This window comes from Aulonocara sp. 'chitande type north' Nkhata Bay, linkage group LG7 (genome assembly GCF_057382095.1).
Source record: "Aulonocara sp. 'chitande type north' Nkhata Bay isolate Kocher_YH1m ecotype deep benthic linkage group LG7, A_spYH_male_GT1.1, whole genome shotgun sequence".
Lineage (NCBI taxonomy): Eukaryota > Metazoa > Chordata > Actinopteri > Cichliformes > Cichlidae > Aulonocara > Aulonocara sp. 'chitande type north' Nkhata Bay.
In genome coordinates this window covers 16,449,366-16,691,875 of record NC_141350.1, presented here as the reverse complement: position 1 = coordinate 16,691,875, position 242,510 = coordinate 16,449,366, and the positions used below count along the sequence as shown (strand labels likewise).

Here is a 242,510-nt window from a genome sequence, read left to right as displayed (position 1 = left end):
GGAGTAATTACGGGGTCTTTAGGAACAAAAATTCAAAGCACGTTACATCACAAAGAGTTTATTTTAATTTATCATTTTCTTACATTATTTTTTTGTCAAAAATTTTATTTTATTTTTTCAGGAGAACCAAGCAAACTTCAGAGCTTCAAATTGCCTCGAGATGAATTCATTTTAAATTGAGGCTATGCGCAGATGCTGATGAGAGAAACGGGGCGCTCTGCATGCGAACTGTAGTTCGGCGAAATTCCCGGAACAGTGCTGTGGTTGTCCTCCAGCTCGACCCCCCTTCCATTGAAATATTTATCCCATCATCCCACTGTAAGTGTCAGTGATGATATACAGTATTACGTCACAGTGAAAGGTCTGCATCAATGTTTCAGCACAAGAGAGCCTGTGGGTGTATAAATGCACGGTGTTCACAGTTCATGAGGTGCATATGTGTGTTTCCTCACATGGCCTGCTATAATCTCGTGGGATTACATCCTTATCACGTGAATTGGATGCACCATATGCAAACAGAGATCCACCAAAGCAAGCACAGGTAATCTCATATTTGATGCTGTGCAAAGAAGTTGCCTCACGTTGGACTAGTATTTTTTTTTCTTTCTCAACCCTGACCCACCCCCCCTCCTCTCCCTCTCTCTCTCTTACACATTCACACACACACTTAAGCACACACTTTTAACCCTGAAGCTGTTTAACATTTAACATCTGGTCTTCTCATGAAGACAGAGCATTGTCTCTGTTAAGCCGAGGTCGCGCTTTTATAGCCCAACGTCCTTCTCCTGCTCCTTCTCCCCTGATTAAGACAGGTCAGCACAACTCCTTCCACCCAATGGCGTATTACAGAGCCCTGTGTATGCCTTGTCAGCTGTGATTAGTTAGAAGCAGGGGAGGAGAAGACGCGCTAACAGGGAGTGATAGGAGCAGGGAGGAGGCCGGGTCTTGTCCATCACCTCTCAGCACACGCTCGCAGAGAGCCAGACAGTCCTTTCAGTGCAGCGTGTCACCAGGCAGCTGCTGGCTCCACATTTTTTGGGACTTTTTTTTTCAGCTTATCAGAACCCATAGGTAAGTTTTCTCAGGGAGAGCTGAAACAATGTTGCCTTATCAGAATGGTTTATTTCATAGGTGATAGGAACAGAAACATTCCCTCTTCAAACACGGAAGATAAGAGGAAGACAAAAGAGGGCAGAGCTGAAGTCAGCCAGAATACAGGATATACACGCATTCGTTAAATCGCTGTGTGTGGTAATGAAATGCAACATGATTTTATTATGTGATAGGTTGCAAAAATAGATTGTGTAAAGGGAAGCACACCAGGTTGGGATGCTTTGGACACCACCTGTGTTATCAAAATTTAAAGCTAACAGCTGCCCTTGTTTTGCACAAACCCGTCAACGGTCAGATAGATTCTTCAATGAAAAGCATCACATCCTGTTTCAGACTGTTTGTGGCAGATGAAAGGAAATAACTCCAAACCTGGAGCATATCCCGCACTACATCTAGAATCTTACAGCAAGCTCATTGTGAAACGTTCCTGCGACTGTCTCTCCAAAACGCTACTATTCTGAATTACCCAAAGGAATTTTAACAACTGGGGAATGCTCACCTAACTGTCTTACCGTATTTGGCAATGCCACGCTCCATTGTAAAAGAGGAATCTTTTATGAGGAGCAATTCATCAGACATCTGGTTTTGATGTTGCATGGGGGTGCAGTCTTCACAAGTGACCTTTCTCAGACCAACGCCGGCCTGTGAGACTGCTACAGGAAGATGTGTACTCTGGAAGTGTGAATATCCAAAGGCCAGCTTATTTACCAGTAAACCACTTGACCCAGAAGCCTCTTTGCGCTTCATGAATCCAATATGAACATGATCTGATGCCATATACTACGCTTGGGTTTCACTTCAGGCAATTTGTGTTGTAAATAGCTTTCAAGTATACACAAATTGCAGATGTCTGTTTGATTTTGTCAAAAAATGTTAAAAAGAGATGCAAAAAGCTGTTTCTTGACGTTACACATCGAATGCAGCCTAATGTAGTGTTGAACTACTAAAGAACAGAAGGAGAAGAGTGGCTGAGTGGCGTGATGGAAGCAAGTTTACATTGTGTTTGGCACTTGAGTGCAGAGAACGAGATCCATCACGGTGTGTTTACCAGCCCTCATGGGCAAAAGCTGGCTCGTGGCCAAGTTTCCACTGTGGCGCTGTGGGCACCCATCGCTACACACAAACACACACAGACACAAATGCCACCGCCATCATATACACAGTCATGCACGTGCACGCATCCCCTGACACAGTCTTTTATTTGTGTCAGGCACTCGTACACACAGTTGCACGAGTGCCTGTAGAGCACGGGCCTTCTAGCACGAGCAACCGAGGAATCAGCGAGCATCCTTTCTCTGCAAAGAGGAGCCTGTTCGTAACATAACTGGAATTAGTCTGTGCCGGATTCTTCTGCACAATCAGGGCAAAAACTTTATTATCAGTTTAGGTCAGTGACACCGACAGCGGCCAGAATTTTCAAGTCAATATTCCGAATTTCCATCAGATTGCACAAGATACAATTTTATAACAATGTTCTATCGCTAAATAATCTGCAATAAGTAAGAGATTAGTCACAGGTCTGCCGACAGATTATTTATCAGGAAATGTCTGAAAATCTGAGAAGTGATTTGAAGAATGTGGACGTACAAAAACAAGACAACTCACGTGGGCTTTGGGAAACTTTAATTATCAATGTGTTTTAGAATCTGAATTCTACAATAAATGATTCCATTCAACAAAGTCACCTTTTTATTGTTTGTAAATAATACTGCTGACTCTCCACAGACTGCAACATATTGTGTCTAGAAGGTTATGAAATGTCACACCAAAACAGATGTCTATTACCAATATATTTACACACACACATGATGTAGATTTGGTAGATTGACTTTCAAGTACACTGAATTTATAGCAAGACAAGTTGTTTTTTTATAGTTTTAGTATTTCTCCGGCCCTGCGACAGACTATAGCGCCAAATCACAACAAAAGTCGCCTCAAGACGCTTCATAGATACAGAGAAAAACCCAACAATCATATGACCCCCTATGAGCAAGCACTTTGGCGACAGTGGGAAGGAAAAACTCCCTTTTAACAGGAAGAAACCTCCGGCAGAACCAGGCTCAGGGAGGGGCGGCCATCTGCTGCGACCGGTTGGGGTGAGAGAAGGAAGACAGGATAAAGACATGCTGTGGAAGAGAGACAGAGGTTAATAACAGACATGATCCGATGCAGAGAGGTCTATTAACACATAGTGAGTGAGAAAGATGACTGGAAAGGAAAAACTCAATGCATCATGGGAATCCCCCGGCAGCCTACGTCTATTGCAGCATAACTAAGGGAGGATTCAGCATCACCTGGTCCAGCCCTAACTATATGCTTTAGCAAAAAGGAAAGTTTTAAGCCTAATCTTGAAAGTAGAGATAGTGTCTGTCCCCCAAATCCAAACTGGAAGCTGGTTCCACAGAAGAGGGGCCTGAAAACTGAAGGCTCTCCCTCCCATTCTACTTTTAAATACTCTAGGAACAACAAGTAGGCCTGCAGAGCGAAGTGCTCTAATAGGGTGATATGGTACTACAAGGTCATTAAGATAAGATGGGGCCTGATTATTTAAGACCTTGTATGTGAGGAGCAGGATTTTGAATTCAATTCTGGATTTAACAGGAAGCCAATGAAGGGAAGCCAAAACAGGAGAAATATGCTCTCTCTTTCTAGTCCCTGTCAGGACTCTTGCTGCAGCATTTTGGATTAGCTGAAGGCTTTTCAGGGAGTTTTTTGGACATCCTGATAATAATGAATTACAGTAGTCCAGCCTGGAAGTAATAAATGCATGAACTAGTTTTTCAGCGTCACTCTGAGACAGGATATTTCTAATTTTAGAGATGTTGCGCAAATGGAAGAAAGCAGTCTTACATATTTGTTTAATATGTGCATTGAAGGACATGTCCTGGTCAAAAATGATTCCAAGGTTCCTCGCAGCGTTACTGGAGGCCAAGGTAATGTCATCCAGAGTAAGAATCTGGTTAGATACCATATGTCTAAGATTTTCAGGACCGAGTACAATAACTTCAGTTTTATCTGAATTAAGAAGCAGAAAGTTAGCGGCCATCCAGGTCTTTATGTCTTTCCAAAAAAATGGACCTTGACTTTGAAACCAAATGTGGCAAATGAAGGGGGGATCTGAGTAACAAAGCAAAGGTGTCTTGAGTGACCCCTCATTTTTCCATGTTTTGCACGGAAAATGGGAAATAGGTGCACTTATTTAATGAAACATATGCAAACAATATCTGGAAAAACAGTATGTGAGACAAAAAGTTTGTATCACTCTAACCAGCTTGACAGTCAATATTTGGTAACTGAGCTCTTTAAGCCAGCTTTCTTGTCATTTTTTTAAGCAGTCTTCAGGAATAGTTCTAGAGGCTTCTTGAAGGACATTCAAAGTTCTTCTGTTGGCTGTCTTTGTGTTCTCTGTAAAGATGATCCCACACTGCAACAATAATGTTGAGATCCAGGCTCTGGGGACGCCAATCCATAACTAATAGTGTTGCATTGTGTGTTTCTTTCTATCCAGGCATGCTTTTATTGTATTCACAGTGTGTTTGGGATCACTGCCAAGCTGAAAAAGGAAGTTGTTGCTAATCAGATGCTTTCCAGATGGTACTGCACAGTGGATCCAGATCTGATGGTATTTTTCTGCCTTCATAATTACATCAATTTTGACCCACCAACATGACTGGCTTATATGCAACCCCAAACCATAACAGAGCCTCGGCCATGTTTTACACTGTTGTAGCCCTGTACTGACCTCTTCTATACATAATAATGATGTCAAATTTGGATTCATCACCACATAGGATTTCCTGCCAATGATTTAAAGTCCAGTTTACTTAAGCGTACTTCAGCCTTCTCTCCCTGTTTACCTTCCTTGAGAATATTTCTTTACACTCAACCTTCCACTGAGACCATTTCAGGTGAGTATCCAGTGAACAGTATCCGGTCGTTAAGTCTGACGTCACTAGCCGTGTCTGGGCCTAAACTCCGCTGCAGGTCCATATATCAAATGATCACTATGGCATTACTGAGAGTTGAAAAACTGTCTAAAGTCTTTCATCTTTAATAAAATGATCAGCGTTCTGCTCTACCAGGTGTAACAATTGAGTTTAACATCCAGGCATCCATGAAAACGGAATTTACGACATTTAACAGAGTTAGAAGTTAGCAGGGAGTTAGCTTGCTAGCTTCTATCTAAATACAATATAGCATGTCCTGACTGCGGGGTTTTGGAAACAAATTAAAACGTACAGCTCTGCTATCACTTCCAACATAAATGAAGACAGAAAAACTAAACAGCAGTGACGTTTGCAGGGTTACTGAAGTTTGGCTAGCTGGTATATAATGATGTGCTACGTGACCGCTAGCGACACAGCTATGTTAGCATAATATAAACAAGCTAACTTTTTTTCCACTCGATAAAAGTTACCGTGAGTGTTCTCGGTGGTCAGGAACAAATGTAATCGCATGGCAGGATGCTGTGAAAGGACCAAACTTCAGCCAGGAGAACAACTGAGATAATCCATCCACAATACGAGGTTAGTCATTAATATACTGCTGCATGGGCTGGGCTGTAGTTACATCCTAAGGTTTTAAAAACTGAGCTTAAATAAATGATTAGCGGTAATAAAAGCCGAGGGAGGTCAACAGTGATCACTGACTGTTTTAGGAGCTTTTTGAGATTAAATAGAAGAAAATACATAACATTAAACATGTTAACAACACAAAAGCCATATTAAACGCAGACTACTTTAGGCCCGGAAGTAGGATTCGTCACGTCATCACTTAACGACCGGATATGGATCAGCTGAAGGGTCAGACGCATCTCTCAGGTCAGGTCTTGGGTGAAGTACTTGCTGGATTCTTTTTTTTTCTTGAGAACATGTTTTTCAGACTTTGCCAATCTGCTCTAGGTGGACTTTTAGGACTGCCACTTGTTCATTTGTCCTCCACTTGTCCCATTTACTCAAATTTCTTTAAGCAAATGCTGAACAATGTGCCAAGATAAGCCAAGTTAGCACTTTTGGAATCATCTCTATCACATAAAAAACTATTTTATGTGTGTCAAAATGTGCTCTTTTGACATATTTCATGGATTCATGTAAAGAAATGGGAACAAATTGTGGGTTTTTATAATAACAAAGAGTCTAAAACTAAAATTTAAATCCGTTCGTTCCTCGGTTGTCTGTTTTGTGTGGACACAACACTAGTTCATCAAGGTAGAATTAGATGCTTTTTGAAGTATTATGTGGCTTAACAAACAAACAACAATTCTTCTGAAAATGGCCGAGTAAAGTGATTATGAGTACACACTGAAAATACCTGTAAAACAAGCCAATGTCCAAAAAGAACTTTGCTCAAGAGCAAAATACAAAGAAACGAGGGATAAAACCAGAAGTCTCATCACCAGTGAGACAGCAGGCCAGAAAAAATTCAATTCAACATGTTTTTTGCCACCCATCCACCTTCCCACATGGTAAATCTGCACGAGCCTTAAAAGTTTGCCCACTATTACTCACAAATGACTCCTACACAATCAAATCAGTTTAATTGGATGTCTGTAATTATTGTCATCAGTTTAGTAGTGGATCAAACCAAATATGACAAGAACCGCCCCTTCGGTTCCTCAATTATACCACTGAGTTTGTCCCTTCCTGCCAAATTTGAAGTAATTCATTTTTAACTAATACTTTCATGACTCTTCAAAAGTAAAATTGAAGCAGTACATATTCTTATAGTGTGCTATTGCTAGTTCATTCTTTGACATGATCAGGTGTAATAGTCATATGTGTCTCTATCATGCACAAAAAGTCAGAACATGCACGCGCTGACAAGACTCACTGTTTGGAGTGTGACTGCAAAGAATATCCAAAGTGAATTAGAAGACAGGTACTCGGTTGTGTGGGTGGGAGCACTGCGGCCTCGGAGAGAACGCTGAAACACTGCCTCAGATGAATAATGCAATTCTACAGTTTGAGTGGGATAGGAGCCACGCATTTTAATGCATATATACTAAGGAGCCTCAGAAAAGTTGCATGTATGAGTTTTGAATATTTCAGATCAAAGTTTTCAAAGTTCTTTTTGCAACTGTAGCTCGCTTAAACCATGTGGCACTTTGCTGGCACAGGATGTAGCCTGTCTTCGAAACTAGATATCAGTTTGTGCCTGGGATTTATGCTAACCCAGGGAAACTGTATGAACTTGTATTATATATCTCTGTCTCTCTTGTTCTGCAAAGAGCAAACCTACTTCCTAAGCCTGTTCAAATAATGCAAAATACAACTGTAGATCATAGGCTGACACACCAGGCAGCCCAATGTAATTGGTCTGTGTTTGTTCAAGACATGCCAGGAAAAACACAGGCCATCCACCTTGTGTGAGAGTTGTCCAGCATACAAAAGTCAGCTTTCATATGGGCATCTGGGCCGTGCAAGAAAGGCCAAAAGAGCTGACTGCTCACTTTTATTTTTTTAACGTCAGTTTACATGTTTTCCTAAACACGAGGAATGCTACTTGGAGCTGAGGCCCAGAAACAGATCCATAGCCTCGATTCACTTGTCAGGGAAACATGGGGTCATGGATAAAGTGCTTCACGGCAACTTTCCTGTCAGGAAAAAAAGCATGGTGGCAACAGGCAGCCTTTTCCAAAAGCATAATCACAAATAACAATCAAATAAATTCTTATTAACTGCAGCACACGCCTGTCATGGGAACACCACGGTCAGGAGAAACTGTGCAGTTCCAGTTTTGTTGACTTTCAGCTGAAGGATCACAAGGACTTTTATAGGATTATAAAATCCCAGGATACTTCTGCAGATGAAACTCGTTCCAAGGCAACTGGATGGAGTCAAAAAGCATGACTATCAAGCTCAAAAAATATATTTTGGACAATTTGAAAACTCAGGTTTTTCTTTTTTCAAACTAACAGTGTTTGCATATCGGGACCCAAATGCAACCTTTTTTTCGGGAGCGCATTTCTTAGATTCATTAGTTATAAATGGTAGCTCAACTTAAAGAATCAAAGCTGCTTCTGATTAGTGAAAGTAAGGCCAAATATAGCTCTGTTACAAATTGGTATGAAGCTACTTGTCTGATTAGTAATTTCGAGACTATACTGACCCCTTGTTCCCTTATTATGATGCTTATTATGTTAATGTTAGCAAAATTATATGTAGTTTTTTTTAAACTGGAAAATTGTATCAACACAGAAAGCTAGCACAGGACAACACAAGGACTGAAATTGTCATATATACAGTGAAAGTGTGAAAGTTTTCACACAATTCTCTGCAGTCTATGAAAGCACTCAATGTCCACAGCATTTCAGTCAGGTTGACATTTGAACTTTGACTGGGCCATTGCAACACCTTGATTCTTTTCTTTTACAGTCTTGCTGCTGTGCTTGGGATAATTTAAGCACATAAATAAATACATAAATGACCAAATTTCACGCCAACTTGACTCTAGAATAGTTTGGAAAGCAGAGGATGACTCGATGCCTGCAAGGTGCCCAGGTCCTGTGGCTGTAAAATAAGCCTAAATCATCATCCTTTCACCACCGTGCTTGACAGTTGGTATGAGGTGTTTGTGCTGAAATGCTGTGCTTGGTTTTTGCAAACTGCGGTGCTGTGCATTAGTAAGGCATCTCAACTTCTACTTCATCTGTCCAAAAGACATTGTGCCAGAAACCTTGTGGTTTGTTCAGATGCAACTTTGTAAACCTTAGCTTAACTGCCATGTTTTAGAGAGAAAACGTTTTCTCCTTTCCAGCCAAATCATCCGATTTGCTAGGATGTCCACTTGTGGCATTGTGTTAACAGACACGTGGAAATTTCCAGGCCAGCAAACAATGAACACTTCTGCTTTTTTAATCAGTTAGAATCAGTTAAGTCATTCGTTAGCAGCACCTGGCTGCTACCGCTGCCTCTTGATTACAAACAGTAAGGGTGCACTTAGTTTTTCACAGCACGTTCACAGAGTCCAGTGAAAATTTTCTTTTTCACATGACTGTAACTTATGTTTAAATCTGGGAACAAGTGAGCAGTGGTATTTGGTATGCTGCAGCACCAGATGTATAACCTAAGTGTAGGTCAAAATTCATATCAGGAGAGAAGGTCAGATTCCTTGCTGTAATATTTTAGTAACATTGTCTAGGCTGGCTGGACACTTTATTCTCCTAGGGCATAAATATGCTATTGGAGAATGTGTCTAGCTGCGTAAGGAGGACTTCATACACAGTGGAATCTGAAGTGGTCTTTCAAATGCCAGACACAAACAATCATCAAGGACGAAAACCTACGGAACAATTTAGGGCACCACTAAGAATCATCAAACAGCTGTGGGCTTTCAGTGAAGCATGCAAGTCAACTTTCCTCTCCTCAGGCCAAATCCTCTGAATTTAAGCAGACCTTCATAAAAAGGTTTTTTTTGTTTTGTTTTCTTTCTGAATCACTTGTCTAGCAGTTTACTGTAAAACACGATTTTGTCCTGCGATAAAGAGGATAGAATGAGATTTTAGGTTGCTGTTAGCCGACTTACAAACAGTCCTCAAAAAAGCAGCCAAAAACAGCAGACAGGCAAACTGGCTTCTAAACAGAAGGAGAGGCTGTGAGAAGTCAGGGAGCCAGAACTTCCCGTCCCCAAGAAAGGGAAGAAGCAGCAGAAGAAACGGCAGACTGATCCCATCTCTGTCCAATCAGCTTTGCCTCTCACATAGCCACTCTTCATCTCAGGATTGTCACAACCCCTCTCCCTTTCTGGTTCTTTGTAACTTTTATTTGGGACAGAAGCTTTTAAGCTGCCTCGTATCCCCCGCTGTTTGTACAATTCATCCCGGTTGCCATCACAGAGCATGGCGCCGGCACACATTATGCTGTTCTTGGACCAGAGAAGAGGAGGAAGTAATCCGTAAAGTGTGTGGTCTCCCTAGAGGAAGGAGGCAGATTTAGGCCTCCATTTACAAACTCTCGCGCTGCACTTTTGTTCTGTCATTTATCTAACATTTTATAGGAAACACCTACATCGTTGATACCCTAAACAGAGACTTTTAAAGCAACAGGGGTTTTTTTTAGCTCTTAAAATTAGAATACAAAGTATTCACCACTGTTCTCATAAGCGGAGAAAGATGGACTTAAAATCCCCCCCATTAAGAACAGCGTGAGGACTTTCGTGTAGACGGACAAGAGACTTTAAAAAGCCCTACTTAGTCTAGCCCGTGGCCGTTTGACGTCATTTAATGGAGGAAAGACTGTCTAAAGTAAACTGACAAAGAGGAGAAATCGCGCTAACAGCTTACAGTTGTCATTTGGTTGAGCCTGAACACTGTAAACAGGGAAAAATCTTACATGATCCTTGCCACTCACAAGCATCTGTTGAGTACAATGTGTGCCTTAATCAGTGTTGGGCAAGTTACTTTGAAAGGGTAATTAATTATAGTTACTAGTTACTTCTTCAAAATAGTAACCGAGTTACAAGATTCTAAAAGTAATTAATTACTTGAAAAGTTACATTACTTTTAAAAAAAAAGTTTAACCCCCTGGGCTCCAGGGTATAATTGGCTATTTTTAACCACTTTTGATTTTACCTCTACATTTAACCTTTAAAAACGATTTACTTTGCCTTGTTTGGTATCATTTTTTTCAGCACAACCTCACGTTTCTGAATTTACAGTTATGTTTTCATTTTGACATACTGTATTAACACAATTGATGTATAATCAGATAAAAAACATAAAATCCGAGTGGAAAAACTGTGTTTTTTTTAATAATCACAAACATGTTTATTGAGTCATATTTCATAACTTTAAATGCAAATATAAGTTGTCAATTTTAAAATCATATGCACAAGTTTTGCAAACAACAAAGTTATTTGCAGCTGTTTACCTTTTACCCTCTTTTTTATAACCATTTCAAACTATTTATATAACACTCAGCTGTTCTGTATTCAATATGTACGTACTTGCTCTCTCTATTTTTCTGCTCTCTCTCTCTCTCTCTCTCTGTCGCCATCACTCCTAAAACTTCCCCCTCTTCCTAAACAACCAAATGTCATGTTGTCATATCATTTTTTTGATTGGTCACATAGTACATTTTTCCACCAACACGAAAGGGCGTCTTTTGTTTTGTTTTTTAATTTTTTGCTCATAAGCAGAAAGTGCTTGCTAGCGCTGTCCTTAGATGTTAGATGATACGAAACTATTGAGGAAAAAACGCTGCATATATATTGTTTATCATCTACATCATGGTTGTATGTGGCCTATCAACACAATTTAAAAACTGGTATATATCACCTTGTTGCTTTGTCATCTTGAAGTGGACATGTGATTGGCTTACCACGACTACTTTAATCTTCCTCAGTCAAACAGCAGAACTCATGCGATTGTTTTGCCCCCTTTGCTCCAGGTGTTGTGCCAAAAAGTGATCGTGATTACCGTCCGCGGGAGCGCGCGCAGCTGCTTAAAGCTGTAGTGCCCAGATTACTTACGTAGACAGCTACTTCCGTGCAACTGATATAAATTGCGGTAAGCTGAACACAGCTTCAACTGTCTGTTTCTTGAAAAAAAGTAACGCGACCGCACCGCATTTTCTTGTTAGTAACGGTAACGGCGTTGTAGCGATAGGAATAGTAATTAGTTAGATTACTCGTTACTGAAAAAAGTAACGCTGTTGGTTGTTAGTTATTCCCATCACTGGCCGTAAGTTAGGCTTTACCAAAGTGGAAAGGACAATATTTTCTTAACCTCATGAAACAAGAGTTATATTCATCTTACAATATATTATCTTCGAAAGAGATCAAAAGCAGAAACATCTATCGGTGGCATAAAACATTATGTTTGACAGAAGGAGTTTAAATGAATAAGCAGTGTTGGAATTCCAGATGTGCTGAAAAAAAACCCATTGTGAATACCTCTACCCCTTTGTACAAGTGTTTTATGTTCCTTTAAAGAGAAAAAAAAATAATGCACTTGTGCAATATTCATATCTAAGCGTTGTCAAACCCAGAACAGGACAAAGGGATACTTTCAAGAAGCCAAAATACCAAAACCGGTGCTGGTGACAATGCAAAAACTACACTTGTTTTCTTTATATTAACATAAAGGCACTACTCCAGATGTTCGCTGACTCAATATGTTTACTCGATTGCCATGGAAATGGACACAAATAATGTCATAATTTAGTAGCAGCTCAGCTAAAGCTTTTGCTTGGACTAATCTAGAAATGTAGTGCTTTGTTGGTAATAGGAACTGTTTTGACTGACATTATTTAACAAATGACTTAGAGTTGCCACGGATTAAGGACATAAATTTCAATTCAGCGTGAAAGATTAGACTTAAGCGGCATGTTTTAAAGCATAAATTTAAATGTTATCATTCCCAGTGCTAATATATGGCTTCACTTGTTTCTGTTTTTTTCAGTCTCCACTTTTCTTTACAGAAAGCGTGTGTGCCCCTAGATACAATGAACATTACCCCGTGTCAGGAGTGTTTATAACACTGTGATGCACAGACTGCACCAACAGATCTGTGTTACCCTTTAAAGGAAAAGCGAGCGGTCAGGGTATTGTTAGGCTGGTAATAGTGCCAAATGTGATAATACAGATTTTCTACGCAGGGTCGAGGTAAATATAAAGTTAAAGGTTTGTGAATAGTAATAATTATAAAAAAGGAATAACAAAAATTGAAAGCCAAATTTTTCCATAGATAAGCAAGTACACTCTTTAGTGTGCTTTGGATAGCCAGTGCAATATAAATGAGTTTTATACAGTACCAGCATCTAAAGCAGGGGCATCAAGGCCAGAAAAGTAAACACCAAAATGTAGTTGAAAGGCATAAATCCTGTCGCAGTTTCACTAGATTCTCCATCCTAAAGCATTGTCTTACAAGTCATTAGAAATGGATCATGTGTCATCACGACACGATCTGAGCCAGATGTGTCAGTCGTCACTTCTGCAGCCTTCTTATTGACAAAGATATTACCCACAGCCTGCCATACCACACCAAAGGGAGGTGGTTAAGCCAAGGAGCCGTACTGATGTGTTTCTTTGAGTGATGACACAAGCGTTTCTTCCTAATGACAGCAAACCGACTGACTGTGGAAAACCTGAGAGATACCATCGAAATTGCACTTTTCTGTTTTGTAATGAATGGTTTGTTTAATGTGAACGGATTCAGAATGTACTTTTTTACACTAAAAGAAACGGGAAAAATGGAGTGTGCTTAGTTTTATGGGCTGTTATGCAACGGTGTAAGTTGTCCAGCTGTATGTGGCCTGGGAATTAAAATCAGTTTGACGCTCCAGATGGGAACGCACAATGAAATGCAAATAAGGAAACCAATTTTTTAAACACTTTGTTTATTTCAATTCGTGCCACTAGAAATTCAATTTTATTACTTTAATGTTGTTTCTATTCTTTTTATTTTCTATTCTTTTGTTTAATTTGGGCATTTGCATAGTTATGTATTTCCTGAGCTCGATAATGATTAATAGTCTCGACTAGAGATGGCACGATACCACTTTTTTATGTCCGATACCGATACCGATATCATAAATTTGGATATCTGCCGATACCGATATGAATCCGATATAGTGTTTTTTAATCAACAAAACTGTTTTTTAAAATATCTTGCTGCATTTTGCAAGTCTGCAAGTTCATACTCAAGTTTAAAACAACAACTACACTAAAGCTATTCTGTTATACCTGTATACAAAAAAAATATTTCATAGTTCAGCAATACTGATCAATCTAATAAACTTAGACCTACACCATCCTCCCTATTCTGGTATTTTAAAGAGTACTTAGCGTAAATATTAAGCAACCTAACTAATAGGGTTCCAACTCCCAGCAACAACAAAAATAAATAAATAAAAAATAGGGAACCACCCCTCACGCTCCACCTCATGATGCTTAATCGACGTAATCAACCTTAATTTGATGCAGTGTGAAAAAAAAATGCACAGAAATCAATTCTTTTTCAAGAAATATTAAATAGATTCAACATCTTTCTTCAACAAAATTGCAGACTGCACAGATGGTACCTTCCCAAAGTAAAAAGTACTATAGCTTACTAGGGTATATATATTAGACTTAATAGTCACTATATACAGTAATTGACTTCTATTCATTTTACATCAAATTAAAACTTTGGGTGTCAGATAATTATTTATTAAAAGCTAGACATTTTAAATGAGAATAAGAAAGAAAAGTATGTCTTTGTGCCCCCTTTTCCCAGTTAATGCCCTATCGGCCCCCCTGGCTAAACTTTGCTAGATCCGCCCCTGCACAGTTACCAGCCGTCAGCTACGTAGAAAAAGATCCTGGAGTAGAAAGTAAGATTAAATAAATTGTAACAACAGCTTATCAAGCTTAAACGTGCTGCTGTTGTTCAGCCGCTGGTTTCCTCTTTCTGGTGCAAAGTGGACCAAAAACAAACTAGAGACACGGACTCGCGACAGAAAAGCCGATCAGCTGATCATTTAAGCAGTTTCACGATTGAAGTAGCAGCCGGAGAGCGAGAGGCAGTCGCTCGTTAAGCTTAACGTGGGAATGCTTTACAAACATTCAGAGATGGACTTACACACCTGCTTTACTTCTCTCGGGGATAACTTTGTCGGAGATGAAATGCCAGGTTGCTAGCGAAGCTCCAAATGCTATCCAGATCACCGACAGGTCCCGCATGCCACAGCCGCTCTATCACGTGACGCATACTGCTCCGACTGCTAACGTTCTGAGGTGAGTTACGGTGTGTTGCAAGTTTTGTGAGGTGCTTTCGTGATATTTAATGGATCGGATTACATTTTTTATTTTTCTCCGATATCCGATCCAGTAATTTAGGTCAGTATCGGACCGATACCGATACGTAATATCGGATCGGTCCATCTCTAGTCTCGACACTCGATTAAATATTATGTTTTCTTTTCAAAATATGAAGCAACCCTGTCATTAAGTATTTTGCTTTAATCATTGAGTGCTTTGTCTCAGGAAATTGACATCTGGGTTTTCTGTTGTGTCTTCTGTAATTTTGGTTGCTTTTTATTTATTTATTTTTTTCAGTACATTTACAGTCAAATTCACTTAAATAGAGGAATTCCGATCAAGAAATTTATGTTGGCAAAACATGTGTCATAACTGACTTACGAGTCCCATCACACAACAATCTTCTCGCTGCTCATTTTTGTCCGCTCTTTCAGACACTTGTAATGAGAACTGCTGAATACAGACGTGAGCCAAATCTTTCTGACTATACGGTGCTGACACATTTCTCTGGGTGTACATTATGCACAACTTATTCATGGCTCACTGTGAGCATTCAATAATTAAAAGACTAAAATGGCATATGTTTAAAATTTAAACACCCCCCTTTTTGCTGGACTTGAGCACTGCACTGTTCTCGTCGTCCCACCAGTTTGATGTTCACAGGGCATAAGCCATGTAGAGACTTAAAAAGGATTGGTTTTAAATTTCTGGTGCACAGAGCAACCAAACTCTGGTGAAAACGGAGTAAAGAAAAGAAAAATGTATAATCTAGGACTTTCTAATCTAGGACTTTCTAATCTAGGACGTGTTTCTGTTTAGTCAATATTTGACTGTAATGATTTTAACACTTGTCTCTGTTGGAAGTATATTAGTGGTGCGATTATTTTTATCTGACTTTGTATGATATGTTAGATTTTAAAATATTTAATACTTTCGCGAATTTAATAATTTATCTGAGCCATCGTCTGTAATCAAATCAAACAAAAACAGTCTGGTTGTGCAGCAAAAAAAATGAAATAACGAGCTGAAAACTTCCCTAGAAAAACTGAATAATAAATCGACAGGAGAGGGAATGGCAGCTGCTGAAGTGTGTCCATTCCCCGTGGTATCAGATTAAGGGTTTAATGACTTCCAAAGACCCAGGTCGCTTCCTGTCTGCACTTCCTGGTGCTTGGACCAGTGTGTGCTGGCTTTGACTTTCCCTGCGTCACTCTACTCTGCTTCCCAAAGGAGAAAACCTCCACATAGTCCAAATGGTAAGAGCAAAAAGAGTCTCAGATAGACCAAACCATCAGGCACTGGCTCTGATATAATCTGCACTGGGCATGAAAAGCCAGCAGAGCTTGTTATTAGTCTAGTGCACGGGGAAAGTGCTCCTTCCTCTACATGTGCACTCTGACGTTGGCCTCAGAGGCCAGATAAGCCTGCCGACTAACTAACCACTCAGGAATCCAAAGATAACGTCTGTTAAGGGAACTTATGCCTGTAGATGGATGCATGAGCATATAACCATAGCTGAGTGTGCGTGACAAGCCCAGCCTGCAGCTACATTTGCATGCGTATGAGAGCTTTTTATATTTGTTTGTATGTACAGCTGAGGGCACACACACACACATCATGTTTGGATTTAACAGCAGGCACACCATCTGGGAAGAACGGAGTGTTTTCAAGTTTCCTTAGCTTGATATTTGGCTGATCCAAGATGACTGGAAGAGAAGCTGGATGGCGTTTCCGTTGAAGAAAAAGGTTGAAACACCTACTGTGTAGCGTGCTATGCAGGAGGCTATGACATCATGTGGTTTTATCTACCCAGGGTAGCATGCTCCTTTAAAATTATACTGTCAGTGGTGCAGTATTCAGTAAAACGTATGACCACTAGCTGTTTCCATCAAATAGAAACAAATTATACTGCATTCAAGAAAATCACATCATTTTTTTTTTTTATTGTTCCATTCATAAAAACCACATTAGCAACCCATTTTATGAATTACAGCTTCTAACTGACAGAACAATATGAAAAATGTAGTGCACGCTAGGAGTGGCTAATAAATAATTGAATGGCCACCGGAGGTTAGCTTCAGAGCAAGACAGACCCCAACTTCAGCAATGAAGGAGGTGGGGGTTGCAGTCTGAGCCCTCCACCCAACATGATGACAACCAAGGCGCTAATACTGAGTCCAGTGGGTGAAGTCATAGTGTCTGGACCTACGTTCATTTTTTCTATACTTTTAATACTTAAAATGAAATACTTTAAATCAGAAATAAACATGTTAACAAAAAGTGTTTACCATTTATGATAGCAACTTGTAGAAACATACTGTTTAAATTATATTAAGCGTATGGGAATTTTAAGTGACAAGTGGATGTTGTTTTGTCTTGTTCAGTAATCCTAAAAGACACTCTAGGTTGGTGGCTGTTCAAGTTTTTAAGTACATTTGAGTCTGACCATGGTAGCACAGAGCATTGAGTTGATTGGGTGATTAAATACAGGAGTCAAAGTGGGTCTGAATCATTCAGAATAGCATTCTTGCATTTTCACTTAATGTGTAATTTACTCTAGGGAATTAAATACAAAATGCCCCTGCTATGGTGGCCCTGAGAGGCCAAACAGACTGCAACTTAAGAAAACACCAGCAATAATAAAAATGCTGCAAAAGCACACAAAACACAACGGAAATAGGAAAAACAAAAAAACAGATTTCCAAACGCACAAGGGAAGTGTTTCTGGGGAGACAATAATCCGACGGACCAATTGCACAGGGAGACACTTAAAAGATGTGGAGGATCTATTAGTTTTGTGAGGAAAGAAAAGACGAGAGGTAAGTGTGTTAGCCTAACCATTAGCCTAAAAATCCGTCATCAGTATTATATAAATCATGAGATTAAAATACACTTACCTAGCATGTTTTGGTTCCTGCAACTGGTCCGTCGGATTATTGTCTCCCCAGAAACACTTCCCTTGTGCTTTAGGAACTCTGTTTTTCCTATTTCTGTTTTCGTTTTTTCTATTTCTGTTTTCGTTTTTCCTATTTCCGTTGTGTTTTGTGTGCTTTTGCTGGTGTTTTCTTAAGTTGCGATCCGTTTGGCCTCTCGGGGCCACCGTAAAATGCTTTTAAATAAGTTTATTTTTCATGTGCTGCAGAATGGCAATGATGCCAAGGACGCAATTGAGTCACGATATGGCACGCATCCCTTTTTTCCTTCTCAACCCGATTATGTTAATCTATGTACATGTCAATAAAGTTGCGGTTGTAGTACGTCTGCCTCTAGCTGGCTGCACTGAAAATAAGCAAACCTAAATGGAATATTTTTTTTTTCATTCACTTTTCAGTCCTCGGTATTTATGTACTTGGTGACAATTATCACCAAATACAAAAACTGTTTATGTGCAGCTCGACACAAACACAGTTTGTTTGCCAGCTAATGGTGCAAGGGCTGTATTTTCCAGGGAAAATATGTTACTGTGAATTTCACACTCAGTGATTGTGAAAAATATAAGAAAGAGTGGACAGTAAAGGTAAGTACAGGTCAATAAGGGGCATTTGACAATGTGGTATGAAAACTGATTTGAAATAATCATAAATATACATAAACAAACAAATTATGTTTTTACATGTTACTCAGTAAAACATGATGTATTTATTAACCAGGTAATAAACATATGGTCCACGCACATGTAAACTCACTTACCATGATGCCATGTGTATTGCATTAATGCAGCTGTATCTCAAGACCTGGCAACATATGAGGCAGGATGTACCCATGCTTTCATGTTTTTTTTGTGACAAATTTCTGACCCTACCATCTGAATCTATGTTGCTATAATCTGTGTGCTTCGAGGCTGGATGCGTTGGTGTTTAGAGATGCTCTTCTGCATACCATGGTTTTAACAAGTGGTTTTTTGAGTTACCTTCCCTATCAGCTTGAAGCAGTCTGGCCATTCTCCTCTGGGAGTAACAAGACATTTTCACCCAGAGAACTGCTGCTCACTGGATATTTTCTCTGTTTCAGACCATTCTGTATAAACCCTAGAGATGATTGTGCAGGAAAATCCCAGTAGATCAGCAGTTTCTGAAATACTTAGATCAGCCCATCTAGCACCAACAACCTTGCCACGTTCAAAGTCACTTAAATCACCTCTCTTCCTATTCTCAGTTTGTACTTCAGCAAGCCATTTGACTACATGTCGATATGCATTGAGTTACTTATTATGTATTAGTACACTCTGGCTCTCTTCCACAACATTTCTTTTGTCCTGTCTTCCTCTCCTCACCCAAACCGGCCGCGGAGGATAGCCACCCCCTCCCTGAGCCTGGTTCTGCTGCAGGTTTCTTCCTTGTGCTTGCTGGTTTTCTCTGTTTTCTTTGTATTCTTGTAGGGTCTACCTTATCATATAAAGCACCTTGAGGTTACTGCTATTGTGATTTGGCGCTGATTGAGTTCCTGCCATATGACTCGCTAATTTGCGTTAAAAAGCAGTTGAACAGATGTACCTAACAAAGTGGCTATATGGATTCCTGAGTGGTAAGACAACCTTGTTTGTAAACCACACAGCTGCACCTCAACTCTAATTTATTGTAGGGTTATTATTAAAGTGACCGTGTGAAAACATAGGCATTTTCAATTTAAAGGTCACACAAGTCACAGCTAAGAGAGCTCTGTCAGGATTACTAAGGCTTAATTAAGATTAATTGAAGCATTTATTCCTCCACACTTAGTGTATAAATCAAGTGTGATAGCACAGTATTGGTTCTAGCTCCAGGGCTAGTGAGTAGTATAGCAAGTTGACATCGACGCACAAGGCCTCTCAAGGCAGGTGGTTTTAGGCTAGAGGGATTTTGACAGGCTCCATTAGCTAACACTTGACTCTGACACTGAGGAGCGAATGCAGACTAGAGCTCAGAGACCCCCCTGGGTCCTGTTTACCTTCTAGACCACACTAGACGATAGTCTGTCTGACAAAAAGGAATGTGAGAGATACAGCCATACTAACAGTGCAGGACACCCACAGCGTAATCTGCTTGTAAAACAATGGAAAGGAAAATCGGGGTATTTATTAGATAAACGAGAATTAAGACTTGACTGTGTTTGCCTAACCATCTGAGGGCCTTTAATTTATCTGCTTATATTACTTAGGTCTTCGCTGATATCTTTATGTAGTTTTAAATTGTGTGCTGTTGCCAGTGATGTATTTACAGGAGCACAAACCGAATCCTTGACCCTCGAGTGTGGGGTGGGTAGCTTTGACCGCTGCCCTGCACCGTGCCGCCCGACTAATGTTTCTTCTGGCTGCTCTGTTGTGTTCAGGGCAGAATCTACGAGGGAAACTTTCCAGCTGGCCCCTCTATCTGAGCAGTAATCAAGAAAGGAATCTGTTTGGTTAGCAATGTACAATTACATGGTTTTTAGAGCATTTTGTAAGAGACTGGATTTATGGCTGGGAAAAGGCCTGACATCGAAAGGGAGAAGATAAATTCAAGGGATGAAAGGAATGGGTCACTTTCCAAAGAGCATCTTACAACTGATATCCCTGTTGCAAGTGGATTAGGATTTCAAAAAGATAACAGTCAAAAACTCGGCTAAATCCCATCAGAGGTTTGCCTAGCTGCGTATGTAGCACTGTAATAATGTTGATGCTGACCTTTGACCCACTGAGATATACTATTATGTTCATTTTGAAATTCAAAGTTACGGTTCTCACAAGACTTGAAGGTTTAGTCCAAGATGCAAAAGAGTGGTTCCATATTTTAAAACAAATATATACTATAAAATTATAAAATAAGATACGCCTAATGCGTAGTTACTGAGTTGCACCCTGCACCAACAGCAGTAAATGAAAGCAAGGAGGCCAGCACAGAGAAGCACGACCGTAGGATTGAAACAAACATTCACTATCTATTAATCTGCCAGCATGATTCACCACTAACAGATGAGGAAAAGTCTAATGCACAAAACATGTGAAGAACTGTCAATCACAGAAGCCACGATGAGGGATGAGGTCACTAAATTCCTTGTTTTTTTTCTGACCAATACACCAAACCTCCAAAGATATTCAGTTTGGAATGATACAAAGATGCAACAAACGCAATCAGTCTTGTGAACGCAGGAATTTGAGTTCGGTTTTTACAACATGCTTTGAAAGAGAGGGAGAGAGAGAGAAACTATGGGTTTAATTTGGCAAAGCTGTCATTAAAACTGACTTTGTGTGGAAAACTTCCAACCCTCAGTGGCTGGGAATGGAAAACTGACAGTACAATATAACTGTTCTGTGAAAGTTGGCAGAGGATGTCAACTTTATCAGGCCAGTTATCTCAAGAGGGAGTTTGTCTGCCGAGAGAAATCCCCATTCCCTGTCCCGATGCTAAAGGGTGAGCTAACGTAACTACCGGGAAAAAGTTCAAAAGTTCACGTTTCTCTGGAGCAGAGGGTTAATTATAGTTATTGGTTGGTGAGCTTTGGGATACGCTCAGCTTGTAGGACAGATTGAGCTCCCAACCTTCTGACCTAATGTTAAACCCCGGAGAGAACTGTGTTAACCAACGATCTCCTCAGTATTCCAAGGAAAACACAGCACAAGCTGTCATTTCCACCAGGAGAAATTAATTGGCCCTAAAGTCAAGCTTGATGCACTAAGCTGTTACAATATTAGCAGGAGAAGATTATTGTAATAACACACATTATTATTTAGTGTTACAATTAAAACAGAAACTGTGAGTTGAAGGGGTATGAGTCAGCCTGCAGTTTGCTATATTACAGTGTATGAGAACTCGATAGGCATCAAACTATTAATAAGGCTCAGGTTGCAAGAAATCCAGCGGGTTTAATTGATTAAGGAAACGAGGAGGCTCGGGGCTATATTTTAAATGGATCTATTATGCTCATTTCCAGGTTCATATTTTCATGCTTGGACTCCAGTAGCAGCTTTTTTTCTTCCACAGTTAAAAAAAAAAATCTTTTTATCTTTATACTGGGCTTTGGTGCTGACGGTGCAGACCATTAGTTAATCCACTGCTTTAATCATCAGTTTGAACTCCCTTTTAAGGCAACTTTCTCTCGATTGGCTGTATCTGATAAACAGGAAAATTTGAATCACAAGTGGGTGGGGCTCCTGCTTTCATGGCCAGAGCTGTATGCCTGAAATGACCACATTAGGCATATCCATAGCACTGACTTCATACATAGCCAAGATTAGAAAAACAGTCTAAAACAGTGTTTTGAAGCAGACTTGAGCTTAGCTTTTGGCTCAGAATTCACCAGAAATGTCTTGTGTATAGGTAGGTAGGTGTGTGTGTAAGCAGGTGTGTAGGTAGGTAGATGTGTAGGAAGGTGTGTAGGTAGGTAGGTTGGTAGATAGGTGTGTGGGAAGGTAGGTAGAGATTTGTAAATGACATCACAATCAAAACTCTAACTGTGAAATTTTGGTGCCTCAAACTCTGAGATGATTAAACCCAAAACTACTGCTTTCAAAAAGGTAGGTGTGTGTGTGTATGGGGGGGGGGGGGGGGGGGTAGGTAGGTAGGTACATAAGTAGGTGTGTAGGTAAATAGAGATTTGTAAATGACATTACAATTAAAAACTCCAACTGTGACATTTTGGTGCCTCAAACTCTAAGTGAGACGATTAACCCTAAAACAACTGCTTTCAAAAACTTAAATAACTGTAGTTTACAAGAAAGTCATTTACAATGTTTACAAGAAAATGAGAGCACACATCGTCTGAACAACAGAACAAAGGAAAGATTGAAACCTAAGTGAATAAACATAGCCTACATGTAAGAACGAGAGAAAACGCAGTGTAAATGATTATGTTTTGCATTTACGCCCAGTAAAAGAAAAAACAGGTACATGAAAAAAGAGAAATTTCTGTATATGAGGCACAATAAGTGGCCAAAGCTGTGTTCTATTCATAAGTAATTTATGATATAATGTACTTGTAGATACAGACACGTGAAAATCAAATTAATTTAGTAATCCATGTATGTAAAGGTTTTCTCCTTTTAATGTTATTTCTTAATGCCCCAAACCAGTGGCATTTACTGACCAGCCGCAGTAAGGATCGCTAAGGCCTGCGTGTTAACTCCAAACATGTTCACTTTATTTTCACAAGGTGAGAGACAAATGTGCTTTTGTAAAGCTACACCATTCTTTAACAGTCTACTTTATCACAGTGTTTTTTCCTGCTCCTGATAACAAGGCTGAGACATATGAAACAAACTGGGTTTTTTTTCCAGTGAGAACCTTGGATTGAATTGGCAGTCTTGGCAGTGACTTGGCCTTGAGAAGATAGCCCAGTGCATTTGCTACAACAATGACAAGTAAACATGAAAGCTTCAGATGAATGACGGTTAGTAGCAATCTCCTTGATCATTATGAAATGTTATTTTTTATATAGAGCTGTTAATTTATTTCACTTTTTTAGATGAGTCAAAGGAAAATGCTTCAGACACACACACACAGATACCCAAAGATAGTCAGCGATGCCAGGAAATGTGAATCTGGGTTTATTTGAAAGTTCATCACAAAGTCAAGTGGAAACATTTGCTGAGTGAAAAATAAGCTTTTTCTAGCTGGCAAAATAATATTTACACAGATGCTGCACAAAAGACACACTGGACATAACCTGAACAATACAGGATACTGGCAAATACAAGTTTTAAGTATTATTTTTGAGTAATCAGAATATTTTTCACAAATATTTTTAACCCTTTCTGCATGTGAAGTTTTGTCATTCCTATAAAGAAAAAAAAACATAAAATCATTAAGTTTTGAATCATTTCATCTCTACATAAAACATGTTAGTTATCATACTGTATAAATGTTATAAGCTACAGATTTGCTTATTAAATTTAAGTAAACCTGTTACATTTTAATGAGCATTTCATTTGTTTTGGAAACTTTATTGTGATCATTAGGTTGAGTCTCTGTAGATAATGAATACAGGCACATGCCTAAAGTGTTCTCTTAAGTATCATGGTGTAGGAATAATGCAGTATCAATCAGACAGTTACAACAAACCATCAACAACACCACACCACACAAAAAACAGCCTCTGCCACATCATATAAATGAAGTTATTTTTATTTTAGATAGATAGAAATAAACTTTATTATAAGAGTACTGTAGTATTTGTACTATGTGCAAAAGGTGGTACATACAGTAAAAGACAAGTCAGAGATTTTTAGTATTAGTTTGTTTGTTGATGACATGACCTTACTCAACAAAGTTTCACTGAGCTGGCAGACATGATAGATCCTGTTGGTCTCTTTGTTTTTCCACCAACCCTATTTGGCTGTTCTGACCTGTCATTTATAATGGCCCTGGTCCATATTTAATTCACACAGGGCCTAACAGAGTCAGACTCCATACAGGAAGCTGACTATACAGGCAACAGCTATTCTAGTTTCCTGCCTAAGACATTTTATCAACACGGAACTCCGAGCCAAGATTGATCGTTTCCCAGAAAGCTGTACATCAAACGTGAGCGACACGCCAAGCCCTGTTGTTGCACCCCCGCTAACCTCAAACCTTCAGATCAGTGTACTAGCAACCTAGTAACTTCTACCAGGCATTCTCCAAAGTGCTCAGCAATTATAACCTGAGTGTAAATCCATGCTACAGATCCAATTGACACACTGTAAACTCTAATCAGTTCTTTCAAAGGCGCTATCTTTGCAGTGTTACTGTGGTGGCACTAGCTGGGCTCCTTCCAAGTTGCATCACAGAAGCCCTCACGGAGATGCCGTCTCTGCAGCCTAATTAGCTGCTCCAGTAGCTGCTGTCAACACCACCATCGTGGGCTTCAAAGCACCGGTTCAAGCTTGTGATCTGTCTAAATATTTCTTTCATGAAACTCTCTTTATATCAGGGCTTCTATCACAAAAAAAGGCCAGAGAAAGAAAAAAATGGAGGAAGAGCGAGACAGAGTCAGGTGGTGAGACTGACTGAATGGAAGTATGCATGTCCCGCTCAAAATATTTGAAGTTCTCCATGTCATTAGCAGATCCAGAGGGACTTCTGCCATGCATGAAAATGTCTTTTCATCTATCCTCACTTACACTCGCTGATGTTGCACAGAATTGCTCGAACGGTCACTGCGGCTAGCACATCGCACATAACTGCTGATATTTACACCCCAAATCCAGACAAATATTTGATAAAAAAGGAATTCTGTCAAATATGTTTCAATCTCGACGCTTGTGCAGAATCTTGCCAAGACTATATATCACTGAACTGCATGCACCACAAAGAAAAAAGGCTTACCTAAAGAGGGAGTACTGTGGTCTAACAAACATACTGAATGAGCAATCCCTCATAACAATCCGCATTCTGCAGGGGGAGAATTAGCCTACATTGCTCAAGCTGAGGGTGGAAAGATGGTTGAGAATGAGTGCTACAGACATTCTTGGAGTGCAAATGTCATCATGATGGCCTGACCATGGGTCCGCAAACTGACAGACCATCATCTGCATATGGCCTCCAGGCACGCTTGTGGTCCCATGTCTCTCAAGAAAGAGGCAGAGAGAGAGAAATCTGCAGTTGTTTAAAGGTTGCATAACATGATATTTGGAGGTGATCTATTCCTTCGAAGGTCTGTGGCAGTGGTGGTGACGGCAGTGGTGGTTGCGGTTGGGCTAAAAGATTCTAATCATGTACCGACGCCGCGTCTACTGCTGCTGAAAAGGTGTTAAATTTCCCTGAACAAAAAAAAGCAACAGGACAGAAATTAAAATGTGAATCGCTGAAATATAAAAGGTATGAATAATAGAATCAATAGTAAGTAATAGAATAGAAGTAATAGAATCACTTACTGTGAACATGAAGGTGATGTAATGTACAAATGCCATCGAGCTGCAGAAGAACTCTTGAGACTGAGACATGTTTGCAGACATCGATTTATGAAATATATGGTCATATAAAAAAATATGAATACCTTCTTTCAATTTTAAGGTTTTAATAATAAGGGCATCATAAAAATCATTTGATCTTAACTTAAGTTAATGAAGCTTCAGATAAACAACAGCCAGTGTGAGGGGAAAAAAGAACACAAGTACACCACTCCTGCTTCCAAAGGAATTCAGAAGGTAAGTAACAGCCATGACCTGCGAATGTAATACACTTGAATAACTGATCATAAGCGTGTGGTCACCTCTTTAAAAGCTATAAAACTCAATTATCTCGTTAAATGTTTAAAGTTCATGAAGGGACAATTAGAAAAGACTGAACACATGTGGCATATTTGTAAAGAGAAGGCGACTTCTTTCTAAGAAAAACATGGACTGGACCGATTCTTATATAGCGCTTTGCTCTCTCTCCCAGAGTACTGAGAGCGCTCTATACAACATCCCACATTCACCCAATCTCACAACTGAGTGCTTTTTAACTACATGCGTTGGAGACCAACTTCCCCAAAAAATTAATCCCATTACTTTACTAATTACTTATTTTCAAAAATAATTAATTACTTAGTTACTTAGTTACTTTTTAAAAACACGATTTACAACCTGAATAGGTGATAAAGCGATAGATCTTTCAGCCCAATTCTACTTTTTCTGCATAATCTATCATACAAAATGTAATCAAATGGAAAAGCCTCTTTTTAAAACTTGTTTTATTAGTTTTAATCTTCTAATTTTATGCATCAAGTAAAAATTTAATTATATGCAATATTCTCTGACTGGAAGAAATTTGTTTAATATTTAAACCTATTTTCTGCACATTCCAGCACATAAAATAAAATATTTTTTTGTGTTTACACTCACTCTTTCAAATAGATGCAAGTAAAACACAGCAGAAAATAAATAAAGTCAAAGACTCAGCGGTCCTGTTGCTCTATTTTCACCTGTAAAGCAGGAGTGGGGTAGGCGGAGGTTTACCCTGGTGCAGGTGAGCCGCAGCGGTCAGTTGAAGAATCCGCGAGTTTCTCTGTGAGTTTCCCATTACGTCATAGCGCACTCAGCGCTTGCTCGGAAGTTTAGGGGTTTATTTCACTGTGAAAAGAAGTTTTCTTCCCACGCACAGTGGAGACTAATGTTTTTGTCACTTTTTATCGAATCAAACTCAAAGTAAGGTCAGTACTTCCACGCTTTAAACGCTGCACGCTCATACTCTCTCCCACACTCATATGATCCATTGTTGATCTGCACACAGCTGTTGTCACGAACGTCGCACTCGCTTACGTCACTGTCATGAAACATTCTGGCAAAAAAAATCGTTTTTGCAATAGTAATCCCTTACGTTACTCGTTACTGGAAAAAAGTAATCGGATTACAGTAACGCGTTACTGCCCATCTCTGGTCCTGATATGTAAAAGCTTCACGACTGTGTATGCATATATACTTCCACTCTTTCAGTGCCCTTCATTGTTTTTTTTTATAAGTTACAAATGTGTGGCCAACAGTTCAATAACAAGAAGCAATCTTGGTTGAATGATGTTACTTTTTTTAAATTCACAAAATGCATACAAATACAGACAAATGTGACAACATTAATGCTGGGGTTACGCCACGATCACACAGTCACAACATCCAAGTCTCGTGTAGTGCCAAGGCTTGAGCACACAGTGAAATATTGAAAACTGATGTCTAAGCCCTTGCCACTCAAGTTGATGACAGAATATTAAATGTCTTTTAAATGTGGTTTCATTCAGCATTTATTCTGTAACACAATCTCTTACTGTGGCCACTCATTAACTAGGGGTTTGGCATTAGAAAATATTTCTCCAGATGAGGACAGCATGTACGTCAGTATTTATAAGAGATCAAACATGATCCCAGTAGATAATTAACACAAAACTTAATAATGCAGATGATGTGGAATTATCAAAGATCTGGCAGTGGATTGTCGTAGAACAATATGGAGTCATAAAACTCTCAGCAAACTTCTTCTCAGAGTCCTTATCAACTGCCACACAAAGCTATCTTTAGTAGACATCCACGTAGCGTGAGACTTCCATAAACCAACCATTGTTCATTAATTTTCTTTCACTTCAATTTATAAAGGAATATTGTTTTTTTTCCTAAAGCAAACTATTAGGTGCTTCTAATTTTAAAAAAAGTTTTATATTCATAGTGTATTGTAGTTTTACGTAATTGGGTGTTATAATTTTGATTGTGTACTGTAGATGTAAAAACCCAACATGGGTCAAAGGTTGGAAATCAGCAACAGCCACAAACTTTATGTGCAGCACATCAGCAACATGCCCCATATTGGAACTGGGTTAACTGCATTGGCCCATGTTAAATAAATAACTTGAAATGAATATGAGGGGTGTGAAATTCCCCAGAATCATGGCTCACTAATTGGTTTCGCTTCATTCCTTGGTTTTTCTTTACATCAGATAAAGAACATAAAAGAGGATATTTTTGTGTTATCTGCCTGCCTGATGATAATTTAATGACAGCCAAAGAAGTAGCTTTAATTAGGCTGTAAATTCTTATTATATTTATAGTTAACTCATTAATGATCCTGAAACATTACAGCACATTTAAAGACTAGCATGCTTTAAATGTGCATGCCAGGTTTCTTGTGGGTATCATGGGACAGGAAGCTGGAACTGCAGTATGATATTTCAGATGTAAATTTTGGCCTGTGCATTGATTTTCTTTGTTTTGGCTTCTTCCTAGTAACACTTTATAAAATAGTATTTTACATGTTTAACTGGCTTTAAAAGCATTACACCAAAGCTTTCATTTGAAATTTTCAAAATCGTCCTCTTTGCTTTAACAAGAAGTCTCTTATTCACATGTCTTCATCAGACAGAGGAATGTGATGCTGATGCTGAACCCGGGTGAGCAAAGGCTGCTGTCATCATAATCGACCTAGTCAGAGATAGGAGCATGTGTCATCGGAGGAGGACTTGAGGTTATCTCAGTTTGCCCTCCCATTTTCTCTCTATCACATTGTCTATCTTTTCAAGTCTCTTTTTCTTGGCTGCCCACCCTGCTCCTGCTTTACTGTGAGCAAACAGGTACTTTCCCTCAGCTGCTGTTATCTCTAAATGTCAATCAAATGGAGAAAAGAACCACAGGCAACACATTTTAAACAACCACAGGACGCAGGAGAGGTGTTCCCCATGCCTTATTCAATTAGGAACCCCCTTTAAATTTTAGAATTAAAGGAAACGGAAACAATCTATGGCACGACAAACTGTGAGTGGAATACATACAACATCAGGCGGCCACCTAAAGAACATGTTCAAGTAGCTCCATGTTCGACCAACATGTGAAAAATGCATCAAAGTAGAAAAGCCATTAATAAGCTGACAATTATTGCCAGGGGGCACAGTGGATAGAGCTGTCAGTGGATACAGCACAACACTAGATACATGGCATGTTGCAGGGCAGCCATCATTGTCCTATGGCCTTGAGAACCACAAGGCCACAGTGGAGGTGGTGGAGGACGGCTTAATAAATCAACTGAGAGGCTGTTTTTATGTGGGCCCAGCACTACATGCTTTTATCTTTAGTATTTAACTACTGTGAGCCTGGTAGATGCAGGCAGTAAAAAAGAAAGAGGTCTGATAAACAGTGCAGAGGGCACTACAGTAATCTATCACAGCCACATCTGGGTTTGGCCTTTTACTGTCATGCCAGCAAAAGCGGGAGATTAAATACACCATCAGCCTGTGTGATCCCAGCCCATGAAATTGTACAATATCAAGGAAGTGAGCATTAAAGTGAGAAAGTAAATAATTAAATAAATAGTTAAGACAAAAGAATTTAAAATGCTTGAAAAACTTGTGCATGAAGTTTTATCCAATGACTGAATCAAATCTTAAGTCATTAAACCTACTCGTGCAACAAAACCTTAATTCAAGGTGTTGTAGTTGACCGTATGAATGCTTTGGGCCACCAATTCAAATGACAAGGCAACATTGTCAATTAAAGTTTAATTTAATGACCAGTTCTTTAATTTTCTTTTAATTTCTTATAAACATCAATTTTTTTAAATACGTGACAAAGAAATAATAAAACTCTGCTGTTCTTTTGCATGAATAATTCAGCTGCATATGAACACTACACAATAGCCCTCACAGATACGTACTCCTTCATCACATCTCCAAAAAAGTCCCGATGGCAGTCTTACTAAGTCCGATATGTTCATATTTAGTTGACATTTATATTATGCTTCACTATTGCCAAGTCTGAACTCCGTGAGAGATGACTTTGCACGTCTCTTTTGTGCCCTGATGAGTCGCGTAGGTCGAGGACAACACACCAAACGGTAATAACACACACATAATGACATTTTGTCCCACAAAATCCATTTCCAGTGTCCAGTAAGATGAACACATTTGTCTTTAATGCAGTTTCCTTAATTTTAATCCAGAAGAGAAAGCTAATTTGCAGCCTTTTTGTGAGTAATAGGGTAGAGGCATGAAGCACGCATAAGCACAGCGAAAGCATCCGTCTCTTATAGCAGCATAGTGGCGGAAAGAACTAGACAGTGCTCATCTGTCCTGTGAGGGCAACGTAATGGAGCTGGTTAAACTTATTACAGTCAATCAACCAAGTGATTTCTCACAGATGCTAATCTGAAAGTGCTGCTGACCCTTTACCTAGATAACTTGCCTGTTTGATTTGACTGGACATGGTCTGAGGTGCTGTCCCCTCTCCGTCATCATCACAGCTTTTCTTGCTAATCTACTAGAGGAGTTATTAATTATTTTTTTCACACTCCATTTTCTCTACATTTCACTTACTGGCCATGGGGTGATCGTGGCTCAAGAGTTTGGAGTTCGCCTTGTAATCGGAAGGTTGCCGGTTCGAGGCCCGGCTTGAACAGTCTCGGTCGTTGTGTCCTTGGGCACGATACTTCACCCGTTGCCTACTGGTGGTGGCCAGAGGGCCCGGTGGCACCAGTGTCCGGCAGCCTCGCCTCTGTCAGTGCAGTGTAGCTACAATGTAGCTTTCCATCACCAGTGTGTGAATGGGTGGATGACTGGATGTGTAAAGCGCTTTGGGGTCCTTAGGGACTAGTAAAGCGCTATACAAATACAGGCCATTTACCATGGTGGTTAGCATAAAGAAACCAATCTGTAACGAGGATAAAACACTGAAGCTCACCTACTTGCTAATGCTACCTGTGATTCCACACGAAGCGCTAGTGATGGGATTTCCGGCTCTTTTTAGAGATCCGGCTCTTTCGGTTCGGCTCACTAAAAAGAGCCGGCTCTTTCGGCTCCGAACCGGCTCTTCAGGTTGTTTTGTTGCTTTAATTAATTTATTATTAACAATAATATAAAATTATGCACAAAAGGAATTACTAACGTAAAAACAAGTGGTTTTATTTATATATGTTTATATATAAATATATGCGGTGGCCCCTAGAGACAAAACACGTACAAACTCCAAAACACATTTCTAGCATGAACTGAACTTCCAAAGCAGAGCTACTAGATCACTTAAATTACACAATTGAAAGCATGTGTGTATTGTTTGTGTATTTATACACAGGCACTCATATATATATTCAAATAATTTAAAAAAAAAGTTCATTTACCTGTTATTACCACACACCAAATCCGGTCGTTGGTACTTGCTGGCTTGTGTAGCCACAAGATAACAAAGGCTCAACACTGCGCCCAGCATCCTGGAGCACTTCTGTTCTCTTTTGTACGTGTTTTGAGTTTTTATGTGCTTCTGAGTTTTTATATGCTTCTGAGTTTTTACGTGCTTCGGAGTTTGTACGTGTTTTTACATGTTTTGGAGTTTTTACGTGTTTTGGAGTTTGTACGTGTTTTTACATGTTTTGGAGTTTGTACGTGTTTTGGAGTTTGTACATGCTTCAGAGTTCGTACGTGATTTGAAGTTTGTATGTGCTTTGTCTCTAGGGGCCACCGTAAATATACTTTTATTTATTCACTCCACATAAAATGTAATAAATAAATCATATAATACAAAAATCAACTATTCACATTTCAAGTTTTAACTATTTAAATTTTCAGCTTTTTCCTTTCACAAATTTAAAGTGAAAAGAACACAAAACACTGCAAACCACAACACAATTAAATATAAATTATAATATGAAAACTAAAAGAACATGCATATTCTCTGTCATATGGACCTGCATGAATAAACTTTCTCAATCCTTTATCATCTGCAACCGAAAATAGTTGTGGATGATTACTATACCTTTCTAATGTTGTTGTCCCTGCCTCTCTTTCTCTCTCTCTGGCTCTGTTCCTGTGCTACTGAGTGTAACTACCGCCCCTCCCCCCTCTGCCCAGCGTAAAGCACAAGGCCCGCGTGCAGAGTGAAGCGGGAAAAAAGTGCGAGAGAGAGGCTGAGAGAAAGGAAAAAAAAAAAAAAACCCCACGTGACGGCTCGCGATAAGGAGCCGGCTCGCGTCGTTCACGTCAAAGAGCCGGCTCTAAGAGCCATTTCGTTCGCGAACGACCCATCACTACGAAGCGCAGATCGTAACTGACCTAAGATGACTGAAAGCAGAGCCAGCTTGCTTTGCACACAGGTTTCCCATCAGTTTACCACCAAAGTCCACAAATGCCCAGAGGAAAGCTGCCGGCATCTCAGCTTGCCCAGCTCAATTGTTGTTGATAGGAGAAGGAAATGCCTGTAAAATGGAGACAGATATAGTTTCCTTTGAGTGTGAAACAAAACATGATTTCAGCGACAACAGCCAACTGCAGCTACAACGTGGTACTAATGTAAAGGATGTGCGCAGACAGGCAAGGAACTTTATGACCGTACTGTGGGAGATCGCCTTACGTGGGTACTTTTTTAATGTATGCCCATTATTACATTTGGCAAAACAAGCACTGCTTGAATGCTTGTCTTGTCCTGATGAAACGCCACTGCTTCATACATGTATACAATGGCACTCTCCATCTCTGTCATCTCTGTCGTGGGTTGACTGAATAAAGGCAGTTAAACATAACTGAAAAAGTTAGTGACTACCAACCCACACAACTATTGTGACTTCATAATGTCATGTTGACTTCCCAAAGTCAAAATCGCAAAAGCATTGTCACTTAGTAAATCATTAGGCAAAAAGAGCACAAATAAGGACTTGCACAGGACTTGAACATCTTTCTAGTGGTGGAAAATATATTGATTTGACAGGGAGCTCTCTGCATGGCCTGAGACAGTGTTTCAGAGTTATCTATTCCAGGTAAGCAGTTGCAGGCAACAGGTATTACACGGTCCCATCGGCCCATCACCATTTTTTGCTTTCTGTAAGTATTTCTGGTCATTTTGAATCACATGCATTTAGGGCTGCTCAATTAATCGAATTTTAATCACGATTACGATCTGGGCTTTCAACGATCATTAAAAATGACTGAGCCGATTATTAGCCCCTCCCTCATTTATCCGCGACACCTTAAAGGCCGTCCGTGAAAATATTGTCGGGCATAAACCGGTCCGTGGCGCAAAAAAGGTTGGAGACCGCTGATTAAGAGGACCCGAGGGAAGCTCAGAAAGCTAAGCAGAAGTTATTTGGAGAGTGACTGCCGTTGGTTGAAAAGAGAGTTTAAAAAAAAACTTCAGTGGTGTTGCACACTATTTTATATTATTTTTTTAAAGTCATTGTTAACCCTTTAAAGCCGGTCAGAGCAGCATGCTCCGTTTTGCGTAACTATTTTTAAATCCCTGTAGAATCTGAACCGTGTAAGCTAGCGCAATAATTTGTTTTGCATATGAAACCGGAGGAGTTGTACTTACATCTTATGCCATCAGCTTGTCCTCGGTCACGGTTTCGTTCCACATATAGCTTTGCAAAAATTGCATAAAAAGCGCTTGCAGGAACAAAAACATAATATTCCAGAAACACGCTTCGCCGTTCCTATCAGCTGTTCGTAACACTTCCCACAGTGAAATGATGCACATGCTGTTTTCTTTGCAAATTTGCATCATAGGATTGTTTTTTGTTTTTCCTGCAATATATAAAAATTGCTGTATCTCCAAAATAAAACTATGAAGACACTCAAAATAAATTTCCTGTTGTTGTAAACTATTTTTTGCAACTTTTTTGTATTTAAAGTTTTGAGGGATAAACCTCTTAAATTTCTCCAAGTAGAAATATATGTAAACAAAACAAAAGCGATTTTCAATTTTTTTTGTAGTTTATTGCACTTTTTTGCAATTAATGTAATTACTATGGACTTAATGCATACATATTAGTAAAATATGGGCTATAACAGTTGTATAGCAACTTGAAATGCTCCCACAAATGGCACTACAGCATGTAAAAAAAAAAAAAGCTCTGGTGGACTTGGTTCTATAGTAGGTCTTAAAGGGTTAAATAAATATCGTCAAATAATCGTGATCTCAATTTCAGTGAAAATAATCGTGATTATCATTTTTGCCATAATTGAGCAGCCCTACATGCATTAATAACCCAGTAGCTTGGATCCATGACACAAGTGGTTTTATTAGAAAAATAACTACGTCCATACATGAGGGAGAACAAGCAGAACTACTCAGACATTTCCACCGTACATAGCAACTCCCAGAAACACTCCAGTCATCTTTCGTCAGTCAGCCCAGTAAATCCTTCCCAGCTAAGCATGGAATATTGGCTTGTTGTCAAAACCAGAGGTTCTGATACACTTTGGATTATCTATCTGTCATCATGAAGTGAACTGGGAAACAACTTTTACTGAATGGATATATTTTAGCAATCAGCGAGAGGTAAAATTGCAGCGTGAATTATGCGAATGTTCATAAGTTTAATACACTGAGTCAGGAAGGAGATCAGCTTTCACTGAAGGGAGACTGATGAAACCTGCTGGGCTTTTGGGGCTATTTTTTTCTATAGTTCATTGACCTGTTTGATTGCTCTGGTGCTGGCTCCAAAGGATCTTTCCAAAGCAAACCGAGGACATCATTATCTGCCTTGCATTTTAAGCTCCTCACTAATCTCTTTCCTGTCCCCTTTAGAGTTGTTAATGTTGCACACAGTGCATTCTTTTGATGTGGAGCAAATGAAGAGATTGTTTCCCGGTTTTGGCACTTGCCTATGCCTGCCTTTGCCAGGTTGACAGATTTCAGATTTCAAATTTATGATGACCATAAAGGAAAACAACAGAAAAAAAACCCACCCAAAACAAACAAACAACAATAATAAAAAGAAAGCTGGCACATTTGAGCACAGGGACTGTGCTTCTGACCTTGCGCTCTCCTTAGTTTGACTTACAGTCAGATGAACTGTGAATCACACTATCATGCCTGCAGGAGTGAAATCCCCAAAAGAGAGGAATGCCATCTTCGCACACTGCCAACTGTTTATGTGTATGCCAAGAACTGATTGTGCTGACTGATGATGTGAGGATTCGGGAAAAGTAAGCCTAGAAAAGTAAAAAGAACACTTGTGTGTCCTGGAAGCTAGTTCTAGCACTACACACAGTGGTGTAAAAAAGCCCTTCCTGGTTTTCTAGTTTTTGGATATTAGGCACACTCAAACCAACTTAAACAATTTTATTATTAGACAAACATAACCCAAGAAATACAAAATTCTGTTTTTAAATGAAATTGATCAAGGGAAAAATGTTCAAATCTACCTGGTCTTTTGTAAAAAAGCAATTGCCCCTCTTGTTAAATCATGAATTAACTGTGATTTTTTTTTTAAAAAGTTCAGTTTCACTAAACACACTCAGATTTGATTACTGACAGACATGAATCAAGAAATCAATTAAGTAGAAGCTGTCTGACAGGCCACAACCTAAAGAAACAGCTGAGAAACAAAGTCATGGCATCTATAAGTCTGGAAAGGTTTACAAAGGCATTTCTCAACCACAGTGAGAGCCGTTATACACAAATGGGAAAATCTTGGAACACTGGTGAAGCTTCCCAGGAGTGGAACAGGACCGGCTGACCAAAATTTCTCAAAGAGCACATCGACAACTCATCCAGGAGGTCACAAAAGAACCCAGAACAACATTAAAGAACTGCAAGCTTCATGTGTTTCAGTTAAGGTCAGAGTTCTTGATTCAACAATATAAAGAGACTATGATAGCATCGATTTGCGAGTTCAAAGAGAAAAAAACAGCTGGCCAAAACGAGCACAAAGCCTTATCTCACATTTTCCAAAAATATTTTTTGCAGACTGACGAGACAAAAGCTCAAAAGCTCAAGCTGATGCATTGGGGTTCTGCAGCAGGACAATGATCCAGAACACACAGCAAATCCACGTCAGAATGGCTTAAAAAAACACAATGGAGACTTTGGAGTGGCCTAGTCAAAGACTCGTTGCCAGTTATTGTAAATGCTTGATTGCAGTTATTGCTGCTAAAGGTGGTTCAACCAATTATTAGGTTTGGGGGGGCAATCACCTTTTCACACAGGGTTTGAATTAAAAAAAAATACAGTCAAAAAATAGTACAGCCAGACAATTATGCATACTGCATATTTGATGAGAACTGGACCACAGGTGTAAAGAGCTGTTTTACTCATCCAAGAAATTTGCTTCAGATGAGCTGACCTGACTGCAGCAGTGGACCATTGGTTTGGATGTGTTAGTCAGATACACCACATGGATAGCTGTGCAGATCATTTTAAAATAACAATTAAGCCTTTAAGATAAGTTTTAAATTTTCATTATTATTATTCATATTACATGATACATTTTACACTATTAATAAAATGAGATGACACTTTCAACATCTGTTTGTTGGTCAGAAGACTGAATATATTAAACTAAGGTTAAACAATGCACTAGAGCCTATCAGTCAATAGGGTGGGTGAACTTGAAGTGCTGCCTGATTTTTATTTGGCTGATGTTCCCTTCAAAGTCGCTCCTTGGCTATGATTTTTAGATTACTCATGGAAATCGCAGTCTGACCACTTGCATGTGTACACTGTCATGCCCACTGGATCGCCTCTATTGTGTCAAACCAGAAACTTGGTTTGCATGTCATTTTAGGAGGGAGGAGAAAATTGTAGGAAGCAAGTTCTCTTGCTCATGGTGAGCTACAGTTGTGTTGGTGTGGCCAAAAATACCCCCACATTTCTAATGTGCTGCAAGACAAAAAAAAAGGACATTAGTGCAGAACTATGCAATGAAAACATGGTGGACAAATTCATGGGGTACAATATTTGAGAACATAAAAAAAAAAAAACATCCTCATGCTTATATTCCCTACCTACTGCGCCATTATTGAGCTGGGTCATAGGGCTGGGCCATATCATACCGTTCACGGTAATACCGGTATAATGTTGGGCAACGATAAGAAAATGAAATATCGCGTAGAATATGGGTAAAACGCGCATGCGCAGTGCCTTTGTTTACATACGCACATAGCGGAAAAAGTATGGCGGCGGCGGAGAATGAGAAGGGCGAAAGCGGATCGTTGAATGAAACGGATGAACCAGAATTGGTTTGTAAAAATGCTGCAACTTCAGTGGTGTGGAACTGGTTTGGCTTTCGTCCGTCAGATACACAACAAAGCACTATTTTTGGTAGAGCATGCTAGCGGGCCGTCGTTATTACCGTGTTTTTTGGAAAATACGGCACACTTAAAATCAATCCTTTGAATTTTCTGAAAATCGACAGGGCCCCTTATAATCCCGTGTGCCTTATGTATGAATTCTGGTTGTGTTTACTGACCTCGAAACAATTTTATGTCGTACACGGTGCTCAGCAATCTGTCAAATGTTTTAGTACGACTTTGCTAAGCTACGAACCCGCACCGCTTGATGGATTGTCGGAGCATTACGGTTATCATAGGCAGGAGCCTCACGGAGTGATACGGTACGTACTGTGCTTCAACATAATATTACCGTATTGTATGTGTATAACCTCTTTTTAAGTTTTGTGGATATTATACATGGTTATGCTGAGGATTTGTTTTCCAATTTCCACTGGAAACGACTTTTGGTTAAACTGTCAGCAAGGAATTTGCATTTGCACTGTTACATTTTTATATAACTTTAATGCACATAAAAAAACAGCTGCTTGTTTAAGTGAAAATACATTGATGGGGTTTTTTGCACTAATAAAGTTGTGGAGTTGTAAAGCATTTTGTCTAGTGTCAATTATATCGTCAGTTATATAGTTATTGCAAATTTTCAAATGTATATCGTGATAAATATTTTTGGTCATATCGCCCTGCTCTACTGGGTCATTGCAGATTCTTCAGCTGAACTCTTGATTCAGTATCTGCGTCATAGCCAGAAACCCAGCTCCTGAGATAAATGTAATAAGTTGATACATGTTCTTTGTATCATTTCAAGTTTATTGTGACATGGTGCAGAGCCAGAAGTGGATATGGTCAAATTGCACTGAGAGACGTCCAGGGGTGCACAAAGAGATGATATTGAAGGGGAGATAAATATCACCTCTAAATTTGAATCAGGTGTGTTTTGTTTTTGTTTTGTTTTTTATGTGTCAGGAACGGGAAAGTTGCATCTCTTATATGCTGATAATTTCACCTTTTCCAACTGTTGATGATGTGGGTGTTAGCTCATGCAAACTGCAAATGCACTGCAGTTGTCACATTTGTATTTTAATCTCATATTTATAACTTCACAAACATGACTGTGACGCCTCACAGCTTAAATAAGATGCAAGTGAACAGAAGCAGACTTTGAGACCACTGTGATCACACTTTGCACCCTTACGTTGAAAGAATCAAAACAAATTCTCCTGACATGCTGTAAATGTCAGATCACTATCACATAGAGTTCATGTTCAAAGTGGTATTCTGCAGCAGTCTACTGTGACCCTCTTCTCCTCAGCCACATTGCATCAGGGCTGGCTGATGTAAGCCGGTGAACACAAAGCAAAGCACAGTGGCGGCATCCATCCCAGTCCTCTCCTCTTGTACCCAGCATCATTAGCTAGGAGAAGTGTGTCCTGCTGTTTTTGTTGTCCTCTAACATTTTTCATGGACACAACCAGACACCACTCCAAACATCTGCCTGCATCTGGCTGCCCCATTTCTGGTAAGATCGGGGCTCCATGCAGCCAAGTGGCGGACAGGATGTTGATGACAGCCTAGAGAGACACTCAATGCAATATGAGAAAAGTATTAAAACATTCTTTCATTACTCTAAAAAGAAAACAATAACAAATGTGGTGAAAAAGAAGAATCCATACATGATTGTAAAGAACAAGAAGATCAAAATTTGGGTGGTTGAGTCTCCCAGTTCTACCGGAGGTCGACGCTATTCAACACAGCTGCCTCTGCATAAAGTTACGACTGCCAAATTCTGCGACACATCTAAGAGTTGGCATCACGTCCTCATCTGAGTTCAATGAAGCGGAAAAAAGTGGGCCGTCCAATTTTATTCATATGAATCCCACCCAAACCCACTGAACTTCACCATTGCCTGATTTTCTACTTCAAAGGAATATTGAAAGACTGGCCCTTTTTTGTGCTTGGCCGTAAAGGTTCCAATCAGTTTGGGGCTTGGACAAGGTTTACTCTAAGACTGACTGTGAATGTGAAATCAGGCATTGAAAATTTCTATTAGAAAAAAATGCTCTCTGTTCCAGTGCAGCTCTCTGTGGAAGTGGTGTACTCTTAACAGTACCTAAGGGATAAATGCTGTCATAAAAACCAAAAACCAGAAAAAGCTTAACTTTGTATTAGAAGTAATGCATATTAGGAAAGTTTCAAACTGACCTGTTGACTTATTTGACCTATTTTAAAAGCCTCTACAGCTAGTATAATTATACATAATATTTCAAAAACAAAAAAAGCAACAGAAAACGTTTCAGCTAGCTTTACCGGAGGAATCTATCTATCTATCTATCTATCTATCTATCCATCCATCCATCCATCCATCCATCCATCCATCCATCCAACCAACCAACCAACCAACCAACCAACCAACTAACTAACTAACTAACTAACTAACTAACTAACTAACTAACTAACTAACTAACTAACTAACTAAACCTGCAAAGGTTGGATGCTAGTACACATCTAAGAAGGATTGACATCTAGGAAGGAAATATTGTGGGCACATGCATTGCAAATGTCTTCACAAAAGCTACATTGGTGTATATTGTGTGTAGAGCACTCTTACCTTCATGTAAACAGGATTTGTTTTACCCGTGATAGACTGACGACCTGTCGAAAATGTGTGTTCCCCTATGCTGGCTGGGATAATCACCCCATCCTGCCATCTTGAACTGGATAAGGCCACAGAAAATGGAGAGAGTGATGGGTGGATGTTTTTCGTTAAATACTGGTCACTTAAATTACAATTAGGAGGTGGTGTGACTATAAATGCAGTTCTGATGGACGTGTAACTCCAGGAATACACTGAGCATGATGGATATGAGGGGTGGGGGTTGATTTTAATGCATGCAAAGTTCCAGCCACTTGGAAATATGGTTCATTTGGAAGAAGAATCTCGTGCATTTGATTTTGGTCCTAAAAATGATAAAAGCATTCTGAGCTTGTAGGCTCACTAATATGCAGTATAAATATAACCACCATCACAAGTTAAGAGTCTTGATCAAACAGCTGTCCGGGGGTTGGTACCTCCATATTCATCCATCATCCACACTCTGGGTCTACTACCCACCTGTGAAAACATGCCACAGCCAAGCTCGCCTCTCCCTTCATTACTGGAGGAGGTGGTGCAGCAATGGAGCTCACTGGTTCCAAATTAACCTCACTAATGGTTTGACAGCAGGGATATTTTCCCATTATCAGTACTTTAATTTTCTTTTTTTCAACTAATGGCACAACTGCATCACAGACTGGTGAGTTTCAGTTTCATTTATTGCGCCCATTTGATTTTATTCTTATTCTGCTTGCAAAAGTAGAACTTTCTAATTTTACTTACAAAGTCGTTACATTTATTTTAATTCTAATTAGCACATTTGAAAAAAAGTTGTGAAATTGTTTGCATGACAATGTGAATTGAAATGGCTGCAATAAAAGTAGGAACAATTTAAAACCAGACAAAAATACCAAACATTTGCTGGTACTCGTGAATAAAATGTTGTGTAATTTCCTCCCACTAATTATTAAATATTGTTATTTTGGATTTTTGGAAATTAGTTGCACTGAACAAGACAGGTGACAGTGTCAAACAGGGTTCTGGATAACCGATGGGCATTTGGCACAATTTTCAAAACTACTATGAGTTACTGATTGAAATGACTGTATGAAATATTAAAGGCTGGAAAGAAAGGCAGCAATGTGTCCCAATGTGTATCCCCAGCTCATGTTGCACATCCCTACTCAAATATTCTGCTTTAAGATCTCATTAATTGATATTTTGTAGTATAAAGTAGGACGCACTCATTTGTGCACATGCAGCAAGTCTGATCTGAGCATAGCAGAAGAGAAGAGTAGATGTATTAATGAGTGGTTGCTTGCTACAAGTAAAAAGAAAAGGGAGCACGTAAATAACCGATGTAGTGTAGCGTTTAGTGTGGCACTAAGGCATGTGCCCTGATAACTGATGTGCAGTTTTTGGAGGTGTGAAACATGAGAGCATTGCAGAGGCGCTGTAATCTCGACAGCTGTGCTTCTGCAACTGCTAAACACTACACATGCAAGTTCATGTGTGTGTATTTGAAGCCGGTCTGAGTACCGCATGAGAACAGCTTGGAATAACCTGGTGACGTCACAGGAACAGCCAGGTCTGCTATCTCACCCCAGCAGCAGCACCGTGCGTCATTCTTTACACGTCCAGCCAGCGAGGGAGAGCTGGAAGGAGAGAGGCAGGACGGGGAGGAGTCGAAACCCCCAGGAGGATGCCTTGGATCATTTGGTAGAGAAAAGTGGGACCTGGGCCAGAGCAACACTCAAGTGGAAGAGTTTTTAATAAGAAAAAGGAGGGACAGAGGGAGGAGAGGGGATGGAGGGGGATTATGGAAAGGACTCTGATACAGTAAGTGGTAATCAGCAAGAGTGAGTGAGCGGGAGGACACAGAAAGAGCAGGGTAAACCTCTTTAGCAGAATAGAAATGCATTAAAAGAAGTAAGAGAAATAAAAGAAAATAATGAGAGATGGGTGCAGGAAGAGGTACTTACACAGCTCCTCGTAACGAGTATTGTTGCAACACGTATGATTTGAAGAATCTGGAGTAAGTTGTCATTGTGCTAAAGTGCACCAGCGTGTAGTCTTCTAATTAAAGGAACTGTTGTGCAATAATTAGCTTAGATTCGTGCTTATGTTTATGTTTGTAGAGGAAAATCTCTCCCTATAGGTTGCTTTCATCACAACCTGCTTCTCATTTATGCTTTTGGAGATTATAGGGTTACATAAAATGAGATGATGAAAAAAAGTGGTGTGAAATGGGAATTAGAATGAAAGAGTGCAAGGTTGATATAGAGTTTCAGGCAGTTACTTGGGTGCATTTAATAGTTGCTTGTGTGATCATTTCTGGGCTTTTAACCATTAATGCATATCTACCTCCATTAGATGCAAAACGGCAGACTGTGGGGTTCATTTGGTCAACGTTACAGGAATGTGTGTGCTGGGGAAGCAGCTCCTGCCCTCAGTTCACTCTCCATATCAATGAGCTTGCAGTGGGTTGTGCGTCATCAAAACAGATCACGCTGTTTACAGTCAACTTCACTGTCTGTCAGCGCAAGCTTATGTGAAACCTGCATCTAGCTGTTGCAACAATCCATCCGTGGCTGTTAAGAAAATGATATCAACAGTAAACACTATGGGCTTAAAAATGGTAATTGACTCTAGCTGACTAATTTTTTTTAAGCTAATTATATCCAGAATGTGTGCAAACAGAGCAATATGACAAATAAGCTCCCTAAGTTTCTACCTTACCTCTCTGAAAAGAATACAAAGGTTTTCAAAGAGCACTCCCACATTCAGTAAAATTACTATTTCCCCGTATGAATAAAGATACCTGATGCCAAAACTGAACCTTTGGAGTCATTATCCACCATTATGACATTTTAAACCTCACTATTTAACTAGTAATATCAAAGGAGCATTTAACTAGCAACCTGCTCAGCATTATTAGCCTTAGCCAGTTGTTAGCATTAGGTGTTACTAGCATAACACTCCTCTGCAGCACTTACCTGGTGCAAGTGATGCCTGGGCATGTTACATGCTAGGCCATGTCCTGCCCTCCTAGCTGCTATTTTTAGAATAGGTTACATAGCAATTTGAAATAAACTCTAAAAACTCTGATTTCTCCATTTTATGCTGTCAGGCTGTAACACTGCTTAACTAATACATTACTGCTAAGCTAGGTTTGAATAGTTAACATGTCAGAGCCCTTTGTCATTCACTGTGCAAATAAGACTTCTAGCATTACTGGTTCGGTGCAGACAGAAGTAGTGGGTCATGTGGGTTACTTTTGGTACTTACAACTCAGTTACACCATTGGCTAATGTCATGTGGACCAGATATTGCCCACATCTGACACAGGGCATGTAATATGTTGACCTGTGAGTCAAGGCTATCATTGAAGGCCTTATGTAGCCCCATAAAAACTGCAGATGTGTGCCACATTTGATGCTATCTGATGCCGTTTCTGACATCACTAATAAGGTCAGAGAAAGACTGCTTAGCAGAAATTTACGAAAGAGTCCTGCACCGACCAAAGATGGCGGTAATCTCACGATTACCCCCAAAGGGCTAACCTTGAAACAAGACATTGTGTTGTTCTACAGAGAGGTTCATGACAGGTTCAGCTGCAGCGAAATGTACATTATTGTCATAAATATATAGGTAATATTTATACGTAGAATACTATGGCCAAGTGCACGACATGGTATTTGTTCGAGTGCGCTGGTGAGGTTAGATAAAAGAATGTATAAAAAACAACAGAAGATTAGGTTGCACTCTTTTTGTGGTGAACTAAGTTGAACTGTTGTGTGACAGTATAATAAGCTTTGCGTTTTACAAAAAGCTTATCAAATTTCACTGGTGATTATTTACATGAATTTTTTATACACAATGACAAGTTGCAGCTTTTGCTAATTTTTTACATAAGGTTTTTATAATAACTGCCTAGAGGCAAAACTAAAAAAGGGCAGTGATTGTCAAGAGTTTGTAGAAGTCCAAGTAGTTACTGAAAAAGTGCAATCAGATGTCTAAATGTGCTGATGAAGACCAAACTAGTGGTGGAAACTTTTGATATCAACAATATGGATAAAATGTTTTTCTTACACTGTTTTTTTTAGATTCCTTGTGAAAAACCATGAATCTTTGCTAGGCCTGGAGTGCATTACAATCACAGAGTTTTCACATGTGCAATGCATTTGATGGTGAAGGCAGTTTGATCTGTGGTCAAACACAGCAAAAACATGAGAAGGTCAGGTACACTGTAGGAGAAACAGTACGCCGTTGCCCTCAATCAGACCAGATGATGAGTGATGAAAGATGAGAGGGAGGGGAAGAAGCAAACGAAGGAAAAGCAGGGGTGGGGAAAAGAAGAGACACAGAATAAGAGAACAAGTGTGGAGAAGGAGCGTTTATTTGGCGAAGGGCGATTACGATCAGACAAGGTGAAGCAAGCACTTTTGTCAAGGGTGCGACTCCTGAAGAGAGGAAAACACTGAAAGGAAGAAGCCAGGAGAATACGTGAGAGGAGGGATAGGGAGACAGGGGGTATGAAGAGAACAAATACAGAGAGAGTGTCTGCTAAAAACATCTGGGAACCATCAGCGAGTGGAGAGAAAAACGCTGGACTCAGCTGAAACACTTCGCTCCCCTTGCTACGCTGCTTGCCGGCTCGTCTGCTTCATATCCAACTAACACCTTCCCCCAAAAGACACAAAGTAGAGGGAGGGTGAGTGCAGTCTGTCAGGGAGCCGAGAGAGTTCAGAGCTCTGCAAGCTCTCACTCCCGTCAGATTACAGGGACTGCTGTAAAAGTAGATCATGCATTGTTAACAAATGGGATTCATCTGAACAAAACACGTTGCAAAATGTTAGCGGTAAATGACGTTCAGACACGCAACTTGCCATGTCTGCGAATAAACTAAACCTGTAGCGAGAAGCACTGAAAACCTTCCACATGTGCAGCCATGTGATGTCCCAGCGTACAATGTGCTTGCCTCCGTGTTGACCCCTGCACTTATTGATCATTTGAATAATTCAGCATTTGAGATTTAAGGACTCAGCGTAGTTCCATAGAAGGCTTCAGAAACTTTACTTCCAAAGGCTCTCGTTTGAAAACAGAGCGAGACATAGAGTTTCCTGTGTGGTCAGGGTGGTGTAGGCACAGGGTGGCATCTGTCCATGTCTTCATTGAAATGGCACGGCTCATATGATGACATTACCAGAAATGTCAGTCACCTAGTCTCAGAGGTTGTGGAAAGGGCAGACGTTCTTTCGCCATGCCACTAATGATGCCTTTCACTGAACCATCAGATTCCCTAACCTTTCCTCTATTTCATATTTAAAGGATGAACCGGATATCAATGATTTATGCATCTACATGATTATTGAGCAAAAGTAAATAAATAAATAAAAATATTGCCGAGCCTTCGACTGTCTGTGGCGTCAGTAGATTCAAGAGAAAGAAAATGTAAACACAACAGTTTCTTAAAGAAGTGATACAGCAATCAGGAGGGGTACTCTGTCAAGGCATTTTGGAAAAAAATCTTTAGAGTTCACCCAGGAACAGCCGCGAGTATCTATAATAAAAAAAACTAGACAACCATTTCAGCAGATTGAAAAGTTTGCCCAGCCACCTGTTCTCCAGAGGTTAGAGAGAAAATTTTCAGAAGAATTTTTCTGCTTCTCCCAATCTTGAACTAACTCTATTAGTTTGTCCACTCTGGCCTTCTTATTCACTTGATTGGAGAGATATTTAGGGGATTTTCTTGTGATCAATTATTACATAATTCAAAATTATAGCAGCCACTATATTAAGTCTAAAAACGTCATTGAATTTGAAATTGAATCGGTAATAAAGGCTTTTACATACACTGGTTACCCTGCAGTCCATTATTAAGGAGTGAGAGAATTAGTCTTTTAGTGAGCGTGAGTGTTTTTAATGTTGCTCTTAATGATCTCACTTGTTTGTGTGGAATATTGTATTTGTTTTTTACTTGCTGTGTTTTTATATGTGTGGTATGGCCAGGCCCCTCTCTTGGAAATGTCAATCTCAATGAGACTCATTATTTATCTTTATAAATAAAAGAGAAAAGTCAGATTAATGTGCAGTTCTTGAGTTGTCTTGATAGACTATAATCCATGTCTGCTTACAGACCATCATTATTATTTTAACTTTGAGAACGACTGACTGAAGAGGCGGCTGGCTGTAAAATGTTAACATAATCCGTTTAAAAATGTAAAACTTTTCTCAAAGAAATATGACGACTTTTGTTCCGAAAGAAAAAAAAAAGCAAACCATCCAAATACCGAGGAGTGTAGTTTTAGAGCCGATGCCAGATGGTGTTTTTACCCCACAACTGACACATGCCATGTTACAAGGCTGAATTGCAGAGTATGTTTTAATTTACAAACAAATTGTAGTCATCGTGTAAGCTTTATTATCTGTACATTTAGAGCAATTTTTCCTTCTCTCACAATGCTCCATCTGGCGCTGAAAAGAGGCTTTAATGTGTAGATGTGTATTTCATTTAACGATTAAACAAGTATATACACATAAGCTCACAAGCACACATCCTCATTTTCCAACATTACCTTCATTCATTAACTGCGGCGGGGGATTAACATTCACCTCTCAAAGCTCGGTCAATCCTTGACAGTTTTGTCCTAGAAAGTTTAAACATGGCCAAGTTATCTCCCGGCACTATGATGGTAGCTTAACATCAGCATTCAGGAAGCTTTCCTTTATAAGCCATTTGTAGAACGCTTTTTCCCCCCCATCAAATCTGTAACAAGTCCAATTTCTGCTGGTAATCCCTCTCAGAAGGATCACATTGATATGTAAATTGTTGTCTCAGAATGGCAGAGTAGTTATTAAAAAGAGGAGACAGACTGAAAATGACTCAGGGGCAAACTCAGTAATTCATTCATACACTGCTGTCCTAACGTTCCTGATGTTACACATGCAATCGCAGGCCCTTTCGATCGCAATCATGACAATATTCTGCTTGATACAGTTTCACTAGAGCGGCGTTATAACTGTTTAAATGTGTCAGGGCCCTCGGTTAAACATTCTTCGATCACAGACTCTGCAGCAGCGCCTGAGACTGAAAATAGATACTCTGGAAGCGCAGTAAACTGTGAAAGGTGTTTCCTGCTCAGTTTTCTAATCGCAGTTCCTCCATCTCGTCACCTCACACTGCGTCCTATGTGACCTGGGCATATATTGACTTTTTTTCTCCTCCCGCCTCTAACCTGTGAGCATTCACATCAATCTCAGTCACTAGACGGGATCAGCAGGAGGAGCAGTAAAGGTCGTAACCCCAGTGGTGTACTGGGACAACAATGACAGATACGTGAAGTGAGGATCTTCCCATGTAATAACTATCCAATCAAACTGTGGGCTTCAAAGGCTTATGTTAAACCAAATCCTGGTGACTCTGGCTGACCTTACCATGATGGAAGAATTCCTGAGGGAAGATGTACCTTTAAACATCCCGTATGACCAAGGTGCTTTTATTTCCTGAGAGTGAAATGTGAGAAGAATAAGGATGGCAAGATTATCCACGAGAATCTTTTCTGCCTGCTGAGTTTATAGGCTACGATTGCCAAAGATTTAGTCGACCAGAATGCACATCTTCTTATATGTATGTATATGTATGATTTAAAACTTTCCTTCTGCAATGATCGATTTGTTCTCAAACCAAATCCCGGTCTTATTTGCATTTCATCATTTCTTTTGAACAAATTTCTCCACTTCCAAGCTGTTTCTCTCTTACTTCATCTCCCCCCCGCATGCCATCCAGAAAAGGTAGTAGTGAGCATGACGATAATGGTGATGCACAGTCCAAACACAGACCACGAAGGAGTCATGGAAGAAGCAGGAGCATCATCATCACCATCATTGTCATCATCAGCCAGATGAGGAGAGCCAAACTTGAGCTCTGTCTGTCCCCATCAGGGTGGCTGACAGTCACAAACTCATCCCTTATTCACTCCACTCATCAATTATACACAGGCCAAAGGAGCCCTGTGAGGCAGGAGGCTGTAAAGGCCCCTCTTCACGTGTCTTCGTCCCGAGAACTGCAGTGCAAATACATCGTTCAGCTCTCATCGTCAATGACCTTCTTTGTTCTCTCTGAAAGCAGGAGACAGCTTGTCATCATGCCTTCAACAACTGCTGCTACATGTGGATGTTATGTATCTCATTGTGAGGTTCGTTTTAAATCACGTGACTAAGGCTGGCGTGATGATGGCGCAGTATAGGCCTGATTTTTCTGATTAATATTTCCTTTTGTTTTCAAGCTGAGATTTGCTGATGCACTCAGTCATCATTCAAATTTTTTTTTTCGATATTTATGTCAGCTTAAGTTCCTTTAATTTGGAATCAGAGGCTGCAGGATATGTGTCAGTGATTAGAACCTTTTTAAGAGACAGGTGGAACCTGATTTATTTAAATCTGACATCTGGTGTTCACTTTGCCACTGAAATGTGTGGTCTCATCATTCCAAGATCTAAAGAGCTCCTTCAGATCTTCAGGGGGAAAAAACCCCAAAACATTTATGCCTAAGCAGGGCTCTAGACTAACTTTTTGACATGGGCGCACCGGTACGCCTAACTTTAAAAATTTAGGCGTACCGGCACAAAAGTTAGGCGCACTCAAATTTTTCAACCGCATCGCTTAACACCGCAGTTTTACATGTGCACTTTCTTTGGGGGGGGAAGTCCATACAGACAATATTAATTTCTAAATTATTAACTAACAAACTTGTGCTTAAAGTGCTTTGTCAATATTGTAGAAAATGTTAAAAACTTAATCATCATCTTGGCCTCCTCTGACGACCTGTTTGCTGCTGTCTGCTGCTGAAAGGCCGTGGGGAGAGGGGACACTTGGGCAGTGCATTTACTGCAGCATATAATGTGTTTTCTGGATACACTGTGCTTTTTCAGCATTCAAATATTGATGGCACCGTGTCAGAGCACTGGCTATGAATTTCAGACAGATCAGGCCTTAACTTAACAAAAAAGTTATCAATAGTTCTTTTCATCTTTTCTTATTACCCACAGCTACAGTACATCCACTTCTCTCAGGCCTAGGCTGCTCACTAGGGCTGAGTATCATCACTGATTTCTATAATCCATTCAATTCCGGTTCTCAAAGTCCTGATTTGATTCAATTTAGCCTCAGACAGTCAGAAATATTATAATTCTGATCATTTATCAGTACTGATACACATGAGACTTCATCAGAATTGTGAAAATCACAGCAGATGCCTTTGTGTGAAAGTAACTGAGAATAAAACACAGGAAAACATGAAGGAGATTTTCCTGGTCTGGCTTTTTATAGCAGATAACCTTAAAAATATTCTGCAATTTTGCATAATTTTAAGAAATTTAAATTTCTTCAGTATTGAACAGCAGAAATTAGGCTTTCTTGTCCGAGGTCATTGAAGTGAAAAAAGAAAAAGCGCTGTAAACAACGCTAGACTGGTGGGTAATAAGCGAATGAATAATGCAGAAAACAGATTTGAGACGGGAAACTGTTCCTGAAGTACAGAGAGAGAGAGAGCTGTGCAGGAAGTGTGATTTTTATCGTGGTGGAAGCAAAACAGCAAAAGTCAGAGGGAATTCATGACGACATTGATCAAATGTGAAGCGCAGTTTGCTGCTTCTTTTGCTGCAGGCTCGGTGAATTTTGGTTGGAGAGAGGCAAAACCTGCAGCTCAGAATCAGCGCAAAAAGACGTAAACACAGCGCGGACCCGAAGAATCGCTAAGCTCCGACAGCGTGTCCGTGTTCAGGCCGTCGGGTGAGAAAGCCGAGAAAGACGAAGCTGATTCTGATGTGTTGGGTCCGCTCCGTGTTTAGGTCTTTGTGTGGAATCCGTTAATGAATTGATATCGCTTTATTCAAGCTACTCACCTCTCTCTTCCACCTGCACTTTCAACTGGACCACGGCCAATCAGAGAGGTCCCGCCCCTGACTATCTCTGATTGGTTTAGTCCACGATAGGGGCATAATGTGTGTCTGTTGTTGACCACACGGAGAGTTACAGAGATTTTTTTTTTGTTACCGGAACAGTTGGTCGCACAGGTGCGACCAAATATTTATTTTTAGTCGCACCACTGAAAAATTTGGTCGCATTTGCGACCAAATTGGTCGCACTCTAGAGCCCTGCTAAGAGTCTGGCAAAAGATCTCCAAATGATCTCCAAATGATAGCAAATAAATCACTCCGCTGCAGGGAACATCATCTGGCGTTAATTTCAAATGGCTGCAAGTTTAAGACTGACATCCCCAGCAAATTCACCATTAAGATCAGTTTATGTGATAAAAAAAAAAAAAAAAAAAAAGCTCATCTAAAGAAAACCAAATTTCATTACAGCATGCAGGTAAGTTTGGCCATTTTCAATGTCAAAGTGCATCTACAGCCAGAAAGAGACTGGATAGATCTGTGTTACACTGGAGAAGTGCCAGGAAAAAGTTACTGCTGTCCAACAAAGAACTGTCTTCCTTGTAAAAGTTTACTTTTACTCTAAAGGCCAGCACTTTAGTCAAGATAGTCAGATGACAGATAGGCAGAAACAGGCCAACAGCAGCTTTTGAGGAGAAAAACCTCATAATAACTGCAAACCACAGTGGTGGAAATGTTATTGTTTGGGGTTGCCTCGCTCCCTTGGGGACTTGGAAGTTAGCAGTAATTGAATCAGCCATGAATTCTGCATCGTATCAAGGAGCGCTTGAAGGTATTGTGAAGGTGTCTGTTCAAAGATTTACACTGAACCAGAAACAGATCTTTTAGCAGCAAAATGAACCAAAGCACACATGCAAATCCACCAGGACACAGATCAAAAATAACAAATGAAGTGTTATTTAATGGGCAGGTAAACGAATGCCACTGAAATGCTTTCGACTGAAGATCTGAAGCAGGTAGTACATGTAAAAGCATGCACAGGGGATCAAAACCCCTCAAACACCTTGAAACGACATTAATTTTTCAATGGAAGGGTTCAGTAGGCTAATATGGTAGACTGACGACAGTCATCCATAAGTTATTTCTCCTAAATCGGACATTTTACTGTCCCTATGAGGCCAAAGGTGAACTTACCCTCAAGAGGTTGATGCCTGTTTATATTCTTGTTGATCGAGTTTAAGTGTTTAATGTTTGATTGTTCCAGCATACCAGAAAAGGAAACAATTTCCACACGTGATGTCTCTCAAATATAATCAGCAATCTGCTGTAATGTACAAAAGTCTTAAGCCGCCCCTCATTTCTTTATATTTCACTTGGAAAATGGGAAACGTGTAAACAGACATGGAAATACAGTCGAGAAGGCAAAAACTAAGAAGAAAAAAAGTTTGTACAATTTTAATAAGCTTAAAATGAATGTGAATATTTTGCCATGGCCGCCTTTATTAATCAAAACAACACAAACTCTCTTAAACAAGCTTTCTGATGCCTGCCTTTTGTTCCGTTCTCACACTGCTTCCATAATGTGGAGGTCCGGGCTCTGGGGAGGCCAATCCATGACTCACAGTGTTCAGTTGTTTCGTTTTCTCTCCAAGTTTACATTTACTTTCACACAGGCTTTACTTCTTGTAGATATTTTTCAAGCTTTTAACTTGTTTCTTTTGTCCTCTACTTGTTCAGTTTCCTCAAATTATTTAATTGTGCACCATGCTGTGTCACATTTTCACCTAAAAGGACTTAAGGAATCACGTTGTTGGTGCAAAAATATAATTTTATGCCTGTCACCTTTGGCATTTTTCATACATTTAACCAACCAAATATTAAGACATTCTATGTTTTTGTGACTGGTTGTTAGTAACAGTGCTAAGTGCTCAAAGATACAATTTAAAATTTGTTCCTTGCTAAGTTGCCTGTTATGTGTAGACCCGACACTGGTTCATCTTTTGAGTTTGGGGCCTTTTGTGTGTTTGAATGATTCTTGGGTCGGTGTTAAGTGGTTTAATAAACAAACAAACAGACAGACTTTCCTCTCAAATGGACTGCACTTGAAATGAGTGAAAAAGCAGCCAAAGTCCAAAGAAAACCTTTGAAAGACCTTCAGAAAACCTAGAGAACTTTTGCTTAAGACCACAACAAAGTCTGGCTTCTTGGAAGGAAAATATAAAGAAATGAGGGGTGACTCAGGACTTTTACACAGTACTGTAATTGTTCTTTGGATTTAAATCGACTGACAAAACAAAACAGCTGGAATAGCCAAAATTAACCCTGCTCAGGAATTTGTATGAGGCTTATTTTCTCTGTCCACATGCTAAAATATTATTTCCTCAGCTTTGATTTACCACACTAGTGGGGCCAATAACAACTAGAACACATGAAATATCGTCCTGGAAAATAGGTTTTGAAAAGAAAAGGAACTTTTAATATTTGAGGCAGTCCATCAGAATCTGTATGTTGAGGTTAGATGAGCAACGCCTTGTCTTAAAGGGGGTTCAGATAGTTTTTCTTCATGGTGTTCAAGGGAAGAGCTTAAATATAAGAATAGCTAAGCCGCCTGATGTCATCTGGGCTTTCAGTTGGTCACTCCTAGCAGTAAAGATCAGAGGCTAATGGTCAGGCTAGCAATTACCTGTGCGCAAACACTGCTAATTCAGACACAAACCTACTACTTGGCAACATATCAGCTCTCACATTGTCTAGGGCTTGATGATCTTATTTCTAAAAATAGTTTAACAATAGTTTGTTGGTGTAAAAAAAACGTGTGAGCTCATACGCACAAACGCTTGTGTTACAGTCACAAGTTATTTCCATATCAGGCAATGCAGCTGGCCTCAGGGAGTTTATTCAAAGAAGTGGGCTGGCGCTTAGACGAAAGGGTAGCATCCATGCCAGAGTTTGCGTGACATGCCCATTTCTTCTGTGTGTTTGTCTGTGTGTCTGTGAGAGAGATTGGTCACCACTCTATTAAGTAACGTGTCCTGATCAGATAGCTAAACGTTAACCTTGTACGTCAGTCACATCTAACCAGAAAAGTGGGATTGACAGAACTTTTTTTTTTGACCGCCTTGACTTCTTTTTGCTGTTTTTGACTTGTGATTTAGTGGATTGAGTGTTTTTCACACTATTTTGTTAGAGAGGCTTTTACTATTCTCTAATGGTCAAACAATACTAGAGAATACTTAAACCTGTTTACTTTAGCACATTCATTTTCAGTTATGCAGTTGGTAACCACCTGATTAGTAAATGCATTTGTATTTTACATTTATTTGGCAACTTTATTAGGTACATCTTTCTAGTACCTTCAGAACTGCCTTAGTCTTCATGATATAGACTGAACATGGAGTAATTCATCAGAGGTTTTCACCCATAAATGACGGCACACTGTAGTTCCTGTAGATCTGTCGGCTGTGCATCTATGCTGCTCCACCATGTCCCAAAGGTGAATCGAGATCTGGTGACTGTGGAGGTCATTTGAGTACAATGAACTCATTGTCATGTTCAAAAAGGTGGTTTAAGCTTCGCAATGCAACGTATCGCCCTGCTGGAAGCAGCCATCAAAAAGTGGTCATGGTCATTTTATGCAGTAATGGACATGGTCAGCAACAGTACTCAGGGAGGCTGTGGTGTTCAATCTATGCTCAAGTGCTACTTAGAGACACAAAACGCCTGCAACGTTTTACCAGCCTGAACTGCTGATATAGCAGGATGGATCCATGCTTTGAGACTCATCACATCAGGCCATGTTGTCTGATTTTGGTGAGCCCGTTCAAATTGCAGGACAGGCTCACCTGCAGTTTCCTGCTCTTAGTTGACAGGCACCACACCTGATGTGACGTGTTGTTTCTTTGTTGTTTGCTTTTTTGTTCCTCATACCTTGGCTCTAACCAGTGTTGGGGTCATTACTCAGAAAAAGTAACGTATTACACATTATTTGATAATTTTATTAAAAATAATTCAATACATTACTTGCTGGAGAAAGTGTTGTCGTTACCCCACCAGGCAGGTGGGTGGCGTGGACACCCAAGTTCTTGAATGTGATAACCGAGGAACAAGAAGACGTATGATTTTCAAATTGATACCACTGGTGCATCAACTAAAAATCTCAGAAAAAGTGTCACCTTTGCACAAAAATGTGGACAAGGCCCAATTTTATCACACATAATGTTGTATTATAGATCAGAGTTCACAGATATTCGGACCTGAGCTGTGTTACTTATGCACAATCAGCAATCCATTCACCAACTACCAAATCTTAAATATACACAAGCATATTTTGGGAGGCGCGTCCGCTTATCCTTTTCAGGGTCGCGGGGGGCGCTGGAGCCTATCCCAGCTGTCATAGGGTGAGAGGCGGGGTACACCCTGGACATGTCGCCAGTCTGTCGCAGGGCTAACACACAGGGACAGACAACCATTCACACTCACATTCACACCTACAGTGGGGCAAAAAAGTATTTAGTCAGCCACCGATTGTGCAAGTTCCCCCACTTAAAATGATGACAGAGGTCAGTAATTTGCACCAGAGGTACACTTCAACTGTGAGAGACAGAATGTGAAAAAAAAATCCATGAATTCACATGGTAGGATTTGTAAAGAATTTATTCGTAAATTAGGGTGGAAAATAAGTATTTGGTCACCTCAAACAAGGAAAATCTCTGGCTCTCACAGACCTGTAACGTCTTCTGTAAGAAGCTTTTCTGTCCCCCACTCGTTACCTGTATGAATGGCACCTGTTTGAACTCATCATCTGTATAAAAGACACCTGTCCACAGCCTCAAACAGTCAGACTCCAAACTCCGCCATGGCCAAGACCAAAGAGCTTTCGAAGGACACCAGGAAAAGTATTGTAGACCTGCACCAGACTGGGAAGAGTGAATCTACAATAGGCAAGCAGCTTGGTGTGAAAAAATCAACTGTGGGAGCAATCATCAGAAAATGGAAGACATACAAGACCACTGATAATCTCCCTCGATCTGGGGCTCCACGCAAGATCTCATCCCGTGGGGTCAAAATGATCATGAGAACGGTGAGCAAAGATCCCAGAACCACACGGGGGGACCTGGTGAATGACCTGCAGAGAGCTAGGACCAAAGTAACAAAGGTCACCATCAGTAACACACTACAACGGCAGGGAATCAAATCCCGCAGTGCCAGACGTGTTCCGCTGCTGAAGCCAGTGCATGTCCAGGCCCGTCTGAAGTTTGCCAGAGAGCACATGGATGATACAGCAGAGGATTGGGAGAATGTCATGTGGTCAGATGAAACCAAAGTAGAACTTTTTGGTATAAACTCAACTCGTCGTGTTTGGAGGAAGAAGAATACTGAGTTGCATCCCAAGAACACCATACCTACTGTGAAGCATGGGGGTGGAAACATCATGCTATGGGGCTGTTTTTCTGCCAAGGGGACAGGACGACTGATCCGTGTTAAGGACAGAATGAATGGGGCCATGTATCGTGAGATTTTGAGCCAAAACCTCCTTCCATCAGTGAGAACTTTGAAGATGAAACGAGGCTGGGTCTTCCAACATGACAATGATCCAAAACACACCGCCCGGGCAACAACGGAATGGCTCCGTAAGAAGCATTTGAAAGTCCTGGAGTGGCCTAGCCAGTCTCCAGACCTCAACCCCATAGAAAATCTGTGGCGGGAGTTGAAAGTCCGTGTTGCTCGGCGACAGCCCCAAAACATCACTGCTCTCGAGAAGATCTGCATGGAGGAATGGGCCAAAATACCAGCTACTGTGTGTGCAAACCTGGTAAAGACCTATAGTAAACGTTTGACCTCTGTTATTGCCAACAAAGGTTATGTTACAAAGTATTGAGTTGTATTTTTGTTATTGACCAAATACTTATTTTCCACCCTGATTTACGAATAAATTCTTTACAAATCCTACCATGTGGATTCATGGATTTTTTTTTCACATTCTGTCTCTCACAGTTGAAGTGTACCTCTGGTGCAAATTACTGACCTCTGTCATCATTTTAAGTGGGGGAACTTGCACAATCGGTGGCTGACTAAATACTTTTTTGCCCCACTGTATGGGCAATTTGGATTACCAATTAACCTATCCCCACTAAGTGCATGTCTTTGGACAGTGGGAGGAAGCCGGAGTACCCAGTGAGAACCCCGCAAACACGGGGAGAACATGCAAACTCCACACAGAAAGACCCTGGCCTGATGGTGGAATTGAACTCAGGACTTTCTTACTGTACGACAACAGTGCTAACCACCGTGCCGGTTCAATGCATAAAATGGCAAAAACATGCTGTACAGCAAAAGATTAAGTCACACACTTAAATCATATTCCATTTACTGTTGGCAGATCTGCTAAAGCCATATGGGACTGATGGGCTTTCATCTTATTCTAAGATATTGCTTAATGTTAGGAGGAAATAGAGTTGTAGTTGTCAGAGCGTAATACTTGATATCATGAGGAGATAATGAAGGGAGGAGAGAGGAGAAGGACATGAAAAAAAAGACCACATAGAAAACTGGGCACAGACTCTGACAAATCACTGAAGCCTGGAAAATGGGAGGCCGCAAGAGAAGAGGTAGCAGGCCAATCATAGTTCAATGACAAATGTATTAAATCATCAGAGAAAAAAGGGAGGCGAATGGGGGGGGGGGGGGGGGATCCAGCTGGGAAAAAAGGGAAAATTCAACACAACCATAAAGCCTCATATGCTTAACTGATGGTAATCATGAAGATGGGAAGATGGGAGAGATGTAAATGTCGTGATGATTATTGTATAACTTGATGTCCTGTGAGTAATTTCTTTTGACATTATCTTGCGTTATCATTGTCACAGAGAGGTGTGTTTTTTGTTCTGTCCTGGCTAAGGATGATCTAAAGCAGTCTGACGAGGGGGAACTGGTTGAGAACTGATATGGCAACCTCAGTCATTCACACTCCCGTTCCAGGAGAGACCTACTGCACGTATGGGAAATATGGCACAGCACCCTAAGGACTGTAAAAGACTTATTTCACATGCGGTCTAAGAAAAGCTGATGCTCGGCATGGTTAATGTACCTGTACTAATTGGTTTCCCTCAAGGCCTCAGTTCAGAATACAGAAAACATCCCAAAAGCTCTGCTTCTTCCTCTGTCTCCACTATATCATCCAGTCGGTTGACCTTGACCATCACGGATCAGCTCGTCAACCTGTCTGATGTGCTGATGCCAGTTAGTCACACTGGGTCCCAAATAACTTCACGCTCTAATTTCTTCCTGTGTTTTTGCTGTAAATGTCTCATTTGCTGGCAAAATTCACAAATACATATCAGAAATATAAATCACAAGCCGGGGTCAGAAGCATAATTTAATGCCAGTTTAAAAGCAGCAAATTATTGCTCAGAGTTTATATTGGTGATTATTTGTCACATGATGATGACCAGCTGGAGGTCATTCAGTTTTATGTCTGTGCAATCTAGTCCCAGCAGATCCTGCCAAATTCCCACAAGAAGCAGAAAATAAACATGAAAGGAGAAACTCTATGATAAATGAACACATTCTTACAAACGAATCCAAAGACAGAGCATAACTCTGGGCTGAAAACAGGAACATCCTCAATCATATACGCTGCGACTCTTCCACTCCCCGTTGTTGCTGCTTTTTTCCTCCCAGTGCCTATGACATGCCGTGGAACTGATGAAATGTTATCAACTATAAATAAAAGCCGTTACTATTGTCTCGCTACGCAGTCTGCTGGGAAAGTGGAGCGTGAGGGCGGGTAAATGGCCAAAGGGCTACTGCGGTCGAGTATGAATGTTGAAAGAGCAGTGACTGAGTCTCGGGCAAGCACAAAGGCAGGGCTTGATATTAACTCATGAATGCAGGCCTTCCCAGCGCTTCCAGGTCATCTGTAATGATGACTTATGTAATCTCTACATTCTGACTTTCCCCACTTTGGAGGGCTGTGATTGGACGTTTCCATGTCAGCGGAGTCGACCGGGTTGGTTTAAGGAACAGTCATGTAGCTCTTTGGGAAACTTCACATTGGTCACATTTGCTCTATAATTAAGGCAGAAAGATCAAAACCTCTCAAATACGAGCCACTTTATTAGGTACACCTTGCAAGTACCGCGTTAGACTCCATTTATCTTCTGAATTATCTCTTCATGGCATCGACTCAACAAGGTGCTGCAAACATTCCTCAGATATTTTGGTTTGTGTTGATGTGACAAATCTCCCGTCCCACCACATTGCAAGGGTGCTCTGTTGGATTGCGATCTGATGACTGTGGAGGCCATCTGAGTACAATGAACTCAAACCAGTGTGAGGTGATTTGAGCTTTGTGACTAAAGATGGGTGCACCGTGGTCATGAAGAGATGGACATGGTTAGCAACAATACCCATGTAGGCTGCATATTTTAACAAATTTTCATTGAGAGGTCCAAAGTGTGCCATGAAAATACCCCCCACACCAATACACCAGCAGCAGCCTGAACCAGTGTTAAACGGCAGGATGGATCCAATTCTGATACCAAATTCAGACCCGACCATCCAAATGGCACAGCAGAAATTGAGACGCATCAGACCAGGCAATGTTTTTTGCTGTTGTCAAAATTTTGCGAGCTTCAGTTTCCTGCTCAGTGTGGTCTTTTCATGCGGTAGCCCATCTGCCTCGTGGTTCAACATGTTGTGGATTCAGAGATGCTCTTTTGCATACTTTGGTTGTAATGAGTGGTTACTTGAATTACTCTTGCTTTGCTATCAGCCCAAAGCAGTCTGCCCATTCTCCTCTGACTTGTGGGAGCATTTTGGCCCAGAGAACTGCCACTCACTGGATTTTTTCTCTTTTTCAGACCATTCTCCGTAAACCCCAAGAGATGCCTGTGTTTGGAAAATCCCCAGTGATCAGCAATTTCTGAAATACTCGGCTCATCTGACACAAACAACCATGCAGTGTTCAAAGTCACTTAAATCACCTTTCTTCCCTGCTAGGTTGCTCAGTTTGAACTTCAGTAGCTCATCTCGACCATGTCTACCTGCTTAAATGCACTGGTGTTACTGCCATGTGATTGGTAGATTAGATAAAAGTGGAAAGTGGCTTTTGAGTGTTAGCATTGGGTATTAAACTGCAGCCAGGTTATGATCGGTTCCGGTTAGTACAGGTAGAAATCGATAATCTGCCTACAACACAGGTCAAGCTCACAGATTACCATTGTTCATGCCAGACAAAATGCAATATGAAAAACAGCAACAACAATTTTGGTTTTCATAAGTAGCTAATTTCAGAAAAACAACTACATAGCATGTTGTTTATGGCTATGCGTTTGGGGCGTTAAATGTAAATTTGGAGACCAGACAGACTCCTAACATTATAAGGACACGTAAAAGCCTTAAAGACATACAGGTATTCACCTTCTTTGGAAATGTGATTCTTTTTCTTTGCAATAGTGATAAAAGTTTGTAGAGTTTGCAGGGGGAAAAAAGTTTGTTCTTCTGTTTTTAGAAGAAGCGGAGCTATGAAAACCTGAAGAAAGAGAAATTAGTAAGATGGAAAACTGCAACACAAGAAGCACAATTTATACCCACAATACAATAAATGTGGAGGCTGTATTTGAGTAAAGATGGATGTTACATGATTGGAAACTAGTTCTATATCACTGTTATGAAATATTTCAACATTACATTATTATTATTGTTTCAAATGTTCAGAGTGATGGTAAAAGCTATAAGACGCTCACCCTGCCAGCTAATTGGTAGAGCTTAAAGTGGATATTGATCTCTTTTTATGTTTGACAGAAAAATAGCCAAACAAAATCATGTTAAAGGTGCTTGTTGTAGTTCTTATGCAAAATGTAACTAAACCCTTCAACAGGTTGAAAGTGCTGTTCCCTGAAAACTCTGGGTTTTCTTATCCACATAGAAAGCTAATTTAAACCATGAGTCAGTTACCTCGGTAACAGACTCTTGAGTAAGACAGAGTCCTGTCAGTGGGGGGGGTCAGAATTCAGGGTCATCACATGGATCGTGTAGCCTTAGTGCTTAGCAGGCAGCTGGAATGTGTGTTGATCACAGGCAGACTTTCTTTTTAACTTCTTACCTTTTAAAATGCATCTAAAACTTCTGTGCTGCTATATCTCTATGGCATAGCTAGCGTATGTTGCTAACTTCTGGAACGATTGCAAGGTACCACGATCCAAAAGATGGCCCACTGGAGTGAACCGCGATGGCACGACCCACAGAGCACAGAAATCTTTACAAACATTATGATCCCATTTACATTTTTTAAATTTGACATGAGTGTCAGGCAGTATAAAACTCGAACTTGACACAGTAATTACTTTTTTAAATAGCCTAATCTGTATGGAGCTTTATGCAGATAAAACAATAATCAGTGAATAATCATTTATCATGCTATAAATTCCCCACAGTTTTTTATTCCAGGCTGCTGAGACATTTTTTTCAACCACAGATGACCAAAATCAGTCGTGCTGACCAAAAGTCTACATATCTACAGTCTTATTTGCAGTAGCTACCATCTGTATTGTGTCCCTGTCAAATTACAGCTGATGAGACTTTAAGAAATTTAACGTATTCGGCGTGATTCCAGCTCGACCCATTGAGTAAAAGTAACACAAACACGAGGGTCCAGATTGAAAGACATTCATATTCCTCCATTCATCGGATTAAAAAAGAGATTCTGCTCTTTAGTTACCTGTTGCCATGGTGAATCATCGGCATCAGAGCTCTTCTGATGAGTGCTTTCTTTCACTAGTCAACAACTTGTTTAACTCAGAGTTGACACTGAGGAGCTGGGATCAACTAAAAACTCTGAGTTTCCATGTCTGCATTAATCAACTCGAAGTTTATTTGTAGACTCAGAGTTTGTTCAACCAGCTTCCTGGAACGGGGCCCAGATGTGTGCCGATGTTTACAATGACATCTACAAGAGGTTTTGCTTTTTTTCAATGTCAATAAGACTGTGATCTTACCAACTTGCCTGGTCATTTAGTGCTTCCGCTCACTACACCATCTTGTGGTACAAACCGGTACTGCACAAAAGTACAGCCGGGCCTTAGCTCAACTTAAACTGATATCACAACACGCAGATGCGTTAGACGTGAAGTCACAGCAGCAGTTACTTCACAGATGTTGCATTTAGCTCACTGTAGATATATTATCAGTGTTAATACACAACATCTGAAACTGATGGGAGGGATACCCTGCACTATAACACTGAGTATTCACTTGTTTCCCTAGCTGGAGGATGCTAAGACAGGATCAGGTCGTTGTGTTAACAGGAGGGGTCAACAGTCAGGGCCACTTGAGGACAGCCTATTGAGTGCTTCTCTGGTACGCTTTCTGCGCTAATGGAAGGGTCCAGAGCTGTCAAAATATATTTGTGCACAAAGCCTAAACAAATGCACAATCCCTCAGAATGAATAATACAAGGACAGGAAGCTTTGGACAGACAGCCGTGTCACAACACTGACTTGCAACATCTCCAACAGAGTCAAACAAAAAAAGACAGATGAGGAGCTCGCTCAATAAAAAGACCATTAGGGCTTCTTGACGCGGCGTAAGAATGACAAACATGATTGAAAACCGCTGAAAACGATATCCACAAAACAAAGAGTTATCAAAACATTTTCCCCACCGGTCGCTCACGCTTTAGAGGCGCTATGTGAAAATGTCATGTTTGTGTAAAGGTTTTCTGGATTCTGTCGTTTACAATCGCTGTCTTCAAAGCTGAGATGTTGTTTATGAGGCTCCGGGGCTTGTGAAAAAGAACGCGCTGGCCAACGAGCTTATATGACTAACATATTTTGCCACAAATTGAAATGCTGTTTTATGAAGTGACCAATATCCAAAAGAGCTGTTCACAAGACTGTGATAATTGCTCACAGTTTTACAAAAGCATTTGAGATTCCACATTACTGATTTGGTTGAACATAATGAAACTGTTCATTCATATATTTTGTGCAAAGGCCATTTTTAATTTAATGTTTTTGATCACAGTTCACAGCTCATAAAATCAAGTCTGTTAATCTATTACAGTATTTCTATTATTTTTTTACATACACTTGTGTTTTCTTGTGAAAGGTTTGTTCATGTGTGCACCCAAATCTTACCTGGGGCTCCTTTTCCATGGAGGCGATCATACCTGCAGCATTGCCGGGGTATTACTGTAGCTCAGGCTTTGATAACGACCTTCAGCTCATCTTTATTTTTGGGTCAGGTGTTTCTTACCCTCCACAGATTCTCTGTGGGGTTCAAGTGAGTTTGCTAATCAATCAAGAAGCAATAACATGGGCAGCAATTGATTTGAGAGTCGTCTTTTGGCTCTGTGGACTAGTGCTAAGTCCTGCTGGAAAAAGAAATCAGCATCTCCATAAAGCTTGTCAGCAGGTGGAAGCATGAACTACTTTGTAGTCTCCTGGTAGATGGCTGCACTGACTTTGGATGTGATTAAACACAGCTGAGCAACTGCCACCAACAGACAGCAGAAACTTCACACGGGACTTCAAACACCCTGGATTCTGCGCCTCTCCATTTTTCCTCCAGACTTGAGGATGAAGTGCAAAATTCAAACTCACCAACCACTTGATTACACTGCACAGCAATTACACATGCAGACGTGGTCACAGACCTGCTGAAGTTCAAACGGAAGATCAGAATGAGGAAGAAAGGGAACTGTCATGACTTTTATCTGAAAAGAGGACCACAGAGCAGCACTCCTGTTCTTCTCCTTGGAGATGTTTCTGACATCGTCTCTGGTTCAGGAGTGGCTTGATAATAGAAATACGAGAGCTGCAGCTCCTTCCTGAAGATGGCTGTGCATGGTGGCTCAATACTGTAACACCAGCCTCAGCTCAGTCCACTCCTTTTGAAGCTCTCCCAAGTTCTTGAGTCAACTTTATTTGACAGTCCTCTTAGGCTTTGGTCGTCCCTGTTTCCCTTCCAGTCAACTTTTATATCAATGCAGCCCTCTTATCACAGCCCACCTTTTCGTCAATGCCATTCTGTGGTTTATTCCCCTTGTGGAGGGTGTCGATGATCATCATCTGGTCAGCTGTCAAGTCAGCAGACTTCCCTATGAGCCTGAAAAAGTGTTTACAGTGTTTATACTGTATTAATTTTAATTACAAATTAAATATTCTAATAATTTGAGATTCTTGAATTTCTGATTTTGCTGAGCTGTAAGCCACAACTTAAAAACAACAAATAAATAAAGCCTTGAAATTTTTCACGAATAGAGAATTTAAGAAATTTTATCTTTTTTGGAAAATTTTTCACAACATTCTTTTTTTTCTTTTCCTTTTTTTTTTTAAATATAGAAACTTTCTTAGTGTTACTTGTGAACTAGTCAGACTTTGTTCCTACTATTTCTTTCTTTGAAAAACATTAAATACTGAGGAAAAACAATTCCAGGCTGGGATTTAGAGAAGGGCTTCATTGTTTTTGTTTTTGATGAAATGCCTCCATTCCTCACTGAGACAACAGCGCATGTAGCCAATGCAAAGGGAAGATTTTGTGCACAAAGAGAAACTCAGATGGCTGATTCAGGACCAAAGCAGACACACAGACGATGGAAAGTGTCCAGATTTGAAGAAATACAGACCTAATAGCAGAGATGTAAATGATTACTTTTTTCAAGTAACGAGTAAAGTAAGGGATTACTATTGCAAAAACGGTAATTAGTAGAGATGGACCGATCCGATATTACGTATCGGTATCGGTCCGATACTGACCTAAATTACTGGATCGGATATCGGAGAAAAATAAAAAATGTAATCCGATCCATTAAATATCACGAAAGCACCTCACAAAACTTGCAACACGCCGTAACTCACCTCAGAACGTTGGCACGGCTGTGGCATGCGGGACCTGTCGGTGGTCTGGATAGCATGTGGAGCTTCGCTAGCAACCCGGCATTTCATCTCCGACAAAGTTATCCCGAGAGAAGTAAAGCAAGTTTGTAAGTCCATCTCTGAATGTTTGTAAAGCATTCCTGCGTTAAGCTTAACGAGCGACTGCCTCTCCTGCTGCTACTTCAATCATGAAACTGCTTAATGATCAGCTGATCGGCTTTTCTGTCGGGAGTACGTCTCTCTTGTTTGCTTTTGGCCCACTTTGCACCAGAAAGAGGAAACCAGCGGCTGAACAACAGCAGCACGTTTAAGCTTGATCAGCTGTTGTTAGAATTTATTTATTATTACTTTCTACTCCAGGATCTTTTTCTACATAGCTGACGCTGGTAACTGTGCAGGGGCGGATCTAGCAAAGTTTAGCCAGGGGGCCCGATAGGGCATTAACAGGGAAAAGGGGGCACAAAGACATACTTTTCTTTCTTATTCTCATTTAAAATGTCGAGCTTTTAATAAATAATTATCTGACACCCAAAGTTTTAATTTGATGTAAAATGAATAGAAGTCCATTACTGTATATAGTGACTATTAAGTCTAATATATATACCCTAGTAAGCTATAGTACTTTTTCCTTTGGGAAGGTACCATCTGTGCAGTCTGCAATTTTGTTGAAGAAAGATGTTGAATCTATTTAATATTTCTTGAAAAATAATTGATTTCTGTGCATTTTTTTTCACACTGCATCAAATTAAGGTTGATTACGTCGATTAAGCATCATGAGGTGGAGCGTGAGGGGTGGTTCCCTATTTTTTATTTATTTATTTTTGTTGTTGCTGGGAGTTGGAACCCTATTAGTTAGGTTGCTTAATATTTATGCTAAGTACTCTTTAAAATACCAGAATAGGGAGGATGGTGTAGGTTTAAGTTTATTAGATTGATCAGTATTGCTGAACTATGAAATATTTTTTTTTTGCATACAGGTATAACAGAATAGCTTTAGTGTAGTTGTTGTTTTAAACTTGAGTATGAACTTATACAAAATGCAGCAAGATATTTAAAAAACAGTTTTGTTGATTAAAAAACACTATATCGGATTCATATCGGTATCGGCAGATATCCAAATTTATGATATCGGTATCGGTATCGGACATAAAAAAGTGGTATCGTGCCATCTCTAGTAATTAGATTACCGTTACTTTCCCGTAGGAACGCTGCGTTACTGCGTTACTAAAACCGTGATTTTTTGCGAGAATGTCTCACGACAGTGACGTAAGCGAGTGCGCCGTTAGTGACAACAGCTGTGTGCAGATCAACTATGAATCACATATCGATTGTGGGAGAGAGTATGAGCGTGCAGCGTTTAAAGCGTGGAAGTACTGACCTTACTTTGAGTTTGATTCCATAAAAAGTGACAAAAACATTAGCGTCCATCGTGCATGGGAAGAAAACTTTTTACAGTGAAAAAACCCCCTAAACTTCCAAGCAAGCAGCAACGACGTAATGGGAAACTCACAGAGAAACTCGCGGATTCTTCAACTGACCGCGGCACACCTGCACCAGGGTAAACCTCCGCCTACGCCACTCCTGCTTTACCGGTGAAAATAGAGCAACAGGACCGCTGAGTCTTTGACTTTATTTATTTTCTGCTGTGTTTTACTTGCAGCTATTTGAAAGAGTGAGTGTAATGTGCTGGAACGTGCAGAAAACGTGCAGAAAATAGGTTTAAATATTAAACTAATTTATTCAAGTCAGAGAATGTTGCATATAATAAAATTTTTGCTTGATGCATAAAGTTAAAAGATTGAAACTGATAAAACAAGTAAAAAAAAAAGAGACTTTTCCATTTGATTACATTTTGTATGATGGATTATGTAGAAAAAGTAGAATTGGGCTGAAAGATCTATCGCTTTATCACCTCTTTAGGTTGTAAATCGTGTTTTTAAAAAGTAACTAAGTAACTAAGTAATTAATTACATTTGAAAATAAGTAATCAGTAAAGTAACGGGATTACTTTTTTGGGGAAGTAATCAGTAATTAGTTACTGATTACTTTTTTCAAGTAACTTGACCAACACTGCCTAATAGGCAACACTTACAGATACAGTGTGACACAAGACTAAAACTTGTAGACTGATATTAGAGAATGAAAAACATAAATGTTAACTGCTTATCTGGGCTTTTCCAGTGGAGACGGAGTCAAAGGGATTGGCATCACACTGGGTGTTTAGAGGAAGAGAAGGAAGGAGGGAGAATCGTCTTGTGGGTTGAGTGGGCAGACGTCACATCAGGGTAAAAAGCCAGCGTTTCCTTCACAGGCAGGCTGAGGCGGGATTAGGGCCTGCAGGCGGAGCTCCTGTCCGTTTTCTAAACACGCCTGCTGGTCGTGTCGGTCTGTTTGTCACTTCTGGAGTCGTGATTTGAACGAACCTTAATAATGTTTGGGTGCTTCAGTCAAGACACACTGCAAATAATCAGTGCTGGAAATATAATGCGTCAGAGAAATGGAGACATTAAGAAAACATGGTAGTCACTCCAGGGAAAGAATTATTAGGCCAAGAAGCATTCCCAAAGTTGTATGTTGTTGGTGCTTTGAATGTTATTAAGTAATTTATATTAATATTAAATTTGAGGATTCCAGGTCAGCTATATCGCATGTTTATAAAAGCAATTAATCTACGAAATAGTTCAATAATGATCTGCATTTTCAAGTGGAAAACTCATCACAGGGTGATAAATGGACTCTGCAGTAATGACCAACAGTGAATTGAAAAGAATGTCACTGACTTCCACAATAAACAACTTACTGAGAGTTACTGTAAATGATGCACTGACCGGACTCACATTACATGATTTCTTAATGACAAATTCCTGCTTATTAATGGATTTAAATTTGCTGCAGTTTTGTTCATGATTTTTTTGGACAAAGACAGTTTCTGTGGTTTTGCTTCTGTACACCAACACAATGGATTTTAAACCAAGAAATCAAGATGTGATTGGAGTGCAGATTTTCAGCTTTAATTCGAGGGGTTTTACACAAGTATCACAGTAACTGTTTAGGTTACATCCTTTTTTTATTCACAGTCCCTCGTTTTCACAGACTCAAAATTCATTGGACACCCGGACATGATTTTAACTATAAGGATTCTTTTTTGTACTTGCATGAAAAACCTTTGTAGTCACTGACTGCCTGAAGTCGAGAACACAGGGACATCATCAAATGCTGATATGCTCTTATAGGCCTAGACTGCCTTCACATTCAGTTACTGCTTGTGTAGGTGTTTCTACATTCAGTTTTGTGTTTAGTAACTCAAAAGCATGCTCTGTTGGTTTTAAATCAGGTGACTGATCTGGCCATTGAAGAACATATCATTTCTTTACCTTGAGGTTGCTTCTGTCTGATCAGTTTAACAGCATTGGACTGAATATGATCAGAGAGTATCATCATCAGTTAACACCAATGATCTGGTTCCACCATCAGCCATACACAACCATGCCATAACACTGCCTCCACCACGTTTGACAGATAGTGTGGTGTCTCTCCATACTTTTTCCTTCTCCCATCATCCTGGTACACGTGTACCTTTGTTTCATCTGTCCAAAGATTTTATTTTCAGAACTGTGCACTCTTTTAGGTGGTTTCTGGCAAAGTCTAATCTGGCCTCATTGTTCTTAACATAATTTGTAGTTTTCGCCTGGTTGTAATCCCGTCATTGACATTGTGTTCGTGACTTGGTTAGATGTTGTGAAGCTATTATTCCTAACCATCAAAATAATTCTGTCATTATGGTTTTTAAAGCGTTTTTGTAAGCCGAGTTGGACACTGGATTCATTCAGGAACCAGATTATTGATTTTTCTCTGATAGGTTTTATTTGGAAAAGAGACTTCACCTGGACATGAAGCTGCCCATTAGGTAAACTGTCCAGTTACATTCAAATCTCTGAAAAAGGGGGACCGTGTATAAAAAATAAAAAATAAAAAAAATACAAAATCATACAAATTAAAGGCAAAAGAAATAACTTCAGTGACATATTGTTTGATCTGCACAGAGGCAAAACCACAAAAATACTGACTCTAAGAACACACAGAAGAAACTGTTTTTCTAAACACTCGAATAGCTAAAAATGACCAGAATATTTGAGTGAACAAAATTAAAAATTTGATCCAAGGACCCACAAAGAAACAAAACAAACATTTATTTATTTCCGTATCAAAAGGTTCACATATTAGTACCAAAAATGTAAACTGGTCCAGCAGTGGGACTATGAAGATTTCATGCTGACACAGAGTTGCCTACATTATTAGAACATTACATTATTATCATCATTTGCCATAAACATTTCTATAAGCTTCAACAGACCATTGCAGATATTAGAAACGCTCACAAAAGCAAACCTTCAGCCACACTGTTTCAGGCACTGGAGTCCAAAAGAATTTTGTATGTGTGACCAGTGCATGAAATATTGACGAGCAGGACAGCCACACTGTAGCAGACCTCTCCCTGAACTCTGTTTTCTCTGCAGGCATGTTCACCAACATTTGAGGCTGGCAGTGGCCCTGCTCTGCCAGCCCAGTCATTAGCTTCTCCACAGCATGCTCCCAAAGCTGTTCTGCTAATGGATGCCAAGTAAAGCCAATCCCTCCAGCACACCCTTAAAGAACTTACACTCCACTACAGCCACGCAACAGTGGATTGCGCCATTGCCAATGTAGCCATTTGGATCATTACAGATACAAGTTCAATTCATTAACATCATTTCCCCAATTTTATTACAAACACAATAGTTAATTTCAAACATTACGTAGAAAACACTTACCAATATTTCTTGAGTGCTTAAATAGCGGTAATGTTAATCAATGAACATTTAACAACTATGATACATACAGTTCGTGTTACTTGTGGAAGAGGAGGCCGCGTTAGTTGCTGCAATTTAAACATTTTACATGCCTGCCTTTTATTTTCTGGCACGCTGTCTACAGATTGGGTGAGATTAAGAGCTACACTGTAGTGTCCCTATTGCTCCAGACACCATTTGAACTGTCTGACGACCGGCACAGCCTCACTCTTCACCGTCGCACACATAGTTAACAGTACTGCATTCAGTAACTATAAATAGGATAATTTGTTAAGACTTACGTCACGTACAACGTAATTACAACTAGAAAATCTCCAAGTATCCCTACAGGTGACAGCTTACATATATTATCACAGTAAATACGGTTCTATTCAAAACCTTCACAGAAATCCACAGTACACCAGTATTTTCAAGGTATAAAAATAAGTTACAAATCTGGATAAATATTTTACACAAAACAGCTATAAAATGATGCTGTGTTATCTGACAAGCTTGCACAAAACAGGTTTTTTGTTGCAGTTTTTTTTACACTACTTGGAGTTAATATGTTTGGTTCTTGTTTAAAAAAAAACAACAACATTCATTTCATTTTCTGTTAAACACAAAGGTTTTAAAAATTTTCAGTCCCATTTGACATCACACTTGGCTACAACAATCATTTTATATACAAAGCTGGAGAGGGAAAAGGAGAACTGCAGAAAAGCCTGTTTCCTTTTATCGCCATGTCACTCCCCCCATTCAGCAGAGACGGATGAAGAGCGTCCCATACAGGAACTTCAACTTAAGCATCAAGTCCAAAGATGACCCCTTACAGGCTGAGCACAAAGACAGGAGAGAAACAGAGATGGAGACTCGAGTTTTTAATCTGCCAGCAAAGAGATTTCAGTAAGAAAAAACTGGATCTATCCTCGGTGTTCAGACACTGAGCTGACTTCTTTACATTAAGAGCTTTTAGTGCATTTTTTTTTTCCTTTTTTGGATGTACTTCACTACTGCGGTCAATTAATGGAATAATAAACAAAGTCCAAATAAGAGCTAATGTTTGAATGAGGCTAACAATTGCCAAAGGCTGTGGCTTCAAAATGGCCTGTTTCTCAGTTAACTGGCTTCATGCTACACAGGAACTGCCGAGCTGTGGGCGATAAGTAATCCTCTGTAATGATATTTCACTACAGGGAAGTCACAGCCACGGGTAGCAACACTGCAGACGCACGAACATTATCGTCAGTGCATCATTTGATCTACGTCACAGCGGGAAGAAAAAAGACATTTCAACTGCATATGTGTATTTAACAGCCGAGGTGGCGAGCAAGAATGAGGCAGCAGTTCTGTCTTATCTGCATACACGCACCAACACCACGGTGAACTTCAAAAACCATGCACTCATCTTCACACAAGAGTCTGATGTGACTTTAATGATTCACGCATATATGTTTTAAGCGTGTCTTGAGACTTTTTGCACGTCACTGAAAACATTGTTGCTGCTGCAAACTTCCACAAAGCTCCCACTTTAAATACTTCACTAAAATAATTCGTATAAACAGTGTGTGTGTGTGTGTGTGTATTAATGATGCTGTAGTAAGTAAACTACATAAAATATATTGTTATCCAGTTGCTCCTTTAAGTCCTGTACTGTTCGTTTGTAGCTCAGGTTCACATTAATAGCCTATTCAAGTTACTTGTGTACCTGCTGTAATTGATTAACATGACTACTAGTTGGCTTTGAACCAACATACATGCCTTTGTATATAGTAGAGAGTGTCTAAAATCCATTTTTTAAAATGATTTTATTTATACTTCACAAACACCTCGATGTTGAACATGTTCAGCTTACCTGCGCTTCAGACGCTTTTGAGGAAGTGCTCTGAAAAGAAAGAAACATTTTTAGGACATCCCACAGAGTTGAGTCTGTTCATCTGCACGTAGCGTTTTTAGTGGGAGAAACGTTGTAGATAGAAAACACTACGTCCAGATGAACAGACTCAACTCTGTGGGGTATCCTTACCTGGACGATTTAGCATGCATCAAGACACTTTTTCAAGAGAATCTTCGTGTGCTTGAGCTGATTTCAGGCGGATACATTTCATCACGGAAGCACTGCCACTATGACGGTCTTTTATTCCATCTCATATACATGAACAGGAGTCCAAACAAATAATATCTGCTGCCATAAGCAGCAGCTACAACATTTGTTTTGGGATTTCATGCACGAGGACAACCTTGACATAAATTGGCTAGGTGCTGACGGTTATATTCAACTATGAAACCAGAGTCCAGCAGCAGCCTCTGCAGTTACTGAGCCTTCACCTCTAATTAAAATCAGCCAGCCTGTGTGCTGATTAGCACACTTGTGTGCCATATATCTCTGGTAAGATGACCACTTTGTTATTTTAGGCACATTGTTCCTCTTTCAGGATTCATTTTCAGACTTTTATGGGGTGCCATAAAGTTACCCTTGTTTTCTCATGTCAGTGACGAGTGCAAGTCTAGAAGAGCTGTGCAGGATTCAAATAATATCATAGCTAATGTTTAGTGGTGTGTGGTGCACTTGAAGACAGAAAACGTGGTCCACTGAGTTGCATTTGCACAACAGCAGGAAATTACTTTTTCCTGTATTAAAACTGTATTGTGACAAGTTCCATTTTTTAAAAAAATCAAAAGAAATAAAAAAAAAAAAAACAGGGTCATGTGGAGAGCAACACTAACAACTTATTATTCATTTTATGAATTTATCAGTTGCTCAGTAAAATGCAATCTGCATATATGCAAGTAACAGAAAAATGCATCTGTACTTTAACCAAAAGCTGACCTCTCTGACCAGCCTGCACAACAGATAATGTTTTTCGCCTTACAAGGAACACAAAACGTGTTTTCTCTGTATCAGGTTGTTGAATCCAATCTGCTAAAATCATGAGTTGGTGCCACCTGCTGGAAGAATGGTAAAGCACATGGACACAAACAACCTGACAGACCTACTTGCAGAAATTCTCACATACACATAGCTGTGCAGGCAAAAACCTTAAACACACAAGTGTCATTTTAATTAGGTAATATTTACCCATGTATTTGACTGCAGTAAAACACCGATCTGCAGCACTGTGCCATTGTGCATTCAGACATGCATGCATGCAAACAAAAAGGTCACTGGCATTGTCACACACTCACCGATAGATGTTGGGATCTAATAGCATGGCTGTGTCCTGTGGCAACTGGGATAAGTGCACCACTTTAGTCTTCAGCTGAGATCGCTCTGTTTCATTCACCCACACGTCAGGCAGTCTGCGAGACAGCACACACATGCAGAAAGAGGACATGTGGTCAGATTTCAAGGTTACAAGACGAAGATGAGGATACCGAGGACGGAGTGGGAGTAGGGTCGAACGGAGCAGGGTGGGAAAGATGTAGCCTCAGTGAGTCAAATGAACACGTTAACACCTATCTCTGAAGACTAGGTATGTTTCTATAAGGAACCAAACCACAGAAACAGACATACGTGCACAAGTGACCAGACTAGCACACACAAAGGGTGGAAAAAGTGTACCTTCCTCTCATTTGCATGATCAGATCGTATGTGTCAGTGATTTCTTTTGCAAATTTTACTACAAAATGGAAAAACTGGCTTAGAAGTACAATGAGAACAGACTGATTATATTCCCCCTTAAAATTCAATTAGAGAGTTATATTAAATGCTGAACTGAGCAGTAGCACCTTACTGCACCCACAGTATGGGAGTGTGCCGAGTAATGGCGTGGCAAGTTGAGGTGCAAAAGAAAGAAACAAAGAGCTTAGCAAGTCTGCTGCGCTTCCCCTCCTTCCTACAGCCCCCACCTCCCCGTCTCCACCCCCAGCGTTCCCCCGTCACTATGTGCGTCATCACAGGAGCCCCCAGAGACAGACAGACACACACACACACACACACACACACACACACACACACACACACACCAGGCGGCTGCTAGGCAAGCATGCAGTCACCAAGCCAAATCATTCATTCACATGCCTAGTCAGCCCATTCAGCATTATGGTGTGCAGGTATCGCTTCAGATGTTGCAGAGTTGAAGGTAGAGGTGAAGAACTAAAGAGAGAAAATATAATGCAAAACTGACAAATGAAGGACAGGAAAGTATGGAAGGAGGGAAAGCAAAATGAAGTGGCAGTGGAGGCAGGGATGGCACACATTAAAGTAAAATGATTCACTTCAGTGGTTGCAAAAACCCTTTTATGGTATGTTTAAGTGCCTGGAAGGTGCTGCTAGCTGCATAATGTATATATATGCTTTTGCTCAAGTGTGTGGTTGCAAAGGACTACAAAATACCCTAAATCATGCAAAAACATAGCTTGCTCATGCAAATGATAAGGGCATATGCTGTCTGTTTGGTTGTTGTTGTTTTTTAAGTTTGAAAAAAGTAAAGAAGTGTGATGCTAAGTTGTTTTCCTTTTTGATTCTGCAGTGCACAAAGTCCCTCTATCCCCTTTAATGGTGGGGAGAGAAGAAAGAGGAAGCTGAGAAGAGGCAGAGATACGACAAGAAACAGCCCCCTTCAAAGCAGCTTTACAGTTTGGATTACTCTTGAGTTAGTGTCGTTCTCCAAAGCAAACCTCAAATGACAGAGGTGGACCTGCGGAGTGTTAAAAATGCAGTAAACACCTGTGTGTGTGTGTGTGCTCGTACTTACACATGTAAACATCTCACAGTAAGTGCGCTGTGGTACTGATGACTTATTATATCCTTGTGTCTGGGAAATGCATAAGAAGGCTGCACTGGGGGGAGTGGGGGCAGCATGTTGCACGTGTCGAAAATACACACACACAAACACTCCCAAAGTGCTCATATCATTCACAAACACACGTGCACATTTTCAAAGCCCTAAAAGATCGAAAAACCCCATTCAGTCACATAAACCAAATAAAGACAAATGGATTTGTTTTATTTTCAGGAGGAGAATTGGGAAGGTTATTTGCCTCGCGTCTTTATGAGCCAGAAATGTATATTGTGCGGGAGGCCCTCTGTTGAGAAAGCTACTGGGGAACGCCTGCCAGAGTGAAGCTCGTCTTCAACCCTGAATTGATGGCTGGCTCCAGGCCTTGAAGCTCCCAGTGGTGACAGAAGCAAAAGGTTTATCATAAACCACTAAAGAGTATAATCAGATTGGTAAAATATTAAATGGCTTTATATGAAGTGTCCTGATAAACTACAAAGAACAGGAGGCTCAGAAAGCCGGTTCATTGACTATAAAACTCACTGCAGCCTAAAGAGAGGCTACACCCCATCGGCACCCCAACTTCCTATTACGATTTTACACCACAATACTTTAGGAACGGTTCTATTTAAAATACAATATACTTTTATATATTCTTAAAAACGAATTCAAACTTCTGAAATTCTGAGATTTTAGATGCGTTTTGTCTTCCCAGAGATCACGTTACTCCTTGCTTAGTCAGGTTTACACCACAGATTCAAACCCAAGACCTAGTTGGTAAAAATAGCAACAGTGCTAACCAAAATCAGTTTAACAATTAAAAAAAAAAAATGTAATCAACATGATAAATGCTCAAAGAATAACCTCCTCCTTCACTCTATTATGCTTACTGCCAAGGAGTCAAGTCACACCTACTCTACTCTCAGCCAGGAAAAACCCATTCATAGTAAATAGAGCATAGGTTACATCAAATGGACATTCACACTAATTTTTCCTAAAATAAAAATAAATTTATTCTCTTTTTTTTGAGAGGAGAGAGGGGGGGGCTTACATACATGTCTACTACAGACAGAATGCGTGGAAGGAAGTGGATGTTCTTGACACGGTCTTTTTCTTCCTATCAGATCAAATTAGCAGCTCGAGTTTCACAAGCAAACTTAGAAATAGCAGCGATGCAGGTTTATGCATTAATTCTTTTGCCTCGTGTCAAAATTTATGGTGCAGAAGTAACTGGTCAGAGACCCACCAGACAATACCCCCAGTGCGCTTTCAAAATGTAGTCAGACATCATAGATCAAAGCTACATTGATCTTTAGTACATTTAGAGACAATTCTGCATGCTTACTCTTGCAAACTTGTGACAAAGTTCCCCGGGGCAGACTGAAAACAGAGCAGGGGAAAAAAAAGAAAATCTAATTTTACACTTTTTTTCTTTTCTACACAGTGAATACCCCCCCCCCCCCCCTTTTTTTTTTCCTTTTTATAAAACTGTTTCTGCTTAAGTGACTAGAATAAATATTAAAGGTGCTTCTTTTGGAAACTGTTGCTTTTTTGTTAGATCTCCACTAGCTTGTATGGCAGCTGCCTAAAAGTAAACAAAGCAATAAAAAAAATTTGAATTTGGGGAAAAAAAACATAAACATTTAAGAGATAAATCCATGTTGGGAAATATAAGCTCCGTCTAGTTTTTTCATAACTATGTGCAGGACAGATTCGGTGGCTGGAGGTGTTCATTGTCAGTGACTGTGTATTCTAGTGTTAGTTATTCAAAAGCAATCAACAGCGTGCAGGGGAATCCACTCACCCATCCATCAAAGATTAGACTCCAATTATGGTTCTCTCGCTCTCTCTCCCAGCCCTCCCATCCCCCTTTTCCTCCTCAGTGAACTGCTGGTAAATCTCAGTTCATAATGGCTCATGTTAATCAGTTACTCATTAATCCAAATGGAGTTAATGAGTGTCAGTCACACAGTGAATGGTTAGCTTGAGCATTAATAAACATGACTTCCCACATTCACACAGCTAATCATTGACTCAGTGGCTGAGAAACATATGTGCACACATGCACATTGCAGCCTATATGCTTACATTCTTCCTTATCCTTAGGGTATTCTACCAAATTACACATTTAGAGCCGCCTCAGATGTGTGTAGGACAAATGATGATGGAGTGACTTTCGACACTTTGTCTGCTTTATCATCATTTACAGTTCCTCACAAACTAGGCAGTGTGTGCTGTGACTTTTTTCATCCTATAAGTGATGTCATCACTTACAGTCTAATTCCTTGCACTATCCCACAGATGTGATAACATGTTTTTCACTCATTGTTGAGTGTTTCTCATTTCGGGCTGATCTGCTGCTCTTTTCTCTCTACCAGGTTTCTTTTTCTTTTGGTCTATTAGTCTGTATTTCGTATTACCTTAGTGTCAAAACTCCCCCCGAGACCCACAATGAGCCTGTCAGTGGAAAAGATATCAGGCACCTCCGTCAGTTCACTTTGTTTTGACCTCATTGTCACTCCCATGGAAACACTTTGCGCCTTTTCTGACTTCCAACTTGTCTTCTCTTCCAGTTTTTAGCTGGGAGAAAGCATTGTTACACCCCGGCCTAGGCAACCGGAGTGCAACACGAAAAAAAGTAAAAATAAAGGAAAAATAAAACCACGAAGGCTCTCCACCAAAATCCCAAAACGAAATTTAAAGCATGATACCACATTTATTTACATCCCCAAACACAAGACGTCAAACTATTTACAACGGGGAGGGAAGATCGCGACCATGACATACTGAAACACAAGGCTTAAATACATAGAAGGGGCAATCAGGGAATGGACCACAGGAGGGAAACACAGCTGGGGCAAATTAGACCTGACGAGACAGGGAAACGTAAACTGAAAACACTAAGATAACACAGACTTTCAAAGTAAAACAGGAAACATGACAGTCACGCAAAAACAAAACACTGACAACACCGAAACGTAACATTTCCCCCCACCCAAAAATCAAACATGTAACCCCAAGTGAAATGTTTGATCAAAAGCGGATGAAGGCTGGTGGAGGCTGGAGCGGTCCCACTGACCCTCCAGCAGACGACGAAGGCTGGAGCGGTCCCTCGGACCCTCCAGCGAAGGCAGACGAAGGCTGGAGCGGTCCCACGGACCCTCCAGCGAAGACAAACGAAGGCTGAAGCGAAGACAGACGAAGCTGATGGAGGCTGGAGCGGTCCCACTGACCCTCCAGCAGACGACGAAGGCTGGAGCGGTCCCTCGGACCCTCCAGCGAAGGCGGATGAAGGCTGGAGCGGTCCCACGGACCCTCCAGCGACGACAAAGGCTGGGGCGGTCCCACGGACCCTCCCCCCGGCGAAGGCGGATGAAGGCAGACGAAGCTGATGGAGGCTGGAGCGGTCCCACGGACCCTCCAGCAGACGACGAAGGCTGGTGCGGTCCCCCGGACCCTCCAGCAGAGGCGGATGAAGGCTGGAGCGGTCCCTCGGACGCTCCAGCGAAGGCGGATGAGCAGCCCACCAGCTGCACACATGGACCCGCAGCCCACCAGCTGCACACACGGACACGCAGCCCACCAGCTGCACACACGGACACGCAGCCCACCAGCCGCACACACGGACACGCAGCCCACCAGCTGCAGAAGGCTGGAGCGGTCCCTCGGATCCTCCAGCGAAGGCGGATGAAGGCTGGAGCGGTCCCTCGGATCCTCCAGCAAAGACAGACGGAGGCTGAAGCGGTCCTCGGACCCTCCAGCGAAGACAGAAGGCCGAAGCTGTCCCTCCTTCGGACCCTCCAGCGATCCCGGACGAGCCCCCATATGTTACACCCCGGCCTAGGCAACCGGAGTGCAACACGAAAAAAAGTAAAAATAAAGGAAAAATAAAACCACGAAGGCTCTCCACCAAAATCCCAAAACGAAATTTAAAGCATGATACCACATTTATTTACATCCCCAAACACAAGACGTCAAACTATTTACAACGGGGAGGGAAGATCGCGACCATGACATACTGAAACACAAGGCTTAAATACATAGAAGGGGCAATCAGGGAATGGACCACAGGAGGGAAACACAGCTGGGGCAAATTAGACCTGACGAGACAGGGAAACGTAAACTGAAAACACTAAGATAACACAGACTTTCAAAGTAAAACAGGAAACATGACAGTCACGCAAAAACAAAACACTGACAACACCGAAACGTAACAGCATACTTCGTTCTTACAACATCCTCACCACTTTCTCCACTTCTCCTCAAGGTAAATATGCTTTCTTAAAAAGAGAAATAAGGCCAGACTGACTTAAAATTATTCTGAACTCACAAACATATGTGTGGCGGTAAGACTACAGTGGTCAGTGTGCAAGTCTAATAAATCCAAGGGTAGTTTTTCATGAGCTTTCATTTCTTGTGCAGGGTAAGAACATTTCTATGCATGTATTAGTGAACGAGGCCGAATGAGATCAAGTGTTCTTTTCTTACTTCTCTTGCTAGTTAATGAGACCTGGCACAGGTTCTTGGCTATGGATGAAAAGCTTCTTGTCTGAAATCATAGATTTATTGTTTTACAAACCGGTAAATGTGCCCCGAAAATCAATGTAAACTAAAAAATGTGCCTCTGTAAGAAGAAAGCCTGACAGACTAAAGAACTTTATCCAACAAGAGGTGGCAAAATAGTCACCTCTAAACTTAATAGAAAAGACAGCCTCGCAAATGTTGTACAAGCAAACTTAGTTCGGTCCCCTGGTCAACTTTCATCTGTTTAGAGGTACTCAAGCCACCCTCACAACCACACGGCTTAAGACATTACTGTAACCCCCCTCCGTAATGGGATAATTATCCATATTAATGACCCAAGCACTCCTCTGGCCCAAGGCAAATGTATGACTCAGTACTACCACTGCCTTCTTCTGCATGAACCAAGGCGTCTCATTCTTGCCTTCCATCTTTCTGTTAAATCCCCTCCCTATCATTCATTCCCTCTGATTTCATTCTGCCTCTTCCTCACATTTCTCACTCCCACAGCCATTTTGCTCCCACTCCTATTTCTCACTTTCCTCCCATCTCTCTCCCTCCTATTCTTTTCCTCATCTATTCTGCCTGCATCTGTCTTTGGGGTCTCAGCATCAATCTCAATCTTTGTCTCTCTGTTTGGAATTAATTTGAGAAATGTTTCCTAATCACCAAACTTCATCTCTCTCTTCCTTTCCCCACTCCCTTATTATTTCTCCCCACATTAGATTAAACTCCCACATGCATGGAAAGCAGAAGGCTGTAGAGGTGGATTGGAGATGGGAAAAGGAAAGAAGAGGAGGATGGACTGCAGAAACATCAGAGAATAAAGATTTTTCTACAGTCTGTTCACTGGAAGCTTTTAGCAGACAGCTGAATTTGCAAACTTGTGCCAGTACTCCCGTCTTTGCCAGGTCCCTTTGTTTTCAAACTATTTCTTTGCCACCACTGACCTTGTTCTCGCTCCCCTTCCTTCTCTGTTTCTCTAGTTCTTTCCCACTTATCTCTAGTCATCCTTGTTCTCTTTCTCAGTCGGCATTCTGATCATTTTCAGATGCCTTTCAGTCAAAACCTTTAATAGGAGTGTGGGAGAGTTGGGAGTTTGGTTGGATCTACCCGTGAGCAAAAGCCCTACTGACAATCACAGAGTTCTGTGAAGCTCTCTCTCTTTTTGCTTCCAATGTTCACCTCCAGTGGACTGAGCCCAGGAAGGCTAAGCTGGCAAAAGGCATTTAAACGGGTGATGACTGTGCAGAACGGTCCAAGTCTCAGTGGGCTTAGTACAAGTTTATCCATTCATTCAGCCAAGTAAGGAAGATTTATAACAAGCCCCGACATGAAGGAAGCCCAGATCGCTGCATGTGCAGCTGGATGACACATACTCGTACAAACTGCTACAGCTCAAAGAGGTAAATTTTGTACAAGTGGTTCAGTCTTTGGATTGTTACAGATGTGGAGGTTTGTACAAGAGGTGTTGAGCTGCCTTGTTGTACACTGGTTACATTTACATATTATGGCTTACAAATATTAGTATAAATTATTATTATTGTGTGGCCATGGCTGAGGTGGTAAAGTATGCTGCAAACCTGCCCTTGGACAAGACACCAAATCAGATGGTAGGTGAGCATGGCTGCGCTGCCACCATTAGTGTGCAAGTGTGCGAATGAGAAACAAGGATAAATGGGACTATATCAGTGCAGACCATTACCCCCAAGCACCTTGTAACTTGAGTTTTGCAAGGTCCTATAGAAATAAAGTATATTACTTTTTAACATTCCACATTAATTATTAACAAATGTCAGAGTGCACGTCTTCTCCTTCTCAGTGGGGTTAAACTAGTGAATAAGTTCATCTCGTAGTCAGACCCAGAAGTATTTGCACGACAAGGTTACTACAACAACTTAAAGACTGTCCCGTTTACAAGGCAGACATGTAAGTGTCAGGTTCAGTTTCAGTTCAAAACCCAAGATGGTTCATACAGACGCCCCTGAAGCATGAATAGTCTCACAATTTAGAAGTCAGAGGAGGCCTGCCAAAACATCTTTAAAACATGCTGGCACTTATTTTTTGGCTTATACACAGTCTATCAAAAACAAGCATCCCATTTCAAAAGGATATATTTTTGAAAGTAATGGACATAGAAGCCTGCAGTAAATTTTAAAATACATATCTAAATATAAAGCTTACAAAATGTGTCTCCCTCCAGACTCGTGGCATATATCCATACGATAGTCAAACCCATCCCTGGAGACACTGCAGTCGTTATACTACATACTGGCAACCACATGAAATTCACAAATCCCTCCTTTCTAACGGTATGTGTTTCGATCATTGCCAGTGAACAGCTAAGGAACTAAAGCACTATGAAATCGAAAGCTTACACCCTGTATATTATTTAATATAAGGCAAATGCTCATGCAGATCTATAATAACATGTAGGAAAAGTTTTACTCACATGTCCTCAGGTGTCCAATGCAGAAGAACCTTGACCTTGCCAGACCCCTCTTTCCTTTTGGCTAGCACCTACACAGACAATCATGGGAGGAACAAAACAAAACAAAATATTAAGCTGGCTTCAGCAAGGAAGATTCAGAACAAAGTATTTACACAGGAATATAATTTAACCCAAATGGCTGTTAACCTTTACATTTCAAGCCCCTTTTGCTGCTTTACATGAGCACAGACGTATCGGGTTTAGTCTGTATTGCAGCATTCTCTCGCATCTGTGGAGAAAAGGCTTCAAAGATGCGTCTTATTTCTGGCCTCACCTCTCTAATGAATAATACGGTTACATGCTTCAAACATCCTACCAAGTGATTCAGTGCTCATTTTGCTTGTTAGTGTAATCATCAGCCGGTCTTAATAATGCATGTGAGAGCTCAGTGAGATTTCTATTTTCAGGGTGCTCTATGCCCCGCAACACACTGCAAGACCAAGAAACTAATTCAGACAGAAGATAAAGCACATGAGACATTTCCATCGTCACAAAGTCACTGCTCCTGTTGCGGGTTATGTCGCAACCGAAAGCTTCAACACGTTAGGCAGGAATGCGTTTAGCGGAGACCAACTCCTACAGAGGAATGTTTGCATCACAAACCTGTGTTCATTTTTGCTTTGGTTTCTGGTTTCAATACAAACCTTTTGCACAGCCACTGCAGCTACAAACTTCAAGGCTTTTCTTCTTTGAAAATACAGTTGAGACTATACAAGACTTCCTCCCTATCTAGCCCTTTTCATGCATAGCATTTCATCTTTCATGCTGTGTTGGTTTATAGTAAAACTGGTGTGGAATTCACAAATATTGTCAGTAGGGAAAAGAAAAGCAAGAAAAATAACCAGGAGAGGCAAAAATAGCCACAGATATAACCTCTTGCGTCAATTGCCTTTTTTTTGAGGGGGTCTGTTTTTAGGATTGTGAATGAGCTCACATGTGAAGAACTTCTCTTACGCACATGAATTTTTGAGATTATTTTTGTGACTCCAGGGACTAGCTCTGGCATTGATGGAAACTGGTTTGAGGACAGGAAGGAGCAGGCTCCACTGAGACAAGACACAGAGACAGAGGCAAGACTCGCTCTCCTCCTCTTACAACGGCTCCTGCATTTCACAAAACGCATGATTTTTGTGTTTTAAGTAGCTTCAATCTGTTTTATTTATCTGAGATCCCACTAACCTCAATGATAAACAGATACAGCTAATTGATGGATAATCTGACAAATTATGTATTTTCATCTTCCTCCACCTTTGTGATGTTTTGAGGAAAGCAAGGAGGACACAAACATGACCTGTAATAAACTGATTAACTTTAAAATAAGCAAAACAAAAAAATGAAACGAGGACTATTTAGGCTAGGTTAGGTGAGATTAATTTTGTTGTTTCTGGACTTGTGCCTTAACATTTGTCTGCTAGACGCTTTGCAAACAGCAGCCAAGTTGGCAGATCAACCATGTTCCCTTTGTCTGCAATACAGTGTGCAGACACACAAGTCTTGACAAACACAAGGAGGGATATCAAAGCACCTAAAACAGGGTGATTGATTAATAGCTTGGGGAATTAAAAGAGTTACTTACCATCTGATCGTATCTCGATACACTGCCCGTGATAACAGGCAGTTCTAAATGGTATCACAGTGATACAGTGTGATACACTGAAATGTGACATACAGTGATATAAATCAGGAAGTCTGCAAATGTCACAGCTGCAAACAGCCGTGAGATAACTGCCAGTTTAAGTCACTTTCAAATATTCATTATTATTCACAAAGCACTGGTTTTGGAGTTTGCTAGTCTTCCCTGTACCAGCGGGGGTCTCTCCTCCCAAAAACTTGCATGAAAGGTTAAGTCCCGATCTAAAATTAACCGCAGGTGTGGCTGTGAGAGCATGTGGTTATCTGTCGCTCTGCGTTTTGTCTCTGTTGGACTGCTGACCGGTTCAGAATGTGACAGCTGGGATAGGCTCCAGCCACCCCAATGACCCCACGTAGTTAGCAGTTTCTGACAATTCAAATTAGAGGAAAAAGTCTGGAGCACCTGTTTATATATTATAGGAGAAAGTGATACAGTACATTTCCATCCATCCCATCCATCCATTCGCTTCCGCTTATCCTTTTTCAGGGTCGCGGGGGGCGCTGGAGCCTATCCCAGCTGTCATAGGGCGAGAGGCGGGGTACACCCTGGACAGGTCGCCAGTCTGTCGCAGGGCCAACATACAGGGACAGACAACCATTCGCACTCACTTTCATTCGCACATTCACACCTAGTGACAATTTGGGTTATCCAATTAACCTATCCCCACTAAGTGCATGTCTTTGGACGGTGGGAGGAAGCCGGAGTACCCGGAGGGAACCCACGCAAACACGGGGAGAACATGCAAACTCCACACAGAAAGACCCCGGCCTGATGTTGGAATTGAACTCAGGACCTTCTTGCTGTGCGGCAACAGTGCTAACCACCGTGCCACCGTGCTGCCCGAGTACATTTCCCTACCGATATTATATCTCACTCAAGCAAAAACAAACAATCAAAACAGACTTGCACCTCTTTGCTAACTGGATTCTACTTAAAATGCTCTCAGATGTGCCTCTTCCAACTTTCTAACTTAGTCCTCAGAAGATGTAAAAACTCCTTTCAGACTATTAGTCACATCTCATAAATAAGCACTGTATGTCATTTGTTCTTGCTTATCTCCCTCTTCCTTTATCTGCTAGCTCTCCAGCTTCGTCAGTTCACATGGAGAGGAACAGTTTCTCAGAGACAACAGCAGGGCTTGTATACGAGAGTCAAACTCCTGTGCTAGCTGGAGTGAGCCCTACTTGAGTGTCTTAAGCCCCGCGGGTAAGACTCAGTGCACTAACCAGCTGCTTTACTGCTTTTTTATTTAAAAATGCATAGCTGCTAACTTATGCCCTCAGGCACCTTGTAGCACCAGGTTAATAATCACAAGCAAAGCCTACACTTGAAAGGGCCATGAACATGTATGTAAAGAAGTGGGGGCTTGTGTTTAAGCAGCATGAAGTGATTTGTGAGCTGAGTGGTCTGATGATGATGGTCTGTGCTTTAAGGGACAGATCTTAATCCTCTATAAACCCAGGGGAGGACGGTAAGAGAGGGGGAAGTAAAAGAATGGGAGGGAGAGAGAGCAGGAGGACTTAGGGAGTGAACAGCAGATATTAATGTGGCTCCAAAACAAAGCAGTGAAAACTGCAGGAATCCAGCTGGGGGAGGACAGGCCTGCTAAAACTGGGTGCCTGTCTAGTGTCATGGGGTCAAGCTGTGGATGACGCAGATTGGTGCAATAGCAAAAATATCCCATCATAAACATGACTGAGTTGCTCCAACAGGTCAGCAGACCCATTGGCCAAGCTCCACAGAACCCCCCACGGCTTTGCTCCATAACCCCAGGCCTGGGAGGGTCCACTGGGGCCAGGGGTCTAACTCAGCATCGCAGCCCGTCACCACAATCCTTCAGGGATTACAGAGAAAAAAAATCTATGCCCAACTGGCAAGATCTCCTTCCGATTCCATGACCCTAACCTTCACTTAACCCCTGTTCCCTGTCCTCACTCTCCAAGTCTGTTACTCTCCCTCCCTTGACTGGTTCTTCCTCCTTCTGACTCTGTGTCCAAATAGTTACCTCTCTTAACCTCTTCCCAAGCTTTATCTTCAAATTTTCCCTCCCTGTCTTTAAATTCTTGGCTGCTGCAGCTGACCGGTTGAGGTTTATAGAGGCAATGCAAAGGAGAAAAGAGCTGAACAGGAGTCCTGTAAAAATACTCCTCAGCTGCACCCACTTTATGCATCAATTATTTACTTAAAAAAAAAAAAAAACAGAAAAAGAAACAAACAAAAAAATCTAACAAATAATGAAGGGCTGGGTGTTGCTATAGCTGACATGCAAGCATTAAAGAGGTACAGTGAATACAAAAAGTGTAAACACCCCTGTCAGTAATCAAAAGGTACATCAAGAAAGTATTAGTTTAGGGGTGTACACACTAATGTGCACCTAACTGGCCAGATTTGTTTGTTTTTCCTTTGAACTGTACCGCTTACATATTTGTGATTTATTGTATGCTCATTTACTAACATCACAAAAAATTACACTGGATGAATCATTGTTGTCATCACTGAGACAACTGCAAATGTGTTGTACAAAATACCCTTTTTAATACCGAAAAAACATTTTAACAGAACCGGGCTCTGTTTTTAAACGACCCTTTTACTCCTGTGTGTTTTTCATGGTGGTTAAAACCCTTTTCAGAAAGGCTGGTTTTATTTAGAGGCCAAAGGGGAGACATTTTGTTTCCCGTTTCTGATCAGCCAATGGTGATGCTCTACAACAACGCTTTTAAGAATTGTTATATCTTTTTGGGAAAATGTCAAATGGAAATATTTCATAGCTAGAGTGGTACAGGCCGGTAAAATAGAATAGATTTCTGCCTGGAGATAACAAGTGTAAACAGAATTACTGACACTGGCAGGAAAACTGCTGCTTTACAAATGTAAAGAGAGACTGCGCCGAGAAAGGAGTGGGACTGTGTGTGTTTCATGTACACCATGTGAACAAAAGAGGATTAGGCAGCAGATGATCCTTACTCCTCCCCCCCTCAATCTTTTTGAAGAACACCACATCACTCAATCTGAACTGGAGTCAGAGTGCTCCCTTGTGGAAATGCATTAGAATAGCAGCTACAGTTAAGTTTTCTTAACAGAAAATCCATTTATCTAAGGAATTTTTGTCAGAAAAAAAGATTTTTCTTCCTATGAGAGCTCACATGTGGCTCCAGTTTAAGGTGAAAAGGGCACTTTACCACACATTAATAATGTATTCTGCACAAGGCTCAAAATGGGGAAAGCTGCACACATAAAACACACCAATTGTCTTTCCTGTGAAGCCCGATTTAGAGAAAAACAACATCAGGCCTTGGGCTGTTGCTACAGGTTCAATTCAAGTGCAAAGAGGAAAAAAAATCTGCAATATATATATATATATATATATATATAAAAATGTGGGATGTACAAAAAGTAACATTACAGTGCCATAAATTTACAAACGAGCAGCTTTATTGGTGTCCCTGAAGGGAAGACGAAAGATTTAGATGACGCTGAAGACAAAGTCAGCTTCAAATTTTATTGCTCATTATGATGATGAAGGTCTAAACCATCGTTGAAAATGTTATTAATTTCTTATGTGTTCTTTCGGATAAATGACTTTGGGAAAGTTCAGCTGTGTTTCCTGAAAATATTCTTTATCTTATTTGATCTTGGTGCTCTGACACACAAGCGTTCCAACCTTGTTTTCTTATTTACTGCATTATAGAGTAAAAGATTTTTTGGTTTATCAAATCATTAGAAATGGCAGCAAAAAGCTCAAATTTCTATAAAATTATGTAACCAACTCAGTGCCTTAACTGTACATTGATCAGCTGTACATTTGCACTCATTCACAAAGGGCCTATTTTGAGCCAAGAGAAATCAAGTCCTGTTCCAATTATATAAGAAATAGACTTTTTGTTAATTATTTGCCTTGTTAGTTTAGAGAAAAAAAGGAGCATAAGCTATGTTATGTCAATTTGTAAAAACTACAATCATGATACTTGCTCTCAATAAAAATATTTGAAACAGAAATAGACTTTTAACATACAAAAGTAGCGAGAACCCGGAGACCAACTAGTAAGGGTGTATAACTTATAACACGTTACTGTAATCCCATTACTTTTGTCAAGTAACGAGTAAAGTAAGGGATTACTATTGCAAAAACGGTAATTAGATTACCGTTACTTTCCCGTAGGAACGCTGCGTTACTAAGACCGTGATTTTTTTGCGAGAATGTCTCATGACAATGACGTAAGCGAGTGCGATATTCGTGACAACAGCTGTGTGCAGATCAACAGTGGATCATATATCGATTGTGGGAGAGAGTATGAGCGTGCAGCGTTTAAAGCGTGGAAGTACTGACCTTACTTTGAGTTTGATTCCATAAAAAGTGACAAAAACATTAGCGTCCACCGTGCGTGGGAAGAAAACTTCTTTTTACAGCGAAAAAACCCCTAAACTTCCGAGCAAGCACCGAGTGTGCAATGACGTAATGGGAAACTCACAGAGAAACTCGCGGATTCTTCAACTGACCGCGGCACACCTGCACCAGGGTAAACCTCCGCCTATGCCACTCCTGCTTTACAGGTGAAAATAGAGCAACAGGACCGCTGAGTCTTTGACTTTATTTTCTGCTGTGTTTTACTGGCATCTATTTGAAAGAGTGAGTGTAAACACACAAAAAAACAAAATATTTTATGTGCTGGAATGTGCAGAAAATAGGTTTAAATGTTAAACAAATTTCTTCCAGTCAGAGAATGTTGCATATAATTAAATTTTTGCTTGATGCATAAAGTTAAAAGATTAAAACTAATAAAACGAGATTTAAAAAGACATTTTTCCATTTGATTACACTTTGTATGATAGATTATGCAGAAAAAGTAGAATTGGGCTGAAAGATCTATCGCTTTATCACCTATTCAGGTTGTAAATCGTGTTTTTAAAAAGTAACTAAGTAATATATACTTTTGAAAATAAGTAATCAGTAAAGTAACGGGATTATGTTTTTGGGGAAGTAACTTGACCAACACTGATCTAAAGTAGCAACTTCCAAGACACAAAAAATTAACTCTGAAAGGCCAAAACTGCAGTACCTCTAACTGCCAAATGCAAGTCAATCCCCAAAGCAAAACTATGTGCAAACGCACAGCTAAAAAACGCGAAAAAGCACATTTACTGTTTGTTCTCCATGTGTCGTTTCTCCCTTCACAACAACTGAGTGACTTTTATTTTATTTTTAATGTATCATCCGAGAGTTATACTGATAGGTCTGAAAATGAAGTCTGTCTCTGCTTTGACTGCCAGGCGTATGGACAAAGGCCTTAATTCTGCCAATTCAAAGCTGTGAACTGGACCTCTAAACCATCTCACATATGACCATGACAGCCACCAGGCTTTTTCATTCTCATACAAATAGCTGATGAGCAAATGTCAGTCATACAAATTTGCATCTGAAATCAAAAAAGCTATTCTTATTGGCTTTGTTTGCCATTACCATTTTTGTGCTGTTAGTGATTTTTAAACCATTTTTAATGGCTTTATTTTCCAAATAATGCGGCCTGCAGTGTGCCCAAAAAGTGTGTTTCAATCTGGTGAATGAATTCCTAGTGGTTAATAGTCTTAGCACTAACATTTTTAAGACATCAGGATATTTTGAGGAAATCAGTTTAACTGTAAATTATTTTTTTATTTTACATAAGTAAAGAGTGTTTTAGATATGACCAGAGGGAGCCAAAATTGTTTCTGGTCTAACTTTAAAACAAACGTAATATTTTACATGCATTTCCCTTTCTGCGTGTTTGATTTAATCTCTCTACTCTTCCAGTCTTTAACAAACACAGCAAGAGGCCAATTAAAGCTGGACATGAAGAAGGGGAAAGCATAAAAAAGGAGAAAGCCTGCTCTCTCTGAACCGCCCCCTCCCCCGTTGTGTGTAAACCCATTAAAATGGAAAAAAGACACTAGAAAAACTACAAGACATTCAGTCAAGCACATACCGTACTGTGAAAGACAACACTGTGGCCATTGCCCACACTTTCAATGTGGGTGGCGAGGTTGAGGCAGATGGCTCTGTGCCGAATGGCATCCATGGTCTGGGCATCAAAGAAGTCATGGGGTCTCGCTGGAGGGTGGGGGGTGGGGGGTGAGGGGAGGCAGAAAACAGGAGTAAAGTCAAAGTCCCAAACATGTACACACACGTTTATATAAAACCATTTGTCCAATTTTGGGCCCCCCAATCATCTCACAGCTGAAAAATACTAATCTTTTGTAACAACAGCTCCCATACAAGTAGAGCTGGGCGATAGAACGATAACGATATGTATCGCGATATAACTTTTACTCGATAGAGAAATTAAGCTATCGCGATAGACCTCGCCGCTCTTGGCCTCTTAAAATAAAAAAATTTAAAAAAAAAAAAAAAAAAAAAAAAAAAGGTCAGCCAATCCAAACTAAGTAGCGCAGAGCCAAACCAATCACAGCCGCAGCGTCACGTCGCGTGACTTGTTACGTACAGCACAAGTGCCAAGCCGCACGTGTGTTTGTTTGGGAAGCAGCCAGCGGGTAATGGAGCCAGCGGGTAATGGAGGAAATGAGTGTGCCGACTAGAAAAATCAACCGAGCGGTTAAAAGAAATTATATCCTTAAAGAATTTGAGACCATGGAGGTTAAGGCGATAAGAAAAAAGTATATTTCACTTCCTCTTTCCCCTAAAGCAAAAGAGGTTCACTTTAAAATCATTAATGAGGTTTATCCAACCAATGAATTCTTAAGACGGAAATTTAATTTAGATGTGAACGCCTGCACATTTTGTGAAAATGATATTGAAAGTCTGGATCACTTGTTTTTCAACTGTGAATCAGTGCACTCCTTCTGGACTGACATGTGGAGCTGGCTACAGTCCAGGAGAATTCAGTTACCACATTTGACGGTGACAGTAATAAAATTTGGAATACTTGCTGAGAATGCAGATTTTGACCTGTTGATTAGGACGATTTTGTTAATGGGAAAAAGTTTTATTCACAAATGCAGATACTTTAAAGCTAAACCATGTATAAACAGATGGCTGAATGACTTTAGACTCTGGGCTAAATCGCTGAAACTTGTGAATAACAAGAAAGCCCATAAACTTGTTGTTTTATTTAAAGAGTTTAACCTATGTTAAAAAAAACAAAAAACTCCCTATTTTATAATCACGACTGCCCTTTTTTTGCACGTTAGTTTTTGCCTTTGGTTCGAATCCTTCAATGACTGTTCTTTATTTTTGTGCTAACTCTTTTAACTTTGTGCTTATTGTTGTTGTTTTTGGGGGGTTTTTTGTTCGTTTTGTTTGTTTGTTTGTTTTGCTATAATGCTCAACCGAGGATGTAACATAATCGGATTAATGATGGTGCCTTGTATGTTAAACTGTTGTTTGTAAATAAAGTTTAATAAAAAAAAAAAAATCAACCGAGCGTGACCGAAGAGAAAACAGATAATGGTTCCAACGCCGGAGAGATTGTCGAACGGAAGAGCCATAGAAGTTCCGTAGTGTGAAGGTATTTCGGCTATTTCAAGTCTGACAAAAAACAGAGTAGCGTGCACTGTAAATTGTGCCGAAAGCAAGTCTGGAAATACAATAAACTGGTGCTTGCGTCACACTGTGCGCCACGTTATTGTTTCGGTGAAATGAATTTCTACAATACTGTTACTGTTAATTCTACTCTCTGCAGTGTTTAAATGCTTACATATACACACAGTTACTGTCCGTCCACACATACGACTCGGTTCTGCTTCTATGCCCCAGCTTTGTTTACTTTTTCCCACCGAGGCTTCTAGACTTCTGATTGGCCAACATTTCTGCACGGTTAGGAATCTAGCGCCACCTGCTGCTTTGGCATGTTCATAGCAGCGTTTTCCTTCATTTCTGCCTTTATGTGTGGACGGGATTATTTTTTTAAAACGAAAACGGAAAATCTCCGTTTTCAAAAATACCCGTGTACGTGTGGACGTAGCCTCAGTCTCTGACTGGAAGCGCTAATTCATCATTCGGCTTTTGTCAGACTAAAGTAACTGTTAAAACTGTTTGAAAAGCTCAGCTATACAACAAGGAGAGATTGAGAATTTCCTTTTAGTTCTCAGTTTATTTGATATTGACAAAAGTTAGTCAGTTTTGTCTGTTCTTCTGTAAAACAAACTAAGATTTATTTTTACAATTAATACTTTGTTTCTAAGTGGAATTGACAATTTAGTCTGTTTCGTTTGTTCTATTTTGAAACTTAAACGCTTTAGCGGCTGCCTTTTGTGTAGTTTGCAATATTTGCCTTTATTTATCTGAAAAAGTCTCATGTTCCTTAAGTACATCTACCCTGTTGAACTTATTATGGGAAATAAATATTTAAATAAAAACAAGCTGCTGATTATTTCACATTTTACTTGTGAGCAACGGCACATTTAAATCTTACAAATATAGTTATTTGGCTTATATCGTGATAGATATCGTTATCGCCTGAAATGAAAAAAACATATCGTGATATGAAAAAATCTCATATCGCCCAGCTCTACATACAAGTTAAACAAATGACAGCTCTCAATTGAAAGCTGTATGAAACTGGAAAAATTTGCATTTCCTGCGAAAATGCAGTGTGAACACTTTACAGCACTCACACAATAGATGACTGTTTTAGTTTCTCTGAATAACTGTGACACAATTCAGTAGAAAGAAAACTCTGACCTCTTAACATCTGAAGTTGTCATCATCGTGTTTTCTAAAATACTTACACAGCGCTCTGCAGTCTTTGAAAGGAAAAACATTATTATGAAAAAAATCACCAGAAGTATACATTTAGGAGAAAGGAAATTTTCATACCTTTACTTGATTTGACAACCAAACAAGGAAAATATGGCAATTATTAACTATTACACAACTTTGGATTTTGTAACTGTATTTTTTTTTCCCTCAGCTAAACCTTAAACGCTTAGAAACCACTGCCACGTATGACTCACGACCAGCGAACGTATGCGTAGGTGACTATCAGCAGAAAGTGTGAACGGCAGAATATTACCTTCGATTGCATTAGAATACAGGTCAAATGTCTCAGTTCAGATTTGGATTTTCTTAATCCATATTATTGCAATCTAGTTGCCATTTAAGAAAAGTATGTTTTATATATTAATAGTTGGTAATAATGGCAAGCATACACAATTTACAAATTGACTGGAATATGCAAAACTCCTGACAAAAGACTCTTAAAGACTCAATATTTCTTGGTGGATGGGTGGTTTACTACTGCACAAATCACATCTGTATCCAAGGTTACAAAACTGAAAATGTTGTACATGTGTTGTTAAACTACCTCTTGTTTAGAGAATTAAGACAAACAGAGGTGTAGAAATTAAAAATAATACCTGCATAATGCATAAACAGGCCATTTAAGGCAAACCCTGCAACGAGGTAGTGATCTGTACCTGTCCAAGCATTGAGAAACTACACTTTTACATGAAACACTTCCTACTGAAATGCAGCACTTTGCCATGTGGAAAGTGTGTCTGTCTAGCTGGCAGCAGTTCCTGTTTGTGTTGGTGTTTGTGTGTGTGGTCCAGCTCTCACTTTTCCAACAAAGACATGTGGGAGTTTAGAAGCAAAACAAGCACAGCGCGACCTCAAAAATGTGCTCAGGTTGTAATCCTTTTCAACACAGAAAGGAGAGAAAAGCACAATGAGAAGCATTTTGGAATAAGATCGGTGCGTGCGCCTGTAAGGTACGTACGTAAGGAGCACCTGCGTTTGTTCCTGAGCTTCTTCCTTTTGTTGAGTCCGGCCTTAGAAGGGGAGTCCTCCTTGAGTTTGGCCTGACCAGACATTCTCGAGGAGTTCTGCTGATTGAAGTGACTGGGTACGTGACGAGCCAGTCCACCTTGAGAAGCAAAACTAGCATTGCAGCCACCAACTACACACTGCAGCAGAGAAGCAGAAACAAGAAAAACATATGGCCCTGTCAGGATATTACCCATACTATGAAGGATAATGAGACAATGAAGAGAAGAGCGGGACATTAAGTCTTAGTTTATTTATGGTTTTACCTTGAAGGGCTTATCCCCACTGTGGGTCAGCATGTGTCTCTGGAGCCAGCTCTGACTGGTGGATGGCGTGTTATACACCTTGCAACCCTTCCACAGACACACAAAAACCTGAGGAACACAGACAGGCAAGCATGACAAAATAAAAAGAGATTACAGAGAGAAAAAATAGTTCATAACAGAATATTGAACAGAGGATAAAGACTCCTGAAGAAAGGCCTTTTTAAGATCATGTGTGAAATGATCTAAACCTAACTTTCCCTGTTATCTAAAGACCAACGTTATTATAGTTAACTAAAACTAAACAAAAATTAGATGTAAGAAACATTTTAGTTCAACGAGACAAAAAATAACATCAGCCTTTTAAGGCTGGGGTTTAAAACTACACTTTCAAATTAAAACAAACACACGACTGGGAACTTGGAAAATGACCTAAAAGTAATATGAAAACATAGAGAAAATATCATTAGTATTTGTTAGTTTGATAAAAAAGGCTATTACAACTTGCCTGACGTCTGCAGTGTGAGTCAACTGCTTTAAAATAAGTTAGATTTTTTTATTGCAACGCCTTTGTTGGTTTTCCTAAATCTTGCCTCTGACATATGCCCTCCATACATAAAAAACAATTACAAAGACTAAAACTAACATCGAAACTAATAAAAACTAAAGATTTTCAAACAGCAAAAGCTAAACTAAAACAAGAAAATCCACTCTGGAAGGTAACTGACACTAAGCTAAAGTCAAAATGAAATAAAAGTAAAAACTAATTACAAAATATAAAACTTTCAATAACCTTTTCTCAAATTCCGCCAACAGATGGAAGATGTCAGTATGACTTGTGAAACTGCATGAACGTTACATTAATTGATTTATGGGATATAGAAAAAAAAAAAGTAATTTTGTTACAAAAGTGGCAACAAAAATTTTATTTACTTTGCTTACAAAAAAAGGATCCAGTGTTTGGTGAAAAAGCAGTTTAACATTCACTTTAATCAGATTATAGGCACATAAGGTGCTTTATGAGTGTGCAGTGGCATACTGGATGTCACTAGAAATTAGTAAGAAAATGAATTATGCAGTTCACTTTAACAAAAGAAGGATTCAGATGACCTTTATTTTAGATTTGCCAGGGTGTTGAAGCGATGAAGTGAAAATGGCCAACTATAAATTTAAATTAAAGTCGTCCAATTACAGAAAATTGCTCTACTGTGATTTGGCTCTCTTCGCAGTTAGTGTTGAGCTAGAGCAAAAAGGGGCACTAGTGTACTAGGCTACAAAACTTTTCAGTCTACTGACCCCTCCTCTCTGCCCATCCACATGAATCCCCCTGATGTGCTCTGCCAGATCAGGACTAGAGTTGAAGCACTCTGGACAGAGGTCCCAGCAACACTGGTAAGCCATCGACTTGTTTCCAGAGCGGCTGGCACTACCCTGTCCATTCATCATGGCAGGGGTGGAGCGCCCGCTGGATACTAGGCTCTCCATCTCCATCAAGGTACTGCTGATACTGAGCAAGAGGAGAGGGCAAGGAGGAATTCAGTGTCACAGTTATAAAACAAAGATGGCTTTGCACAGCCATAAAGAACAGGTGCTGATATTACATACTTGCTATGCTTGAAAGCCTTCGGGCTGAAAGGGATTTTCCATGCATGCCACAAACACTCATGCCAAATCAACTTAATGAGTGCGGTACACATAGCTTCTTAGCATAGTATTACAAATTTGCTGTGCTTCCATCAAAGGGCTCACAGTCAGCAGTGTTCTCGCAAAACAAATAAGGTTTAAAATTTCAAGTGGCTACAATTTGATTAGTTCAGCATTAACAACCTTTTATTAGATACATCCCCACACTTCACACTGATCTGAATAGCCACTGAAAAGTTGTTTTTCCCATCCAGCTGCTGGAGGTTAAAGGCCCTCTGTGCTTACCTTTAAATGTGAGATTTAAACTTTAACACTAAAAACAGACAACTTTAAAAAACAAAGACTGGATTGCCATCCTGCACTCGTTCAGTCACTACTTGGGTGGGTGGGTACTACAACAGCACCTACACTACAAGAGTTATTCCGCCGACCAACCTGTCCTCTGAGTCCATACGGCTCAAGGGTTCACCATCCGAGGATGATATCTCCACACTCGCCCGCCTCTTGTCACCCATCTCCCCACCACCAGCGCTGGCTTTATCTCCATCTTCGCTGACAGTTTTGCTTTTCTCGCTGTCTGTCCCCGAACTCCGGCTATCCTCTCCCGTCTCCTCCTTAGCATCTTTTATCGTGCTATCGCCGGTAGGTTCGCTGTGACCGTCTCCCGGGCTCTGCTGTGGTTCCGTTACTGGCTCTGGCTCTCCGGGAGCATTTGTCACCTCCTTGTCGCCCAAAGAAACACAGTCGTCTGACACCACCTCGCTCGCGGCCTTGTCTGAATCTGCAGCGGGCTTCTCCTCGCCAACCTCCGCCTCCACCGCTTCCATTTTCGGCTCTAGGCTACCGTCTGGCTGTTCCGTTTCCGGTTCGGTAGGGCCATTTTCCTTCTCCTCGCCATTGCCGTTGTTTGTGGCCACCGTCGGTACGTCTTTCTCGTCGCTTAGCGCGGGTGCTTCTTCTGAAGCCGCAGAAGCCATTTCGGCGGCGGACATAGCCGGGAATACTTTCGGTATTAAAATTTACTCATGCCACCGTCAAAAGCTTCTCTGCAGAAGGAGGGCTGGCTAAATTCAGTCCGCTCCCTGATTGGACGGAGACGGCACGAGGTGGCGAACTATGACGTAGTATTTAAAGTTTCCTCGTGTTTCCGAAAGCACATGGTTTTCCTTTTTAATAAAAACTGGAGTATTAGTATTAAAGCTTATAAGTAGCTTTGAAATATTAAGTTTAATGAATGAATGAATAAATAAATAAATAAATGTACTCATAGTTGGATAGCTAGTTATCGCGCTAGAAATGATTTTATAACCGATTCATGAGAATACCTTTGGGGTTTCCAGGTCTTCCTCAAATATATCGATTTAACAGTTTGTCAGCATAACGTTACATCTTTTTAGACATGGTGTAGATAATAGTTTTTAGGCCAGGGATGTCAAACTCATTTTACACCATCGGGCACATACAGCACATGCACTTTGATCTTAAGTGGGCTGCACCAGTGAGACTCCCGCTTCTATCAGTGTGAAGACGTTTAACTGCACATTGAATCCTTGAGATAGCCTAATATAATATATATTAAATATATATATATTTGCATCTGTTGGCCTCAAATTGCGTGTACATTGTTTACTGAGTTCTTATTAATCAGGCATTCACATGTAAACGGCTTTGATTTACAACATTTCCATCATGCACCAAAGAGCTTTAAATTTTTTTTGCTAGAATGCCAAACAGGAAGGTAAGCACGGGCATTTCTACAACATGGCCACCCAAAAGTGGCCTATTAATAATTTATGAATGCTATGATTAATGTTAGAAACCTGTTGTGAATGCAAAAATATGGTCCATGTTGCTACAGCTAGATGACCACCAGAGGGAGCCACAGCCCCTCATTTAAACTGTCATTCATGCTTGGTAAATCAAATGAAATCATATCTTATATTTGATTGTTTTTGATTACTATTTGAACCAGAGGCATGCAATTTTGCATGAGGGACTCAACAATTCAAAAAAATCCTATAAGTGAATTCATAGTAAAAGTGTAACCGTCATGGGGGAAACGCTTTTTAAATCTATATTTTGGAGTCAATTTAACACTTTCCATGCATGCGATTTTTATATTTTGGGGTCTATTTAAGCTGGAGTTCATTTAAATAAGTAAAATTCTTTCGGTCAACAGTTTTTGAGAATGTAATCTTTGATTATGTTGCAGGCTTGAGTCAAACTCCCTTTTGGTCAGCATCTCTACTGCATGTAGCTACAGGGGAGATAAAGAGCATAACACAACCACTCATTAGGAACAGAAACATTTATTTAACATGATATAAAACAGATGGGATATGAACATTTGCAAATTAAATCTAGTATGTAACTGTATGTTGAACATATCCTCCCATCCAGATATACCATGTACATTATATACACAGTAAATCTCTGATAATTACACTTTGTACACACAAAAAATTATCTCAGATTCAGAAAGGGGTTATTTCTATTGCTTTTTACACATCCTTATCCTGTTTTCTTTTAGTTCCAGGGCTCCAAACCAACATGTCATAAATGTTCTCGATTTTTTGTCATAAAATATAATCAAGATCTCTTTTTCCATCTCTCAGTTTAAATATATCTCTCAGCAATTTAAAAAAAAAGGACAGTATAGATTGACTCAAGTCAGAACATTCACATATGCATTGGCAACAAAGTGCCAGGGACTTCAAATCCCATCTTTAAATAATTAGAACTCAGAAGTATGAGAAATTACAAATACTCTTAGTCTGCAGCAATAAAATGGTTCCTCCTTATATAATAATGGAGGGATCTATATCTTTTATCTACTCATCTTTAGCATAGACACATGTTCTTTACAATAAATGGATAAATATGCCTGGTTAGATGATGTCGAATGTGTGGGGGGAAAAAATTAAGTGAATTATTAAAGGCTTAATTAAATGCAGAGAAAATGTGAAACTTGCTTCTGAAACTTTTTCGAACAGTTGATGAAACATGAATGAAAACGTATAACAGACCAACATACTCTGCCACAGGCTATCAGGCTCAGAACAGAGTTCAGTCTATTAGCCTCCTGTATATACAGATAGACTTTGGCCCAGATTCGAACACAAAAACCTAATAAAACCATATAAATAATAAAAATGATTATAAAAGCCTTGTAAAAACTGAAACTGCAGCAGTAAAACGGTATGAATCCATGTGCTGTCTTGCCAGGTTGAGAAGATTGTTGCCCCCCGAAGAGGGAGGAGCTTAAGACGTCACAGTGAGCAATACAGAAGTCAGAGGTTGAGACCCATGAGTATGAAGTAGGCAGTTTCACTCTGTAGCCAAAGGCCTTGTGCTGAACTCTTTAGGAAAGTCCTCAGGAGCCGCTTCAGGCCTCCCCAGCGGCTTCCTTCATGTGTAGGTTTTCACTGAGGCCAGAGCCTGGGCTGAAGCAGAACAAAAGGACAGAAGTGAAATTATAGTGAGATTCCCTCATAGTTCTGCTATACAACAGTGTATTAGTGATACCGCAACACATAGAGAACAAACTCCCCGCATTGTTACGTGAAATGAACCCAACTAATTATCCTGAAATGCTTTTTTAAAACCCCAGAAATCAAATTTAACAATCAAAACACTTCAGCATTATGAGTATGAGTGAAAAAAGGGTGGATGGAGGCCCTTACTGATGCTACTACACACACATGAAGTGAGAACCGTCAGTGAGCTGGGGGGGTGTGGTGGTGGGAGACTGCGGATGGGGTGGGGAAGAGGACGACAGGCTTTTCACTGCAACGAAACGACAACATGGTGAGCACAGGCGCACGCATGAAATGACAAAACAACAAATTAGAACAGTTGATAATGAGTGAATGGCTAAATAAAACAGAAATAATCACTAAAGTGAGTGAAATTACTGAAAAAGCTACTGAGTAAGTAGTAAGTAAATTACCTAACACATACACAATGAAAGCAGCTACAGTTTGTTTCTAAGAACAGGCTCCCACCAGCTTTTGTTTTATTGCATGCGTTTTCTTTGATCCAACCACCCCACCTCCACCCTCTCGTCTCTCTAGAGACGTACCTGCTACCAGCTTGCTGCGTTTGGAGGCCTCGGCTGCCAGCTCATAGGAGATATTAATCATCTTCTCCTTTTCCTGTACAGTAACCTCCTCTTCAGTCTCCTCCTCAGGGCTCAGAGCCAGACTAGGCAGCACATTCTGCATGCTAGGAGCAAACACAAAACAGCAAGGTTTTCTCTACAGCATGCGACGGACAACTTCTAATTACCAACAAACAGGCCAGTTTTTAAAAATCAATATGAGGGCACTGACATTTAGAATAAAATGCCACAGTGGCTCAGAGATGAGCAAATAGACCTTTTCTGCACATTTGAGGCATGGATCTGCATGCCAAGCGCATGAGACATCTATGCTATGACCCTAAACTTACCTTTTACTTTTAGAAGGAATTTCATGCACAACATCTGCTCACCTGCAAAGCTGGCTCTTTCACCGTAGTATCCTTATCTAATATTCAAGGCTTGAGCAGACCTGTCCATGCTAATAACCGATTACTGATTTAGATGGATCATGACAGTGTGCTTACCTGTTTTTGGCTATGAGGGCTTTGATGCGGTCGACTTTTCTCTGCTTATCAGCCTCCTGCTCAGGACTCAGAGCCTCCTCAGGGTCCGATTCAATGTAACGCTCAGGAATGAGCACTTTGTCAGGCACAGAAAGCTGAGGAACAGCCACCAGACAAGAAACACTTATTTAGCACATTTGGTACAAATGAATGGTTTTCTAAACTGACACAGAAAATTCCACTTCTGTGCAAACAACATTATTACCCTGATCGGCATCTATTGTGCAGGAAGACTATTTTACATTTTGGGTGTTTAGAAGTAAATGGAGTGTCACTGTCAATTACTCTGAGGCATTCTGTACTACGCAGAGATCAACTGTAAGAAGTTCACCGATGTAATCTAAAGCAAGGCCGTGAACTCTTCTCAAGGCAGCAAGTCATGCAAATCATGTTGGTAGCTTATGAGCATCCCATGAAAAGATTTTGGCACAGAGGCCTTTGTGTAATGTTCAGTTAGCCTGAACAACGCTTATACAGTTATAAGTTGTTAACTTCTCCATTCCAGTTGAAACTTTTTTTTCCTGCAGTATTAACAATTGAATTGATAATACATGATGTTCTGTTGGTAAACGGCACCTTCATAATAATTTGCCCATGACAGTATTAGCCCTCTGAGTAATGGCTTGTAAAAAAACCAGCAGGCTGATGGGAACGACGGCTAACTGCTGTGCCGTACCTCTCGGTCGACATTAAAGTGATCAGCCTGGGAGGATTCTTTGAGACGAGCTATCTCCTCAGCGGGCGTCTCCTGCTCCCCCACCACCTCCTGCTGCCTGAGAGAGGCCTCCAGCTCCTGAATGTCACTGCTTATCACCTCATCTCTGCGTCTCACTTGAAACTAAAAGAAATAAATTATGAAACATAAAAGAAGCAGAGACATTATATCATATGAACATCTTCTGACTTCAGAGCTACCCTAATGTCAAATAGGGTCTGAGTCACTCAGCCAGTACCTGCGTGTTGCGGTAATGGTTTTCTTTAGTAAATGAGTGGCTGCGAGAGGGTGTGTTCTCCTGGCTGCTACCCCTGATGCTGAGGCTTTTTTTCTTCTCCCTGAGGGTACCCTGCTGGTGGCGACGGATCCTCTCCAGCTGCTCCTCCACGCTCATCCTGGGTCGGCTGCTCTCCACAGCACACAGCTGCTGCTCCACTGCACTGCGTGGACGCTCCTGTTGGCCAGAGACGACAACAGAATATAATTTAATAATGATATAGCATTACTGTGAAGACATTCAGCACTACGAGGTTGCCGCCATGGTAACTTTTTTTACTGTGATCCCCAATTGTGTGCATGGTAGAGATCTGAAGTTACATGGTGTCATTGCCTACTTGGGTTGTTTCACATGACGCAGCATTTGCAGCGTGATGAACTAGGCACGGTTTAAAAAAAGTCTAAACTTTACAAAGAAGAATAATCTCTACCCTTAATGTATGTACTGGAAAACATTTTACTTTTTTAAACAAAAGTAACAAACAGGACAGACACTTTGGACTTAACATAATGACTGAGAAATTGTTAAATATTTGCTCTCTTTGAGCTACATTTGGCAAAAGGCCAAACAACCTGGCTGTTGTGCGCTTGCACGCTCCCGCTGGAACACATGGGTGCCCTCAGAGCGGCTGGGGGCTTGTTAATGCCTGAGCAGGAGAGGCTGATGTGAAGTGAACTGAGGAGAAGTTGTTCATTCTCAGGTCTGTGCCACACTGGAGGGTAGGCAGATGTAAACTCAGTCCAGAGGTCAAGGACATAGTCCCCACTGTCCACACTGTCCAAGATATCCTGGGACCTAAGTGCATACTCTTTTAATACCATAGGCTGAAGTACATAAGCCTAGAGGGAGTTTGTGCAATCACCTATTTTCATTACACATCGATCCATGTTCATACTCACACTGACACAGTAAAGCAGGACACACCCTGCAGTGTGTACAACAACCTCAGTTTTATCCAAATTCAGAAGCAGGAAATTAGAGCTCATCCAGGTCTTTATTTCTTTAAGACGTTCCTGCAGTTTAACCAATTTGTGTGCGTCATGAAACTTTAATGACAGATGAAGCTGGGTGTCACCTGCATAGCAATGAAAATGTATGTTATTGCTGTATATTAGATAGATATGATTCAAACCACTCCAGCGCAGTACCTTTAATAATTATGGCATGCACTATACATCTCTGTAATAAAATATTATGGTCAACAGTACTGAATGCCGCACTGAGGTCTAACAGGACAAGCACAGAGACGAGTCCACTGAAACTCATTTGTTATTTCTCCCAGGATCTAAAGTTGAACTCTTACGCCTTAGGCATGCTCTCTTAGCACCAAGTGCTAAAGCACATAAGCCTAGAGAAATATTGTGCGTTTATCTATTTTCATTTGTACTACATGTCCATTAACGGTCAAAGTTACACAGGCGCAGCAAAAGCAGGACACACCCTGCAGTGTGGTGCACTAATGATATGGTTAGTGTGTTTAAGTTGATAGGATTCGTGGCTGGAAACTGTTTAAATACAGTTTGGCATCTACTTTATGGCAGCATGAGTCACACCCTCACCATGTGACAGCTGGCCTTTACTGCACATGTGAGTTTTCAACCAGCAGCTTACAAGCAAAACAACCAATTAGGAGAGGAGTAATCACAATTCAAAATTAACTGTGGTTAGTTCACAGCTGCCCATAATCATTATTAATTGAGAAAGCGTTAATTCAGGCGGACCACAAAGCCAAAAAATTATCAAGGCAAGCCAAACACAGTACCGGGCTACATCAACTAAGGGCTCAGCTGATACTCCTCTACACAACTGGCAATCTGCAGATAGCACAAACAATTAAGCTACTTTAGCCTGGCCATAGTTGCTGCACACCTGCAAGCTGCCTTACAACCCACTTCTAGCTGAGCTCCAACTTTCTTGCTGTATCTCAGCGGTCCCCAACCTTTTTTGCGCCACGGACCGCTTTATGTCCGACAAAATTTTCATGGACCGGCCTTTAAGGTGTTGTGGATAAATACAACAAAATAAAACCAGTAATGGTACAAAAAAATAAAAGAAGATTTATTCATAACACACGGGAAAAGACCTAGGGAAACTGAGTTAACGATAAAAACCATAAAAAAAAATAATGATAAAAACCCTAAAAAACCCCATAAATTTCACACACAAGCCTCAACTATTGTGGCCCGGTACCAAACGACTCACGGATTGGTACCGGTCCGTGACCCGGGGGTTGGGGACCGCTGCTGTATCTGACTTAATTCCTGCTCGTTTCCCCTTTGCCTGGGCCTTCGTCCAAGTATGTATATAGGAACGCAGGAAGGTCAGAAAGCCATACTACCAAATCTAAATAACTGCGGCTGCTGGGCGAGCCCTCATCTGGGACTCTCCTCAGCTCTTACTGGAACAGTGGTGCGGCTGCCCCTCTGTTGGTCTTCCATGGTCTCTTGTGTTCTGGGGGCCTCTGGATGTCTGGAGTTTTGATCTCCTCCATACCCACTTCACACCCTGGAGGACGGGGCTGTGGCCCCCCCACACTCCCTAGCAGATCATTACATGGAGAAACCTTTGGAATGCAAGCATGCTGATCCACACAGGTATGCACACATGGGTATTCACAGACGCGGACTAAAGCTTTCTTGGCTGCTGCCTCAAAGCACACTGTGCGCTGTCTATCTTGCGTGCTGCACAATATCGTTTATTATTTAGTAAATATTGATATCTATGACTAGCTAGTTTATTGTGATGGTGCTTTGTTTTCTCTATTATTATGTTGCTCTTTGTTGTTTGCTGTCTCCTCTGTTTGTTTTTTTTGTTTGTTTTTTTTTTTTCTCCATACAGGTGACCCAGGAGTTCTTTTTTTTTTTTCTCTCTCTTCCCCCCCCTTCTCACCGTCTCTTCTCCCCTTTGGTTTTCTTTCTTTCTCTCCCCCTCTTTCTCTCATTCATTCCCCCTGTCCTATTTATTAAAAAAAAAAAAAAAAAAAAAAAAAATGACAAAGGATGAACTGAAGCTCTGCCATCACGTAATGTCGCATACTGCTGTTTCTGATGTCATTTAGAAAAGAAAAAAAAAAAAAAAAAAAAAACTGCAGATATATATACCAGTCTTTTTTTGACTATAGTCCTGATCGTGACTGTATTTCGTTTGTTTTTCTATTGTCCGATAGATCCAAATCTACAAATGCTAAGAACATTTTAGTTATTATTAAAGCCCAAGGTCTCACCGTTCTAGGGTCAGGCTTCCTGCTCTTTCTTAATGTAACATATGAAGCTATGGAGGAGGAATCAGGCACTGGAGATTTGGTCCTTGGTGGGACGATACCAACTGGATAGGACATACCTACCCACAGAAAAGAAGACAAGAGATCAATAAAAGGTCAAACTGAAATCACATTATAGTAAAAAATTAGATAGGGTCAATTACAGGTGGTATTTTAATTAACACTTTCCATCCAACAAAAAAAAGACCTGCAAGCTCTTCAATAAATGTAGATCAATTTCCCTTTTGTGGTAAATTCAGCTCATCTATTCACATCACATGTTTGGTGGCAGAAAGTTTAAATACAGTAAACAAATATTATAGCTCACATGTTTTGGCCAAGTTTAAAAAGATGCATGCAGGTGCAAATCTCACTGTATCCATGGTAACCAGCAAAATTATGGTTGCCATGAGAGTTACTTTGTGATATACTGACCTAGATCCAAATAATCCAAATGCCAACTCAAATTGTGTTAGAGACAAGGTTTGTGTCAGAAATCACTCCATATTTACAGCATAGTGCACTCCATATGCTGTTCACCTTCTGAGCGTGTAAATGTTTCCACTAGAGAGCCCTCAAATACTCTAAAAGGGAGCGATCACAATGTGTAGACTTTGTTAGTCCCATGATAAAAAGCTCCAGTTTTATACAGACTAAAATGACCACTCTATTGTATTTTTATACACTAGGCTTCACTGCGAAACTGCACCAGTATCTCTCCAAAGTACCTTTATTTCCAACATGTTCTCTATCAGATGGATATTCAGATCTGTCTTCTCCATTATTCTCATCCACTTCGGCCACTGTGGTGAGTTCTGGCTCACTTTTGTACAGTCTGTAGTCAGGACCCTGGAGACGAGAAATTGGGGGGTTAAAAAAAAGAAAGAAAAAAAAAGAGGTCAACACAAATGAGAAAAACTCTGAAATGTAGTCAGTTTGTAAACAAACTCTGCATAACTCAGCGTGTCATTATCTCTTACAGAATGACTTAAGATGAAAAAATAAAATAAAATTCTTCATTGACCAGGGTTTTTTCTGCTTTGAGACGTTTTCGTGCCCCCTACAGAGGAAAATAACAAGCACTGTAATAGAAATATTTTCTTTTAATCGTATTTGTTAATTGTAGTTTCATTTACTCATACATAATAAACTTATAGTTTATCGACGCCTCAGAAATAACATGAAAACAAATAGATTTAAGCAATAAAAACGGTTTGCCTGTACTGCACATGAGGCGACTGCACTAATTCAGCTCCAAAATCCCTGCTCGGAAAACAGGAAAAACCCTGCAGACTGAGCCACCTTAAATTTAAATGTGTGAAATACTCAGACAAAAGGTGGGCAGACACATTCAAACTTCGATATGGCGAAACAAACAGACCCAAAAAAATATTACATTTCAACATAAAGGATGAGACAGAAAAGGGGGATGTGGTAATTTAGTCAAAAACAAAATAAAAACAAAACAAAACAAAAATAAAAACACAAGCTGGACTTCAACCAAATAACTGAAAAGTAAATTATGCTGTACAATGACGGGAACAAATGGAAAAAAAAAATGCAACAGACACGAGATATTTATGGAAATCAAAGTGAACTCATCATCATGGACATGGGATGATACAGCTGAGGGCAGGGTCAACCAAGAGGTCAACAGGCTTACGCTGTGCGTGCTATTCCTGTGATTGGCCTTCCTGTCCTCTGGCTTGTGGAGTGATGAAGGGCGCACGCCGGGATGAGACGGCATAGGGGGCACGGTGGGGGGGTTGGGCTCGTAAGACTGGGGTAGGGGTGGCCGTGGGGGTACAGAGTCCTCCTCCTGGGGATTATATTGGGTATGACAGCACAGGAAGCAAGGTGACACATGGCGCCACCATACAGGCTCAGGGCTACAGCCATCTGGTATAGAGTAGCTCTGGGCCACAGGATGGGCTAAACAGTTGATTAGCCAGAGAGAGCGCTCCAGATGCTGTTATGGCTTGAGTGACACATTCCTCCAGACACCACTACTCACACCATCCATGAGTGGGGTGGGCATTTAGAGCCCTCAGCTTACGTCGATTATCATCTTCAAAACTGCTGGTGATGTGGGTTTATTTTTTTATGATCAATTTTCCCCATTAATTAACTCCAATAAAAGGTGAAAAAATTACCGTTAAGCTCACATCTTTAATTTGCTTGTAATGACAACCACCTGTCCAAAGCCTTACACAGGCCTAGAGACTAGTCAGCAACTCCTAAACAACCGCCGATTGCCGACTGTGGTCACGTGAAAACGATTACAAAGAGAACACTACACAAAAAAACTTGGATTGTAGTGGCATTTCGCAGGAAAGATGCCAACTGGTTTGCAAACGCTAGATATTTTCAACTGAGGTGAAACTTGAAAGAGTGCTGCACAACATGCATGCATTTCAAATGGCGGAACTTTTACTTTAAAGGGAAATGGTCTTTGTTTCAGTACTGCTTGGCATGTAGTTTGTTTTTGCAGCCAAGTCGGCATCTTCCTTACAAACTACAGGCAACCTACTAACAACCAAACTATATACCTCTTTGACACCACCTTCACACTGGTGACTGCCAGTAAGGTCACTGGCTAGTCTCCAGGTCTGTTTGACTGGGACTTTAGCAATTAATTTCACACCAATTGCCTCCAATCACTCATGACCGGTCAGGTAATACACTTTTTTTGCCTCACAACCAGTAATTGCCAGATGGTTGCTAATCAGTTTCAAGGCCTGTGTGACTGAAGCCTTAGGCAGGAAAAAAAGAAAAACTCTTTCTCACATTTGAAAAGCTAGGAACAGTAAATGATGATTTAAAATGCCTTATTGTTTCAGCATCCTGTCAGACCAGGTGTTCAGTTTTCTTTTTCTACAAGTGGTGCCTCACCTCATTTTTGTGCTTACTGAAGTTGGCTTTGGGCCCATAGAAACCCATCCCATCAAGAGCATTTCTCTGGGCTTTGTGTTTATTCAGGGCCTCCATCACATCTTGAATCCTCCACAGCTCTTTCTGGATGCGGACATGCTGCTGGCTGGGTGGTTCTGTCTGGGTGTGCACAGAAAACAGACGCACGTCAACAAACGACAACAACAACAACAAAAAAAAACACCTGCAGACTGAGATCTAAGGTGGAGGTCTATAGCAAATAAAACTAACACACAGAAGGCAGACAGAAAGCTGAAGTGAAAAAAATTAGCATGATGGCATCGCAAAAGAACAGTAAAAGGGTAATGTCTGTATCTGCTAAGGTGTGCAGTCAGCGGAGACACAGATCTGATCAGGCTCCAACTGTCTGCGAGAGATACTAGCCTCACAACACGATAATCAGAGGAGAGATTAGGATTGGAAAAGGGGAAGAAAAAAAGACAGGTAATTATCTCCCCCTCGCTGTTGGCAGGTTGGTCTTTGTGAGATGGACTTAAGAAGAGGATGTCCAGACTCCCTGCTGGCCCTCTGACTTCTCTATTCTAAATTATCATTACTCAGTACAAGCCAGGAATAACTGCTAGAACAATTTCTTTTTGTCTCTGCACCTCTTCCTTGATGAAAGAGAAGATAAAAGACAAACTTAATTAAGACCTGCTCCATCCTTGCAACGGTCATCAATCACCCCCTGTGTTGCTTTGATCTCCATTTACTTCTCTCCATATTTTTCTCCCAAAGTCCAGAAAACGTGTCTGCAAAAAGGTTGAGTAGGTTTACAGATTTCTCTGCAGCTCTGCAGTGTATGAATCTGCAAGTATGCCAAGCAGGTCAGCCGCAGTATCAGATTTTCACTACACCATTACTTTAGCCAAAAGGAATTCACAAGAATGATGATATCATGATAGCTACTGAGAGCGCGCTTCGTTAAAAAAAACCCTATCAGGCAACAAAAAAAAAATCATGACGCTAAACCAGAGAACCAAAACTACAGTGACTCAACCAGAACAAGAGCACTTCTGTAAACACAACTTTGGGTCAAGATGAAAGGCACAGCTGCTACTGCTAGCCTAGAGCACTGTGGGGCATCTTCTTTTGCCAAATCGGTAATTAAATTAAGAATCAAGTCCCCAGCACTTCATCCATCTGCACCCATCATTCAATCACATAGAAACAGCCGAACTCTTCCTGCGTGAGTGACTCGGTCTAACCTAACGGGTTCAGCGTGAGAAGCGAGTTGTATAGTGAGTATATAGTACTTACTGAAATGCTTAGCCATGGCAAACTAAACATCAAATGTGTCAGTGCTGGATTGTTTACAAAATTATCAGCATATTTCTACACACTTAATGTCGAGTTAGAGTTAAGGTCTTTTCACATGGAAGCGAAAAATTTGTGTGTTAAAAATATTTTCCAGACTCATCGATGCTTAACGCAGCTGTTCACACTGACTGTATAATCTCACAGGACGAAGTTGTTGACTTTGTATTTTTTAAATAGATTTTTCAGATTTTTTACCTGCAAATAAACCGATCTGACCAATCTGACCACTGCATTTGGCAACAAAGTAGCTCAAAACGCACACCGGTACTGAAGATACGATGCTTCTGAAATAGTAAAATGATACCATTTAACTTCAGACACACAGCTAGTCATTGCTATTGGCTCTCTGAAATAGTTTCTCTGTCTCTTCAGATGTGGTGCCGACTCTGCCAACAAGAGTTCAAACTGCCCTGCTGACATCCTGAAATATGTACGAAAGCAGCCGCGATGCAGCTTCAACTCCTGGATCAAACCATGAAACTCTCCCTGCTGCTGCCTTCTCTTGAGATTTGGCTGAATCCAGAATTTCAGTTTCTTCCTTTTCTTGTTTAAAAACACCAGAACCAGCTCATCATCGCCTGATTTTTGCTTCATTCTTTTCCCCACAGTGTGATTCTTGAGGACCAATTGGTCAGTGTGTGTATATATATGTTACACATTACAAGATCATTTCCAAACTATGCCCAATTTTGTGCTGTTTTTTCCCCAACATGCTCAGAGTTTAATGGCCTTTAGAGAGAAGAAGTTGAGCAGACTCACTGTCAAAAATGTTCCTACCTGAGGGCTTCCCAGTGCTTCTAGCTGCTCCAGCAGGTTGTTCTTAGCCATAGTCACATCTCCTTCCATCCTGTCATATTCCCTCCATAACCGCTCCACCTCCTGGGGAGGATAGAAACAACAATTATACAACAAACAAAGAAAAATGACCATATTATTAATACTCCTGAAAAACAAAACCCCAAGAGGCCTTCATTGTCTGGAGTATGAATGCACTGTATTACTTACGGCAGTAACTCTGGACACCTCTCTGCAAGTGCTGAGGAGGCCGCTCTGCAGCAAGTCTCTCTGCTGCACGACACTCTGCATGGCAGCCGGGTTGTCGGAGCCCAACTCTATCTCCTGGCTAGCTGACAGAAGTGCTGTCTCCAGAGTGTGCTGAAGCAACACGCATCATGTCAAATACACAGAGCACAACAGTCATCATTAAAACTTCAGTAAGACTATTTCAGAATAGTAGATTATTTTTAAATATTTCCTGTACATCACTGTTTTGAGCTGTTTTGTCACTAAACAGGAGGTTATCCCATCTTTAAAATGTCAAAATAATCACAAATGCCCATCAGCCCCTCTCAGAGCCTAAAGAAAGCATTTCAAACTACTTAATTGTCTTATCCAAAGTTCAAAGGGCACAGCTGTGACTCAAAATTGACTAGAAATGATTTTATATTTTTTCTTTATACCTACAATCACTGCACATCAACTAGTAACATAAAACAGTCAGTGAGATTTGCTGAATATGACAAAGCAATGCAAACCAGACAAGTCTTTCCATCTGATGATGGTAGTTATACTTACAGGCTATAGTTAGTTATAGTTACAGACTTTGTCTCCTAACTTGCTCTGTTTCATGCTTAGAAACTTTACTCTTAGGAACTGCAAACTGTGCATTCCTTCAAATTTACATTTTTTGCACATGATACCAAATCTTTGTAAGCATGTTTAGACAATGTTTTGCGTGAACATGACGACAAATGCAGTATTAGTCACCTTCTCTCTGTACAGCTGCTGCAGTTTTTCCTCTTGTATCCTGACCATTTTGTCCTGCTCACACAGCATGCTAAGTTTAGTCTGAAGAGAAACCAATAACGAGTCATGACCTGCTGTGTACAGCTAAAAGGAACATTATGTCATGCAAGTCTGCAGCACTGAACTTACATCAGTGTCCACTTCTTCTGGCATGCATGTATAGGCTTGTTCCCTGTAGTTCTCTGGACTCATCTGTTGAGAGAGACAGCATTAGACAGGGGCACTAAATCTGTGCATACACATTAGAATCTGGAGATCTAATGCAGTGTCAAGACCAAGCTCTCTCACTGAGCCGCAGGATTTATCCTTCAGAAGGAACTCATATTTCACTAAATCAGACGATCTGCATTACCAAACCAGCAGTGGGACCTCGGCCAGTCTAAACAGAGTCTCTGCTGTTGATTCTTGCGCCTCGTGTTTCATCATGCACAGTCATTGTCTCCATCAGCACAATGGTTTTATGGAAAAACATACAAAACAATCTGGCTTACTTCACTCTGAAGTTAGCGCATAAGCTTTGTCCACCAATCATGTATTCTACAGCATAATCTGGGGTTAACTAATGAGAGACTGTGTGTGTACGTGTGCATGCCAAAGCGCCCTGTTACTTTTGTTCAGTGCCCAAGTGTACGGTTATGGTTTCTACATTAATTTTACAACGTCAGTGTTTAGTCAGAAAACTCCAAAAGTCATCCATGTTTCCACTTGATATCATTCAGCTACTTCTCAAACAAAGAAAATCATTGCAGCTGCATTGGATCCCATGTTTCCAGAAAAATCAACAGATCACATAGTCATTCACCCACTCTGCTAAACCTATAATATTATAAGTACACACCACAGACATCAGGACAGTGACATATTTCTGTGTTATTTTGTGTTTTTAGTCACATTTGATATGAAATGACTCAATGACTATAGGCTCAAAGTGCCAAGTGTAAGATTTAATTCCCTTCCTAGAAAGTGTACAACCTACAGACACAGCACATCCTCTGTATATTCACTTGAGACACTCTGCCAGAACTCGACTGGAGCCATTTCCTTATTGCTGGTTTTAAGCTTTCAGTCTGGTTTTCAGCAAACAAATATATCACATATCAGATAAAATACCTGTCAGGCCCTTATAAAAAAAAAAACCAAATCCTCGGTTGATATAACTGAAAAGGTTTAGATTCACCACCTAGCACTTTAACCTCAAAGACATGATTGAATTTCAAATCAAATGTGCCCAAAAATAGCAAAACAGCAACAAAAAAAGTGACTTACTGTCCAAATACTTTCTGAATCAACATCCACGCCTGCACTCTCTCACAAACACCTTTTTTTTTTTTTTTTTTTTTGCAGCTGAACATAGTAAAGCTAAAAGCAGGTGGGGCTTAAGAACCACATGGCATTCCACACAGAACATGCAGACTCTCCCACAGCTTGAAGAGCTTCACTGTGGGTTTTGTGTGGCGTGGACTAATATACAAGAGACGTAGGGAGGAGGAGGAGGAAGACAGATTTTTGTCAGCTGAACAGGTGGGAATGCAGCTGTTGAGGTGGCGGTATGCTAGTGAATGAGTGACGGGGTGAGTCTCAGCAACACTTTTACACCTCGAGGGGCGTCTCAAAAGTGGCAATGTGATGTCATAGCCATCGGCACACACAAGCCGGCCCCTTTATCCTTTCCATCAGCAGAATGACCAGTGGGGGTGAAGGGGAAGTAATGAAGACAGATAAATAAGTGCTAATCTAAATTTAAAAAATATGAGGATTCATCTTCGTCAGTATCGCCACCTCAGACTTTAGATATAGAGTCGATTCAGTGATTGAAGCTGTGGTGCTTAAGGTTATTAAGCTAATCCCTACGTCTGAAAAATGTCTGGCTAACTTGCACAGGCAGAAACAAAAAAAAAAAAAATCAAGAAAAGGCAGGCTGAACATAAATTCTAAACTGGATGCTGAGATCGCGTACATACTTTTCTCTTTAACTATAGCAGAATATTCATGCGTCATAGATGATAAACATGAAAATCTATTTATGCCATTTTACTCTAATGATCGCTCTTCTGCTGGCCCTTAATTGGGTCCGTTTTCCACAAAAACATGAATTATTTGGCAATAAACTAGACTGACAAGCAATAAGACTAGCAACATGTAATTAAGTCAAATTAATTAGAGTCATCTTGTTAAGTTCAGGTGGCTCGGGTAATGAGAGGGAACACATTCTGCGCAGGATTATTGAAAAATAAATAAATAAACAAATAAATTCAAACACCACAGTGAGGAAGAGATTTAACCCAACAGTGGAGCATTCATACATTCTCCAAGTCTTAAAAGTCATGCCTGCATCAGCATGACTTCTCAATAATAAGAGGGAACAGTCATAAGCAATGGATGAAGAGGTGCTAGCAATACAAACGATACAGGGAGACCAGTCTCAAGATGCCGTGAGGACTTGGACATCGAAGGAGGAGCATTGCAAAACAGACCAAAAAGAACAACAGCGACTGGTGAGGATGAGGTGGAGCAAAGCCTTAGGCTGGCCTTACTTGCTGGTAAAGTTGAGGCCTTGGGGCAGAGTTCTCAATCAAAGTGTGAGTCATGACGATTAAAGGCTCATTTTCCTTCATCTAGTCCAGTGTGGAGAGGAGCGATATAGCAAGTGTCAGAAAGTTTACAGCAGCTTTTCATTTCTGAGACAACACCCACAGTGTGATTACACCTCACTCGCTCTCGCTTTCTCGCTCTCGGATGAGGTAGACTCACACAGAAACGTGCATCCAGAGACGACAGGGATGGTTAACAGCAACAGAGAGAAGACGCTCAGGAGCAGGAGCAGGAAGACACGGAAGTACAAAGCTCTAAGGTTCATTTTTATTAGCAGTGAAAAGTTCCCATTAAACGCTGATGTGTAGGAATGTAAAAAGAACTGCGTTTACAAGAGGTGCAAGAAATCACAAATGCTAAGGCTCATCAGTCCAAGTCAAGGAAATTAAAATTACTTATTTCTCAGCGGTTACACAAATCTAAGGCTTCCTTTTGCTATAATTATTAGAAAGGTTTTACTGGACCTTTGTGTGCTATATACAAAGCAATTAAAACTCACAAAGCACTTAAGATCGTTAAAAAAAAGCAGATGAAGCTTTAATATTCCTTTGCAAACACTTAGACGTTAAATATGATACCTTCATCTCTACGTGTTCTTTATATGGCAGAAATAACGACTGTCCACAGTCATGATCAGTTATTTGGATAATGTGTGAGTAAATGAACTAGCGTGAGCTAAAAATGCTGCGATCTGAACTTTTAGCCATTTAAAATCACAATAAAAGATAACAAGTTAGCCTGGCATTGGGATTGCAAATCACTAAAACAGCCGCAGAGCAGGGATTAATACAATAAAAGCAGAGGCATTAAATGAGGTCATGACAGAAGAAGACAGGGCATGCATTCATGCATTACCCCACCTGATTGTCCAAATACATGAGGTTCCTTTGGAGGTGGTGAGAAAGAATGTCGTTCTATCATCAGCAGCAAAAAGAGAGCAAAGAAAAGGCAAAAGGACAGTGAGACAAAAGAAAGGGCAAGTCACATTCTTTCACTGATGCTCTCTCTGTCACACTCTCTCTTACATCCACAATCACACAAGCATGTCATGTACCCAAAGATAACCCGAGAGAAAGGAAAGCAGGACCAATCAAGGTGAAGAAAACAGGTCAGGTACCAGGTGTACTTTCAAAGGTAACAGAATGAGTACACTGCAGGACTAGTCTTGACCGAGTGCATGCAAAAAACAAAGACAATGGCAAGTCAAAGTACCACACAACGTGGTGTGTGTCCGCTGACGCAAACATAAACTAATGAAGCAGGTTGCCCTAATGAAGCAGGGCAACTTGTATAGCTACAAGGAAAACTCGCATTAACTGCACAGTAGTAGATTAAGAAAAGCAACAACAAAAACACCGTAAAATGGAAAAATCTTCAACAGTCCTGGTTGACCTACATCATTAATGGTAAAATCTGCAGTCTGGCATTAAGTCTGGAGACTTAAAGTCCCAAAATCCTGAATTAACTTTTACATATGCCAGTGGCCTTAGCCTCATTAGTTGGTCACTCTTTAAGCTCGCCAATGGCTTTAAGTTTCATCTGCGGATAACATCTGTCTATATTCTTTAGGGGGATAAATGACTCAATCAGCTGCTTGCCCTGCTAAAATGGCCCAAATCTAATTATCTGATGCACTGATTTAAGTCAGATGCTGGTTGCAAAATTATTTTGAAACTGGAAGAAGAGTGTTTTATTTCCACACATTTTGATGAGAAGGTAGCTGGTCCACAAAAAACATGAAGCCATTACGCATAGTCATGTTAGAAGAAAATTCCTTCTTAAATCAGCCATGTGTGAAGACCAAACAAATCCTCCGGATCGAGATGGATAATGGAAGTGGATAAAGATGGCATACACACCACACGCTAACATACACGCCTGCAGAGATGTCCCTGGGGGCCTGACCTTTGGGTTGTCGCCATCCATGTTTAGTTGCATAAGCTGTGCTACAGTGTGCTCCCGGATACTGTTTAGCTCTGCCTGCTGCCGACGCAGCTTTATCAGCAGCAAAGTCAGTTCCTCAGGCTGCAAGGAGGAGGGAGGAAGAGGAGGAGGCGGGGGGGGGGGGGATGCATCGCCACAGTGAAACAGGGACACACCGCAGGGGTGAGGCAGGGATTGGGGGTGAGAAGAAAGGAGAGAGAGCACACCAGGATAGGAGATTTAGAGGTACCAGGATCCCAGTAGGTGAACAGTTGCTGCATTCTAGTCTTGCGTTTCATGCAATTTAGTACCATGTTAGCTAGCAGCATGCACATTCTTTTATGTCCACTCAAAACAGCAGAACAGTTGGCACTCATTACAGAATTGACTTCACACTTTACAAGCTCAATGAGTACAGAGAACTGTGTGCAGCTCTGACATAAATTCTAGATCCTGGCTTAGAGAGTTTGAGTGACAGGGTTTTTAAGTCTCCACTGAACTGAAGAGAGTCTAAGGAGCTCCTGAAGTGAACACACCCTAAATCCTTGGAACACAGATCTGCCTAAACCTGTCTCGAAAGAGTTCTGTCACAATGTCTTAGAGGGATATGAAGGACAGAAAGAGGGAGAAGGGTAGAGTAGGTGGCATCATCAGAAAACAGCATTGTCCTTGAAAGACATCCAGTTAAACCCAGACTGTATAGGTGTACAGAAACCAAGCATGAAGTATCTCAGCTGAACAGCACAGTGATATAAATCTAGGTAGCCAGAAGACTGACATAGACCAAGACTTACTGTTTTGCCTTGTAAAGACTGGGCAGTGATGGTCTGGATTGGGATCCCTGCTGGCATAGACCTCCTATCAGGCAGGTAAGCATACTGCAGAACACAGATTTAATATGAAAAAAGGCCTGTCATGTGCAACATTAAATATCTTTGATATAATAGTCAGCCATAGCCACGGGGTTCATCCAAGTACAAAGAAACATTTGCTACCCTTGATGCATATTTTTGTATATATCCCTCTCATATTTCTGTCACTATAAATATGCTCAAAGCTGAATGTAATTTTGTTTGCGCTGCTTAAAAACAAATGAAACACATGACCTCACTTTTGAACTTTGGGAACTAAAGTAGGCACAAACAGGGTTTTGACAATTCTGATGAGTTTGAAGATCAGTATTTGGTATGACCTCATTTATTCTTCAGCACAGCCTGAACTCTCTTAGTCAAGCTTTCTTTAATTTCTGTATGTTGTCTTCAGGAATAGTTCTCCAGGCTTCTTGAAGGACATTCAATGCTCTTCTTTGGCTGTTGTCCACAGTGGATCAAAACCTGACAGTACTTTTCTGCATTCATAATGTTTTACATCTCCCCTGATCTCCTCCATACTAATGATCATCACTCCATAAGACCTGCTGCTACTGACTTTCAGTCCAGCTCTATTGTCATTTAAAATACCTGAAACTTTTCTCCTCATTGCTCTTTGTTAAGAATGGCTTCTTACAGCCACTCTTCCATTGAGACCATTTCTGATGAGGCTTCAGATTGTGTTCCTTTGCTGTAGATCTTACTTTTAGGCCTGCCATTTCTTTTATTTCTTTTATTTTTTGCAACAAGCTGTTAACGATACCTTTAAAATAGACTTTTTGCTAAGTTGTCTGCTATCTGTAGACACAACATTGGTAACTGGTTCTGGCATTAGGTGCATTTTTCAGTGTTAAATGGCTTGATGAACCAAAAAAAAAACCCCACTCCTTTGAAAATGGTCAAGTATAAGGATTGGACTGAAAATGATTGAAAAAGCAGCCAGTGTCCAAAGAAAAAAACGTGATAGACCTTCAGAAAGCCTGGAGAACTATTCTGGATGCTTGGAAGCAAAATATAAAGAAATAAGGGGTGACTGAAGACTATTGCATAGTAGGCGGTTTTGTTATTATGAGGATGAACTGAACATTTCCTGTTTATGCATCTCTTAGCTGACCTTGTTGACTGGTGGCCTCTGCCGTCTCTCAACAGTCATGTCTCTTCGGAAGATGGGAGAGGAAATTTCAGAGCGAGTGTTGCCCATGTTGTAAGATCTCATTGGAGAGTAGCCGCCGTACATCGACAGGGAGCCATGGGAGGGCGAGGGGGGGATGGAGTGGCTCGGTGCAGCATGCTCTGACAAGTTGATCATGGTTTTGGGACTGGCCATATTGCTGTACAGCCCTGGCTGCCTGCTGTAGGCCTGCCTTTGCTGCCATTCGTACAACTGCCACATGGTGTCATCGCGCATGGAGCGGCGTTTCTCAGTCATTGAAGGACCCATGGCCTGGTCATATACCGATGGGGACATGCTGCAGATGCTGTCCCGCTGTGCCATGCTATTCCTGGGCATACTGCAATATCCATCTCCATAATGAGGCATGTAGGGTACCCGATGGCTTGGCAAATTTCTAGGCAGCGTCTGGTACGATGTGATGCTGGGGTAAAAGAAAAACCAGATAATTAATCATGTATGATATAGTAGATGACCTGCATGGTGTTACACTAACACAGACCTAAAATGATCTGTGTTGGTATAACAATTTGATTATTCTTCATATATTCCATACACAACACCAGATAAACGTGGTTTTAGGCTCTGTCAGGTTCAAAGGACGCAACAAGTTGTTTATAGTTGGAAAAAAATCTCATTGGATTTCTTTTATTTTGATTATAACCAGTCAAAAACATCAGTTATCAAAGCAATGCCATGTTATGAATCTTTTCATTTGTTGGTTTGGTTTAAACTTTGTAGTTGAAAAGCACTTCACGCTGAGTATCATTCTAATTAAGTATCAAACAAGGATGATTCTTATTTTATCTGTTTACATGTGTGTCTTTAGAGAATCTCGCAAAGCAATTCCCTACTCAGAAACAAATTAGACCTTACTATTGACAGCAAGGCTTTAAGAAGTTCCACTTACTCAGTGAGTTCAAAGTCAGTACGGAGAGCTTAATAATAAGAAGACCTGACAGATCCGGGCTAAAACACTCACTGGTCTTTAAATCCCAGTATACCAGTGTTATAATAAAGGCTTGTGACTGCTACACATCCGTCTAGAGAACATGCATGTCATGACAAAAGGAGCTGAAAGAGATTAATGGAGAGAGAATTAAATGTTTACCTCAGAGGGCCAACACAAAAATATTTACTGAGGCCTTATTAGTTTTGCCCATGGTATACTCTAAAGCGAGTGTGTATGTCTATTTGTTAAAAAAAAACAAATAACCACAGAATGAGGCAAAGCTGTGTCAAATATGAACACAAGCCTGATGACAAACGTATCTCTTGACTAAAACATGTATTTTTAACAAAAATGTGAACACCAGGGATGGGAATCAAGAACCAGCTTATTAAATCCTCTCATCAAAACCTCATCAATATACTTTAACTACTTAGAACTAAGAGGAGACCAGTGTCATACTTTCCACCCAATAAAGCCAAATCTGACTTCATGTTGTGGAAACAGTCTAAGATTTGACTCTTGTGGAGTAATCTGAAGATAACTGGTGCTACTGTACAGACGACAGCGCCATCTGAATAGCATCATTTCTCTTCTTGCAGTGTACGCATGTTATAATCAAACAATTACATTTAAAGCTTATACAGTATCATGTCAAGACGGGTTTTTTTGGGCATAGCACTGAACCAACCTTCTGGTATCGTCGTCCTGGCCACGTCCTCTCTGTGTGCGAACCCACTGCTCCAGCTGCTGCATCGAGCTGGTCCGACTCAGGCTGCGATCCGGCTCATGTGGGGAACTTTGCAGAGGAGGGACTCCAGTCCCATTAGCTGGACGCTGTTCTCCAGATCCATTAACTTGGGGGCTGTGTTGTGATCCGTCAACCTCGGTCTGAGGCTGCGGCGAGGTCATATTAGCCTTGATGGCTGCCGCCTGCGCTGGCTGCAGTTTGATACTGTTTATTTTGGTGAGTGGACGTTCACGGTCGGCCCCATCCTTCTGGAAGCCGTAGCGCTCTGCATCTCGCTGCTTTCTCTCCTCTTCTTCTGTGGTGGGGGAGACGGCTGCGTGCTCACGGTCAACCTCACGGTTGCGCTCATTCTTCTGGATTTCGGTTTCTGTTCTATGGTTGGCCACATGGTTGATCTCTTGAGGTCCACACTGCTCCACTTTTAGTTTGTCCAACCTAAAAGAGACAAGAAGGTTCAGGCTTGAAAAATCACAAAACACTGGAACTCTTTCAATAGACATTTTGGATTATCCAGACTTAAGATACGCTTGTCTTCAAGTGAAATCTGAGAGTGGCGTGTTGTTTTATCTTCCCGCCTTTGTAATCTGTTTACAACCCCTCTGAAAGCACTGTTAACTTAATCCTACAGACTGTATTACTACATGAACTGTTAACTTGATGCTTGTTGATATGAATATGAAACCAATGAGGCATAAAGTAGCTGCTGATGCTGAAAAGTGCCCTTTTAGTTTTCTGAATGGATCCATAAACGGTTTCCACATTTGTATTGTATTCCACACAGTATTTGGCTTGGTCTTCTGTTGTGTTTGTATTTTTTCCAATTTAGCCACGTTTGAGCTGAGAAGCATTGCTGTTCGTCTTGCTTGGATGATGTCATACAAGCACATGTGGAAGTTTGCACCTAAGTATTCAGGCATCGTTCCTTCCTTTTGTTGTTCATGTAAAAACTGTTACAACCTCAGACAATAGGCTAAAATGTCTTTAATGTGATTAACCCTTACGTAAATCTGGGTGAGATGATTCATGTCCAACTAATTATTTGGTAGGAATTGCTGTAAACGATGTTTGATTCACATTTTTAGGTTTATACTACAATATACTACACAACTAATGTTGTGAATTCAGTTCAAACTAAAGCAAAGTGCACAATGCCTCTTCCAGCTGCCAGAGAAGGGGAGGCGTGTAAAAGGAAATCAGATATCTCCAGTAAAACAATACCTCAGCTGAGACACTTCAGAAAAGTGATGCTCAGATCCCAGTAATCCATTTGCTTCTCTCTTTTGCCTCCTGTCTAGAAGACCTGCATACCACTCTGTGCTCCCTAGCGAGTTATCTAGAGGTAATAGATGCCACTATGCCTTGACCTTAGACAGACATAAGGTCACAACTTCAAAGTTTGGCAAATTCCTCTCAGCAGCATGGCTCACTGGGTTAGCAATAAGAGAGCTGCAGAAAAGGCATTCCTTCAGAGTTTCCACTTGTATAGTTTCAAATAGCAGCACTAGTCACTTAATGACTTCTCCATCTTTCTGTGCCTCCACCAACCAAGCAGAGCACACATTTAGCCCTGCGAGCATTCAAGTTACACAACTGCAAAACAAACGATGAAGTAAATTTAAAAAAAAGATGAAATTACAGAACCTTTTTGTTTTGAACAATGTGTAGTTATATAAGATAATCTTATAGTAGCATCACACGGTCCCATTTAGCAGAGACTTTCAGAGGATTTCAGGCACTACTGCTCTGTGTAATTACACTGCTCGTTACTATTACGTTTCTGCTCGCCCATGTAAAAGCAGGGCATTAGACAGGCAGCCTGCCAAATGGCAGATATTTAACATAGTTTAAAAAAGAAGAAGGAAAAAAAAAACCCTGTCCTGATGAGTCAGTGATCCTGATCAGCCAGCGCAGCTGTGCACATCATCCCTTAAACCACCTGCATCATGCCTTCACAGTGCACCCACAGTCTTATGTATGTTACTCCATAATAAACTTTAGCGCTTGAAACAGTTACATAACATGAAAGAACATCGTAGCTTCTTCAACAAACCCAGAGACCAGAGATGTCAAAAGTGGGTGTTGAAGTGTTGCCGAAGAACTTAACAGGGAATTTAAAAGTACTCTCTTCCAGTACAAACAGAAATCAGAGTCTAGAAATGAACCACGTGATGCACAGCTGTTAGTACTAGTTTGAAGAACTGTCCTCAAATGGCTTTTTCAAACCCCCCCCCATGCGCTCGCAATTCAAAAATGACACACCCACTCAGCAAACATGACTTTATTGTCAAAGCTCTTACAAACCTTTTGACTGGCTCTGACTGCACGAGTGCAGCATCTGTCATCACTTTCATCCAAGATTCCATCTCTTTGGCTGTGTCTGTGCAAAAGTAGTACGTCCTCATGTTGGGATGTGTCGCCTGTTTTGACAGTACACGGGATCAAGGACAGGAAGAGTTATCCACACAGTTACCTGAAAGAGAGAAGACAAAAACTGGTTGACTAGGATTTTTAAGGTTTCCTCACAATAACAGGAGGGTAGAATATTGCATTTTACACACACACACACACACACACACACACACACACACACACACGCACACGCACACACACACACACACACACACGCGCACACACACTTTTTTTTTAGCAACTAATGGCAATCGGTGCTGACTTGTGAGATATTCTCTGCAGTTAATGATAATAAATCAAATCCTTAAGTCATGCTAGATTAGGGAAGTAAATCTGCCACAATACTTACCATTCAGTGCATTGTATGGCAGACACATGGTCGGTTGTCTCTTGGTTCCCTCGTGGTGAACAAACCAATATATTGTTAAAACAAACACAGGAAGAGACATAATGCTTCGTAACCAACCTCAATGTGCAGTTTTCCAATGTTTAAAAAAAGACAAGACTATAATTTTTCTAATTGCTTCACAATAATTTTTAGAAATAACACACTTACTGATATGACCTTTGGCCACAACAAGAGACAGGAAAAGTTGAGAATGAAAAATATACAGTCAAAAGGTCATCCCATTTCTGAGTGAATCACTGAACTGAAGAGCTTGTGTCCTGCTTTCATGCTTTTCTCTTTTCTAAGTCTTGTTTTGGGGGTTTTTTCAGCCTGAATCTAAGTTGGAAAAGGAGTGGGCTGTGTGGTTGGAGAGACCTTGAGCAGACTCCTGGGCGTCTGTGTTTGGCTGTGCTTGGCAGGACAACTTTGTTGTCTCTTTGGGTTTATGAAGAACCCACAGTCAAATCCTTTACACACCACTGTGATCTCATATTATAAGTCCGTTGCCCTGAAACTTGAATCCTGCGAGTCAACTTATAGCATCATAGTACTGTAGTCCTACCTCACTGCTGTCAGTAGTCAGTGTAGAAATATGAGTCGTACTTTAGTTGTTAGCATTAGCGACTAAACATCTCGCTTTGTCAATCAACCAAAACTTCTGAAGTAACAACCAACGTGTTAAATAGGAAATAAAACCTAGAAACTGCTCAACATGTCTAAAAATACACATACATATATTGTGAGATCACGATAAGAGCCACTGCAGCACCAGTTTTAAAATGTACCTTCTGTGAGACTTGCACATTTATTTTTATGGCCTTATCTACAAGTTTTTCCATTTTCTCTAGAAAACTAATTCCTGTCTTTTCTTCTTTAAGTGTAATAAACCATAAAATATGCAGCCTAACAAAGTCTGACAGGAATGAAAACATGCACTGACCTTGAAGGCATATTTTCTGGTAATGTGATCGTCCACAGACAACATGGATATACGAAAGCTTGGCAGGAGGATACTGCCGAGAATCCCCTCCTCTTTTTCATCTACAGAGGAAAAACAAAACACAGTGTGTATATATATATACACACTATATTGTCAACTCTTATCTTAAAGCGTTATTTGTAAACAGGACGCAAGTCAAGTGGACTGTGAAAGGAAAAACTGTGCAGTGTTTTAGTCAGATAAACATAGGACACCAAGTCAAAACATTGGAAAAGATGAGCACTGATTCAGTTCTGTATGCAGCTAGGCTGCTCTAATCCTCATTAAGTTAACAGACAGGGTTCCACATTGACAATTGTGCACACTCCACATGGGGGGGGATTAGATTGGGTCCCAAGTTTAAGCAGAGTAGCTTACTCTCCAAATTCCATAAAAGCAAACTGTACTGCTTACCCAAAACAGTGCAGGAAAACAAAACAGTGACTGCTGCAATCCCTTATAGGCATGGACTTTGTCTGGTTTATGTGCAAGTTTGCATGTGTGTTACTCAAAACCATTATGTTAGAGTCAAAGTCTTTTAACACATATTGGCGATGATGGAATGAATAAGGCTGATCATGAATAAAGTTCAACATTGTGAGTAATATTTAGGGAAATATATGGTAACATCAATCTGGACATTCCCAAACATATCAGAAGTCGAGCTGTTTGCTCAGAAGTTGTGTTAGAGACCTGCCTCGCTTAACTTATTTTCAAAAGAGGGGCGGATGGATTTTTGACAGCGTCACCTGTCTGCAACCAACCGGGCTCTTTGCCACTGCCTCTTTCAAAAAACACAACAGGCAGAGGCTTCAGCAGAGCAGTCTCATCATGGGATATCCTGATGCGCAGAAATAGAGTGATAACTACAACAGCAGATAACGGATGTATTCAGATGAAGCAGCAGAGTTCACGACCTCTCTGCCCACTCTCTGCTGATGGATACAGTTTCTCAACATATCCATCTGGATAAAGCCTTTGGGTCCGCCGCTGTCCGCGGCTTTTGTCAGTCAGTGGGTGGAAAGAAGGCGACGGGAATGGCAGACACCAGAAATAACACAGACTGGATGTCATCCTGATCAGCAGAAATGACGACTACATCTGCATAAAGCGGCGGCACTGGGAAGTGCAGCCTTGTACAAAGGTAAGGCTTGTATTTTCTCACAGTTTCAAACAGCACACCTAGTTTACACTTGGTCTACACTTTAAACATTCTCCAAACAGAGATGTGTCAAAATTAGATGTGAAGATTGGTCCAACATGAGAGAACAGCCATTAAAATCACATTTTAATCAATAATAGATTATATAAAATCGATAAATCGCATCGAAATGTCCACACATTTTACAAAAATGCAAACTACAGTAAGTGAGTGTAACTACTACTAACACTACTTTCAGACTCCTATCATGTAAAAGCATGAATGATGACATGACTTGCATAAAAAGGAATCATTCAATAAACTTGTTTCATCTTGTTTCATCATGACTTAACATTAAGTGTGGAATCCTATTAGTATGCTTTAATGTTTAACTCTGCATCCAGGTCTTGCGTAAGGACCTGGCTTTGCTTGATGGAAAAAAAGGTGATGTTGCAAGCTTTTTCACCTGATAAGTCTCCTCAGTTGGTCCTGACATGTTCTTTATCACAGGGACTCAGACATAACAATGATGAGAAAAGGCATCGCTTGTTGTTGAAGATCACAAAAGCACTTGAACTATTAATCGACAACCGGTGCCGCTAGATGACAGGACTGAACTCACCTCTGTAGTAGAAGAGGCAGAGGTCAGAAAGGACAAACCACCTCTTCTTCCATAGCTTCATCCCTGTACTGTCCTGAAAAGACACCAGAGCAATAGAGGACATTAACTCCACAAATGTTTGGGGCTTTGATTTTTTTCTAATATCTTTGTCTTTTTTTATCCTATTCAGCACATGCTGTAGTCCTGTGATACAATCCTTTCCATGTGATCAATTGTTTGCTACATCATCTCTAAGGATTAACAGCCAATCACTTCTTTGTTGTATTACATAATTGTGTACGACTTTCTAGGTTTCCAGCTGAGACAGGTCACCATTTTGCATTTGTGATCCAAAATGCCTCTCTGAACTTTGGAAATTATGAAATAACCCCTTGCTTAAATGAAGACGGGTTATGGAAGTCATCCGATCAGCACTGCAAAATTTCGGACTCTCAAATTTAGCTATTTTTGGCCTGAGATGGGGAAACTTAATTTGTGGCATGAAACAAAGACAATGCAACACACACACACACACAAACTTCCTCTGCTTAAGTTGTTCTTCAGTATCAGCTCAAAGCCTTTAACGCTGCTGCCTGAAAAAGATGAAGGGTGAAGTAAAGGGTATTAACTCCCTGGTTTACTTTAATGGAAAACTTGAGCAAAGTCCTTAATCGTAGCCTCCACCAGGAGACAAAAGCAGGAGGGGGGATCTTAACAACTCTGTCATTATGGTCAAACGGCATGTGGGCTGCAGTTTACTTGAAATGGAAATTCACTTCCACAAACCAGAATGGTTAAAACATTAGTATCAAGAGAGATTCAAAATACCAGATGCTGCGCCGTATGTTCATAAAAGAGGTAGATGTGAAATGTAACAAGTTTTAAAGATCTTGTGTCCACCACCTTTCCTCAATTAAATCCAGGTCTTAACCCCCCCTTTTTTGAATGTCAGTAGCAGAAGAATAAATAAACTTTATCAAAAAGTTCTGTCGAATCTTGCTCTCTGGAGGCTTTCGCTATCACATCAATCACTGCGGCACTTTGTTCTAGCAGCGGACCAACCGAAGGACTGCAGCTTCCCCTCAGCCAAGGACTTCAATGGCTTCCAGTTTTCAATGAGGCAGGGAAATAAAAGTGCAAATCCAGCTTTTATTCAGGCTAGCAGATTTGTGAGTCTTTTGCTTGATCTACGTCACCCTGATTGATGTTTCCAAAGAAAAAAGCAGCTGGCAGCTGCACCAAAGGAGCCCATCGTGTGCTCACAAAACTGCACAGGGTGCCTGCAATCACCGCTAAATGAAACTCCCAGTTAGGATGCACAAGGGTGTCCGGTCTGGCCCCTTTTTACTCTTCTGTAAGTAACCAGGGAGGTTTGCATTCATACAGTGGCCCTGCTGGATGAGCAAAAACAGAGATGCACAAAGAAATGCTCAGATTGTGCTCATCTTAAGACTACTGCTGCTGCTGCATAACCACTTGCAGTTAAAAATGGAAACAGACCCAACACTGTTTTATATTATCACCTTTGTATAGCCAAGCTTTTCCTTGCCTCTGACTCCAAAGATAATACTATCCAGCAGAAATCAGGGGAGCTCCTGACGTGAGCATGCTCGGACTAATAATGCTAACATGCTGTTTAACGTATTTTTTCCATGTTTATCAACTTTATTGATATTTTGCACTTTCACACAAATTGTTAACAGGGTGGTGTAAGACAAAAGGTCAGGGTATAACCAAAAAGATTTCTGCAAAAATCCATCCGCACGTTGATACATTTCAGTTATAACCACAGTGGTTTAAAAATATTGATACACACATGCGTCGAAGAAAACAAATTGTATGATCTGTCCTTTAAATTTCTGATTGCATTTTCTGGAGTAAAGATTACCTGGAGCCGTGCAATCCTACTCACCTGTTTATACAGCCAGTTTCTCTTGATAACCGGGGCACCGGGATTCCTCCTGATGGAGTTGGATCGTTTCCCGAAGTTGTGAATTTTTTTAGAAGGTCTTGAGGGCTACAAGTTAAATCAAATTAAGCTCAACACACACACGGAAAAGAAACATCTAGATGTTTTAAGCCATTAAAATGTGATCCACTTGTTTTTCCCATTATTTTCTAACATAACAGGCATGAATCGTAAGCCCCCCTGTCACTCACCCTTCCTCCGGGGCTACTGGGGTTTGCAGCTTGCTCCGAGCCGCCCGTGTAGTTAGAGGCCTCACTCATGGTGCTTACTGGTCGTTCCTTCTTCTCATTCGCCGGCACTTTGGAAGCAGATCTAAACAAAACGCACAACATGCCAAGAGCAGACAAGCAAGTCATTAATCAGAAATAGACACTGTGTTATATCCAACATATTTATCTCCAGTGACCTTCAGAGGAGCAGGAATATGAGCAGGCAGCCCTTATCATATGTTTCCCTGTCTGTCCTCTGAAGTTCAAGCTCTGTTATAATGAGATCTCAACATGGGCTTATGAATCAAACCAATTACTCCCACCCTGTCACTGCTGATACATTTTAAGTTCTCTAAGAGCTTAAAGTGAATGTCCTGCAAAGTGCGCCTGACATATCCAGAAGCAGCAGCTGCAGCAGTGAACAGGGTCAGGATGTTTCTTAAAAGACAAAATCTGTCTTATTTTTAAAGGAAAAGCATAACAGGATCAGTAATTGTGGCATATGAAAGAACACCACGTGAATAAGCAGTACACGACCCACGGAGATGTCCTACATTCACTAAGATAGGAACAATGCTGTGGTCCAGTGGGAACAAGGCATGAAAACCAAAGGGGATCAAAAATACTGCAGCAGTGATATCTCCACAGATCCAGTGATTCTGCTGCACGTAAGGGCTGAAACTGCTGACTCTGCATTAAAAACACTCCCCGATCTAACCGAGCCATGTGATCAACAATATAACATTTGTACGGTCCAGATCATGTTTTATCACCAAGTTCCATCTTTCAGTGCAACCGTCTGTTAGAAATGCAACAAGAAAACATAAGAAAACATAAGCATTCAATTAGAAACAGTTCAAACCATGCGGTCATACCCAAGGTGCACAAACACAAAAAGGGGATCACGATGGACGACCATACGTGACACACACAGGATGTTCATTCCCGTGCAGCAAAGGGACAGATCTGATGTCACCTGGAAACTCCTCGAAACAATGACTATTACAGACCGACCCGGTCTTACCGGCATTTAGAAGGAAAGCTACGTACAGTAGTTAGTTAGACGGGAAAGCTTAGTTAGAAAAAGCAGCAGTATGTTATTAATGTTTTCTGATAATTTCAGATATGAAAGTATGTGACTAGATATATGGATACACATACACGAGTGACGAGTGACTAACTCATTTATCTAAAGAAAAGGCGCTTTTACAGATGGGTGAGTAACTACTGAGATTTGCCTTCTTCTCAGTCCAATAAATTTGCTTCTGAAAATGAGGTCTAAACGTTTTGAGCACTTCCACTGACTCATGAAATCCTTATTAAAGCATAATCAATGGTGAGTCAAATTGTCATCTAATAAAGGTCGGGAAGGATGGAACGTGTGAAATGACTGCACTGTAAGAGATATAGTGCTTTATTTGATGCTCTATTTGGCATCACGACACGTCTAGGCTCTCGGTTACAGATAATTAGCTTGGAAGTGATAATCATTCCGCATGCAATCAAACCGAGAAGATACAAATGTGTCAATTTGATAGCTTTAATGTAAGAGCTGGCCTTCGACTATAGGCACATTAAAAACAAAATTGAGAAATTACTTTGCATTACAGCCCTGACAACCTAAAACACCCACACTACAATACATATTCTATTTGGAAATTTCAGTGCTTATTGGAAAAGCAAACAGAATACAACATAAAAATCGAATCTAATATGAAAAATAAGGAACACGTAATCATTACAGATCTTTTTACAAGTGACTGAACACATGCACACACACAAAAAAAGATATTCCTAATCACACTAGAAACATGTACGGAAGATTTGCAGAATACCAAACCAACACCAGTCATTTGCAATTTACCAACATGAAAAAATAAATAAATCTATAATCAATAGTGTTCTTCTCTGATCAACATCCTAAAAATTAAGGATGCATCACTATGAAACGTTTCACTGAAACCAGTATTTAAAAGAAAGAACTCAACAATAAGGTTCGGGAGTAAAAATCCATTTCATACTCTATCACAAAGAGTTATAAGCCATAAAGCTCATACGGTGTGACACTTATATAGCCCCTTTCTACTCAATCCTTTGCAGTGAAAGCACTTTCTACTACAAGCTTCATTCATACGGTGATTTATCTGCACAAAAAAGCACTTATCGAACATTCACAAAGAGACACACGCCGATAGACGCATCAGGGACAACTTGGGTTTCAGCATCTTCCCCAAGGCTAGTTTGACACATAGACTGGAGGAGCCGAGGAGCAACCCACTGACCTTCCGATCTGCTGGACAATCTATTCAACCACCTGAGCTGCATCCATCCCTTTCAGCTCTTTACCACACTTTGAACATTTAGCCTGTGCAAAATTGATGTGACACAGCAGATATATATCATCCACCGCCATCAGTAAATGCCATCTTATTTGCAAATACACCGGCATCAGCCTTCAAAGTGTTACACACAGGATGTTCAGCTAATATCAGCTGATATCAATACTCGGCCAATGAATTGAGCAGTGTTCCCAGGGCCTCACCAGTAATTATTTCACAGTTATTTAGAGTCAAAACACCACAAACACATACATGTACACACACAATGAAAACCAACACATTCCTATATTTTGTTTAACTTTCGTTTATTTAGTGTAAAATGATACAATAATACCCACATGGCTTATATGCCACTATTCATACTCTTATCATGCTGTTTTGAATGCCTGTCTGTTTTCAATTCCTGTTGTCTGGTTTAGGATGGGGTTTGCCTCCTGACAGCACTGCCCACAGTGGAAATCACTGTATAGTGAAATACCACGGGCAACACTCGCCGCTGTGTTCACCAGAGCTCAATGTCAACAACAAAGTCAATGAACCCAAAAGTCAAGCTGAAAAGGCCATGTGACGTTCTGTTTTCAGCAATGTCGAGCTGCTCTGTTACCTACGGGAAGGAAGGTCTGTACAGCGTGCCAGTCTGTCTTAAGATCAATGTCGCGGCAACAGTTTTTCCATTTTAGTTTTCGCCAGTGTCATTATAGTTTTCAACACTAAACACTCTCAAATGAGACCGAGAACTGAACATCAGATCTTAAGGTTGAACTCTAAATATTCCGCACAGAGTAAAAGTTGAAATTAGGCGAACTGTGCAATCAACCTTTTGTCTAATAGAGCCATTATTGTAGACAAACAAAATAGATGTTGCTGCATCAATTCAACAAACTTGTATGTGTTAAAAGTGACAGATACAGGCTGCCCCTTGCATGGATTTTCTGTGTCTGTGTAAATGTGGGGGTCTGTGTGTGCAGAAAGAGCAGGGATTAGACTGTCACTGAAGCCTAGCACTCTAAGCACACTGGGGGGAAAAAAACAAAACACTGAACGAAGAGGCTGAGGCCGCATTTTAAAATGACCACACAGCATTTCTAAAGAGACGAGGCGGCTCTAAAACACCTTTGTGTGCTGCTGAACTGCGCCTTTATCTTTTTAATGAACAAAAGGTTGGAACACAAGGGAAGCATAATCAGATCTGTAACAGTGTAACTAGGTCCACTGGTGTAGAGCAAACAGAGCTGGATCGTGCACCAAAGATTTACAGATACTAAAGGTTCTAAACCGAGATCAACTAAACCCCTTTTTGCTGTGGGTCCACATTACCAACATTATTATTACCCTACTTACAGAACTAATAACATATGAAACCGTGGAGCCTTAACCGGTAACAACAAGAGCGCTCACTCTCTGGGCATTATTTACTTACTGCTCCGGGAACAGTATGTTGCATACTCTTATTCTTTGTTCTTTTTAAGAACTTTAGAGGTTTATAGGGCAGTACAGCGACCTTTTGTAATTTGCCCTTTTCAAATCCATTTTAATATGCTTAACATTAAAATATGTATTTTTTTTAATCCATCTTTTTTATCTATTTTTTAGTTATGCAGCTAGAGTAGAGTCTGTGGTGTTCAAAACAGGTGTGTTGTCAGCAGGGAAGCTGCAAAGTGCCACTCATAACATGGCTGAAGGGTTTTTCTCCCATTTCTTCATTAACGTTTTCATTTTCGTTAATCGGCTGTAATAAATGCTAATACAGATGGATTGGCAAAAGGCTAATGTTGGCCAATTATATTGGTCCACAGACTTAAAAAAAAACAAACAAAAAAACCCAGTATGCTTTCAACAAAGAAGAGTCAGTGGTACAAAAGATGATTTGTCTGACAGCTCGGCTTTTATAAAGGATGTGCAGCTTGACTTTAGCTCAGGAAATGTTAGTAATGATCTCCTTGGGGTCTGTTCATAAAGTTTAGTTGAACAAAAGAAATGTTTCAGACAGTTAGATACACATCATGGGATTTTGTAGTACAAGTATATTGCAGAGTCTATTGTTAGTGCGCAACAACGACAAATATTAACAGACAAACACATTTAAGTTGTTTTACATTAAAAGAAACGGTGCAGTCATCCAGCTGTGCTTGAGAGACACATTTCCACATTTTACACCACAAAACAGAGGGAAAACAAATTTGTTGAGATTGGGTTTTGAGGACTACTGTAATCAGGTAACACTTGCTCAAATACTACTCGGTCAGGAAACGTTTATCTCATCTTATTTTGCATCATGTCATTATGTATCAAGATAGTGACAAGTAGGGCTGCCACAAACAATTATTTTGATTAGTCGACTAATCAGATCATGCATCCATTGGACATAAAACGTACAGCTTATTGAACCAGCATGCACCTGCTCTTATATGACTATCATTAGCTTACAGCTTTAAGTGTTTAAGGTGCTAACTAAAAATAAAGATAAGATGATAGTTTATTAAATTGTAATGACATTTGCAGACTGTTTCGGTGAAGTTTAATAAACTCAGCTGTCTGCTCCTTGCTATCTAAAATATAACGGGACACCGGAGTAAATTCTCGAGCATCTCACACTTCTGATAATCAGTTGTCTGCTTGACGTTTATTCAGCTGTGTAAAAAAACTATAACTTTAAATCTCAGCCAAACAGATTTACTCAGGAACAAGTAAAATACTGAAAAAAGCCAAACAATAACAGTTTTAAGTTATCTAAGTGAATTATATATCACGTTTAACCTGAGTAGTGAAAGACGGCGGTGGGTTTGAAAACGATTTGCCGGGAGTCCAGTGTTCTCTCCAGCTCTAGTGAGCCTTGAACCCCGGCTCGCTATCGAGCTGGTGGGTAACAGATGTCTCCGAAAACGTCGGAGCGCTTTTGAAAATATGTGGTGTCTTGATAAACTGAGCAGATATTTGAGGTTTACACAGCTACATTCTCGCCTGAAAATATGTTAAACGTTTATTTTGTGACCCAGAAAGAATAATAAGAGTAATATTAAAACTAACTAGCTGCCGCCATTGTTGGAAACTGAGCTGGGCTGCGCTATGAATTCTGGGACACTGCTTCTTCTTCGGGGTTTAACAGAAGCTGGCATCCTTGTACATGCAGTGCTGCCATCTCCTGTTTCAGTCCGTTATTACACTCTTAAATCCTACTACTTATTCCTGCGTCTTTTGGGATCTTACAAAGCTTCAAACAACGCGTCGACTATTAAATTAGTTGTCAACGATTTTGATAGTCGACATAATCGTGACTAGTCGACTAATCGTGGCAGCCCTAGGGACAAGTAAGCTGAAAATTAAAATGATTAAAGTAGCAAATTTAGCTAAAGGACAACCTGTAATAAGAAAAATCAACCCAACACTACAGTAAAACAGCCCTGTTTTTAACATTGTCCCTAACACTCCAATGGACACATACATTTTAAATGAACAGCTAGTACGGTACGCAGTAAACTGCACTGTGAAACAGCTGACACGCTGAACACGTGGTGAGACTGCGTTTTGGTCAACATTTTTACATGTGAGTTGCTGTAAACAAATACCTCCTGTTAGCCTGCACATGATCATGCAGAACACTAAAAACAGGAAAACATTTACACAGTATAACAGAATGGTGAAGCTGACAATGAGAGATATGGGTACAGTCACATGGCGCATACAGCACTTTAGTGGTAACTTCGCACATCGCACCACAGCTGTATGTATGACACATGAGTGATACAGCCTCTTAATGAATATTATAGCAGTTTGAGAACACTAATGTGCAAATAATAGCTTTAATTATACCCTGCGTAGCAATGTAGCAGTGACAGTTTCATGTGTTCCTGTCACACATTTATGTAACTGAAGACTACAAACTGAACCTTGAAGTGAAACTCACAATAACTAAAGAAATAGAGAAATAAAGAAAGGGAAACTGTTCCTGGTTACTGTTCTTAGCTATGTTAACATAAAGAGCAGCTTTGTTTTGTTAATACTTTTCAGAATGTGAAATCAGTCTCTTGATAAGTGACAGCTTTCCAGAACAAAGCGGTATAATTACAGTATTATTAGAATTTCCTGTTGAAAGTGTAGCAATTGACTAGCCAGAGACTGGAAATGGTTGATTTTCAGTGTGCACAGCCTGAACTGGTGACCAGCCGGTCAGCCTCTCATGTCTGATTGCCAGCTGATCTGTTTTATTCATGTGCAGATCCTGTACACACTCACGGCCACATGCTAACATGTCGTTATCGTGGGAGCTCTTCACTGTGACTGAAGACCCAGAGTTCAGCAAAGTAAACCACAGGGAGACCGGCGGAAAAACAATTCTAACGACAAACCTAATGAGACATTTAAATCACCCTAACCCGGCTCAACGTGAACATTTTAAAGACACTAACAAAGAAAAAACAGCTAACGCTATCCAGCGCTCAGGGCCATCTCCAAGCCAACAGCCTCAATATGAGCCTCAGTATGAGCGGTCAATGGATCAAGCGATTATGAGGGAAATTACAAGGGACAAGTGAAAAAGAGAGAAAGTTAAAAGGTAACATGTAGGGACAGGTTGGAGTGGAGCTAAACCCGGGCCTCTGCAGTAGCCTTTTGGCACATGGATCAGTTGCTCAACCAGTGATCCAGAGAAGCACCCCATTATCTGGCAAAGTTACAAAAATAATTGAAAATGATGTAACTAACTGACATTTGTTTTGTTACATAAATCTGCAGTTTATTATTTGTACCTCTTTCCAGCAGCAGAGCTCTTTTTTGAGAGTTGTTTAAGGGAAAGAAGATCCTGTAACTTACTGCAGTTTAAGTGTTCATAATAAAGCTTCACATATCATTGCTATATCTACCCTAATGGGACACAAATAGGGACTCAAAGTAAACATGGCTGCTTGTCTTCTCCAATCCATTAACTCAAATCTAATCTAAGCTTCCTTTACCTGAATTACTCACTTTTTATTCCATCTTAAGGTGGGCTGAGGCAGGCTTTATGTTATACTAGACTGATTATAATGCCAAACTGAGGCAAAGATTTGTGTTTTGAGTGCATTTAAAGTGCAGAGCAGATTAAGCGGAGATTTTCAGCAAGGCCTCTTTATCCCTGTGGCAGCTTAAATCCGTCTTTGCCTTTTATTACTCGTCCACGGTGCAGATTTTGGCCTTGTACTATTTTTACTAAAACAGAGCCAACTGTTGGATGAAATGCTCTGTAATAAACTTCGAATTGTGAGTCATGTAGGTTTACCGCTTTTCTGTGTTGCCTTCGCTAACTGGACCCGATGTGCGTTCTTTTTTCTCCTTTTTTTTTGCAGATTCTGTAAATGATAAAACTCAAATTGCTAAATTAGATATTATCTAGCACTGACATGTTGTGCTTCTTAGCGTGAAAAGCGGCAGAAATGTGTGAGCAACACAGTGGAGAGAGGAATGTGTCAAGCGAGTGCAGTGTCACAGTTCTGGTACAACAAGCTTCTTCACAAACTTTTTTTTCCTGATTATTCAATCTATACCGAAGAAAAGTGCTGCTCAGAAGATTTTAGAGAGACAAATAGGTCACTACAGCATGCTCTGGAAAAAAAAAACAACTTTCTAACCCACATATTGGAAAAAGCTGAAACTGGTACTCATAAAGAACGACTGGGGGATTTCTTCTTTACTGCCGAACCACTTGAGAGTGAAATTATACGTCTTGGAGCAGAACGTGTTTCAATCAGTATTCGGTGCTAAAATAAGTGACACCAGTTGTGATGGCTTGATTTTAGTGGAACAATCTAGTGGAGGAGATCTACAATGAATGGGGTTTAAAATCTAACTTAGAAACTGAGCAGAGCTGGAACATGCTACGCAGCATTAAGCTATGATGGCTAGGGTAAACCATGAAAGCGCTGTGGGCTGTGATGTAAGCTGTGTATATTTAGCAATCTTACAGACTGAAGTAAATCAGAATGGGAACTAGTTAAGGAGGGCAGTGGAGCAGACAGATATTTGTCCTCACTTTCGACATGCTGCGGACTTAAACAGTCAATCAGGAAGGTTATGAAGTTAGAGGATGGTAATGAAAATACTGGACAGAGTCATAGTGTTGATCTCCTGTAAGTAAAAGCTTGAGATGACTGACATCTGATTCAGTCATGTGGGCAAAAATTTGATGACTGAAAGCAGTGTAGATGATCACATGGACGTCACACAGTTGACCCTGTACTGTATTTGAAAAGGACATGAACTTCTCTCCAGGTCAAAACAAGGGCCAAAATGTGATTAATCATGTTTTCCACTATTTGATGTATGCCTGAAATAATAATGGTTTTTACTCTGGGGCCTTAGCACCAGCACTAAAATTTAAGTCTTTGAAATATGAAAAGTTACCTACAAATGTTTTTTTTCTTAACAGAACTTTCCTTCTTACTGCTGAGAAATTTCTTTATGAAACCGCATAACTGAGGATGCATTGAATAGAGCCTTTGAATTCAAAGGGCAGAACTGCAAATAGACGATGGCACGGCAACAACTTATGCAATGTTGCCTACACATGAGGAGTTTCAACAGCATACTGTAGTGCTAAAAATGCTGCACAGTGGCATTCTGAGAGAAAGAAAAGAAAAAAAACAAGAGACTTACTGTTCGTTGATGACAAAGATGCAGTTGTCTTGCGAGGGTAAGCCTGACACAGGATGCTTGCAGGTCACCTTCCGTTCATTGTGGCTAACGAGGAGGAGGACAGGGAAGAAAAAAAAATACTGATTATTGTTTTGGTCAAAAAATAAGTCTGTCAATAATAGATCTCTCCATTTATACCTACTTTTAAAAATATCTAATAGACATGCTGCTTAACAGCTTAGACACAGAAGAATTTCAGAAAAATTAAAATTTTTGCTTTTATTTGAAACTTTTACTAGCAAAATATAAGAGAATCAAACAATTGATATTGTGTATGGTAACGAAAATTGCACACACAGTGCGGAAGTAGTAGTAAGCCACACCAATTAAGAAACTGACCACACTTGAAATGACAGAGTTTAAGCCAGAAAATTTGTAGGTGTTGGGACTGATAACACATTGCCATGGAAACAAAACTACTGTATTAAAGGAAAAATGTAAAAGTCGATAACAATTCTGTATAAAACTAAGCATATATCAAACTTTAGAGCCTCATGTATAATTTCTTGTCAACTTATACCTCCTTAAATTATCTACTGTCTTTAATTGTTGAGTTCAATCTTTAAAACTATAGTCTTATTACACCCCTCCCTCAAAAAAAAAAAAAAAAAAAGCCATTCCTATTACTGCTAGTAATTCTCAGCACACTAATAATAGACCTTCTCTCAAGCCCCCCATCATGACACATCAGTCCCATCTTGACACAAAATCACTGACAATGTGCTGACCAACAGCCAACCCAATCAATTGAGTTGTAAATGGCAGTAGTCCACTGGTTGCTAGCAGGAGAGCTAACATTGCATGGAAAGCTTGCAAGCTAACAGCAAAGCGGCAGCAGCTTGGAGGCATTTCAATCGAACTAATTTCGAGGATTAAAGACTTCTTCTTTAACGAGAAGAATGTAGACCTGGCATTTGTGAGCACTGCTTCTGAGCCTGCTCAGTAGACCGTTAACTTCATACATATTATAATCAACTAGAAGAGATAGTGGAAACTGACCTAACTTGACACACATTGTGTCAGTTCACCAGAATAGGTACTCTAGGTACTATGGCTGCTCAATAGGGGCAAAAATTCTTATGGCTTGTCTACTTGGGATGGACTTGGGAGAGAAGAGGCGTTTAAATAAAAAGTATGGCAGTAGTTCTCTTAAACAAAAACAAACAAAAAATGTATATATTTAAGTTTAAACATGTCAGTTTTTCCTCTTATAATTTATAAAATAGAGGATATTTGGTACATCCAAAATCATTTGAAAGCCCATGTGAAGAAATCATGAAAATGATCATTAAAAAAGGGTTCCAGCAGGCTGTTGTGCTAACATACACTCAAAATCTAATAACAGAGGAACAAATGATGCCACTATCCTGTTGGCCAATTAGAGCGGCCTGCAGTCAGTTCCACCCTGACATAATTAGAACACCAGGACAGCGACCTCACAGTCCTTGAAGAATAGCAGCGTACTGGTAAAGGAGCCAGCGGTCAGTGTGAATGGCCTCGGGGTGAGGAAGCTCGCTGATGGGCTTTAGTGTCACTCATGTTAATCATTTGTTGCTTTAACAGTGTCGGTGGAATACTGCCAAGACTGTAAATTTAACATCAACATACAATTTAGCTTCCTACCACATAACCTGCAATTTAGAAATAGAAACTGATAGTTATTTAGTGACTGATACAGAGATGGGGTGCAACTGAGTATTTTATACATATCTTAATCAACATAATAACAAAAATGGAGACTTAACAAAACATATGGCTTGCAATGTCAACAAAGGCATCAAAGCTACTCCTGCCTTTATGTTCTTGATAGTTATTCTATACTTTAACTCAGTCAGGCTGTACTATAAACACAAGAGACTCAAGCTACAGCCCAAAAATAACACAGCGTTTAAACACTGAAGAAACGACCAAATACCAAGTATAAAATATGGGGTTTAGTTTCATTTTAGCCTGAAGAGCAACAGTATCCACAGCCCTGGTCTATAATTACTGGAGGCTCTGTTGGCAGCAGAGCACTCTGTGCGGTCTTTGGGCAAGCCAGCGGCACCATATTTCTTTGGCATCCCTCACACATGCCTATGCTGGTCTGCATAGGTTGGCTACAAATACCAGAGAGAGAAAAAGTATAGATACACAAAATAGTGGAACACAAAAAAGAACATTCCTTTGCACAACAGTCCCAATAATGATTTCTACTACAGAATCAGCTCCAATCAATCACATTTTTTCACATTTCTAAGTTTGGATACTGACTATGACCGCTGTCAGTTCAGATGCCCTGTCATCTCCAAAAAACTATCAATGGCAGAGAGAAAACTCTCCACGCTTGTTCTACCAAACTCCAATAACCCGAAAACATCCCGTCCTGGTCGTACTGTCAGTCTAGGCCAGTACATTTCTGGAGAGCAATCATCCAGGACAGCATGGGTCAAGCCAGACTCACCACATAAAGAGCAGACAATGGGCATAGCTAGGCACAGCACTCAATTGTAAAATGGTGGTAGAATTAGGCCAGAGGTTCTGCTCCCAGCTAAAAAACCAAATTCAGCTACATTCACCTGCAGTTGGCCTTCATTCATCAAGGATCAGAGCTGTATCATTGTCAACTCTAATCTGGGAGATGAGAGCATTAAGGAAGGGTCACCGTCAATTTGCCAAAAACTTCTTCAGAGCTCCTGACGAAGTGACTTCCTTACAGTGGCCCATCATACAAGTGCGATTTCTGCATGTGCTATGCTGCATTAGGCAAACAACAGTACACACCAAAAACAGTAATGCATTTTCACTAAAGCAGTCTTTCTTTATTCACTTTAAACTATGTAAAATTCCCATCAAAGTTAAGCCATTCAAATGCTGGCAGGCCACCATTCAAGGAAAAGGGTTATTAATAACAATAATATACAATTGCAACATTTTAAAGCCCTGATCACCACGTAGTGTTTTCTTATTGCTAAGTTGCTCTACTTGTGGTGCAGGTACAGCTGAGAATTTCTCCAAAGGTGCTGCTTGTGCTGGCTTGTACAGCAAATGCACAGTAAGCTACACAAAATGCATACATGTGGTCAATCTGTAGTGGGGCTCTAGGGCAACGACAACATCCATTACCTCCCACATCTGAGGATGTTTGCAATAAACACAAACACACATACATAGCAGCGGGAAACTCTTTAAATGCTGCAGGAAGACACTAAAACTTGCTGTTTCAGTGCAATTAAATACATTTTATATAAGAACAATTCACAAGAATAACAATGTCAAAGCCATTCATACTGTAAGGTAAAGATCTTAGAGCATTATTTTACCTTGTTAGTATGCATTAACCTACACTTTTTGGGTGAATGCATCATAAAGAACTTTGTATGTGTCAAGATACACTTCTTTGAGTGCAATAATTATGCAGTAAAACAAAAACGCACCGAATGAAAACACAAAAAGACTGTTTAGTGTTAAAAGATTGCTCAGACTGCCAATCCCACTTCCAAACCATCACCCTATTTACAACTTTTCAGCTTCTTTCAGCTCATTGTTTTGGTTTGGCAGTCTGGGTGGTAAAATCCCAGAGGTTCTGAAAGATGGTACAGTAAAGTAGGGGCTTGCTCGACACACAGCTCAAAGAAGTCAATTATACATTAGTTGCGCAATGAAACTGGCAAAAAAAAAAAAAAATGGACAAACAAAAAGGAGTCAAACATCTGCTGTAGCAGCCAAAAGACACCAGACAGTTCCCAGTAGTCTGGAGACCAAACGAAGGATGTGAGGCAACTCAGAGAGGACCCCTACACAGTCTTTGCTAAAATAATCAAGCTCCAGTGACTCCCGTCACAATCTCTTTCTGTCTATAGTAAGAAATGTTAAACGGGTACATGAGGAAATATAATAAAATTAGAAACTTAACACTGAAACCTGGATTAAAAACAAAATTATCAAAAATTATTTATGGGAAATGCACTTAATCCAAAAAGACAGATGAACTTAATTTAATTAGGGCAGTGTATTTACATGTCTGTAATTAATTCACCTGAATCTGAAAAAGAAATATATTACCTCTATTAAAAGAAATATTAAACTATTGAAGTATTCTTGAGAGTTGACAAGCTACAAGGCTGTTAGAGCGGCACAAGTGCTGACCCTTAAACACATACCACACCCTTCTGACATCCACCAGGTTACCACTGAAATGTCAAGGGCAGGGGTGTCCAACTCCAGGCCTCAAAGGCTGGTGTCCTGCAGGTTTTAGATCTCACCCTGGGTCAACACACCTGAATTAAATGTTTAGTTCATTACCAGGCCTCTGGAGAACTTCAAGACATGTTGAGGAGGTAATTTAGCCATTTAAATCAGCTGTAGACAACCTGCAGGACACTGGCCCTCGAGGCCTGGAGTTGGACACCCCGGTAAGGTGTTAAGGCTGTCGTCCAATAACAAACAAACAAAAAACCTAAGAGATGGTGCCTTTCAAATGAAGCCCCATACATTCATGTTGATATTAGATTTTTGTGGTTTAAAGCTTTTCTGTTTTTTCCCTTATGGGTGAAAATTTTGAAAAAACAAGTGGTGGATGTTGATTAACCCTAACCCCAACCCTAGGTGTTCCACCAGTGACCTGGTGGATCTTAATATTCTGAAACATACTGATATAAATTAAAGTTTCAAAGATAGCTGAAGTACCACGCTCAAAATGAACCTGACTAGGGCTCTTTCATTTAAGGATACAAACTATGTACCCTTACATGAAAGGGTTGCTCTCACAGAGGTTTATAGAGATGGGCAAGCTGACACAAGTCAGAGGTCAGTGTCTGTATAGCACACCTTTTTGGACAGAAGTAATTTGAGAAGATCCTAAACATTCCCATCACAACCATCTGTGCCTGTATGCAGGCCAAAAAAGGTATGATGATACAATATACTTTTTCTGACCTTTTTAAAAAAGGAAGGTCCTTTTTTAAAGCAACCTACAAAGGAGCTAGCCTTTCCATCTATTCAAGCTATACAAGAGAAACATTCACAACATGATTGACAGCCTTGACAATAGTGAGAAGAATTTCCTCAAAATCAATTTTGCTGTATCCATATGGCACTGGGAGCTAAATTCAACCATGACAGGAACACGCTACAGAACAATTACTGGCAAGAAATGTGGCTCGATTTCCTTGTTGTAAACAACATGAGGGCCTTCCAAAAAATATCACTAAACATTAGTCCTTAATGACTGTTGATGGCAGTTATTGTTTTAACAAAAAATTTTTTTTAAAAATCTACTTTTACTGTGACCTCCTAACTGTGAGTAAATATGTTTTCCACCTCACCCAGCTAATTTTAGTTTGCAACAACATTTAAAATAGTCACACATGTTCTGCAGGATGTGGTCTGTGGTCAATACGGTCCAGATTAAATTAGCTTAAAATCACAGTGTTTTACTGTAAGACGGGCATGTGGTAGTAGAGCAGAGACGCATTGTTTCCTCTACATTTTAGTGTAAGATCTCTCCCTTTGTTTGTTCATGGGGCGGGTATGGGTGAAGTGCACCCACAGGATCTTCTGCAGATGTACAAAAGGTGCGGGACTAGGAGTGGGAGTAATGACCGACCACCCTGCAGTGAGGAGGGTTGGGGAGTTTTCTGTCTCCTGAACTGTCCTGTCCAAAATAATTAGCAGTGAGCTGCAGTAATGAAGAGCTTAAGGTCTGGGGGGGGGGGGGTCACTCCAGCACTCCACAGGCTAAGCTTTTTATTGCTCCGGGTGGGACTTTGATCCCATGCTCTCGTTCCACTGCAGTTTAACCACAAATAACTAAGAGGCTGCAAGAAAGATCCATACCATTATAGAGAGAGGGATAGGGCTCCATGAGTTTTGACAACATATAATTGGATTTTAACACCAGAACTTAGGAACCCTGTTGAAATCTCATAAAATATCTTTGATGTTTATTCAACAATCTTGAGCTTAAAAAAAAGACTTAATACAGTGATCCTAAGTTTGGTTAATGTAAAAATAAAAAACTTAATAATTAAGATTATTAAATCCTTGGTTTCTACCAATAAAAATATTAAGAAAAAACCCACTATAAACAGCGGTGGCTGTCATATATTTTGCTGTCAGTAAAAAAGGAGGGAAAAAGCCACTGAAGGGGATTTCCTCATTCTGTGTTCTGTTGAAAAACTGGAAGAAATTCCCCCCAAGTCATGGTGCAGAGTTTAAAAAACCACTGTGGCAAATTTAGATTTTGAAAAAGGGCTTTTCAAACAAACTCTGCAACACAAAGGTAACCTTGCAAGGGTAAAAGATGAAGCACTGTCCCAGGACGACTTGAACTGATGATTAAGTGACTTTACGACACAAAATCACATCAATTAAACAACTTGAAATGGTAAAATGTTCCACTTCTCCAGACAGAAAATTCAAATTCTGCATTTTCTGTAACTGCTTTCTAATTCTGGGAAAGCTCAAGCAAGGAAACCCATGCCGCTTTCTCTCGCCTCACAACTTCTATAAATACACACTGCCTGACCACAGCAAATGCATCCTATTTTTAATTGAATGCCTTTATAACTGCCTCAAGGTCTCTAGACTGGGCATTCAAGTGTGCAGGCAGGTCAGAGGAGTCAAGCTATCTAGCCTGCATTTTTAAAGACATGAACCAATTATAATGATGCTTTAATCACAGGATAAGTGAGAGCATTTGGTTCTTGATTTTTTGTTTATAAGAAAAAAAATATCACACACAGCCTAGTAAGATGATCCTACAAGTGCTAGAGTAATAACATATCATACTACTCAAAGTACAGGGAGTGCAGAATTATTAGGCAAATGAGTATTTTGTCCACATCATCCTCTTCATGCATGTTGTCTTACTCCAAGCTGTATAGGCTCGAAAGCCTACTACCAATTAAGCATATTAGGTGATGTGCATCTCTGTAATGAGAAGGGGTGTGGTCTAATGACATCAACACCCTATATCAGGTGTGCATGATTATTAGGCAACGTCCTTTCCTTTGGCAAAATGGGTCAAAAGAAGGACTTGACAGGCTCAGAAAAGTCAAAAATAGTGAGATATCTTGCAGAGGGATGCAGCAGTCTCAAAATTGCAAAGCTTCTGAAGCGTGATCATCGAACAATCAAGCATTTCATTCAAAATAGTCAACAGGGTCGCAAGAAGCGTGTGGAAAAACCAAGGCGCAAAATAACTGCCCATGAACTGAGAAAAGTCAAGCGTGCAGCTGCCAAGATGCCACTTGCCACCAGTTTGGCCATATTTCAGAGCTGCAACATCACTGGAGTGCCCAAAAGCACAAGGTGTGCAATACTCAGAGACATGGCCAAGGTAAGAAAGGCTGAAAGACGACCACCACTGAACAAGACACACAAGCTGAAACGTCAAGACTGGGCCAAGAAATATCTCAAGACTGGTTTTTCTAAGGTTTTATGGACTGATGAAATGAGAGTGAGTCTTGATGGGCCAGATGGATGGGCCCGTGGCTGGATTGGTAAAGGGCAGAGAGCTCCAGTCCGACTCAGACGCCAGCAAGGTGGAGGTGGAGTACTGGTTTGGGCTGGTATCATCAAAGATGAGCTTGTGGGGCCTTTTCGGGTTGAGGATGGAGTCAAGCTCAACTCCCAGTCCTACTGCCAGTTTCTGGAAGACACCTTCTTCAAGCAGTGGTACAGGAAGAAGTCTGCATCCTTCAAGAAAAACATGATTTTCATGCAGGACAATGCTCCATCACACGCGTCCAAGTACTCCACAGCGTGGCTGGCAAGAAAGGGTATAAAAGAAGAAAAACTAATGACATGGCCTCCTTGTTCACCTGATCTGAACCCCATTGAGAACCTGTGGTCCATCATCAAATGTGAGATTTACAAGGAGGAAAAACAGTACACCTCTCTGAACAGTGTCTGGGAGGCTGTGGTTGCTACTGCACGCAATGTTGATGGTGAACAGATCAAAACACTGACAGAATCCATGGATGGCAGGCTTTTGAGTGTCCTTGCAAAGAAAGGTGGCTATATTGGTCGCTGATTTGTTTTTGTTTTGTTTTTGAATGTCAGAAATGTATATTTGTGAATGTGGAGATGTTATATTGGTTTCACTGGTAAAAATAAATAATTGAAATGGGTATATATTTGTTTTTTGTTAAGTTGCCTAATAATTATGCACAGTAATAGTCACCTGCACAGACAGATATCCCCCTAAAATAGCTAAAACTAAAAACAAACTAAGAACTACTTCCAAAAACATTCAGCTTTGATATTAATGAGATTTTTGGGTTCATTGAGAACATGGTTGTTGTTCAATAATAAAATTATTCCTCAAAAATACAACTTGCCTAATAATTCTGCACTCCCTGTAGATCAGATGGTAGACAATCATCAAGAGTTACCATCATAAATAAATTATATATCTGCAGCACATTTAACTGCGTTTATATGTTGTTATCTGGCAACCTTCACCCCTAGTAAAGCCCCACCGATATACATATGGGGACAGCCTGATATTAGCTGTTTGTCAGTAGGGCTGGGCCATATTATACCGTTCACGGTAATACCGGTATAATGTTAGGCAACGATAGGAAAATGAAATATCGCGATAGAATGGGAGTAAAACGCGCATGCGCAGTGCCTTTGTTTTCATACGCACATGGCCGATTGTTGAGTGAAACAGATGAATCAGAATTGGTTTGTAAAAATGGTGCAACTTCCGTGATGTGGAACTGGTTTGGTGTTTGTCCGTCAGATACACGACAAAGCACATTTTTTTGCAGAACATGCAAGCGGCCGTTGTTATTGTCATATTTGTCGGACTAAGATGCTCTTAAATCTGGGAGTAATCTGGGTCCTAAACTCCGTATGCTTCAGGTCAAACAACACTGCAGCATCACTTAGAGTTAAAAACTGTCTAAATTCTTTCATCTTTAATAAAACGATCAGCATTGCTGCTTTACCAGGTGTAACTATGAAGTTTAACTTCCAGGCATCCATGAAAACTAAAGTTATTACATTTAACGGAGTTAGACGTTAGCAGGAAGCTAGCGGAAGTTAGCTCGCTAGTTTCGCTAGTTACCTAAGCATGATATAGCATGTTCTGACTGAGAGATTTCTGAAAAAATCAAACGTACAGCTCTGCTATCACTTCCAACATAAATGAAGACAGGAAACTAAACAGCAGTGACGTTTGTAGGGTTACTGAAGTTGCGCTAGCTGGTATATAATGATGTGCTACGTGATCGCTAGCGACACAGCTATGTTAGCATAACATAAACAGTGAAGCTGGAGGACGAACACTAACACTTTTCCACTTATAAAAGTTAACGTGAAGGTTCTTCATGATTAGAGACAAATGCAATCGCATGGCAGGATGTTGTAAACGGACCAAACTTCAGTCAGGAGAACAACTGAGATAATCCATCCACAATACAAGGTTAGTCATTCATATACTGCAACAACATGGGAATAGAGCAGCTGCCAGAGAATTCAACATTAATGAATCAATGGTACAGAAGTGGAGGAAGCAAGAAGAATGAGTTTAATAAAGTTTGATTTATCTGACTGCTTTGTTTCGCTTAATGTGCCTTATAATCCCGTGCACCTTATGGTCCGAAAAATACATACTGCACACTGCAGTTTAATGTTGCAAAGCACCTCTTTTTAACTTCAGTGGATATTATACATGGTTATGCTCAGGATATGTCAGCCCATTTCTACTGGAAATGCCTTTTGGTTAAACTTTCAGCAAGGAATTTGCATTTGCACTGTTACATTTTTATAAAGCTTTAATGTACATAAAAACCAGCTTCTTGTTTACGTGAAAATAAATGGAAGGTTGTCTTTTTGCGCTAGTAATGTTGTGGAGTTGTATTTTGTCTCGCATCAATTATATCGTCGGTTATATCGTTATCGCAAATTTTCAAATATATATCGTGATAAATATTTTTGGCCATATCGCCCTGCTCTATTTGTCAGTGTATCAGTATTAACAGTTGATCAGAGTAGACCCAGGTGAAGCGTAAACGAGTGATGCACAACTCGTGAGAATAAAACAAGTTTATTTTTAATTGTAGTTATTTTCTCTCATATCTAATAAATAATGACACATAAGACATGTCAGGGAAAAAGTCATCAGCCTGATTTATAAATCACCAAATACGGTATTGGTATCAGGCTAAACCCAACTTCATATCTGTAATACTAGAGGATCACACTTTTTTTTTTTGTTTGTTTTTTTTTATTTTAAATTGACAGGATATTAAAGGAAATGAATTTAAAAATGTTGCTTTGTCTCTTAAACAAATGAAACGTCAGCTCATCAACGAGACCCTCATAATGATAACTCTTTTGGCAAAGGTCAAAAATCGAATCCCATTACACGAGAAGGAAGTTGAACATCAGACAAAGCCCACGAGTGCCAATTGGGGTTTTCGTGCCATCAGGTAAGTACTCCTAGCAAGCATGAAAAGCGTTAGGGCTGGTATGGTACTCTCCAATACCACATGGATGCTGACCAGAGGTATGAATAGCCCTCCTCACAATAGCTGAGCTGAATAGGCAGAATAGGCAGTTTATGAGAGGGCGTGTGTGGGGCAGTGGGAGAAAAGACAATAAAGGACAAAATAGCAGCTCTGCAGTCCACACAAGTCACAGGACAGACAGTGTTCCAAAACGTAGTGATGTGGTGATGAAAACATGATGAAAACACACTGTGCTGAAGCACAAATACTGCAGAAAATAGAACCCATAGCTTAATCTGGAGGCCTGATTAGCTTAGACCTTCACCTTAGACCTTTAAACGTATTCACAGAAAACAGCTGCTCATTCGGGCAATAAATCTGATTTTTTGCACAAATAATTAAATTAGCAGCTCAACTGAGGCAGCTGTGACTGCGAGCAAAGTGTGTCAAGGTGACACAGCTGAACGGGCAGATTTCAGAGTCATGGAAACAAGCTGCCTTATTGTGGAAAGAAAAAACAGACACAAAGGCTGAAAGAAGTGAAACCAAGCATTTATGGGGAAAATTTAGGAAGTATGCTGGAGGTAAACACCTATGTTTGTAGACTAAGCTACACTGTGACCTTCTGCCAGAGGCCAGTCCCAGCTGTTCCTCATTAAACAAAAGGAATGGTTCCTTAAAGGTCTGCTGATGAACCAAATACTATCTTCCCACCCATATACTTGCCACACATCTAAAGTTTCTACCTTCACTTTCAGTGTTGTGAAACTTCCCTTATTAACTACTCCATGTTCAATTTCAAGCTTCATTAAAGACAACACTAGGCTTGCATACAAAACGGCTGTATCAGAAAAAAATTGTATTTATATTTGCGCATATAGAAATTATGCCTATATACCATCACTATTACCATTTGTAGAGCTACCACAGCTATTTAGGTCTGTTGCAGGACAAAGAGCATAAGTGTGGCACCCTAAAATAACACAAACTCTAATCAAGGTCAGCTCCTTAAAGAAATAGTGAGAGAGGCTGTGGTGGTGGTGGTGGTGGTGGTGGTGGAGTAGTCAATCAAATGCAAAATTAAGAACTGGACTATTGACTACTATTTTTTTATACGTTCAAATTTCTAAACATTAAAAGGTTAAGCTTAAAGTGAGAAGTAAGAACAGCTTTTATGTGTTCATTCCCCTTTTTTTGCTACATACTGGAGTAAAGAGCCAAATTTTAAATCATGCAGAACTGAAAAGGTTTCCTCACCACAGGCTGCCTGCACATGAGCCCGAGCCTTTCCTCTGGTGTTTTTTTTTCCCTACTTACAAAATGCATGAACACATTTTTGCTTCTGCTGCCATCACACAACTACATGTGAATCTAAAAGACAGAGTTTGAAAAGGAAATGCTTTTAAACATTTCACCCATTGTTTTCTATCCATATATCTCTGCAAAAATGTAAACAGTACACAATAACAATTGGTTTGTACACAACTGCATTTCAACGGGCTGACATCCATCTCAAGTTTTTGCCATTTTGCTGGTTTATCTCTCATGAGTCAATGATTGAAAACAAATGGGGCCCCGCCCTTGCCTGTCCTTGATGTCTTCTGCTCAGTGACTGCTGGGGCTGGATCAGCAGAGATCATCAGGGCATCTGTTTATCTCCATTATTCTGGGCCTGCCCTGTGCCTCCCATTCATAACATTTATTTGGATAGCCTATCTAAAGCTACCTACCCATCCAAAATTTTCAAATCAACTCTTTATACCTTTAAAATTCCAGTTGAAATGTCTAAAAGTCCAATTTATATTAAATCACACTGATTGGTTAAAGAGACATTAGCTTGTGAATGCTGTTAATGTTTTGCAGAGGACTCAAGTTTAAGTTGATGGAGTGCTCCAGCCCAGAGTAGATCCCATTCATAAAACAACAGTGGGTATATGGACTGAATACACTCACACGCAAAGTGAATGAATACTAACTACAGAATGGCTATTATTCTCCTTATTATTCTCGATTTGACAAGTATCTCATCCTTATTGTGATACGCCACTATGTTCCACGTCTGTATGCCAACATCCAATTAATGCTCTCCACTCTAACTTTATCCCATAATCACTTAAACCCCACTGAGTCCTGACCACACTAGTCCCCCCACAGATATACCATTTATATGTTGTTCAATTGTAGGGGACAAATACAGAGAAACTCAATCTCCAGTCTAAATGCAATCAAATCCAAAAACTACCTTTACAGATGATGCTTGAGTATGATCCGCAGCTCATACATGAATGTAGAAATAAGGAAAACAGCGAACAGCATGAATAAAAACACATCTGATAAGGATAGGAGGAAAAGGCTCAACTACTTAATTGTTTGGTTATTCCAAGAAATTCTGGCATAAACCACAAAATCCAAATTAAAAAATAAAATCCAGTCTGTTGCAACGTAGAGCTTAGCAGTTTATTAAAAGAGTGCATGGTCTTGGTCACTGCTGGAAAGACTGTAATTGTGGCTCTACTGACTGTGATGGACAGATAAAAGGTTTTAAAGATCACAGAACCACTGCGCAGATCAGTATTGTAAGGAATTTTAAAAAAAACTAATACAACAAAACAGAGCCATGAGGGTGAGAACTGCCAGGCTTGAGGACTGCTTGCAGTTAAGTGATGGAAAAATCTGAAAAAGTGAGATGGAAATGCTTCTTCAATAGCTGCAAAGAGTGGTTTAAAACTTGCACCATGAAACCATGATAATACACTCGGAAAAGCATGAAACTCGATTTGCATCAACAGCATTCAAAAACTAAAACGCAGAATGAGAAAGTCTCAGATTTTATTTAAGTATTTCCCCTGATGTGGCTTACTTAAACTGCTGTCTCCATCAAAACTCCTGTTATCACATTTGACCACCAGTAAAACATTTTAAAAAAGAATAACATATTTGAATTCAACTGCTTTGATCCAAAGTAGAGTAGGAAGGAAGCGTTTCTCACACCAAGCTTGAACCATTGCACTTAACCATAAGGATGATCTATTACATGTATTTAACAAAAACACGAGAAATAGATCAAAGATACCACATAAGGGGTCATAAGCACCACAGCATGTGTGCCATTACACAAACAAGAACCCCAACTAAGATAAAATGCGGTATTATGGAGAACGGTAGTGTCCAGCATAAAGCCATGTAAAGAACAAAACGCTGACTGGGAGCCTGCTCGGAGCTGATTAGAGCTGCAATACAGTACAAGGCAATCACGGGGGCTGCATCTCAATAGCCTTTTGCTAGCATCAGCCATCAGCGTCAATACATTTCACATCCCGAATATCCCAAATCACTACCGCCTTACTTCACAGTAAATCCCGTTCAGTGCAAGTGGCACGCAGTACAGCCTGAGGTCTGCTTGTCTTTTTTACTTACAAAGAAACGCTTCCATGAATGTCCAGGCGGCTTCAAATCGCAGTGAAGTCAAGCAGGCGAGAAAACGAGCAGGTAAAACAAAAAAGAAAAACAACATCAACAAACACCGTCTTATCCAGATGTGAACGTTGCAAAAAACGACGTGAACAGTTTGTCAGTGAAGAACAAGCGTGCGTCGTGGAGTGCGCTTTCCCCGTCCGCGGCTGCTCTGCTCTCACACACGGCTCAGTGTGGACTGCTGACTGCCGCGTGCGCCCTGTAGTAGGGACACAGTGAAACACGAGAGGCGATGATGTCACGGTCCGGGTTTAAAGAAAGGAAGGTAGCCGGTGGCGTTCTCGCTTTTTTTTAATATATAGAAAAGCACAGCGGTACAAACCCGCCAATACCACGCTGGCACAGCCTGACTCACGCAGGCTGAAAGACTTGAAGGGCTCCCGTGTGGTGAAGGCGAAATTAAAAAAACAAACGGAAGACTGGTGGACTTTTCTCCACAGTAGCCACGCAAGATTTATTCTTGAAACGCAGTTTGCAAATTTCCCAAACTCCTCCGCTCATATGGGATGGGATGGGGTGGGGGGTAATATAACTGCATGGAAAAATACGGGGAGCCCAGTAACAGCTGGACACATTTATAACTGAACCACATCTGAGATGGAAACATACACCATCCCTCCGATGTTTATTTAGGAATGCATCCAGGCAGGTCAATAATGTGAATATCAATGAGTCTGAGCGCTGTAGCTCCTGGGTGAGCCGAGCTGTGTTATTTCTGGCATTTACTGCCTTAAATATGAGTGTGGGTAGGTGCGCCTCCTTCAGCTCATTCTTCAACAAGTCCTGACAAAGGGCCGTGTTGAAAGTGAACTCAGCCTCATCCTGAAAATATTCTTTGGATCATAGCGATAAAAGTTGCTGTGAACATGTGGAAAACATTGAAGCCATTGTGTAAGCACGCTTAAAACATTTAACTAGTTTTTCTTAGCTCTGGTTTTTGATTCCTTTGCATCCCAGTTACTGGAACTGTACTATCTCTGGTTGAGGCTTGTTAGTTTCAATAGGACAGAGCAAGAGAAAGAAGTGAATATCAAGTAGATTCAGCAGGGAGCCCGCAGCTATTGAGGACATGAAAGCACGGACAATGACCCCAGCCTCTACCAAGAAGCCAAACAGCTCTTCCACTCATCAACCTGCTGGGTGCAGTGAATGATGCAGGAAGACACCCAGGGACAGTCAATGCACTCTTAGCGGCTGCTTTTCTCTCCCTTTTGCCTCTGTTTAATAATACTTCAACACTCCTTAAGGAGTATACTGTATCTCTCAAAGAGACAGATAAAAAAAATGCCTTCAAATACTGAATGTATTTTTTATAGGCAGAAAATGCAGTAAAGCGGAATTACACATTATAACGCCATCTGTAATACGTGAACTACCTTGACCAGCTACATAAATAATGCATCGAGCTTCCATTACAAAGAGAGCAGTAAAGGGGGTGTATTCACTCCTTCAGCCATCCTTGGTCCTCCAGGGAGAGCCTCCATGTTGGCGCTCAGAGCTAGGGGATATGGCCACCACCTGGGGCACAGAACAGACACCATACCCCAAGAGAAAGCAGAGGGAGATGGGAATAATGAGTATTTGGCACATATATGATAAGATATTTAGTGACCCAATCCCAGGAAGATGAATCCATGGCGAATGAAGATCTTGTGCTCCAACGCCCACAAAAAAAAAGTGTCAGAGGGGAAAGTCAAAGCAAGCTGTTCAGCCATCTGTGTATGTGCTGTGTGGTGAACATGGTGGTTTTATCCAGGATGACTACATCAGTGTTTGCTTTCAGTGCCCAAATCAAACAGCAAACAGCAGTCTATTAATCTACACAAAAGTCTGTCCACTGCCAAGGTCTTCACTTTGTTACATAAAAGTGTGACAGGGTGGTTACAGACGACAGCGCATCCACACATTTGATTCTCACAAGAACCAAGCTCTGTTTAACAAGTTTTATCAAAGTACTCCCTTGGAAAAAAAAATGTTTCTATCTGCTCACTCGTTGTAAAGCTTGATTTATAGTCTTGTGTTGAATCCTATGCTGTAGTGGGAGAGAGAAACTGAGATAATCATGTTGCACTGTGAGCCAAAACACTGAACAAAAGTTACTCTTACTGTAGGAAACAGAGAAGACTTCAGAATCGATTTAGTCTATAGTCTATCTAGAGCTATGAAAACAAATAAAAACAGCTTATGTGCTTGGAATAATACTAGCTATTGCATTAGCTGTGCACCAGTCTGCTTTGCTGAGATGTGTACTGTGAGCTCTATGAATCATGCTTAATTCCATTTAAGGGCATCTATGAGAATAAAAAGAAAATGTAGCCCTTGCAACCACCAGGTCTGTCTCAGTTACCCCAAGGCACAGATCTGCAGGATGTTTTCAAAATCATACATGTCACAACTTCAGTAGCTCAGATTTGTGTGCCTGGCGGCTTAAAAAAATGAAACCAGTCCCGATCAACCCAGCCACTGATCTTTTGTTACAATTGCAACTGCATGCTATTTGTTGTCATTTTTTTCATTTTTTTATAAATTAGGAAGCGTGAAGTTAAACCTCACAGCAGAAAACCCCCAGAGAGGTTTCAGTGGGAGTGAGAGTCCTAAAAACTGTTCCAAGAATTAGTTTAAGTGGTGGTATAGCCAAACCAAGGTTATACAGTCTGTTTCATCCCAAACCAAAACTCAGCTACACTTAATTTTATGGCAGTGCACCATTAAGCTTTATGAGCGAAAGGCTAACACAGTGGGGCAAGCTCAGATCTGTTGATGTTATCACAGCAGAATTATTTAACTTCACCCCTCCTGTCTGGCTGTCCAAGCTGAAAGCCTTTAAAGAAACAATGCACCTTCTGTGGAAGCAGATACAGAGGCTGTGAACAATAGCAACATCTGTGCAACATAATGCAACTTGAACAACAAACCTGTAATACACCAACTTTAAAAAGGATCCTTTGGAATTGCACCTTATCAGGCAGGTGATGAGTTATGTGTTAATGGTTTTCTGTTTTTGACTTATAATGAAGAGAGAACCCCTCTGGACCTTTATTATTTAAAAAAGTTAAAGGTTTCATAGTGTGCATGACATGCTATGTTAAGAGTATAGTAAGTCTTTTTTGAGGTTGCTTAACTTGGATTGGATAATAGAAAAATTCCATTGTATTTATGTAGTGCCAAATCATAACAACAGTTGCCTTGTGGAAGTTTATATTGTAAGGTGAAGACGCTACAGAGAAAAAGCCCCAAAAACAACCCACCACTTTGAGCAACAATTTGGCAACAACAGGGAGTAAAAACCCTTCTTAACAGGAAGAAACATCCAGCAGAACCAGGGTTGGTCAGGTGTCACAGCTTGATTGCATTGTCACGTCATATGAGAGTTTACGGTCCAACAATTTTAAATCCACTTCAAAGAAGTCTCAGTAATCCTGGCTAACAGCAGCTAACAGACGCTAACAGCAGCAAAAAAACGTAACTTCTTAAAAACAGAAAAGTCTCATTGACGTGTATCTCACTCCTTTCATAAAGGTTTAGAGTCTCCTCCAGAGTAATAGATGTTAACATTTGGCATATTGACAGCTGAGGTAAACAGTGGACTGACTGCCCACACTCACCACAGATGAACAGTGGCCAGAGTTGTTTGTCCTACAGCGGCCATTCTAGCTAGGATTATGCACTTGAATTGGAAGGGTTAAGAAAACAGAATTCATTTGACAGAAATCTGCAATGTACTGACATCTAGTGGTGAGATTTTACACAGTGTAACTTTAAAGTAAATTTTGGGTACCATTAGGAGCTGACTGTGCTTTATTCTGTTCTAAAAGCATAATAATAATACTTAGTCTAATAACATGTGGTTAATGTGCATTACAGGACCTTTGGAGCCACATAGTAACCTAACAAAGAAGCTAAAAAGTAAAAAGAAATTTAAAAAACTTCTATACATTGGACTGATTATTAGTGGGCAACAGAATGCTTCTCTTCAGGTGTAGCTGGAACTAGAAGTTTCATCTCGTTCTCGGCTGACAGATCTCAGGGAGAAGCTTTCAGACTCATTAACTGCCCACTCAGAGTCAGTGAGAGACAGGAAGGGAGAGGAAATCGCTAAGTGTTCACACTGTTTATCCACTCTCAAGGGAGCCTCTGCTACCTGCCCACTCGCTCTCGTCTTTGGCTCTTTCCTCTTCCACCTACACTCCCAAGTTCTCTCCTTTGTCGCCAAGGTGCAGATTATTACCTGCCAGTGTTCTGAAATGCTGCACGTACAATGGCTGCAACTAGCAGTAGCCTGAGGTTCTACTGTGAAGAAGCCACACAGAATCAAAGCGGCACGTTTTCCAGCACTCTGCGGGGGCCTCTGTTCCTACTGTGTGACAGCGAATAAAATACTGCATGCATAAACAGTTCAATTCCCAGCTTGTCCCCAGGGAGCCGGTGAGAAGACGGGCTGATATGGCCACCCTCTTGGTGTGCCAGTGTGTGAGAATGGGGGTGTCTCCCGCTCCAGTAATTAGCTGAGTGTGTCAGATGGAGCTGAAAAACATTTCACTCCTGTGTGCCTGAGTGAGCGCATCCAGACACACAAGACCAAGATAAAGTTACTCTAATAACATCAGTGAATTAAATTTTTTTTAATTCAATAAAGGAATCGGTGAACACTGAACTTGAATGATTAGCACTGATTAAACCAAGGGATCCGAGTCAAAGGACATGAATTTGGGAAGTGTAATCTGGAATGAAAAACTATGCATCTTTCAGTGCATTCAAAGGACTTCTTACTAATTTGCGATAAGGCATGGTATGCTGCCCGAGGAGATACAAGCCACCACTGATGCTATCCAATACAATACAAGAAGAGCAGCAAAAGAGAGAGAGACTACCAGAGCTGTTTCTATCTTTGTGTAGGAGACATGGTTGACAGGAACTGAGAAATCCCTCAACAACATAGGGTCTTATCATCTGCCTGGGTTACAACAACGAAAGCATTTACATCTGATGCAAACAAGAAAGCATTTCTGAGGAACCAAACTGACTGCAGTCATTGTGTTTTCACTGAATGAAAACAGGCAACTTGTACGATGTTTTTACATAATTTGTTTTTGGTGTATTGAACTTGTGTAAAGATCTTGCACTTAGCATTTTGAACCACAATGGTTTTCTTTGTTAGCGGATACAATGAAATAAAGATTAGTTTAAATCAACACACACACACACACAAAAACAACAAAAACAACATGGCTAATTTTACAGAGGCAAACAAGTAACTCAGTCAATAACAAGTCAAACTCACAGTCTGGCAGGAAGTCTGGGAGAAGTGAATGGCAGTGTAGAATCCTACTGACTGTAAAAGCTGGCTAGAAATCCCTGTCCCAATGACATGTTCAATCTGCAGCACATATTGTAATCGGAGGAACGGGTTATGTTAATGTTCATGTTCATAGACCAAGATGCTAAAGTCACAAACACCAAGGGATGGAATGAAATTTATGTCAGCAGGGCAGTGAACCTGCAGTATTTCTTAACCACAATGTGGGCATTGTGAGTGACATCACAGGTAAGCATGTGAACAGAGGGGGTCGGACTGACTCACTTCACTGCTCAGGCTTATTGTGAGCATTAGCAGTACTGACAGTCACACATTCCAAAGTTTACTAGTCAAAATACCAACAGTGATGCACTCTTGCAAAGAGGCCTCACCCAGCCCTTGTTGCAATCGCGTCTACATGCTGACCAGGCTCGACTTTCTTTTTTTCTTTTTTTCCCCCATTAAATGTAGAGTACCAGCAAAAAGTGCAGGTGCTGCCAATGCCTATCGTTAAAGAAATATGTACTGATGCTTTACATCCATCATCAAACAACTGTCAGCATCAGCCTGTCAACTTTTGTTTACACCAGCGAGGCAACCAAACACAGAGGTAATTATTTGGACATGAATAATTTATAGTTCAACGCTCAAAGTAAACTTTAAAACCTTTAGGTAAGCAGAGCATCAATCCACTGGGCTTCAGTTGTGCAGAATGATGAGCCAAGTGTATTATACTGTATGTACCCCTAGAAAATAAGTTGCTTAGATTTAGCAATATACAGTCAATATTTTTTCCAGAAAAAATATACTTGCTGGTTCTGCATAATTAATACAAAGAGGACGTTTGTGCCTTTATTAAAAAGTAATACATAGCACTACCTCTTATTTGGCACTTAGATCTTTAAATCCTACTTTATATTACTTTGCCTGAGATCACACAGAAATGTCCCAGTTTCGTGTAATTTGAAGGTAATCTGAAAGACTTGTAAAAATGTTTAAGAAGAAGAAAGTGAAGAAATGGTGCGAACTATTTGACGTAAAAGATGAAAGTTTGCATCCTGGAATTTTATCCATCCAACTGAAGCACACTCAGGTAGACTGAATCGCCTCAGCAGAGGCTTGTTAACGTAATAAAATATGGCTGTACAACCAAGTCTACACACTATATTGCCTACAGGCTGCAATTGTGATAGTGGTTAAAATAACATCAGTTTAAGAGTCACAAATCAAACCACAGTGGTTGAAAACACAACGGTTGTGTTTCCCCATTCACAGTTCTTAAATGGTTTAATAATGGAGTTTCAGAGCATAACAAAAATAGAGGATTTCGATTACATAAATTACATAAATATCAAGTAATCAGCTGAAAAAGTTGTCAAATTGCCTACCAGACACTAGAGCACAAAAGCCTATACATAATAAGAAATAGTGGGCACACTTTCTGTGAGCAAATGCTGGTATTACAGTATAATATTAAGCATCAGAAGTCAGGTCTTATTCTTGCTGAGTTTCCTAAATCGACACACAAGTTGCACACAGTTCATCACTGCGAGCCTAATGAACACATTAACTCTTGTCTTTGAGCATAATAAGCCTGTCAGGAGAAGATAATGCAAGCTGAGAAACTGATTTGTTAAAGCCAGTAATGACAACCTCTTCCACATGCACAAGGAGCCCCTGTAACCAACCACAAAACTGATGATTATACAACAATGGAGAGCCACAGTGCAGCATGAAAAATACTGTGGCTCACTCTATCAGCTTATTTCCTTCCTGAGATTATTATTTTAGTTACAGATTGATCACAGAGAACGGATGCCGGATCAGCTTTGCCACACGAATGCCCACCAAACACTACAGCAAGTGAGCCGAGTCAAATTTTACGCTGTGAATGCAATCAGCTCTGCTGCATCAAGCTTGAGGCAATATATGTCTGCATGTAGTACGTTGTCAGTTTTATTTAAGATTTATATGTGTATAAAAACATGAATGTGATCTCCTTTTCAAACATCCATTGCTTTATTTTCTCTGATTTCTACACAACGTTCATTTATTGCAGCCTGAGGGACAATCTACTGACTCCAAAGGCCAATCTTTCTCTCATAAGTGCTTCTCCATTGTTCACAACAAAAGATCTGAATGAAACACCACAGTTCAGGGACTACAACACCAGCTGAAATACTCCCCAATAAAACTTGTATGACACTCAACTGAAGACTAAGCTAACTGTCTGAAGCTATATAAACAGGAACAAAAGACTGAAATGGTAAAATGTGTCTTTTGACTTGTTTAGAGAAAACCTTAGAATAGCTTCTGATAGACTTCGTGTTATCTGCATGGGTCGCTCAGGCTCTTTGAGATGTTATTCTGCTTTGGTTTCACTGAATACAACCTATCCCACTACGTCTTTAATTCTGCCTTATCTATAAATAAAAGAGAGCTACAACTACTAGATAATTAAAGACTATAGATATTTAATTCATTAGGCATTTCAAAGCCCAAATATTACATCATTTCAGCATCCCTAATATGATAATTTGCTGACTACTTTGCCTTTTGAGTTAGTAATAGATTATCTTCACATTTGAAACTGGAGAACTAATAACTAATTTAAAGACTTCAAGGCCAAAAAGACTCAAAAGACTCAGTAGAAATGCCAGTGACAGTAAAGCTTACCATAGCCAAAACCCTCGAATAAAGCATTGGCATATCATTTTTAATTCATGTGTTGTCTCCTTCTTTGTCTGAATCAACAAGCCTGTGCTGTGACAGACAGAAAGAGAGGGAAATGTCTAAAACAAGGTTTCGATCCACTACGTCGCCCTCAGCAGTGCTGAGCATGCTCAGTAAGGCTGCCAGGGGGGCAGGCTCCTGCTTTGGCCTACTTCTGATAAAACCAATAATGTCATGGAAAGTTTCTTTGCACTGTGTGTGTGTGTGCGTGTGTCTGACAGACAATGAGTGACAGAGAGGAGAGTGTGTGGCCTCAATAAATGGGTAAAAATCCAATTTAATCAGCCAAAGCAACAAGCAAAAAAAATACCACCCCTGACGGGGATTATTGGTCTGTCCATCATCCAGAATTTTAACAGGCAAAGACTGCAGTTAAAGGACAAAGCACAACTTAAATTGCAGCTGAAGGAAAACAACTTTCATTCTAGAGCAACAGAAAGATTTAAAGAACGGCAGCCTTTAGCCGACAATGTAATGAAACGCCATACAGGATCTGTTCAGCTCTACTTCCTCTGGTCCCCAAGCAAGGATAGCAGCTAGCGTGAGCAGAGACATGGCGCGGCAGTGCCGCTCTCACTTTGGTGCAGCTGATTATAGAAAAGCTGACCAATGCAAGTGGGTCAGCCGCAAGAGTGACATACCAAGATACCCAAGAGACAGCAAGAAAGCAAGAGAGATGGCAGAAGTTCATGTGAGGTTAAAACTTCAGAAGCTTTCCATGTTGAAAATTAGAAGGAGGCAGACTTCAGGAGTAAACAGTGTTTGTTTACACCTCAAAGAGTCAGTAATCATGGACAATATTTACTAAAATATGAGTGGCACCTTAAAATTACATGTATATTTGTTTATTAGAATCACGTTTTCTAAGCTCTTTTTTGCTTTTTCTTCTTTTATTTTCTTTTTTTAAACAAGGTGAGCTCTGTGGCAACAAAAATAAGAACACTCATCGTATGCTGTGGATTGTCAAATATTATCAGCTTCAGGCTGAAGCAACGCAAACAGCAGATGACTAAACAAACATTGTGGAAAGCACATACTCGGTCTCTTGCCTGCAGTTTCAGTGCCTAAAAAAAACCCCCAGCATATAAAGTTACTGAATCTGCTGTACAGACTAATTTTTGAAGGCCTATTTGTTTCCTCTGTTGTGCATTTACTGAATTATGTATAACATGTATTAGATAAAGCAAGTAGACTGCAAACTTAATATAAGACAGGAGCTGTGAACAGACATAAACCCCAATAGATATACAGACTTCAGTGCAGCACCAAACAATTCAGTCATGGACACTCGATCCAAGGAGAAATGGATTGGTCACAGCTTCGAAACTTCAACCTGACTGCTGTCTCTTCAGCAGGCCTAATCTGAGCCAGCAGATAAACAGAGTACACAGAGAGGCAGCGGTGATCTTGAAAAACAAGCTGACCCAGAACATCACCGCTCCACAGTCAGAGGTCATCATATGTACTTAATTTTTAAGTCAACACATCCCGCTGTGTTATTAATATGCGTAGAGGCATTTTGACGCAGTTTCCATAATGGTATCTGAGATATTCAGTATATCTGTGGAAGCACCAAAATAGACCAGAAACACAAAAAAAGCTCAGGTAATATTTATTTTAATGTAACATGAAAATGTTAAAATAAATCCGAAATAATCTTATTTTAAGTTTTTGTTTTCAGTGCATTAGCTTGTTTGTTTTTATAGTGTAAAAATGGTCAGCTTCAGTCTAGTTTTCATTAGCTTCACTGTTAGTTTCAGTCTTTTTAAAGATCACAATAAAGAGGGTGTTTATCAAGGGCAGGACTTATGAAGTTCAGATTAGATATTACAACACAAGCATATGAGATTTTGAAGGCAGCTGACTCACAGTGATGTAGACATACCACATCTGAGTAAACAGGCTAGTTGTGTTGACATATTTGACCACACTGACAAAGTCTAAAACTAAGGACATTACTCTATTGTTTTCATTTATTTTAGTTGGTTTTGTAAGAACAGAAAGCTTTCATTTATTTTATTTTTTTCAGTTAAGGACATTGCTCAACAACTACAATGTTAACTACATTAACAAAAAGTCAGTCAAGCTCCAGGAAAGACCCTACAATAATACAAATTTAAACAATCAAATGACCCCTGATGAGCAAGCACTTGGCAATAGTGGGAAGGAAAAACTCCCTTTAAACAGGAAGAAACCTCCAGTAGTACTGGGTTCAGGAAGTGGCAGACATCTGCCACAACCGGTTGGGGTTGAGGGGAGGTTTATATACTGTAGAATAGAGTGAGAGATTAATAATATCTAATGACTGGATGCATAGTGGTGTAGAAACACACAGTAAGTGAAAAAGGTGAAGGTGAGGAAGAAACACTCAAGGGATCATGGGAAACCCAAGCAGCCTAGGCCTATTGCAGTGTAACTAAGAGAGGATGCAGGATCACCAGATCCAGCACTCACTATATGCTTTGTCAAAAAGGAAAGTTTTAAGCCTAATCTTAAAAGTACAGCTGGTGTCTGTCTCCTAAATCCAAACTGGTTCCACAGAAGAGGGACCTGGAAGCTGAAGGCACTGCCTCCCATTCTACTTTTAAATGCCCTAGGAACCACAAGTAAGGCAGCAGTCTGAGAGTGAAGTCCTCTATTGCAGTGGTATGGTATTATGAGGTCTTAAAGATAAGATGGAGCCTGATTATTCAAGACCTTGTATGTAAGGAGAAGGATTTTAAATTACATCCTTGATTTAACGGGGAGAGAAACCAATATGGGAGAGATATGGGTTCTCTTTTTTTAGTCCCCGTCAGTATTCTTGCAGCAGCATTTTGGATGAACTGAAAGTGACAACAAGTGCACTTGAAAGGCACCAAGACAACCCCCAAAAGGGAATGTTTTTACAGGTGGTGGTCACAGACCATTGCTCTTTCCTTATCCCACCTGACTGATTTTTCTCTAGTTTTGCTTTTTTGCTAGTGCCACTACAGTACCACCACCAGCACATTCAGGTTGCTCAGGTAGTCCAGCTTCCTCAAGGATGACATGTCCTTGCATACTGCCACAACTAATTTTGCTGTCTTGTTCAGCAGACTCTGAAGAGAATGGAGGAGATACCATGAGATGGCTCATTAGACAGGAAGAGTGGGACAGGACAGTAGAAGGTCATCAGCCCAGCAGCAGGACCAGTATCTGCTCTTTTGTACCAGGAGAAACAGGAAGAGCAGGAGGAGCAATGCCAGAGCCATGCAGAATCACAAGCAGGCTACTCACAGCCATGTTTCTGACCAAAATGTGAGACACAGACTTTATGAAAATGGCTGGCGTCTTTTAGTGGAAACTGTGTTCACAGCCCAGCAGAGAACACTGGCATTTAACAGACTACACCAGAACCATTTCTGAAAGGAGCAGATACCAGTCCTGCTGCTGGTCTGACGCCCTTTGACTGCCCTGTCCAGCACTCCCTCTGCAATGTTGTGCCAAAGCAGGTAAAACGCATTCAGAATTGTTCCTGCTTCCTCACTGGACAGATTGAACTTTGTGTTACACTATGATCAAAAAGTGGCAGTGTAATATGTTCTTCACACTTAGCTTTAGTTTTAAGATTAGTTCAGGTCAGCACAATAACCTTAAATTAATAACTCCAAGTAACACTAAGTGTAATTTATGTATATATGACTTTTTTTGGTGGAATGCATAAATAAATTCCCAAAGATGGTCAATTTCAGCAACCAGTAACGCTGTTGCAGTAGCTCAGTATGTTACATAATTTAAGGGTTATCATGTAAAAAGGGTAAATAATCATCATAAGAAAAAAATGGCCATTATGAGAAAATCAACAAGCCAAATTCCTCACTTCCATAACCAGCCGAATCACATCAGCTGTGCTAACACAATCAGTTAGAGACTTAATATGATAAGCTTGCATTAGGTAACATGACATGCCTTTAGAGCAAGAGCGATTGTTAAAAGGCTTTTATATGCTTACAGAAATTAACAGGTATTTATAGCCTTATGATCAACTTACACTGCATTAGATGAAAACAAATGTTCCCTTTTTAAAACGTTTTCAAGGTAAACCCAAGCTTTAGAATACGGCTTGTAAGATCTATAGGTCTTATGATTTAGTCATGAAAGCTGCATCTTCGCAGTTTTCTCGTGCAACCTATTTATAAGGATTAGATATAAATTATAAATATTAAAGTAAACAGAAAGCATAAAACTTTACTTCTTTTACTTCATGAATGAATCATGAGGTTTATGAGAGTACAGCACAGACATGCACGGTTGGCAGGAAGGGGAAAAATCTTTCCATTTATTTTCCATGCAGGAAATAAGCATTGCAACAACAACAAGAAAAAGGTGAAATAAAAATGCGGGGTCATAAGAGCAAGCCAAACAAACGGCATACTCGCTGAGGCTTCTTACGTCCTGATTTGACCCTCTATTATAGCATCCTGTTAATCCATATTTGAAATGGGGCCAATCAATGCCACTCTAAAACAAGGGCTGGGAGTGTGCAGAGGAAGGCACAGCTGACAAATTGAGGACAGCTCTCTGTGCTGAGCAGTCAACTGAGTTAGTGACTCAGTCTAATGGCACTTCATGCATCTTTCGCCCTGTCACCTTCCCTCATAGTCGTCATTCATATCAACACAGTATGTCTCCACAGCGTGAAAGACATTTGTAAAGCTTTAAGTCTGGAGGATATCATCAATATGGCTGTCTTAAGTATTTTCCATATTTTTCAGCTCTTTTATAAACAAGCCCTTAAAGCCAAGGAGCCAAATCTCAGTCTGTTTTACAAGGTGTGTCTCCTCTTAGGTCCCCTGGTGCTATTTCTGTAGGTGCAGCTGCATTTCTCAAATGCGCCTCTGAGAAAAAGGACAACAAGCTATTCTTGTTGACTTTCAAATCTTGTTTCTTTGCAGCTTTGCACGCCTACAAGCAAGCGGTCAGATCCAGCGTATTTATGATAACTGTGAAAGGACAATATTGTTTCATTATCAACACGCTCCGCGAGAGCCTGTTTTAAATTTAACGGGCCGCACCTCCTTCCTGGTTGTAGCCCTCCCACCGACAGCTGCATATGTCAGGTGTAGAGTTGTAAGGGGTCACAAGGCAATTCATCAACGTCCCGACAGCCACATAGATTACGGGAAGGGAGGGAACGACTCGGAGAGGCGGGAGCGGATGGGGAGTGAAATGGAGTAAATCGAGTGAATGGTTCAGTGTAGCTGGCTGAACTAGAAAAACATTGTAAGAAAAAAAGTGCATATGTCACCCAATTCCCTGTTCAGGAGGTGAAACTACAAAGACCTACAAAAAAGGATTGAGGACAAAGTGTTTTTGGCGGCTCCTCTAAAAACTGAGTTAGCAGCTGTGTGAGAGGCAGACAGCAGTTAAAACAGCAGGGAGGAATGTTCCAAGTTAGACACCACACTCAACTGTAAGCACCTCAAGGTAAAACACACAGTCATCCTCCTACTCTCAGCAGAGCAGAGCTTTTTAGTTTTTAAGTGAAACATCTTCCTAAGTGCCACTTACATGGATTGGTGATGCAAGAAGCGCACAAAAAGACAACCAAGGTGGGAGAGAAAACAAAAGCAAAGAACAACAACAACAAAAAAATCTGTTGCAAACCAACAGTAGGAAGTGCTGTGAGTCATCCTACACACACACACACACACACACACACACACACACACACACACAACACAAGCATGCACAAAAAACTTAATTAATCTGCACACACATTCTAACAGAGGCATGTTTTTATATATATAATGAAGAAAAGTTTAAGGCAATAATAACAACTACATTGAAGCAGTGACCACAGGGCTGCTAGATGTTAAGATCCAACACTGCCTCCCAATGGCAAAAACAAAATGTTACACATCATTTCCAAAAAAAACAAAAAACAAAAAACAAACAAAAACAAAAACAAAACCAGACCCGGGCAATTTGAATCAAGTCAGAATAAATACATCAAAAAGCTGAAGCAACCTGCTTCAAGAACCTTTAAGGCATAAATTATTAATGCCTACCAAAGCTGTGCAATTACATCACCAAATAAAAGTAAGCTACCTGCAGGGCACCAATATTCACAAGGGGTCTTCTCAGCAGGTAGCTCCACATGTTTGATTTAGCTTTTTTCTTTTTCTTTTTCTTCCCCCTGGCGTAACCACCAAAGTCTGTGTCTCCTCCAGAGATCGAACAGGGGATCTTACACTCGTCAGGTGAATGATGAGACATAAACTACAATACAGGCCTCTGATGTTATGAACCTGTTCTCTACATTTGTGCTAGATCTCCATCCCTCTCCTCCCTTCAGGTTGTATAGGAGGGGTGTACATTGTACCAGAGGAGGTGGGGGCTCTGTGATTGATTCACTCAAAGAGACTGCAGCTTCTGGATTGCACCACTGGATGACAGCAGATCTTTTGTTTTTAAACCCCAGCTCACATCCACCTCACTTTGCAAGCAGTGCACTAAAAATATAAGCAAACCTACAAGCACGTAGCAGGAGTGAGAAGCCCTTTGTTGAATAGCTTCTTTCCCTTTTTTGGAGCTTAGGTTAGCAACTTGTCATTTGTTTAGAGCACTGCTCAGCTCTGAAGCTAACAAAGAGGCACTCTAAACATCGATTCGCACTGTTCAATAAGCCTTTCTTTGGAGTGGAAATGTGGGGGATTCACACAGCATGTTATGTCTAGGTTTCCCCTAGAGCATTTAAAGAATTAAAAAAAACCACTGAGATAAAACACCTAATTTTAAACACAACTGGAACTAAAGTCTATTTTAATTCAAACTGACAATCTGACTAAGATCTCTCACTTTCTCTGCAGTTGCAGTTCCGGCCTTATTTCAGCTACTATGATGCCCTCTGCTGGATAAAATATCCAATTACACCATTAGTGAGCACAATTATAACATGCAGGCTGACATCTGGTCCTAATCTCAATGCTAATTTGTCACTTTCAGCAGCACAGCGCGCTACCCCTGCAGCTGGAATGGGATACACAATAAAATCAGTCCCTGAAGAAGAGCAAAGGGATGCATGCGGGCGTAAACAATAAACGGCACATGGTAGGAGGCCAGGATGATCCCAGTAAATCTATTCAAATTCATCAAAGAGATCACAATGAAGGCGATTTATGAGCACAGCTGCTTGACTGTTAAGACTCATCCGTGTTTGGAGGAGAAGCCTTACAAATAGATGGAGACAAATCCGAAGCACAAACGAGCCTTTTTTCCCTCTCCTTTTTGTAAACCACATCTTCCCTGCAGTAAAACCCAACACTGCTGTATTTCAGTGTACTTTTAGTAACAAGATTCAATGCTATCACAAATCCAGAAAAATGCTGAGTTCATCCAGTATTTCATGGTTATTTTTGGCAAAGACAAAAAATATATATGACAGCAGGACAAAGCATACTGACCTAATGAGAAACGACATTATACTGTGCAGAAATGCAACGCTAATGTCACAAAACGTACTATAAAAAATGCTACTGTTTATTCAAACAAAAGCAAAGTGTATATAGACAAAATCCACCAGGGATTCTGAGTTTTACTTTCAAAAGTTTTATTTTGCTTTTTAAAAAAAAAAAAAAAAATCAAACTTTATGGATTTTCTATTCCCACAGAGGCACAGATATTATTTAGATCAAAGAATAGACAAATGTTTAAACTCAATCAGACAATGTCAGAAACTAAACCTTGATCAAAGGAACAGCCCCCATTTAATTTTTTAAAATAACTTCAGTCAAATAATGAAACCTCAAAATAATTTAGATCAAAGAGCCTTTCATCTCTCTACCCCCCACACACGTGTAGATGTGCAGCTCGTTCTGCTAATGGCTGTGCTGGAGGAAAATAAAACAAGCACATGTTACTGAGACAATCAGGAGTGCACGCTCTTGAAGCCCCTGAGTAGTCAAAAAACTGCTTTCATGAGCTCCGCCCTATTAGGATCATCAATTAATTCTCTTATTTATCTCCATTCCATTCCAGAAAAAACCAGCAGGTTTTTTCCGAGCTGCTTGTAGGGGATCCCTGGGTGCCAGCAGGCCAGTTTTAACATTACACCCTCTCCACTGAGTCATAAGTCATCTATCAGTCATCTGTTAACAACCGAAAGTAAAGCTGGAGGCATTATCTTTTCCACATGCCTAAATCACTTCAAATTGCTCAATACAGAGGGAATCAGCTGTGCTGCTCCAGGGTCCAGCGGGGGGTCACTGAACTCCACCTGTCATCATGACAAATGATGCAAGCTTCTATTTTTTGACTGCTTGCCTCTCTGGCATTATGTCTGACCAGAGGTGAAGATCAGTACAAATGCTTTGTTTTAAATCAACCACACTGAACTGCTGCCCTCTCTCTCTCATCCACAATAAAACAGTAAGTCGCATACAAACTACAGACCGGTTAAACCACCATAGAAAGTGTCAGACCTTATTCTGACCACACCTCAGCAGCAGGAATAAAACATGTTGGCCTCAGGTGGGGCTTAACATGTGGCATCAGAAACAGAGACAGTGAACATGTGACCAGGCTGAAAGCATGTAAAGACCACATGGCTTGAAGCTCCTAGGGTTTCTCCTTTTCTAAATCCCTGACAATCTACCAGGTCTTGCACCATTTCGTTCCTTTACAATAAAATATTTCCAGCAGAGATAATACGTTGGATATTTCTCATTGAGGCAATCATACATTCACAAATAGGTAGTTAAATCCATTTGGGAATAGTGGTGATTTTCCAATATATTTGCTGAGCCTCGTTGCCAATTACCGGCATGATAGCAATACAATGGCATTAATCAATGTCAGTTGCAGATGCTATCTGTTGTGTCACATCGATTTTCTGCTCGTTTAGTGTTCGGTGACAGTGTAATAAAGAACTGAATGACTTCTACACAACTATTTTTAATATAGAAAATTTAATATAGAAAAAAGCAACAAAAAAAGAAAGAAGAAAAAAAACATATCAATATCAGCAATCAGGGTATCAGGCAAATTGTTGTTTTAAACACTACAAGACTATTTTTAAACCGCATTTTCATATTTTCTTAGTAGGGACTACATATAACAAATGGTGAAATCTGTTGACGTTCTGAAAGGGAAAAAATGTCAGCTGATATATTAGATTTTTAAAAACGATCAAATATCAGTATCCATCTTAAAAATTTTATGTCAGGGTTAAAAAGCAAACAAACAAACAAAAAAAACCCCACACACATCAAAAGTATACTTAAACCTGTCATATTACTGACTTAAAGTCATATCAACATAGTTGATAGGACTACTAATAGGAATGAAAACACCACACACCTAGATCTAGACAACCACGAATAAAAAAATGCATCTAACAGTGAGACATGGTAACATCTGTCTGAGAAGTGTCCATTAGTTTACAGTGCGTAAGCCTCACCGTGACGAGACTGTGACAGAGAGCTGATAAGTTCTCCAGACAGAACCTAAAATTGTTCCCGATAGACCATGATTCATTTCCCCAGGAGAGTTATAAACAAGCCTAACTATAAACCAAGGTGGTAATCAAGATCTGATTCAAGGGAAGAGGAATTCACATATGCTCACAGACATCAGAAAACCATTACACAGCCAAGTACCAAATCTACAGTCTAAGGCACCTTGAAACACTTTCTATGTAAAACAAAACAGAACATGTCCTACACACAAGCCTTCATCGACTCAGCTGCAGTGAAACGTTATGCAGTACCTGTTAGGTTCTGTTAAAAGAACAATGGAAACTAGAGAAATCTGGACTAATGGGTCTACCATGAGCACGACATGACTAATCAGTCGATCAGCAAAGCACTCACAGTACTAAAATGTTTGAATTAGCACATCCATGTGATTTCATATCTCCCACACAGTTACCTCCCATATCACAAGAGTAAATTGCACTTTTGATATAGGTGAGAACTATTAAAGAATATATGAAAATCATCGAATTATTGTTTCTGCTGACTGGTCTTTTTAGCTGCTACTATTCATGGTTTTTCTATCCATTAACAATCCATCAAAGAGCATAAACACGAACGATTGTGTAAAGTAAAATATCCCTTTTGGGTGCTATTCTTTTTTTTCATGTCAAGTTAACTAAGGTTCACATGTACAGGCTCTTTCATTGATGCCAATTCCCAAAAGCTAAATGCACCAAGGTTTCTTCTGTCAGTTTTTAAAATTGTCTGCTGTGTTGCAATGATGCGTGGGAGTATAAGAGAGAAAAGCTGGCCTAATTCAAACATACCTCTCTTATCCTTCCTTGCAGAAGGCTCTATCGATATCTCATTAGCTGAATGCTTCTGCTAGCATCGCCGACAGCATAGCCAACAAGGTTATGGATCATTATTGGTCCCTGGCTTTCACATAAAGATCAGTTGATGCTTCAAAAACAAAGACAGAGCGTGCAGGAGTTAAAGTCCTGTGCTTTTAGGGTGATGGAAGCTTGAACCAATATGTGTGGACAGCACTAAAGTGCCTACAGCCAGGTTTGACATAAACAGGGACCACAAGAATCACGCTGAACCAAGAGACACAAATATCAGTTTCTGGGTCTCATCTAACCCAGAAACCCCAAATAAGGGCCCTTTCCCCTCAAATAAAAAAATGCTGAGAAAGTCAAATAGTGTCGATAGCGTTATTATCTAAAACAGCGGTCTCCAACCTTTTTTGCGCCACGGACTGGTTTGTGCCAGACAATATTTTCACGGACCGGCCTTTAAGGTGTCGCGGATAAATACAACAAAATAAAACTAGTACCGGTACCGAAAAAAAGAAGATTAATTCATAACACACGTGAAAAGACCCAGGAAAACCGAGTTAACGATAAAAACGATAACAAAATAACGCTGAAAACCGATAAAAACCCTGAAAACCATACATTTCACACCTGAGCCTCAACTCTCGCGGCCCGGTACCAAACGACTCACAGACCGGTACCGGTCCGAGGCCCGGGGGTTGGGGACCTCTGATCTAAAAGTCTAAAACTTCTTCTGCAAGATTGGCCACAAAACAGCATCAGCTAAATCACAGTGATTGCACACCGTGAAATGCATACAATAAGCACACATACACATAAAATGAAGCATGAAATACAGAGCCATCAGGATTATGACCATTAGTACTGAGTGGATATCGCACGTTTGGTCAGACGAAAGTCACAAGCCAGTATAGGCCGCTTTGAAGTCATTTAAAATTGCTTAAATTAAATGAAACCAGCTTTCCAAGATTCAGTTCATTTACCAGCTGATTCAACCAGAAAGATATTCAGATGTGTTCAGTCTTATTGCCACAGATGTATCAACTCAAGCACCTGGTTATGCAGTCTACACAGAATGGGTCGCTCTAAAGAGCTCACTGAATTCAATAATGCTACGGCAATATGATGCCCTTCCTGCAACAAGTCAGTTTGTGAAATTTCTTCCCTCCCATTCAACTGTAAGTGGTTTTACTGCAAAATGGAAGCATTTAGGAACCACAGTAACTCAGCCACAAAGCGGCAGACCACATAAAGTTACAGAGCGGGGTCTCCAAGCGTTGATGCGTTTAGTGTGTAAATAAGAGAATTAATTGATGATCCTAGTGTGCGTTTAGTCCCTGATGCTTGGCTGACTCAACATCTGCAGAGCTCCAAAGCTCATGTTGCATTAACATCAGCACAAAAACTGTGCGCTGAGCTTCATGGCATGGGTTTCCGCAGCCAAGCAGGTGTAATGTGTAGGTGAACCAGTACTTTTGTCCAGCTATTGCATCACACCAGCTGAGAGAAAGCACACCATCCAATCAGATCATACAATCAGAATCAGAATACTTTATTGATCCCTGGGGGAAATTATTTTTTGTTACAGTGCTCCATTTTAAACCAACATTAAGACAAGACAGACAATACGCTAACTAAGAATAGTACAATATATACATATATATACATACATACATACATAAGTCACTTATAAATAAATATTTGGAAAAGAAACATGTGTAGTTGTAGCAGCAAACAGTGTGTTAAGTGGTGCAATTTACAATGTGCAATTTACAAAAGCAGTTGTGGTAAACAGCTGTCTCCATGAAAAACATAAATCACCCTCTGATTCAGAGCCACTTTGGGTATCACTGAAGCTCATAACTGTGAGCAACACAAACAGTATTTCAGTTGTATGACTCTTTGTAGTTTACTAAAATGCTGCTTTGGAGTCACAGCAGACTGTTTCTCTGTTATTATGGAAAGACGCTTTGACATTCAGTCAAAGACATTTTAAAACACTGTTGTACTAACAATCCAAATGTGGAAGTTTCAAACCCAACGAGGCACCAGGAGTGCTCAAAAGAAAGCCCTAGCCGCTAGCTAATTTAGGCACAAAGTGTCCACTGTTGTAAACAGGTATGTTTTAACCCAAACCAAATAGGTTTTAGTGCCTAAACTAGCTAACAAGTGGAAAGTGTAAAAAGAAAGAAAAAGGCTCAGCATGAAGCTAAACCAGGGTCTCCTGGCTGTTAACCCCAGGAATTATTCTACCAGCAGCTCTCCAACCTCCTAATGAAGCCTCTCTGTTATATGTGCCCATTGGTTGTCAGAGGCCAATATAACCATTTCCAGAGCTTTAGAGCACAAAGAATCCCACCCAGCTACATAACAGAGAAATGCAGGAGGCACCTGATCAGGCAGCATTACTATCATACTAGTCTTTAACTAGTAAACTGTGAAAATGATATGACTTAGGTAAATACATTACTGAGTTGGATGAATGTAACCACAATCAAGTCTTAGCCAACACAATGCTTCTGCTTCAAAGAAATGTCTTTGAAGCATTGTGCTGGCTAAGTTTCTAAATCTGAATAAACATGAATTTTTTGAACATTGCCATTTTGAGTGTGGGTAGGGGTGAAGCCAATTTTAAGCTTGGCAGTGAGCCATCTTCAACTGTGCTTTAGTTCTTGGCAAAGAGCTAACTTCTTGTGTACACATTTGCGCCGTCACACCGAATGACTAATGAGCCTCCCTCCTCCATAAATAAGCAATGAAAACAAACGGGACGAGTGGCAACTCTAACAGCTTGCAGTCCACTTACAGCTAGTTCTAAATCATTACACGAAAACCTGCTATAGATGTGGAGGGAGGTTTTGGATTTTTCAGACATATTACAGGCCAGGGCCCACATTTATCAAACACTTCACCGCTCAGAACTCATTAAGTCTGACTTGGACCAAAAATACAAAGTTGCTCGAGAGTTAGACACGAAGCTTAAGGCACAGACTGTCGATAAGGAAACATGATGTCTCATTTTTTATTCTGACTGTTAAGACTGGTAGGATGGAAAACAGCAAACTGAGATTCATTGCTGGTGTATCATGTCAAATCAAATTTTAACTAGCAGGCAAAATATAGTTTGTTTTGTTTTTTTACACCATGAAAGCATTTACTCAACCAGCAACTAACCTGAAAAACCAGTTTGCATGCAAATCTGTATGCTGTCTATCAGGGCTCTGAATTCCTATCAATGATAAAAGTAAAGTAATCTGCACATATACAAGCTCACTCACTCATACTGTATATGCTCACTGTACTCTAAGGTAAAACTAACTCACACAGCTGAGAAACGGTCAAATTTGTAACTGTTAATCACTTGAAAATATGTTAAGTTTTCACCAATCAGCTAACCCTAGCAGCTCTAATCATCACACTCTGCACTCTCAGCATGCGTCAACATGTGCACAGTGCACATTATGTGAGGTGACAAAATCTACCTTGTGGTGGCACTAACTGTATAATCAGAATGATATCATAGCCCATCTATTCACCATTCTGACATTTACGCAGGTTAAATTTCCCATCCTTTTCAAACACACAGTTGAATACACACAGTAAGGACCCTCAGACTAGTGGCAGGCAGTAATAAAGCCATCACACGGGGAGACATTTTGAAGCATTCTCTAAAAGATTCATTTGAACTGGTGGCTAAATCCAGCCACCTTACATGAGAAGCAGAGGTGCATTTATCTGCACCACCAGCAGGGGTCTTACAGTGGAAAACAGTGGGTTTCCTCTCATTCAGAGGAGGAGGAGGAATGCCTGCACACATCACTTTGTGAATTGCAGCACAAATGTGGGAAGGCTGCATTTATCCTTGAGCAAGTACCGTTGATATTTAAAGCAGACTCTCGACTTCTGGAAGCACTCGTCGCTGAATGCTGCAGAAACATACTGCGGAGGGCTGACAGCTGATTAGACTGATGGATCAATATGAGGTGCAGCCATTACTACAGTTATGAAGCCCCTGTCAGCTCACACCACTCTGGCCTCATCTCTCACACACAGCCTCCCAACAAAACTGAAAGCAGGCTGTGTGGAGCTGATACGCCGTATGAAAAGGTGGAAAAGATTGATTTCATTGCAGCTAGTCTCTAAAGGTAACATATGGAGCTTTTTCAACTGCTACTGGTAATGCAATCCCGAGTACGAGGGCACATTTCTGCAAAGTGCAGTAAATGGCTGGAGCTGTTGCTGTATTATAAAGGCTGAAAGACAACAGTAAACCTAATGTAAAGGGGAGGTTTGCAAATGTTTCATGGCACATTAGGGTTTAAGATGCATACTAACAGTGACACATGTACAACTTTTGACTAGCCCTCATACTAAAAGGAAACTTCAACAAAATGCCTTCCGACATTCTATTAAAAAAACAAAAAAATAAAAACCCACCTTGAATTCAAAAGAACATCCAAAGTGAGAGTTTGGGTTAAGGTTATGTCCAGTACCCAGGCATGCATCTCTTTCTAGCTAACTGTGAATCACCTGATCTCAAACAGGCGGCTCAAACTCCAGGATGCAGAAACCCAGCAGGCTTCCATGGCACAGATTTAGATCAAGGGATACACATTTAGCAGTTTGTCCTCCCCTGGGTTTTGTGTGTTTGTTTTTTTATATGCCGTTTCACTGTGGCAAATTCCTCCCGTGTGGTAACTCAGGTGATGCCATTCAGCATGCGATACAAACAAATCAATCACAGCAGCACAGATTATTCAAAGACAGACCTGGCACACAGTTCAAATATTTGTTTAGGCAGGGACAGCTGAGGACAGAGTGTGGGAGGAGCGACTCGCCCACAGAGGAGCAACAAAAGGCACTGTATGCAATCACTGCTACTGTCAGTGCTCATCTCTCTGTCCCACATAAAGTGAACCAAATCCCCTGAAAGTAACTGGCTGTGCATACTATATAGATACTGATTTATTTTCAACAAGTTTTTACATATCTCTACTCTCTGAAGAAGTCGTGACAAACTGCTACTATTTATATCCGTGAGTGCCCCATCTAGTAGCAGTGCACTCAAGTCACGATGGGCCTCGCGCTAAAATGCATGCACACTGGCACACGGTGGGGGGGACTGATGCGCTTGTTAAAAAAAATAAATACATTTTAAAAAAATGAAGTGAGGCGATGCTCAAAAATAGCTATGGAAACCCTTCGCACAGGTACGTTTTATATATAGATGAAGGGCTTTTACAAATGCCAGCAACGCAGATGGGCTAAAGGCTAAGCATCAAGCTCTCTCTTCTAGAAGTGAACAAACAATTACTAGAGATTAGGTAAGGGTTATCACTGTACAAATGAGGTAGTGATATCAAAGGCTAACATCGTAGGGAGACTAAAGCATCTGTGCCGTGGCTGAGCTTAAGAAACACAGATGAGAGCCGTGAAAGGATTAAAAACTTAAGGGGAGAGCCACAAAGAGAAACAATGTCCTGCTAATAGCATGCAAGATGCAGAGCCTAAATAATGCGTACCTATGAAAGCCCACTGTGGGACTGTAGGGGTTGCAGAGGGACAGCGTTGGAAACACTGTTGCCAGGAGAGAGACAGACAAAAAAGCAAAGCCACAGTATCAATAGGACCAGGTAGGTATTAACAGCAGTGTTGAAGTTTCATTTCTACCACTTTTCCTTTTATTTTAACTCTCTGGAAATGTGTGAAATGACAATATGGCCCAATAGTTTAATGGACCCTTTTCACACGAAGGCTTCACTGTGAAAACAGAGATTTGGTTCCGCTTTATAAATAAAGTGGAAGAAAAAAGACAATTTAAAAAAATAAAAAGAAAGAGGCAACCCCCTGCCTGCTTGGATTTGTTAAAGACGAATTCAGAAGTTTAATTTATCTGTATTAGTGGTCCGGAGTCCTCTGTGGACATTTTAACACGGTGCTCCAAGAGCTCACAGCTGTAGAGCATTTGAGCAGAATGATGGCTTCCAAAAGCTCCCTAATCATCACAGACCATCTGGAAAACAACTGGGCCATGCACTGTCCACTGGACCGAGGTAGACAGACAAGAGAGGCAGAGAGAGAAAGATAAAGCTGGGGAAGGAAAGTAAAAGATTTTTCAGGGTATGATATGGAAGCGGTAACATGTTAAGAGCGTAAGAGATATCCACCACTAATAGATCAGAGAACTGATAACATGGGCAAAAAGTAAAGTATTCCAGTTGCAAATAAAAGTCGCTTTTCCCTTCCCTTTGAAATGTTCTATATTGTCCTTGTGACTTAAGACTTCATAGCCCTCTGTAATGTACACATTGCAATCAAGGAAAATTGACTATAGTGAAGCGAATGCAGAATGAGACTTAAGCATTATCCCTCGAAAATCAGAATCTGAAAAACTACAACACAGCCAGCATACCAAGTTTTCATACGTAATCCAAAGCATTTGTGGGGTAATAGCAGACTAGAGCATGACCTCCATGGAGGCAGATGTCCCTGGATTCAACCTGACACAACATCAACAAAGGATGGCTCATTGCAGATTAATACAGGGATTAATCAGGTTCAACAGCTCTCTCAGCATTAAATGAAAGACGCCGCATAACTAAGAGGCTTTAGGACCAAAGAATTACTGTCATCTATATGCTCCCTTACTTAACCCAAAGGTGTGGGCCTACATTTGCTTTATATATTTTGTAAGATTTAACCAGAAAGGGCTCAATTACAGAAATAACTATAAAACAATCACAACATCTGATCACCAGCAAGGCTTGTGTGGACTACAGCAAAGTCATATGTGCAAACACATCCATATCCCACCTAAAACGCCATAGAAGGTGAGTTATGATTATGTTAAAACCCCACCCATATTTTTTGTCCTCCATTTTTTCCTCATGGGATGAAAGGAGAAGCAATCTCTGTGCACACAATTTGTAAACAACATGCACATTACAAAAGGGCTAACTTGGTCTGATGTGGCTTTACACTGAGAAACTGTCTTAATCAGCACCTGGGGCAGCCACCAACATCAGAGCATCTCTTACACATATGTTCACAAGCAGAGCATCTAAACAGATACACACTTTACCCCTCCCAATAGAAGCCAGATGGTGAGGACCCCACCGAGACTTAAAGGCGTGAGAGCAGTGCGAGCAGCTCAAAGCTCGCCTCGCTGACTGTCTGTCTCCCAGTCAGCACCCAGCCACACAACAGAGAGTTATAGATGTGGAGATCAGGATGATGTACAGCAGTCTGGTCTCCCTCTTAAATCACATTACACACACAAGTGCTCTGCAAGAGTACTGAGCACAGACAGTGTTAGTGAGTCAGCAGTCACACACATCAGAGCCTCCCCCTGCCAAGAGGATGAGTAAATATTCTCTCAGCACTTTGCAGTTTGAATAAGACATTGTCCCGTGTGCCTTTTCTTAAAGTTAGTCACGTGTAATGGCCAACTTACAAACAATAACCCAATAGGCTTTGATGTTATGACTGAAAACTAAAATCTGGTTTTCATTTGACTCAAAGTTTGTAATTGAGTCAAATCCAAAATAAGGACAAAATTTCATAATGTACTAAAGAAGGTCAGAGCAGTGACACAGCATTTCATTCACCTCTGTGTAATCTGCAACCGTGAGCTGTATGTTCTGTCCTGCTGCTCCTCTCTGTTGCTCATAGATCTCTTCCTGAAAGGAGCGGGCAGTTCCACCTAATGCTGCTGATACTGGAACACCCTCAAAACCAAGGGTGTGATTTTTTGTGGTGAAACTTGAAACATGCACGTGTGACTAACATCAGTTTGTCTTAAAGTGGTAAACAGAGGAACTTCAAAGCTTTTTTTTTCCAGGCCACTCCACATGGAAAGCAGTTTTGACATCCGTCATTCACCACAGACTTGCATTCAATCTAAGCTATCAATCAACGCTGGCTTTTAGACACGCAGGACTCTTAACTGTGCACCGTGTATAAATAAATAAAACAAATAAACCCCATACACACAGACGTTGATCTCTTCCTGCTGCGTCCACATGCAGAACATTTTCATACATTTCTGATGTCAGCCTGGTAAAGAGAGTTTGCCCAGAAGTAGCTCATTGTTTTAACATATGACACGAGGAGCGAGCGCTGGATCAGACTGAGAAACCGCTCACTCACTGGATGGCAACTTGTGGTTTTCTAATTCTAATTCTAATAATGACCACAATCTGCAAAATTAACTTAAGGTTTTATTAACATGACCTGAAACCAGTAAAGGCACAAATTCATGAGGAAAATGTTTACAGTGGTCACGGAGTGAGGGAGCTGAGAGGCGCTTTCACAGTCGCAGACATCTAAATAACCACAGGAGTTGCTCTCGACTGGTCCCTTAAGAAGAATGCAGGTTTTTCCATGGGTTCACTTTTCAGACCCAGAAGGTTCATACATCTTTTATACAGCCTGTGATGAGGGACTACAACTCAAAGGACAGCATGCAAGCATATCGCTACATCATCCAGTTGTGTGCATGCAGCATCCCCTGTTTACCACTAGCATCTGTGGTGTAATGAGGTCGATCTAACCTTACAAATGTCAGAAAATTTGAATGTTTTTTCTTGTAAATTTGTGGCTTTATTTCATAAATTTGCATCTTTAATCTCAGAAACTCAGGAGTTTGTTTCTGAATATTAATTCCCTTCTTCTGGCTTTCTAATTAATTTTTCTGTGCACTGTCACAATTCTTTATCACTGAGTAGTTTCTTGTGTGGCCTCCCAGCTTAAAGGTTTGTGTGTCACCTCAATTTTTAACAAGTGCTCAAATTTCCTACAATGTACAAGGAGGAAGTTAGTAGAATCAGAAATGAATTACCTTGTACATGTGATTGTGGTCATCTGTCTTTGTGAGGCAGACTGGCAGGCTTTCCTATGCGCACCCTGCTTCTCATACAATGTCTTGTGGAACAAGCTACAGCTCTTGCAATACAAATGAAAGGAACTGGCTTTACTTGTTCCCTCTATAATAAATCTCTTGATATACTACGAGCCAGGGCACATATGGTAAAAAAAAAAAAAGCCTTCTCTGCATGACTGATCACAGCTTTGCTTTCACAAGTCAGGGTTTAAATAACCTGTAGGTGTTATCAGACAATTTAATATACAACCTTAACTTGCATCTATTTATTTTCAAGTCCAAGGGCTTGATTCTGTGCCTTCCTCTCCACTTCCATGACTGGATTTTCAGGGTTACATAATCAGGGCTGATATAAGGCTTTGCTCACAGCTATGGTTTATTTCCTGGAGAGAAGGGAGTGTCTTTAAATGTCTGCCATAACTGTCATTCTCACAGTTAAGGAGGGTTCATAGGGACTCCCATCGTTCTTACACAGAAGGATTAGGACCTCAACTCTGAGTTCTTGAAAAGCTACTGACAATGATGCAGCAAACCCAGGTAGAAATGAGAAATGAGAAATAGAGTGAAGTCATTCTTCAATTTAAAAAAAATCATTTTCACTCTGGTCAATAAAAACAAACTCCCCCACCCCCTACCCCATCTTCGAGGGCTGTGACTTTTTAATCTCCATCTTATGATCGCTGATAAGACGCCTGGGTTTACTGAAACTCCAGATGTCATTGTCTGAAAATGAGACTTTAAAAGACACAAGGCAAGCCAAAAACACTGGTAAAGGTGAATGCATCGAATGCAATAAAATGTTTGTGAACCCATTCGAATTACCAGGACTTCTGCATTGATTATTTGCAATTAGTGCTCTGACTTTCATCCACTGTATGTTTCAGCTGAGGCAAAGGACTGCTCAACACCTTGGAGTCACTGAAAGAGCAATACCATAAAATTGTATCAGTAAGCTTTTCAGGATACTGTCAGGGCAGCAGTCCATGACCTACAGCTTAAGAGAGGTTGGGAGATGCAGTAAGATCACAATCCCAAAGCACACAGTCAAATCAGTGACACGAATGGTTAAAAATGAAGAAAAATCCTGTTTTAGTATTGCAAAACTGACCTTAGCCCAATTGGGATGCTGTGGCATGACCTGAAGAAGGCTGTTGAATGAAGACATCCCAGAAATACTGATGAACTGAGGCAGTTTTGTAGGAAGAAAAGATCCAAAATTCCTCCTCATCATTGTGCAAGTCTCATAAGCAGCTACAGGAAATGTCTGAGAAAGGTTGCTGCTGCTGGAGTAGCTCAACTTTAAGTCTAAAAGTTTACTTGAGTTTTTTTTTACCCTGCAAGGACACGAAAACTGTTTGGGTGTTATTACTTTAGTCAGACATGTCTATAACTGTTACTTAGATGACACTGACATTCAGCCAGCTTGCCAACTTCAAAGGTTGTAATATTTCTGTTGTGTTCACAGCTTGTTTCTACAGTCACTGCAACTATGCAGAGGTAAATAAAAATTAAGATATAAAAATACTAATAGCTCATCAACTGGGGATGAACCCCTACGGCCACTCCTGCAAGTGGTGCACCCAAAGGAGGGTGGACCATGTAGGCCTCCAGACAGACAGATTGGTGCAGCATCCTCCTGTGACGCTATACTGGTCTGTTGTGATAAAGAGTAAGACAACATACATTTCTATCCTCATCTATGGTCATGAACTCTCGGTAGTGACTGAAAGAATGAGATCAAGGATACAAACAATGGAAATGAGCTTCCTCCAAAGGGTGGCTGTACTCTCCCTTAGAAACAGGGTGAAGAGCTCAATAATTTGGGAGGGGCTCAGAGTGGAGCCTCTACTCCTCCACATGGAAAGGAGCCAGCTGATGTGGTTCAGGCATCTAACTGGGATGCCTCCTAGAAAGCGTTTTTTCAGGCATGCGCTACCAGCAGGAGGCCCCAGGATAGAACATAATGGAGAGACTTTGTCTCTTGTTCGGGAATGTGTCAGTGTCCTCTGGGATGAGCTGGAGGAGGTGGTCGGTGAGGGAGGCCTGGACATCTCTGCTGAGACTGCTGCCGCAGTGACCTGAACCCGGATAACCAGCCGAGCCGGAGGCAGGGAGGATAGTTGGATGTATACTAACATAATTTCAAACAGAACATCCTCTTTAGGTTCAAAGTGTATTTCTTTTGAACAAGAGATTTAATGTGAGTCAGTATGAAAAATATTGACTTATTATAGGCCAGTATCAACGATGCTAACTGATATCAACATATTAGCATATAACATAACATTTATAGATGCCAGCAGCTGTACCACACAAGATTTGCCCCATACAAATGTCAAAGAGCTAAAAGCTTTTTTGTAAAGAATGAAGATCCCTCCCTTGCACAAAAGATGGAACAGATAATTAACATAGCAAATAAGCAGAACAAAAAAACCCCACACTGCATCAGCAATCAGTCAGATTGTTATTTAAAACACCGATGTTGCTGCATCCCAACAGGAAACCTATTATAAGCAGAATCTAGGTTATCAATTTAAAAAAAAAACACAGTCATTAAAAAGATTATTATATGAACTTCATTATTTAGTTTTGATGGACATTAACCACCAATGAATATTTGTCTGGGAGTAACCTGACACGTGAGTACACGGGCTTTTAAAGCAGAGAAAGCCAACAGCTAAACACAGATCCACTGAGGAGATTTTTGTCATAATTGACGGCATTTTAATTGACATGCTTTCTTCTGCTCTGAGTGATGAATTATGCAGCAGCAGAAGTGAATAGCCTAATGAAAATGGTAGTTGGAGAGCAGACTAGCACGATATGTATATTTTATGTTGCATTTCACACTGATAAGCTATTGGAAACGGTAAGTTGTCCTCAAAGCTCACTTGCAAAAAGTCGTCAAATGAAGCATTACTAACTGGACAGCCATCAAGCAAAACTGGAGGGTCACATGCAGACTGCTTATTACTCACTCATTAGGCTTCAAAACAAGATAACAGCAGTCTCTTTGACAAACCTAGCGCAATTATCCCTGAGTTCAGCAGTTTGCGGGGGTTTTTTTGTTTTTTTTTCCATTCCCAGACAGAATTAATGAGACAAGAATAGCAAACAAAGACCGGGAACTGACTTCTGCACCTGTCTTTCATAAACATATTTACACTTACAGCATCGACGAGGCAGCAAACTTACAATTAGGGTCACCGCTTTCCTACTATATGTTAATGCTATGACACCTTTGCTTCACTCAAAGTCACTTCACCTAAGTTGCCCTGACACACACTTCTGAGAGGTTTTCACAGGTCTGGAATGCTCATTAGCGAAATGTGACAAAACACAGCAAAAAGTGCCTAAATCACAGGCCCACTTCTTGTTCAAAATGAGGCTTGAGTTAGAATCTGGGATTATGTGCTATGGAGATAAAATGAAAAAACAAATCTGCCAGATGGACCAGTCTCATAAAATACTGTTTCATCACAAATAATAACAAGCTGAACAGATTTGGGTGGCTGCTGGATTTACTCATAGACACGAGGGAGAGAAAATGTCTTAAAATAAAAGTAGAAATGCTTGACTTTGCCTGCAGTAGTCTGCACAGAGCAATGCATATAGTTTTTGTGCTTGTATATACTTTTGTAAAAGATGTATCTTCAGCATCCAGGAGTGCATAGAGGTTAAGTTAATGAGAGATAGGACCCAACTTCTAAGGTGTCTACTATTCTTATATGTGGATTATCATCTCAGAGTAAAGTCAGGAGAATAGCTGAAGTGTTCTCTGATTTATTACCAAGTTCAGCAGCTGTGGAGGTGGCCAAAACTCCTGACTTAAAAATTTGGATGCAGTCCTACTTAGGTACATCTGGCATTTTTACTGAAGCATCTTAGCAAAAAGGACCGGCACACTTTCAGTGCCTGCAGTCCTGTCAGACATGGAAGCAAAGCACTTGCACTGCACTGACTGTTTTGACTGCCTGTGAATGAAATTAACAAGTTAACAGCTTGATGATTTCTACCTCACCAGGATCTCTGTTACTTGGGTAGCGAGCACCCACCACCTGCCAGTTGGAACACACCACAAAGTTAAAAAAAAGAAAAAAAAATCCTATTTTTGCATCAGGCAACCCAGAAACCAATCCAGAAAAGTGGTGCGAGTCTGAGGAGAGCAGTAAGCTATGATTGATTCAATTAACATCTCCAGTGACCTTCACTCATTCAGAACTCACGGCGACACAAACTAATCAAATCTTGGGACGGAGCATGCCTCTAGTCCACACTATCACACCAACAACCTGCAATTCATCCTTCCCAGCACATCTCATCAGAGGACAGCCTGCGTCAGCACAATCTGCTCCTTGATGCTCACACTGCGTAACCCGACGGTAACAGCCAAGCCACACAGCCAGCATGTGAATAAGCCAGATCCTTTGGCACAAGGTTTTTTTTTTCCGCTTTCTAGCAAAACAGCCACAGAAATTGATCAATAAACGTGTCTATATTTCACACAAGTGTGTGTTTAGAGCCACTGCTTGAATATAAAAAAAAAGGATCTCCGAACTTGTGATATTTAATACAAAAATGATGACAAAGCAATAATAACCTACTGTAAAACATAAGAACAGCTGTCACTGGGCTAATTGTACTGGAGAGCTTTGAGAGGCTTTTACTGGCAACCTCACACAAAGCCTCAAAATGCCTCAAGGACCGTCCAAGACAGTTATCACATAAAGCTATCAACAAAGCTCTATGTCAAAACATGAGTCACAATGAAATTAACAGGCATGGTTTTACGCAACCTCGTAACGTAAAGCATAAAAACACCTTAAAGATGTCTTGATCGCTGATCTTGTGCCCTAAGTTGACCAAATATTTTTCCAGCATGTGCCACCATCTTTAAAACGCTCGCAGTTCTGACAACATGACTCAAATTCTAAAAGCTCTTGCTAAGTTAAAACAACAAAAGAAGCAAAGTCGTTCCCAAGAAACAGGACGGGGTAAATGTTTACTTACTAAAAGAGGACACAGAAGGAAGATGGTGAAAGTGTCGGTCAAATGTTGGTCACATTGCTCCGTGTTACTAGATTTTCATTACTGTTTTAAAAAAGAGGGAATTGCTATTGAAGGTCAACAGAAGGGAGAATCAGTATGCTGAACCCGTTTCTCTGTGTATTTTACTTGCTTCGCTTCAGTTTAGGACAAGCTCAGTTGAATCAGCCATCCGCATATTTTTGTTTACTCTGACCCTGCTGAAGCGCCAGTATGCCAGTATATGAGATAAAAGGCAACGATATCATTAAAAATGCTTTTACTTTTTCACAGTTTTGACTAAAATTCAACCTACGGCTTAAACCAAATGGGTTTTTTCTCACAAAAATGCAGATGGCCTGCTTTGTGGGGGGGCAGGATGATTAGTTTGTGAGTTGTTTTACAGGCAACATTACCATGTCATTGGACTGTGCCAAAATCACAGTGATCATCTAATGAATGTCTTCCTCAAGTCTGTTTTGCACCGAGAAGCTGAGATAAAATACTGGAATATAAAATTACTGCCTTTCAGTCCGACTGCCTGGCAGCCTGCCACATGAAGCTCCTCAAATTCATGAGGAAGTCAAAGGAGAGAGGATTCGATGAGAATAATAGGGTATAATATCCTATTTTCATATGGCGCGTATGCTATATCCTCAGTCATTCAGAAGCCTTCTTGTACTTTGGCAGAGATGTTCACATACTACGCATCTATACGTGCTGTGCAACGTAATTGCAAGAGAACATGCAAAATAACAACATATTTCCCCCCTCATACCCTTGGATTTGGAGGACAGATGATGAATCAGACCCCAATGAATGACAGCACTTGTGATCTCTTTTGATTAGCCGCATACATCAGGCTACTGGGGGAAGAGAGCAAAATGTGAAATTTACTGTATTTCAAAGACTATGGCCGACTGCTCACGTAATTCATGCAGAACCTGGGCTTCACACGGAGAGGGTCACGAACTGAACAAAGTGTTTTAGTGGACACAGAGGATATATGACATTCTCCCCTGCCCACACAGCCACAAGAAATTAGCATACCTGAGATATGATGTAGGAATAAAAAAATGTCAAAAAAAATCACTGGAAGGAGACTTTGAATGAGAAGCCATTTACGTTTCCTTTAGCGGAGTGGACTGGCATGTAGTATTTCGGAAATATTCTCCCGCATCTATTTAGGGACAAGTGTCATCCTGAAATGTGAGGAGCCGTATAAACCCAAACAGCGAGGATAACTGTCAGAAAAAGAGAACGCATTATACTTTGGCTCAACTCTTCCAAGCAGACTCAGCTTTGAGCAGGGTAAGTCTGAATTAGGGCTGCCACAAACGATTATTTTGATAGTCGACTAGTCACCGATTATTTATCATCATCCACTGGACATAAAACTACAGCTTATTGCACCAGCAGCATCTACTCTTATATAACTATCATTAGCTTACAGCTTTAAGCTTTTAAGGTGCTAACTAAAAATAAAGACAAGATGATAGTTTATTCAATTCAATTTTAATGAAATTATATGTGCAATATGTTTGCTTGGGCGTTTTTTTTAAATGCGAATTATTTGACCATCTGCCGTTTGACCATCAGTATTGTCTCGGTGGAGTTTAATAAACTCCTTGCTATCGAAAATATAACAGGACACCGGAGTAAATTCTCCAGCATCTCACACTTCTGATGATCAGCTGTCTGCTTGACGTTTATTCAGCTGTGTAAAAACTATAACTTTAATCTCAGACAAACCGATTTACTCAGGAACAACTAAAATACTGAAAAAAAAAGCCAAACAACAACATTTTTAATTTATCTAAGTGACTCATATATATTTAACCTGAGTAGCGAAAGACGGCGGTGGGTTTGAAAACAATTTGCCGGGAGTCCGGTGTTCTCACAGCGCTAGTGACCTAGCCCCCGGCTAGCTATCGAGCTAGTGGGTAACAGATGTCTCCGAAAACGTCGGAGCGCTTTTGAAAATATGTGGTGTCCTGATAAACTGAGCCGATATTTGAGGTTTACACAGCTACATTCTCGCCTGAAAATATGTTAAACGTTTATTTTGTGACCCAGAAAGAATAATAAGAGTAATATTAAAACTAACTAGCTACCGCCATTGTTGGAAACTAAGCTGGGCCGCGCTATGAATTCTGGGACAAAGCTGCTTCTTCTTCTTCTTCTTCGGGGTTTAACGGCAGCTGGCATCCTTGTACATGCAGTGCTACCATCTTCTGTTTCAGTCCGTTATTACACTCTTAAATCCTGCTACTTATTCCTGGGTCTTTTGGGATCTTACAAAGCTTCAAACGACGCGTCGACTATTAAATCAGTCGTCGACGATTTTGATAGTCGACGTAATCGTGACTAGTCGACAAATCGTGGCAGCCCTAGTCTGAATAAATACAAACAGCTTACAAGAGGAAAGCAAGCACACTGTGTCCATGTCTGCCTGTTATTTGCACAATGTAGCTGTGTAATCATTAACTTTTGGGATAGGCCACACAAAAAGGGAGTAAAGGTTCCAAATTTACAACCTCTTTATATTGACACATCCACCACAAGGCGTGTTTTCAGGAGCTGCAGACTATTGAGAGGAGCGTTTCATTCCTCTGAGGTGACTTAAGTGGAAATAAATTAATTTATGCTTGTAATCGAGGTACCACGGTGGCGCGCAACGGGGAAGTGTTTTGAATTTAGATGACATGTTTGTATGCAGAGGTCCTAAGGTTGCGATGGGTGTGCGTGTCATGCCGTAAAATAGGCAGGAAACTCACTTGATAAAGCACCGTGCTCCCTCAAACGTATATCCCTCCTCCCATCCGGTGGGTAAGTCTGTGAAAGAAGGAAAGGTGGACAAATATGTGAACAATCATGCAGCCATCAGCCACATTAAAAATCACTGAGAGGTGAAGCAAATAACATTGATCATGTCATTACGATGCTATGTTCTGTTGGGGTTCTGTTGGGCCTCTTGGGTCCTGACATTCATAAAGATGCAGACCGAGCACACACCACCATGAAAAAGACATTTCCTGATGGGACGACTTGTGCTGCCAGACTGCAAATACTTCTCGTGAATGGTCTTTAACCTCTTAAGACCCGAACTCTTCCAAAGCATGCATTTTTAATTTCTCTTTGATATTTGGGCATATTGGCACTCGATGAATGTAAAAAACAAAGAATTACCAGATTTTTTTTAACCTTATTTTTGTTTCTAAGAAAAATGAGAGCCACATATGAGGATATTCGTTTAAAATTTCGATAGAACAGTGGCAGTATAATGTCCTCCTAAGTGGATATCAGGCCCTTGCAGAGTAAAATTGAGTATTTTGGTCTAAATAACACAAAATGTGATGTCCACATATGTAGATGCCAGGTCCTAGGAGGTTAAAGCTCCATGAGTGAGCACCAGAACAAGTCTAGTCCATGAAGCCCCGCTCAGCAATCCACCTGCAGCCAGTGTAGTAGAAGCTGATGCTACACAACACCTCCAGCATGCATGTATGTATGAGTGTTTGTCCCAGAAAGTTAAAGGTGTTTTGGCCAGACATGAAAGACCCACTTACCCAAAACTAGGCAACCACCTTGAAAATTTAGAGTTTCTCAAATTTTCAAGCAAATTTCGAAAGTTCCAGTTTGTTAAAAAGGAGAAATGTTTAAAAATTTGAAAAATATGTTTTGAAAAAAAGCAATAGGAGGCAAAGAATAAATAAATAAAACTGCTATGAAATTAGAATATGAAAATTGGCAGCTCTCCTCCTAACACCCTCCCATCAGACAAATGCAGGCATCTGCTCGTGCTTCACAAAAGCTAAAACTCACTCAAAGCTGAGCTTCACATGGGATTCAAAAACTGCTCTGCTTTGTAAAAGTCCTCTACTTAACCCATCGCACTACTGCATATTTTCTGCACAAACTTTACTTTTTGCCCAAGTACTTCATTACAAGCTAGATTTTCTAGTGCCCTGAACGAGAGCCCAGAAAAAGTGCGAGTTTACTCCCCTCTTCATTCACATGAATTAGTGAGTGACACCAAAAATATGCTGCCTCTGCCAGCTTTATGCATCACCTTTAGGGTTGGAACTAATTATTCCGCCTGTGCTCAATTTGTCACTTAGTTTCTTGATAAATCAGTTCAGTCATCTGGTCAATAAACTGACTGAGAATACATTCAAATTTTGTGGTTTTGCCCCCGGAAACCACAAAAAAATATCTCATTTACTATTACACAACGCTAATAAAAGCATATCATTGCAACTGAAAAGAACAGAGCTATATCATGATATTAGTAATTATTTTTTTAGAATAGCTGCCTGCCTTCTGGGCTTCAGCTCTGTGGTGAAATACTGATGGACATTTTTCAATTTTTGATACTAATAGAATACAATTTTTTAAAGAAAAGAAAATGTATGAACTCACACATTATTAAAAAAAAAAAACAACTCATTGGTTGCAGCCATATTCAGATGAAGCAGACACTCTTAACAGGAGAGGGGGTGCTTGAAGTTAAAGAAGAGCTTGCTGCTGCTGTATATAGTTGCATCATAATCTCACTAGAAAAGCGCACTGAGCAGCTAATTGTACCATGTCTCTAAGATAAGTCAAGCTTTTTGTAGGAATATGAATATATATATATATATATATATATATATATATATATATATATATATATATATATATATATATATATACACACACACACACACACACACACACATACATATATATATATATAAGCTCACTGCAAAAAAAATTAATGATGAAATTCAGCAGAGCTATACTTCAATCTGCTACAGTTTTCCTGCTTACCTGTCACACAGGAGCTTACTGTTAAGTAGGGTCCTGTGTCAAAACACTTAAATGCACTAATCTTACTCCCCTGCACGGTCAACATAATGCGTTGGGTTATTCAAAGCCAAAACAAAAACAAAAAAACGACTTCCTACATTTGTTTACGTGCTTTAGTTGCTATTAGGCTAAAGGTCGCCTCTTCACTAGTTCTCGGGCGATATTGGCTAGTGTCCACTCTTCAACTCCACTGACTGACCACCCTGGGGAGAGGCAGCAGCGAAGGAAGTGGCACTAGCTGGGCAGAGGTGGGCACGAGAGGGCTCAATTTTCACAGCACGAGCGACAAAAACCCACTCGTGTGTTAAGAAACACGGCGTGGATATCACAGCCTCTCTCTCTCACACACACGCACAGCGTGGGAAGTGTTCGCTTTTGGGTAACACAACAACAACACACTGCCGGGGCGAACACGAAAGGCGTTCAAGATAAGAGAAAAACTTGACAGTGACATCTTTACCTGGAGTTTTCCTGTGCCCGGTTATAACTGCCTCACCACTTACTGGATGCAGCCAGGTTGTACTCTTGGCTTCTTCGCTGTTGAGAAGGAGAGACAGAGAGAAAGAGCGAGATATGCGTTCAAATCCAGCGGTGACTTTGTTCGAAATAGAAACGAGCAGAATGACTTGAAGCGTTTGCCTTTGGAAGGGATATTTACTTAACGAAGAAGACACGTCCATTCCGAGTAACACCATAACTCCAGGAAGACGGGAGACAAGAAATCCACTCGGGTTGTAGCTCCGCCGCCATGTCTGGCAGTACTGTATGACAATCGCGCGGCTCCGCTCTCCCAGGCAGCGCGTACACGGAAACCTTGGCAACGGCGGGTGGCTGAGAGCAGGGTGTAGAGCAGACAGGTAAAGTCCATTCATTTGTATGGGAGAATAATGGCTGGACAGCCGAGGGTTTTTTTTTAACCCAAAATGTATTTTATTTCTTGACTGACACAATAAAAGAGTTATTTTACTTTTAGGTAAGTTTTTGCATCGCTGTGTACATGGCTTTAGTCAAAAAAGTCCTTTTGGATTTATGGTTCTTTATGATTCTCTACGACTTAAATATACAGCCAGGATATTAAACCACATGTCCAATCAGCAAACTCACATGACAGCAACTCGGTGCATTTAGGCATTTAGACATAGTCAGGGCGACCTGCTGAAGTTGAAAACTGAACATCGGTTTCCCAGCAGCCACTTTTTAAGTGGTATGGTTGTTGGTGCCACATGGGCTGGTCTGGGTATTTCAGAAACTCCTGATCGTCTGTGGTTGGGTGGGATTTTCCCCGAAGATCCATCTCTGGTGTTTACAGATAGTGTAAAAACATGTACTCTGCGCAACAATGTCTCTCACAATGTCTCCTCTCACAATGAAGTGAGAGGACACTGCTTTAAAATGAGAGGGTTGTAACTAAATTAGTTGCTGTAACGGTGTAGGATTAGATATTTTCTTAGTACAGGTAGTCACGCTCAAATCATATCAAACTGTTTTTTGATTTGTTTTTTTTTAACATGAAAATGTATTCAGTATACTACATTGGTCTCCAGAGTCAGCAGATCTCAATCCAGTAGAGCAGCTTTGGGATGTGATGGAAGAGATGTGCATCATGGATGCACAGCCAACAAATCTGCAGCAACTGAGTGATGCTATCATATCGATATGGACCAAAATCTCTGAGCAGTGTTTCCAGCACCTTGTTGAATCTATGTCAAGAAGACTTGACATAGATTTCTAGACATAGAAGGCAAAATGGAGTCCAACCCAGTACTAGCAAGGTGTACCTAACAAAGTGTTCGGTGAGTGTATATTTTCTGTTTTGCACCCTTACACTCTTCACATTCTTTATATGTTTTTTTTTCCTTCTATGTCTCGTCTGTGGGATCTGGTTGCTACATCATAGTACAGATGTCAGTGGTGAATGCAGGCGCCCATCTCACACATTTGTTCCCACCAATAATAACATAACTTCCAGGCATGTTGAATTGGCACCTGATGACTGATTTTAAAATTTTTTCTTCTATATAAAAAAAGACATTTCTATCAGAAACGGGGGCAGAAGAGGTCTAAAATTCACCAGAAGGAAAATAAGTGTCAGTAATTCCTTGGGGAAGACCTCGAGACCTTCTGCTTAATCCACACTCACCCCCCAGTGCTCAAACAAAACCTGTGCCCATGGCTGTCGTTGTAGCTTTTCTACATACAAAGGCACATTAAGCATAAGGGGGGGGGGGGAAGATAAACCTGCCACTAGCGCCCCAGGACAAAATTGATCTGCTGGACCTCCAAAAGCCTTTTTTCACTTTAGACATTTTTAATCAAAACTCAAATCCTCTCTCCTCTTCATGTTCAAATAGTGCCCCCGAGTCACATCGGCTAATAGCAGGAACCACTTTGAGGCTCTTATAGTGTTAGATGGTATTGTGCTTTTGTGGTACATATTCCAAAACAAATGATCAATTAAATTAGCTCAAACCAGATGATGCACAGACAGTCTGGAGTTTTCTGAGGAACATCCATTGTCATAGGAAAGTTCCCTTCTTCATGTGCTTGGGGGGCACAGACTGATGGACATACAGAGAAAAATATCCACAGTCTACTACCGCACCCACAGTTTCAACTCTACCATTCGGTTCTTGGCCTCCACCTTTTGTCACTGTGCAGCGAAACTGCAGCATCAGCTTTTCACAGAATACAAAAACATGTTATCCAACACCACTTTGCCAGGCCTGTTGTTGCTTTGTGTTGCATTGTTTTTCTGCACACATGATAGGCCACTGTTTTTGAGCATGTGGTGGTGGTAATGGGTGGTGGACATGTCTGCCAACTGCCAGGTCAACCACTTGGAGAGGAACTCTTAAAGGACAAGGAAGCAGTGAAACACTGAATCCTGGTCAGAAGTCACACACTGAGCTCTTTGTATTCTGTTTACCTGGGGCAGAGTAACACAGTTTTCTGGTAATGTGACGTACAAAGGAACTGCTTGTTTCTTCCCAAGTAAGGGGGCAGTGGTCTAAAAGAAGATGGGAAAATAACAATATTAAAATAAGCTGCGCTTTATTTGCCCTTTTCATGAACTTGATATTGATATGAGAAGTAGTACATGAGCTGTGTTTTAAAATGCACAATCTAGAAAAAGTCCTCCCCCAATCTCTGAAATATAGTTTAAAAATTCCAACTTTTCTTTCTGAAACAGTCAAAATATATATATTTTTTAAGGAAACAAAAGAGACTGTCTTCCCCAGAAAACAACCAGGTACTGTCTGTCATTTTGGCAAGCTGTTATTATGACCTATGCTTACATTATAATGTTAGCCATCTTCTAGGGGGTCTGTGAGTAATACAGGTAATCAACAACTTTGACAGTGTATTTTTGTGCCTAAACCTAACCAAATTACAAGGAAAATCAAAGTAAGCACGCTGAGAGTCGATGCTTTCATTGGAAACAATCACGTTTCAAAGACTCTTTAATTAGTCTTTTTAGACAGAGAAGAGCAAACAACCAGCATAATGATTTAAGTGAAGGACTTGCTGGAAAATGCGGATCTCACCTGCCCTCTTTCAATCCATGATCTTTTTCCAGCATATCTATGTGTAGGATCCATCAGAGTGAAAATGATAAGATTAGAGCCTGACACCTGCTTAAATGTGCTAGCTTACCCGTGAGATCTGAAAGTGAAGTAGTGCCTGAAAGTGGAGCCTTTCACGTCTCAGTTTTCAAGCAGTCATCTTTTGATCTGTTTAGAGAGCCTATAGGCCTGTGTCATGCCATTCATAACTTACAGAAAATGAAAGTACTATTCCCTGTATATCACACAGCACTTGTTTCAGTGAGGTTTACCTTCAGCTATTTTATTTTTTCATATAATCTCAAGTTACAGGGTTGATAAAGAACTTGACAGTATCCCCGCTGTTCTAGTTCCAGTACTGACAGTATTGATATAGCTGAAAGTCCAGCACTGTGGGTCATGTAATTCTTCTTTTGGCAGGGGCAGACATTTCTCAACTGCCATTCACAGTTGCCAGGGTGAACAATGCTCCACTGAGCTATAACTTATGGTCCTCACTCAAAGAGCCTAATACCATTAGCCAAAGTGGGAGTCAGATGAGAGCTGGAACTTGGAGAGGTAGCATTTGTGCAGGACGTGCATATGTGTTTTGTGCAAATGTTTCTTAGGAGCATCTACTGAGTTACAGAAAATGAAAATGAATGGGGAAGCAAGCCAAACAGATCTGCAGCCATTAAGTCATTCGTCAGGCAGTGACATCTCTGGGATCCCAAGCCTCTGGTCACATGCAATCCAAGCACACAACTGACTCAGCAGAAACTTCTGCTGAAACATCTTCCTGTAAAGACAACCCTACTTTATATGCTTATTTTGAAGATTAAAGGTCTCCAGCTGAATAACGTAATGCAAGCAGGTATCAGAAAATTCAGTTCAACTAACAAAACATTAATTAATGTAAAGAAGACCTGGTAAAAGTACAATAAAGAATCTTCATAAAGACACGCGGCGTTGTGTCTGGTTAACATTGCGCAACATATTCTTACATAATTGCTCCATGCTCAGCGAGGCGAGGGTTCTCTGCTCAGTGACACAGGCCAGACTTGAGGCATCAGAATGTAATTAATGGTTGCACATTATCAAGCAGCTGTTTGAGGGCTTTGTTCTGGTGCCAGCTCGGCAGTAGCCTCGTGCCTGTCTGTGCTAGGTAAGAGGACCCTCCTCTTTAGACTGGAACCGCTCGGCATCTGTGCAAACCTCTCATTTGTTGGAGTCACAAGGCTGTGTAGATAGAGCTATCTTTAAGCCTGAACACAGCACTTCAACATGGTCACTATCTTTTTTGTTGTTGTTTTGCCTACTGAAGCTTGAAGGGAGTAATATAATAGTAATAATACCCACAAGTAGAGTGTAAAATCAACACATGCCACAATAACTTCCTGCTGCACTGCACTCTTTTACCAAATCACCGATGGAAATGATTCCCAGATGATGTAAATACGCTGTCATACACTTTCAGCACAGCACTTTTTTTTTCGCATTAGCTTGCTCAGCACACAAACCAAAAAGCCATCAGGGTCAGTCAAGTCAGCAGACCAGGTTAATTGGCAACTCTGGAAAAATGGTTTAACGCTTAATTCAGCTGTAGCCGCGCAAATGCACAAGTACCAATATGGATGATTGGAAGGAGTCGCTAGGCTTTGAGAGCTTGTGGAAAAATGACTCTGCTGGACGGTTTTAGTTCTCACAACTCCACTCTGAATCATTAAACACACCTCCCTGAATCACTCTTAGTCACAGCCTGACAAAAACCCAACCCACAAATGACTCTCTGTTCACCAGAGTGACGACTTCACTGGATCTATCGGATTTTTGGGTGCAGTCCAAATATTTTTTTTCTCTCCTACTTTTATGAGACTTCCACTAGTGATATGTGTCATTAAGAATGAATGAGTGGATATGCTATTTTGTAATTAGAGGATGCTGCAAGTGGCCTGACTCGGTTGTAAGTAAATGACTGTGAAGAGGGAGGGTGTTATCTGTGTTTTTTCCCAGATGTACTGTTTTTATTTTTGCTATGTAAAGTGAAACAGAAATGTTTTACTATTTTGCTTTAGGAACCCCAAGCAGCGAGACTAACGGTGGAACCAGGCACACTTCATTCATCTGTGAAAGATGGTCCAGAACTCAACCTCTCAACACTCATGTGTCTTTCAATATCTAATTCAACAAAGTCATCATACTCTTACCTACATGTCGCTCTTACCCCTTACTGGTTTAGACAAGGACTTCTGTGTTTAGATAATGAAATTAGCCGGCCTCCCTGAGGCTCTCCCTGCTTCATAAACTGCTTTATTAATTGCTATCTGCATTTGGTAAGTGCTACAAAAGGCTACTGTAAGTATATCCGCTCGTAACCGGAGCGGATTCTATATTGATTGCAGATGGTGTCATTACTCAAAAAACCCAGCTGTGTAATTTAAGTAATGGAGCAGATTATTAATTAAGATGAAGGGCTACTTAACATTGATCAGGGATCCAAGCTCCACTTTGCTGTAATGCATAAATAACCTGACATGGGTGCGATTCCCCAACACACAGCGCTCGTTAAAGCTCATCGCATGTGCTGATATCACAGATTCTGATACGCAGTACCTCCTGGTTTCATCTTCATGAGTGCAAGGCCTGCGCCTTCACCCTGCAGTGCATTTATAGCTTAAGTAGCAGGATATAGAGGAGTTCGTGGAGAACTACTTGAGGCCAAGTGCTGGTATAATGCAAAAGTGCTCTTTCAAAGGCGTGATTATCTTGGCGTGGCGGGAATGGAAGAGGCTGCATGCACGTTAAATAAGGTGACGTGCCAGATGAGAATTTGTATTTATTTATTTATTGTTTTTAACACAGAAGCTGATGACATGTACTGTACAACACTGCAACCGCAACATCTGTTGGGCTTTGCAACATTCAGGAAATCTCAGCATGCAGTCCTTCCCTGATGGCACACATATCCTGTGTTTGATGGGAAAGCAGAGCAGTGTGACAAACAGGTCATGAGCATCTTCTCGGGGCAGCCAGGGTCATGTGAGCGACAGCGAGAAAGGCTCAAGGCTCGGAATAACTCTTTAAGGCGGAAGGCAGGAACTCCTCAAGGACAACACTGATGCTGGACTTTGTAAACTTGCTTTCTATTTTTTTGTTGTTATTATGCCGTCCAATTCAAGGATTTGAGAGGATCTGTATTAATTCATATTTACTAATGAAACGAAACGCTTAGTTATTTGCACGCCAAAGTACAGATCCTTTTTCCAAGAAGAAAAAGAGCATGTATTTAAAAAAGGGAGCACAAAAGTAGTTTTTAATGATGAATTAAACTGACTCTTATGCCTAACAGACCACTGGCTTTGCAAAAGCACAATAGTACTTCCATCCATCCATCTATTTTCTTCCGCTTATCCAATTCAGAGTCGGGGAAGACCTGGAGCCTTTCCCAGCTGTCATATGGCGAGAGGTGATGTACAGCCTGTACATGTTTTTGTACCAGGTTTTCTAAGCAGGGCTAACACAGAGTGACAGACAGCCATTCGTACTATTTGGACTGTGGGAGGAAGCTGCAGTGCTTGAAAAAACCCACACAGACATGAGGAAAACATGCAAACTCCACACAGAAAGGCCACAGATTCAAACGCAGGGTCTTTTGGCTGTGCTAACTGTACAACTGAATTCTGACCCCTCCAAAGTACTTAAGTTAAAACCAAAATCTCAATTAGATATTCTGTAAAGGAAAGAAAACATGTGACCTAGTCTTTGACATCACAGTGCACATATTTATGTATGAACATCTGCTCTTCTCTGGGGCTATTTTTGGCCTGAAGTTTTTAAAATTCAAGGTCATGGAATAACTGATATAGTCACACAAGCTTCCTCATAATGAAAATACTGTAATGGCTTCATCTGGTTCCCTATTTTGTTTTAAATGAGAAGTTATTCAAATGCATCTCTTTTCCTTTTAGGGGAATTTCTTCATTTGTTTTTTTTACTCTTTACTCCTACGAGTCGGACACAGGAAGTTGTTGCAAAATCTTGGATTTCAACAGAAAAATGGTCACTCCTTTCATCCGCAGAGTTCCTCGTGAATGCCTCTACGTGCTTAATCACGCTCTTCACTGTACAGTTTAAAAAGAGAACGACTGACTTAAATCTACTTGAGCGAAGTCGTAACTGTCACCGAGGTGCTTGATTTTTCACAACCCCGCCGACTCCACTGATACAGGGAGAGATCTGAGCGCGAGCTGCGCTGCTGTATTTATTTGTTTATATAATGATGCCACACTCTGTAGTAACTTTCTCAGATGGATCTGTCAATGATTGATGAAGTATGCAGTCAGAAGTCACACAGCTTTATAGCAGACATCATATTATGCTGATAGGCTGCAGAAGAATTTAATGTTCTGCCACAAATAGGCTCTCTGTAGAGACCTTATAAGGTTTACAGGGTGCTCATACAACCAAAGAAAAACAGGGGTTTTCTGTTATTCTGCATTTGAAGACACTGGTGAAACTCCTACACAATGTTTTAATTTGTTCTATATGTGTCAAACGCAAGAATTTACATTTACTGTCATTTGCAGCTACAGTTTTATCCAAACAGATGCATGGTTTTATTTTTAGAAACCAAGTTAATGAAATTGTTTTAAGAATGTCCTAAAATCTAAAAGTTTTTTGAGTGTCTCGTCTGCCTTTGTTTCCTGGTGCACAAGATATCTCGTAGTTCATTTCTCCATATGTGGCAGATTGCTGAGTCACCCTTCTGCTCTGCACCTGTTCAGGTGTAGTGATTTTAATGCTCTCTTTGGAGTGCTGAATGCAAGGCTCCCGGTTACAGCTGGCATTGTCAAAGTGCTCGTAGTTGAGCTATGTGGCAAGATGGCCGGTGTCAGCAACAGTAAAAGAGCTGGGACAGTAAATTGACTCTGAACTGATGAGTGGGAGTGTTGGGTTGTGGGAAATCTGAGCTCATTCCTTTTCAAGGTCCAGTAAATATAAGGGTAGTACGTCAACATTTCCTGCACATCTCACAGAGATGTAAAGGGGTGTTTACGCTCACTCACCCGAAGGACAAGATGTTGAAAATACAAAAGAGCTTTTTAATGAAATTCCCCACAAAATATCAAACAGCTTTTATAGCTTTTCATAAGATTCTTCAAAATCGTAAGATTAGATCAGAGTGCCAAAGAGAGCGTCTGTATGAAAATCTAAATTTGTCAGTCTGTTGGAGAGGCATTAGGACGCAGCTGAGCGCTGTGGAGAGGTTGTGTCTGGGCCACTAAACAAGTCCCGTGTGCTAAGCAACACTGGGTAAGGGCCATCTGTCTCCAGTACCAGAACGTTCAGGCAAAGCAGGCGGGGAAAGAAAAAGAGTTTCATGTCGCAGCTCCCCTGATCAATGGCTATTGATTCTTCACTTATCTCAATTACAGCCTAGCTGATGAGATGTCACACTTCTGACCTCCTGCAGGGAGAGGGGAATGAGGGATGCTAGCTGGGTAGGCATGGTGTTGTGTTACAGATATACTCCATTCACATATACAAAAGGGGAAAATTTTACTTGCATACCTGTAATGTTAAGGAAACAAACATGCAGGCATAATTACACTGAAATTGTATATTCATGCAATGGAAGGCTGCAATTATCCACCCAGTGAACCATCAACTTTTACAGGTTTGATGTGACAAACCTTGCATGGACAGTTACGCTCCTATCCTCTTTACTGTCCATCTTTTAACCTCATCCCACTGTGGCTCTCACTCTCTTGATGCAGACAGACAATTAATAAGTGCTTTGTTGGCCGAATGGATCACATTCACCACAACTGCTGCGCTCAGCAGACAGCTCAAATAAATAAAGAGCAAGCAACCCCTCTAAACTGACAGTCACAAAGATAGATGGATTGCAAAGTCACAATGACCTTTGACAATATCCTATTTTTAAAGCCTTTTTGGGATCTCACATCTAGAGAAAAAGAAGGGGAAAACTAGCTAGAATAGCAGTAACAGTGGCAAGATAATCAACACTTTTCCAAGTTGTAATAAAACAGCAGAAACTCCACAAAAAGCTAGCTCAAGAGCATGCAAATGCTCCATAGCTTACAGATCAAAGAGCTCAATGACAGGAGATTTTACAGAGCATAGGAAGATGATGGTTTGGTACCACAGAAAAATCCCCCACTGTGACTTTGTGCACTGAATGTTAAACACTGGCCAATTTTTCACCTTTTCTATTTATTGTCGCACATTTTTATGTGCAATATTTCATAACTCCTTTGAGTTTCCAATAAATCCTCACTATATTGAGATTTGAATGTGTTGAAAAGCACAATTCAAAGTATTCTTAAGTGCGACAATAAAGAAATATGCGTTTGAATTTCCTTTTGCAGACATGTGTTGGCTATCACTGTCTTTGACTCTGTGCAGATATGTGATGTATTCACTGTGCCTTGACAGCTTGAGTAATTGTGTTTAGACAATTATATAGCATACTGCTTGTGAAAGAGAGATTTCATTACACAGACTTTTCTCCAGTATTTCAATATTTTATAAATGTGACACGTTTGTGGGTATACCCTTAAAACAGGTTGTTGTTCATGACCCCAATCTAAATGGTATTGTATGAAACATGTCATTGGAGCCTTAAGATTAAAACAGCATTGATAAACAACAGTTTTGCTTTAATTAGGTAAAAGTAGGAATGCTAGAGAGAAAAATATGTTGTTACAAGTGAAAGTCCTAGATTCAGAATTCTACATGGGTCAGTATTAACATCAAAATATACTCAAAGCATCTAAAGTAAAAGTATTCATTATACAGTGAGGGGGGTCAGGGAGGAGACAGGAGCCTATCCCCTCCCACTGTCATAGTACAAGAAGTTTTATTATCACTGATTAATTATGAATTAGTTTTATCTCTCACTTTAATGTTGAAGCTGGTAATAATTTGACATGATTTGTTTACTACAGAGCACCTCAATCTATAATAATGTAGCACAATTTACTGGTAGCTGTATTATATTAATCAGAAATTTAAAATAAATGTAGTGCCTCTTGACCCAATCCCACTCCCTTGACATGTCCCTGACATCAAGAAGAATAAGCCAATGTAACATTTATGGAGCTTAGAGACAGGCAGATTTTCTAGTGATGTTAACAATTTGGCTTGTGGAGTACAACCATGTGGTCGAAATAATCACTTTCAGGCAAAAAAAAAAAAAATACATGAGAGGTGAGCACAAATAGCCTTGAGGGTTTCAGGCGTAATTCTCCATCAGTCAGATCTTTGCTGCACGTCATATCTGCTCTCTCCCCACAGCTCATATTTGATAAATGGATAAAATACTGAAGAAATACAAATGAATAGATGAAAATTCATCTAATGATTTCTAATCATTTCACTAAGGGAAATATCTACATAAATATACAGATATGTATTTACTCTGAATAAAATCTTTAACATAACATTTAGAATTTTGGTTTAAGTTATCCACAGGTTGCTCCTCCTGGATTCATGATGTGTAATGTCAACTGTAGCTGGCCTCTGGTGATGAGAGAAATAGAAACTGAACTGCTCAGCTGTTACTCGGTGAGACTGCTCAAATAAATTATTTATTTGAAATGACAGAGTGTGATTCTCTTCTTCGTCTGACCCCGTTTAACCATTATCTGCCTTCTTTGTGGGCAATTTCAAAGGAAATAATACACATTTCATAATGGATAAATTATTAGGAAATGACAGAAAAAGCACAAACTTGCCCAGATTTAGAGCAGAAACCATGGAAATAATTACATTTCTGACTACAGTACTATTCGCTGACAGTGTACACAAAATGAGTGCCCTGATTCCTAATTCGCAGATCATGACTGCTGTGAAATGCAATTAATGGATTCATAATTTATTTAGTGAGCTGTGATGAGCAAGTTCCTGGGAGCTCACTGAGACAGAATGCAGTATACACTCCATACACACTGGGTAAGCACTAGGTGTGTTTCAAAGGATGTGCAAAAAAACAAAAAAGGAACAGTACATCTAAATAATTTTAGATGTAGCTGCAGTTGTGGTTAGAAGTTTACATACACTCATCCTGGGCTTGGCTGCCATGGCAGTTTTGGACTCTTTAAACAGTTCTTTTTCCAGGGTATACACCCTAACTAATATTTGGTTAAATGTCCCTTGGCAAGATCCTTTTGGTAGCCATCAACAAGCTTCTGGGATAATTTTGGCTTAATAGTTTGGCAGTGGTCCACCTCCTTCATTAGTCCATCCACCTTGTGTAATAGTGTACGAGTATCGCTGGCAGCAAAACAGCCCCAAAGCATAATCCTACCACCGCCATGCTTTGCAAGCTGAACAGTGTTCTTACGTTTGAGACCCTCACCTTTACTCCTCTAAGCATACCTCTTGTCATTGCGGCCAAATAGCTCAATCTTTGTTTCATATAACCATAAAGCTTTTCTCCAGAAGACATTTGGCTTGACCGTGTGGGCAGATTCAAATTTCAGTCAACCAATTTCAAATGTCAATTTTCATGGCAGGCTTGAACCTTAGTGGTTCCTGAGTTGTCCCTGAACATTCTAACCCACGGGTGTCCAACTCCAGGCCTCAAGAGCAGGTGTCCTGCAGGTTTTAGATGTGTCCTTGATCCAACACAGCTGATTTAAATGGCTAAATTACCTCCTCAACATGTCTTGAAGTTCTCCAGAGGCCTGTTAATGAACTAATCATTTGATCCCGATGTGTTGACCCAGGGTGAGATCTAAAACCTGCAGGACACCGGCCCTTGAGCCCTGGGGTTGGACACCCCTGTCCTAACCAATTCCCTCTTTTCTGATAGTCATAGTTAGGGTCTTCTTTGAGACCTTGGTAGTGACACATCTGAATAACTTGTACTTATGTACAACTGTTTGAACTGATGATCCTGGAATTGTTTGCTATTAGGCTTCTGTGATGGCATACGCCTAAAAGCCTGGTGTGTGTTGGGAAACTAACCAATTTAAAAATTCTCTACCAGTCTTGCCAAGAACAGTGATAAAATATCCAGACAAATTATGGCAGAATGGTGTTGATGTCTGCCAAAAGTGACTTGTCAAGGTGTAACTTTCTAATGGACATTTATCCAAATATAGGGTCCTATATATACTTTTGACCCTGTGTAGGTTATAGAAAATCCAAAATAAATTAAAACTTGTGCACCCTATTCTTATTTTGTTTTTAAGTATTTAAAGAAGTGTTCTGCAAAATCATTCCACCCTGGAAAAGAACAGTAAAAGAAATCATTAAAACCCTGAAATTACACCCATGATTGTGTGTAAAGTTCTGACTACAGCTGTACATTAAAGAATAAAATGTGTTAAACTCCCTGACACACACCAGGTTAAACATAAGAATAAGAACCAAAGGTCTCTCTGGGGTGATACAGATGTCAAAACAGCCTATTTTGTGGAATGAGTGTCAAGCAGAGGACACGGTCTATCTCTGTTTTTGTTTTGTTTTGCTTGTTCAAAGAGACAGATGCCATGGAAGCAGTCTGAAAAATGTGAGACAGCAAGTTTCCCTGGATGGCTGCCATGTCCCTGCAGGTACAAGAACACGAGGATTTGGGAAGGAAGCAGGACGCAGGTTGGTGATAATTGGGGGTACCCTCTGGAAATCTCTGCTTTGTAGTTAAGCTTTGTTTGAATATGACGCTATTAATGAGGATGTGAGGGAAACACTTGTAAAGCCACAAAGCCGGAATTTATATCAGCTGTACTAACAGAAATGTTTTGCATGCTGTTCATTTAACCACAACTGGCACGCAGTGAGTGATCTGATGAAGTGATGCTGGTGGAAAAAAAATGTAAATACGACTTCAGCTGAAAGATCCTTCAGGGTATTGTGTTCGTTTACAATACAAACCAAATCATCTGTTCAAATCCACAGGAAGAGGCCTAAATATGTAAAGCCTAAACTCAAATGTTCTCCAGCCAAATTATGCTGCCAGATATTTATCCCGTGCAAGGGCCTGATGGGCTGCACAGTGACTCAACTTCCACCCATTCCTGTCTCAGTATAACAAGTGTTTAGGCTGTTTGCCATAAATCATGTCCCTGCCAGATGTTGCCAAGCAACTGATTAATTAGCAGAGCCTCCTGAGTGAGTAACAGTGGAGCCAGTATGGGAGAGCTCATTTCAGTCCCAGTGGTCCAAAGACCCCACCAGCTTTGACACCTTAACGGACATAGAGAGCCATTTATTTTATATCCACAAGGAGACTTTTGAAGGAATACTTGAGTACATGATTTGGGAAATAGCACTTATTTGCTTTCTTACCCAGTGTTAGATGAGAAGGTGACTACCACTCGCATACTTACGTGACCTGCAGAGTTAGACACAGCAGGTGGTTTGGTTTGATTAATGTCCAAATTTTAAACTGAATACATCTTAGTGTAGCTAATTTCACAAAGTATTATATGCTGGACTAGTTAATCCACTGGTTGCCTGCCAACTGCAGAGTGATGACAATATTCACGTGTTTCTAAATAATATACTTCTTAATTAGTGATTCTTAGAGCTGCTGGTGGAAACTTTATTTTTCCTTTTTTTTACATTTAGTCAGAAAACGCCTGGTTGTTTCTCACTTATGCTTGCAAAAAATAACAACTGGTGATTTAACAGTAGTGAGAGGGTATTAACCTTTTCATCTCACTCTTCACAAGAAAGCAAGTTATCATTATTTCCCAAAATTTCAAACATTTTAACCAAGAGAGGGAAAAATCTATTTATTTAAACACACAGTGCCTTTAAGACGGCTTAATTGCTTATGTAAAGGCAATATATGAAGCTACATTAGGCCTCAGGTACACAGATCTAGAGACTGGTACGTGATAACCACAGATTGCCAGGGTAAACTGTGTATTTTCCGGTTGATAGATTGCTGGTTGGTGGTAGTGTCAGGTGAAATCAGTCACAAAGTGGCACTGCCCCAAAAACCTCATCCAACCTTGCTTTTGTTGCTAGCAGATTGCCACATTCCTCCATTGTTTGGATGCAGAATTATCTGCAAACACTGGGCAACTACCCAGCAAGTGATGGTGAAACAATAGCAATGCGAGCCAGAAACGAAGTCTTTCCCTTCAAAGTTCATGTAAAAGATGGGCCTTGTTGTGCAACAAACACATTTCAAAAGGGACAACTTTTACTTGTTTACCTGGATTTTTTCCCCCACAGAGACAAATATCCTGCTTCTAAATTTGTTGCCTTTTTTTTTCACAGTAGATAATCAGCAGAGGATGGATGGATGGATGGATGGATGGATGGACGTTCCAGTACTCATATTGTAATTTGCTTGCGAAAGTGTCCTAATTTTGCAGTTTTCTTGTGCACCATGGTTTTAAGATTTAGTTACAAATCCAGTAAATATGTGTTTTATTTAAAAAGACTGAAAAGAAAGAATTTCATGAGTAAATCATGGCATGAGACTGCATATGTACTGGGTGCTGAACAAGGCATCCTATGAAGTAGGCTTTGGGAGTTTGTTGCCAGTGTAAGTGGATGAGAAAAACCTCTTTTTCTTTTCTTTTTTCCCCAATGATCATAGCTGGCTGAGCCGTAGTTGAACAAACATAGCTTGCATTTTCTGTGCCAGAAATGGCCTCAATCCACAGGACAGTGGGTCACACTTATACATGCGCACAAACACATGAAGACAGATGTTCAAATACTTAACTGACCCAACTCAGACATTATCAGTTCTTCCATGCGGTAGAGTCAAAGCTGTCTAATAGAGGACGGTGGTCATATTTTGATGCCCAACTCCATTTGGGTTAATAAGAGGACTGTAATTAGCTGGGAGGATGGAGAAGGTATATGAACCATGTTAGGAAGCTAAATGGTCCAATTTTCCCAGTCATGTGAATGCCTTTTCCCCACATCACTCTTGGCAGTCAGTGAGGCTAAAAGACACAATTAATCTCCCATGGCTATTATGGACCCAGAAAATAGATGGGGAAAGCACACTGAGACAGAAAGGGGATATGTAATTTGCTGGGGATCACTGCACGTTGGCTGAAACCAGCTATAATTAAAATAGCAGTCAGCAAAAGTTTGACAATTGTGCTATAATTTGTAATGGGCTAATTAAATTAACACTTCATAAAGGTGCTTTCTAATTATCTTGTAGTTATACTGTTTTGCGTAGCACATACATACAGTGCTAATTTTATTTAGTTCAGTTTAAGTAGCTGGAATATTTTGACAAATTGCAAAGTAACATATAAGGCAAAACCATTTAAATAAACAGTTCCTTCTTAAAAGATTTTAATGTGTTCAGGAGAGGCACTAAAGAGGAACTTGTGGCATCGTCTGAACTCTGCAGTAAGACACCAGAGACGTTCTACAGGCTTTGATAATACCCTGCCTCTGTGTCTGTGTTGATAATACCTCCCTGTCTGTGTCTATAGAACTCATAATTCCTGTTCTGTCAGACTGGCTCTCGGTAACCATTATTTGTCTTTAGTGGCATGAGCTGGATTTGGCAGACCTGTCACTGCATGCACGCTTGCATACTGTTTGCATGTATCAGTATTACACATTCCTTAGGATAGATTCAGATCTGTACCACTGTCTTGATCCTGAGCTGAATAACAAATGAACATCTCTGCCGCCTTCAGCTTTAACTCGCTGATTTCCCTGGGCTGGAATTTCTCCTAATAACCAACTGCCTGCCTCCCTCAACACAGCAGCACTGTCAGAGAATGAAAACTCTGATGCCTCAACAACTTGCATGCTGCTGGATGGAGTTTTTTCTCCAACAGATGGCCATTTGCTCAGGGCAATAACAATATCACTGGAATGAGATAGCAGGAATACTAAGCAGTTATGAATTTGGGTTCATTTTCTGTTAATTTTCTGGTCATGACAAGATGTGTTCCTCAGTCTACTGGGTTGCCATGTTTAGTTTTCCTGTGATACCTGTGGGGTTTTTTCCTTTCTGTGTGCTTATTTGTTATTTTTGGCATGCCAACTACCTCTGTTACTTTAGATCTAGATCTTGGCTGTTTTGGGTCCCATTATTTTCTTCCTCAATTTCACAGTTACCTATCTAATCTCATTTTGCAAGGCAATTCAACCTCAGTCTAAGTAGCAGTCTGAGAGTGACATCTCCCAGACTGTTACGTATTGTCCACAGCCTATTTACATTAAAGCAGACATGACTCTTTAATGAAGTGTATACCATTGTAGTAATCCTCTTTACTTTTAATGTAAAAACACATAAGCTCTAACTGTGTATAGATGCTTTAGTGTATTCTAGAGCTTTGGTTGCTTCACAGCACTGAGCCGCTGTAGTTATCCCCCGACACCAGGCATTACCACTGGCATTCTGCTGTCTGACTCAAAGTTCCAATCGGCCAATGAATACCAAATCAGCGCTTTTAAATACAGCCAGGAATACACCGTCAAAAGGAAAAATGGTTCGCCGCCACCCCCACCAACACTACCCCCTATTCATCTGCAGAGTCACATTTCAAAAAAGGCGCAGGGGTTTCAGCTATTCTCATCTTGAACATCTCCCACAGGTGTGGCCGTAACTCTGTCTCGACACACTCTTGCACTTAAGCCCTGGGATGATATCAAACCAAGATCTTAGCACAGGACAGTATTGCAGTATTTGTTTCACACCCACACACTTAGAGAAGCACACATATGAACTGCTAATCTTGTATTCACCATCATCAACTCTCCAGAATGCACAGATGCGCACAAGCAGAGGCACAAAACCTGAAAGCTACGTACACAAGCGTAGTGTGCTCCCAAGTGAGCCCAGCTAACAGACTGTGGAGAGGGAGGTGCAGTGATGCAGAGACATGGGGCCATACACGGAGCTTCAAGTTCACTGCCTGGGAATTATCACATCAAACTTGTATGCCCAATGGTTCTGACAAGCCCAAGGCCAAACCATTAAAGCCTGGTGTAGACAGAAATTACTTCGCAGGGCTATGACTGGGCAATGACTGCTGTTGTGCACCAGTGATTCACACCAGCCAATAGGAGACAGATTTACACAGGCAACCAGGAAGGAAGTGCTTGTCAAACCAACACAGAGTTAGTGGATATGCTTACTTCATTCACATGCATAGATTAGTTTCATGATGTATTCACACTTTCATCCACTGTGGCATTTTTGAGAATGTGGACTTTGTTCCACAAAACGAATACCGCTGAAATCAGTGTCTTGTTCTATCGGCATATATTTGCATGATATATTCATACAGTAGCTCAGTACACCCTGTAGCACTTGTAGCAGACACTGGAGATATCACGGCTTCAAATAACCATCCTGTTGGAGGAAACTGTTAGCAAGAATGCATTTGAGCCAAATCAAAATTGAAGTGCGAAGAACACATTTATCTCACGGCTACTCTTGCACAATTATAATATTCCAGTTTTACAGAGGAAACATGACTTAATTTGGGAGCATCATTCACTTCCTGTTTTATTCCAAATCTGGGAGCAATCAGACTTAATGATTGGGGGAATGGACAAGAAGAAAAATCCTTCACACCGTCTCAGATTAGAATGTACATCGCTAACATGAAGTATAAAGCAGCTACGGCTAATAATATACCATTAATTCAGTCGCAGGAGATGAACTAAAGGTTAGATTTAACTTAGCTGATGAAAGTGGTGGATCAAACACCTGCTTGATACCAACAGCTGTAAATAACTGTTGGTATTAGTTAAATGTCACTCAAAAAGCCACGCCCCTAATTATGTAAACCTTATAGAATTCATTTCATTTACATAGCGGGAATTCTAAAATATAAAAAGTGGCAAATGAGCCAGAGGAGGTTGCTGCCTAGCACTAATTAGCTCAAGTACATTTAAATGAACTGTGAAAGTGCCTAACTTGCATTAGCAAAGTTTTGAGCAGTCTGAAACTATAAAAATGTCTTTGTGAAACTGTCCCCATGCGGGCAGGAACATGAAGGCAAAAAGTTCTTCTTTTACATAATTTATTATCAGAGTTCCTCTATAAAAGGGATAATAGGGCGAGAAGATTTTACCAAATTAAATGTGGGGTAAAGCGTATGTTTGTGCCATCCAAGGGGGATTCCTAATGCTATGCAGGTTACAGGACTGGCTTTAATCATGAGAAGGACAGATATGGGTTTCTCTCTAAGCATATATAAGACCCTACAATGACAGAGAAAAAACCCAAACAATCAAATGGCCCTGGATGAGCAAACACTTGCTGACAGTGGGAAGGAAAAACTCTTTTAACAGGAAGAAACCTCCAGCAGGATCAGGCTAAGGGAGGGAGGGACATTCAGTGCAAAGCATTATTAAAATTATTACAATTTCAGTGGTCACCAGGACATACACACTGCTTGTGAAGAATCAGCAGTTGGATAATTCATTGACTACCCATAAAGACTATTTTAAAATGCTGTGTCCACAGGAAACGACAGCTGGCCCTACACTACCCTTTTCTCTGATGCAGAATTCTCTCATATTCAGGTGCCAAGTGTCTTTCTTATATTGTTTATGGTACCAGCAAGTCCGCCCTCGATGCCTGGCAATGTGAGCGCTAGAAAGACATAGGGCGTATAATCCTGTGTGTTTTTTCCACACTTGACCTCATAACGACAACGTCTTGTCACTATGGCAACAACTTTGTGTACTACCCCAGAAACTCGCTAAAAACCGAGATTATTTATTAATTTATTTTTACCCCGATATTGTTCCAAATACCTATACTACAGAGACTCCAAGAGCTTCCATATCCGAGGTAGGTTTCCATTTATGACATCGAGTTTTCAGGAAACAGTTGTCTGAAACATTTTAGCCTCAAAACGATACAGCATCTAAGCTAACTAATTCTCCCCCAGCTCTTTTCTAGATAGTGCAGCTAGTCCGTGTGAGAATAGACTAGCTGCACTATATATATATATATATATATATATATATATATATATATATATATATATATATATATATATATATCTTATGTAAGACTGCCAAGTTTTCCTGGACAGTTATTAATCAAATGTGAAGGGCTGCAGAAGAGAGAGAGATGAAAGCCGTGGAGGGAAAGAGACACACAAAGTCAGAGAAAGTCACAGACATTTTTGTCTCACTGACTGAAGGGAATGACAGGGAGAGGAGAGGGACCAAAATGAGAAAGTTACACAGAGATGTACCCTTAGTATTTGATGGAAGAGATACAGACAGGAGATGGGGGCGATGGGGGGGGGAGGCATGGAGGATGAGAGGATGGGAGAACTTTGTCTAGAGCAAACACCGTGGCTTCTCTTTTATTCTCTCTCATGCTGAGTTTGAAAAAAAAAGTAGTGTTTTAACAGTGAGCTGAGGTAAATGCTGAGATGCATCTCAGGCTTGACATTTCTACTCACTACTTCCTGTGTATTTTTAGAGAGCAAGCGGTGTATTGTGTCTCTGAAACGGGAAGGTAAAATATCTAAAAGGTGACATGAAAAATATTCTAAGCTGTTAAGTCTTAAATGGGCCTAAATCTCACACTTTCTTCCTTCAACACTATCATTATGGAAATTAAGTGTTGCAGAAAGTCATGAGCATTCCTAAGTTTCATGCGTACTATTTGATTTGCAATTTTTTCAATTCCAAAGAAATGATCAGTCTCCAATTTTTATGGTAGTTCCATTTTAATGGAGAGAGACAAAATATCAACCAAAAACACATCACATACAAGTTATGAATTGATTTGCATGTCACTGAGTTAAAAAAAAAGAAAAAGTATTTGATCTCCCAAGCAATACATCACTTAGTACTTGGTGGAGAAATCACTGTTGGTAAGTACAGCAGTAAGTCAGGAGGTATTTTGGCCCACTAGTCTTTACAGAAGTTAGACCACTCCATGAACTGCTGGAAAACCCATCAATGACTCATATTCAGTGTTCTGGCTGAGGGAAGTAGGTTCTCACCTAACATTTTACAGTACTCCCATCCATTGGCCCTCAGTGCGGTGAAGTTGTCATGAACCAATAGAAGAAAAACAGCCCCAAAGCATAATATTTCCACCACCATGCTGTGGAGATGGTGTTGGGTCATTCGCAGCATTTCAGTTCCTCCAAGAATCGCAGGTTGACTTTCTTTTGGTGTCATCTGACCACAGCACTTTCTCCCAAGCATTCTCTGAATCATTTAGATGTTCACTGGCAAAGTTAAGACCAGGACCCTGAAAGACCCTTCTTGAGCAGTAGAACATTTGCCGGCAGTGCAAGATTTCAAACCATTACAGTGTAGTGTGTTCTTGTTGACTGTGGTCCCAATTGCTTTCAAATCATTAACACACTCCTCTTGGGTAATTTTGGGTTGATCCACCACCTTTCACCACATTCTCATTATGTTGATGATCTTGTAGCTCATTCCAGCCTTTTGTAGGTCTAAAATCTTGTCCCTGACATCCCTTGACAGCCCTCTCGTCTTACCCACGCTGATAGAGAGGTTCGACAGAAGAAACTGATTGTGTGGACAGGCTTTAGACACATAAGAGTTAAGATCAGAATGATCTGTAATCGGCTGATTAATTATAATCTGTGTTTTACATGGGCAAACAGCCAATCTGTAGGAGCTGGAATTGAGAACAAATAGAGCAATAAGAGTAACAATAAGAGATTGCAAGGCTGTATAATTGTGCACAGGGATAGATGAAGAAAAGCAAGCCCCCCTCCAGGAGAGCTGAAATCCATCAACTCTACCAAGTCTACGCTGCAGGACTGGAAACTTTGAGTGCCCGTGCACTGCTGACGTTCCTCCACAAGGAGCAGAAGGAACTCACAGCAAATGAAGAAAAAGCAGAGAGTTTGATCGATAGATTTGAGATCAACGAGACAGGTGAGTAAAGGGAGAAATGTGGACAATGTCTTTGGCCTTGCTGTTCATCATCATGGGAAAAATACTCTATTCTTTGGTGTTGTCACGTAAGGATGCTAATTTAGTTGTAAGAGAATTTAAAGGCTGTGATGCCTGGCTGGCAAAATGAAAGAAGGAAAGAAAAACAAATGGAAGAGTAAGGCACATCAGCCTCAGGCTAATGGACCTGGCTAATGGATGTTCTCCAATGTATTGTGGGCTAATTCACACCAACACAAACAGCAAAACAGAGAAGATAAAAGACTTACAACTAGTCTGTGCCATTAATACACAGAAGCCAGGGCTGTCCAAATTAATCAAATTTTAATTTCAGTTAGACTTTTGTCTTTCACTAATTATCAGAACAAGAGCTGTCGAAACACATACTTTTAGTTTACTAACGTTGAGTTCAGTTTTTTAAAATGATTTTGATGTTACTTCTTCTGAATTATTATTAAGTTCAAGTAAATCAAGTTTCCAGACCTCCATTCTAATTGTACAAGCACAACAAAACTGCAAACATGCCAACTGTGGTGTGAAACATTAAAAACAGTAAATAGGTTTTAAAAGTCCTTCCACTTTATTTCAAAGATATATTTCTGCTCTTTTTAAAGTGTAATAAACCCACTGTTTTACTGAAGTTTGAGAGTAATTGAATTAAATAAGATTGTCCAATGATGTTCATACAGATTTGCGTCATAATTAAGGATCCCTAACAGAAGACCTCACTTTCTACCATTCTTTGCATAAACAAATGTGCTCATGTTTTTCTTTTTCTGCACTTGCATGAAAACTGTATCACACATTTCTCTCAACAAACTCAGTTATTCGTAGAGGAATTGCAATTTAAAAAAAACAACGTATTAAATCATACCATAGTTGGTGATTTTATTCAAAATAAATCAGAAAATCATCCAAACTGCTAAATGTAAAAGCAGATACAGTTGGTATGAACCATCAGCAGTGTAGTCAGTAAAATCAACCGTTTTCACAGCAGACAGTTTGTCACAGCAGGGAGAGCTCTGATGGTGGTGAAAGATATTTTATTAATGAAGTTAGACATGGCACTGAATCAGCTTACACAATACCAGGAACCCACAGCTGGTTCACCCAAATGAAATGCAGTCTTTTTTTTTCTTTTTTAATTTAATGTCAGATTTCTTTCCATTAAATTCATCATTTGAGCTGACTGTTCAGCTGCATGAGTTTTATTCCCACCTCAGACTAAAGACAATTACAGTACACTTGTGACATCACAATTCATTACCAGCAGAAACTTCACAGAGGCTACATCATGGCTCTGGAGACGCTCCACTGGTCAGTCCTCTGCTGTAATCTAATTTCAAATTTCTAAACAGCTATTTGATGGACTGTCACGAAATTTCACCCAGCTACTTGTGGCTGTAGGAGGATGACTTATAATGACTTTAGTGATTCCCTAACTTTATTATCTAGCATGATCATCAAAGAGGTTTATGAATGGTTTATGAATATCTATAACACACCAGCCGTAACTCTACCAGAGATGTTATAAGAAGGACTATTGTTTTACTATTAAAGTAACGTGGTATAGATAGAAATTAAATGCAGTTATCTGGCTTGATTGTAGATGCTGTTCTTCTTCTTTTTTTAATCCTTAAAGATGAAATTTAAGTCTTCTCAATTCCTCCTCTTCCAGCCAGAGAAAACAGCTCAATGACCTTTGAAGGGTTCCTCAGGTACATGGAGTCCAAAGAGTGCTGTGTGTTCAACCAGGCCCACACATCAGTGTACCAGGACATGGACCAGCCTCTTACCAGCTATTTCATCTCCACATCACACAACACCTACCTGACCGGAGATCAGCTAGTAGGGCAAAGTAGCCTGGATGCCTATGTTAGGTAGGGAAGCAATGTTTACATACAGTGTTCCTCTTCACTTAGCAGTATTTTAAAAAGCCTCGCCCAATGCCAGAGGGAGTACTGTGAATATGTTTTAAGGCACTGAAGTTAAATTGAGAATGCTTTGAACAGATTATATCATAAATAGGTTTTAGTGGATAAGTTGAGTATGCTATACCAAGCACAGCAAATGGAAACAACCCCCCCCCCCCCCCCCCCCCACACACACACATACACACACACACAAATATAATCAATGTTTGGTGTATCCAACCTTTGCTTTTAAGTTTCAGTGCCCTCTGTCTCTTCATATAATCCAAGACTGACTCTATGAAATGGAGATCAGGGTTCTGTGGGAGATATATCAACAGTTCTTAGACGCTTTGTTCTTCTTGCCTCTGAAGATAGTTTTTTTATGATTCCTGGTGTATTTGCTGCCTGTATATAAAAGATGGATGTAGTCAATATGACCTTACCCATCGGTTTCTTAATTCTGACTCATCTTTTTGGCCTTCTCCATGTTATTTTTGTATATTTATTTTTTTGGAGCCAGAAGTGAGCTACTTTAAATGAGAAGAATAGAGTTCTAAGTTATCAGCTAAGGCTTCCAAGCTTGGTTAGCAAACTGTATTCATAAACTGCACGGCTCCATTGCACAGACACACATTCTTTGACAGGTTGTACCACATACTAAGCACTACAGCTTTTCCTTCCCACTGTCAACAAGTACTTGCTCATAGGAGGTCTTCTGATTGTCTGGTGTTTTTTCTCATTTATTTTAGGGTTTTAACCTTACACTATAAAGTACCTTGTGGTGCCTGTTGTTGCATTGCACAGAATCGACTAGTTGTTGTATATGTGCCTTTTCAAACATGTGTTGCCAACAGAGAAGTTGCCGAGTGCCCTCTTGTAGACAAATGATCTAACGTCATAACCCAAAACATAGTTGAAGGGTGTTTTTTACTTCTAAAATTTTTACTTTTCGGTGCTACAAATGCCTTTAGTGACAAGAAATAGCAAACGTCATATAATAAATAATCTATAGATTGTAACATTTTTGCACAACCCATTTATATGTAAAATTATGCCAATACTGGTGAAAGTCTACTTGCAAATTAGCAAATTTAACCAGTAAAATATTATGACAAATAAAAAAATCTTTTTAAAAAAAGCAAAATAGCAGAACACAAAAAATGGCTGCAATGAAGCTCTAAATGCCCTACAACACAACATTAGTCTCCTTCTCCAGGCCTACATGTTTGTCATTTGGATTCTCTTTTGCGCTCTGGTTTCATTGACCCAGTCCTGTGCTGAGGCAGACAGTGAAATTGCTGTGGTGCCTTTATGGGACAATGGAGGTGATTACAAAAGAGGCTGATGGAAGCAGAAGTGCTGTATTTATGGTTCCAGTGAAAGTGCTGAGTTCCCTGGCTGACTGGTAGAGCGAACCCTTCAACCCAGCGGCCCGAGAGCTCTGGTTTACTTAGATAATGATGCAATGATCTTGAGAGGAAAGCAAACTGGCAGGAACAGCAAGCTGCTTTATAGAAATCCCACTAGCTCACAGGTGGGAGAGGGATGAAAATAACATGAAGTGAATGTATACTAGTTACGAGGAATGCATCAAAAATACTAAAATATGCACCCTGGTACTTGTTAAAATGAAGATTGCGTAACTGTGGTTGTGTATGTATCACATTAACTCTCACTTCAAAAACTGTGATATGAGATAATTGTGTTAGGTAAATTGTAAAACATAATGTTGAGAACTGCACACTTCGGTCCCCTTTTTCCAGAAAAAGGTGACACTAGTTTTATTTCAAAGCATCAAAGCTAAAAAGATGAGCAAGCCTTCTTTGGAACTTAGCATTACAATAGAAGCTGAAGAAAAGAGTTAGCTTGGCTCTCTCAGAAGTTCAAAAATGCTTCTGAAGGCACTTGTAAAGATTTGTTTAAAAACGTGTATTTTCACCCAAAACCACTAATGTACTAATGGTCAGTATTTGTAGTCAGCTAGCAATCTGTCAGTGACTGAGACTTATTTTTATAAGTGTGTGAATGGCCTTTGATCGACTTTTTGCACTGCTGACTTCAACCTGCCAGAAAACCCGTATTTATGCAATCTTGTTTGTGTCTCTGTTTCAAGTTTTAGCTGGGCATGTTGTAACTGACTCAGAGCACTATAGTGCAGGTTACCCGATACCGAATGTGAGCACAGATACTTGTGAAGGCATGATGACATCACACCTGGAAAGACTATTTTACTGTCTGCTGTAACTCACCCAAAGAAAGCAAAAGACTGACAGTGTGATACTATGAACTTTGCCTGCAATAACAGAGCCACATTTAACACTTATGTGACATTTTATTACTACAAAGAAAAGCACTTGAAAGCTTACACAGACTTCAGCTGTTTTGCATGCGCCAGGCTCCATTTAAAACACAAATAACTTCTAGACAAGCATTGATTGAAAATGTCTGGAGAAAAAGGCGGATATAAGTGTGTGTCAGTGTTGCATGAAAAAAATATTATAAGCAAAGTGGTTATTTGCCCCAACCTCTTTGTGAAAGTTTTTCTTCCTCCACCGTCAGAAAGCAATCTTGTATAAGATACAGTCTGTACACGTGTGTGCTTCTGTCTGGAACAGTGCTCTGAGGAAAGGCTGTCGCTGCCTGGAGATTGACTGCTGGGATGGGCCAGACACGGAGCCCGTAGTTTACCATGGCCACACCCTCACCAGCAAGATACTTTTTAAGGATGTCATCACCACTGTGGGGCAGCACGCCTTTGAGGTAACAGCATGTAGTTTGTTACATGATTACTGCTTCTGGCGTAGCAGCCAGCTCACTCACTCTTGCCTCTGCGGGCGCCAAGAGACCCTACCGAGCAGCATTTGCTCTCATTAATAACCTCTCTTGCCTTCAAACTGCCTTTGATTTAGCATTTCAGGCCATTCTCTGTGATGTACGACCATACAGAGAGAACAGTCAAGTTGCTGGTAATAGGGTCTAAACGTTCTTTTTTTCTTTCTGGTTTGGATTTTTATTGACAGGTGTCTGCTTATCCAGTGATTCTGTCTTTGGAAAACCATTGCTCCCGGGAGCAGCAGGAGGTCATGGCCAAGTATCTTATCTCTATCCTGGGGGAAAACCTGCTGATAGCTCCCTTGGATCACCCAACTGCGGGAGACCTCCCAAGTCCAAATGTAAGACTCAGAAGATGTGAGAATTAGGCTGTGTGAGTAGCAAAACAAAGAAAGAAAGGAGATGAATCTGTGTTTAACAGTAGAACAGCTGTTGCAAGCGGAAGAATGATGGTGTTTGCACATGTAAATCCTCATTGTATGCCAGAGCAAAACAAAACAAGAACAAAGTGAGACCTTTTCATCGTCACAAAGGGCCTCATTAGTCTCCCTTCCTAGGCTTCCCAGGCTCCCTGTCCTCCGCAATCATGTGGGGTAAATGGACATCTGCATTTGCAAGCCTCTTTAATCTCAGAGAGTCACAAATCTAACGTAACGTAGTAGACCCTGATAAGTGTCCATCACTTTGAGACTGTTGAGGCACTCGAGCCGACTTCTCCTTTGAAAGCATCTGTCACAGCTCAATATGAAGTGACCAGTATGAAAGACAATGAGACTGCAGTATACTGACTATGACGAGGAGGATAAAGGCTTTGTGGATGAATGTGTGCAGTCTCATGAGAATCTCTTTGGTACTTCTGATTTCTGCTGCAAAAATGAGCTGTGCTCTATCCTTGGAGCACATATTCTCCATATCATTTTTACCTTTATGACTTTGGAAGTAGCAGGCTTACGTAGGAGCCTCAGCTCTAACGGTTTCATCTTGACTATTAACCCCTGCAGCAGGGACAGTTTTCATGTTTTAAAATTATGCAGCTTCACACATGCTCAAGTTACTATCTAATTATAAAAGTGGAACCAATCTGTAGTTTTCAGGATTCCCTCATTACTCCTACTAGTTACATCAAAGGGTTTTAAAGCTGTTTACACAACTTTTTCTAAGCTGTGGAAAAGATGGAAAAGCCAGTTGTCTTGGCTCAGTTTTCAATTATCCAGAGTTATTGTGGGATTAGAAATAAGCCACAGTTAATTAACATGTTATTACACCACTTTATTCTATTTTTACTGTCAGTGTGAGGTGAAACCCCCCTCAAGAACCAATTATTCTTTCCTAAAGTGCATCAACATAAGCAAAGCCTCAATTTTAGCTCTGCAGACTATATAATTTTGTGTACAAGTGATGGAAATTTCAAGAAGTGAAGGGGCCAAGTGAAATTATGAAGCTTGTAATTTTTAGACCATATGGTCTCTTACAAGTTGTTAATGCTGGCATATCTGTAATTAGTTTGAATAATTTGCCTGTGCATACAGCATGCATTGACACTCACTTAACGTGGAGCTTCCTCCAGACCATGTTTCTTCTTCTTTTTTTCTTTTTTTTTTGGCTTTTAGCATATTGCTGCTCATTGGAAAAGAGAGCCCTTTAAAGTACTAACAGATATGGAGTCCGGACGGTGAAATGCAGGAGCAGATGTTCGATTCGGTGATTTGATACACCTGCTGCTTCTCTTGCTTTTCTTCTTATCTGCTCTAACTGTGTGTATGTACTGTATGCCCCGCTGTGGATGTGACTCTTTGAAGAACAGCGTCTTTGTGGCAGACCATAGCGGTGGGAGTGGGGTGGTTTGTGCAACAACAACAAAAAAACAAAAAAAACAAAAAAAATTTGGTGTTTGTGCCCAAAGTTTGAAGATGCAGAAACAGTTTGGCTGATGCAAATATGTGGCGTGTTTTAAAAGTGCTGTGTGGATGTTAGTTCGCATTCATTCATGTGTGACTTGATCCTGTGGAGGATTGCCAGGACCTGAAGTATAAGATCCTCATCAAGAATAAAAAGCTCAAGCGTCAGATTGAGACAGAGGATGCTGCAGAGGGAGAGGAGAGTGCAAATGAGGGTGAGGAGGAGGAGGATGAGGAGGAAGAGGATCATCAAACAAAAGCAAAGTTCTGGTCTCCCAGAAAGGCAGGGTCAAAGAAGAAAGTAAGTCAGGGTGTTTTTGTTTTTATTTTATTTTTTCCAGTCAGCTTAAAAAAGAAAAAAGAAATCATCTACAAAAAATAATGTTTGAAATGTAAAGGTAAAGGCATTTTGCATGAGGGCAAAAAGGCATAGCTTTCAACCTGGAACTGTTACTGGAACTTCAATGGTGTTTTTTGTTTGTCTCTTCTGTCCTTAATGCATTGAGTAGAAGAAGAAGGTGGTGGTAGCTGAGGCTTTGTCTGACCTTGTTATATACACAAGGTCTGTCAAGTTCATCAGTTTTAGTCACTCCAGGGACAATCAAAACTGTTATGAGAACACATCTATGGAAGAGAAGAAGGCTTGCAAGCTACTCAAAGCTTCAGGTAGAGTCATTTATTGATTTGAAATCATTAAACAGGAGAAGTAGGATTTATAGATTAAAGTAATAAAGGATGCGTATTTGTAATTGTGAATGTTACAAAATATTATTCGGGTGATCCCAGCAGATTTCTCTTGATTTATCATCCCACTTTTGCAAAGTGCTCAGTGTGCATAATTACATTTCTCATCCAGGAGTCTTCGGATGGAAAATGCAATTACAGTATACTGGCTATAAATTCCCAGAACAGCAAAGGCATATTGAACATGACATATACGTTAGAAGGAAGTAATTTTAAGGAATAAAGCATGACAACAAAAACCCAGAAATGTGACTCGTACTTTCATTGCTGGGGAAGTGAAAAGAGCCCTCAGAGGTTCAAATCAGCGGATAATCAGTTAAAGTGTCAGCACGCCGCTAAGCCGCAGCATACTGGAGAAACAAAGTGATAAAGAGAAATGAAATCTGTTTCCTGCTGAGGAGGAATGACACTTTTCCACACATACAGCTACATTATGAGCTGGTTGACTTGGGTGTCAGCAACCATGAGCAGTCTCTGCAAATCTAGCTCAAAAGCGTGGTGGTTTTGACAATCTCTGCAGGAAAATCAAACAGCTACTGTGTTAAAGATAATGTATAGACTGAAGCTGTGTGCCATGCTTTTCAGTCCTCAGAAGGAGGAAAATTATACATGGATCAAAATGTAATTTCTTGAGACATTATCTTCCCTTTTTTTACATTAAACAGTATAGCGATTCACTTTCTGCAATGTTTTACAATCGCAATTCTTTATATTTGAATAAAAACAACACATTAAGGTTGACAAAACCAAAAGCTTGAGCTGTAGTGTAATGAATTTTAATCATTCCAATGAGAAATAGTGGGATATGTCTATAATCTGCTCAGGACAAATCAAATCCCTACAGATAATGTGTCATGTGGTTCCATTAAACAAATCAACAGCTGTCAAGTCTTAATCGGCATTCTGATTAATGTGACCATTGTCATTGATGCATTGTTTGTCCCGTCTCTCTTTCAGGTTCGGATTTTGTTGAACACAACCAGAAGTTCCTCAGTAGGATTTATCCAACGGGCTTGAGGATGTCTTCCTCAAACTATAAACCTGTGGAATTTTGGAATGTCGGTTCTCAGCTCGGTGAGTTGGAAGACTCACATGGAATACTCAGATACTCGCTCATTATGTACACAAAAGATATTTTAGTCAGACAGCTCCCATTTGAAATGGCTGATTCGTTACAGCAGCAAAGCAGAGTCAGAGTTTGACGTCTGAACTCACGAATGCGTTACAGTAGAGATACTGGGCAGTGATGAGCTAACATCCCCTGTAGCCTATAGGTGGATGCTACAGGCCAGAGATTGCAGATGGGAGATCTTGCATAAAGATTTCTTTTTTTTTTTCATCTTAAATAGGGGCAACTGGTTTGTTATGTGGAATTACTAAAGTGATTGTATATACTCTACACATGCACATTCCTATTTGTTTAGAGATTCTGAGATTCATTTAGTTTAGAAAAATTTTCCAAGTGCATGCAGTGTTATCTATTATGCAGTTAAGAAGGCTGCCAGAATTATGGAAATATTTAGAAAGCAGTTAATTAATTAGACCAATCCAATTACAGAAATGAATAGGGCATAAATAATAGATGGTTCCCAAACAGTTTAATTTCAGAATAATTAAAGACACCAAGGCTATGTTCACACTGCAAGCGAAAGTGCATCAAATCCGACTTTTTTGACCCTATGCGACCCATATCTGATCATGGTATGACAGTGTGAACAGAACAAATCCGATATTTTCAAATCCGACCTGGGTCACTTTCGTATGTGGTACTGAATCCGATACATATCTGATGTTTTAGAAAGCGACTGCTGTTTGAATGGTCATGTCGCATTAAATCCGTCTTTTACGTCACTGACACAAGACAGACACCAATTATCAGTGCCAGAGAAGCGCCTGATAAGACATCGCGAACGTTTCCTGGCCATCCCGTGTAGATGTTAGTGAAACTGTTGGGAAGACAACGTTGGAGAAACGTGAACATTTTATTTGTACTGTATAATCTGCAGATTCTGACAGAAATCTGCAACTATCCTTTGAAGCACCGCTCCTCTAAAACAGCAATAAGGATGATTATTAGGCCATATGTCAATAACAAAATAACTTTATAACTTAAAGCAAAATCGGGAAACGTAAAGTCCAAAACAAGTCTTTACATTAAGGGCCATCAGTCAAACAATACTGTGTGGTCTGGGTCTAAACAGAGCGCGTTGTGTGTGACGTCTTCTTTTGCGCATGCGGGACGCGTTGAGCGTTCACACTAGAGCGCGTTTGCTGTCACATTTTATTTGTAGTGTGAACAAGCAGACAAAAAAAATCGGATTTGATCCAAAAATCGTAATTGAGCATTAAGACCTGCAGTGTGAACGTAGCCTAATTCAGCAACTAAGTATTTATTGATATCTTAATGGGCAATAAAAAAAGATCACATATAATAAGAGGAGTTAATGACTCTTAATGAAATAACCACTGCTTTGCTCTCACTTATGTTTCTTTGAGCGAAACCCTAAAAGTATCAATTTTGATGTGTGAAACTATTTTTTTCCCCCACTGTGTCAACAGGAAAGAAAATACCTTTGACACAAACAAACAAACTGCTTTTTTACTTCGGTCCACTATGAACTCTTGAGATGAAGAAAACTGCAGCCCAGAAGACCGACTGTCAAACTTTAAAGGGAACAACCTGGCCCAGTGTCCTGTCGATTACCTGTGAAAAGAACATTTCATTCCAATCTACAGCCTGACTGCTTCATCTGTGTTTTCCCCCAGAGCAAGTCCTCTCCCGGCCGTTATCACATCTTTTTCAAATCGATTTGCACCCCACTAAATGCCCCCTTTCTTTAAATTACAGCTGGCTTTCGGTCAGAGCTTTTTTTTTTCCCCTCCATATGACATACCTGTCCTCCCCGAGTAACTATGCATTAGTGCATGACTCATCCTTGAGGTAATCTCCGTAAACAGGTTCTTGGCAAAGGACGATATTTGCAACACTCTAAGCATTCTGGTTTTCGTTTGCAGTCTTTTTGCAGTCCAAACAGCATTGACCAATCACATTGGAGAAAGCTTTGGTTCCATGCAGGTTGTGAGTGCAAAATGGGGATTGCATTTGTCAAATTGCAATTTTGACGCCAACGGTTTTTGTCTGGTGACGAGTTCTTTAAAATGTAAATGCATTTGTAAGCAATGATTGGGGAACTTTGGCCCGGATATTAGAGAACTATGCCCAAATGCCCCGAGACATTGTCCCCAGAGCTAAGTTGTTGGATTGCAAATCATGCATTTCCAGATTTTGTTATGGTCGGTTTCCATTAGTTTCTTAGGCATTCTTAGAGTTGTTTTTGCCACTGCCTTCTGCATTCCTTTGTCTCTGTCATCATTAGTGTCTTGTTGCTTGGTGGGGTTTTTTTTTTTGTTGCGTTCTTTCTGTTTCATATTTACATTGTTTTTTCTAATGACCTTGTTTTGGTTTTAATTCCTGTTCATTGGTTATTACCTTCCCTATCCTCAAACACAGGGATTCACCTGTGTTTGATTGTGTCCATCTGTGTCTCGTTCCAACATGGGTCTCATTCCTAATACGCCCTCTGTGTAAATATAGGCTTGTCTTTCCCTTTGTACTTGTTCCTTCTTCCTCATCTCTGTCCCCAGTGCGTGCCTGTTTGAAATTTCGTCACCTTTTGGACCCGGTTTTATCAGCTCTTTCGATAAAGCTCGCTCTTTGCATTTCCTTTGAACATGTGCATCTGCATTCAGGCCTTAAGCTCTGTTTAAAAATGTAACAGATTGCCTATGAGGTTAAAGTCACAAGCCTTATCTGTCTGACACTGTCTTTGCCAGTGTTCCTGTCACTCTGTCTTAACACATACTCTTCATACATCTTCATCAGTCAGCCAGTCAGTCACTGACTCTGACATGTAGCCTCGCTGATCGCTGAGCCGTGCAGATGGTGATCAAAGCTGCAGGAGTCTGCGGAACAAAGCAGTAGCCTAGAAGGATCAATTGCTGTTAGATGAGCAGAAGATCCACAGGGCTTCGGCAACACACGGGGAGAGCACAGAAAGAGAAGCTGAAGGCTGCAGAGCAACATGGGGGTTCACACCGAATTGTTTCTTTGCATTATTTATATACGTTATTCAACCCTCATCAATGATTTCTGTCCAGCCAGAGAGAGACTTAATCTGGCACTCTATTCTGATGCCTGAAATCTGTAGTCACTGATGATGTGTGCAGTGCACATGCCAAAACATAACTGTGCACAGCAGAACAGCCCACTGTGCATTCAGTCATTGCACAGTTGGTAATTGTGAATGACTCCCTGATGCAATGAAAGCCATTGTTGCAGAAACATTTCAAGTCATTGTATAATTTAACTCTCTCCTGCAGAATGAAAATGAGCTTTAGAAAACAGAAGGTTTGCAGGGATCATCTCAAGCTGGTTGTTTTATCTAACAAGCTTTAGGCATTTGCAATTTTTGCTCCACTGTGTTGTGTCTCCTTGTTTCATTGTTCAGAGACTGTCCTGTGGTGTTTTGCAGTGGCACTCAATTTCCAGTCTCCGGGCTTGCCTATGGACCTTAATGATGGACTTTTCCAGGACAACGGGGGTTGTGGCTACGTCCTAAAGCCGGCGGTTCTCATGTCCACCCAGATGCGCTTCGATCCCAACAGCAGCCACCACAAGCGTAAATCAACATACCTGCTGCTCAAGGTACACCTATGGAGCACTAGACCCTGAATAATCCACTCATGGTGCATTTATGGATTAAGGTGTAACGTTACTGGACTGTCTGTGGGTATGTGTGCCTCACGTGCATGTATAAGTGTGGATATCCCTCACAATGTAGGGCACTGTGAAGCAGAGCTCATCTTATTCCTTGCACTTCTTGCCTGCAGTTAAATACTTTCCTGCCGGATGCTCTGAACCAACAATGATGTAAAACTCCCCAAGAGTGTCTGTTTAATTAGATTATCTCCTTTAGAAAATTAGGAAAAGAGAGACAGGAGTGATCTAATGCAATTAGACCTGGGGTCCAATTAATAAATCATCTCTCCTTCATTATTTTAAGCAACTTGGGGGACAGTAATAGCAGCACTTGTAATGTACAAAGCCACACAGCAAAAGTGAAAGAAGCTGCCGAAAAAGCACAGTCACATATCTTTTTCTGAGCTCATAAGGAGAACTGTCACGATTTGATCTTATGAGAAGAGATTTGAGAGATATCGAGGTTTTGTACTGCTGAAACAGCATGGGGAACAGTGCGGGATCACATGAAGTAAAGGCAGAGGAGGGAACATCATTATGTTGATATCAGTTTCATGATCGATCATAAGGCGTGTAAAAATAAAAACATTCTTTAAAGCTTATATCAACTAAACTAAAAGCGCAAACAACAATGAAACAATCTAGTCACATAGGCTTGAGATGTCCATTCATCCCTATTAAACCTTTGTAGCACTGAACAAAAAGCCCCCTTTATCTGCAGAAACACTAGACTAGCACTAGTATACAATACCATCGGTCCATCCTCTTCCGCTTATCCAATTCAGGGTCGCAAAGGGACTGAAGCTTATCTCGGCTGCCTTAGGGCAAGAGGTAGGGCCCACACCCCGGACTGCTTGCCAGTCTGTTGAAGGGCTAACATAGAGCGACAAACAATCATTCACACTCACATTCACACTTATGTGCAATTTAAAATCACCAATTAACCTAACACTACTAACTGTATGTGTTTGGAGTTTGGGACTGGACTTACGCAGAGACGGGAAGAACATGCAAACTGCAAACTCAACACACAAAAGCCCGTCCAGATGCCGGATTCAGACTCAGGACATTGTTGTTGTGAGGCAACAGTGCTAGCTACCATGCCACCGTGCTGCCAAGAAGTATTTTATACTAGTATACTTATTGGCAAATTCTTTCAATACCTGATTTTAAATGTGCAAAATCCCTGACGACCATAAGCCTGCAACTATTGAAGTTTTGTTCAGCTTCAGCTGTGCAAAGAATTTTTTTAGCGAAAGGAGTCACCACAGTAAACATTACCTACTGTAACCCTAAAGTGGCATGTTAGCGCTAGCATTTGACACATGCTAAAGTTAGCATGTAGAATGTATCAGTACACTTTCACACCATAACCAGCATGGCTTTATATGCACAGTGTTGCTTTTCTTTCTTTTCTTTTTTATTTGTTGCTAAAACAACAACCACGGATATTATGGATTGGTGTGAATATTAGACCCACGTAGAAGTGATTGGTTGTCAAAGGTGATTGGAATTCAGATCCAACCTTTAGGAAGGATTTAATATTTGACACCTTGCATCATATTTTTGAGTATAATTTTCTGCATCCAGGGACTCCATTTATGCATGGTATAGAGGAAGTTTTCAGCCTTGGCTGAGTTATGCAGTCTTTAACTTATTATTATTTTATGTTTCTGAATAGAATATCTGTTAAACTCCTGTCACATCGCTTTTGTAAATCTTTGAAAATCTGTGTAAATCTTACATCTGACAAAGAAAATGCTTCTTGGTCAGACAGTGTTTTACAAGGACATGCTCAAGTTAAACAAATGCATGTCAGACATTGTCTTCTAATAGAATATGCACAACAACACACATCACGATGCATAAATATGAATGTTGCGTGCTTGTGTTTTAGTGTGCCCAGGGCCCCGCCTTTATTTATTCACATCATCGCTCTGTATTATTCGATAACTTCGGGGAAAATCCCGCAATCTCAACACAGCCCTCAACTCAGTGAATCAGACTCATGAGTAGCAGACGGTGTTGTAACTTAGGTAGGAGTGTTTGGGTTTTCAATCTTCAATCTCAGCATTAAATTATTCATCTGTTCAGGAAAACAATATTTCCCCTTGAGCTTTTGCAAGAGTTTTTAGCATAAAACTGTCAAGTACGTGCAAAAGGTTTATTTAATGATGACTCCAACCTGCTAGCTATGAACTCACAAGTAGGGACCATTGTGACTGTGAAGTATCAGAACCTTTGTGGTTTTGTAGCGTGACTACAGAAGAGGAAAGGGACTGTAATTCTAGGCTGGACACTGTAAGGCTACATCAGTGCCAAGCAGGGCATGTCGTGATAAGTACATGCAGGTTTGTCTTTGATCAGGGCCAGTGAGGGAAAGCTCAGTGTGAGACGACTGCAGATAAGCCTGCCTTTCTCCAGACTAGTGTAATTACAAACCCTCCCTCCTCTTCTCTACTGTTTTCTTCTTACTGATTTTTGATTCTTACTGATTCTTACTGTTTCTGAGATTCTCACTAATCATTTACTTAAATTTACTGTATACCTCTGTGTGTGTTTGTCCACAGGTGATCAGTGGGTCCAACCTACCCCTACCCAGGAGTGGAAAAGCTCTGGACCCCTTTGTGAGAGTGGAGATTCATGGGATTGCATCAGACTCCTGCAGAAAAAACACACATACTGTCAAAAACAATTGTAGGTGGCACAACACAAACTGCGCATATCACAACGTACCAAGACACAGCAATCTGTTCTCCATTATGTTAGATCTAGCTTCACTTTGATCAGTTCAAGTTGTGTTTTGTCAGAATTAACTCTAGATCATTGACACTCAGCTTTCAAGAAAGTAGGAAGGACGGATTTCATGTGTGTATTTGTACATGGGAGTGAGATGAGACAAGGAGGGAGAGAAGGAGGAAACAGAGTACCAGACGTAGCACTAGAGTGAATACATCTGGTACTCTGTTATGATGTGCATATGAACATTAATCATATAGTCATCTAATAAAACAGGTAAGGTGAATACAAATGTCATTTTGGATTGAGAAACTTGATCAAATTGTTTAAAAGAATTCAGCAAACCCTTTAAAATCCAGTCAACACTGGTCATGTGCTGTCATCTGTGAGTCTGTTGATTGCTGGTCAGTTATCCCAACAGCTTTTAAATTCACTGTTAGATCAAGTGTTTGTGTTTTTTGTGGTCGCTCACCTTAGTGAGCTACAGAGCACTGCAGTGAAAATGGTTGAAAGTCCAGTCAACACTTTTCTGCAACATTAGCTTGCTAACTGCAACAGAAACTTGAAATGTTGCTTGGCATTTGACATTGAGGTCTTTGCAGGCGACAGCCACTTTATGTTTAGCTTGCACACATTGCACTGGGCACAGGTAAAGTTAAAATGATGGCAGGATTGTCAGGAATGGAAGGCTGTTTTGGAGGGACTACTGCTTGGTAAACCATCTAAAAGGTAGTTTCTCCCTGCTTCACAGTGAGGCATAGTTGGGCAGAATTGATAAATAGTATTAAATATTATAGAAACATGCTCAGAAAATGGAACATGTGCAAAATTGGAAATATACTATTTATACGGCAAGAAGAGTGTACATTTCTAATGAACTTAAAAGTCAGTATTTGGTATAAACTCCTGAATTTTTCAGGACAGCCTGAACTCTCTTAGGCAACGTTTCTTGTCATTTCTCTAAGTAGTCTTCAAGAATAGTTCTAAAGGCTTCTTGAGGGACATTCAACGCTCTTCTTTGGATGCTGGCTGCCTTTTATTCTGTTCTGTCAAGATGATCCCATACTCATACTCTAGAGAGGTCATTGCGTGTTCTGCTACTCAGGTACGCTTTTATTGTATTGGCAGCATGTTTGGGATTGTTGAAATGCTAAACAATAAGGCTATTTTCAATCAGATTCTTTCCAGATGATCAAAATTTCAAAATCTTTGAGAACTATTGCTCAAGACTACTTTAACAAAAAGACAAGAAAGTATGGCTCTTTGGAACAAAATGTAGAGAAATAGGGGGTGTTTCGACAATATTGCGCAGTACTGTATTTGTTAATTTACCACTTGGTTGATCAGCAGCTTGGCAGAGTGGTAAGAGCGGTTTGTACCTGCAAAAATACTGGCACGGTAGCATTGTTATTCTTATTGTGACATCTGCATTTGTTTCAAAGCAGCAAGTGAAAGCGATTAACTCAGGTTGAACAATAAGCTGAATTAACGGTAACTTTACTTTTTGCACAGGTTGTGAGCGTGTATTAGCGTCAGAGCACTCAAGATGAGCTCAGGCGGTGTGTAATTTCAAAAGCCGGTGACAACTTTAATACCACCTCCTGAAACAAGTATTTTAACGCGTAGCTACACTTTTGACAATAATTTCATGATAAAGTAAAAGTCAAGTTTGTAATATTTTGAGCTCGCCTGAAGACAGCTGGAACAAGCTGAGAACCCAACAGTGTCATATTATCACCCCATAAAACAGAGCTTGTTTACTTGTTATTTATCTGCCACTGTACATTAGAATTCATTTGAAGTTGTGTTTCTGGCCTCCAGGTGAACATAAATCACATACTCTGCCTTTGAAATCTGCTTTTGGGCTCCACTAACTTATGACAAAAATATATTTACAGGCTCCAAAATGCTTTCCTATGTTCATTAGCTAACCACTTTTCTTTGTCTGTCCTAAGTTTTAGCAGACTTCAGTGGATATGTAGAGCCGTTTTATTCAAATGATGTAAGACTGGTTAAAGTCAAAGCCCAAAACCATAAATTATATACCGAAAACAATGATCTTTGTAGGCAGGTGATAAATTTCTCTGTGTTCATCATTACAGTTGACGTCTTTCACATAGAGGTAGCGGTGTGATCCAGTGTTTGATCCAAAAATGTTAATTAGCACCTCAAAGAAACATTAACTGACTCTAATGAAGTTGTTAATTCTGTTCTAGCTCTGAGTCCTCGCTGGGATACTGACATGTCCTTCACGATTCGCTTGCCTGAACTGTGCCTCGTTCGCTTCTGTGTCAGAGATCAGACCGGCATTCTCAGCAGTGAGTTTGTAGGCCAGTACACCCTGCCCTTCAAGAGTCTGAAGAAAGGTGAGCCAGCAAGTGCTGGAAGGTAGAGGGTTGTAGGGCAGTCAGATGAAGGGCTAAATTACATCAGGTGACAATGTGGGGCATCATTGTATTTCCCCTAAATTTCCAGTGGTTTATCTGTGCTTCGGTTGAGTTTTTATGGAAATGATCCTGTATGACCATACGTACTGTTCTTTTCAAACCTCCAGGCTACAGGTGGGTGCCTCTCCAATCCAAAGACGGCTTCAGCCTGGATCCAGCCTCCCTATTCGTCTATATCTCGCATTCCTAAAAAACACATCTCCGTATCAGACTCTCTCACACGGCGACACAGGCACACACGCACACCTTGCCAGCAGATAGAGAAGCGTGGCTGATGTGGGAGCAGCAGCGGCAGCAACAATGAAAATATATAAATAAATCAAAAAGAACCATTTCCTCAGATATAAATACCACTTTTATTGTCAGAAAATAGAAGTGCATTTATTTTTCCCCACTGCCTGCAACTGAGTGCTGCAGAAGAAAAGACCAGAAGGCTCCAGTGAGTCTGAAAACACACATAATAGTTCTCTCCTTGCATCTCTAAAGTAATAGAGACATTCCTAGAGTAATGATTTTAGAGGAGTAGATTGATCTCTTTTCTTTTTTATGTGGTAAACTTGATTGCACATGCTGTATAAGGGTCTTGCACATCCACAACATTTTTTGTGGGGGAAGGAGGTATTTATCGTTAATGATTAGAAAAACAATATATCAGGCCTGAAACGGATGTGTAGCGCCAGGATAAACTAATACTCCACGAGCACAGCTTTTAAAGAGTACCATCTTACAGCCCTACTTCCCTGTTAGAGACCCTTCAGGGAATAATATAAATAAGATTCACAGAGGTATACATAATTTAACCAGATCCAGTTCAGGGAAGTCTATTTCTATCCTCTTTCGCCACTAAATCACTATGAATGAGGCAGAGGAAAGTATGGGTCAGCAGGCCTGTCAAGAGAAAGGACAGCATTAAGATAACACGAAGACCTGGTTGTGCCTTGAAAGTGTGCGCGTCTTATTTTTCTTTCTTTTTTTTGTCATCATGTGATTGTCTGCCTTTGCGTGCACACGTGCTAAATCGGTGTTCAAATGCTCCTGATGGATAAGGCAAAAGGCTGGTGAGGGGGCGAGTGTTAACTCAGCCCCACGGGCCAAAAAGGCAGAGTTGTCATCCTGCTCACACGCTCTCCCTCACCCCCTCACGCCTCCAGTACCACTGGTCAAGGACAGTGCAGCTGACGCAGCCTGAGGGGACAAACACACTCAGGTAACAAACCGGCGGTGCTGCATCACCTCCTCTTTAATCTGTCGCGTCCACAGCCTCGGCAACGTACACGTTTACAAGGTCTGCTTTTTGCTCTCAGTAAAAACAAAGTCAAGTGCAAACGAAAGTGCCACAGTGATTAAAAAATACGTTTTCTTCATCCATCACCAAAGTAACATTAGAAAAACTAGTGAACAAAAGGCCTTCATTCGATAAAAATTTAGAAATAATAAATTCAGTGTCACACAGTAAACAGTCTGCTGTGTTCTTTCAGTCTGTTTTGTAACTTTATCCACACACTCCCATCTGGCAGTGTTTTCAAGTCTGGAATGGGATTAAGTTGCATCTGATAAATAGGTATAACTGGCATGCAGTTTTGTATACAGTGCATTCTTCCTCTTCTCAGGCATCTCCCTCTCAAATCCATGAATGTGGTCCCTCACTTGATGTGGTTGCACCCCCTGCTGGCAGTAAGCCTGCAGTGCAGCTCTGAGGTCAGATAGCAGAGTTTCCGAGAGGGAACCAGAGCTCCTGATTGAGCAACTTTTCGTCCAGTTTTATGTTAGTTGCAGCCACAAAAGCCTTCTTGCTCTTTACTACCACTTCCAGGACTATCCCATTCAGCTGTGTGACCGAAGTGTACTCCACCTGTGTAGGAAGGAGACACTTTAGTTACCTAGCTTAAGATGTGGTTTTATAATTCTAAATAAGAGTTTATAAGAGGCTATAAATTTGTGGGAATATGATGGTTAGTGGGTCAAAGATCATGTTGTAAATCAGACTGCAGCAGCACAGAAGGAACTCTCATTATAATGAAATATATAAACACATTCATACATTTAGTTATAAGTCAGAGTGAGAACAATTTATCTGAAGAAGTATTCAAAACACAAAGCAAAAGAAAAACAAACTTTTTTTTTCATCACAATTAACTGTACATGTGACAGCTAATGCATGATGACAAAATCCAGCTCAAGGGTTCAAGGATGCATCATCATATTAGGTGAAATTTGTGATTGTGGCTGTACTGCACAATTTCTTTTTTGTTGTTTTTTTAAACTAAGCACTTCAGTTTAGAAGTTTAAGTGAAAACAAATTACCCATGTGAAAGGCACGCAGACTAAAAGTATTAAGTACTATTAGCTGATTTTCCACTTGACGCTACTCAGTCGATCACATTTTTGGATTGCCTCAGATAGCTTGGAACCCCAGCCATATAGATATTAAAAAAAGCACCTGGTGCCACGTACTACCACCTAATGGAAAACCCAAAAACTTAGTGGAGCTGAGCTAAGCCAAGCCACTATGTACTAGTGGAAAAAGATTATAAATGTACAAGCTACCCTGTAATACAGCTAAGTACCAAAAGATGTCTTGACTGTGTCTAATCATGGATAGAGAGGAGGAATGATGGCACTACCAGTTCATTGAAGATGGGGTTGACATTATTGCGGACAATCTTTGTCTTCCTCTTGGAGCGCCTCCGAGGGTCTGGCCTCAGGTATGTGATAACATAGGCATCAGGGTTAGAACCGTTCGGGTGCTTCTGTTGAGGAGAGGCGAATGAACAGGAAGTCAGAGGAGAATGAGCACGTGCCACAAGTACACTCAGTCACATGATAGCAACTAATGCATTTTTGCAAACTGCTGAAGATTAAACTGAGCTTCAGAATGGGGACGAAAGGTGATTTAAGAGACTTTGAATGTGGGGTGGTTCTTGGTGCCTGATGGTAAATGACCTGGTTCTTATAAAGCACTTTTCTACTCTACCTCAAAACTCAAAGAACTTGCCTCATTCATACAAGCACTTTGTTTTATGGCTATCTAGCATTTACACTAGTTGTTTTCCGATGAATGGACCGGAAGGTTGGTGATTCGATCCACCATCCATCCAATTAGTAGATGACCGATTCTATCTCCCGAGCCACAGACAATCACTCAATCTAGACAGGAGTGTTTCAGAAACTGCTGATCTGCTTTTTCACCATGTCCTTCTCTATGGTTTATAGGGGAGGTTCCAAAAAGATAAAGAATCTAGTAAGCAGCAGTTCTTAGGACACAAATACCTGGTTGGTATAAGAGGAGAATAACCTCTGGTAGTTCATGATGGTGTAATGGACACGATCGAAGTAAGGATCCTACAGCTTAACACACTGTGACACAAAACTTAAATGATCTCAAACATTTTTCTTGAACGTGACAATGAGTTCACTGTACTCAAATGGCCTTCACAGGCGCCAGATCTCAGTGCAGTCGAGCACTTTCGGGATGAGAGATTCACAACATGAAAGTGGATCTGTGTGACACTATCATGTCAACAGGACCAAAATGTCTGAGGATTATTTCCAGCACCTTGTTGAATCTATGTCATGAAGAATTAAGGAATTCTGAAGGCAAGACGGTCCAACCTCATACTAGTATGACTAAGTTAATGAGGTGAACCTGATGTAGTATCCAGTGAGTATATATCTGATATAGAACCCTAACTATACATGCTTTACTCTTGCTAAATGCTGCGGGACAGTAATAAGAATAAATGAAACTCACAATGTTCTTCAGGTGTTTTATCATTACAGAGAGCTTGTAGTTGACGTAAGTAATGTAAAGCTGGACCTGAGGCTGCTCTTCTGCAACAGATAATCACACAAGTGCAATTAGATCACAGCAAAGGAATTTCTTATAAATAAACTAATATCACACTTTTCTCAATATACCACGCAATCAACGCTCACATTCACATATTTTTTCCATTGTTCTTACCTGCACATTTTGGACCTCGGTTATGTCCTGGACCATCCAGAAACAAGCTGCAGACAAATTCATTCTGCGGGTGGCAAATTGAGATACTTTTCAAGTTCAGCTCTAATGGGGAAAACAGCTAATCACAAAGGACTACTAAAGCAGGGAAGAAACTCACTCCTTTGCAAGGTCCTTCAAAAAGCTCTTTTAGGTATTTATTCAGCAGAGACATCTTCCTGCCTGGCGTGAATGACATCTGGTACCAGCTCGGAAACCTTGGAAGCAAAGGAGTGGAAGCGAAGTCATGCATCTAATTATGTAATTACTATGAGAACGAGCTGTGCAACAAAATATAATACATGAGAGCAGGATTTATGTTAATTTATTCACTCACTGTGGTAGTGTTGATTCAATAAAGTGTTTCTGCAGCTCCCTATGGATCAGCTCAAACTGTCCAAATGTTTTCTCACTGGTCAGAAACCCATCGTCAATGGTTATCCTTAGGTCATAGAGCTGCAAATCAAACACAACCAATTATTACATTAGATAGAGACTACAGGAACTGTGTTAAAAGCTTCCAGGGAGATTGTTTTAGTAGCTTAAATCACTGCTCATATGCAAACTCCTTTATTTTCACTGCATTTTTGCAAACACCTGAATCCTTGATCCTTGCTGTTATTTCTACTATAGACTGAATGTGACTAGAAGAAGAAGCACTTGACATCAGGACAGCTCTTCGGATCAAAGAGTAGTAAATGCTTACAAATACTCCTCACCCAACCCTTGGGAAAGACTTTATAAGCACAAGACTGCCTTCTGACAAGCTGTAAGTGACAGTGTGAAAAGTGTGAATTCGCTGTCACTTCCAAGTGTTTTATTGCCTCCTCCAGCTATTTGGGCCTAATAAACAGCCCTTTAGTGCATCAGGTAAAATCTATTTTATAATGGTTTGTTTTGTTACTGAGGCCAAAGTGCAGTTGCAGGCTTACCACATCTTTTCCCTTGGCAGAGTATCCCAAAATGACAGCTTCCTGAATGTTACTAGCAGGAGCAGGAGCACTCTCCCGGGGCAGGGTGCCCTTTGTCTTGGGTTGAGCAATGTTGTGTGCCAGGAAGTTAAACTTGACTGCAACACAGTCCATACTCTCCTTGATCTTCCTACCACAGGTGTAACACAAACAGCAGAAATTAAATGCAAGTTTGTTTATTTGCGGAAGGATTATATGTATTCTTAGGAAGACGTTGCCACACACGTCACATTACTTTGTAAAGAAGGAGGTGGCCTCCAGATCAGTATCGTGAGGTCTGAGGTTGTTCTGGACGTACTGCAAGTCATTAGAGTCCTTCAGTTCTGGCATTCCTGCATGTAGCATCTGGAAATATACACAATGGGTAGAAACCTGTTTTACGGGATGTTTTCCGTTCTCAGACAGAGTTAAAAAGGGACTGTAATGTTATTTAGTCTTACAAGCTCCAACAAGCTGAGTATGAGTGCAGAACGCTGTCTGATTATGTTGTAAGCCTCACAGCAGAGCTCCACGAAGCGATGCAAGCGTTGAGGCTTCTGCCCTCCACCAGTGATGAAGTGGTGCATCTCAGATGTAAAGATGAAGGGAGACCGGTCCCTATTATTGAGCAGGAAAATGTTTTTTGTTGCTCATACATAACAGCACTCTGTCCTTTTTCAAAATGCTGCTTTGCTTGACTTGCTGACTTGCCTTTTAACACTTCCAAACATCTGTGCATTGCCCATTATCTTCCCGAAGTCAATGTGGAACATGTGCCCACTTTTTTTCAGCATGATATTGTCATTGTGGCGGTCGCAGATGCCCAGGATGAAGGTAGCAACGCACCACCCGGCACACGAGTGCAGGAAGTTCATCACAGCCTGCATATAAACAGAAAGTGTTATGCACGAGAAAGATGGAGCAGTGACAGTGCATCGTTAAGAAAAGGCTTTTCAGATGGTCTTAACCTTCTCGTAGTCTTCCTTAGTTCTGTTAAACATGTGAAACCATTTCTCCAGAGTGTCCTCTCGGAGGCTTCCACCCAGACCCCACTCTTTATGAATCTTTGCCAGGGTCACTGCCTCTGGTATCACTTCCACCAGACCTGACAAGCATAAAATAACAAGCTTTGGAAAAACACAAATTCCCAGACTATTTATGGACGTTCAAAAGCACAAACAAATCTATCATACTGACCCCGAGCTTGGCCTGTAGAAATACACTTGTAGGTGATCATTTGTAGATCGAGTCCCTCTTGGAGCCACACTCTGTCCATCGCACGGACAATCTGAAGTACCAGCATGTCCTGACGCAGGTCATCTCCTGTCTGAACAACACGTTTAACTGAGATTTCCTTAGAGTGTCCTCTAATATTCAGAGCTATGTAATAGCAGTTTTGAAACAGATTTAATTTCCCTGGAAGACAACAAGCAAAAACACAGTGTGGATCGATCCAACTGCATATCATTACTCACCTTGCAGATAACATTGTAGTTCTTGGCCAGAGGGTCAATGCAGATAAATGGGATCCCCAGAGGAGCAGCAAATGAGCTGTGGACCTTACAGGCCTGGAAGTAACACATCAAAGAGTAAACACCTGAAATAAAACGTTGCTGTGTGTTTGCATTAAAAAAAAATACTGATATATGATGTGGTGGGTAACAATCTTACTTCTAGCTTCACTCCATTCACACAGACAGCAGGATCTAGTGGTAGGCAACAGCTGATCCCATCCTTAAAGAAGTCTTCAATTCTCCACCCTGTTTTTTTCAAAGTACTCTGCAGACAAAAGAGCAAAGCGGGAGAAAAAACACAAAAGAAAACAAAAAATTAAATGCATTTCTTGTACATCGACAGACACGATGATTACAAGGATTATAAGCCAGGAAGTGAATGCACCAATGAGTTAATTACGGACCTTACGACGAGCCTTGTCAGTACTGCGAATGCCACTAGCCACCTGTACGAGCACGGCCATCAGCTTGGTTTCGCGCTGCAGCTCCTCCCTCAGTGCTTGGCCGCAGCACTGCAGCAGGGCAGCGTGAATTTTACTGAACCAGCTCTGGTAGTGTTGGTCATTGCGGGCATCCTCCAGCAGCCTGACATTATATTCTAGCATGAGTTGTAAAGCTTTGCATGCATGATGTTGTCACTTACTGCCTAAAAGCATCATAGAGGTTGAACCTAAACACAGTGAGTCTAGAACTAAAAGAAATAAAGTCGACTGATAAGTGAAGCATCTTAACTGTGTGTGAAAGCCAGTGAAGATTTGCTTTGTTAACACACACTAGAATACAAAGGCAGTTTCCTAAATTTCACCTCTTTTAGCGTGCACAAAATGTACTTCTTTATATATTTCTGTGATCATATTCAATGATATCAGCTCTAAAAATAGCAGCTGCATTTTTATACCAGCTGGTATCTTTAGATCTCTTATTGGGAGGCCCATTATGCAGTGGGCGGTGCACAGTGTCAAGAGAGAAGAGTTAGCGGGAAATCCTGCAGTTCCTCGTATGTTATGGAAAAACTAGTTTAAGTCATGTCACACAACCCTTTACAGTAAGAAAGACATAGCTTCTATTTGTACTATTCAATGAATTCAGGGGGAAGAAAATGACTTGGAGTAAGATTTCAATTTGATAAGTTTTTATGGACTTGTTCTTATGTGATCACTATTTGATCACAAAATCGAGTAGAGTGAAAAACTGTAATAAATAAATCAATATTTTATCAGTAAAGACAGAAGTCTTTCAGCTTTTTTCATGTTAATATGGCAATAAACATTTTCACCTGAATTAAATGCCAGTAGTTTTAGTATTATTCCTCATCAGTTTAGTGTCTGACTCACCAGAAGAGCTGCTGAGCGATGCGTATGTTCCTAAGTGATCTCTCCAACAGCAGCATTACCAGGGGTCCATCCAATTTCCACTCATTCTTCAGTGCCTGCAGGAAATGATCACTCATCAATCACACATCAAACTACTGAGCGTGCAAAGTGTGCCACCAGTTGTCCAATTTATCATCTGAAAAATTTAACTACTTCAACATCATATTTTTTTTGAGATCTCCTTTGAAAGGTTTGAATGTGTGTTAGTTTGCTCACCTGGACCAGCTGTGGTAAATACACCTCCAGATCCCCATCTGGTATCTGCTCAAAGTACTGAACGGCTGTCTGTCGTACAGTCTGATCATGAAAGCTGGAAGTGAGATCAGTGGGAAAGGGTTCAGATCATTTTTGTTTTAAATGAATGAAACATTAACCAGATATCCATCAGTTTCTATTACAAAAGTTCTTTAGTGTTTATTGTCTTGAATTATGCGCTGTGCTTCATTTATGATGATAATGTAGGTGGCCAGGAATATTAAGAAGATTAAAGAAATGATATTCCAGATCCAGGACGATCAGTGTTAGGCTAAAGGAAGCCAGAACCAAAGACTACGCTGACCTTGTTTTAGGGTACCCAGTTATTACCTTGTGTTAGTTGAACTGATAACTACTTTCATATGTTGTATAAATTTTTTGGTCAGCTTTTCTAAGTGACAGCACTTTATTTTTGCATGTAAACGCTGTACCTGTCGCTAAGCAGGAAAAGGGCTTCCTCAGGTAGATAGATAGCCCAGTTCTCCAGTATGGTATAGATTTCTGTCAGGTTTTCAGGATACCAGTGGGAAACTCCGCCCAGCAGCAGGTGGAGGAACGTACTTTGTTTGTCGCTGCTGTGACGTTTCGTCCACAGGAAAGCTTTCTCATTCTCTGTAAGACTGGTGAAAGAAAAATTATTTTAGGAATGTGTTGCTTGACAACAAAACCCTGGAAGCAATCTTGAAGAATTACTGAGAACTCGTAGTCCAAGGTATTTCTGACTAGTCCTGTTCTCAAATGACTCAGGAATTAAGTCATTCTACTCACAAGCAGAGACAATGCTTCTTTGAAACCTCCAGCATTTTCTTTTGCAGTTCCTCACAAGCCTGTGTGAACAATATTGACCCAGGGAGTGCAATGGGCCTCTTATACTCCCACTCAACCTGGTCTTGAAACTGAAGCTGAGGGAAAAGGTAGGAAGATAAAGAGTCAAGGAATGTGGTGTCGTTTTGCTTTTTGATCAACAGAGGGCAGAGCTGTCCAGTATTACTTACGTGCATTATCACCCCAGTGGCTTGTCTGTGGCTGTCAAAGAGGGCAGCGGACGGAGGAAAAGACAGCTCAGCCAAAGTAGACATACAGAGCAAGACGGTGCCTGTTACGAGAGTCCTGCACACAGAGAGAGAGAATACACTTATTGCAACAGAACTACACTGAGCTTGTAAAAACACAACCAGCCTTTAAACACATGCAATGCAAAGCAATTTGAAAACTGTTCTTGCACAGTGACATGTTTCCATCTGTTGTTTTGAGTCTTTAAAGTATTAAAAGAATGAAGCACTTTCATTTTAATGCGTGAAAACAAACACAGAGATAGTGGAACTGGGGTTTCCTCAGTTAACACCAATACATGATTTAATTCACAGTTGCATATACTCGCCAGTCACTTTATTAGGAACACCTGTCCAACTCCTCATCACTGCAAATATCTCATCAGCCAATTAGGTTTAGATTTTTACAGCTAAAATAGCGCTGTTCTGCTTGAGGTTTCTTCCTGTTAAAAGGGAGTTTTTCCTACCCACTGTCTCCAAGTGCTCGTAAAGTCCAATGAGTGTGCATATGAATTTTAAACCAATCCAAATAGACACAAAAACTTTATAGGTGCTATAGAGATGTAAGCTTTAATGACAACTTACCTATCGCTGTAAAGAGGTAGTACAGCCCACGATAAAAGCTCAGCAGTTTTGCCTTTCTTGGAGCCCTTGAGGCGAAAAGTGAGCATGGACTCATAGGGAAGCTGATTTATTGAAACAGGGAATACTATCCTAAAAACAAAGAACATATAGGTTATATATTATTCATTTACACGCGTTGTTTGTCTTGCAATTATTTTACATTATCGTACTTTAGACCGGTTGTAAATGAAGAAAGAGGAAGTTGGACGTGACAAAATAAAATTTATACTTATGGGCACTATCTAAATCTTACATGCGGTTACACTGGATTGTGTTTCCGTGTGACAAGGCAGTGCTGATATTTTCACAAACTCCACTGTCACAGAGCTTCCTTCCGACGTACGTCAGCTCACACGAAATAGAGAACGACTCGTAACTAAAAGAAGAGGAACAATAAAGAATCCAGTGAATATCAACGGTGTGGTTAACATTCATGCTTGAGCGCGTGAATTGAGTTTGTGCATGCATATATAAATATATAAAAATACAATAACCACACACGTACATGTCTACCCAGATGGGCTGTAGTTTGTAGAGAGCAGCAACTTTGAGCTGGAGGATGTCGCGGTTGTGGTCTACGTCACAGATTTGCAAGCTGCTCGTTACCTTCGGGGCACTGAAGTCTGACTGGAAGTTTTCAAAAAACACCTGCAGCAGCTTTTGCAGCGCCTCGTGGAGAATGAGCATGGCTGGAGCACAGATAATAAACATCACTTAAGAGAGTCCAACTTTTTAGTAGAACCTTTACAGCAAAATTTGATAGCTGAAACATTTAATAATGATCGTCATTGCTTTATGTAGATGTATCAATAACAGGTGTAGTATACCAGAATTGTAGTTTGCTTTCTTTTTCCTTTGGCATTGATAAAATGCAAAACATGGCACTGAAGCAGTGTTAGTAAAGAGTAGTGTACATATAGCACCATGTTTGTGCGCCAGAGGCAAAACTGATATGTCTGACAGTGGTCTTCCAAAAATTGTAAATATTTAAATAACAAATATGTTTTTCAAGTTTTTGAGCATATTGAGCATGTTGTTACAAAACTAAAAATTCATAACCATGTAGGTTGGTGGGCAAGTTTGTGTTGGGAGCTCGGTTTCATATCACACTTCTTTCTTCACTCTGATCCAATCATCTTCTTGTCTGTCACATATAGTAAAAGCTATTTCCTGCTCTTTAAAACTCTGCTATTTTATCATTCTGCCTTTAACACCATTATTTCCAGGATCTTTTACCCACTACATGCCTCATCCTGTCTGTTATACAGACACTTCTACTATTGACACTAATCTGCTCTCTTTTTTTTGATTGGAGTCCAGTCACCAACGCTTCAATGAGTAAATAACTTGTTTCACTTTCAAATAGATTCTCCTTATGGAAATAAACCTGACGCCCAAAATAATCTAAAAAACTTCTTTGCTGTCCAGCAACAACAAAAAGTTTACAGTAAATATACACCACACACAACCACACACGTACCAGTATAGATACTCACCATCTGCACACTCACTTATCTCTTCATGACTCTGCAACACAAAAAATGAAACATCTGTCATTTTTAATGTGAACAGGCATTTTTTGCAGGTTTTTAAAGGTACAAGAAAAACGATGAGATTGAGGCAAATTTTGCAGGTTAGTGTGATACTAACTTCTATTTATACTGATGGTTCTGTTTCTGTGATATAACCTACCAGAGGTCTTGGGTTAATCCTGTTGAGGTTGCCAATGGCATCCTCCAGTTCTTGGCACGTGACACCACACAGAAGGTTGCTGATGGTCCGAGCACGGCTCACAATAACACCAATATTCACCCCAGACTGCAGACCATAATAAGACGAGACACAAATGAGGAGAAATATTGGACAACCATGTATTGAGAAAGAAAATCCACTAGCTGCTTTTATTTATTTATTTATTTTACTGACCTTATTACTGAAGAGCTCTTTTGCCTCTCTACAGTAGGTGTTGAGCACACTCTGAAGACTCAGCCTGAGAGGGGAGGAAAAAGTGGAAACAAAGTGGTAGTAAAACCAGCTCTCTTCATGTTTTCTGCAAACAGACACCATCTGACTGTCTCGCCATCAAATAGCTGTCATTGTTAATGAAACTACTCCTCAAAGCTGGTGGTATGCAGTGCTGCTGGTTGTCTTACTTGCTGGTGTTGAAGACGAAAGCAGAAGCAAGGAACCGGAACAGCTGGCATGCAGTGTTGTCATCCACAGCCTTAAAGGGGGCGACATAGATCGGAATGTTGGATTTTTATGGTTATGGTGTCGCTCATATGTGGACAACTTCCATAAATAATATCCAATATGTAGCTTATATAAAACATTTAACTAATTACACGACAGTGAACATGCATATTTTGTCTTTTATGCATTTAAATCTAAGCGCACATCGGGTTCACCTTTATTCTGTTTACGTCTTCACGCTAAATGCCACCAGTCATGGCGTCATGTTTACACAGAGCAAAGTCAAGAGCTCAGGGTGGAGATTTTTACAGCTACAATAGTTCTCACGATAACAAACCGGCCAGGGAACGGGAAGAGTTGTACATTGTTTCAAGACTTGGGACGAAGCGAAAGGATCCTTTCTGTAAGAGGAAATGGAAAAGGACCTTGAGCCACTCACATCTCTGGCCAGTCCACGTTTGATGCTGTTGATGTTTACCAGTCGGACGGGGACTTCTAGATTAAGCTTGTAGTAGATCTGAATTGTCTCGTGCATGCCGAGCAGCTCTTCACTAAAGGCAGACCAAAAAAAGAGTGCATGGGGCGCATTACACCACATTAAACGATGCAGGTTTAAGAGGACGTCATGAGCTTTTGCAGTAAAATCTAGCAATAAACTTACTTCTGGAGAACCTCCTCGGAGTCGCACAGTTTTAATACGCAATGCTCAGATTGGTCAGGAGGGATGTCTAGAAGCTGGGAGATGTCCTCGATCAGACTCTTCACTGTCCTGTTCACTGGATAAAAGATTAGACTTCAGAGACACCACACATGCCAACATATGAAGAAACTTATGAAGCATTTATAGATATTACCTACAAATGACCCTGTTCAGCACAGTTTCCTGGGTTGCGAGGTTGGGTAATAGCTGCTTACTTGACTGCTGATAAGTCTGTTAACACTTTATGCCAATTTTACCACTTATTTATTTTTTAAAGTTAGAAATATCAATAATGCATAATTTCTAAAACAGACTACGAGTAACAAGCAACATTTTATGATCATTTTTCCTGTTTTAAATTCATTTAACTGCCACAGAAACCAAAAGACGGAGGAAGAAACAAATGTTGTTAAGTTGTCTGCAGATACTTAAGGACAGACAAAAAGCAAGAAAATTGATTTGTGGTTAAACTTTGCAACAGAAAATATTATTACATTTGTGTTAGACCTCATTTTCAGTAAAGACCTCAGAAAGATGCTTAGCCCACGTTTCTGCCCAAATACCATGTGTGATGGCTGCACTGTCATCTCAGAGTCAGTGCATGATGACAGAAGAAGCTTTGCAGTGAATTCAGTGATGGGTTTTAAACATTTGAATGTACAAATTGCACTATTGTAGCCACTTTTAAAGGATTTCTCTCTCTCCAGTATTTTGTGACATTGGATGGGAGCTGCTGCTAGCTAACAGAAGCAAGTGAACTGGTATATATACAAATGTTACCTGAGGTGGGAATGGGGATCTGGTTTTGGTCCCACACCACACTGATAGTCACCTCGACCTGCTGCAGCAGAGCACGGTTGATGTCCAGCAGTCGACCGCATACCAAACCGGAGTTGTAAAGACTTTCTGTGTGCTTGTATTTTGACATTAAGCTGCCAGAGACAGTGAAGAAAAACAGGTTGCAAAATTCCAAATGAAAGTATGATTGCGATTAGAAACCAACTGGAACTACAGAGGAGCCGTCCAGTAGCAAAACAATTGACAGTAAATACACAGCATATAAGATTTAAAGTCCAGTGACTAATTTTGTTTGCCTGATTTCTGTCATAGTAAAGGAGAATATTGTAAACAAAAGCATTTTATAGTCATTTCATTTCCACACAAGTTGTTTTTATGGTCATTTTCATACCTGGCAGTTGCAGCAGAAAACGAAACCATTGTCTTGGTGCTGCCCTCCGGAGTGTCTATGAGTGTGATGGCCCATATATCCTGATGAGGAAAAGAATACAAGAGACACTCTTCAGTCTTCTCTCTGTATTTTGGGTTTCGATCTTGAACATTAAGGAGCTTTTTGTCTACAATGAGTATTGGAGATGCTCACTTGGTTGCATACGGTCTTGGAGCGAGTCAGTCTTTGAAGAGGCTCGCTGAAATCACAAGAAACCTGCTTTTTGAGTCCCGGCCTGGGAGGAGGAGGAGGAGGAGGAAGTCGAAGGACCTTTTCTCCTCTCAAACATTCACTGGGAAGCCTACATCTTTGTAGATTAGGAGATCTTGGGGGTACTGGGGGGCGACCAATGGTGCTCTGCTGGTTGGTATTTCCAGGACCTCCGATCTCAAAATTCCAGATATCATTTCCAGGTTTAGGCTGGGTTAAAGTGGGGGATTCTGGGATGTCGTACAAATTAGGCCCATCATTTTGTGATAGGTCATCAATGCTCTCATACAGGTGTATTGCTTCTAGATCGTCCCTCAAAGGCATGGGGAGATCGGTGTCGCTCGCATCTTCTCTGTGGAGTGTTTCAGCTGAGCTTTCCATTGCATTTTATTCATGTAAACAAGTTTTTCTGGATGCTGGTGTTTCACACTCCGCACGGCCTTCATTCACAGCATGGCAGAACAGAAAAAACCTATGTGGTGGTATTATTAATAATGACAAGTTAGGATACTTGATGACTTACATTAGAAAATGCGAATTGTTGAAGGTAGGGCGGGTTTTATGAGCAGAGTCTAACTGAATCTGAAGGTTCAGGCTGGTGTAATTATTAACAAGCTTTCAAATCTTAACAGGAAATCCAACAGAGCACACCAATAAGCCCACAACAATGCCTTGTTATATATCAGTGACACCACAAATAACACATTATGACTTAAATTCTATTTTTAGACAGTATAAAGCTGAACAGCAGGGATTTTTGAATTTAAATCAAACTCAAATCTAGCCTGGTACTTTTTCATATCACGTAGTGTTTTCCCTTCATGTCACAGAAGGTCCTCTATAGTAAAATGTTAAGAGTAGCTGTGAATAACAAGATTTATCTTTTGCAAATTCACGGGTATATTTTTGTGAGCTTACCGTAAAAGCTCTGATGTCCGGCGTGTATCCTGTTCAAGGTGAAAGCTTGAATGAAGCCAAGCCCAGCCAGTTAGACCTGTAAGAAATCTGGAAAGGTTTGCTAGCTCCTCCCACTGTTCCTCCTCTTCCCTCTCCCGCGTCACAAAGTTGCCCTCTGCTGGACAAAACTGTGTATTACATATGTGTGCGTGTGCTGTTGTTGTACAGGTGAACTAATTCCAGTTAGTTCTTAGTCTTACATTAAAATTTGAAAACACAAAACAATCTTGACTTTTCATTGTATGTTTCAAATGCTGATTAGATTTAATTTGCGTGTGTGTTTTTCACGAGTTAACCAATGGAAAACCATATGTGACATTAATTTTCAAAGCAGCATCACTTCTGACTTTACTGTATGTGTGTCAAAATGTTTTAAACGTGATCATAAACATGGATAAACACGTCTGTCCAGTTCAACTAACACACTGGAATACACTGAATACACTCCTCATGGAGGAATGCTATTGAGCAAGTTGAGATACGCGATCACTGTGTTTCAGTGGGTCACAAAGACTTGAAAGGAGCGAGAACGACATGCATGTTCAGGTAGTCCCCAGGTAGCACATAAGGTAAGAATACATTTAAGAAAGAAAAACGCACATATGTTAAAATGCGTCGCTGTAGTATCCTTTAATCAGCCGCCTTTTCAGTTCAGTTTGAGGCACGTAAATATTTACTGTACTGTACATACAGATTTGCTGGATCTTACATGCCACGGCGACATTTGTTTTTGCGTCTTTCTGTGGGAATGAAAGCAGAGGCACGGCACTGAATGTGTCACACAGGTGCGCAGCACAGACGGCTGCTATAAAAAGGACGATGGGGCAGGAAGAAATGCATCCGAACCACACAACTCCCCATATTTCACCAGTACCCAGCAAACCTGTATTTCCTGGTTACTATTCACTCATCCCTTTGGTTGTGCTCATACTGATTGGATGTATAGTGGCAGTGGTAAAAATGTTTATTTACTTCTGCACAATTCACTTTCAAAATGATGTCTTACACATCTATTATAATTGCACTTCTGTTTGGCTTGTGCTTCTCTTTAGGTTGTTTATATCAGAAGAAAAATGAGGTAACTCCTGAAGTTGAAGCATCATCTTGAGCTCGGTTTGGGCTCTTTTATGTTCAGGTTTCTCTTTCTCTTTTTTTCAGATTGGATGATTTGCGGCATAGGTTGATTCCTTTGTACAGCTACGACCCTGCAGAGGAACAGGAAGACTGGGGTGATGCTGGCAGGGAGGATGAGGATGCGGAGCTCAATGTAGGCTCATTCTTCTAGTAGATTCAGATGAGTTAGAACGAGACTTTATATGTTTGTTTTGATTTTCATTTATGTACTGTCACCATTAAGAATCTTTGAGTTCAGTATTAAAGCTTCTGTTTCCAATTGGCAGCCACCCAAAAGAAAGTTGACAAAGTATGGGACAAAAGAGCTCAAGTAGATTGAGTCCAATAAACTCGACTGGTTGTTATGTAGCACTTTTCTGCTCTACTTGAGGACTCAAACCACTTTATACTACAAACCTCATTCATTAAAACAGCATTTTTTTCTATGCGGATGTGCTTTCTAACATTCACACTCTAATAAACGCATCAGAAGGAACTTAAGGATCTTTCTTAAGGAGTCTTTTAAGGACAATGGAACACCCAGTGATTTGAACCACAAACCTACACACTGGTAGACAACCCACACTATCTCCAGAACCACAGGCACCCTAAACTGGGTGGAAATAGATAGCCACAGAATGAAAGGGACACCATTAATACAAATACAATATTTCCATCTATCTAAGTACTTATGATGGCATGTTGGAGATTTAGAAACATGCCCAAGCGCTCCTTGGCATGCAGGGATTGAACCACCAACCTCCTGATTAGTAGATAACATTCACTACAAATACAGGGCCTTTTAAAACTACACCTGTCCATGTTAATTGGTAAATTTCTATAATCAGTCACATACAACAGCTCTTGTATCATTTGTTACCATGTTAGCATCTTGCTAACAATTTGAACTGTAAGTTATTCTTCAGCTGTACTTTTTCTGCAGCTAGCGGCGTCTGTCATTTATTGTCTACTGATTTGCTTTGACTGGTTAATACTTCTATTTGAATCTGTTTGAACTGTGCATGTGCTCCCTTTCTCATTCTTGGGCTAACTATTTCTGCCCATTACTTTTGTGTGGGCTGTGATCCATGAGGTAGCATGGGTTGTCTACCAGTTCCAAGGTTGGTGGGTTAAATCCTTAGCTGCTCCAGTATCTTCCAAAGAATCCATGGGAAAGATACTGAACTGCAAAGTCCTCCTGATGTACTCATTTGAGTGTGAACATTAGATAGAAAATGCGTAAGCGTAGGGAAACAATTACTATTGTGGATGAGGCTTATAGTATAAAGTTCTTTAAGTGTTTAAGCAGAGTAGAAAAGTGCTATATAAGAACCAACTAAATTTGATTCGTACTTTAAAATGTCACCTTCAGTACCCCTGTGTATGATTCACTGAAGTACATCACCAGTCACATAAGTTTTAACACTTCGATTACATATTTTCAACTTCACACTCGTACCCTCATTTCCTGTCATACACGTGGGTGGTAGTGACCATTTCAGCTTATGTAGAATTTGATTTTCTTCACAGGAACCTTTGTACAAGAAGGCACAGCTCACCATTTCCTCTGGCTACGCAACATGATCACAAATTTCAGAAGAAACTCATTTAGGCAAATAAATCTTTATTTGCTGTACATGCTGCACAGCAGCAGCTTGTTGCCTGGATTCAAAGTGTATATAGAGGTTGTGGTTGAAACGTGACTTAAAGCAAACACCAGATGGCAATGTAACACTGCCTTTTTTCTTTCTTTTTACCTCAGCTGAAATTATTTTTTTAATAGGCTGCACAGAGTTTTATTTTAAAGGACAAAGCAAATGTTCTTCCTTTGCAATAAACTGGAAGTTTTAAGTTTGAAAGGTGTTTGTGTGAATTCGTGTGTTTCTTCTTTCACATGTGTGCGCAATGACATTTTAAAGACACACCTGTTTCTGATTAGCAATCAGAAGCTGGCGTTTTAAGGTTGCTTGAGTGGACACGTTCTCACGTTTGGTGGGATTTTACAGACAAAGATGGGATCGCAAAGAAAGACCAGGTGAACAGCACATGCATGCAAATAACTAAGAACCATAAATGCCTTTAATTGAAATATTATTTCAGTATGTATTGTTTTGGTGTGAATTCACATTAGTCTGGGTATCCATCTGTTTAGTCCATGCTGCTTCTTGATCTCCATCCTGCTGGTCTCAGCTGCGATCCTCCCAGCACTGGCTCTAGATAGCCTGCTGTGCTACTACTGTCCTCTGCAGCAGAAAAGCAAGCCCTGCCCCCAAACCACCAGCCAGTGTATGCCCGACCAGCGCTGCGCCATCTCCACAGGCAACTATGGCTTCTTCCACATCTTGTCTTCTCAGGGCTGTGTGGACAGTAAACTCTGTGGCTCCCATAAAGTCATCTCTTACCAGGGAGTCAAATACAATGTCAGCTACACATGCTGCTGTAAAAATCAGTGTAACATCCCGCCCAAATCTGACAGCAATCTGAAGAAGCTACTGGATTTGATTGCATTAAAGGTTGATCATGTCGGGAACACAGATGGTCTTAAGGAAGAGCCTTTGGATTCATGTCCAAAGAACACAAGAACAACAATACCTGTCACTGATGCATAGGTACCTGTATTGTTGAAGACTGGGGAGAGTCCTGTTAGCCACTGGCACTTAAATCTTCAGAAGATGAAAGGCATTCAGTCAAATGTCTAAATCTCAGTCATTACTTTAAAAAAAGTTTGTATATATTTAAAAAAAAAAAAAGTATGATGTATTGTGTGACTTGTATTTATGCGCCAGAGAGATGGACTTGTCAACCATCTTTCTGTAATCCCTATTTCCATATACATGTGTTTAAAAAATAAAAGCGCTGGTATGATCAAGCTTCTGTTGGTGTAGCTGCTCTGTGTGAATTTAACAAGCAGGTATAATCGAAGGTGTGGCCTGTACAGCTGGAGTCAGTGATGAGATTGGAGTTCAGCAGGAGAAGCTCTGAAATGTTTTGGCTGGACTTAAAATCTCTTAAATGAGGTGAGACTGTGCGAAGAAGTCTGGTGAGGAACTTTGTCGCATGGAGTCACACAAACCACCTGCAACTCAACACCTCAAAGACTAAGGAACTGGTTGTGGACTTTGGGAGGTCCAGAGAAGGTCCACTGCCGGTTCAGATAGAGGGGGAGGAGGTGGAGGTGGTCTACAAGTACCTCGGGCTGTGGGTGGACAATAAACTGGACTGGTCATGCAACACAGAGCACCTGTA

At 40.4% G+C, this 242,510-nt stretch overlaps 6 protein-coding genes and 1 long non-coding RNA gene across 21 annotated transcripts; 4 read left to right on the top strand and 3 right to left on the bottom strand.

The window, feature by feature from the left end:
- Positions 1-67,769: 67,769 nt before the first annotated feature.
- LOC147324903 (zinc finger protein AEBP2-like) lies at positions 67,770-94,537 on the bottom strand. Of its 2 annotated transcripts, XM_086299067.1 has the most exons (9): positions 93,891-94,537; positions 93,108-93,318; positions 91,815-91,922; positions 91,502-91,688; positions 87,752-87,876; positions 80,120-80,187; positions 71,612-71,725; positions 70,281-70,310; positions 67,770-69,261 (listed from the first exon to the last, which is right to left on the bottom strand). In XM_086299067.1, exons 1-9 carry the CDS (start codon positions 94,445-94,447, stop codon positions 69,255-69,257), a joined length of 1,407 nt encoding a protein of 468 aa, XP_086155193.1. In that variant the 5' UTR covers positions 94,448-94,537; the 3' UTR covers positions 67,770-69,254. The 2 variants fall into 2 exon arrangements, with proteins under 2 accessions (XP_086155193.1, XP_086155194.1); XM_086299068.1 differs by lacking the exon at positions 70,281-70,310.
- Positions 94,538-95,745: 1,208 nt separating this feature from the next.
- On the bottom strand, positions 95,746-185,127 carry LOC147324902 (pleckstrin homology domain-containing family A member 5-like). Of its 11 annotated transcripts, none has more exons than XM_086299057.1 (29): positions 185,000-185,127; positions 184,802-184,878; positions 182,268-182,325; positions 133,325-133,408; positions 124,341-124,461; positions 124,093-124,197; positions 122,202-122,274; positions 120,400-120,500; positions 118,964-119,079; positions 116,603-117,097; positions 114,906-115,386; positions 113,717-113,800; positions 112,905-113,024; positions 111,860-111,913; positions 110,942-111,022; positions 108,537-108,599; positions 108,369-108,449; positions 107,607-107,756; positions 107,379-107,480; positions 105,243-105,401; positions 104,014-104,169; positions 103,079-103,199; positions 102,315-102,430; positions 99,053-99,268; positions 98,776-98,937; positions 98,061-98,194; positions 97,537-97,679; positions 97,139-97,241; positions 95,746-96,898 (listed from the first exon to the last, which is right to left on the bottom strand). In XM_086299057.1, exons 1-28 carry the CDS (start codon positions 185,089-185,091, stop codon positions 97,147-97,149), a joined length of 3,840 nt encoding a protein of 1,279 aa, XP_086155183.1. In that variant the 5' UTR covers positions 185,092-185,127; the 3' UTR covers positions 95,746-96,898; positions 97,139-97,146. The 11 variants fall into 11 exon arrangements, with proteins under 11 accessions (XP_086155183.1, XP_086155182.1, XP_086155185.1 ...); XM_086299056.1 differs by having other exon boundaries at positions 97,157-97,241; XM_086299059.1 differs by lacking the exon at positions 97,139-97,241.
- Positions 184,635-195,479, top strand: LOC147324901 (uncharacterized). The gene is made up of 3 exons (XR_015130238.1): positions 184,635-185,198; positions 185,886-186,134; positions 189,959-195,479. It is a non-coding gene; the product is annotated as an uncharacterized LOC147324901 (long non-coding RNA).
- Positions 195,480-203,336: 7,857 nt separating this feature from the next.
- LOC147324900 (1-phosphatidylinositol 4,5-bisphosphate phosphodiesterase zeta-1-like) lies at positions 203,337-224,485 on the top strand. 2 transcript variants are annotated; one of them, XM_086299053.1, is made up of 12 exons: positions 203,337-203,658; positions 205,553-205,745; positions 207,442-207,643; positions 210,292-210,436; positions 210,697-210,849; positions 212,519-212,707; positions 212,916-213,072; positions 214,108-214,224; positions 217,683-217,855; positions 220,480-220,606; positions 222,865-223,014; positions 223,203-224,485. In XM_086299053.1, exons 2-12 carry the CDS (start codon positions 205,559-205,561, stop codon positions 223,283-223,285), a joined length of 1,683 nt encoding a protein of 560 aa, XP_086155179.1. In that variant the 5' UTR covers positions 203,337-203,658; positions 205,553-205,558; the 3' UTR covers positions 223,286-224,485. The 2 variants fall into 2 exon arrangements, with proteins under 2 accessions (XP_086155179.1, XP_086155180.1); XM_086299054.1 differs by having other exon boundaries at positions 203,339-203,658; positions 212,528-212,707; positions 223,203-224,483.
- On the bottom strand, positions 223,434-238,153 carry pik3c2g (phosphatidylinositol-4-phosphate 3-kinase catalytic subunit type 2 gamma). The gene is made up of 33 exons (XM_086299052.1): positions 238,113-238,153; positions 237,138-237,666; positions 236,946-237,025; positions 236,537-236,688; positions 235,718-235,832; positions 235,496-235,607; positions 235,017-235,087; positions 234,790-234,853; positions 234,556-234,681; positions 234,360-234,390; positions 233,369-233,552; positions 233,117-233,239; positions 232,825-232,953; positions 232,183-232,297; positions 231,956-232,089; positions 231,619-231,807; positions 231,149-231,242; positions 230,894-230,988; positions 229,964-230,144; positions 229,717-229,824; positions 229,521-229,613; positions 229,243-229,372; positions 229,014-229,150; positions 228,757-228,926; positions 228,507-228,663; positions 228,302-228,411; positions 228,028-228,196; positions 227,433-227,551; positions 227,217-227,313; positions 227,060-227,123; positions 226,847-226,926; positions 225,720-225,845; positions 223,434-224,947 (listed from the first exon to the last, which is right to left on the bottom strand). Exons 2-33 carry the CDS (start codon positions 237,573-237,575, stop codon positions 224,795-224,797), a joined length of 4,146 nt encoding a protein of 1,381 aa, XP_086155178.1. The 5' UTR covers positions 237,576-237,666; positions 238,113-238,153; the 3' UTR covers positions 223,434-224,794.
- Positions 238,154-238,652: 499 nt separating this feature from the next.
- Positions 238,653-241,092, top strand: LOC147324898 (uncharacterized). 3 transcript variants are annotated; one of them, XM_086302385.1, is made up of 5 exons: positions 238,653-238,720; positions 238,907-239,105; positions 239,204-239,229; positions 239,310-239,418; positions 240,795-241,092. In XM_086302385.1, exons 2-5 carry the CDS (start codon positions 238,971-238,973, stop codon positions 240,846-240,848), a joined length of 324 nt encoding a protein of 107 aa, XP_086158511.1. In that variant the 5' UTR covers positions 238,653-238,720; positions 238,907-238,970; the 3' UTR covers positions 240,849-241,092. The 3 variants fall into 3 exon arrangements, with proteins under 3 accessions (XP_086158511.1, XP_086158509.1, XP_086158510.1); XM_086302383.1 differs by having other exon boundaries at positions 238,659-238,720; positions 238,845-239,105; positions 240,795-241,091; XM_086302384.1 differs by lacking the exon at positions 238,653-238,720 and having other exon boundaries at positions 238,731-239,105; positions 240,795-241,091.
- Positions 241,093-241,157: 65 nt separating this feature from the next.
- Positions 241,158-242,138, top strand: LOC147324897 (protein Bouncer-like). Its single transcript, XM_086302382.1, has 2 exons — positions 241,158-241,299; positions 241,417-242,138. The coding sequence occupies exons 1-2, from the start codon at positions 241,277-241,279 to the stop codon at positions 241,871-241,873; spliced, it is 480 nt and encodes a 159-aa protein (XP_086158508.1). The 5' UTR covers positions 241,158-241,276; the 3' UTR covers positions 241,874-242,138.
- Positions 242,139-242,510: the final 372 nt, after the last annotated feature.

Bases quoted from the DNA above. Each gene is read 5' to 3' on its own strand.
- LOC147324897 (XM_086302382.1), top strand. From the start codon at position 241,277: ATGGGATCGCAAAGAAAGACCAG. The intron at 241,300-241,416 runs GTGAACAGCACA...CCATCTGTTTAG, and splicing joins GGATCGCAAAGAAAGACCAG to TCCATGCTGCTTCTTGATCT.
- LOC147324902 (XM_086299055.1), bottom strand. From the start codon at position 185,036: ATGGTGTTACTCGGAATGGACGTGTCTTCTTCGTTAAGTAAATATCCC. The intron at 117,098-118,963 runs GTTTGTAAGAGC...TGTCTCTTTTAG, and splicing joins CAGTCAGAGCCAGTCAAAAG to GTTGGACAAACTAAAAGTGG. The intron at 108,450-108,536 runs GTAAGTTCAGTG...GTTTCTCTTCAG, and splicing joins CAGAAGAAGTGGACACTGAT to ACTAAACTTAGCATGCTGTG.
- pik3c2g (XM_086299052.1), bottom strand. From the start codon at position 237,575: ATGGAAAGCTCAGCTGAAACACTCCACAGAGAAGATGCGAGCGACACC. The intron at 229,151-229,242 runs GTCAGTATGATA...TATGCTTGTCAG, and splicing joins TTCTACAGGCCAAGCTCGGG to GTCTGGTGGAAGTGATACCA. The intron at 226,927-227,059 runs GTAAGAACAATG...TATCTGTTGCAG, and splicing joins CCGAGGTCCAAAATGTGCAG to AAGAGCAGCCTCAGGTCCAG.
- LOC147324900 (XM_086299053.1), top strand. From the start codon at position 205,559: ATGAAGAAAAGCAAGCCCCCCTCCAGGAGAGCTGAAATCCATCAACTC. The intron at 207,644-210,291 runs GTAGGGAAGCAA...TGTCTGGAACAG, and splicing joins AGCCTGGATGCCTATGTTAG to TGCTCTGAGGAAAGGCTGTC. The intron at 217,856-220,479 runs GTACACCTATGG...GTTTGTCCACAG, and splicing joins CAACATACCTGCTGCTCAAG to GTGATCAGTGGGTCCAACCT.
- LOC147324898 (XM_086302385.1), top strand. From the start codon at position 238,971: ATGGGGCAGGAAGAAATGCATCCGAACCACACAACTCCCCATATTTCA. The intron at 239,106-239,203 runs GTAAAAATGTTT...GCTTCTCTTTAG, and splicing joins TTGGATGTATAGTGGCAGTG to GTTGTTTATATCAGAAGAAA. The intron at 239,419-240,794 runs GTAGGCTCATTC...TTTTCTTCACAG, and splicing joins ATGAGGATGCGGAGCTCAAT to GAACCTTTGTACAAGAAGGC.
- LOC147324903 (XM_086299067.1), bottom strand. From the start codon at position 94,447: ATGTCCGCCGCCGAAATGGCTTCTGCGGCTTCAGAAGAAGCACCCGCG. The intron at 87,877-91,501 runs GTACGTACCTTA...CCCACCCTCCAG, and splicing joins CAAACGCAGGTGCTCCTTAC to CGAGACCCCATGACTTCTTT. The intron at 70,311-71,611 runs GTGAGTGTGTGA...CTTTCTTTTCAG, and splicing joins TTAGATCCCAACATCTATCG to AGCACTTCCTCAAAAGCGTC.